We start from the raw sequence: 280,588 nt of genomic DNA on the forward strand, positions 1-280,588 counted from the left end.
CTGTGGGATAGCTACCCATAGTGCAATGCAATCCGGAAGTCGACGCTAGCCTCGGTACTGTGGACGCGGTCCACCGACTAGAGCACTTAGAGCATTTTATGTGGGGACACACACAATCGGCTGTATACAACCGATTTCTATAAAACCGGCTTCTATTAATTCGATCTAATTTTGTAGTGTAGACATACCCATAGAATCATAGGATTAGAGGGACCACAAGGATCTAGTCTAACCCCCTGCCAATGCAGGATTTGTTGTCTAACCATCCAAGACAGATGGCTATCCAGCCTTCTTTGGAAAACCTCCAGTGAAGGAACTTTCACAACCCCCAGTTCATTCCATTGTCTTACAGTTAGGAAGTTTTCCCTGAGATTTAATCTAAATCTGCTGTGCTGTAGTTTGAACCCATTGCCTCTTGTCCTGCCTTCTGTGGCAAGAGAGAACAACTTTTCTCCACCTTTTTTTTTTTTTTTTTTTTATGGTAGATTTCAAGTATTCGTAGAGTACTATCACATCTTTCTCTCCCCCCCCCCCCCCCCCAAAATCTCTTTTTCCAAAATAAACATACCCAGTTCTTTCAACCTTTATCATTAAACAATTACAATACGTACTTAATGGGGACTGCATTCTGAAATAAATCTTTCCTGAACCCCCTTTTCTGGCCTTCAGATAATCTCCCCTCCTGCCAAACCTTGCCAAACTCATCGTCAAAAGCAAGCTGCCCGCAGACCAGGACACACCAACTCTCCCATAACTGCAGGTTTTCCATCTGACATATCTCCAGTGCTGTGATGATCAACACACACACACCACATACATACACATACACAATACACTTTTCAAGATCCATGGGTCCTATGTGTGCCTATCACATGTGTGTACCTCATCCTGTGCACTCATTGCCCCAATAACTATGTGGGTGAAACAAGACGATCCCTATGATCTCGAATGAACTTGGACAGAAAAATGATAAGATAAAAACACTATCACCCGTGGGTGAATATTCTTCACAAAACATCACTTCGTATCCCCCTCAGGCCTACACAAGAAAGCACCAAAAATTCCACAGGAGAAAGTCATCTGCATCCACTATCTTGGCTGATCACCAGCCCTTCATGATCATCAAGGCAGCAGGTTTGCCACTGTTGCCATCACAGATGTCAGTGACAGATATGTCCCCACGGGGGAGCCTACTTAGACAACCTTCAAACACAGGGCATGTGGGCTCTTCAGGAAGCCCAGCTTCCCATAAATAGCTTGCAACAAAGGGCCATTCATCAGTTTTCCTCCCTGTTTGAAAAGGTTGAACAAGTGAAATCATTACAATAAGCCATTTTTATATACACAAAGGGGAGTATTTCCCCATGATGGTTCTTGGGGTGCCAAGGGTGGTGAGTCACCTTGTTACTACTCTGCCTCCAGAAAGAGAGAAACTTGCTTATGCTTACCTAGCCATCAGTGTTAGTCACCCAAACTTACCTATACTTGCTGCAAAGCCATGGCCAAGCATTGGTAATTCAAATAAATAATAATAATAAGCTTCACACCCTAGGTGCTCTTAGAGGACACTCTTTCTATTCAGATAGAACTAAGCCATTTAAGATGTCCCCCAGATTGGTCATAAGTTATGGGGATAGGGTAAAAGATCAGGCCATATTAACACAGACACTGTAACTGGATTAAGCTGTACAGTAGAACCACAGAGGTATGGACACCACAGGAATGGAGGTGGTTCGTAACTGAAATGTCCGTAACTCTGAACAAAACTTTATGGTTGTTCTTTCAAAAGTTTAAAATTGAACATTGACTTCATACAGCTTTGAAACTTTACTATATAGAAGAAAAATGCTGCTTTTAACCAGCTTAATTTAAATGAAACAAGCACAGAAACAATTTCCTTATCTTGTCAAATATTTTTTCAACATCCCCTTTATTTTTTTAGTAGTTTACGTTTAACACAGTACTGTATTGTATTTGTTTTATTTTGGTTTCTTCGTCTCTGCTATCGCATGGTTGCGTACTTCCGGTTCCAAATGAGGTGTGTGGTTGACCTGTAAGTTGATAACTCTGGTGTTCGTAACTCTGAGGTTCTACTGTACTATGAGTTAGCCAACATAGACCCAGCAGGGAGAGTGCAAGCAGCTTCTGAATTTCTTTGAGACATGTTCCAAAACTAGAACTATGAAGGCAGCTGCTTGGGGTTCAGTGCACACATTTACCCAGCATTATTCCAAGAGTCAAGATCTGATGCTCATTTTGGTAGAGCTGTGCTACAATCATTGTTTAGGTAGACTCCTACCACCCACCTCCTGTGGTCTGGGTCATTGCTTTTGGGTCACCAGAAGTGGAATCCATGTGACAAGCACTCGAATAAGAAGCTGTTACTTACCTTACAGTAACTGTGGTTCTTTGAGATGTGTTGTCCATGTGTATTGCATTTCCTGCCTGCTATTATAGAATCGGATAAGTCATGGAGGCTGCTGGTGAAGGAACTGAAAAGTGATTGGGTCGCCCTGCTCTTTATGCCCTGGGTAGAAGCATGAAGACACTCAAGGTGCAGGAATGGCCCTCAACAACCACTGCTGGGCAAAAGAATCCAAACTCAAGTGTGTAGGATGCATGTGCACTAGCAATAGAATATAGGTAGAGACAATGCATCTTGAAGAACCACAGTTACTGTGAGGTGTAAGTAACCATTTCTTCCCTCATCAACCCTAGCCCTGCCACATGGCACACACATTAAGGGCCAGACTTTGCAAGTCTTTTCTATGTATATGCAATGTATGTGTCGGGGGCAGGGACAGAGTCATAAGAGCTTTCCCCTCCTGCTCATGTGGTCCATAGAAAAGGCAGGCTGAATTTGACTCTATGCCATGCCTGCATCCCCTTTCACACTGACCTGCAGAGCATGACTGGCATGGGGGGGGGGGGGGAGAAAGTGAGCTACTCTTCTGTGCATTGGTATCGGGCATGTTGCCTTCTTCAGACAGAATGTCTCCTGGTACAAACTCAGGGGTGGTGCATCTCTGCACAGCCCCTTGCCAAGGACTGTGCCTATATGGCATAAATCAGCTTTAATTGTAATTCCATGACGAATGCCTCAAGAGTGAATTGAGTTGCGGTGAGCCCCATGTATCTGAATTTGCTGACTTCTCTGGCTATCCTAGAGGAAGAATGGTCTGGTGGTTAGAGCACCAGTTTAGGATTCAGGAGACCAAAGTTCACGTTTCCTGCTTTGCCGCAGATTCCACATGACTTTGGGCAAGTCATTTAAGACTTGTCTACACAGTACTTTAATGGGCACCATCAGGGAGGTAAACTCAAATGCACACCAACGTGTCGCATGCTAACTGGTCCATGTGGGCCTGCTGGCATGCACTGAAAGTTCCCTAGTGTGCGTTAATGCAGGACTGTTTGAAATTTTTAGTGCATGCCAGCGGGGCCCACATGACCCCGTTAGTGTGTGAGACACTGGTGTGCATTACAATTGACACCTCTGCTGGAGCTTACTGGAGTACCATGTAGACAAGCCCTTATTCCGCTCTGTGCCTCAGTTTCTCATCTGTAAAATGGTTATAATAGTATTTAATCGGAAGTGATGAATAACGGGTGCTGATAACTATATTAGGCTGCGAGACACTCAGATACTGTGGTAAGGGGAGTACATTTTTAAAAAATTTAATCTGATTTCATTAACCTTAAGCACATTTATTCATAGAATGGATCTTACCTAATGTTTTTGTTCTTTCTTGCTACTGGGTCTCATTCTCAGAAGCAGCAATTATTTCTAGGCACCTCAAAGCACTGCAGGGTGCCAAACCATGCAGTTAAACTGAGCAGTTACATTATCCATGTCTGGAAATACTATGTCATGCTCCAATCAGTTTGTTGGGTGTCCAGTAACTTAGAAACCTAAGGCTGGATGAGCAAACATTACCGCCTGAGTCAGGCCACTTTGACCTGTTAAACTTTTTACTTTCATTTTCTGACATTTTCAAAATCCCTTCTCCCAACTTTCCTGCATGAGCAGAATCCTGGAGAGCCAGTTGCAGTACATTTCCCAGTGCATTCAGTTTTACTGAACTACATGTAAGGACGTGGAGTTTCTGTGAACCACGTTTTTGGCTTTCAATTATAGAACCAGTGCTAATCCTGCCTGCTTATAAGTGAAATGGACTCTCTGGTTTCTGTAGCAGTTCATGTCCCAACCCACCATACCAGATGTGCCTTGGTATGATTGACAGTATCAGAAGTTGAGGTTTAAACTTGTATTGCACACAAAGTCCTCGGTGAGGATGATTCCCTCCTGCTCAAGGTTGTGATTGTTACAGAACCAGTATTCGTCTAACTTCTATCATCTCTTCCCATGTCCCTGAGCGCTGTGTATGTAATAAATCAGACTTTTCATTGGGCTGCCATGAACTGTTGCCAAAGTTTTTCTTCCCCAAAGATAAAAGAGCAACATCACATTTGACCAGGTCTAAATCACTAAAGGATCAATTCCATTTCTGAACCCTCTAACAACCGCAAGACCAAAGCAAGCGGTAGTGGCGCATCTAAAAACTAAAGGGCTTCTGGAGGTTTTAAGTATAGAAGGCATTTTGTTTATAGGATGGATTTAATACTGGCAGCTCTGTGTGGGTTGGCCCCTGCTGGTTTCACCTTACTGCCTTGCCTGTGCCTATCGTTCCTGGTTTGAAAGGGGCCATCCTGTTTTCATCTCTATGCATGCTAAAGCTCTGACTTTATTTGAGCAAGGGCAGCCAATAGTTCTGAAGTGTGTGATAACATTTTTGCTGCATGATGACAGTCACAATCTATAATCCCCAGCCCCTCAAATCATTTTAGGACACTAGGGGAAAAATCATTCTGGATAGGGCTGAAATTAGATTGATTTCTTTCCTTTTACATTCCAATATAGTTTCCTACATTTGATGCATTAAATATTACAGTGGCATGGTAAAAAGGTGCCTGGTCTCTGTTTCAACTGAACAGCTTGATCCATATGGTACTTCAAACTGTCAGACTTGCTATATATTCTGAGAACCAGCTACAGAATTTATTAATCTTTCTGAATAATTTTCTGTGAACAGCTGCACTGTCGATTTAGAGACCGGGAGTTCTTCCAAGAACCACAAGGGCAAACAGAGCACTTTAAATCTGACCTACTGGTTTTATTATTACTAAGGCAGGGAGGTTCTGATTTAGTAGCATCCATTTTGCAATACTGGAGAAAGAAGAGGAAAACAAAATCTTTGCCCAGGCCTTCTGTGCTGCTAACGTAAGGCAAACTGGTAGCATGCTCCTGCCCTGTTCAGGAGAGCTTGCAAAAAGGAAGCTTATGTATATGTTAGTCACAGAGTTTTTAACCTATTTTAATTACTGATAAGCCTTTGCACTTCTGTAGCACCTGCCATCTCAGGATCTGTAAAGCATTTTACTAACACTAATCAATTAAGACTCAAACACCCTTGTAATCCTGTACAGAAGCAAAGCATTATATTCCTTGTTTTACAGATGGGGAAAACCGAGGAACAAAGGTTAAGTGAATTGACCACGGTCCCAAAGGAAGTCTCTGGCAGAGTCCAGAATCAAGCCAATTTCTCCTGATGCCCCATGCTATGCTTTAACCACTGTGCCATCCATCCATGGAACCTTCCAAAGAAGCACATGATTAAAACTATTAAATTAAAATGAAATGCTTGTGCTGCCTTGATCAGTTAAATTCTTGGACTGCTGTACTGATGGAATGGGAATTCCTGTGCAGAAAGAATCCTTCATCGTGCTTTATTGCATTTACTGACTAGTATGGTTTTGGCATGTGTGTCTGAATTTAAAAATTTGTGCTTAATTGGTGTCATACTTTAAGTACAAGCTTGTCAAAAATTGGTGATATTACCATCTGTTGAGAATTCCAATAGATGTTTCCCTCTGTTCAGTATTTATAGTGTACTGTACATATCTTTAGTATTATTTATTTGCATGATAGGGTCTGGGAGCCCCAGTCATGGATCAGGACCTCATTGTGTTAAGCACTGTACAAACACAGAACCAAAAGACAGTCCCTTCTGCCAATCAAATCAGCTTCCAATCAAAGTTTAAGACAAGAGTCAGCAGCTGGTTACAGAAGACCAACAGGAAGTACAAGGAAACAATGAGACTATATCGATCAGCATGATATTCAGTGGTCTCAGCACACAAGCAGCCTAAGTAGATGTTATATTAGGGTGTCTCTGCTTTTCATCAGCATTTCTTTTCCTCTGTGTGTCATCTTACCAGAGGGAGTAGGGCCAACGTACAGGTTGCAAAAGTTAGCAAAGGAGCTGGGAGAGTATTAAGGAATCTACACACTATGTACAATTCAAACAACCAAACTTATCTGCAGCGCATATGAGCACTTGGCAGACTGTGTAAAACAGAAACAAAGGCTGGAGTTACAGGAGTGATAAGGGGTTTTGTTGCATTATCTCAGGCACTGCCGATTACACACATGTATAGGAATGAAATCAAGGCTCATACAAACACCATCCTTGACAAGGATACATCAGGGAATCCACAAGTTCATGCTACAGTTTTGGTAACTCTTTCAAACCACAAAACATTTGCCATTAAGAGCCTATTTATCTGTCATAGATTTGTGTGTATTTAAAAATCAATAAATCTGTCCCCGTGGATCTAAGTACTGTCAAAAGAGAATATACTTTAAAGGGGAAATCAGTTAAGACTGATTCTGAATGTTGCAGACTGGCATGCTGGGAAAATACTGCAGATTCTTCTCTTGAAGGACAAAAGGGTTATTAGTTTTGGAATAGATTATTTTATCAAATTCTTCTCATAGGAAATTTTGTAACAGATCATATATATATTTCCCTCCTGAACCTTAAATTGTGTTTATATGTGACATTAGTGAATGTACAGCAAAATGTCTCTCTGATTTCCCTCCTCTTTCCTAATAAAACACTTTAACGAGAATCGAGAGAGCAGGCTTTCCTAAAAAAGAAAACAGTGAGAACTGCATTAAAAGTAGCTTACTTTCCCCCATCACCACTGTGACATTTTAGTCAGTGTTTGTTTGTTTACAGCGGCAGCTTCAGTTTCACATCACTTCACTGGCTATGGGAACCTCTTGTTTCGGGTGACAACAATTCTGTCTGTCAGAATCGAGATGCTCCACCTCAAACATACCCCAGGGATTTGAAGATCTTTCACTGTTGTGTATTTTTATCATGAAATGACTCTCTTCTAAAGCAGTGTGAGGGTGTCTGGCTCGCAGCTCTATCAAAGGTAGCTTCACTCTTTGTTTCTTTATCAGACAGGTTACGTGGGAAGAAAAAAGCAGCTTGATGGACTTTTGATTTAGTCTCCCTTAGTTAATAGTAAAGTCATCTTTTCTTTACCTCAGTGAATTTACTTCTCGTATGCCAGGAATAATGCCAGGTGAGATGAAAAAAATTAAGAACTTTTGCAATATGCTTTGTCACTGGACACGGCTAAGCCCAGCACAGATACTTACATGCAAAAAGTGACCTAGAATACAGTAGGCTGAGCACAAGGTGATAAAAGAAATCTTACACTTTTCTTGTGCAATGTATTTTTCTGAAAGGAGTAGTTAAATGGACAAATATCCCACAGCAAACATTGAGGAAATAAAGCCTCTTTCATGTAAAACAAAAGTACTTATTTCCTGAACTGTAGTGGGAAAAGAGAAAGGGGACATTATTGATTGTCTTCGACAGTAGTTGTTGCAAAAATGGGAAAGGAAATGAGGAAAAAATAGAAAAGTGCCAGTAGCTAACCAGATGTACTCAAAGACACAATGTAGTGGTAAGGTCAATGTGAGGATTTAGAGCTTTGAAGTGGGAGGTTATTTATTTGTAGTATGTACACTACTTCCTCACTCTACTACTTTAAAAAAAATCCTTCGGTCGATGCACACAGGGGCCCTGGAACAATCTGTATAGTGGGTGTGCTGAGAGCCACTGAACCAAATTGTAAACCCTGTATATGATGGAAACCACTTCAAGCCAGGTAGTGCGACAGCCCCCACAGCACCCCTAGTTCCAGCACCTTTCAATGCACAAACTACTAGTACATCAGGTTTCGACTTGCTAGAAAAACATAATGGAATATATCATGTTATCAGTCATTGAGCAGAATTCCCTTAATGATTTCAATGGGGATGCCTGCTCCAAAACTGATGAGCTGAACTGATCCAGGGAATCTTGCCAATGGTAACCAAAATGTTTGCATTTGAAAACTTCCTAGATCATCTATATTACCATTTTAGGATGCAGATGATGATATAGATACGGCTGCAACAGCAGCTCCAGTCTAAACCCCAATTTTTAATTTCTTTAACGCTGTCTTTAATAAATTATCTGGTGGTTGAACTGCCTCATGGTTGTTCCCAGCTCAAAGTTCCAACCAAGTCAGATGAGCTGCTTTTAAAATTGTGATGGTCTCTATAAAAGTTACATGTTCCTGTTTCGAAAAGGGGTCTAACATTCTGTACTCAAGTAACTTGCTTTAAAATGTCAACCTTACTATGGGCTAAGGCCTCAGGGAGGATTCAATGCCTTTGGCATATTAGTAAAGATTTTTGTTTTAAAAATCAGAATGTTATGAACCCAGTGAATGCTTACAAGGCAGCAGCACAGAGCTTATCTCAACACTTGGAGCAAGTCCTCTGAAATGACGTGGCATTTTAGGTTATACCTTCATGGATAATTTTCTAAAATGCTCCCATCATCCCAATGCTGCAGCTCCACCAACAGCAGTTCTGGTCTACACTGACCCTCCCACCACCCCGATACTTTAACTCCTTCATTGCAAGTCTAGCTCAGCACCCCTACTAGTGCAGTGGTGGGAGAATTTCAGAGAATTGACAGCTCAGGCAAGGCAGGGGAGAGAAGTTCTGGGACAAGCAAAAGCGGATTAGGGATTTGTGGGGCCCTGGGCCCACCCCTTCCACCTGCAGTCTGCCTGGTGCTCCTGTGGGGGCAATGGGGTTGGGGCACGGGGCCTTCCCCTGCTCTCCAGCAGGAGCGCCAGGGGGAGTGGGGCAAGCCCCCTTGCCCCGATCCCACTCCCTGGCAGGAGTGCTGGGTGGGCAGAGTGGGTTGGGGTGCAGGGGTGCCCATTTTTCTGGGGCACCCCAATTGTCAGAGGCACCTGGGCATGGGTCCCTCTGGCCCAGTGGCTAATCCACCACTGTGGACAAGCAGTCTCTCAAACCTTCAGACCTTTGGCTGTCCTACAGCCCAGATATACACCTGCTAACGAGCTTAGACTTGGTACTCCAGTTACTCACTGCATAACCCTTTTCTGAAGTTGCAGCTGTATATCTATCCTGGGGTGAAGACATTAGAGGAGTCCCAAAGCTGTAACTGAAGCAGCAGTGGCTGGATGCTTCAGAACAACTGATGTCATTGGTCTGATCATGTCTAATTACATTGTGTAAAGAGGGTTGGGCCCAATTAGTATTTGAATGGATGACGAGTGTCCTTTTCTTTTTATGGGCCTGTTCAGCTCCCACTGAAGTCAATGGGATAATCACACGTAACATTTTATATGCTCAAAGCATTGCACAGATAGTAACTGATCAATCCTCCCAACACCCTGTGTGGAAGTGGGTATTATCCCCCTTTTACAGATAGGGAAACGAAACCAGAAAGACCAAGGGACTTACTCAAGGCTACACAGTAAGCCAATGGCAGAGCACAATGGCTTGTTTATATTTTAATTGCTGTCCTAGAACTCCAATGACGTGTGGACATTAGGGGTTTGATTCTGCAGGGTGTTGAACATTCTGGCAGCAACGCATTTAAGCAAGAGCTTAATTTTAAGCATGTGGGTAGTTAATTGGACTGCTCATGTGCTTAAAGTTAAGCACATGCTTAAGTGCTTTGCTGGCTCAGGCCAGAGGGCTCAGCACCTGGCAGGATCTAGCTATGTATAAAGAAAATGTATTGCTGAAGGCAAAATATCTTGTAAAGCTTCCACTGGTGGCCCCTTTGAAAATGCTATTGGAAATACAAATAATTCTGATACTGAAGAACTGTGAACTAAGAGTGTCACACTGTAAGGATGATTGGCTAGTCTTGGTCTTCTTTGGCCTGCAAGCCATTTCATCTGCAGACTCAGAGATGCTCTAATTCCAGAGTCTTCCATATGTTTTTTGGCAAATCTTCTCAAGAACATCATTCAAGGGGGCCAAATTCCTGCCCACCTCCAACCAGGATCTGCATTCTACCCTCCACGCGCGTGTGCAGAGTGCAGCACGAGGACCATGCTATTACCCAGAACCTTTACGTGAGGATATACACATGGGGTTAGAACAGAAATTATGAGTTTTTTTAAAAGATGTGACGTAAAATCTCATGTACCCTATAAGCTGCCTTTCTGCCTATAAACCTCAGCCACCTTTCCTGGACTATCAGGTAACTATGTAAAAGCTAAAGGGCCAGAGTCTGCCAACATTGCTCACGTTGTGTAGTACTCTACTCCTCCAGTTCAATGGGGTCGCACTAGAGAAAGGTACTGCTCAGTGTGAGTAAGGGTGGCAAAATCTCCTTACTTTCCTTATTCATCCAACTGCAGTATCTCTGCTCTTCAGTGGCTCAGTCATTTCAATGGCTGATGACAGGAAAAAGTAATGTAAGGCATTCCTAATGGAGTGTAGTGTGTGAGTCAGCAATTCTGCACCTAGATCCTTCTCATTCTGTTACAGCCCAGGCAGAGCAATCTTGGTTACCTTGTCAGCTTTTTCCTGCAGTTCTTACTCACGTGGACCATCCAGTTGATTCAATAGGGAAAGGTTTGCTAGATCAGATCCCTTTTACTATGCAAGTGCTTGCTTTGCTTTGAGTGTGATCAGACAGGTGGTCCCATAGCAGCACCACCATCATCCTGCTACGAATCTCAGGAAATGAGATAAGGAACATACTTGCATTGCTGGACTCCATTGTAAGGTACTACAATCAGCTTCAAGGAGAGCAGATTACTGGATACACTGCAGTTGACCCAAGGATCACATTCTTTAGAGGTCAAACAGGAGGCCGTCAGCTTTCAGAGGAAACTATTTGCCTGCCTTCATGGGGAAGCCTCAAGGGAATAGTACAGAATGTGAACTAAGACTGCGAGCAGGAAATGGGCCCAAGGAAAAATACAAGCTTCTGGTGCTGCTTGTTCCCCATGAGATTTTAAACTAAGCAGTAACCTAACTTTGCCAATATTTCACTTGTGTGAGGCTTGCAGACCCTTACATAAACTCTCAAGTCTCATTCTAACCTAAACAACATCTCCCAGAATGTTTTTTCGTGCATCTCATTTGGTGCAAGCGGGTCTAGTTAAATGCAAACAAATTATTCTCCAGCACCATTTGTAAGTCACCTCTGGAAGGGAGAAGATAGCAACATCAACAGAAAGAGCAAACTTCTTCAAGGTAGGGAAATCATCTTAACCTTCCCTGCAGCTGGGTGGCAAAATATTAACTAAGTGTGCCCGGAAACCTTCCTGTCTAGCACATCTGTGAACAGAGGGCAGGCTTTGTGATTTCTCCAGCTGAAACGGGGACATTTAGGTAGGCAGAATGTAATGCCCCAGATTTAGAATTTGACCAGGACACAGGGGAACACTTCATCATGAAGAGTGCCATGGGATCTTGAATGACTGTAAGTGATCAGGGCCACCTTGTTTTTACATTTTATCTATAATTCTCACCTGCATCAGCACAGTTGGGCCCCAGCACTCTGCAGGCATATTGAACAACTTGTCAGCAACTATAAGGGTCCATGTCCGTTTGCCTGCCCCCGTTATGGCAGTTACAATAAATGAAGTGTTTAAAATCATGGATAAATTAAGCAATGTTTACTACTGACCTGAAAGCTGAGTATGTGTTTTCTTGCTTTTTCTTCCCTTTTTCAGGTTTTCCATTCCTTTCTCACAAACATTTTTTTTACCAGCAACTTTCCCTCATTTCTTTTTTCTGTTTGTTTTCATTTTCTGTACATTTTTTCTCCCTTTTTATTTTCTCCTCTTCCTCTCCCTGTTGGCTTACACACTGCTTGCTTGCCTTTTCCCTTTCAACCTCCATATCTTTCTTTACCTCCAAATTTCCTACACTGCCCTTTCCCTGAATTCTGCATTTGTACTTCAGTCTACTTTCCAAACACTGGCTTGCCCCCTCCGTATTTGCCTCCCATTTCACTGTAGCTTATACTTACTTCAGAATGGGTTCCTGGTGCAAAAGATCTTGGGCTCGCCTGCCTCCTCCTGGTTGCAGTCTGTGTTCCAGTGTAAGGTTGCCATATTGCATCCACCCTTTAAGCATCCTGATTTCAAACCTCCATGGGCTTGAGGGAGGCTGTGGATTGTGCCTTGGGCCTCAAAAGCCTAAAGAATTGTAGAGGTTTCCAAAGAGTGGATAATCAGACAGACCATATTTATTGTGATACTGGGGCAAAAGGGTAAGTCATGGAAGGAGCCTCAGTCATCTATCAATTGCTTTTGATGGATTATACTGTATATTATAAAAGCAATTAGAAATGGAAAAGATCCATTAGTTTACGTCGTCTATCCCCCCTGCCAGTGTACGAGTATTGTCCACAACATAGTATTGTATGCTTCGTCCATTCTGATTTATTTAACTTAAGCAACCTGTGTCTTTCACCTCCTGCCTAAGAAGGATAGACTATATCTCAAGAATCTCATAGCTTAAGAATATTTCCAGAACTTTAGCTTACATTTATTTTTTCAGTTTCAGCTAATTATATTTGCTTGGGACAACATAAACAATTGTTTTGTGTTTATATCCTTCCAATACATATAAAGAGGTAGAACAGATATTATTTAATGTTGAAACAAAATAAACATATTTAGTTCTTTGTTTTCCTCACAAACTCACATCCCTTTGAACTTAATGTCTGGCTAACTTTCTCTGAGTTCCCGCCAAATTATCATAGTGTTTCTGATAGCTGAAGTGCTCAGAACTGTAATATTCTAGATTGTTGACTAGACTGGGAGACTCGCCCGTGCTGCATTGAGAGGGGCTTTCCACTATGTTGTCTGTGATGTGACACCTCTGTTGGTTCTTGTTGGTTCTCAACAAATCATACTGAAAATTCATACCCAGCTTGTCGTTCAGCCCATATTACCTGGTGGTCTTTTTCTGCTTGATTGCTGGCCTTGCTTTCTTGGTTTTTCCATCCCACTGAATCTCTGTTTGGGATTATTCCTCCTCTCCTCTCACCCCAGGTGTATTAGCTTGCATTTATATGAGATAGTTGTTTCTGGTGTATATTTCAAATATCTTTTTCTCTTTGTATTATTCTCTGTTCTCCCTGGGGTTCCCAACACCTCTTAATTCAACACCATCTGCCACTTCACCAATCATAGCTCTGTTTGTTTTGTCACTCCTTTTCGTTGTTATGTAAATGGCTAGGTCACTTCAAAGCCATTTTCATAATGGGAATAAGCCCCATTTCCTTAACCTTTTGGCATAATTTAGGTTCCTATTACCTGTTATCTTTGCTGCCCTACATTGCACCTTTTCTGATATGCTTTGTTTGACACGTGGCATGGTGATCAGCACTGTGCACAGTATTCTACATGGAGTCTGTCTAACATTTGCTTTACAACATAAGATCACTTCTTTTATTATATATTAGATTCCCATTGATATTTTAAATAAGAATCTTGTTTGCTTTTTTTAATGGCTGCTATGCTCTTGACTACGAGTTTCAATGCATTATTTAATCAATCTAGCTATGTCTGGATTTTCAAAGGTGCTGAGCACCTGCAAATCCTACTGAAGTCAATGGATGCTGTGTGTGCTTTGACATCAGGAATCATAATACTCAAAAACCAGTGGGAGAACACTTTAACCTGTCTGGCCATTCTTTGACAGACCTGCGGGTGGCTATCTTAAAACAGAAAAACTTCAAAAACAGACTCCAACGAGGGACTGCTGAGCTGGAATTGGTATGCAAACTAGACACAATCAACTCAGGATTAAATAAAGACTGGGAATGGCTGAGCCATTACAAACATTGAATCTATCTCCCCTTGTAAGTATTTTCACACTTGCTTCTTATCAAACTGTCTGTACTGGGCTATCTTGATTATCACTTCAAACGTTTTTTTTCTCTTACTTAATTGGCCTCTCAGACTTGGTAAGACAACTCCCACCTGTTCATGCTCTCTGTATGTGTGTATATATATCTCCTCAATATATGTTTCACTCTATATGCATCCGAAGAAGTGGGTTGTAGCCCACGAAAGCTTATGCTCTAATAAATTTGTTAGTCTCTAAGGTGCCACAAGTACTCCTGTTATTTTTGTGTGTGCTAAGCAATTCTGCAAAAAAAAAAAAAAAAAAAAAAAAGACCTCTAGGCATTTATACCAACCTCTTCACCCCAGTAACTGGATGTTTAACCAATGACACATCTGTACATGAACACCTGCCCGATTTGTACTCACAGAAACCCGGGACTAAACTCTTTTTGGTTGCTTAAAAACTTCAAACCACATTTATTGTAAATTCATGAAAAAAGAAAAATAACACAGATCACTAAACAATTACATCTCAATGTAAAGAACATGTCCAGTGATGTGCAATCACTCAGATATTGAAAAGAATATCTAAATAAACTGCTATTTCTCCAATAGAAATCTCATTAAATAAAAAAGATGTTTATTTCCATATTTACAGATTAAAAGGCTTATGCATTCTTAAAGCATTGGTTAATGTTTAATAGGTCTATCTCTTTAAAAAGAAAATAAAATGTTTCAATTCTAAGAGTGCCCTTTGGAAGCAGCTCACAATATAGTCTATTTACCATCGTTGAACAACTCAGTAACCTTCCCTTGACCACTGTAGAGCTTTGGTTCTTCTATATTCCATGCTTTCATCGAAGAGCTTCTGGAACTTCCACCTACAAAATAGTGGGGTGGGGGGGGTTCTCATTAATTTACAATACTGGCTGGAAAAGAAGCAGCAGCGTGGTCTGTCCCGATATGTATATTTTGCTTAAATAATATGACAGTGATTTACATCCGTTTCTAAGGTGCCTGTCGCCATAGTACATGGATGCCATTAAACATATTTAGAAGTACATTCATTCACTCTGTGAAGAAGACTAGGGTACATTTACATTGGAGCTGGAGGTGTAATTTCTCTCTCAGGAAGACATACCCGTGCTAACTTTCATTGAACTAGCACGCTAAAAATAGCAGTATAGCTATGGCTGCATGGGTGGCAGGAGTGGCTAGCCAACACAAGTACAATCCCATCTGAAACCCTAGGTACGTACTCGGGACAGCTAGCCAAGCCCACTGCCCATGCAGCCATTCCCATCCCTACCTCCATAGCTTAATGCTATTTTAAGAGGTGTCAGATCGAGGTGTCTTATTTCGTTGAGCAAGAAATCAAGCCCATTTCACAACTCAATTCTGAAGAGAAGGCTTTGCTGAAAAAGACTAGCTTTGCCTGAAGGTGGCAAAATTTCACCTCTGGCTCATTGCTTGCTATACTCACTTCTACAGCGACCCTCTACTGAGAATCCCAAGCCCGAAGAAGTCTGAACGTGGGTTCTGTCAGCACCCTGGGTTCTGTCAAAACTGAGGTCAAATTAAAATGGAAAGCTTAGTCATGAAAGCAGGTTTAAATGTAAAACTATTCCCAAATATGTACTCATGCTGGTATTTCTCAAAGTGTAATCTTGTATTAAATATCTATGCTTTAAAATTCATGATGCATGTTTTGGATTATGCCATATTTGAGCCATAATCAGTTATTTAAATGTGGTCCTTACTTACCTGCTTTAACTGTTTTATGCTGCTTCCCCGAATTGCTTCCATAAGGCTATCATGAAGAGACATTTGTGGGGTGGAGGGTCGGGTAGAGGGTCGCGATCCTTCTTCTGATTTCTTGTCTGAGACTGATCTTAAGGAATTTTTAATTTCTTTCAATATGCTATTCTCATGCTTTTTGTTTTTTTTGCCTTTTTTCTTTTTGTGTCCATTTTGTAAGGCATTCTTGGAGCTCTCCTGTTGTTTGATGACTTCAGCTATATTTCTTGTTGGCGCCTTTTTCTCTGGAACAATGGGGGGAGGAGGTGGTGGGGGAGGAGGAGGTGAAGGTGGAGCTGGAGGCTGGATTTTGACAGGCTGAGCTTTCTTAGGGAGTTTTGGAGAGGACCAAGGTGAGCTCTTAGGCGATGCATAAGGTGAGGACCCAGGAGTTCCTTTCTGCAAGGCTTTGGTCTTTGGATTGATTGCTCCATCACAACCAGACTCTTGCTGTTTTTGCTCCTGCATACGTTTTTGCCTTTGTTTATCCATGTTTCTTGTGAGGATACTTGTCATGCTCATTCTTGGTCCAGCAAGCTCAAAGTGGTACCCTAGCTTCACCAGCGTGGTATTGTCTTTCAACAGTTTAGCTATGTCCATTTCAACCTGACTGCCCATGATATGCCGTTGGTTGTGGAATCGTAGTTCTGTTAAAACCTTGTTATTCTGCAAAGCTCTCATGATGGCCAATATCCCTTTGCCTGTGATAAAATTTGAATCAATGTTCAGACTCGTTATATACTGATTCACTTTTAACATCCCAGCAATAGCAATTGCCGCACTATCATCAGCACGAGTATTGGCTAGATTGAACATCTTAACCACGGTGTTGTTCTTGAGGGCTTGAGCAAAATGTGTAAGCATCTGTATGGTGATGTTTTCAATGTTATTTAAGTTGACTTCACTGGTGTCAGGGTCATTGTTCCTAACTTTTTCCAAAGCATCCTCAATAACTGTTGGGTTTCCACAAGGGTGGATGGCACCCGTTTTAAAGCTCATGTCTTCTGTGTCTTTGCCACCATCACCATTGATGACATTTTCATTTTCCTTCTGGATGTTGCATTTCTTGCGTTTCAAGTGGTCAGAACTCCTGTCACTTTCACAAGTCACAGTCCTTTCACAAATTGCAGCATTTTCCTTTTGTTCTGAGTCATCTTCATCACTTTCTTCTTCTTCTTCTTTTTCTTCTGCTTCCTCTTTTTCTTCTTCCTCCTCCTCTTCAGTGTATGCCTCCTCGGAAATTTCACTGTTAGTTCCTGTGAAATATTCTTCCTCAGTGTCTTCTGAATTGTCGTCTTCTTGCTTTGAATCCTGAACAGGAATGTAGGTGTCGGTATTAAACATGATAGCAAAAATATTAAGCTTTACTTTGATTTTCCCCAACAGCAATTATACTTAAACTATATGAAATTAAAGGTTTAAAATAAACTGACAGAAGCATGGAAATTTAAGAGAACTGAAAAAATCTCATCTGATTTAATATTTTTTTTTTTTTAAATTTTCTCCCCTTTCTCTAGAGGCCAAATCCTTGGCATCAATTGGCTTAGTCTACTGAAGTCAAAGGAGCTATGTTGATCTACACCAGTGGAAGATCTGGCCCATGACACTGCAGCACAGATATACATAAAATTACCCACTAGTTGATATATTCACAATGGAATGTCAGATGGATTTGCCCTATCTGAATTTCCATGCTTATGTGGGTTTCACTCAGACAGACTTATAGTACACCTCTACCCCGATATAACACTGTCCGTGGGAGCCAAAAAATCTTACCGTGTTATAGGTGAAAACACATTATATCGAACTTGCTCTGATCCACCGGAGCGTGCAGCCCCGCCCCCCCCTCCTCCCCGGAGCCTCTGCTTTACTGCGTTATATCCGAATTCGTGTTATATTGGGTTGCGTTATATCGGGGTAGAGGTGTACTATGTTTTTCAGAGTGGCCACAACCCATCAGCTACATTTTTTATGTGCAAAATGACATGCTCCTGTTTAATGACATGGAGTTTAGGTACCCAAATTATTGCATGTCCCAAAACTCAGACTTCCATGCACAAATGCTATATATGCATTTAAATCAGTTAAATGGCTGCCTAATTTCACACACAAATACCATTTTCACATGAAAATTTGAGCAAAAAAAAAAGAAAAAGGAATTACAATAGCTGTCCACCCAAGATTCTGGATGGACAATTTTGGGTGTGCACACTTAGAGGCTGTTTGAAAATATGCTCCATAACGTTACGCTAGCATCACTTTAATACTTTAACAAGTTCAAAGTTGTGATGGGACTGACATGCCAAATTCAGATATACATACAACTGTCCCAAAGTTCAGTGGTATTCCTGGAATTTGGGCTAGTTGCAGAGTGCACAGGGCCAGCTCCATGCCTATGCACCACTAAGGTTTCATTTCAACTCCATTTTGACAGCTTAAGAGGCAATGAAGTGCTGCAAAGGCCTTGTGCTGGTCCTTGGCATACAATTGACCTTAAATCCCTCGATCGCAAGAGCTCTACTCTAATAAATCCATATAAATAATCTAATAAATCCTATAAATCCATAATATTGAATTTTTAGTAAAATTCTGGGTGAAAAACAGAGGCTCTGCATGTGCTGCTTTATTAAGTTGAATATGTTAATCCTTATAAAATATCCGATAAGGATTGGGTCCATGCAACGTACTTACAGAGATGCTGTTTTTGATTTTGACAGGAGGCATGCAAAAAAGTTACCAAAATGGCAAGGCCCTAACCATCAGTGTTTAAATCCCCACATAACTGCTAATTCAATTTAAACAAAGTGTGGTTAATGATGTGTATATATATCCCTGCAGTATTGACACCTTGCATGCTATCTCATAGTCTTGAGCAGATTTCTGTGGCAGGACACATACAAAATAGGGTTATCATCATTATCACGCTTACAGAAGCTTGACTATGGAGGTACAAAAGGCATCAGGGTAACAAACCATGGGCCCAATCTTACAAATGCTCTGTGTGATTCACCGGGAGCAAAAAACATGTAGAATTTGCAGGATTGCGCTGATCCTAAAATGAACTCTGTGCAGGCAGGCCCCTGACCCCCCCAAAAATCCATTGACTTCAATGCCACTGCCTCAATAGAGCTCATTACAGGGTCAGGACCTATATCTATAATTTCAGTGCATATACAGATAAGTTTAAAAGTTGAGAATATGGCTGCTGCACAGAACATCCCCTTTAATTCCTACACGTGTATCTATCTAGACATTTATAGCACACTCTTCAGCATGGTCTCTGAGCGCCTATTCATGACTTTGTAATGTACTAATTGTGACTGATTGGTAATATTCTACAGTGACTTTAGAAGATTAGTGTGAAAAAAAAACCCTGCCAGAATTGTGTTTGAAGTGGGGGGGGGGGGAGATTCAATTCTCTTTCATATTATATCCATCCTTCAATTTCATAACCAGCTGTAAGCATTAGCAGTAAGTTTAAAATTGCTACTTCTCTGTTTTTAAATTCTTCAGTGGCTTGCTCTCTGTCATCTTGATCAGAGTATATCCCAATGCACACTTGCTACAGACACCTAGGGCGAAATCCTCACCTCACTGAAATCAATGAGAGTTTTGTTGTTGCCTTCAGTGTGGGGAAGATTTCACCCGCAGATCCCGCTTTATAGACATCAGATGGCAGGGTGTTGACGTTTATGGATACATTTTGTAGCTCTCTCACCTCCAGAGCAAAGAGTGTGGGTTTAACTGACACATTACAGCAGGCTCATACCAAATGCTAACCCAATATTGCCATTTGGAATGAAAGTTGCTGCCAAGTCAGAAATCCTTCCTTATGGACAGGACACCACAACTAGGACTTCTCTGGCCATTTCTTATTCCTGCCTGGATGTAAATTAAAGATTCAGTTGAAAAAAGTAAGTGGCTAACTCTGCTGTCCTGTCCATATCTCAGCAAAATAGGTTCTGATGTCTAAGGCTATGTGAGCTACTGCTTAGTGTATAATGGTGGTTGTATTTGCCTACACAGACATTACAACCAGTATAACAGACACTATATGTAATCAAATCCTGTGCCCAGTGATTCTTCCCTGATTGTAAGATAACAGTATATTCATTATGCAAAGATGGTCCAACTCATCCCTGGTGTAAACACTTTGTAGTCTGTAGATCCAGAGTGTTAGCATTTTTAACAGTAACTGACTTATGTGTCCAATTCTGCCACCCTTAGGTCATGTATCCTTGCAAAAAAAGGTCCTTAACTCTGGTCAGCTAACTCAGGTTAAAATAACAGTGAAGACACACAGTCACTTGGCTTTTAACTCAGGTTAGCAGCTTGAGTTCAAATCCATGCTACCCTATAGGCTTTAACTTGAGCTGCTCACCTAAATTAAAAGCCAAGTTGTTGTATCTTCAATTTTACTTTAACCCAAGTTAGTTAGCACGGATTAGCTAACCTGCGTTAAGAACACACCTTTTTTTTTTTTTTTTTTTTTTGCAGTGTAGACATACCCTTAATCCTGAAATCAATGAGACTACTTGCCGAACAGCATACCACTCCCTGTGAGCAAGCGTGGCAGAGTCAGGTCCTTAATCACCCGAGCTCAGTATGGAACTTTAGCTGCAAAATCATTGGCATTCACACAGCTAAAACTCCATGCTGTGCTTTGAAAGTTATAGTGCATGTGTTAAAAAAAAAAAGTTGCCTTTTATAGTGCTTAATCCTGAGAGCAGTTTCAGCAAAGTGCTGGGTGGCCTCAACACACACCGAAGTCAATGAAAATTGAGGGTGCTGAGTATCTCACAGAATCAAGCCCTTCATTATTATTACTGAGTTATACTGCTCTTGGCAACCAGCATCTATTGTTACTATTTATATAAAGCTCCCTGGGACAGATTGCATGATGAGTACTCTATTAATATGTTGATTGACTGAATACCAACTCCAGGCCTCTATGCTTATAAATTCCTCCAGCTGTGTTCTGATAAGACAGCACACAGTGTGCCATTGAAATCATCAGATATTGGGCCAGATTCTCAGCTGGTGTAAATCAGCATAGTTCCATTGACTGCAATGGAGCTATGCTGAGTTACATCACACAAAAATCTGACCAGTGGGTTCTGCTGCACTTTTTTGCCCAACCTCTCCTCTGCTAAAAATTCAGAATTCTCTTCCTGTTGATCATTCTTTCAGTCTATTGCTCCTCAAAAAACAATACTGATTATTTATTGATTTCATAAGAGGAAAAAGCAGTCTACTAGCTTCCCTCTTCCCCCCCAAAAAGGTACCTTACCTAACAACTTATGTGGTTGGCTAGAAGCACACACTAATTTGTGCCTAATTTTGTAAAATCACTTTAACCATTGCTATAATATGACTTATTTTAACCACTAATGCCAATTCCTTTTACAGGATTTTTTTCCCCAAAAGAGCTTTTAAGGCACTGCAAGACCAAAAACAAAAATCCCCTTTGCCAATTTACAGCACTCTAGCAAAAGATTGTCATTAGGACTTTTCTTTAAAATGTTGTAGTGGATCAGAAGAAAATAACAATGGTAAGTGATGGAAAGTCATTGAAGAGTGAGCCTGAATATTTCCAGGGCACAGTGAATGCTCTGAAATCCTACCTTTTCGCATGCCCCCAACCTTTCTTCTTCTAGAAGTTTTCTGGTCTCTTTTTCCCAATAGGCCATCAACGCTTCCCTGCTGAAAGTTCCTGTAGGAGTTTTCTCTGTTAGATTCTTTTGTCTTTGCCCCACTGGAAGGTTACGGTCGGGCTCAATATCTTCTAGCTCCCTCTCCAGCTCCTTTAGCTCCTCATCAGTCAGAGAAGCAAGGAGTTCATCTTCATCAATGGATTCATATTTACTAAGCTCTCTTCTGTAGCCAAAGGTAGACATGGTCCCGTTTGGTCAGGCCGATAGAAAGTTGAAATAATTAGGCATTCAAGAAAGCTGAATCAAGTAGGCTGTATCTCGTTTGGTCGGCAACTGTTTCCCTGACTAGCTGAGGCACCCTTTTAAGAGTCGTCATGGGAGTTACTACAATGCATGAAGGGATGAAAGCATGCTCTGTTTTAAGCATCAGACGTCAGCTAGACATTTGGACAGATAGATTGTCACATCACTAGTGTTTGCAGGTCCCTTAAACAGGGGGATTATTGACACACTGACCATTACCATATTTAGTGTAGCCTGAGAGCAGGAGAGTGTATTAGCCCATGTACTTAGCAGGGCAGGGGGGAATGGCAGGAAATAAAACAACATGCATAATTACACTGACTTTGTTCTCAAGCAACAATGGAAAGGGAACAATGAAAATGCACTTTAATTCTGAGTTGCTAGTGGGGGTGGGGAATAAAACAACTGCACAGCTGTTAAGGGAAGTTCCACTCATTTTCATGGTTATTTGGGGGACCTATAATGTTATCAGGCCAAGGCTTTGTGAAGACTTTGTAATCAGCAGTAATGTAATGTGAAGCCAAGCAGGTCAGCATTCCAGAGTTTACGGAAAGCACCACTCCGGGTGTCGTACATAGCTCTTAACTGACCATACAACTGGGCTATTTATTTTTATTTCAATTTTGAAAAATGATCTGAGGGAGAATTAGAATGACAAGTTTATTTGAAGTCAATATGATTTATTTAAAATTAAGGATTACAATGTGCCACTCATGTTAATTGGATTTCACAAGGCCTTAGTGTGGAACTGGGCCCTAAAGTCCACAATATAACACTATCACAGCTTTAACTTTGGCAGAACCAAGCAGGTATAAATCTATAATGGCTATTGTGACGGGTTGGATCACAGAAACCCCCTTGGGAGCTGCCACCCGATGTGCAAAGACTACCTCTGCTCCTGTTTTCCCTGCCAGCTCAGGACTCCAGCACCCTGTCTTGCTGAGCCAGACACTCCAGTCTGCTCTAACAAAGACTCAGGGTCTGAATCACTTGTCCTAAAGCTGCAAGTTTACCCAAAAACAGCTCACAGGAGTGTGCTTGTCTTTAGCACTCAGATGCCCAACTCCCAATGGGGTCTAAACCCAAATAAATCCGTTTTACCCTGCATAAAGCTTATGCAGAGTAAACTCATAAATTGTTCGCCCTCTATAACACTGATAGAGAGATATGCACCGTTGTTTGCTCCCCCAGGTATTAATACATACTCTGAGTAAATTACTAAATAAAAAGTGATTTTATTAAATACAGACAGTAGGATTTAAGTGGTTCCAAGTAGTAACAGACAGAACAAAGTAAGTCACAAGCAAAATAAAATAAAATGCGCAAATCTATGCCTAATCAAACTGAATACAGATAATCTCACCCTCAGAGATGCTTCAGTAAGTTTTTCTCAGACTGGACACCTTCCAGGCCTGGGCACAATTCTTTCCCCTGGTACAGCTCTTGTTGCAGCTCACGTGATAGCTAGGGGATTCTTCATGATGGCTCTTCTCCCTCTCTGTTCTCTTCCACCCCTTTATATATCTTTTGCATAAGGCGGGAACCCTTTGTCCCTCTGGGTTTCCACCCCCCCCCCCTCACTGGAAAAGCACCAGGTTAAAGATGGATTCCAGTTCAGGTGACATGATCACATGTCACTGCAAGACTTCATTACTCACTTGCCAGCACACACATATACAGGGAGACTCACAGGTAAACAGCCATCTGCAGACAATGGGAGTCATCAAGATTCCAAACCATCATTAATGGCCCACACTTTACATAATTACAATAGGCCCTCAGAGTTACATTTTATATTTCTAGTTTTAGATACAAGAGTGGTACATTTCTACAAATAGGATGATCACACTCAGTAGATTATGAGCTTTGTAATGATACCTTACAAGAGACCTTTTGCACAAAGCATATCCCATTTGCATTATAGTCACTTATTATCAATTTTTTTATAAAACTATCCCAGTTACATTACATTCACTTATTATCATGTTTTTATAAAACCATGTAGACTGCACGTCACAGCTATTTTGCAACTAGCTGCATCTCCTTCTCTTCCAGGGGTAAGTGCTCCTTAACTCCTGTTATGCGTTCCTTTTCTTAATCCTAAGGAGATGGGACAATATCATAGCCATAAATTAATGCAAAAAACTATGTCAATGTGATATTACTTTTGCACACTTTGGCACCCAACAGTAAGAAAATACAGAGTGAAAGCTGAACATTCGACCTTCCCTCTGCCCCTTCATATGTAAGCATTGTAAAACAGGCTTTACACAATCATATGTTATTGTTCAAATAATACATGATATATCACTTTTTTCTATTAAAAGTGAAAGATACTGAATGCTTAAACCAGAGCCGCCGTTCTCAGACATTTAGCCCAGCACTGTGTGGTCTTCTTCAAGCCTGTGCCCTTGTCCTTAACCAGGAGAAAGGTTGTTTTAGCAGAATAAGTCAGGAACAAGGCAAAAAATACACAGTGTCTCCATATACACACTCATACCAAGTTCTTTTTATCTCATAGAGTTTTAAGAGTATATTCAGTGCAAGTGGAAGAGGAGGAGGTTTGGGACCACTGGTTTTGTTCAGTACCATCATTGTTTGTTTGGTTCTTTTTAGCATCTAAGACTAAATCTGTGATGTTCATCAGGATATTCTACATCTATTTGCGGATTGATTCTTCAGTGGCACTGGGCAGAGGAGATGTAGCCGCATGCTGTTCATATACAGATTTGGTTAACAAAACCTAATTTTCCTCTTAGGATTTTAATTTTTTTATTTATTTCACTTGTTTTCATCTGAATTTTCATACAGTTTAGTATCCTACAGAAGTGGGATCAAAGCTGGGAAATACAAAATTAATCAATGCATAAGGTATTCATGTAAAAGTTTGAAGTACTTAGCAAAGCCAGGTGACTAAAGTAATGCACTTGGATTGTCATGTAATCAAATGACACATGTGTAGGGCCCTACCAAATTCATGGTCCATTTTGGTCAATTTCACGGTCAGAGGATTTTAATAATTGTAAATTTCACGATTTCAGCTATTTAAAGCTGAAATTTCACGGTGTTGTAGTTTTAGGGGTCCTGACCTAAAAAGGAGTTGTGGGAGGGTCGCAAGGTTATTGTAGGAGGGGTTTGCGGTATTGGTACCCTTACTTCTGTGCTGCTGCTGGCGGTGGCGCTGCCTTCAGAGCTGGGCGGCTGGAGACCGGCGGCTGCTGGCTGGGAGCCCAGCTCTGAAGGCAGCGCCACCGCCAGCAGCAGCACAGAAGTAAGGATGGCATGGTATGGTATTGCCATCCTTATTTCTGTGTTGCTGCCAGCAGAGCTGGGCCCTCAGTCAGCAGCCACCACTCTCTGGCTGCCCAGCTCTGAAGGCAGAAATGCAGAAGTTAGGGTGGCATGGTATAGTATTGCCTCCCTTACTTCTGTGCTGTTGCTGGCGGGACGCTGCCTTCAGATCTGGGCGCCTGGCCAACAGCCGCCACTCTCCGGCCGCCCAGCTCTGAAGGCAGTGCAGAAGGGTGGCTATACCGTGACCCCCCCTCTAAAATAACCTTGCAACCCCCCTGCAACTCCCTTTTGGGTCAGGACCCCCAATTTGAGAAATGCTGGTCTCCCCCATGAAATCTGTATAGTATAGGATAAAAGCTCACAAAAGACCAGATTTCATAGTCCATGACATGTTTTTCATGGCCGCAAATTTGGTAGGGCTCTACATAAGTGTGTTCAGATTGCTTATGTTGGCTAAATCTTACCATAACCTGAAAACAATGTGCCACTCATGTTTGTTGTCTGTTATAGAACTAGGTGCCATCATTGCAGCTTGAGCTACTGTGAAGAAAACAAAACTTGTGTCAAATGTGTCCAGATGATACTTTGGCACAATGGTAGTTGTACACATTTTTCTTTTGTTAAGATGACAAACTGCAATTAGCATATATTACACCTAGCCCAAACCTTTGAAATATATGAAAAAATGAAAGAAATAATATGTATTGTTTATTCTTTTAACTTTTAAATAAAATAAAATAAATTAATGGAGATATCCCATCTCCTAGAACTGGAAGGGACCTTGAAAGGTCATTGAATCCAGCCCCCTGCCTTCACTAGCAGGACCAAGTACTGATTTTGCCCCAGATCCCTAAGTGGCCCCCTCAAGGATTGAACTCACAACCCTGGGTTTAGCAGGCCAATGCTCAAACCACTGAGCTATCCCTCCCCCCTGAAACTCCTGAATTTTTGTGTTCAGGAGTTATGGCTTTGATGGTAGAATGGATGAAATGCCATTTCTGCTCAATATATCTGTCAGAATTCTCAGTTTATTCCTTCAGTATATTAAGATGGTAACCTACTTGCTACCATTTGAGTTTGTGAAATAGCAGCACAACGCAATCTATATATAATGCCCAGAATTTTTACAACAAACATTCTGGGTACAGCTGGGCAAAAAATTTCTGATGGACAAATTTTCTGTCGGAAAATATTGATCTGACTAAATTGAAACACTGGGAATGTATTGGGAATGTATTGATTTTGTCAAAAATTTTCAACAGGAAATTATCAACTTTTTATATTATTGTTTCAATTATAATTATATTTATTATATTATTAAAATGATTAAAGTCAAAACAAAATATTTTGATACGGTTCAAACAAAATATTTTTGGAGCATTTTATTTCACAGAAAATTTCAAAATCTTGGAATATCCTGTGGGATGGAAATTCCAGTTTTTGACCAGCTCTTATTTGGGGGTAGATTCTGTGTTTGGTCTCCTGAAAGGTGCAGAACAGAAGGCACAGGCCAAGAGGCGCAGACCCCAAAGCGTCTTTAAGAATCTCCTTTCACTTATGGCGGCCTCCCCATAACTCTTTATGGGTTAAGTGCTACAGTGATTCCCCCTCATACCTGTAACACACTGTCCTGTCTCTGGAATGGCCCCTGTACCGGGGGCTGTGAGGATGATTACCACAGTAGCATACATTGGTCTTATGCAGCTGCTGTAGTGGAGGAATTCTCCTCTGGCCAGTTATAGACCCCATATACTGTGGGAGTGGCATAATGGGGCCACAGTGGTGACCAGAGTCTGGCTAACTATATAGTTTATTATTTTGTATTGTGATAGCTCCTTCAGAGTCTATTAATCAGCATTGGGGCCCCACTGTTCTAGGCAGTATACAAACACATAGTAAGAGACAGTCCCTGCCCTGAAGAGTTTGCAATCTAATTGACAAGACAGAAAGACATACCAGGATTCAAATAAAATAGGAACTGTAAACACTACAAAACCTGAATGGAAATATTTCTCACAACTCACTCCTCTCCTCCCCCCGCAAATCTATGTAATGGACACACACACACACACACACACACACACACACACTAATTTACATACAGTATATAAAAACTGGCTGGTAAGGATACAAAAATGACTTTATCATGCACCTTTGACAACCTCAACTGCCCACTTATCTATCTCCCCGAGACTAATTCTACCATTTCACACCCTGAACAGATTCAAACAGCAGCCAATTTTTTAAAATGACCTGCCAGAAAAGTATTTCCTTCTTCTCCCCAAACTGTGGATTTCCATCCCCCACCCCTCAGTATTACTCCTGGCTGAGGCCCAGGGTGGGCAAGATGAAACCCTGGACCAGTGACACACAATAATGTTACAGCTTTAATGTTGAATACCTTGTGGCAGTCTAGTGCTAGGAATAGAAGTTTACAAAACTGGAAAAGGGTGATTCCCAGCTTCCCATTAGGAACTAGCACATGGCTCTAACACTGGAAGGGCCTAAACTAATGGATTTTAAAGTCATGAGATTAGCAAATATGGAAGAGCTATTTTATGTCATTAGGGATGGGGTTACGGCTGCCGCTGAGTCCTGTACAATTGGACTAGTGACAACTAAGGCCTCTGACTACAAGTTGAGGGATAAGGGAAAAGCCCCAATAAACTTTTTAAAACTCGCTAGAACATTTGTGAAACAGATTTTCTACTACATACATGGTATATTACACTCCAAAAACTACCTTATATAGAACATTATTAAGGTTGCAAAGTCAAGCACTCAGAAGCCTATGCAACCTTAATTTGCCCCCTGGTGGGTATACATTATGAGACAGGCTGTATTTACATAATCACATGCTATATTTCCCACAGGACCCCCACCTTGTTCATTGCACTGGATGAACAGTGCTCTACACTGCAGCTGGGAGTGAGCCTCCCAGATGGGTAGACACACCCATACAAAGCACAGCTCCCATTGATTTCAAATGCAGCTGTGAGTGCTCAGCACTTCTGCAAATCAGCCATCTGAGACTGAAGTCAGGCACCAGAAAATGAGGAACACACAATTAATGTGAAAAGTTTGGTTGAAGTGACCCAACTAGCGTCCCATAGGAAATCTGTGGAAGAGACAGGGATGGAATCCAGTTCTCCAGGGCAGCATTCAACTGACTGAACTTTGAGAACATCATCTCTCTTCTTACAATCCCCTGCCTCATTCAAATAAAAACATAAGAACGGCCATACTGGGTCAGACCAATGGTCCATCTAGCTCAATATCCTGTCTTTGACAGTGGCTAGTGCCAGATGCTTCTGGCAGTCAGAGGTTTAAGGACAGTGAGCGCATGGGGTTGCATCCCTGACCATCTTGGCTAATAACCATTGATGGACCTATCCTCCATGAACTTATGTAATTCTCTTTTGAACCCATTTTTGGCCTTCCTGGCATCCCATGGCAATGAGTTCCACAGGTTGACTATGCATTGAGTGAAGAAGTACTTCCTTTGTTTTAAACTTGCTGCCTATTAATTTCATCAGGTGACCCCTGGTTTGTGTGTTATCTGAAGGGGGTAAATAAGATCTCTCTATTCACTTTCTCCACACCATTCATGATTTTATAGGCCTCTATCAGATCCCCACTTAGTCATCTCTTTTCTAAGTTGATCAGTCCCAGTCTTTTTAATCTCTCCTCATACAGAAACTGTGCCATACCCCTACTCATTTTCTTTGCCCTTCTCTGCACCTTTTCCAATTCTAATATACCTTTTTTTGAGATGGGGCGACTAGAGCTACACTCAGTATTCAAGGCATGGGCATGCCATGGATTATATCATGTCATTATATTTTCTATTTTATTTTATATCCCTTTCCTAATAGTGCCTAACATTCTGTCTGCTGCTGCACATTGAGCAGATGTTTTCAGAGAACTATCCACGATGACTCTCTTTCTTGAGTGGTAACAGCTAATTTATACTCCATTCGTTTATATGTATAGTTGTGACTACTTTTTCCAATGTGTGTGACTTTGCACTTATCAACGTTGAATTTCATCTGCCATTCTGTCACCCAGTTTAGTGACTCTTTGCACCTTCACATCCTCATTAACAACCCTGCTACATCCCCAAAGCAAGTCTATCCTGTACACCAGGGGTCGGCAACCTTTCAGAAGTGGTGTGCCGAGTCTTCATTTATTCACTCTAATTTAAGGTTTTGCGTGCCAGTAATACCTTTTAACGTTTTTAGAAGGTCTCTTTCTATAAGTCTATAATATATAACTAAACTATTGTTGTATGTAAAGTAAACAAGGTTTTAAAAATGTTTAAGAAGCTTCATTTAAAATTAAATTAAAATGCAGATCTTATCAGTTTAGTGCAGTGGTTCTTAACCAGGGGTGCACGCACCCCCTGGGGGTGCAAGATGCCCTTTCGGGGGGTGCGAGACACGCGAGATTTTTTTAGAAGGTAAATCATCGAAAACACAAATTAAGCACAGGCACGTAAGTACAACTACTTTGTTTAATCAAACCTATGTATTTATTAACATTATACATGTTTTAACGATTACTGTAATATACAAAGTTTTTAAGTTTTCAAGTTTTTAAGCTAATTGTAGTGTAATTTTTGATAAGGGCTGCAGAGCGCTGGGCTGGCTGCCGGTACCCCAGGCCAGCAGGAGGGCTGAACAGGGCCAGCGGCCCGGACCCCGGCTGGCAGGGGGCCGGGCGGCTGGAACCCCAGACCAGCACCGAGGTGAGTGGGGCCGGCGGCTGGTATCCCAGGCTGGCAGCAGGCTGAGCGGGGCCAATGGCCGGGTCCCCGGCTGGCAAAGGGCCGGCGGCCGGAACCCCTGACCGGCAGTGGGCTGAGCTGCCGGCCGGGGGTTCCGTTCACTCAGGCCGGCAGTGGGCTGAGCGGGGCTGGCGGCCGAGACCCCGGCTGGCAAGGGGCCGGCGGCCAGAACTCCAGACCGTCAGCCAGAACTACATACCTCCCACTGGTCTTGCTCTTGTGTCCTCTCAATTTGGATCAGAAGCTTCTTGCTCCTCCAAGCTGCTAGGCCCAGAAGGGGGAGTATTGAGAGTACAGGAGAGACGGGGGCACTGATCTCATTTCAGGTACCCAAATCCAGTCCCAACACCATCTACAGCAGCCCAGAGCTGCAGGGAAAGTCCTGCTCAGCCTCAGACTGAAGCATGTTTGGTGTGGATAGAATCTTCAGGGAATTTAGCTTCTAAAATCTGAAGTCTCCACTAAGCATAGGCAAACTGCAATTGTTCAAAGGCTTATAACTTGGCAAGGTTTGGGCATAGTTCTAAGGGGATGGCAAAAGTCACATTCCTGACTCAAAGCCCTCTGCCAAGATTATGTTTAGGACATAGGTGGTGGTGCCTAATGGTCAGAGCCATGAAGGTGGCCAGGCCTGGAGGTTAGCGCCAAGCCAAGCTGGAATCAAGAATCAGGGCCCCGGGGTACAGCTGAGAGAAGAGCTGGGCAGGGGCAGGCACAGGCATGGAACATGTTGAGCAGCCAGCAAGTTCTGGGTACTGCTGGGTCAAGTAGGAGCTTAGCTCTGCACCTCCACCGATCAGACGGTGCAGTCAATCAGGCAACCCCTGCCAGAGTCAGCTATGCATATTATGTTGCTAGGAGACTGACCCTGCTGCAACTGGCTCCCTGATACTGCTCCCACTCCTGCCAAATTTCAAGTCCTTGTTCTGAATCATGAGAAGCGGGAGGGTCAAAGAAAAAAAATGGCCGAATTTTTTAATACAGGTAAAATAATGTATTTTTCCCTAGACTTATTCTTGGAAATGTCTGTTTTGGCAGAAATTTTCCCCAGAACAAGCCAGCCTGAGGCAGACACCCAGCATGGCAAATTTTAGCCCAATCAATTAAAATTTGGCAAACTTATAAGCAACTGAAAACAGGCTCTTCGAATGGGAAGTGTCAGGCAACCTTAATAGTATGTGGTGTCGCCAGCCCTTCCAATAATAAAGAACCAGAAATGGTGGTGTTTGATTTTAAAGGTTTTATTGGTAGTTATTTAGGATGAGGCATATCACTCAATCTGGCTTCAGTAATATACCCATCTAAAACTCATACCGATAAAACCTTGCAAAGTTGCAAAAGCCATGCACAGAGGGATTGCACATCTTTCCTTGGCTTACAAGCAGTAGAATAGTCAAGGCTAAACTGAGGTTGCCCACTTCTCACTGGGCAAATACAAGCATTTAGTTTAGATTAATTTACCCACTTCTTTTTTTAACCACTGCTTACAAGCCACTAGAATCCCTTGTACAGCCACTGACTAACTTGCACGTTTGTTTCATGCAGGACGAAGGATGCAGAGTAAAGTTAGGAATTACAACCATTTTTATAAGTTCAGGATTCGTTCCCACATTTGAAGATACTTTGCATACAAGTTTCTTTTCATGTGTGTGTTTTTCTATAGTGTCTTTCCACACCTTCTTTAGCCAATGGTAGTAGTAGATATATGGGGCTTAAGCCCCTCATTGGCAACTAATATTTAGGGCAGACGTTAATCTTTTTTCTCTCTTATGAACTGTTTTCCAAGTTTTTGGAAGAGGGGGTCCTTCCAGACACTCTCCCCCTCCACTTCATTCCCACCAATTAAACTGTTTCAAGTAACAGTTTGAAATTTTGTCAGGTTTCTAACAAGTTGCCAAAGTTTAGTCATTTTGACCCAATAGTTTGAAAACTCATGTGCAATGCCCGAAGGGTGAAATTCACGCCTGTGCAGGGGCGTATACACCACAAGGTCCCACTTCCACTTTGGTCAGTGGAAAAATAGTGCACAAATAACCAAACTATTGACCAACCTGTTCTCAAAGTATGTGCGATGGCCTGTTGTCGAGATGCCATTTAGTTCCGTCACAGAGCACAAGGGAAGCCTGCCAGACGTATTTTAGATTGTAAAGGAAACAATTGAATTGGAATCCCATGCTTCAGGAGCACTGTTCAATTACAGTGCATGTTTAAAACAATATACATTTATGCAACTAAAAAGGACATCTGGCTCTCCCCTTTATCTCTCTCCCTCTGGGTTGTTTTTCCTCTTTCTCTACCCTTTGTTTCTCTTCTTTCCCTCTGTTTCTTCATCTAGGCCCTTACTCTCTCCTCCACTTGCCATCCTCCATTCTGTTCTCCCCCTATAATTTCCTTTCTCTCTCTTCCCCTCTCCCTACTGCATGCCCCGTGTGCATTCCTCCTCCCCCACTGGATGGCCCCTGCACTCTCCCCCCTTCCCCACTGCATGTCCTCTGCGCTCTTTTCTCCATCTTTACAAAGATGCTCCTAGGTGTTACTCCTACAGTTCCAGTGTGAATGCATAGTCCAATCTGACTGATCCACTGATAGTAAGTATTCTAGGTGTGTGTAGGTAGCAGTATATTTGCTTTCGCTGTGAGTAGTCACATACCATTGCATTCAGAAGTGCCTAAACCTTCTCAAAGTAGTTCAGCCTAAATCTGCACTTCAGAGGCCTTTCTTTAAAGAGAAAAGGTCAAAAAGAAGAGAGAAAAAGTCAGTCTTGTGTGATATCTAAACATGGCTGTAAGACAGAGTGATGGGACAAGCTGTCTCTGCTTTACCCTAGAGACAAACACAACTCTTGAAAACTGTGCACACTGAACTGTCCTTGGAAGCTATGTGTCATCACCTACATTTAACAGTGGTATCAGCAAAGCAAGCTCGATAAAGCATGTGTTGAAGGCATGTGAAGGAATAACTTTTCAGCTGCTTTTCTCTATGCCAGATGATTCCATTGTTGAGATCATCTGTCCTGGTGATTTTGTAAACAAGGAGTCACATGGGAGAGAAGGCTCCTTCCCTTCCATCCATGCTGAGGAAAGACAAAGAAATGAGAGTTTAGAGATGGGCCTGAGCCAAAATCTTCCTTCCCTTGAAAACTAGAATTAGAATCTGGATTTCACAACTGATCTCCATCTCTATGATAGTCCGAACCAAAACCTCTGACCTGAATACCCCAGACTTGAAAGGGCACATTCCAGATTTAAAACCATTAGTGAAGTTTAATACTGATAAATATGAAATGCAGAATACCCACAAACTCTAACCCTAGCCATCACCCTAATCTTAACCATTAACTCTAACCACCTCCATTACCCTGACAATAATCTTAATAGCAAATGCTGTTTGAGCCCTAAGCCCTGCTTTTGCCTTAACTCTAAAGATGACCATATTACCTTAAGGTTACCTATAACTGCAACTCTAATTGTAGCCAAAACTCTAAACAAAGCTCAAGCCTAGCCCAAATGTAAGCCCTAACACCAATCAAATTATGGTGCTTATTCCTTAAATGAAATAGGATGCGATGGAGTGCCTACCCTACACTTACATGAAAAGGGTTAACTGGAACTAGAGAGCTCTATTAAAGTACCTGGCTGCACCTGGAGGGTGGGCCGGCAACTACTGATGAATCCCAGGGAGGGGAGGAGCTGGGAGCTAGAATAAAGAGAGGAAGTGTGTAGTTGTAGCAGAGGGGGCCACAGAGACAGAGAAAGGGAACTCTGCAGTTTCTCCCTGGGCTCAGAGTGTGGTAAGAGCCCTGCAAGGTGTTCAGTTGAGGAGCAAGAGGGGGATAAAGGTCAAGCCTGAAGAGGGCAAAAGGGGGTTTATGTTTATACTTTTATGCTTGGATTTATTGGGGACTTCTACAGGATAACCCTGTGAATCCTAGCCCCGCAAGAAAGGCAAGCTTGGAGAGGCTGTGGAGGGACCTGCTAATAGGCTCACATCAGAAGAAGCACAGAGGAGAGTGAGGGCCGAGCTTCCCCTACCAGCCAAGGATGTCATATTTTATGGGGCAGGGGGGCAGCTGTATATGCTCTATTTCTCTGCCACCACCACCCTCACCCAACTTTGTAGGATATAATATAATTACATGTTTTATATGTTGACACAACTTTGTTGTCCCCTCCCCCCAATTTTTCTGAAATGATGCCCCTGCTGCCAGCCACTGGGGAAGGTAGTGGGAAACTGCCCCTGAGAGAAGGAGATAAGAGATGACCAAACCCTGAGAGAAAGATGTGAAGATCAGGGTCAGAGCCAACAATCCTGATGTAAAGACATTGGACTTTTTGTTGTATTGGATTTTCTCTTACCCCAGAAGGAGTGGATTTAAACGCGACCTGGCCAGAGGGCTGAGTCACAGGCAAAGACTGACCAACGTGGAATAGGAGCAGCTGACGGCAAGGGGCACTATACAGGCCATGCTCAGCCATGAGAAGGTGCTCCAGTTGTGAGTCCACTCTTCTATAGCATAGTATTACCATTAATCTTGTTTTCTCACTGAAACTTAACATTGTGTATCATACTGAAAGATACTTGTCTCCAAACCTGACAGTTTTAAAAGGATGTGGACATTGGTGGTGTCTTAGAGCAAGGAACATTCACGGGTTATTTTCCAAAAGAGAGATAATAGGGACCAGGCTGCTTTGACCCAAATGAGAGGGTCTCCTCATGAAGAATTCTAGGTGAGCTTTCCCATTACAGAAGGATGCTATGTGGCATAGATAGGCTTCTGGAGATCTGGGCCCTGCAGTCAGAAGGGAAATGGTGCAGCATTGGCTCCCACAAAGCAGCAGGTAATAGTGTATGAGGCCAGCCAGCTGGATGGCTGGGATTGATTGGGCTGCCTCTCTTGGCAAGAAGATGAAGAACTCATGAGTGGTAGAAAGATGAGTCAGTTCTTTGGGGGAGCTAGCAAGAAGAGTGTGAGAATCTGTCTTGGCTGGGAGGAGCACTCTGCCCAGGGAGGGGCACTGGGAGGAAAAGTTTGTTTGGAAAAGGCAGAGGGGATCATGGGATGTTTGGAGTGATCCAAGAACCAGCCCACCTCGATTTGGAGAAGCAAAGCTCATTGCCTGGTGCCCTCTTGTTTCAACTTCCAGTGACCCAGATACTGATGGTCTGTTTTATTACACAGCAAACCTTGAGTCACAGCAGACTTTCAATATTGTCTGTTGATGAAACAGGCACTGTGCTAATAAAATAAACCACCCCTTGTACTTCTTCTTTGCCTCACTGAATAAAAATAAAATAGAGAATCCAATATAGGCAAACAAAAGTTAAGTGTACAAAGGTTTCTTCTCCACTCTCCTTTTCTCCCCATACAGTTAACACCTCCTTATCACTCTGTTAGTAAAATAAGAATCATGTCCTGTAATGAGAGATGAGGCTGTTACCTTTGATAGCACAAACTATTTCCATCTGGCTTCTGCTCAAAGCAAATACTTTTCCACATCTCTGCTGACCATACACTTCCTCAATATCAGTTACTACAGTGCAAAAGAAAGATAAAATAGCGTATATGATTATGATGATGATCTTATTTTCATATAGCTCCTTTTATCCCTCAGGAGGGTTCTCAACATGCCTTACAGGCATTACCAGCAGATTTATAAACTATATATAGAAACCACTTCACTCACTGCTGAAGTACAGACACACTTAGGGTGAAACACAGCAGCTGTTTTGAAGCGGCACAGTTATACTGCACAACCGTTTAGGACAGGAAGAGGAGAATACAGTCTGTGTCCCACTGAAAATGCAAGAGGCAATATTTTAGGTAAACAGAACATAATTATTAAAAGTGTAATGCAAAGAGAACACTATAATTAACTTCTTCTTTCCTAATGAGTGCCATGGGACTAAGGCAAGCATAACATACTCCTCTGGACGTTTGGAAAAATCTGATCATCTGCATGTTCAATTGAGAGCTGGTATTTATTAAATTATTTTGTAATTACAAAACAAAAAAAAGTCTGGGCTCAATCTGGTACTGAGTTCCTCAGAGGTGGGAAAGCTACAAAAAAGTCAGCTACTGTTCCCTGACCCTGGGGACAGCTGGAGGCCTAACAGCCCATAGTTTGCATTTCAAACCAAAAGGGTGCTCTATTTTCTATACCAATAGCAGCACTACATCTGTATTATTTATTTGATACACCTCTTGTTTCCTTTGCTCATCTAGTTCCCAAGTGATTAAAAAGCTGTGCATTTTTGCTTTTAAAAATGAATAGCAAACAAATCTAAAAACACTTGTAAATGAAGATTGTAATACATGGGGATCTAGCTACGAATAGATGTACAATGTAAGGGCAAAATTCTCCTCTCTATTGCATTGTCCTTGTCCCATAAGTAGCGCTCATATTGACATTAATGGGAGTTCTGGCCACCATGGAATATCCTAGGGACATTCTCAGTGCAGTGCAGACAAGAGAGAATAATTTTGCCCTGAGGCTGTATCATATTCAGGGGTTTTAGGTGAAAATATCAATTATGTATCAACTATGAAAGCAAAATCAATGGTTTGTACATGTCACTAAAGCTTCACTTTATAAAACCAGCCTTAGGAATAGTAACAGTTTGTGTATGTTTTATTATAACATATTACGATAACCATAAGCCACAGATGCCTGCAGCACTATTCTTTCCCTGATTTATGTGCACAGCTTCCATTAATGCTAGTGAGATTTCTGTGACTATTTCAAAGGGAGAATGCCCCCAAGCCCCAGACAAACACTTTAAAATATTTATTCACTTACTCAATGTACTTCTGTGACAAATGCAGGAATTTTGGCAACATTTTTATGAAGTCAATACATGCCTTGGTTTCCCTCTCCTCTTGGTATTGCTGTGCATGGAGTGGACAAAGCAGGAAACATGAGGTCTTTTGTCATGTAATTGTCTTGGAAAGGTTGTTAAGGACTGGCTGGGAACTAACCCATATCAGTGGAAGACACTAAAGACACAGTGGAAACCCTAAGGACTGAACATTTGACACCTATCAATGGGAGGCTCCCAGCTTGGCTGGGTGGAACACACATGAACTCAGGAAGAAGGCAATGGGGGGAGGTGACAGGAGGTAATAAGAACTGGGTTCAGAGAGAGAGAGCGAGAGAAGCAGGGTACAGATCTCTCTTCTGGAACTAAGACTTAAAGGTTTTGTCTACACTGCCAATTGAAGGACAAAACTTTTGTCATTCAAAGGTGCTTAAAAAAAGCTTCCCCCTCCCTCCAAAAGACAAACGTTTTGTAACAGTAAGTGGCAATGTAAACGGCTCGTTGTTGGCAGGAGCGCTCTTCTGTTGACAATACGAACCCCACTCATAGGGGGTGGAAGTATTTTATCTGCAAAAGTGCTGACAAACAGCGTTTACTCTGCCTGACTTTTAGCAACACGGCCGTGTCGACACAGCCATGTCGCTAAAAGCTGTGTAGTGTAGACATAGCCACTGGTCTGTTGTCCGACCTCGGGCCAGCCACTTATTTCCTGTATTTCTCCCCCACTTTGGTTGTCTTGTCTATTTAGATTGTAAGCTCTTTGGACCAGGAACTCTGTCACTATGTGTTTGTACAGTGGCTAGCACAATGGGGTCACAATGTAAGTTGGGACCTGGGGCTGCTGAACTACAAAGAACAAATAATCACAAAGCAGGGGAATTGGTGTTTTAAAGGTCTAGCAGTATAACTACCCCAGGACTGTCAACTCTCATAATTTATCATGAATTTCATATTTGGTGTCTTTCTTAAATCTTCAGCTCCTGGGGAAAAGGTGATGACACAGATCAGGTTTTTTTTAAAGAATTTTCTACTAGGGCTGTCAAGCAATTAAAAAAATTAATTGCGGGATTAATCGCGCTGTTAAACAACAATAGAATACCAGTTACTTTAAATATTTTTGGATGTTTACTACATTTTCAAATATATTAATTTCAGTTACAACACAGAATACGAAGTGTACAATGTTCACTGTATATTTATTTTTTATTGCAAATATTTGCACTGTAAAAAAACAAAAAGTTGTATTTTTCAATTCACCTCATAGACGTAGTGTAATGCAATCTCTTTATCATGCAAGTTGAATTTACAATTGTAGAGTTATGTACAAAAACAACTGCATTCAAAAATAAAACAATGTAAAGCTTTAGAAGTCCACTCAGTCCTACTTCTTGTTCAGCCAATCACTCAGACAAACAAGGTTGCTTACAATTTGCAGGAAATAATGCTGCCTGCTTCTTGTTTACAATATCACCTGAAAATCAGAACAGGCATTTGCATGGCACTGTTATAGCTGGCGTTGCAAGATATTTACGTGCCAGATGCACTAAAGATTCATATGTCCCTTCAAGCTTCAACCACCATTCCAGAGGACATGCTTCCATGCTGATGATGGGTTCTGCTTGATAACGATCCAAAGCAGTGCAGACTGACACATGTTCATTTTCATCATCTGAGTCAGATGTCACCAGCAGAAGGTTGATTTTCTTTTTTGGTGGTTTGGTTTCTGTAGTTTCCGCATCAGAGTGTTGCTCTTTTAAGACTTCTAAAAGCATGCTCCATACCTCCTCCCTCTCAGATTTTGGATGGCATTTCAGATTCTTAAACCTTGGGTTGAGTGATGTAGCTATTTTTAGAAATCTCACATTGGTACCCTCTTTGTCAAATCTGCTGTGAAAGTGTTCTTAAAACGAACATGTGCTGGGTCATCATCCGAGGCTGCTATAACATGAAATATATGCAGAATGCAGGTAAAACAGAGCAGGAGACATACATTTCTCCCCCCAAGGAGTACAGTCACAAATTTAATTGACCTGGAAACACTAGGGTTCCCTATCTGAGATAGTCCACCAGCTGGCTGCCCTAAAGCTGTGGTCCCTGGAAGCCCTAGAAATCCAGGGTGCCAAGCCTGGGAACTTGGGAGCTGGTGCTCCCAGTGTTTCCAGTTTCTCAGCTCCTTGTCAGCCAGGAGGGTTGGGGTGTGTGACATTCCCTAGGGTACAAGCTGGACTATAGAATAGAGGCGTCCCCTTAACTCTATAGCCTGGGGTGCCTTTAATACTGCTTTGCTGCCAGAACAGCCACATCTGGCCTGCTCACATACAGCCACTAGCATGTAAAATCACTCCCAGCCACATGACCATGAATGCTCTCTCAGCCATTCAAGAATTATACACCGGGAAACACCTGCATAGTCTTCAGTCCCAGCCTTGTTCCCTAGACAGAAGGAGGAGAGGTGATGTGGAGAGCTTCCAAAACCTGAGATTGGAGTGATCTTGGAATGATCACTTGCACTCTTCATTATATGCAACCGTGATTCACAGACAATTCACATTGATGTGACAAGAATTGTGCACACTGGGAATTTTTTTGATCCAACACTACCTTGTAGTACCACTTCTTTCACAAGAGAAGGCACATCATCCTTAGTGGTTTCTTTGTTGATATCTGTGCTAATGATGGGTAACCTATCCATCAAATTGAGATAAAACACTTCGTCTGAAGTTTCTTTGCGTTCATGGCAATGCAGGCATGGCAGTCATCACAGCCCATCAGCATTGCCATGCTGAGTTCCTTTACTGAATTGAAGAGTATAGGAAAGAGCTGAAAGTAGCAATGCCCATTGTTGCATATGAGCAGCAGCTAATGACAGAATTCTATGTTTCCATCCAAAAATTGAAAGTAACGGCCATTGATCCATCAGCAAGGTAAAATGTCTATCATACAGATAGGTATGGAACTTCTGAATTCCGAAGATAATGCTGAGAAATTCTCGCTCTATTTACACATATTTCTTCTCAGGTGTAATGAGTTGTTTGTGAAGTGAAGGCAATTGGTTTCTCCATGCCATCAGGAAGAAAGTGGGAAAGAATTGTGCCCACTTCATACTGTGAAGCATCACAAGCCAGTAGCAGTGGCAACAAAACATCAAAGTCCATAAGAACTTTCGCTCACATCAACAATTTTTTGCTAATTTAAATGCATGCTCACACTCTTCAGTCCATTTCCATTTTTTCTTTGCTTGTAACAGGTCATGTAAGGCCAATACTGTCGCCAGATTAGTCAGACATTTACCATGAGAGTTAAGTAGTCCTAAGAATGAGTGTAACCGTGACACATTCTCTGGCAGGGGCGCTTGAAGAACTGCCTTCTCTTTTTCTGGCAATTTCCTTAAGCCTTTGACATCAATTATATGTCCAAGGTATCCAAGTGAAGGTGTGAAAAACTCACAGTTGTCTCGATGTATTCTCAGTCCATGGTCTTCCAAACCTTACAAGACAGCATCCAAATTCTGACAATGATACTCTTGATCCTTTCCTGTAACAAGGATGTCATCCAAATAGCACTTTGAACTCCATTCAGTCTCTTCACAATCTCATCCATGGCTTTCTGGAACAGGGCAGGTGCCGACATGATACCAAAAGGCAAACTGTTCTAACAAAATAAGCCTTTTTGCATGTTGATTGAGATATATTTATGAGTTGCCAGATCAATCTCCATTTGTAGATATGCATTGAGCAATTTATTGAAACACTGTCCACAACTAAGATTAGCAAACAAATCTTCAATACAAGGTAGTGGTCAAACTGGTCTGCACATAAAACTGGATTCAATGTCACTTTGAAATCGCCACAAATTCAGACTGAGCCATCCTTCTTGATCATTGGTACGATGGGTGTAGCCCACTCACTGTGTGAAACTGGTGACAAGACTCCAATGTTCACTAAACAGTCCAAATCGATTTCTACCAGAGGCTTTTGAGCAAAAGGCACAACTCTGGGCTTGCAATATTTTGGGTGGCTGTCAGACTTAACAGTGAACTTCACTGACATGCACAATTGTTGCCAAAGAATACCAAAGCCATAGAAGGCTAAGCCATAATATCTTTCCTCTGAAGCTTTACAGTATGATTTAAAGGATGATTGCTGTGTTTGACTTCTTTACATCTAAATAAAAAGAGAACTGTTTTATTATTTTGGAGCACTTAACGGTAGGACCCAATTTAAAATGTACAAAATATCACATTTCAAGCCAAATACATGAAAGGTGGCTGGAGTCAAAAGTTATCATACAAATGAAACAGAACATTTTTATTTTCATCATACTTCTAATTTCCACATATACACTTTTTAAAATAAATCAGCATTTTAAACATGAACTCTTTTATCATCTTCAACAGAGAACCTACTAAGAAAACTCTGCTTGTAGCTTTTTTTCCAGGTTGAAGTGTACATATTACTCACCTAGAATCCAATCCTGGAGGTTTTGGGTTGTACAATGACTATCATCTCCTTCTCCATGCTCTTAGAATATCAAGACACAATGTTAAGTAAAAACAGACAAAACAAATTGAGTTTTACAGACCACATTTTTTTTAAAAGGTTCCCATAAAAGGCCTATTTACAGCAAATATCAAATGTTTTGAGTACATATAACAATACTAATAATTCTCAATCTAGCAAAAAATTTTAAAGAATTAATTTACAAGTTTTAAACGACTGTTTTAAATCTAGGCTAAATTTAGCCCCTTTCCATAAAGATCATATTCTTTATATAGGATATAGTCCTTTAGAACTGGTGGAAGAGGAAGCTTCGTCATTGATGCTTGTCTCCGTAGTCTCCTTAGTCCCATCAGTTGACGTATTTTCAGGCGGCACAAATGTTTTAATGGGCGAGGAGTCTCTGAAAAATAGTGAGGGAAACACATCAGGGGGAAAAACAGGCCATTAATTTGGCAAGTGTGTCTCAGACTTAGAATCTCAAAACATGCGCTCTAATGAAACTCAGTTCAGAAATCTACCAGCTGAAAGCTCTCCTATTCCTGTTACTTTTAATAAAATACAGTTTTAATTTACTCCCAAATAAATGCACCACTAATAAAATTTCACTGGAGCAATGGTGACATCAAGTGGTCAGTTTTATTGTACTTAGATGTTATTTTCATATTGGATGCTCATTACGTTGTTTTTTTCCTGTTTTTAATTGACAAGCCTGTTTATTTTAGCTAAATTCTAAATGGTGATTTTATGTGCTATTAACACCTTATAATCGGCACTTTTCCTTTAAAATGATGGTAACACCATGGTCTCAATTTTTCAAACGTGGGCACCTGAATAGCGTATCCAAATCCTTCATTTGGATGCTTACATCAACACACCAATTAGCACAATAAATGCTGACTAATTACATGATCTGTGTACTCAATCCTGAAAGATGCTAAGCACCTTCAATTCCCACTGACTCAGTAACACTTGAAGGTGCAGTATTAGACCCTGTGTGTTTGAGTTATTGCAACTTCTAAACAAAGACTACAAATATCATAAGATAACTGATACATCATGCCACCAGAGAGAGTTCGTTGTAATTAAATGTTTTATATGAACAGCATATTTCAAAATACTTGAACTTTTGAAGCAGTTAACACAACCAAATTACTTTGAAGCTGTGACATCAAACAACAAAATCCAAAAAAGTAATTCTTTTGCACACCAGTGTAAAATGCAAAAGCAAAAATAAAGACAGCATCAGCTTTAATTTTGAAAATTTTGCCTTTTATCAGTTAATTTTACAATCTCCACATTATTCAGACAGAATTTTGTATTTATTACCCTAATAGAAAGAGAACTGCTTTGGTGAAGGTTTATAAAAGCATAAACACTAGTGTTAATTACCTGTTAGACTGCAACAGCTCCAAAGAGAACTGTGCCATATAAATATAGACAAACATATTTTCCATAGTTCAATAAATTAAAATGTATTAAATAGATCTTCATTTCAAAGTACCAATTCCAGTTTGTGTGCACATACATATAGATATATTTTTAAAATAAATGTAGATGCTCAATAGACTAACAGCTCTACTGCAATATAGCATATAAATATGTATTTAGGCATGGTACACATGCCCTTAGGAAATTGTTATAGGACATCTTCCTATACATGTCTAATGGAAACTTTTCAGAATTTAATTGCAGCTGCTTTAAAGTGGCACTGAGATAAATATCATAAATTAATTCCTTGCCTGTATTACTAATAAACTAATGAAACTGGGCAATTTTTTCAAATGTAGGACTAAAGTGTCCCTTACACATAAGCATATACCCTACGTAGGCTACATAAGGGACAGGAAACTTTGTGAATTCATAGTTATGAGGTGAAATCCTGCGTATGTTTATGTTTCAGCTGGGAGGTGTGATTCCCAGCTCAGGCCGACAGACTCATGCTAGTTAGAGCACAGCTAGCACAAGTCTGTCTATCTGTGCTACCAGCTGCAATATAGACATACCCACTGAAGTCAATAACAAAATTCTCATTGACTTCAATAGGGGCAGGATGTCACTCATGGTGTTTCTGCCGGATCGATCTAGTAGGAGGGTAGGATTTCCGAAGGGTCAGGATTCCTTCCACCCAGAACTGGAAAGGGCTTCTGCGTCCTAAACCTGAGGATTCTTTCCTAAGTTCTTGGCAGATCCTGAATGATCTACTGGATCAAGAGCAATCTGCATGAAGTTCCCGTGCCCCCTCAGTGCCTCTAGGACCCCCCAGTCTCCATGATTCCCAAATTGCTGCTGCTCCTGAACCCTCTCGGTCCTGGGGTTAATATTGTGGTGGAATGTCCCATCTAGTTTGTAAGCCTTTTAAAAGACAGGTATACACAGGAACCCATGAGAGGCTCAACTAAAATGCTAAAAATGATGCCCCGATAATGCACATTGTGTAAGTCAGATTTAGGACATTGTGGCATACTAAATGCCAACATTTTTACAGTCGAAGTGTTCCACACTCTTTCTCATGTTGCTCTCTGAAGAGCTATTAGGTGAGGGAGGGAGTAGAACAATGAAAGCGTGGGCAAATGCCCCTCGGTAAAGGGTCAGCATCTCACAGGATTACACAGTGATGGGTGCGTTAGAAATACATACGTCAGTGTAGGGTGAGATTCTGCCACCACTACTCACCTGGAGGTACCTTACTCTCCAAATGAAATAAACGGGGCTTCCCCCAGAACAAGGTACTACTCAGTGGGGCAGATCCTTAGCTAGTATAAATTGTCTTAGTGCAATGATGTCAATGGAACTAGGATGACTGATTCTACCTGAGGATCTGCCCCAGTCTGAGAGAGGGTGTCAGGAACTGGCCCTTAGACCAGGTGATGCAAACAGAACATATTAGAATTAAATATAACTGGTAATTATAGTAATTTTTTACAAACCTTTAATACCAGATCAAATAATTAAACAAATGTTAGACATTTACCTAATATCTGATGTATCTCTGGCCATTCTTTCTGTGCTTCTAGGACACACTTTAGTTTTGAGCACAAAGGAACATAATCCATATAGTCTATCAAAATGCGAATCACATGTCCAACTAAATGTTTCAACCAAGGAACTGTAATAAAGGCACAGAACTGAAAGGAAAAACACAGATTACTTTTAAAACTCACCCAGGGAAATGCCAATATCCTGTAAGAAACAGTCCTGTACTGACATCCCATGGGGATATAATGGATCACCTAAAAAGTCAGCTCCAGCAATCTCTAACTTCTGATTCTTTGTTTGAACAGAAACCTGAAGGCCACTTTTCATTATGTCAAAGATGACAATATCTTGATAACTTCCTCATTGTTTTATTCCACTTTGGTTTTAGAAGTAGGGTTAAACATCTGTCTCTAAAAAGTACACTTTCATTACATGTATGCTGAGCATTATTGCCCAACAATAATCTCAAACTCAGGGGAAAACCTGGAGGACATTAACTCTTAGGCCTTTATCATTTTTATCTACTACTATCATAACTCTACATTTTTCGGCTACACTTTGCATTCAAATTTGCTTGAATATATCCCTGAAATATGGGTTTGCGGTGAGTCTCAAAACAGCCTATGAAATAATATGGCACCCTTGGAAATCTTTGATCATAAAGCATCCAAAGTATAAAATCCTCAAACAGTATCTTGTGTTACCTGTGTTACTAATAACAACTTATCAGTATCTTATGCACGCTAATTGTTTGGGAATGCCTGCTGCTAGCAGAATGCTAAAAGGCATCCTGCTCCCATTGAAGACAATGGGACTTTCATCATTGACTTCAGTGGAAGAGGAATTGGAACCAAATACAGTTATATTTTTTCTTTTGAACCCACTATTTTATACAAAAGATATAAATGTTCGAAGAATTGTATCTCATAAGTACTGTGTTTAATTGTACTGACACCTCTTTATAGTAATGCTTTGCACTTACATAACTACAGAACCTTTTATCTGAGGATTTCAAAGCACTATCCAAACATTAATAAAGTAAGCCTCACAGCCCTCTTGTGACAGTAGATATTATTATTCCCTCTATCTATATGGGGAAACTGAAGTACAGACAAGTTAATGCCTACATTTGGAATTTCCCCCCACTATCGTTGTGTGCCTCAGTTATTGGGATACCCAGGTCCTGATTTTCAGAAGTGCTGAGCATCCACAGCTCTCATTTGACTTCAATCAAAGTTCTGGATTCTCACTCGCTCTGAACATCTGGACATCTCAAGCTGGGCATCAAAAATGTGGACGTTTCATAAATTTAGTCTAACATCTCAATCCTGCAAACACTTACACATACGTATAACTTTATTTGTGTGAGTAAATCTGTTGATTTAGATAGGTTTACCACACGAGTAGATATCACATGCTTAAGAGGTTGCAGGATCATGCCCTATGTTTAACCCAAAACATACTGGCAAATAATTGGCTGAGTTGGGAATAGAACCCATTTTCCTGCCTTCCAGCTCCCTCCTTTAATTGCTAGTCAATACTTCCTTCCTACAACCTCTAGCTCAGTTTCAAAACTAAAACTACTCTCTCTGTGTCATTTTCTCTATACCAAAATAAAACTGAAGAAAGGTTATGGGGGGGGTGTAAATAAGTATGTTGATATCAAGAAATCTTAATTCTGCATTAAAATATGAAATAAATTTAAAGCAAGATTACATTGAAGAGAAAAATGAAGAGAAGAAAATGAGGAATGTGCTTACTGGAGTATCTTTTATTACACAAGATGTCCATCCTGGTAATACCTCCTCTTCTGGAAGTGACCACACAAAAGAACTTCCAAAGATGTCGCCATGCATGCAATCAAAACACCTCTCTGCATTATATCCATGATTCAACAACAGCCTTAGCATTACCTCATCATTCAAAGCGTACTGAATGGCACTGGGGAAATGGGTGTCATTCACGAGCATGAAGTAGCAATTGACATTTGCTCCATATGATAGAAGCAAACGTACGATTTCATGGTTACCAGCTCTCACTGCTACAAGAAGACAATTTAGAGGATCCTTGTTTGGGTCTGCACCAGCTTTGAGTAACACTTCTGTGCAGAGAATGTCATTGTTAGAAACTGCAAAATAGAGTGCCGTTTTCCTTTCATCATCATAGTTTTCAGAAATGTGTTCAGCCAGGAGAGTATTGACATCAAAATCGTTTTCAATGAGGAGTTCTAGACACTGCACATTCTGGCCATCTGCTGCTGAGTGAATGGGGCTTAACCCACTTCTCTGGATTGCAGTCTTGGATGTAACAGGAATTAGATATTTCAATGACCTAAAAAGATAATGAAGAAAATTTTCATCTGGCTAAAATCCACCCAGACATAAACTCCTTCCCCACCCTGCAGCTAAAATCCACCCAGGCATAAACCCCTCCCCCAACCTCATGAAAACAGGATATCCAGTTGTGACTTTCTACTACCTAACTGACCATTTCACCCGAGAAGCCAGATTCTGCCCTTGTTTACTCCTGAACAACCCCAACAAACAAATTTCTGTCCTGACTTATACCACATGGAACCTTTTTGAATTAAATGGAGTTGTACAAAGTGTAAATTACCACCGAATGTCCCAATTACTTTCTTTTAGTTCTGCTAGGTTTTGTTTTTTGTTTTGTATTTCCTATTGAATATGCTGAAGCCACATTTAAGATTTAATTAAAAATAATTTAATGTACATACTTGTCAAATACGAATGATCTTTAAATTTGGACTTTTCAATTCAATCCTTTAATGTGACGTAGTAGTAGATGCAGTATTATAGGGGAGAATTTGAAGCCTACAGTTATACTCACAGATAATGTCCTTCATAGGCTGCTTTGTGTATAGGGAGCTGTCCTGCCCTATTAGGCACATTACCACTTCCTCCATATTCCAAAAGAAGAGCTATACAGTCTGGATTACCTCCTCCAGCTGCTTCAAACAGTACTGATGCACCATCATCTGCTAAAGCATGAACATCACCACCTGGTGAAAGGATATAAAGGTAATAGTTAAGTCCAAAGGAACTTGGAAGATGTATCTTGTCTTTAAAATATCCTGAATTTCTTTTCTCTTCATGTTCAGTTATTAAAATTGCACCTCTAAGAACAGAACAGAAAAGTTTATAGTAACCAGTTTAGAAATTAAATGTAAAATTCAGCCATCACAGATACAAACGTATATATATTGGGAAAGTGGAGAGAAATCACTTGAGTGACATTTCCTTTGAGCTGAGATACTAAACTGAGGATGTGCAGTATTCTGAAATCCTTTCAAACATGCTTACTGTCAGATTTGCATGTTGCTACTTAAAAAAAAAAAATTGGTGTAGGAGCAGAAGTAATCACCTCTTGTCACTTCTAACATATATATTATATCATTGTAAACCTTTTGTTTTCTTCCAGTGGAGCAAAAACATTCCCATGTGATGCCTTCCTCCCAAAAAAATCCAATCTTGGGAAAAAAACATGTTCAGTTACAGTAAAACCTCAGAGTTACAAACACCTCGGGAATTGAGGTTGTTGGTTACTCTGAAATGTTCGTAACTCTGAACAAAAGGTTATGGTTATTCTTTCAAAAGTTTACAGCTGAACATTGACTTAATACAGCTTTGAAACTTTACTATGCAAAATGCTGTTTTCCCCTTTTTTTTAGTAGTTTACGTTTAACACAGTACTGTACTGTGTTTGTTTTGTTTTGTTTTTGTCTCTGCTGCTGCCTGATTGTGTGTTTCCGGTTCCAAATGAGGTGTGTGGTTGACTGATCAGTTTGTAACTCGTAACTCTGAGGTTCTACTGTAAATATTCCCTTCTGAGACTTGGAAGCAGGGCCCAGCAAGGTAGCTGGAGACAATTTTTTTTTCTTTTGTGCAGTTACATATTTTTAGGTAAAGATTTCAATGTTAAGTTTAGCTTTTAAGAGTCTTATATGAATTGAGATAATCCCTAGAGTGCTTTGGTTCCATAAACCAAAGAGTGAGGGTCACGTTTTCCCATTCTGTGTCTGTTAAATCATAAACCTTGTAATCTGAGTTTAAAGCATGAGATTTGGCATAGTTATAGGCAGGCTACTTTGCAATATGGAACCATTGTGGCAGCGCATCCTAGTGGCTATGGATGGAATTAAAAATATACATATATATTACACAGTTTTATCTTATTTGATTAGCCAGTATTAATCTATCTATTGAGTCACTGGTGCAGCTCACATATTGGGTATTTGTCCTGGACCAAATAAACTAACTCTGATGGCTCTCATTCTACATCCACTACATATGTTCCTTATGCACAGAATCCTCCCAGTGATGTATCAACTATTCTGCTTTGGAGTTTGTTGGACATTAGACAGAGCACACCACAGGTTAATGCTTTGATAAATACAGCTAAGGTGCTGTGGGATTCACTGAGAATCCTGGTAGTATTTAGGTGCTGGATACTTACAAGGCCTGAAATATGTCAAACAGACTCATTCAATAGTTTGAAAGGGCAACCTTCTGCACCAAGGGAAAAAGCACATTAATGTGAATAAGCAAAAAGTATGCAATTAATTGTCTTTTACAAAAGAAGGTCAGGCACTGGTATTTGCTTGAATATGTGGAAAAACATTTAAACAGGACAGTGATCGGCAATGGTAGTGTAGAAGGACTGAAGCACAGGGTCAGCAGTAAAGGAGGAAGGTCATGGGGAAATATATTGATAGAACGCAATTTAAGACATGTACATCTGACATTTTCATTACTTTCTGTTTGCCTAGCCTATTTAGTTTGTGAGGGACCATGTCTATATATGTGTTTGTTTAGCATTTCCCTTAATGGTGCTACACAATCATGTAGCAAAGATTATTTCAAAGAACACCTTACAGTACTGAAAAATGACTACATTATTCTCATACTTGTCCACAGCATACAACTCTTAGCTTAAAAAAAATGAGAGCCTGCCATGGCTGTTTCACCGTCAGTTTGTTGAAATAAAACAAAATCAGACCACCTTTAGTGCTAAAAGTTCCAAAAGACACCTCACAGAAGGATGCAAAAGAACTGCATCATGCTGCCATAGTTTAAATGCTGTGGCCAGGATCAGCAAAGGCTTTTCAAGATTTTAACACAGGGTAGGCAACCTATGGCACTCACACTGCCCGGCCACCGGTCCAGGGGGCTCTACGTTTTAATTTAATTTTAAATGAAGCTTCTTAAACATTTAAAAAACCTTATTTACTTTACATACAACAATAGTTTAGTTATATATTATAGACTTATAGAAAAAGACCTTCTAAAAATGTTAAAATGTATTACTGGCACGCGAAACCTTAAATTAGAGTGAATAAATGAAGACTCGGCACACCACTTCTGAAAGGTTGCCAACCCCTGTTTTAACATAATCTCAGGGCAGCTGGAGCCAATGGAAAGGCTGGATGTTGTCTAAGATGTCTGCTGATCAAGTTTGCTGAAAAAATTTGCATGGGAGAAGAGATGCGAGCCTGTAATTGGCAATCTTCCTAGGAACAGGAAAGTCTACCAGGATGTAGATCAGAATAAAACAATTGTTTCTTCTAATAGAGCAAAGGAGTCAAGTGAAGAGTTGTGCAGTATATTGGGGAACAGGTGCTTTGCTCACCAGGGGGAAGGGCACAAGCCACACATAGCAGTGCAGCCAGAGAACACTGATATGTAAATTGCTGCACACGATAAGCATGAAGATACCTCTCAGCATGGCTTTCATGGAATCAAGGGGAGCACAACAGGCACAGATGATATGGGTCTAACAACTAGAAAATATTCAAACAATGGAAATATGGTTGAATATTGGGAAATACTTTGGGTGTTCTGCAGTACATGAAATTGCAAATAATAATAATAATAATTAATAATTAATAACAAAGGGCGCTGACTACAAAGGCCTTGCACATTTTCTGTGCCTTTCCCATCTAGTTTTGGCTACAAGACGTAAGCAAATGGCATAGAAACATACATTCCCAATGGTAAGAGATGTATCTGCAGTATTGGCCTCAACGTCAGAATATATTCATAGAATCATAGAATATCAGGGTTGGAAGGGACCTCAGGAGGTCATCTAGTCCAACCCCCTGCTCAAAGCAGGACAAATCCCCAACTAAATCATCCCAGCCAGGGCTTTGTCAAGCCTGACCTTAAAAACCTCTAAGGAAGGAGATTCCACCACCTCCCTAGGTAACCCGTTCCAGTGCTTCACCACCCTCCTAGTGAAAAAGTTTTTCCCAATATCCAACTTAAACCTCCCCCAGTGCAACTTGAGACCATTACTCCTTGTTCTGTCATCTGCTACCACTGAGAGCAGTGTAGATCCATCCTCTTTGGAACCCCATTTCAGGTAGTTGAAAGCAGCTATCAAATCCCCCCTCATTCTTCTCTTCTGCAGACTAAACAATCCCAGCCCCACAGCCTCATAAGTCATGTGCTCCAGCCCTCTAATTATTTTTCTTGCCCTCCGCTGGACTCTTTCCAATTTTTCCACATCCTTCTTGTATTGTGGGGCCCAAAACTGGACACAGTACTCCAGATGAGGCCTCACCAATGCCGAATAGAGGGGAATGATCACGTCCCTCGATCTGCTGTCAATGCTCCTACTTATACAGCCCAAAATGCCGTTAGCCTTTTTGGCAACAAGGGCACACTGTTGACTCATATCCAGCTTCTCGTCCACTGGAACCCGTAGGTCCTTTTCTGCAGAACTGCTGCTTAGCCAGTCGGTCCCTAGTCTATAGCAATGCATGGGATTCTTCCATCCTAAGTGCAGGATTCTGCACTTGTCCTTGTTGAACCTCATCAGATTTCTTTTGGCCCAATCCTCTAGTTTGTCTAGGTTCCTCTGTATCCCTCTGTATCCTATCCTATTCCTGATTGTCTGTGTCATGGTTCCTGGTAAACTGCCCTGCTAAGACCCTCTACCAGTCCCCTGAGTACACTCTTCTCAAGTGACAGGCCTGTGCCTCCACATCTCTTTTGGAAAAGTGCCTGTGGACCAACCATTCCCTGACTGGGTCTCTAAGTTACATGTCGGGGCACAGCTGGCTCCCAGCCTGGTTATTAGGCAACCCAGCAAGCTCAGCTGGGCCCAATGAGCCCTCTCCTAATGGTTGTGCTTCCTGATTGGGCAGGGGAGCCAGCAGCCTGCTACTTGAGCCTTGCAGTAGCACCAGTACAGCAGCTGCTCAATGTGAACCATGCCTGTAGCAGTGCTTACACTGTGTGCACTTTGACTTCTTGCCCCAGCCACAGCTTCCCTTCTCCATTCTGGTTTCTGACTCCTAGCTCCAACTCCTGGTGACGTCCCTGATTATGACTCTGGCTTACCCTTTGGCTTAGACTTTGACTTCTGACTTCAGTTCTGACCTTCTGCTTGGCCCCTGATTCCTGCTTCACCCTGGAGTCGGTACCTGATCCCTGGATGCTTATCATTACCTGAACTGCCACCACAAGCACCAGGTCAGGTCCTGCTCCACCCAATAGGTAGGCCTCACAGGCCCTGAGAGCTTATGTTATACCCTTCTGGTTACCATCCAACCATATTACTTAGGAGGCCAAGTTGGCTTGGCACCTGCAAAAGTTTCCCTCAGGGAGCCTTCAGCCAGTAGCAGTGTGCAGTGACACATCAGCAGCTTCTCCAGAACAAAGGATGATTTATTATTTATTTTATCTCTCTTCACAGCTATAAACCTGGCTATGGTACTTGAGAGGAAACTCCTTATCTAGGTCATTGTTTTATCTTTCCTGCCTAGTTTTGTAACCAATCCCTTTTCATCTAACTCTGTGCATTCAGGAAGGGTAATATCACCCAGGTACACTGAAGGGCATAAAATATTTATAAAAAAACCACAAATATTTCCTAGTTCTCCACGGTTTGTATGGCTCAATCATTTAAAGACAAACAAAGTTTAATTCCTTCTGACCAAAACAGCTGAAGTCTGTGAATGAAGCCAAGCAACAGCCAATTTTGTAGAGCAGTGAGATTTAGGGGACTGATTTTAGGGATGGAAGCAAGCAGCTCCTGAGTTCTAATCTATATTCTGCTATTGTCTCACCCTTGTGTCTATTACCCCACCTATAACATTGAGTCATAATACTTACCTACCTACCTCACAGGCATGTAATGAGGATGTCTGTGCAGTGCTTCGTTACTGTAAAGCACTATATAAGCGTAAAATATTATTCTAAATAGTCAAGCACTTTGGAGAATAATTCCAATGCTGCACTGATACACTACATTATGCATGCTGCCTGCCAAAGTGGACCATATTTCAGGACCATCTGGAAGGGTTGACCCTACCCATTCAGATGATTGGGACTATGAAAAGAGAGAGAAGTCAGGATGGAAGGCACTGTGGATTGCCAAGTTTGGGATATGTTTGTACAGTGCTTTGAAAATATAAAGTGCTATATAATTTCTAAGTACAGTTAGGAATTAATGTGTGCTATAAATTGATACACTGTACCCATGAAACAGCTTGCAGGGGGCAGTGTAAATAACATAAAGCCAATGCTAAATGTACTGAACTGTAACTGAACTGTAAAGCCCTGATGGAAGCTGCTATGTAGATTAGTAATTTAATTGCATGCCAGAGCAACAACTGTAAAAGACTGTTCTTTGAGTCTGCAACTAACAAACTTCAATCATTGCTATAAACATGGAATGCTGACAATGATATGAACTCTAACAGAAACCTTAAACACATTACAACAGCACTCTGTTACGTTGGTATTGGGAAACTAGATAGTATGAAGCTTAAAATATTAAATATAGCTTAACATAAGTAATAAATGAACATCTGAGTAAGCGAGTATATTGCTGCTGTGCACAGGTGAAAATTGCTCCGTGTTGGTAGAAAAGTATCTATATAAAACACTCATGGGTGTTACGTAATTCTTTTTTGTTTCTGAGATACACTTTCAACTGTTGTCTCTTCTATCATTTAAAACGTATTTAACTGTGATAGAACTACACCCATTGTGTAAAGGAGGGTTTATGTAGATGAGTCTGAATACTGTATTCTAGACACTCCTAATATGCTGGGTTTTTTTAAAGAAAATAAGTGACATTGGAAATATACAAGTATAAATGAATAGTAAAAAAAAGATGGATTGTAGATTGACATTATGGACAGTGAAGATTAGTTCCTTTTATTGCCAGCAGGAGTGTTCTATTAGGGATTTCCTATCGGAAAAGAGATCAGCATGTACCATTGTATTACCACATTACGTTTCATGCTTTTAACCCAAAGTCCAAGGGTTTCACTGATTTACAGCTCAATATAAAGGGACAGCCGAGATGGAAATTGGGGAAAATTAGGTTATGTCTACACTTAAACCACTACAGCGGTGCAGCTACAGCATTATAGCGCTTCAGTGTAGAGCAGACAGTCATTACAGTGACGGGAGGGGTTCTCCCTTTGCTGTAGTTAATCCACCTTCCCGAGAGGCAGAGGCGAAAGAATTCTTCCATTGACCTAATACCATCTACACCGGGGGTTAGGTCAGTTTAATTACCTTTTCATACCTCTGAGTAACGTGACTGGATTGACCTAACTCAGTGGTGCTCAAACTTATTACACAGGAGGGCCTCTATAAACCTAAGCACAACCTTGTGTGGGCCAAGCAGATTCTACATATTTTAATAAGATTTAATGTCACCTGTGTTGATTTATATTTTAAGTTCAGCTTGTTCCATAGGTATTTAGATAGATTGTTTCTATGTTCAGTATTGTCTATTTACACACTTGTGTAAACTAAAATGATGTCAACATAATGACAAAACGCTAATGAATTGGCCATTAGTATATTGTGTTGAAGCAGGCCCTGGGCCTTATGAAATGCTCTGGTGGGCCGTAGGTTGGGCACTGCTGACATAACTTTTTAGTGTAGACCTGCCCTTTAGTCTTTCTTGTGTGTTAACTGGCCAGGTGACTGAACAGAAAACGTGACACATTTTTCAAACTATCCAAACAAAAATTGTGGAACTAACGAAGTGCCTGTTCAATTTCATTGTACAAGCACATCTCTTTTAGTCACACCCATCCTGATCTTTCATTGGAAAACTATCCATTTAGATTGTGAGTGCTTCAGGGTAAGTATGTTGTCTTCACATCTGTCTGTAAAACATTTAGCATACTATGGCACTAGAATACGAATTAACAATAGTGTTTAGCATTTTTCTAGCACTTTTACCCATAGATCTTAAAGGAACATTGTCCCTGTTTAACAGATGGGGAAACAAATACAGAAATCTTAAATGATGTGACAGAAAGGAGAGGGAGAGATTGCAGCTTCAGAAAGAGGGGGGAAGCAACACACTTGAAAGAGTCACGGTTCACTGAGGCTAGAAATTAATGCTATCTACCCATTGAAATCCAGGATTCCTGACTTTCTATGGTGTCAAGCATTGGTTTCCACTCATGGAAAGTCATGGAATAGGCTTTAAAATAATTTTCTGGTTATCAGCTGCCTCTTGGGGTACGTCTACACTGCGATAAGAAATCTGCAGCTGTGAGCCTCAGAGCCTGGGTCAACTGTCTTGGGCGTGCGCTACAGGGCTAAAAATAGCAGTGTAAACATTTGGGCTCTCAGACCCTTCCCTTTTGCTGGGTTTCAGAGCCAGGGTCCAGCCCAAGCCCAAACATTTACACTGCTATTTTTAACCCTGTAGTGTAAGCCCAAGTCAGCTGACCCAGGCTCTGAGACTCGCTGCCATGGGATTTTTATTGCAGTATGGACACACCCTTGCTGTCTCCTTGGTGATCACAAAATAAATAACACCAGCAATGAGTAGGTTATGTTTGGAACCAAGATGAAAAAAGAGAAAATCAAATGGAGAACCCCAAACAAGCTAAAATTAAAGTAGATTTGTTTAGACCAAAGTTGCTCTCTAGCTCACTGTGATCTTCAATATTTATTTTTTTAAACACAGTGTAAGATCAGTGACACTTACCTCCCTTTTAATGTGATCAGATATATGTGGCCTCACATATGCCCTGGTAACCAGACAATATGTATGCAGCTGCAGAAGCACAAATCTTTACCTGCCTACATACCTTTATGAATAAGATGCTCCAGCACATCACAGTGTCCATATTCAGCAGCAACTCCTAATGGCGTTACCCCATAACCATCTTTCAAGTGCACATTTCCTCCATTCTTCAGAAGCAGAGAAACAATCTCTTTGCAGCCTTGTTTTGCAGCTTCATGCATTGCTGACCAGCGTTTTACACATGGCTGGTGGATACGACAGTTGTATTTAATCAGAGCCAATACCATTTCGTAAGAGCCCCGTCTCACAGCTTGAAAATATGGAAAAAGAAGAAAAAAAGACACCATTAGAGATCTTGTTACACATGCTGAAAGATGAATTGTGAGGCTTACATTTTTTTCAGTGTTTGGAGAAAATTAAGCAGTTCATCCATGTGGGCCAAATTCAGACCTCTTTCCTAGCAGTCCGTGGACCAAATACACTGGCAAGTAAAGGATGGTGTAAGTTACATGCTGGGTGTAAGCTGGTCAGGCAATCATGGTACTTGCATGCAAATGGTAAAATAGTGTAACTGGCACTGATTGACATTCAGTGTGTATGCAAAATTTATGTTCTGAGGCTACAGAAGCAGGAGTATTGCAAGAAAAGCAACAAACAGAAAGGTAAAAGCAAAAACAGAAGGGTACTGCTTTATCTTACTCCATCCAGTTAGTTGCTTTTGCAGCCACACCACTTTTCCTTCCCCCTTGGCAAGTAAGGTACATTCTCAGGGCTTTGTTCTTCATGTATGGATCTCCCAAAGATCTCTATCAGTGTTCCACATATGCCAGGTTTGTAAGATTGGCCTTCCACTGAACACTATGTTGATATACATTTGCTACTTAACATGAACACCCATTCTTCTTTCCAACTTGGATCTAGTGTATAACCTTCACCACCATTTGTCACAGTTGAATACAGCCTTTACCTTTAATGCTACAGCAAACTCTTCAATGTTCTCCCAGTGTTCCAACTATCCCACTTATTAGGTCAGCTTCTAATTCTAATGCCTAAACTGATGTTCACTGGTTGTCACTAGCCAAGATATCACTGACATATGTTATACTCAAAGGCCGAATTCTGCCCTTTTGAGGATCCAACTGTGAAATTTTCATGGATAATGCAGCTCAAGACCAGCACAAGTTACCTATCTATGGGAGAGTTTTCGGTTCATGCACATTTTGCTACCCAGATCAATTGTGGTCAGATTTTAAAATTTAACAGTAATATTTCTACCTTTATCTTCATATGGTTTATACTTTTTTGTGCCTTGTTTTGACTTTCACATTCTGTATGAGCTTGGTAGTATATCTTTAACGTATAATGGCACTTCCATTGATTTCAATTAGATTTTTTCTTTCAATGGATAGCATGATCTGACCCAGAATTTTTGGACAAATATTCAATATTCTGTGAAACTTCAAGGCCTCAGCAGTAATAACCAATAATAAATGTTTGAATAAATACACAAGCTTTCCCCTCAAAAAAATATTCTTTGTGATTACTTAGTTTCAGCTGATCTCTGTTGTGTGATAATGCTATTCATAGTTTCTTTGACTTCGATGGAGTTTTAGGTACCCAACTAAAGAGTCCTCTAATCTACGGCTCTCTTGTAGAGTTAGTGCAGGAGTAATTAAGTTAAATTAAAAGCAATTCTCAATTGCAACTTATATTGAGTGGTAAGTGCTTGATGATGCTCTCACTGACTTCAGTGTGACTAGGATTGAACTGTAAGGTGCAAAACACCCTCCACTCCCACAGACTCGATTACAACTGACAACAGCCCCAAAAAACTCAACCTATCAGGAAATCATAAATAGAAATATCCAGGAGAGTAAATTTAGTGGGGAAGAAAAAAAAATCCTTTTCCTTCAATTCTAGTTGAGTTTACTCTTCCTGGTATTCATCAAGCAGCAATGGCTAATAATATCTTAAAAGTTCTATGGATTTGCAACTACTGGAAAGAACTGGAGAAATACAAAGCAATAAATCTAAAGAAACTTTTAAAGATCCTTTGTGGCTCAGACCTTAACATTTTAATACATTAATTGCTTCATTGGGTATTCTTTGTGGTTAGAATTGACAAAAGTTAGTACCCATCAAATGTAATGTTTTAATAAGTCTGATCATTGTATTTCGGTATGTATGATGTGGGAATTGTATTAATTTTACAGATTGATTTTCTTCATAAGGCCTTGAGTACTTTCATTTTCAACAAGAGCTGGAAGCTGGTGCACTTAAATTACTAATATAGGGTAAAGCTCATTTAAATATATCAGCAGAAAACTTTCCAAAAGAATAATCTGGCTTTGAACTGAGTTATTCCTTAGTAATTTAGTTGCATGCCATTTTCCACAAATTCTTTCTGAAAGTGAAAATACCCAACTACTCCTGACAAAGCCTGTAAAAATAATAAAATTCCATTATATTCTCCAGTAGGCCACCCACAGTCATAAACAACTATTTGTAAAACATCCAAGATTTCATTAAAAGTTGTGCAGCCTCTAGTTAAACCCTCACTTGGACTGCTGACCATTACTTGTGCCTTGAGTGGTCACAATAGGCCAGATTTTTAAAGGTAATTAGGCACCTCTGATGGGATATGCTCCCCCACATTAGTCCTGAAGGGGTCAATTTAGGTCACATACGCCAATTAACCTATAAGGCTGCAAACTGGGGAATATTTAGGCTGAGAGGCAATCCCTAATTAAGGGAAGTTTACCTGTGCAGGAACAGATGGGGCTTCTATAAAACCAGGGAGCTGGTAGCAGAAAGAGGGCTCGGGGGAAGAGGGTTGCAGGCCCTCTCCCTGGGACAAGGGAGACACAGATTTAGACCTCAGAGGAAGGATTTGTGTAGTAGACCCAGAGGAAAAGATTTGGCTAGAGGGGTGGAGAAGGTGAGGTAGGAAACAATCCGAGTGACAGGACGGTTTGTGGTTGTCTGGATCTTTGCTGCTGGAGATAGGGCCCTGGACTGGAATCCAGAGTAGAGGGTGGACCTGGATTCCCCTCCCAGCTACTGAGTGAGTGGCACAATTTGGGCAGTGAACTTGGAGGCTTTCTGGGGCCATGTGTTCTATTCACTGAGTAAGTGGCCCACCCAGGGTAGTGGACTTAAGGATTGCCTGGGATGGTGAGGAAGGTGTTGATATTCCAATATTCCTGGAAGGGGAAACACCATACTAACTCAACTGGAGGGCTGAGTCACAAAGAAGAAGCTGCTACTCCTGGAGCAAGAGAGGAGTTGCAGACCGAGAGAGACAAGGAGCCGAGGAACCACAAGAAGGACATTGTGCTTGAAGAGCTAATCCCCAGAGTGGCTATCAGGAGGCCCAGGTGTGGTGAGCAGAGGTTCCTGTGATAGCATTTTAAGATGCAGATTGTCATGTAGAATGACATCAATGGGAGTTAGGCACCCAGGTGTTTTTGAAAATCCCATTAGGTGCCCATCTGCATCTCTAGGCACCTAAATACCTTTAAAAATCTGGCCCCTGGGGCCTGATCTAAAGTCCAGTGAAGTCAATGGGAGGCTTTCCATTCAAAGGACTTTGGGTAACTAAACATGTACAGAAAATGAACTATCTGCTTCCACTTACAGATGGTCCCTCTGTTTCAGGGATAAGGCACATTGGCAAGGCAGTGTAGGAAAACTTCAGCTGCCACTGCCTGTGCTGTATCTATTCTGTAAATAAGGAAAGGAACTCAGTTTCCAGGAACATCAACCCTGCATCTTTCATATGCACTAAATTCATATGAAAAATTTTAAAAAGAAAAGTTCTACCAAATCAAATGTAACAGCAAAAGTAAGGGGGTAGCCGTGTTAGTCTGTATCCACAAAAACAACAAGGAGTCCGGTGGCACCTTAAAGACTAACAGATTTATTTGGGCATAAGCTTTTGTGGGTAAAAACCCACTTCTTCTACCCACGAAAGCTTATGCCCAAATAAATCTGTTAGTCTTTAAGGTGCCACCAGACTCCTTGTTGTTTTTAACAAAAATAAAATGGTTTAAAATATTTCTCCAGAAAAACAAAACAGTAGAACTTCCAGGTGTAACTATTTTTTTTTAAATGTGGGATAACCTCTGTGTTCTGTTACACAACATACTAGTTGCAGAAAGCAAATGCATCTTTTGGTCAAGTCCTTGCAATCAATATAAGAATGCTCTACCAGGTGCATTAGAATTTGTGATGTCTTCCCCAAATCTTCAAGGCAACTCAGGATGCACATTCCAGAAATCATTTGATCAGCGTCTGATTGCATCTCAAATTCACTCTGGAGCTGTAAGCCAGCCAGCCCACCCAACTGAGTGTTTGTTGTGACTCATAGGTGGGAGTTTGGCACTGGAATTTAGGCTGAAACTGCTCTGATTTGCTGAAGCGGTAGCAGGAGAGAAAGAGAAAAGATGGAATATTGGAATAGCATCTATTCAAAAGTTGGGGTCCATACCTAGTTTTCTCTCAGAAGACTAGATGAAAGACTATAAAGGTTACTTTTGTAATTCATGTGAAACAAAGAATAGAAAATAATTTATGCAGGGAGGCAAATGTTGCCTCTCTGAAATATAAATCTCTCATCTCTATTATAGAAAGGTGCTTTTAAAATGTTCAGCACAAACTCAGTGTCAGTAAATTAAACCCCTCAGTTGTTCATACAGCAGGAGAGTGGAAATTCCCCAAGATGCCTTGGCAATCTCTTGGTGAAAAGTAGTTGGTAAAACTTCTTAAAGAAAAAGGACTCCTTGTGATGTTGCACTCCATATGATTTTATAAAAATATGCTAATGAGTGTGAATATAATATAACTGAAATATGCTTCATGCAAAAGGTCTCTTGTAAGGTATCATTAGAAAGCTTATAATCTACTTTAGACTTGCGTATTTTATTTGATTTTGCTTGGTATCTTACTCTGTTCTATCTGTTATTACTTGGAACCACTTAAATCCTACTTTTTATATTTAATAAAATCACTTTTGCTTATTAATTGACCCAGAGTAAGTAATTAATTCCTGGGGGAGCAAACAGCTGTGCATATCTCTCTATCAGTGTTATAGAGGGCGGACAATTTATGAGTTTACCCTGTATACGCTTTATACAGAGTCAAATGGATTTATTTGGGGTTTAGATCCCATTGGGAACTGGGGATCTGGGTGCTAGAGACAGGAGCACTTTCTAAGCCGTTTTCAGTTAAGTCTGCAGCTTTTGGGGGATGTGGTTCAGACCTGGGTCTGTGTCTGTAGCAGGCTAGAGTGTCTGGCTCAACAAGACAGGGTACTGAAGTCCCAAGCTGGCAGGGAAAACGGGCTCAGAGGTAGTCTCAGCACATCAGGTGGCAGGCCCAAGGGGGTCTCTGTGACCCAACCCGTCACACTCCTAATTACTTTTCCTGAATGTACAAAGGTATTCCTTCTGTTTAGCGTATAGATCAACTCCTTTTTATAACTGTGTTCCTTGTACTTTCTTAGTCCAAATTCTATTAGTTCAATTTAAGAATATATTTATTTCATTATTTTCACCTACCTTTTGTCTGTTGTTTATAACTCTAAGGACATAAATTAATTACAGTGGGAAGAAACCTAACATGACCACTTCTGAAACATGCCCCTACAACATCATGCAGGGTCTCCTCCTGCACCCACTTCAGTCGATAACAAAGCTCTCACAGATTTCAAGAGTGAGGGATCAGACTCATATGTCTACACGGCAGGGTTAGTAGAATTTGAGTGAGCAGACTCTGGATTTGTTAACCTAAGGCTTGAGTGCCTGTAGTCATTTGTAACCCCAGGTTAGGAATTGAACCATGGGTCCCAATCTGGGGCTTCAGTTTCTATACTACATTATGCAGGGCTAAATCCTACCATCCATATCCCAGACTTCCTAGCACCCTCTCAAAATGTGGCCCCTGTAGCCCTTTGTTCGTGGTGCAAGCATGGGAAAACTTGACTGTTCACCAAATTTGTCTGTCCAGAGGACAAAGAAAGTTGGCCCGTGGGATTGTGAAATATTTTTTGCAGACTCCCAGAGCATGAATCCAGTGGGGCAACATCTACATTACAAAGCAACAGGGCTTGAACCTGAATCCCAGCTTGACTCAGGCTCAGACCCTCCACCCCTGTGGGGTCCTGGGACCCTGAGTCTGAGCCCTGCATTAGCACAATTTGTGTGTAGACGGAAGGGGGGTCAGACTTGAACTTGAGTTTGAATGCTGGGCTTACATTGCAGTGTAGACATCCCATAGGTACCAGAAAGTCAACAATTAACCCTGAAAATTTACTCAAGCAAAATTAACATTATTTGGTGGCAGCATAATCCATTTTTATTTTCCCTCTAAAAATTGAATAGCAACTAAGCCATTTTAGCCAATTGGAATAGTCAAGTGAGTAAGGACTAGTCACATGAAGAAGGGTTTGCAGGAGCAGGCCCCAGATCCCCTTGTTATGGTTGGCTTTGGGGAATGCAGGAACTAGATAGAATAGTTTAGAACACTGAAAACTCTGCTATTCGTGTTGGTTTAATTCATAGAAAGGAAGCAATTACCAATGAGAAGAGGAGTTTCTCCTTTATTGTTTGTGGTATTAGGCCAAACACCCTTTTCCAATAATGTTCTTACATTTTCCACAAAACCAGCTTTTGCTGCCAAAGTTAACGGTGTTTCTCCATCACATGTTTTGTATTCCCACATTGATTTATAAGATGCTAGAGTTCAGAAAGTAGAAAACAAAACACAAAATTAAAATGACAAGCACCTAGGACATAACACAAATGCCATGTTGATAAATATCTGCATGAAAATGAATTTACAACTATTTTAAACTTTGACTTACTAGTTAGTCCTGCAACAATGGTTGACTATTGTAGTCAGTGATTAGATCATGCAGCTCTTCTCTGAATAATTGTAGTTTTCTGAACAAAGTCATTCAAAACCGACCAACCTCTCTGCCGGTGTACATAGGTGGAGCTTCACTGAAGTCAACAGAGCTGTGCCAATTTACACCAGCAGAGAATTTGGCCCAGTTGACTGACGAAGCCATGAAACAGAGGAGGGGTTTTCTCATACATTTTGCAGTTATTGATTCTATTCTTGTGTTTGTCTATTTATTGCTCCTTGTCTTGTATCTTTCCAATCTCATAGCCCTGTGGGGTGTCTTGAGCTCACTCACCATCCAGAATGATTTCAAGTATTTGCTGAATTGGCTGAGCTGCAGCCTCATGAAGTGGAAACCAACCTCTTTCATCAGCTTCATCCAAAGCATATTTATGTTTCACATAGTTCCGAAGATCAAATACTTGGCCTGAAACAAAAAATAGTGCATATCTGAAAAAAATAGGACAAGCTCAGTGCTTTGCACAGTGAATATTTTATTTCAATATTTGTACCTTGTCTTATGGCTGTTATAAGTTTCCTATTTTGATCACTGGGTGGTACAAATCTGTTGAAGGGATGACAGAAGATATCAAGTATACACAATATAGACACATTACATTAAAGCACAATTTTTAGTGGTTTTAATCACCTGTTTCCACTGGTTTTCAACTTTAGGTTTATATCACCTCAGTTACAAATCCTGATTCACTATGTGACCTGACAGAGCACTCAGGAATGTTAGATACAGGATGACAATTTGAACAGACTCTGGACCCCAGGCTTCAGGCCAAAGATGACCCAGACTTGCCAATAGTAGGAGTGGGGGCAGCCGGCTTCAGCAGTGTTACTGAGCCTGCTTAGTCCATGTGAGCATGCTCAGTACAAGCCAAGCAGCAAATCTTGGGGTGGCACATGACCCCTACATGCCCCCCCCACTCATTGCCTAGGCTCTGCCTCAGGCCAGTGATAGGTCTGTTTGGTTGTGTCTATGCTAGCCTTTTTTCTGAAGTTTCCCTCTGCAGCTAACATAATACAGTTCCAATGTATAGACACAGTTGCCAACATTTTTAACAATGTCATTTAAACCTATTCAGAGCAGATCTATGTGATCCGGTGATAAAAATGCCAATGGCTGCCAGGACCCTGAGATACTATGACAACAAGTACAACAGCATAATAGTAGGAATCGGCCAAATCATAGATGAAAATGGACAGTGGCACTGTTTGACAGTCTTCAATGAAGAAATAGGCTCTGATCTTGCAACAGGAAATAGGAACCACATGTGGACCTTTACTTTCTCAGAGTTCCATTGATCCCATTATAGGATCAAAGTCATAAATTGAATTGGGCGGTTAACACTTGTCTGCCTTCGTCTTCATTTTCAAATACTGTACAGCATTTTACAAAAAGTCCTTCAATTTATAGTGATCAAAAACGTATAGTGGGGTTTTTGCCATACAACTCCCATTAAAGCCAAGTTTTGTTTCATCAATAGAGGTAGCTAACAGGTAACATTTTCGAAAGCATCTTAGTGACTTAGAAAATGAAGACCAATTTTCAAAAATGATGTAGGTACTTAGAAACCAAAGTCTCATTGAAAGCCTATGGGACCTGTAGGCTCCTAAATCATTTAGGCACTTTTGAAAATTTTACTCAACATCTACAACAGAAATGCTACCTACATGTCATATCTGAGGGCAGTTGGCTCAAACAGAAAACAATCTATGCTAATATATATTAATGATTTTAAAAATAGTAACCATGTTTTTAATGCAAAACTCAATAATTTTGTTTTTCACAATTTAAAAACAAATAAAACTGTACCACAGTTTTGCTGTTTTAGGGTCCAATCCTGCAGTTCCTCTGTGTGGGTAATTCCCATTGACTTCAGTGAGAATTTTCTGAGTGGAAGTGCTATGAAATCAGATAGTTAAATACAATTTCTTGAATTACTATAATTGGGTGAAATGTTGGCAGTCATTGCACAATTATCCATCAGAAGATCCATGGCGTGTGATGGAAGCATGAGGCAGAAGTTGTCTGCCTGTATTCTGGCTCTTCCCAATACCCGGCACAGGCCGCTCTGCAAGACCTCTGCTATAAGGTGGAATCTATGAGTCAGAGGTGTGTTCTACACATTTAGGCTTATGCCCAATAGTCCTTGCACAGAGCTCTTCCTTTTCTTCCCACCAACACAGACATGTATTCTGCATTGAGCTTCTTAGCTCTGGATTCTGAATGCACATTAAGGACACAACCCTGAAATCAATGGGACTTACTCACATCATAAAGTTAGTCATATGCATAAATCTGTGCTCCATCAAGGCCTAACGTTTCTTTTACAGAATATGCATGTGTCAGTGTGGCTGCTACACCATTTTCTGCACACTGGCCAGAATTCTCCCCAGAAAGCCTTTTAAATGTGGTTATAACTATAGAATACTTAGGGTATGTCTACATTGTAATGTAATCCCAGGGTTTGAACTCAGGCTCAAGCCTAAACCCCCTTCCATCTACACACACACCGCACTAATCCAGGACCCGGGCCCAGGACCCCAGTGGGGTGGAAGGTCTGAGCCTCAGGCCTTGTCTACTGGGGTAAGTCGACCTGAGTTACGCTCCTCCAGCGACGTGAATAATGTAGGTGGAGTCGACGTAGTTTAGGTCGACTTACAGCGGTGTCTACACCGTGCTGCGTCAATGGGAGATGCTCTCTCATCAGCGTACCTAACTCCTCTTGTTTTGGTGGAGTACTGGAGTCAACTGGAGAGCGCTCTGTGATTGATTTAGTGGGTCTTCACTAGACCCACTAAATCGACCCCCGCTGCATCGATCATAGCAGCATCAATCCCCGGTAACTGTAGACATGGCCTGAGTCACCCAGGGTTTATGCCCTATTGCTTTGCAGTGTAGACTCAGCACTACTGGACTTGTGCTCTGGGAGTCCGCCAGAAGTATTCCACAATCCCATGGCTGACTGACTTTGTCCTCTGGACAGACAAGTTTGGTGGACAGTCCAGTTTTTCCATGCTTGCACCACAAACAAAGGGCTAGAGCAGTCACATTTTGAGAGGGCATTAGGAAGTCTGGGATATGGGTGGTCGGACTTGGACCTGCATAATGCAATATAGAAGCTGGAGCCGCAGGTTGGGACCCACGGTTCAACAATTCCTAACCTGGGGCTACAAATGAGCATAGATGCTCAAGCACTAGGTTAACAAACTCCAGGTCTGCTAACTCAAGTTCTACTAACCCTGGGCTTACATTGCAGTGTAGACGTACTGTGACACTACACCACATATTCTTCATAGATATATTGTTATAATATGATTAAAGCATAACTATATGTTATGTGCAAGATAAGGCGTGAGGTATCATTGGAAAGGTTATGATTTGCTGAATATGATTATCCTATTTGTATGCATGTCTCATTTTTGTATCTAAAGTTAGGAATATTGACTATACATCTGTACTACAAAAGTATTTGCAATTGGGGAATGCCCACCAGACAGAATGCAATCAGTCTGGCTGGCTAGCTGGGGACAAGTCAATGGACCATTAGGGAGAAAAATAGGTCTTTGAAGATGCTAATCTCCCACCTTCCTGAGATGCTACAAACAGCCCTTGAATCATGGCTGCTTTGACACTGCAGGGTCATGTGATCATGTTACCTGGTACTGGACTCCATGATAGAATACCAGTATTTTTCCACTGCGGGGTGGGGTGGAGAGAACCACACTGAAAAACAAAGGATTCCCGCCATATATAAAACCTATTTAAGGCCAGGGAGGGACATAATCAGTGTTCGTTCTTCACTGATGACTGCTTTGAACATCTAAGAAACAAAGACGAAGAGTGGGGAGAAGGACTGAGACCAGGCTGGGAAGGTGCCTGGCCTGTGAAAGAGATACCTGGAGTTTTAAGCTGCAAGCAAGAGCAGCTTGCCTGCAAGAACCTCTGCAATCTACCTAAAATAACATTTAGGGTGAGAAACTACTACCTGTAACCAGTTTTTTGTATTGTTCTCTGTGCAGCATAAGACAATACAATTTTGGGTTTACACTTCAGAGGGGGTGTGCACTTGAGTACTGGGCAATTCCCTACCTGAAGCCTCCCCCATACAGTGCTTATTTCAGTGTCTGTATCTTTCTACAGCTGGGTGTGTCCCTACCTGTTGTGTGCTGCTTGAGGGCCTGGCTCAGCAGGACAGTGTAAGGGAGCCCAGGCTGGTGGAACAGGAGGGCTCAGTGGTACCCCAGTACATCAGGTGGCACCCCAGAGGGCGGGGGCAACCCATCACACATACCCAGAGAGTACAAACAAAGCATCGTCCATTTTCTTCAAAAAGAGGATTATTTACTAGCATGTAACTAATGAAGACAGTTATATTATGTTTGCTATATTCAGTCATGTCTTCATACAGGGCCTGGCTGTAAACACAAACACAGATAATAGCCAAACTAAACTTAAAATGCTAAGATGACATAAAGAAATTTTTAATTTCAACTGTCGAGAACACTGAAAGAATTTGCTATTTTCTCATCACATGTATGTGTTTTCTGACTTACTAAAGTACCTTTCATGGTAATGGGAAGTTGTTGGTTGACTGGCTTCAATTGATTCTTGAATACTAAGCTGAATTGCATAAGCAGTGAGATGGTCTTCAATAGAGTCCTCATTTCCTTCCATCATCTTATATGAAAGGTTGAGCTGTTGTCAAGAAAAAAAAAATAGAAAAATGTACTGTTAAGGGCCAGATTCTGCCACTCTTATTCATGGTGAATGATACTTCACTCTGATGGCTTGTATTCATGGCAAGTCACTATGTAGCAATCCAGAATTTGAATGCATCAGCTTGCAGCACAGTAACATCCTATGTAGACACTACTACATCATAGCTAAGCCCCTTTGTTTTCAGTTTAAATTAGGGCTGTCAATTAATTACAGTTAACTCAAGTGATTAAAAAATTAATCGCAATTAATCACAGTGTTAATCACATTGTTAAACAATAGAATATGAATTCAAATTTATTAAATATTTTGGATGTTTCTCTACATTTTCAAATATTGATTTCAATTACAACACAGAATACGAAGTGTACACTGCTCACTTTATATTATTATTTTTATTACAAATATTTGCACTGTAAAAGTGATAAACAAAAGAAACAGTATTTTTCAATTCACCTCCTACAAGTACGATAGTGCAATCTCTTTATCATGAAAGTGCAACTTACAAATGTAGATTATTTTGTTTGGTAACTGCACTCAAAAACAAAACAATATAGAACTTTAGAGTCTACAAGACCACTCAGTCCTACTTCTTGTTCAGCCAATCGCTAAGACCAACAAGATTGTTTACATTTACGGGAGATAATGCTGCCCACTTCTTATTTACAATGTCATCAGAAAATGAGAACAGGCATTTGCATGGGACTTTTGTAGCCGGCATTACAGGATATTTACATGCCAGATATGCTAAACATTCATATGGCCCTTCATGCTTCAGCCACCATTCCAGAGGACATGCTTCCATGCTGATGACACTCATTAAAAAAATAATGCATTCATTAAATTTGTGACTGAACTCCTTGGGGGAGAATTGTATGTCTCTGGCTCTATTTTACCCACATTATGCCATATATTTCATGTTACAGTAAGCTCGGATGATGACTCAGCACATGTTGTTCATTTTAAGGACACTTTCGCTGCAGATTTGACAAAACACAAAGAAGGTACCAATGTGAGATTTCTAAAGATAGCTACAGCTACCCAAGGTTTAAGAATCTGAAGTGCCTTCTAAAATCTGAGAGGGACAAGGTGTGGAGCATGCTTTCAGAAGTCTTAAAAGAGCAACACTCCGATGTGGAAACTACAGAACCCAAACCACCAAAAAAGAAAATCAACCTTCTGCTGGTGGCATATGATTCAGATTATGAAAATGAACATGCATCGGTCCGCACTGCTTTGGATTGTTATCGAGCAGAACCCATCATCAGCACGATCACATGTCCTCTGGAATGGTGGTTGAAGCATGAAGGGACGTAGGAATCTTTAGCACATCTGGCATGTAAATATCTTGCGACGCCGGCTACAACAGTGCAATGAGAACGCCTGTTCTCACTTTCAGGTGACATTGTGAATAAGAAGCGGGCAGCATTATCTCCTGCAAATGTAAACAAACTTGTTTGTCTGAGCGATTGGCTGAACAAGAAATAGGACTGAGTGGAGTTGTAGGCTCTAAAGTTTTACATTGTTTTATTTTTGAATTCACTTATTTTTTGTACATAATTCTATGTTTGTAAATTCTGCGCACATTTTCAAATTCTGCAAAATTCTACATATTTTATTTATCAAAATAACACAATATAATCACACAAGCTTCAATTATTTTTGGTCATTTATTTCAAAATACCTGTCAGCAAGTATGTCTTTTACAATACAGACAACAAAAAATATTTAGGAATTTTTTTTGACAAATAGATTCCTTACTAGGCATATTAATACAGAACTCTCAGTAATAATTCATTTAAACTACAATACAGAACCATATTTCCCGCACCCCTCAGAAGAAGTGTAAAGGCTTGAGGGAGTCAGGGGTAATGGAGGACTGAGGGAGAGGGAAGTAATTGCTGGGAAGAAGCTTAGGTGTGAACTTGGAGGGTTGTTGGGTATGGGTGGGAAAAGTATGGAACAAGCTTTTGGGAGGGCTGGGAGGGATTGCTAGGGAGCTTCACCCATGCAGATCCTGGCTGACCCCAGCCTCTCCCATTCAGTCAGGCACATCTGCTCCTATCCCCATGTGTCCCTGCACCCCCATGTGTTCTTGCACCCCCATCCACATGTATCCCTCCACTCCCACTCAGACACCCACCCCCCCATCCCCATGTGGCCCTACACCCCCTCTCCATGTGTCTTTGTGCCCCACTCAGCCACCCTTCTTTCCCTATGTGGCCCTGTACCCTCCCTCTATCCCCATGTGTCTCTGTGCCCCCACTCAGCCATCTCCCTGTCCCTATGTGGCCCTGCATCCCTTCCCCCATCCCCATGTGGCCCTGCACCTCACTCCCCCCTGTAGCCTTGTGCCTCCACTCCCATTCATCCGCTGCCCCAGTCTATCCTCCCCCACTAGCCCTTATGAGCCACTGTCTGACCCCCCAGCAGCCCTAAACTGTCTGTCTCCCCATATCCCCTGTCTCCTGACCTGGCCCGACAGGCGCTGTGAAGTAGGTAGGCTCTTTCTCTTTCCTAGCTGGCTGGGAGCTGCTGCTCTGTTCTAGTGTCACAGCGCCCTCTGGAAGGTGGAACTGCAGCAACTTTCTGGCAGAAGCTTTTTTCTGTACAAAAAATTAAAAATATGCACAGCTTATTAATTATGCACGTGTGCATAATTAACATAGTTAACAATAATTAACAGCAGTAACATAGGATTTTACTGTTCAGCAAGCTGGTGAGCTGTAGAGTCTCACCTTGGCTAGCCATGTAGACAAGCCCTAAGAGTAACTGCATTTAAATAAATGGGACTGCTTGTGGAGTAAAGTACTATTCTGTGTGAGCAAAGGTATCAGAATTTGGCCCTATGATTAGAGATGGGCAAATAAATCATATAAATATTTTGTGAATATTCTTGAGAATAAAAACTAGTGTTCACAAGCACTTTTTTCTGCTAATTCATGAAAATTTGGGTAAGTAATTTTTTATTTGCAAAACTGATGGAAACAAAACACTGCCAGCACTATCTGAAATAGGAGTACTGCTGATGTCGTTTGGACAAGCTCTTTTTATTACTCACACAATAGATTTGTCAGTTACAAACAAATATTCATGGATAATTTGTGAACAATAAAAAGAGACTCCTCCTGTTTATAAAGTTTAGGTCATCCAATCAGGGAATGTGTGACTTATATGGCCAGTCCTACTGCATGAATAATGAATAGCCAACACTCAGTGTCACCAATTCATGAATATCTATAACCCAAAATTTGTTTTCATAAGCTATTCATGAACAATTGCCAAAAACAAATAAAAATAGTAAAAGTAATGACCAATTTGTGAATAATTCACAAACACAAAAGGGGCTAAATTCATTCCAATAAATTATTCACAATGAATAATTTGACTAGCTCTATTTATGATCACACGTCATACAGTAATACTCAAAGCTTACACAAGTGCCATAATGATTCATGTAACGGTATTTGACTAAATTTAAGCACCAGTTAGTTTAGTCCTTGTGCATAATATATAATATTTATGAACTATACAAGACCCTATTGTGCAGAAAAACATCAGAATGACCTTGTATCATTAATAAACACAAGATGCAGTGGCCACAATTCAGATTATCTTGGGGGGAAGAAGGGGATGCAACTTTTGGTCTCCACCACCCACAGTAGCGACCCCACTCCAGTCCTCACTCATTCATCCCCCCTTCCTCTTACAACGTGGGTCTCCCTCAGCTGGGGAGCCTTCCATCTCTCCTACCCACATAGTGCACGGGCTGGTGCTGCAAGCAGTTAGCTCTTGGCGGACTCAGCTGCACTCTGCCGTACAGGAAAAGACTCCCTATGTGCCAGGTCATGGCACCATTTGACTCGGTCGCCCTTCCATCTGGACAGAGGGTTGGCCAGGCCACATTTCAGTGATGTTGTGACCCTGTGTGCCAGGCCACTATGCCACTCATTGAAATTTGGTGCAGCTGCCCCATATGGAGGGGCGGCTGGGTCAAATTTCAGTGAGTGGCATTGTAACCATGTGGCAGGAGTGACACGGTGGCAGCCACCACACTGATTTAATATGGGACCACTGCTTAAAAGAGGTTGGATCACGCCTTCACCCCTCACCCATTGCACGCTATGGAACTGTGAGCAAGTGCAAAACCATTGTGGAGGAGGGGAGGGTGACCACCTGTCTCAAATTGGGCAGGACAGTCCCAAAATGCAGACGACAAGTCCCAGTACCGGGCTGAATGACTCCAGGACAGCATTTGTCCTAGATTCCTTGTGGCGCTGCTTTGCACCTGCCTGAGGCTCAGGGGTGGTGCCATCCTCTTCCCAGTGTGTGTGTGGGGGGGGGGCTGAGGTGAGCCTTACTCCCCCCTTGCCATGAGGGCCCCTACGCTCCTCCTCTTCCCCCCCCCCCCAGCCAGGCCAGAAGCAGGAGCCGGGCAGTAATAAGAGCTGCCCAGGAGCCCAGGCCGCTGTGGGGAGCCCTGGACCCTCCATCTGCCCTTAGCGGCACGCCCCAGGGGGCAGGAACATGGGCCAGGGTCTGCTCTTGGGCACCCCAGCCCCCTGCCCAGGGCAGGTGGAGGGTCTGGGGCTCCCCACAGCAGCCTGGGCTCCAAGAGAAGGGGGAAGAGGAGGGGCAGGGGGCGGGACCTCAGGGGAAGGTGAGGGGCAGCAGCGGGGCCACAGAGGGGGGCAGGGATCCTGCATGTATCCCACTTTTGCCTTTTGAAAAGGTGGTTATCCTGGGGTGGGGGGCAGTACCCCTTGTCCACAACCCCTCATAATTTGTGCCACAGACAGGATGCACCCTGAAGCACATCAAGACCTTTTGCTTTATTCCCTGAAGTGCCAATCTGTATCACTGGATGGTCTGAATAACTATACTATGAATTTTAAGTCGCTGCATTACTTTTGCAGTCCTGAGAGGGCCTGGACATTCACAATGCCTTTACACAAGTCAGTGCAGTGTTCAACACCTCTCAGGGTTAGGCTCTAAGTGACTGTTACCAAAGTGTGTGTGTGGGGGGGAGGGGCAGTCGGCTGTCTCAGTGGATCAATAATGGGATCTACTGCATCTTTTAACTATAGTCACAAGTTTGAATTCACCCTATCTAGCTTTCCAGCTTAGTGCTGGTGCTAGCCCATTGGGGGCCCTAAGCAGGAATATTTTGGGCCCTCCCTCCCCCACAACACATACTAATCATTAATGGGGGGTCCCCTTGAGATGCTTGGGCCCCTAAGCAATTGCTTAGTCTGCTTATGTCTAGTGCCGGCACTGCTCCAGCTCTCACTCTGATCCTTTAGCATGCATTTTGCTAGTGATATCACATCAAATAATAAACCCTGTCAGTAAATAACAATTGCAAAATTGTCCTTCTGCAGGGAGTCAGGTAAATTCCCTTTTTACTATATTCTTCAGTTTTGCAAAGTTTAAAATGTGGTATTTTACATCTTAAAAGGAACAAAATGTAAATATTAAATACTTTGCAAAATTAGGGTTACCATATTTCCTCATTAAAAAAAGAGGACACTCCACTGGCCCCTGGCCCTGCCCCTTCCCTGCCCCCGGCCCCGCCCCAACTCTGTCCCTTCCCGCCCCAACTCCGCCTCTTCCCCAAAGTCCCCGCCCCAACTCCGCCCCCTCCCCTGAGCGCTCCGCATTCCCCCTCCTCCCTCCCAGCCGCGAAACAGCTGCCCGAGCGCTACCGGCTTCACGGTTTGCCGGGCAGCCCCCAGACCTCCAGACCCTGCGCCCCCGGCTGGGCGCTTCCCCTCCCAGGCTCCAGCTGTGCTGGGGAAGCGCCCGGCCGGAGGCGCAGGGTCTGGAGGTCTGGGGGCTGCCCGGCAAACCGTGAAGCCGGTAGCGCTCGGGCAGCTCGGCTCTTCAGCTACACAGAGCTGAGGTATCTGGGGGGAGCAGCAACAGCCGCCGCGGGGGAATCCGCCTGCAGCTCGCAGCCTGCAGGAGCCGCAAGGTAAGCAGGGGACTGGGGCAGGGATGCCGGCAAAGCTATTTTCCCGGACATGTTCGGCTTTTTGGCAATTCCCCCCGGACGGGGATTTGAGGACCAAAAAGCCGGACATGTCCAGGAAAAACTGGACGTATGGTAACCCTATGCAAAATAAAACAGTATACCAAATAAATGTACCTACCTAACTCTCTAAAGGCCAGCTCTGTGTTCCATCAAGATCTCTGTGACTGATGTGACATAAGAGCATAACAACAGAAGAATGGCCATACTGAGTCAGACCAAAGGTCCATCCAGCCCAATATCCTGTCTACCAACAGTGGCCAATGCCAGGTGCCCCAGAGGGAGTGAACCTAACAGGTAATGATCAAGTGATCTCTCTCCTGCCATCCATCCCCACCCTCTGACAGAGGCTAGGGACACCATTCCTTACCCATCCTGGCTAATAGCCATTAATTGACTTAACCTCCATGAATTTATCTAGTTCTTTTAAACCCTATTATAGTCCTAGCCTTCACAACCTCCTCAGGCAAGGAGTTCCACAGGTTGACTGTGCGCTGTGTGAAGAAGAACTTTCTTTTATTTGTTTTAAACCTGCTGCCCATTAATTTCATTTAGTGACCCCTAGTTCTTATATTATGGGAACAAGTAAATAACTTTTCCTTATTCACTTTCTCCACACCACTCATGATTTTATATACCTCTATCATATCCCCCCTTAGTCTCCTCTTTTCCAAGCTGAAAAGTCCTAGCCTCTTTAATCTCTCCTCATATGGGACCCGTTCCAAACCCCTAATCATTTTAGTTGCACTTCTCTGAACCTTTTCTAATGCCAGTATATCTTTTTTGAGATGAGGAGAGCACATCTGTATGCAGATTCAAGATGTGGGTGTACCATGGATTTATATAAGGGCAATAAGATAGTCTCCGTCTTATGCTCCATCCCTTTTTTTTTTTTTTTTTTGACATCAACAGTTTAGGGCATGTTTGGTCTTTATATTAGTGGGGCCTAGCTAAGAGGGACTAGAAGTTATGGAACTTAAACTACCACTCCTACCAATTAGCACTCTCACAGTGCCTTACTTTTGTCAGTGCTGCACAAAAATTAATCAATCAAATTAAATGAGCATTATGTTGACTACCTTTCCTAGAATGGCCACGGGGGACATCCAGCATATTGCTAATGTGGCTGGAATTTTGTCAGAAGGATTTGTAGGTCACTTTTTAAAGCAGTTCTCCTCACATGAAGTGCTAACCTGGCGTCTATGCACCGGATGTTTTGCATTGTAGCACTAAACTAAAAATTGATTTTAAAACATCATACACAAGTGCTGCAATCCCATACCTAAATGCTTTACTATTTATCATATTGTGGTAGACCCGAGGAAACAAAAACTGATCAATAATGGCATAGAATCAAGATGACTCAGAAGCTAAAAGTGTCATTGCAGGACTCAAATTTCAGGCTTTTGCAATACTATCACGCTAGCATCGAGCATGAATTCACACCTCTCCCAATGCTCAGACATAAGGCTCTTGGCCAACACTGTCACCCATGAGGGTGGGCTCTCTGAAGGCAAGTGAAACACCACCACAGCCCCATTGCCTTTAAAGGTAAACATACACATCTTTTGCTTTGACTGCCAGCTCTGACAGCAATAACTTCCAAAAATAAAAAATTGCTTTTGCGGACACATAAATCTTTTTTTTTTCCTGCTCAGCAGACTTTATGTAGCTCATAAAAGACAGGGATATTCTAATGGAGTCTCCTCCCCCGCTTTTGTGTCTCAGAGCCAGGCTTCAATGTGGTTATTTAAAAAAAGATTTCACACACCAGCTGAATATCTGATGAACTGGTCAGCAGGGTACAGAATCATATTCCAAGGCCCTTCACACCATTGACAGGCTTAACCAAGAGCAAAAGGTACTGTTTGTAACATTTCTGTTCAAGCAGTCAAATCCTGAAGTCCTAGGCTCACTCCCTGTGCAAACAAGAATGACTGTAAAGATTTGAGGATTTTGACCAAGATTCTTGGAAGGACTAAGGCAATATAAACACTTCCATACTGTTAATAACAGAAGAATTCTAGAGAAGTTGTGAAACTCCTCACAATGTAAAAAGGTTTATCAAAGCCTTTGGAGTTTGATTCCGCACAAAAGAAAAAGGTAGACAAATATTTTTTCTGACATTTTCCAGGCTTTGTTAGGCAAAAGAGGAAGAAATTCAATGTTGAACTTTGAAAGAGGGTAGTACAAAGGATTTTTTTAAGCCTACAAAGTAAAGTGACTGACAGTGTATTTTCCAAATCTCTTCCCCAGGCTCTTATTAAGGAATCCATAAATATGTCAATATGTGGAAGAGCACCTCAAGGTAAATGCATTATAGATTAAATCACACAGACATTTTCAAATAGCATTATAAGTTGGCAGCCTGACTTAAATGCACAAAAGCAAGAATATTCAAAGTTAAGACTGAACTTCTGCCTTTCATCCCATCCTGTTGAAAGTACACTTGGTTGGCATATAGGAGAATCCTTGATTTGAAGTTCTCTCCTGGGTTTATTTTTCTCCTCATCTTTACATCTACTTCTATACTTTCAATGGCATCTAAAAAAATCCCTTTTGCCTCATTGAAATGTGTTAACTAGATACAAAGAAACCAACAAACGTACACTGTTATGTAAAGGACAGCTATACCTTGCAAGCAGTGGGGGCAGGGAGTCTTTAAAAAGTACGGAACCAGTAATTTATAGAGTATATCCCAAAGCACACAACTCTACCTTATCCCCACCTACACACACAGCTAAAAAATGAGAAGTTTTTAGAGCAAGTGCACGTGGAATTCTCACAATGAAGCCACGTAGTTATTTAGCACAGGTGTTTCTATAGATGTAATATAAGAAAATGAATGGTATTCATCAGTTCTGGCTTCCAACCAGAACAGTTCAGTGGTGCTATAAGTACACTAGGCTGTAATATAACATGTTGTGCCTTCCTTCACACTTTTCCCTACACTTGGAATAGACTCCACCATGGATGGGTAGGCTTCTGAAAATCCACCTGCCTATGAAGCAATCTAGCTATATCAAATCTGTATGAACAGGCTTTATACCCACTACTCTGCCTGATTTGGAACAAGGACTTGAACCTGGGTCTCCTATACCCCAGGTGAGTGACCTTGGCTATTGGCTGTTCTTGTGGTGGTGATGGTGGTGGAGGGGGTCTCTCGGTCTCTCTTCCTTCCCCCCTTACACATACAGAAATTCCATGCTGGACCTGAAAACCTTTTGTCAAAACTGATACATTACCTTGAAAAGTTTGTTTTGATTGATTGGCATTTTCTCACAAAAAACATTTGGTCAAAAAATTCCTGACCATCTCTATTCCCTTATACCTTTAGAGCCTGAATCAAAGTCCACTGAAGTTAATGGAAAACCTCTCATTGACTTCAGTGGGCTTTGGATCAGGCCCATAGATAGAAAGCACCTTGAACAGGAACTCTATCAGTGGTTTGGTACAATTTATGTAGGGTAGATGTTCATGTAGGGCTCAATCCCGCAAGGTACTGAGTACCCTCAACTCCCATTGACTCCAAAGGGAACTGAGACCACTCACTACCTGGCAGGATCAGGATTTTCACACATTGTAGAAATACAAATAATTTAACAAAACATAACAAAAATTCCATTCACTTCAGAAAAATATGATGCATGGCCAAACCAACCTCAGCACTAAAAGAAAAGCTAAGCGGGGACTTAAAATTATTATAAAATTAGATATTTTTTCTTTCTAGACCCACAAGGTCAATACCTGCTTGGACAATAGACTTCTCTTCTGCTGTGATTTCTCAGAATTCACAGTCACCACAGAACTCTGCTGGACCACAGACTCAGCCTACCTGGGGTCAGGTAAGCGGTGGTTTTGGTATATATTTTCTCCGAAGTGTCTTTCTAGACATTATCACTTATCCTGTATGAGATTATGATGATGATAATTAATAATAAAATGGAAAAAGCTAATACAGTGGCCACGAGGCTGTGACATGGTAGAACAAGTATGATAAAGTAAATAACTCACCAAAGTGCATGTGGTGGACATTGACGGAGGTTTATAAATGCTTTGGGTGCCTGATTTGCTATATCACTGCTGGTCAGATGCTGTGCTGAGGTGATGACGATCTGTTGAAGTGTGAATATTCCACTAGGATCACAATGGAATATGGCTAAACACTGGTACATTGGGCAGGACGAGAAGAATATTTTCTCTGATATACTTGTATATAAAGTAGCAAAGAGGCCGTTAAAAGATGCAGCGGCAAATTCCCTTTCCTTCACCCATGGAAAATTTGTTCTTCATTTTTCAGACCAAGCTCATTGCTAGATGAGACGGTAGTTGCTTTTTCTAGAAAATACTATTGTTAAGGCACAGACATAGTAGTCTTCATAAGATCAAGAATATTTTCCAGATTTTTTTAATAGACTGAATTGTTTCATTTTTATTTTATCCTGAAAAAACAAGTTCCCAAGAAACTACTGATTACTGTAGATTTTTTAATTTTTTAGTATTTATGCATCTTAAACCTGAAGGATCAATTTTCATAGAAAAGAATTTGTTCCACTTTAAGCCACTCTCTTTCAGTCCAAAAGATTTGAAATACTCACAAATCATGGAAATTGAGTCTTTGCTTAGAAACAGATGTGTCAAGGATTTATTACTATTAAGCATATCAGGCAGATGTTTAGTGCTATGCGAGCGAGACGTATTAATCTGATTTCGTATTTTTGAAATAAACTAAGCAGTCCTAACTTTGTTCTCTATAACTGGAAGGCCTTTAGGTATCCAAGCCTGAAGACTTTATTCACAGCAATACAGTAATTTAATAGCAGTTTAAATCTGGATTCACTCTGTTACACATTATTCACAATTTTAATCTACTTCACCATTAGGCTAATTGGCAAGATACAGATAAAACATATTATATTCTCACCTTTTCAACCCATCATCTTGTCATTGTTACTCTGGGGCCTGTATTTTGAACAGACAGGAATAGTACCCTGCACGCTGGTGTGTCTTGTGGTATTTCTAAAATTAAGTATGCAGTTGGGAGTTAAATTAAGGTCTGACCTCGTACAACTGTAACATAAGCAGACTCCACCCCAAAGAAAAGTATTACGCATGACTTCTCTAGAATCTTATCAAAAGTAACATGAGGTCTGACTGGTATAATAAGATAATCTGTGCCTTGATTGGTTCAAACAGCTCTCGTTAAGAAAATAAATGATCTGCCAACTTAGACTCGCTAGCTGTATTAACAAAATTTAGTAACATATATACATATAGTTAAAAAGAAATAAAACCAAGAAAGGTTTAGCTGTTGTATAAATATTTAGTCTTCTACAGTGACAGATCTTGTCACATCACTATATGTCACAAAACAGCTCCCAATCTCTCACTATTCAAACTTTTGTAGACGTGGTGAGCCTGATGTGATGCCAAGATTTACAGATTCCATGATAGCAAGTCCTAGTCTTTGACTAGATTTTAATAATTTCCATTTTAACACAGAAGCTGGAGACACAGCATCATAGTCAATGTTGACAAGTCTGACCAAGAATCTCTGAGTAATGCCATCAAGGACATTAGTATCTAGCAAGTTAAATCACAGCCACAGTGTGAGTGGCAAAATGGATTTTTTCTCCATTTAATTTATTTACCTACAAAAACACAGCTCAGATGCAGAATGAGTTATGTCCTGTTTTTTTTTTATTATCCATGTTTTTTTTATTATCCATGTTATCTGTGTTTTTTTATTATCCATGTAGTGAGTGAGGCACAAGTACCTAAACTAAACTCATCCCAGATTAGAGACGAGGACCACAAGCTTCCAGGATCTCTGCCTTTTCTTTAACCACTCTGATCAAATGAATTTTATTAGATTTTAAACTGAGGCTGAGACAAATTGTCATACCTCCATTGCCCCATCTTCATATGTGTTTGTACGGTATAAAGCACAATGGGGTCCCCATTCTAAACAGGGACTCTGGGCACTACTGCACTATAGAAAAGTTCATAAAAGCAGCTAAAACATGAGATTCCTGGTTTTTCCCGTTGAAGTTTCTTAAACTAAACATCTCCCATGTAGAAGCTAGGCCAGCTATCTTTCATGTAGTTGGGCAGCACTGCAAAATTATATTCAGATATACTATGAAAAATAGAGCGAAGCATAATGAATGGATGAAGTGAGTAGTGAGTTAGTTAAGTGAGGAAGCAAAGTTAGTTGTTTTTTCTTCATCTGTCCTTAGTAACCAAGTTTATAGTGGTATCTAATCCAGAAATAACTGATTTGAACTTGTTACCAACACTATTTACATCAAAATAATTGCTGCAGGGACACCTGCAGTATCATTCTGGACTGCAAATCTTAAACAATTCTTTTCCATGTTCTCAGCAGTGTATTTTGATGTATTCCAAATATATGTAAATAATGCTTTGATTCATTAGCTAATATGATAACTGTCAAACTGTAGGTGTCACTATGTGCTTCCAAAAAACATATAAAACACTTTTCAGAGACATAAAATGTTATGAATGTCCCATCCTGCACAGAGAATGCACCTGCCATAAACACACATCCCTACCACCCTCAAGGGCCTGATCTAGGTAAAAGAAAACCACCCATTGGTTGCAAAGGCCTTTGGATCAGGTCCTAAGAGCTAGGCTTGGATCTCACTGAAGTCAGTGGAAAAACGCTCATTGACTTCACTGGGACCAAGAATTAGCCCCATATATTCAGTCATCACAACAGAGAAAGCTTGGAAGGCAGTTCTGTTGTTCACCAAAAATTATGTATTGCATTGGGGATGGCGGGCGGGGGGGGGGGGGGGGGAATCCTTAATTTTCCATGTTTGTTTCACTGTTACAAAGGGTGGGTCTTGAAAATCACCAAAAATATGTTACATAAATTATGGACAGCCCTGGACTCCAGTGGCACATGTCAAGGAGCAGCTCAAGGGAAGAGCCGTCCACTGAGCATCGACCGTTGACAGCCCTGGAAACACAGTACTAGATGTACTTCAGTAGGTCCCCAGTGACTGGTGACAGGGAGACAGAGGACTGGCCGCTTACAGAACCACATAATCACTTTACTCTCGGTGGCACTGAGATTGTCAGTGTAACTGACACCCCGGAGATGGGTGCAAGTGGAGATCCCCTCTCCTGCTGTGTGTTCATGGGGCTGAGGGCGTGTCCGTGGTGCTGGGGGATGAGACCCCCGTCATGCAGCGTGTCCGGGGGCCAAGATTCCCCGTCACACGGAGCGTCCGGGGCTGGCAGAAGCTGGCTCACTCCAGAGCCCCCAGCAGGCCCCATTCTTGCTTCATGACACCTTGATAGTGTAATTTCGTGGGCGGGAGGTCAGCCCTCCTGCCGCTGTGACTCCCCCTCCAGCCGCCAGAGGGCGCCAGACACAGGCGCAGCGCTGTACAAGCCGCTCATGGGCTCGCCCGCTGAGTTCAGGTAGCGCATGCTCATTTTGCTGCCGAGTCTCTTGCGCTGAGAGCATGCGCATTCCTCATGCTCTCCAATCCTCCATTCCCGCGCCCGCCCCACTCAGAAACAGCGCCTGCGATTACCTTACCGCATACGCACGCGCATTCAGACACAGAACTCCCCCAGCCTCGCTCTCAGGCCCGGCTAGGCGCATGCGGACTTCATCTTCCACCGGCTTGTCCTCTAACCAACAGCCAAAGCCTCGCTTATATTACGAGGCGCATGCGCGTTTTTGCTCCGTCCTAGGCGGTTGGACTAGGTGCTGTACCGCTTGCCCGCAGCCATGGCCGGGGCGCTGAGGAAGGTGAGGGCCGGGGTCAGGGGCTTCTCCTTCACCGCCACGCCCGGGGCTGCTTCTCGCCGCAGTCTAGGGGCTGCTTGCCTCGGGCCACTGGCTCCCTTGGGAAGGGCAGGGCCTGGCGGCCGGCGGGGACTGATGGTGGTGGGCCTGGTAAAACTCCCCCTCCGCTTCAGAGAGCAGCCAAGGCTCCTCGGGACACGCCGAGCAGCCAGCGCTGGCAAGGGCCCTTCCCAGGGACAACCCCTGCCGCGGAGAGCCCCGCGGGTGCTGGCTGCTCGTTTTGCTTTGGGAGCAAAGCAGAGCAATAGCCCGTATGGAAGCCGGGAAAAAACGCGTTAATTCTACCGACTGCTTAACGTCAGCTGGCCCCCCTCCCCCCTCCCACACACACACTCTTCTCGGCGTGTTTGTAGTGCACCCATCGCTGTGCTGGCTGTGGCCCGGTCTGCGCTACCGATCTATAGCGGGATAATTATGTTGCTAGGGGTGTGGATTTTGAGTGACTTAGTTATACTGACCTAACCCCTTATGTAGACAGCGCTATGTGGGCAGGAGAGCTTCTCCCATCGACATAGCTACGGCCTCTTGGAGAGGTGGATTAAGTATGCGGATGGGAGAAGTGCAGCTGCAATGCTGCAAGTGAAGCAAGCCCTAAGTGAAGGGAGATGGAGGATCTTTGCCCCCAACCCTCTGGATTTGTGCGATTTTTTTTTTCCTGACCCTTAACTCCAAATGTTGTAATTCCCAATATATGCTTCAGTTCAGCGGACATTATGAGTCAATAGTGTGTATTACAGCAAGACTTGAAATAAATAAATTGGCTTACTAAATGTGTTCTGTTTATGCAGACCACTGGGCTCGTGGGAGTAGCTGTAGCTGAGAATCCTCACGAGGTATGTTTCAAGTATATTTTAATATCAAATTGACATAGACTGCAAATCAGAATATTCACTTGTTTTGCTTGACTTGTGTATATTTTAAGTATCTTATGATCCTACAGGGAGCACAGTTATCTGAAATCCAAAACTTGACCAGCTCCAAAACGTTCAGTTTGATCGAGAATATTGGCTACGGTCTGGAAAGGTTTACTTTTAAAACTAAAAAAGGCAGTTCTTCTGCAGATGTTTTTTGTTCTATAAATATAAAAATTTGACTTGGTAGTTGCTTCTTAGAAACAATTAATTTCCAAAATCACTTACAGTAAGGCTTTTTTCTGAGCAAACATGAAGTAGTAATATTTTTCTCTGTAGAGCCCTAAAATGGTGAAAAGAACAGTGTAACTTATACGATGGAGTGCAACTATTTAGGTTTGGTGGCTTGTAAATTTAATTACTATTCCGTATGCACAGATTTTTCCCAGATCAAATAATAGATTCTGCAGCCCCATATTAATGTTTCCGTAAAATTTAATACCTGATTTATGGGGCAGGAGCGGTGTCTAGATCGGGGTCGGCAGCCTTTCATTTATTCGCTTTGATTTAAGGTTTCACGTGACGGTAATACATTTTAATGTTTTTTAGAAGGTCTCTTCTTTCTAAGTCTATATAGTATATAACTAAACTATTGTTGTATTGTAAAATAAACAAGGTTTTCAAAATGTTTAAGAAGCTTCATTTAAAATTAAATTAAAATGTTGATCTTACGCCGCCGGCCCGCTCAGCCCGCTGCTGGTCTGAGGTTCCGTTCACCTAGGCCGGCAGCGGGCTGAGCGGGGCCTGCGGCTGGGACCCCGGCTGGCAAGGGGCCGGCAGCCAGAACCCCGACAGGCAGCAGGCTGTGCGGGGCCGGCGGCCAGGACCCCAGACCGGCAGTGGGCTGAGCGGCTCAGTCCGCTGCCGCTCAGGGGTTCCATCCGCCGGCTCCTGCCAGCCGGGATCCCGGCTGCTGGACCCGCTCAGCCCGCTGCCAGTCTGGGGTCCCGGCCCTGCCCACATACAGTTGGTACCTACCTTCTCCCTGGTTCTGGCCCATTCTCTTCCTCTCTCTCTCTGCACTGAGCTGAGGGTGGGAGTGCACTGAGCACAGGGCTGGGGGTGAAGGAGTAGGCTGCGGGTTGGGGTGTAGGGTCTGGCCGGGAGCTAGAATGAGGGAGGGGGCTCAGGGTTGGGGCAGGAGGTTTGGGTGTGGAGCGCTTACCTGGGCAGCTCCCATTTGGTGTGAGGGGTGCAGGTGGGAATGTGGGGTGTGTGTGCAGGAGCTTCTGTTTGGTGCTCAGGGTGGGGATGTGGGGGGTGCAAGAGTCAGGATGTGGGGAGTGCATAGGGTGTGGGGGGGCTGGGTATGTGGGGAGGTGCAAGAGTCAGGGCAGAGGGCTGGGGGCATGTGAGGGGGGTGCAGGTGTCAGGGCATGGGGGGCCTGGGTATGTGTGGGGGTGCCAGAGTCAGGGCTGGGGTCATCGAGGAGGGTGAAGGAGTCAAGCAGAGGGCTGTGTGTGTGAGGGGGATACAGGGCTCAGGGCAGGGGCCTGGCAGGTGTGCGGGGCTGCAGGACTCAGGGCAGAGGGCTGGGTGTGTGTGAGGTGGGGTCAGGGCAGAGGGCTGGGGTCGTGGGGTGCTCACGGCAGGGGGCTGGAGGGGATATGCCCCGCTTCCACCCCCCCTTCCCCAAGGCCCTGCCCCTCCTTCTTCTCTGCCTCTGCGGGGAGCAGAGAGCACACTGACTCTGCTCCTCCTCCACCCCCTCCCTTGCAAGGGCCTTCAGCTGATCAGAGGAGGAGGAGGAGGGGCAGGAACCCAGCACACTGCGGGAAGATGCAGGGGAACCGGCAGGACCAAGCTTCTGCCCCCTGCACCCGTGGGGGGAGGGGGGGGGGGGAGAGTGGAGAAGAGCGGGCTGGGCAGGATTTTTAATGGCACGCTGCAGCCTGCCATTAAAAATCGGCTCCCGTCTTTGGCACATGTGCCATAGGTTGCTGACCCCTGGTCTAGTTTGTAAACTCTTTGGAGCAGGGACCCATATTTTGTTAGGTTTGTATAGTGCCTAGTGCAGTGGGACCTTGGCTCAAGACACAAGCTTTTTTTATTAAATACAGAAAGTAGGATTTAAGTGGTTCCAAGTAGTAACAGACAGAACAAAGTAAGTCACCAAGCAAAATAAAATAAAATGCGCAAATCTATGTCTAATCAAACTGAATACCGATAAGATCCTCACCAGTTCCAGAATGCTCCCTTTTACACACTAATCTCCTTTTAGCCTGGGTCCAGCAATCACTCACACCCCTTGCAGTCACTGCCCTTTGTTCCAGTTTCTTCCAAGTATCCTGGGGGGTGGAGAGGCTCTCTCTTTAGCCAGCTGAAGGAAATATGGAGGGTTCTCCCATGGGCTTAAATAGACTTTCTTTTTGTGGGTGGAGACCCCCTCCCCTCTCCTATGCAAAGTCCAGCTCCAAGATGAAGTTTTGGAGTCACCTGGGCAAGTCACATGTCCATGCATGACTGAGTTCCTTACCAGCCAAGACACGAGCTCGTAGGCATCACTGTAATACAAAAAATATAAATCTCTTGATAATTCTCACTGGCACTCCTAAGGAAGTAGCTTCCTAGTTCATTTAGGACAGAGGTTCCCAATGTGTGGGATGCACCCCCCTGGGGGGATGCAGTGGCCTGGACCAGCCCATGGGGGGGAGGGGGAGGAGAGAGCAACATTCAGCTTTGCTCCTGGCCCCCAGCTGCAAGCTCCGCTCCTGGTCCTGCCCAGGCCCCCCAGCCTGCCCACGCGGCCTCGGCTGCCCCCAGCCTTGGCTCCCTTACCCTGTCTGTTTCCCCCCCTCCCAGAGCAGTGGCCCCGCTCCTGGTTGCGGCGGGGGGGGGGAGGGCAGGCAGGGGAAAGAGGGGGTGCAAGGTAAAAGTTTGGGGGCCACTGATCTAGGACATAAGATTTTCCACTAATGCATTTGAAAGGACTCTTACATTGTTTAATATCACAGCAATCCCATATCTTTCTCTGAAACACTGAAATATTCAGACTACACAATAATCCCACTAGGGCGAGATCATGCCAGTGTCACTGCTACTGTTGCTTGGAAAGAGTTAACAGGAGTATAAAACTCATAGATAAAGAGCCATATCTACAGGGCTGTCTTACAACTTTTATGACAGTAAATTTAGGGCTGCAATTAACTCCTTGGTCTTAACAGGCTATTTTCCTTCTCTTCTCCTGCTGTTGTCTGTATAATTCTGCTCCTGCTCCTTGCCCTTACCTCCAGTTTCCCACTTCTGTTCCTTCTGCTCAGAAATTACCTTATTGGTTCCACTATCCACCTTCTCCTACTACAGCCCGATCTCATCTGTTTCCCAGCTGCTGTGAATTTTTAACTAACCCCTGAAGTTTCTTAAAAACATGCTGAGGGTGTTTATTCAAATCCACAGACTTTTCTATGGATGAATGTAAATGAAATCATCCTAATGTCGGCACCGGTAATAGGTGCCCTTTTTAATGGACTCGGGGGGTGGGGGGGAAGGTGGTTATATCTTTGGTTTTGATTATTTGCTTTTTTTCTTTAAGGCTTTGTGCCGATTAACATCTCTGAGATAGATTAAGGGCCAGATCTTGAGAACAGATTAAAACATTCACAGCACAGTTCATGAGGAAAGTAGTCAAGAAGATTAGCAAGGTAGTTTTATACTCTACAAATGATTCCAAACTGGAACCCCGAATTGAAACACATCCTGGCCCAAACCCAGGTCAGAATTCTGCACTCAGACCCAGCAACTTTATTGGTATAGCCAGTGTGAATTTGAATGCTGTAGTTCTCTATATTTTATTTTGTGGGCTTGTTGATTATTTAAATATTTCTGTTAACAGTCATTTACTATTTACACACTTCCACATGTCTTCCAATCATTTCAGCACCTGAGGATACTGTATACAAAAATTCTCGCTGCTCTGCAGGACATCCCCAAAGATGCAGCATATAGGAAATACACTGAACAGATTGTAAACGAGCGGTTCAACATGGTGGTAACAGTAAGTATAGCACTACTTGTAAATATTTTATATGCAAAGTTTGTACAGCAAAGACTATAGTATTCTCAAAATCTCAGTTTATCTTCAAAGAACATATAGAAGTTATCTGTTTCAGAGAGATGATCAAGGTCACATATTCTTTCTGATTACATAAACTACTACTCCTTTGTGTATTTAACTAGAAAATAGCAATGGTGTCTCATCACTGATTTCTGCTAAAAATAGAAATAGAAAGTAGTTATCTGAAGATTTGCAGAATAGCAGACTTCTGGGTATTTTATTTACACTCACTCACTCTTTTACCAAATGCACTATTTTAGCTCTTTCTTGCCATTCAGCATTTTTGAAACAACCACTTTTCTATTGGGCAGGGTCAAATAGCTCATTCTAGTGTTGCATTCTTGCTTTTGTTTGATTACAGTGACTTGTTGAAAGGATGAGTATCTTATTTCTCCAGAAAGCTATGATCACACTTTCTGTCCACAATCTGTGGTACAGCAGAATGCTATTTTTGCTTCTCTGTACATCTGAATTGCAATAAAATAACTTTTTGGGGGGTATTTCTCTTTCAATTTTAATGAGACATTGCTTATAGCAGGAAAGAACAGTACAGGAATCATGTATTCCTGCAGTGTAAAATAGATTACCTTGAAGCTAACTCATTTGAGTGGTTACATTTAGGAAGAATTGGACACTGTGTGATCTATTTTAAGTTGTGTCTTTTGAGTTCTGCACTTGATATTTTAAAATAAAACTAAACATTTATTTTATTGTACCTGAATTCACAGGAACCTAATGTGCAAAAACTAGAAGACAAAATGAAAAGTGGTCAGATAGAAGAAGTGATAATACAGGTAAAGTTGGATACTGTTTAAAAATGACTTTGCTGACGGGCAACAACTAGATACGAGTGCTTTCTTTGCTCTTCTGTGAAAAGAGAAATGACAAGCATTAAGAGTGTATTAAATATATAATAGCAGCATGTCTTTTGAAGCTGTAACAATACAGACACACAAAAATTCCCCCAGGAGTACAGAGTTAAAGAAAATCCTGTTTCTCTTCTTCCCCTCCCCCCCCACCCCCTGAGCCCAGCAGGGGGCCAGAGACCTGCACCCCTTACCCCCCTCCCCTCCCCAGAGCCCAGCCATGGCTCTCGCCCAGCCCAGATACTTGTGCCCCCTCCTTCCCCAAAGCCCAGCTGTGGGGTGCCCCCCAGCCCAGAAACCCCAGAGCCCAGCTGCAGAGCTCCCTCCCACCCAGACACTCACACACATCCCCCAGAGCCCTGCTGTGGGCCCCCCTAGCCCAGACACCTGCATCCCTTCCTCTCCAGAGCCCAGCTGCGGGGGCCCCCCGCCTAGACACCCGCACAACCTAATCCCCAGAGCCCAGGGAGCCAGAGGGAGAAACAGCCTGATGTTGGGTCCTGGGCTTATGTGGAGTTTCTTGCATGCCACCTCCTTCCTTCAGGGCATGCTGGGAACTGCAGCTGCCAAGAACCCTCCAGCTCCTCCTCCCTCCCTACCCCAGCAGTGTCTTCTACTTGCAACAGTTCTGCAGCCCATTTCTGTGGTGGGGGAAAAAGGAAATTAAACACTCTCAATGTTAATTTCTGCACAAATTCTGCATGCGCAGTGGCACAGAATTTCCCCAGGAGTATCTATCCTACCCACATACGAACCCTAAGAGGGATCCATGCTTGGCTTAGAGGAGCAATGTTAGTGCTCAAGTACTCCTGTGGGCCAAAGAGGAGAAGTGTACTGCTTTTCCTGCTTGTTACGTTCTCAGACTGCATGACCATGATGTGGGAGGGAAGGAAGACAGGCAGGTGGGTGGTTTAAAAAGCGGTGTCGGTCATTCTTTGCTCTTCAGTTAGGAAGCCCTTTTGCAGTGGGGTTGGGAGTATGAAATCTTTGCTAGCGCCCTCTCTTATGGGTGCCAGTCAGACAGGAAAGGTGACAGAGCAGCCCTTGGAGCCTGGAGTTTCTCTGTGAATTGTTTCCCCCACAGATGTGGATTGAGTTGATCTGGTGGCTACATGGAGCTAAGAGCATTTCTGCCCTTGGAATGGCCTTGAACTTCTTTTAGGCAACCTGACTCTCAGTTTGGGAACCAATATGCTGCAGTGTCACTTGGAGTGGGTGTTGAGTAATCTGATCTTGGGTTGGCAGGGTAAAGTATGTTTGTAATGAATGATCTTATTCATGCTATTTGGGGTTATATAACATAATTCTACAATTTGTTTTAATTTAGTTATAAATCGGCCTCAATTCAACATCTGATTAATCTCCTTTTACAAATTGATTGTAAATTCTTCAGGGCAGAGGAATCTTTTTGTTATGTTTGTATAGCACCTAGTATCTTGGAGCCCCCTAGGAATTACTGCAATACACATAAGAATTTACATTTTCTGCTTGCCTTTAAGAGAAGTTGGGTTGCTGCTATTCTGTTTTTATTCAGTTTGTTTTTTTTTCTTACTCATGTTCAACTAATCAAATTATTAATCTGCAAATTTCTTTTTAAAGTAGAGATTATGTCACAAATAGATAACTCTTGTAAGAACATACTACTCATGACATGACTGTAGCTATAGGTAGGGCCCTACCAAATTCACGGCCATGAAAAACGTGTCACGGACCGTGAAATCTGGTAGTCTTGTGCGCTTTCCCCCTATACTATACAGATTTCACGGGGAGACCAGCGTTTCTCAAACTGGGGTCCTGACCCAAAAAGGGGTTGCGTGTGTGTGTGTGTGGGGGGGTGTCGCAGTATTGCCACCCTTATTTTTATTCTGCCTTCAGAGCTGAGCAGCCAGAGGGCGGTGGCTGCTGGCCGGGCACCCAGCTCTGAAGACAGTGCCCCGCCAGTAGCAGCGCAGTAGTAAGAGTGGCAATACCATACCATGCTATCCTTACTTCTGCACTGCTAGTGGCAGCGGCTCTGCCTTCAGAGCTGGGCTCCTGGCCAGCAGGCGCTGCTCTCTGGCCGCCCAGCTCTGAAGGCAGTAGTAAGGGTAGCAGTACCGCAACCCCTCTGCAATAACCTTGCGACTCTCCCGATAACTCCTTTTTGGGTCAGGACCCCTACAATTGAAACACCGTGAAATTTCAGATTTAAATGGCTGAAATAATGAAATTTACAATTTTTAAAATCCTATGATTGTGAAATTGACCAAAATGGACCATGAATTTGGTATGGCCCTAGCTATAGGGTAGGTAAAAATGCAAATTTCTGCATTTTCTTAATTTACCTGCAGTGCCATTCTACTTACTCCTGTAAATTTGAACTCTATCATAATTACAGTGGGCTTCATTGACTGTTCAGAGATGAGAATAGATTTTATGGCTTTGCTTTGTGATCCATTGGCCCAATGACTGAATTGCTTGCAAAGCACTCTAGATGGAACTTTGGTATCCGAAGAGCTTGTAAATTCATAAAATATGTTCTCCAATTATAGATTAGTCAGACTTAGATCAATATCTCAGAATATAATTAAAATTAAAAATCTCTTGTATATTTTTATCAACAGGCTGAAAGTGAGCTCTCTCTGGCAAGAAAAATGGCACAGTGGAAACCATGGGAGCCTTTAGTTGAAGAACCTCCTACTGACCAATGGCGATGGCCAATATAATAGTCAGCGTTATGTCTGTAACTACTTGAGAATTGAAAAAAACACTTAATTAAATATTAGTATCATGTTACTGAAAATTGTTTGTCTTTAAATTAAAGAAAATAGCTTTTGTATATGATTTGTTTTGCCTCAATATATATTTACATTTAGCAGGATGTAAAGGTCCAGTCTGACTTTCTTGCAAAAATGCTTTACTAAAACTTTGTTAAGCTATTGGGCAATCTGATTATTTTCTTTCCTAGCTTGCTGATTTAACAATATATTTTAGTAGAAACAGAAACTTTCTTCTGTATAATTATCCTTCTTTTCTTGTCTGATCCACTTCTTGACATTTTATCAGCATGGAAGCAATTTTCATGTCTGACTCTGGATTGTGGCTACACTGAACTGGCTAAGGCAAGAAGAGGAAGGGGTGAACTGCATTTTACACAAATGCTTGATGATCAGCCATGGTGAGATAAATACAGATAAAACTGTGTGTCAGTTTGATACTTTTGATTAAATTGGTACATTTGTAAAGTTTTGGAAGTCACTCTGGGGAAAAAGCAAATAATAAAAAACAAGTCTGCAACCAAAATTATGTAACTAATGGAGGCAAAAAGTACTAAACGTAAAGTTCCACTACCCTTCCTCACGTGAATTTTGTTTGAAAGTGTGCTGATAATTTTCAAGGATTTGAGAATCACTGAGGATAATCCTAAGAGTATACAAATGCATCTATAACTCAGCTAATGCTGTGTTGATTGTGAACTGGCATATAGCCTTCAGATAAAAGAACTTGACATTCATAATTGATAGTTTGGGCCAGACTGTTTTCCTATTTACTTAAATGGGAATAGAGTAAGACCATTTGTGAAGAAAATATGTCAATGTGCTTAATAAACCTGTAGAGTTCAACACTGAAAAGCATAACAGTTAGAAATCATAGGGATCAAAGCTGAGGCTATTTTTATTCATTCTTTCAGTACCATGATCCAAGTAATGCTTTCAAGTTTGCACGTGACATATAGCCTCTGAGGAACAGTATGTGAGCTAACAATGCAGTTTTATACAGAAGAACTCGCAGTGAGCATTAAAGATTTAGATTAACAGACTGCCAGTACAGTCATATATAAAACAGCTAGTTTCGGAGAGGCTATTTCCTTAACTAAAAACTGTTGCATTTAGGGACTTGGATAATGTTGCAGGAGAACTCTAATCGGCAGTTCATCGTGCAGATACCATGAAGTTAGCAAGCAGGATGCACTGCGCAATTAAATACATTAAAGGATTGTTCTTACTGCTATATGAATATTGGTGAATACTTGAAATCTGTGCCCAATTCCGATCCAAAGGCTTTCTAAAATGTGAATGTTGAAGGGATGGGACTGGCATACAGGAAAACCAGGGGACCAATTAAAACTTTTCAAATTTTGGATAACGTAAGCAAAGACTACAACTAAGATACCAAAATGTTGGGTAGTTACCTGGAACTTACTTCACGTTAATTGTATATACCAAGGCAGTTGACCTCTTGCGGGGGATAATTAACAAGCCCAAAGAAAAAGTCAGTGATGGAGGCATTTTCAGCTTAGGATATGGCAAAGCTAGAACTCTGTACACAGTATGCATATTTCATTTTGCTAAGCCCACTTGATTGAACTGTTCTTCCCAAATGCACCACTCCCCACCCTTGTTTTGGAAAGGCTATTTGTTTTATTCCCATTTAAAAAAATACATAAACAGAGAAGTTTTAGCACTGCTATGTTTAGAAGAGTATTATTACAAAGGGTTGAAATCCCTGCTATGAAAATTGATTACGTATAAATGCTATTAGACTTGAAAGCTAAAGTAAGGGATTGTCTACATGGCTAGCTAGTACACATGTGCACTGTAATATTTTCAATACAAGTATTTTCAGGTAAGGAGTAGCCAACTGCATATGTGAAATAGTACATGAAATATTTTAAGCAAATTATTAGATTATACCGGTAAACTGACATTGATTGGGACCCTGCTTTGAGTCGATACTCATACAAAAATAAGCGCTCCAGAATGTTGAGATTCCAGGCCGTGGCTGAAGAGAACCGTTTATTTGGTGTTGCCCAATACTTTTTACGTGCATTTTCAACATGAGATGTAAAACACCTTTTCCATACAAAATTTCAACAACTTTTAAATGAAAAGCATACAATGTAAGAGTCTTAAGTCTGTATCTTTTTGAGTCTAAAGAATAACTATTCACACTTCGGGCAGGATTTGATTTGATTGGAATCAAACCTGTGTAAATATACCATAAGTGTTTTGACCTATAAAACTGCGGGGAAACAAAGGAAAATGGGGCTTCAGCTACTGAGTGGTATTTTCAGTGACAAAACTGTTCAACCGTTCCGTACTGTAACTGGATTTGATAGTCAAGAGTTAATTGTAAATGTATATTTTGGATATTCATAATATATTAATGGTTGGATATGGACTCGACTTTTAGGAGTTTAATGTCATACATCGTTCATAGTGGTGGACTTTTCCTTATGAATTTTCACGTTATAAGTACTTTGATTTAACCTATGCTCTTTTTGTTACGAGGAGCTAATGATATCCAAATACCTAATATACAGGCAAGAGCAAGCTTAAAGTTGTATACATTTAGGATACTGGAGAAATGGTAAGGAGAAGATGGTTGCGGAGAGTATTCAGGCAAAGAAACTAACTAGACTTGTAGTAATATCATCCCACTTTGTTTTGCTTGTATATTTTTAAATGTTTGACATATCTGTTTAGAGTGCATTTCGTTGGGGTGGGGGTGTATTCCTACTTTTACAGCACCAAGCATGTATTTGGGAAAGTACTGTAATACACAACAAAATATATATTTTATTAATTTACTAAATTTGTAGAATTTCTAAATATTTCTAAAATTATATTTATACTGAATTGAATGGACAGAGAGCTGTTACAGTAGCTGACCAGTTGATGTTTTCAGGACAAAATTGCTAGTTTATATTTTGTAAATATCTGAATGTTTACATTTTGAATAATGAAGTTCTAAAATATTCATTTTAAAAGATTATCGCCAAGTTAAAGTATCTTTTGGTTGTTAATAAGAGGTTTTTAATAGACCCCCTCCAATTTTTAATGGGTTCCATAGCTTAGCTGGATTTGTTTATTTGCAGTATTGCTACTGATCCACAATGTGTTTTTTTTGTTTGTTTGTTTTGTTTTATTAAATGGTAAGGGCTAGTATCTTCCAAGACACAGCCACTAGATGGCATTCCACATGAGGACTGCAGTTCGGTAAAAGCAATTTTGTCAGATGACAAATGCCAAATGATTATAAGTTGAATGAGGGTGAGCAATGTCAGATGATGAAAGAGGAATTTAAAATAAATGGTTTTAGATAATGGGTACTGAGCTGATGTGAGATGAAGATATGCAAATTAGTATGAATTTTCATATTGCATTTAGTAGTTTTCCCATACACATAAGAGCAAAGTGGTTTTTTTCTTATCACATGTCTCCAAAGTGCAGTAGCAACTGAAACACAAAGAAAAAATCTTGCACCAACTCTGCTGAAAACAAGAAAAGGGATGTAGTAGTTAAGTAAAAGTATGTGTTGTAGTCTTCAAAACTATCTTCCAGTCCTTTCTCCCTTCTTCATGTACACAAGGTGTGTCTGCAATGTTTTTGACTTTAGTTAACTGGCAAATTACCTCAAGGTGGCTAACACATATTGTAAAGTTAGCTGTGTTAGTCCTAGGACATGACACAAGGCGGTGAGGTAATATCAGCTATTGGACCAATTTCTGTTGGTGGAAGAGACACGCTTTTGAACTTCATAGAGCTTCTGAAGGAGCTTGAAAGCGTGTCTCTTCCACCAACAGAAGTTGGTCCAATAAAAGATTACCTCACCCACATTTGTAAAGGTTAGTCTGTTCACTTCCTAATTGTTCCAGGCTACAATTTCTAGTTTTTGATTAAAATGGTATACTTTTAAAGTTTTGGAAATCACTCTGGAACTAACAATTGGGGAGTGTCTAGACTAGCCTGTACAAATACGTTAACAACCTGGAGTTAGCTGGGAATAAATTAATTAGTGGTGGGTTTTGTTTTTTTTAACACTTTAGTGAAGACAATTCTACAATTCGCTAATACAGGTTTTCCTGCTTTCTAAACTGTTACTAAAAGTTGAGAAACAGTTATGGCTTATTCCTATATTAAACCCTGATAATGAAAATAATTAAACCCACATGCAATTATCTCGGGCTGTATCTACACTATGGAGATTGTGCTAGCTGTACTGTCGACATTAACTCCTTCCATCAGCGCATGTTTTCTGTTGGTGTAGGAATGCCACCTCCCTGAATGAAGTTAGATATGTCGACGGAATCATTTTTCCATTGACCATGCTCAATGAGGATGCAGCTAGGTTGGCATAGTTATGTTGGCTGGGTGTGGGTTCACCCTATCCCCCACCTTTACTGATGTGGTTATGGTGGTAGACCAAGCCTCAGAAAACAGCAAGTAAATCGTATGTGCTCTGCATGATAAGATTGAAAATTTAACTGATTTTATGTTGTGGATTCAACATTAAATACCAATTGCTGGTAATAAAGTGGGAACAAGTAATGAATTAGAGCTTTTTTTTTTTTTTTTTAAAATAGTGTCCATTTTCATTTCACTATGCTAGCCAGCAAAAAATGCATCCTTGCAGAACAGGGAAGTGTAGCAATTTTTTTTACTTTACACACTAACTCAGTAAGATAAATGTATATATTTGGTATTTAAATCCAAATCACTGCAGTAACCAGCAAAGTACACATACATTTTACAGAGAAGTTAATTTGTCAGATGTAATATTGTACATCTTCTATAAACTAAAAGTAATTCATTCTAAGACAAATGTGCTAGCAGAGCATATTTTAAAGAGATTGCCAAAATAATTAATCTGTTACCACTTGATTTCCAGCATGATTAACGGGACAATATGTGATAAAAGAAAACATGTTATAATTATCTGATGTAGTACAGTATGGCAACTCAGAGCAAATTTTAAAGTTAAGAAACCTCACCTCTTTAAAACACTTTGAATTTACATATTGACTTTCATCAGAAAATCTCAGTTTTGTGTAGGATGGGACTTAATGCAAGAGTTCAGAGCTTATTAGACCACACAATGTACATATTGCCATGTAACGGCAAGTGTAAGTGAGGTCTCCATTGCTAATACCTCATCTTGTGGGAGTAGCTATGCTCTGAATGGGACCTAGTTGTTGTTGTTGTTGGCTGCAGGAATTCTCCAGGGTTTGTGCATTTAAAAAAAAAAAAAAAAAAAAGACAATTGAGTGCTAATGTCTACAAAACATACTGCTCGTTTATTTCTATACAGTGAACGACTGTTTCCCTGTCCCAAAGAGCTTGCAGCCTAAGCTAAAACATATAAAACATTTTGGGGGAGGTGGGGTAGGAGAAACAGTGGACAAGAGTGGGAGAAGGAAATGAAAGGTTTGTTAAGCCTGTCATTTAGACATCAGGGAGCCAAACATGATGAGACAGATGGGAACTAAGTTTTTGTAGGGTTTTGAAGGTGAGAACTATGGGACTGAATTTGATAATGAAGAAGCCTATGAAGGAATTCAGAGACACTGGCTATGGTCATTGTGGTAGGAAAGTGGATGATTTTCATAGCTGTGTTTAAGGTTGAGAGGTCAAGGAGAGAGAGAGTCACTAGAGAGAATGAGTTTGTACCCGTCCACTGTCAATATCCTGACCTTCTCCAGTCAGGTTTCAGGCCAGGTCTTGGAATGGAGACAGCTGTTGGGATATCTCCATATTTCCACTGACGAGAAGGCCCATATTCATACCTGTACATCTGTCTGGTATGTGATACCATATGGCTATGGCATACTATCTGCAGGATGCCAAGGGAAGTTACACTCTCTTACCACTTCAAAACTTTTCTCCCTTGGTATCCTGCTGTTAATTGATTTATCTCCTTAGACTGACCTAACACTTGGTAAAGCACCCCCATCCTTTCATGTATTTATACCTACTTCTGTATTTTTTACTTCATACATCTGATGAAGTGGGTTCTAGCCCACGAAAGCTTATGCCTAAATAAATTTGTTAGTCTCTAAGGTGCCATAAGGACTCCTCGGTTTTTTTGCTGATACAGACTAACACGGCTACCACTGAAACCTGTTGGATGCTTAAATAACTATAGCTGCAAAAACACCCCCTCCTATTTTTTTTTTTAAATTTTAAACATCTGCATGAAATTAACACAAAGGCTATACACCCTCCTGTTGGATTATTTCATGAGCCATGTCTTCTTGATCTCCAGGTTTGATTAGTGCAACTCACTTTCCTTATTATGAACATGCAGCATTTAAAAACAAACCCTTTACACCAGAATGCAGCAGCCTTCCTGATCACCAACACCAGCCACTGATAGCACATCACCTCAGTGCTCCAGTCAGAAGCTGTTCCTTACAGAATAAACAATCAGTTTCAAAGTCTGTCCCATTCTGCAAGGCCCTCCATAGAAAGTGGCCCCGGGTGTCTCAGAGACTTTCTGTGACGGTGACCTCTCAGCTTCATTCCTCCAGACCTATGAAATTGTTATCCTCAAGGGTAAAATTCAGGATGTTCTGGAAAGGGCCAAGTCTTTGGAATACATGGCTGAAGGAAATTAGAATGACCTTTGGAAGGAAGTATAAAATTCATACCTCAGCTTAGGGTTGCACAACTAATAGTAGTAAGAAAGAATGAATCAACGGAGGCAAAGGCAAGAAGGACAGTGTGAGAGAGGGTAAGAGAGAAGAGTAATACATGAGGATGATGGGGAAAATAGCCCAGGCTGGTGTGGGGGAAATGGGGAGAAAATTATACAGCTGACCTATTTTGAATATGGTTATTCACTCTTTGGGAAGCACTGAGATACTGTTATAATAATCTTGATAGAGAAATGAGGTGTGAAATGATAAAAGGGTTTAGTGATGGAAATGGAGAGGAGAAAAACATGATTTAGTGACTCAGTTTGAGAAGAGAAGACCAAAGTGATAGTGCTTGATCTTGTGGGAAAGGAAAGGTAGTAGGGTTGCTGAAAATAGCAAACAGGAAAGGAATGATGGAAATAAATTTGGAAGAAAGATAACTTCATTTTTCCACTGTTGCCTTCAATTTTTCTGACATCCAGGAGAGGACAGAGCTATGAACAGTCAGGCACGACTGATTCACCAGAAGGTCAGTGGGGAAAACCTGGTCTGCCATGAAACCACAACGCTCTAAATTCTTGCACTAGGCCTCTATGACTACTCTTTAGAGCAGTGGTTCTTAACCTATTTACCATTGTGGGCTGCATCCAATACTACCTGTATGGCCCTGAAGATGTCTCATGGGCTGCAGCTGTGTGCTGACTGGACTGCAAGTTGAGAACCACTGCTTTAGAGGCAAGTGAATGTTTGCACAGCAGTTTGAACATGTCAAGTGCTATGGTAAGTAGTAGTAGTAAGACACAGCAGAAAGTCAAATGGTAGTTGGGTTGGTGGTGAAGGTTTGTGATGAATGAGGGGTATCGCCATTCCTTCAAAAAGTGTTAATTTAAAAGACTAAATTAATAGATCAAAATGTTCACATAATGTCAACAAGTCTGTCTTTGCACTGTAATTTGCACACTAGTCAAAATAACCAAAATACTTACTCAGGATATTGTTAGTAACAAGTGGAAGCTCATTAGGGGTCAGTTCTGCATTAGCTGTAAAATGTTTAAGCTGCAGCACTGCCAACACGTCAACTGCCACTACCTTGTGGCATCTGAACACTGTGTGTGCACATATTAATATTTTTAATTTAATGTAATATGTGTCATTTAGGTTACATACACTATTTGTGGGCTCATTCAGATAATGCATTTACTTGTTTGATAAGCGTCAGAACAGGTTCTGTGTATAACGATGAAGTGACATCTGATGAAAGGTCGCATTTTCAAAAATGTGCGTGCACAATTATGGGTTTTGCACGCAAGGATGATTACAGCTCAGGCAAACGAGGTGCGCACTTGCATCTCTACGTGTTCTTCAAAGGCAGGCCCGCCACTTGAATCTAAACTGCGTAACTAATCACGAATGCTGTTCACAGAGCACCCACCTGGCTCCCGGTTCAGTGCAGGTGACCAGCACTGTATTTAGCGAGAGGCTCGCTGGGCTCCAGAGCGAGCCCCAGCCTTTTGCAGGCCCGTGTTCTCCCCTTTGTGTTAGTCACGAGATGCTGATGCAGAGCCTGGACTGGAGCGATCACACCAGCTAGAGGCTGTCGTCTCAGACGCAGCAGCCCCCAGAGTAGCGCGAGCTGGTGTCAAACCGGATCCAGCACGGGGAGCCGGCCCGGCCCGGCTCCGCACTACCCGCTCTCACTTAGCCCCAGCCTGCGCGGCCCCCCAACTCTCATTTCCTTCCCCTCCGCCCTAGATCTCGCGAGAACGTGTGGAGTTCGAGGTTGCCATGGCTACAACGACACCCGACCGGCGCTCAAGACTGCTGGGGGAGAGAGGTGGTTTGTCCGGGAAGCGGCGCTGAAGCTTTGGGGCTGAGGTAAAGGGGCCTCGAGTCGGGGTATAACCCAGTCCCGGGTGAGGGAATCATGCGGCGCCAGCAGCCGGCATAGAGGAGCGGAGCCGCTGCGGGAAGCGCTACGCGTACAAAAAAGGGAGGCCGGCGCCTACAGCTCCCAGCATGCCGTGCGCCGCTCCCGCAGTAGGGACTAAGGAGGCGGAGCGGCGCAGTGCATGCAGGGAGTTAGAGTCTAACGGCTGTACCTGTATTTGTAGAATGGGCTCTGTGGGCTTCGGGGACTGCGGTGCATTCTGGGAGCTGTAGGCCCTGCGGTGCATTTTGGGGGCTGTACTTCATCAGCTGCTGACTCAGGACAGTGTAATGGGGTCACAACCTGCAGTCCCACTCCCAATGCCCGAATAAAACCATGTTCGGGGCTTGGTGGGGCAATCTCAACTGCATGATAGCAAGGGAGAGGTGCAGAGGCAATACGATGGTGCATTGGCATCCTGTTTCATGAGCTTGGTACAGTGACTGCCCATCAAGCATCAAGGTACCATGCCACTGTCATCAGGAGCCCGGCACACCCCTACAGATCCACTGAGGCTGATAGTGAGGCGAGAGCACAGCTGGTGGGAAAGTTACTCTGAGCTCCTTCCGTTGTAGCACAGAGAATGTTCCTGAGCTGTGCACATAACAGATGCAAAAGAGATGTTCCTTTGCCTTAGGCCCATTAGCAAGGTCTCACTGACTGAACACTCTTCAAAAGGGTGAGTCCAGCTTGCATTAGTTCCATTGTCTCTCTTACCATACGGTGTTTTCTACGTATTTTGCTATGAAAATAGACTGGATTCAGGTTCACTTGGCCCACATCGTGGGTTGAGTATCAGAGAAGGAAATTATAAGCAGCTACCATCTCTAGTGAAATTTGCTCTGTGAGGTCTTAATTGTACCCGGGGGGATTTTACCAACTAATGGCTTGGCTACGCTCTACTCCGTGCTGATTAGGCCTCAACTGGAGTGTTGTGTCCAGTTTTGGGTGCCACATTTCAGGAAAGATGTGGACAAATTGGAGAAAGAGCAACAAAAATGATTAAAAGTCTTGAAAACATGACCCACAAGGGAAGATTGAAAAAACTGGGTTTGTTTAGTCTGGAAAAGAGAAGACTGAGAGGAGACATGATAACAGTTTTCAAGTACATTAAAGGTTGTTACAGGGAGTAGGGAGAAGAATTGTTCTTAATCTCTGAGGATAGGACAAGAAGCAATGGGCTTAAATTGCAGCAAGGGAAGTTTAGGTTGGACATTAGGAAAAACTTTCTAACTGTCAGGGTGGTTAAGCACTGAAATAAATTGCCTAGGGAGGTTGTGGAATCTCCATCTTTGGAGATTTTTAATAGCAGGTTAGACAAATACTTGTCAGGAATGGTCTAGATCAAGGGTGGGCAAACTACGGCCTGCGGGCTGGATCCAGCCCGCCAGCCGTTTTAAGACGGCCCTCGAACTCCCGCTGGGGAGTGGAGTCTGGGGCTTGCCCTGCTCCGGCACTCCAGCCGGTGAGCAGGGTCAGGGGCCAGTCCACCCGACTCCCAGAAGCAGCGTCATGGCCCCGCTCCGGCTCTTATGTTTAGGCTGTTACCTGTCCATGAATTTTACTAAAAATACCTGTGACTAAAACTTGGATGGGGGGCTGTGGGTGCTGGGCGGGGGGGAGGTCTGTGGGTGCTGGGGGAGGTGGCCCAGGACCCTGCAGGGGGGGGAGGGCCAGGCTGTGGCGCGCGACCCAGGACCCCTGCTGGTGCTGGGGAGTGGGGAGCTGGGCCACGGCACATGGCCCGGGACCCCTGCTGGTGCTGGGAGGGGAGGGCTGGCAGGGGCTCCCTAGCCAGCTCTGCGTCCCTGCAGCTCCTAGGCGGTGGAGGGGCACAAGCGCCAGCTGCCGCAGCTCCCATTGGCCAGGAACCGCAGCCAATAGGAGCTGCGGGGGCAGGGCCTGCAGACAGCACGCAGCGCGGAGCCTTCCCCCTCCACCACCTATGAGCTGCAGGGCCATCCCAGTGGGAGCCCCCCACCCTGAGGTAAGCGCCCCCCGCACCCTCTGCCCCTAGCCCCTTCCCACACACCCAAACTGCTGCTGCTGGCCCAGGCAGCCCCTGAGCCAGCACCAGCCACTGCAGAAGTCACGGAGGTCACAGAAAGTCATGGAATCCGTGACCTCCGTGACAGACTCGTAGCCTTACCTACGGTTAGTGAAAACAATTGGGAAGGTCTTGAGCCCACTGTTGCAAGGATTGGTAATGCTTTTCTTTATGATCCAAAGATCCAAGCCACCATTAAATGGGCAGTATAGTGATAGACATGGTTAAGTGTGTTTGGTGATTTAAAGTATCCATATGCTTGGGGATAGGCACTATGAAATTCTAAAATAAATAAAAAAAGTTTGTGAATTATTATGCTTATTCATGCAGCAAGCTTAAAAATAGGTAATCTTAAATTTCAGGAAAATGGCTGATCCAAAGGAGGTGGTGGATAGGGACAGTGAAGTAGATAAAACTGAAGCATCAGACATTGAAAAGCAAATGATAGAACACACACACACAAAGCCACAAGCAGAAGACGATACAGAGACTGATCACATTAGCACTGCAGAGGCGTCAGTCCTTCTGAAAGCAAGGACAGATGCATCACAATCAAATGAGGATGGACTACAGAAGGAGCAGGAGCCAGCTCCAGAGGCTCGCGGGCAGGAACCGGAGCAGGAGCCAGCTCCAGAGGCTCGCGGGCAGGAACCGGAGCAGGAGCCAGCTCCAGAGGCTCGCGGGCAGGAACCGGAGCAGGAGCCAGCTCCAGAGGCTCGCGGGCAGGAACCGGAGCAGGAGCCAGCTCCAGAGGCTCGCGGGCAGGAACCGGAGCAGGAGCCAGCTCCAGAGGCTCGCGGGCAGGAACCGGAGCAGGAGCCAGCTCCAGAGGCTCGCGGGCAGGAACCGGAGCAGGAGCCAGCTCCAGAGGCTCGCGGGCAGGAACCGGAGCAAGAACCCGCTCCAGAGCCTCATGGGCAGGAACCAGCTCTTGAAGAACAAGAGCAGACAAGCATAGAAGGGCAGGAACCAGCTCTTGAACAGGAAAATGATCTTGCAGTGGGTAATCAAGAAGAATTGCTTGAAAAAGGTGAACAAGGTATATCTGAGCCAACTGCTCCATTAACTGAAATAACTGAAGAAATTTCTCAAATTACTACAGAAACATTTGCTAAGTTGTTAGCAGCTGAAATATACAACTTAGGTACGATGCAACTGGAGGCTTTGGAATCTGAGAGGTCATTGCCAGAAGTGATGACAAATGCTACAGCAACAGGTATAAAGTTTGCCGTACGTAAAAATTGGTTGTTACTGCCATCTTTTTACAAAAGCTGTGTTACCATATTTATTCACAACTTGCCAACGGTTTCTTGGCTTTTTCTCATCACCTTATTGAGGCAACATGGACTCCAGCCAGTATTTGGTATTTTTGGTGTAAAAATCAACTTTAAACCATATTATATTAATAAAAATTGTGGTCCACCATATCCACCTGCTGGAACACCAAATAAACCGATTAAAGTAATATTTTACTCCTAACCTAGTAGCGAAGTGTAGAATAAATGAAAAGTGTTCTATATATTGATCCCTGTTTCTCTGTTTAGAATGTTCTCTTCATTGAGAACCACAAAATAAACTGAGCAGTTCTGTCATATTGGCATGCGAGGTCACACAGTAGTGCTGCCATTGTTATGTTTTACATTCCGATTTGTTTACATTTTGTAATTTTGGTGTAAATCATTTTAAATATAACATTTATAATATAAATGTATTTCTAATATATAGATATAAAATTTACACTGTTATGCACATGAAGCATATATGAATGGAGGAGAGAAAAGTGCCTTATGCACGTTGCAAGAGCTGAGATGCAGTTTTTCAATCTAAATAAAAGGATATTTATAATCCTTTTAATTAATGTAACAGGAATTGGCATCTCTGTTTATTTTCCTCAGTTAAAATCATGTTGGTTCCTGATATCCAGAGGATCACAATGGCTTTTAACATTGACCAAACTGTAGGGAAGCTCAAGCAATGCTTTGCATCACAGCTAAAAGTACCAAAAGATGTCTTACAGGTCGGGTTTCAAGGTACGTATTACGGATATATTAAAAACTTCCTTTGTTCTTCAGCCCTATTAAAAATAATAAATGGTTAGGCCCCGATCCTGCAACTGGATCATCAAAGGCAGACTTCTGTGGGGCTCCACGTGAGTAAAGGAGTCTGATCATGCGGCTTCAATTGTAGGATCAGGACCTTATTTTGTACACTTAGTAGAAATATATTTCTGGCATATAGTAAATTTAACAGGCCTGGTGTCAGATCATTGAAATCAGTAGAATTACCCCAAGAATGATTTTACCCCTGAAGGAAAAGGATTCAGCTCACACTCACTCAAGTGTTTTGTCTCTGCATGACAAAAAGCAGTAAACATTTATTTCAGTCAGTAGATATATCTCTGAATACACTGGGAACAGGTCCGTTGAATAAGAAGTTGCATTTTTACATCAACTCCTCACAGGAGAACCACACTTCAAACATTTTTTGTTGGTGAACCAAACAAAATCTTAATATTTTTCTAATGATGAAAACATGTTTTTTATTATTATACTCTAGTTATTTTCCTTAAACATTTCACAAAAATATTACCTCAGGGTTGAGAACAAACTTGGAAAGTTCCAGACTCTTTTTTTTTCTACTTCAGAGAACTTAGAGTAAGTGAAATCTTAGAGCATGTCTGATTTAATAGCAGAGAGCTAGGTAGGACTGGAAAGGAAACAGTTGGTGTTTTGTGATTACGAGAACTAGAAAATGAGTAAGATCCAAGTGGTAGAGGCTGCTCTGGAAAATTACTATTCTTAATTTTTTCCTTTGTGGCAATGACACAGAGTAGATGGTTTTCCTGGCATCTGTTTCTCAAAACTTGCTGCTTGAGTCAGTTTTCTTTCTTTTCTTTTTCTTTTTTCTTTTTTCGTGGAGGATCTGCAGGAGCAGAGATGACCAAAAAGTGGCACAGAGAGGCTCCATGCTGGGCAACAATGGAATTGGCAGGCTAGGCTTTTCAAACCTGTTACAGTGGCATTAAAACACCTTGTCAAAACCAATGGAGACTCTCTAACAGACCCAGGGCTCAACTTCATGTATTTTAGTAACATCTTTCCATTAAAGAAATATGAACCATTTCAAATACATTGATACAATCTGCCATTAATTTTAATCTGAGTTAGTGTTTAAACCAGAGGTCTGCAGCAGAATATCCAGTGTATTTCAGCTTTCTGGCCAGTTTGTTTATTATGCACACACAGCAATTCTGCACACACATTAGCAAGTTTGTAAATAGAAATATTAAATAGAAAATACTATGTCCAAGATTTTTTAAAGCGACTAGTTAGTTTGTGTGTCCCAGTTGTTGGCTGCCCAACTGGAGACACCTTTCAGAAGGTGCTGAGCACATAGCCTGTAAAGTGTCTTAAGTTGGGCAGCCAAAGTCTCAAGAAACTTGAAAATTTATTGCTTATGGGTAAAATATTCCAAAGTGCTTAAGTCCCATGGAATTCTGTCTGCTTTTACCTTTCCAACTGGTGAATCTAGCCACCAAATTTTAATTATCAGGGGACTGGAGCGAGGGCATTTTGAGTATGTTTTAGAATAGAGGTGCTCTGTGTAACCCAGAAATTTTATTTTTAGTTTTCATATAAAAACTAAAATGTATTAAAAGCCATTCAGCAGAGTTTTTACTAATACATTAAATCCTCAAGGAGGGCAAAGAGTAACTAAATGTAAAAGCTAGAATTTTAGATGTATTTAATGTTAACAAATAAGATAAGTAAATACATAAATTGCTGTGCCTTTTTTTCTAGAAAGTGAATATGAATGATTTTTTTCTCTTTGTGTGATGGTGACAATGCTACATCTGACATCTTTTGGGGCAGAAGTACCACAAACGTTCCCTAAAGTCAGCGGCAAACTGGCTCAAAACACCATGATTATTCTTTTATATGTTTCACTAAAATCATCTGTAGTTTTTATTTCTTCCTGAGGAAAATTCTTAACTGTATCCTCATTTTTTAGAGAAGAACACCTTATCTTGTTAATTTTTTTCTTTTTTCTTTTAGGGAGGCTAATTGAGGATAGTGAGACTCTAATGGATATTGGAGTTAGGCCTCATGGCACTATCCAGATTGAGATGTTCTCTCTTGATCCAGAGCAGTACCCAATCAAAGCAATTAAATTGCAGCAGGACTACAACATGCCTGATATCATAACTGTGAGAGTGCAAACAGGTCAACAGTGTTTTTCAAATATGCATTAATATTAATATTTGTGTCAAATTGTAATCAGATTACTTACAGAATAGTATACAATTGTATCTAATGATTGTTATATCCGAACAGATTCTGACACATTCCAAGATGTAGCAGTAGAGATTGAAAGACCTACCTATCGTAAACCATTTCTGGGAGGATTTAAGCATAGGGTAACAGGTGTGGAATTTCATAATGCAGGATCACAAACAGTACCCAAAAAACGACGTGACAAAGGAATTAAAGTATTTTGCAGGGAGACACAGGTAATCTTTTAACAGTCTTTCATTTAGAACATTTTCTGCTAAGCAGAATAGAATATTGACATTGTTGTCAGAAATTAAGCTGACTGGAGAAATAATTGAGCATAAATTGGAAATAAATATCCAAATAAGCAGTTTAACTTAAAAACAAATAGTTAATAAGATTAACTTGCATGATTTTAAGTAGCCGACTTTCATTTTAATTGAAAAAAAAAATACAAAAATCCTCAGTATAGGTTGTTATGATGTCATATTTTAACATAAACTATATTTTTGTTCCAGACCGTTGTGGAGAAAAATAAGCGCCAACAGACTAGAAATACAACCTCCACACAGATGACTAAAATTGGCCTCTATGTGTCAAACATGACTGACAAGCTAATAGAACCAAGAACATATCTTACAGCAGAAGAATATCATAAACAAAGACTTGATGCAGTAAGTTCTTATCCATTTATCTGTAAAGCAACACATTATAGATATGACGGGATAAGTGTTCAAAGAATGTGTTTAAAGATGAATGGCAAAAATGCCTGTTAATCTTTAAACTTTATTTTTATGATTGCCAGTGGGGTAGGGAGAAAGCATGTATCCGCTAATTTACACTGTTATCAGCATTGTATTTTAACAACATTGAGATCATCATTAGTTACTGCACATCTTGAGAAATTTGATCTGCAGACTTTGTGGTTTCTCTCTCAGAATGAGTGACATCCCAACTGCTATGTATAGAAGTTTGTCTAAACATGTTTTCATTTCCTCATAGCTTTCTCATAAAGTTTCTTTAGTTAGGCAAATTGTATGCATAAGTATACATGACTCCACAAGTTGATCCATGGAGGCACCATGGCCTAATAAGATGGAGCACTGGACTGGAACTTTGGAAATCTGGGTTCAGTTCCTGGCTCTGCTACTGAGCTATTTCCTTGTTCTGGGCCTCCATTTCCCCACTGACTTTTTTTTATTTTGTAATGATGAAAAGTGTTATATATGAGCTAGGCAGTATTGTGATTTTGATCAATGAGAGTGGTGAGCACCTTGCGGAACTGGGCCCTGAATACATGACTGCCCCCTTAGGCCTGCAGTTTGTTTTAGTATGGTCTTTAACAGCCCTTCCAGAAATTATTAAAGGATGTGCAAATGGAATTATGCAGCTAATTTTAGTTGCATTTTCCAGTTTTCCCTTGGAAGGTAGGCATTTTTGAAGATTTCTTCCATAATATTACAAGCCAGTTTTGGTGTTTGTGAAAGCACATGTAACTCCATTTAATCAATGGTGTTATGTCTGTTTATGCTAGGTCTGAATTTTTGGCCCCATAATTTATTATATTGTTAAAACTTGCAAGCTGGCATATACAATGCTGTATCTTGCTCTTTGTTAATATAATTGAAATTCTGTGGAAAGCTGGTTATCTGAACTTCTCTAGAACATGTATCTCTACTGGATGTACTTACTTATCATCTTGTTAATAAATATTTGAATTCTGCATATCTATATCCTCTCATCCAAGTGTATTTACTAGAGAGAAAAAATTCTAGTCTTTGTTTCTGTTTTCTGATAAACGCCATACAATCAACCCTTTAAAAACAAACAAAAAGATCAGCATTGTACCTGAAAAACTCTTACAATTTATCTACTCTACCATAAATTTAGTTTATTCATTGAGGGGAAGCTGAACTGGGTGAGCAGTCCTGTGGAGTTACATGATGTAGTGGAATCTGCTGAGAGTCTCCTTAGGATTCATGTTCTTCTCAGTCCAGTTGCAGGTCCCCTTGTGCTGCAAGTTCTTGTTGTCTATCTGCAAGCTAGCTATCACATTTAGAGCCAAACTCCATGTCCCTAATCCCTTCCCCAAGCTGACTGCATGTTTCCTTAGGTGCACAGGTGCCAGCTTCAATTTGCCGGTTTTTGTCTCCTCGGGTCTACTGAAGGGTCTCCTTAGACCAGGGATCGGCAATCTTTGGCACGCGGCCCATCAGGGAAATCTGCTGGCGGGCCGGGATGGTTTGTTTACCTGCAGTGGCCACAGGTTCGGCCGATCGCAGCTCCCACTGGCCGCGGTTTGCCGTTCCATGCCAATGGGGGCTGCAGGAAGCAGCATGGGCTGAGGGATGTGCTGGCCGCCGCTTCCCGCAGCCCCCATTGGCCTGGAACAGCGAACCGCGGCCAGTGGGAGCTGCAATCGGCTGAACCTGTGGCCACTGCAGGTAAACAAACCGTCCCGGCCCGCCTGCGGATTTCCCTGATGGGCCACGTGCCAAAGATTGCCGATCCCTGCCTTAGACTGATATTTGCACCAAGAACTTCTTTACTTTCGGAGATCTTCAGCAGCAAACTCTATCCTCTACTGTCTGTCCCCATCTGTCATGGCAAATCTGTTTACCCAAACTGATGGTGGTGTTAGCATTGTGAGATTCTTTTGCATGTATTAAGGAAATAAATTAACAAATGCAAAGAGAATTTTAAAAGGTTATGTATCAACAACCAGGACTGCTCTCTTACTTTAATACCCTGAACATAACCTGGGTAGTCTCACTTTAACCACTAGTTCACAAACAAAATATAGTTGATTTTCCATTAAATTTCCACTTTCTCTCAAAGTGTAAAAGGCCAATTTCTCAAGTATATTTACCTAAGTTGTACCCATTGCACATGCTATTGCACATTTTTATCTATTATTATTTGTATTACTGTAGCACCTAGGAGCCATAGTCGTGGATCAGGATCCCATTGTGCTACGCACTGTACAAACACAGAACAAAAAGTCCCTGCCTCAGAGCTTACAATCTATGTATAAGACAACAGAGCGATACAGACAAATGGGGGAGTACAAGGAAACAATGAGACAGTATTGGTCAATATAGTAGGCAGTGGTTTCAGCAATTTCTAACAAATTTCTCTTCTACTTAAAACAAAATTTCTCGCATTGTACTTTAAATGGATAATTATTCATCTGTTTTATACTCTATTTAGGTAATAGTATTACAGAAATATTTCCGACGATGGCATGCCATAAATGTTGTACAGAAACTAAGAGAAGAAAAAAGGTTGCGGTTAGAATGGGAGGCACAAGAAGAGTTAAGGAAAAAAAGAGAGAAGGAAGAAAGATTGAGAAGGGAGCATGAGCGAAGATTGAATCCTAAAACAAAGGAAGACTTTGAACTACTTTACCATGCTTTAGAATGTAAGTTTTTCTTAGAGGCGTTCTCAAATTGTCTCAGGCCTCAAATGTAGGTTTTGTTAAAAACAAACTTTTACAGAGCCCTGATGTCAGTGGAAATGTTTCCATTACTTTTTTCAGTTTGCAATGGAAGTACTTTAAAAATGAAGTACTTTAAAAAGTAAATTACTATCTAGCAGCCAAATATTTTCTGTTTCATATTAGGAAGTAATCAGGTTACCAAATACAGCTGGTAATTGTGCTATCTGATGGATTTACTGTTGTCTTCATCCATTTGTATTGCTAACTCCAGTTTAGGGTGACTAGATGGGATGAAGAAAATATTGGGACACTTGGAGGGGAGGGGAAGAGGCGGCGGGAGTAAAAAAAGAAAACGGAGGCCCGCCGGAGCAAAAAAAAAAAACAGGAGTGCAAAATATTGGGACAAATTGCGTCCCGACCAAACATCGGTCGGGACGCGGGACAAACGACTAAATATCGGGACAGTCCCGATTTTATCAGGACGTCTGGTCACCCTACTCCAGTTGGAGGAACTGGAATGTTTGTTTGTTTGTTTGTAATGCAATAAGGTTAACATAACTGTGATGCACTTAAATAGCTGAAAATAAATCCATACAAAATGCAGATTTAATGTCCATAGTTCAGAATTAACTGCCAGTATGTGATATTTTAGCCAAAACTCAAAAGACAAATATACATTTCCTTAATCCCCTCTCATCCTCTGATGTCCTTTTAATCTTATTTTTCCTCACCTCTCCTCTTTTATTTCCCTCTGATGATTTACTGAACTTGTTCTTAGTATCCTGCACGTGAGTCTTCTGAGTCTTATCCCCCACTGAAATGAATCATATCTTCTAGTATAGACAAGACCTTTATAACTTTCCCTTGCAATAACATGAAGTAGGTGCTGCAGAGAGATACCTGCTATAACAGCAATAGGAGAATGACCTGAACATACAGATATTACACGGAGAATATCAGTGCATACCTTTCTGAAGAAGAACAATATCTAAAAACTGGCCTTGTGCAAATGTTGTCATATAATGAAACTACCGGAATTCCTCTAAAATGTCTCACATTGAATAAGACTCTTGTGGTCCGTTGGTAGCCTCTGATAACATTACTTCTGTGGCTCAAGTGGTGATGGGGACAGCATTGTCTAGTGATCTGAACTCAAAATAGGGAGCTAAAAACTCTTGAGTTCTACTTGCATCTGTTCCACTGATTCTGCCACACTTTAAGAGTCTGAAAGGATAAACTGCAGTTCAAGTGCCAAGTAGTATTGATGTTATTGGCCACAATTTTCAAAAATGAGTAGTGATTGTGGGTGTTTTGGGGCAGCCAATATGAAAGACCTTCAAGTGGCCTGATTTTCAGAGTGTGAGTGTGCAGCACTTTCTTAAACCAGGCTTCTGAAAGATGTGTGACAGGTTAGGTACCCAAAAATTGAGGACTCAAAAATCACAAGTCATTTTGAAAAGCTTGGCCATTTATTGTTAGTGCTTATGTCTGGAATCTGGAGCTCCATAGCATTTATTTTAAAACCTGTTTCATAATTAGCAATGTGACCCAGTCCACTTGGTTTTCTTTTAAGAGGCTTATTTGAGATAGAACCAACAAAGATCAGAGTTGAAATGAATCTTTCTATTTTTAGATTTGAAACTTGTGGTTATATAAGTGTTTCTTTTGTTTAGTTAAAATACCATCTGCTTCACAAATAAAATCCTTAGCTGTGCAAGTTGAGGAATGTAATATCTAGGTAACACAAGAAGTTTGTGCCAGTACAAACAATGTAAAAGAAAATTTCATTACTTGAAATGTCTTTAACATCATATGTTGGAAAGAAATCAGTCATTATATAAATTATTGACCGTTTGCTTTTGTTGTTTGTTTGTTGACTAGTTGCTTCTCTATACAGTGACCTGCAGTCATTCGCCTCATTATAACAGAGCTTACTGATTCTAGGAACAACTTTTTTTTCTACCTGCAGCTAGAAGTACTTTCACATTCTTACAGTGTCAACAGACTATACAAGCTAAATCACTGTGACCGTAATAGAATGAGATTACTGTCCTCTAAAGATCTTTGAAGGGTATTGCTAGTGATCACAACAAGGGTGGTTTGTTACAGGGTCAGCCAGAACTGGCTAGAATTGTTGTCAGTTTTGGGGTTTTTTTTAGCCTGAATAGTAAACAAGCTCTATTTTATATAATATATATAATATTTTAGTAAGGCGATTTTATTATTAAAATGTAAAATGGGCACATGGGAATAGTAAAAGACTGGAGATTCCTCAATATCTGTAAAGCAGTTACACTACAAGGTGAATTTTTAAGCTAGTTGCCTATTCCCAGTGAATCAATAGGTGAATCTAGACAATTCCAGTAACTGTATCTAAACACCTTTTAGTCTCTTAAACACAACCTTGCTTACTATATTTATTAGTTTTGTCTTTTAAATTGCTGCCTCCTTGTGGTATATGAAGCTTTGGGCTATGCAATGCTATTATTGACTAAAATGGCTGCTCTTAGAAGTATCTTGGGATACTGTGAACTTGTCAGGCAGCCTAGCATTAAAACCATAGCAAAAGGAGCCTTAAGGAAATGAGTTGAAGTATTCTAAAATGGAAAAAGCATAAGGTACTGGAGATAAGAAGTGAATAAATCTTTTCTTTGTGCAGCTTTTTCCTGGGATAGGGTATTATGTTAGGTTTTCTCCCCCCCCCCTCCCCCCCCCGCCCCAAGTATGCATTATATACTGTTTTCTTGACATGTATGCTTTGTTGTGTAACTGTTTTGGAATAGGTTTCATGTATGCAGAGAATTCTTAACTTTGCAACAACAACAAAAAATCTTACAAAGAAAATTCCAGATTGATTATATAATACATAAAGAAAAGTCACTATCTCATTTTAAAACATTTTGATATTGTTAGGAACAGAAAGAAGTTTATAAGTGTGTGTGTGTGTGTGTGTGTATCAGCATTTATACACTGTGGTAATGGGCAGTACAAAACAAGCCAAGATAGATGTGCATGTGCATATTACACCTAGCACGGGACATACAAGGCAATAAGAAGAGGTTCTATAAATATATTAGGAGCAACAAAAAGGCAAAGGAAAGTGTAGGCCCACTACTTAGCAGGAAAGGAGAGCTAATAATGGATAACATCAAGAAGTTTGAGGTTATTAATGCCTATTTTGCTTCAGCCTTCACTAAAAAGGTTAACTATGACCACATATTTAACACAATTAATATTGACAACAAGGGGGAAGAACGCAAGCCAGAATAGGGAAAGAACAGGTTAAAGAATATTTAGGGCCTGATGAAATTCATCCTAAGCTACTTTAAGGAACTATCTGAAGCAGTCTTGGAACCAATTAGCAATTATCTTTGAGAACTCATGGAGAACGGTTGAGGTCCCAGAGAAGAGGAGAAGGGCAAACTTAGTATCTGTGTTTAAAAAGGGGAACAAAAAGGATCCAGGGAATGTACATCAGCCTGCCTAACTTCAATATCGGGAAAGATACTGGAACAAATTATTAAACAATCAATTTGTAAGGACCTAGAGGATAATAGGATTATAAGCAATAGCCAGCCTGCATTTGTCAAGAACAAATCATGCCAAAGCAACCTAATTTCCTTATTTGACAGGGTTACTGGCCTAGTGGATGCAGGGAAACTATAAACATGATATATCTTGATTTTAGTAAGGCTTTTGGCACAGACACACATGACATTCTCATAAGCAAACTAGGGAAATATGGTCTAGATGAAATTTCTATAAGATGAGTGCATAGCTGGTTGAAAGACTAATCAAAGAGTAGTTATCAATGGTTCACTGTCGAACTGCATACAAGTGTCTAGTGGGGTCTTGCAGGAGTCTGAACTAGGTCCAATACTATTTAGTATTTTCAGTAATTGCTTAAATACTGCAGTGGAGTGAACACTTATAAAATTTGCCCATGACACCCAGCTGGGAGGGGTTGCAGGTACTTTGGAGAACAGGGATAGAATTCAACTCAACCTTGAAAAATTAGAGAAGTGGTCTGAAATCAACAAGATGAAATTCAGTAAATACAGGTGCAAAGTACTTCACTTAGGAAAGAAAACTCAAATGCACAACTGCAAAATTGGGAATAATTGGATAGGTGATAGTACTGCTGAAAAGGATCTGGGAGTTACAGTGGATTACAAATGGAATGTGAATTAACAATGTGATGTAGTTGCCTAAAAAGGCTAATATTCTGGGGTATATTAACAGCTGTGTTGTGTGAAAGACAGAAGAGGTAATTGTCCCACTCTACTTGGCACTGGTGAGGCTGGAGCTGGAGTGTTGTGTCCAGTTCTGGGTGCCACACTAGTTATAATGTGGACAAATTGGAGAGAGTTCATAGAAAACCAACAAAAATGATAAAACCTTTAGAAAACCTGACCTATGAGAAAAGGTTAAAAAACAAACAAACCCTGAGCGTCTTTAATCTTGAGAGAAGAAGACTTGAGGGGGGGAATCTGATAACAGTCTTCATATATGTTAAAGGCTGTTATAAAGAGATCAAGGATCAATTGTTTTCCATGTCCACTGGGTGTAGGACAAGAAGTAATGGGCTTAATCTGCATCAGGGAAGATTTAGGTTAGATATTAGGAAACACTTTATAATTATAAGGATAATTAAGCACTGGAATAGGCTTCCAAGGGAGATTGAGGAATCCCCATCATTAGAGGTTTTTAAGAAGAGGTTGGACAAACAGCTGTCAGGGTTGATCTAACCTTACTTGGTCCTGCCTCAGTGCAAAGAGCTGGACTAGATGCCCTCTCAAGGTCCCATCTAGCCCAATATTTCTATGATCTCTCTCTCTCTCTCTCTCTCTATATATAGAATGTAATAGTTGTTTAAACAAGTTAGTACAGTTGCCTCGCTTGTATATTCAAGTGCTGCAGTTGCTCTAACGTTTTGCTGCCTGGGTTTCCACTGTTTGGTTCTAGGAGTCAGAAGGCCAGATTCTCAGCTGTGCGATATGATTTACATGCTATCATTGCTTTTATCTCATGATTTTGGTGCACAATATCTATGTTCAGGGATCAAACTATTGGGGGGAGGAAGGAAGGAGGAGGAAGTATTGGTATTTTACCTAGGTTTGCCCACAAATGGAACTCTGCCCACTATACAGTATATTCTGTAAATGTTCAAAACAGGATCATGAGTCCTCAGCTGAGCTCCATTGGTGGACTCCTTGGGCTTGGCTTCCTCCCAAAAGGATTCAAATAAATGCATGGACTCTGCTGGACTGTCTGGGCTTGACTCCACCTCAGTGGGTATTTGATGTCCCTAGGTTCCTTAGGCTTGACTTCTTAATTGGACAGAAATGGTAGGACTCTAAGCATCAACACTAATGGTGCCAAAATGAGATATCACTTCTAGTAACTTGGGCAGATGTTCATAATATACGTTTTTTGATTTCTTATATGCTTTGATCAGCAATGAAACAGTTAATATTGGTTTTTAAACTGTCATTGGACATCTGCCTTAATACCTCATTGAAATGAACTGGAATTGTTCACACTTTTCAGAACTATTGTTTCAGGCTCTCTGCAAACTCAGGGAGAATTTGTTTTTTTCAGTTACACTTGATTCATGTTTTGAAGATTTTCTTCACAACTGTAAGGCCTGGGGATCTTTTCTTAATAAAATTTTAGATTGTGGAGCACAAGGTGGCAGCTCTGGAGAGATGAATGTACATAGCATATCTATATCATAATTTGATCCATCTCTGTGCTGTTTAATTTGCATGAAAAATGTGCATAACTAACTTTAAAATGTACAAGTCATTTGTTAGGAAACTGAAAGTTTGGCATTAAACATTGAAAAATAAATACATATTAACAGAATGTGAAAGCAAAAATGTCCAGCTGGTACACTTTTAGAAGTTTTAAAATCTATATTTTGTTAATGACTATAGTATGGAGGCAGGAGGAGATTGAGCGCATTAACAACACTCTCACTGGAGCAGAAAGAAAGGCAGCCCTCTGTGCACTTCTAGAACAAGAGACACAGCTGATTGCTTCCATTGGGAGACACAAACTAAATGCAGATGAAGAGAACCAGCAAAAAGCAATACTGTTCTTTTTGGATAAGGTCAGTGAAGTAATTGCAGTCTGAACATGAATGTACCCAAAGTTCAAAAACCTAATATCATTTACAAACTAGCAGACAAAAGTAAACCACTGTAATTAGCTTGACCAGTTATGCATAGTGCAGACATTCACATGTTTGTCAGAGAATAGAATTGCCTCATTAGTTACAGTTTTTAAGTCTTTATTCATGTTGGTACAATTTAATGAACACTTCATTTTCCCCAAGCACAGAGTTCAAGCTGCCACTTACTTCATAACTTATCAAGTTATTTGAAGAGATATGAGAACAATGCATCATGTAACCTACCATCTGTGCTTCACTCTAGGCACAGCAAGATATAAGTATATTATAATAATGACATTAACTCTGAGTTGATGAATTTTGCCTTATAAGAATATTCTGCATAAAGGACCTAATTCTGCTCTTAGACATCAGTGATACTAAGTCAGGCCCTAACAGAATGCATATAATTTTAGATCTGACACAGTGTGTCAAGATAATGTGTGCTATTTTAGTTTTTGCACAGTACAATATAAGTTATTATCATGTAGGGACCCATACATGAAAAGTAGTTACTTTAAATGCACTACCTTTTTTTGAAACTTTAAATAACTCTGCCAATTAATTTCTCTCTCCAAAATACCCAGTGTCACTAATCAAAACTAATGAATAAGCGCTTGATCCTGCCCTCTGATATACTGTATGAGCTACTGTGTATCTTGAAAAATCAGTTACTGCATTTTGTCAAAACATGCTTTAGGTGCCTCTAAAATTTCATTTTGTTTGTTGGGTAGGGGGGTTTGTGTGTGTGTGTAAGCATAAGACAAAGAACAAAGGTTGCCAGGTGTCCGGTTTTCGACCAAAAAGTCCAGTCAAAAGGGGACCTGTACAGTGTCCAGTCAGGTGTAGGGACACCAAAAGTCCAGTTACTGCAGGTGTGCATGCAGGGGGCGGGGGGGGGGGGTAGGCGCAGGATCATCAACCTGTGCCAGCCCCTGCTCAGAGAGGGCCACCTCCTACCTGCCTCTCATGGGCAGGCAGGCTCCAGGTCAGGGGCTGCAGCTCCCATCCCAGCCCCAGAGCAGAGGGAGCCCAGATGGGGGAGGGAGGTGGAGAGGATCGAGTGATGAGGAAGTGGGGGCGGAGGAGAGGAGCAAGCAGGGGGTGGGGGCTGGGGGAATTGGTGGAGAAGGGGCAGGGCCTCAAGAGAAGAGGTGAAGCAGGTGGCAGGGCCTCGGGGGGAAGAGGTGGGGCAGGGGAAGGTTCTGGCACTCCTGCTGTAGTGCCCTGTTTTCAGAAAATAGAAAGTTGACAACCCTACAAAGAACTGGCCAAACCAATTTAAATGAAATGTTTGGTGGGGGGGGGAGCAAATAAAATTTATTTGGAGTGGGGCACTGAATGGCAAATTTCAGCATCAAGCAAATTAAAATGACAAAATTATAAATTCCTCAAAAACAAGGTTGATAGTGGAATTCGAAACTCCAAAGTGACCTATACACTTTTTTTCAAAAATGACTATTGGATGCATTTAACAATCAGCAAATGTATTATATAGCGATGTCTCCTTTTTCTCTTCACTTAAGTTCCCATCATGTTGGTTAACTAAATAAAAAACAAATGTCCTTCATATAAGATACTTGGTTCAGAGCTGTTCACAGTATCTGTAAGACTTCTTGTAGTAAAAATAAAGAAACAAATCAACAGAGCCAGACGTGTACCCAGAAGCCTCCTGCTACAAGACAGGCCCAAAAAAGAAACCAACAGAACTCCACTGGCCATCACCTACAGTCCTCAGCTTAAACCTGCATCATCAGTGATCTACAATGCATCATCAGTGATCTACAACCCATCCTGGACAATGATCCCTCACTTTCACAGACCTTGGGAGGCAGGCCAATCCTCGCCCACAGACAACCTGCCAACCTTAAGCATATTCTCACCAGCAACCACGCACCGCACCATAACAACTCTAACTCAGGAACCAACCCATGCAACAAACCTCGATGCCAACTCTGCCCACATATCTACACCAGCAACACCATCACAGGACCTAACCAGATCAGCTACAACATCACCGGCTCATTCACCTGCAGGTCCACCAATGTTATATATGCCATCATGTGCCAGCAATGCCCCTCTGCTATGTACATTGGCCAAACTGGACAGTCACTATGCAAGAGGATAAATGGACACAAGTCAGATATCCGGAATGGCAATATACAAAAACCTGTAGGAGAACACTTCAACCTCCCTGGCCACAGAATAGCAGATGTTAAGGTAGCCATCTTACAGCAAAAAAACTTCAGGACCAGACTCCAAAGAGAAACTGCTGAGCTCCAGTTCATTTGCAAATTTGACACCATCAGATCAGGATTAAACAAAGACTGTGAATGGCTATCCAACTACAGAAGCAGTTTCTCCTCCCTTGGTGTTCACACCTCAACTGCTAGCAGAGCACCTCACCCTCCCTGATTGAACTAACCTCGTTATCTCCATACTGATTTATACCTGCCTCTGGAAATTTCCATTACTTGCGTCTGATGAAGTGGGCATTCACCCACGAAAGCTTATGCTCCAATACTTCTGTTAGTCTTAAAGGTGCCACACGACCCTCTGTTGCTTTTTACAGATTCAGACTAACACGGCTACCCCTCTGATACTTAATAACTCTTTGTAACCACAGATTACCTAAGAGTTTTGGCTCAGGAGAAGAATGACTTGTTAGCTGCTCTTTGCTCTCAACATTTTATTCTGCAGGAACCAGACATAGTAGTGATTCCCAAGGCAGCACAGGCTGCAGCTGCCAGACATTCCTGCCTCTTAGTTGGAAGGAAGGATTTACTTGTGGTTCAATGCACAGGACAGAAAGTCAGGAGAGCTTGGTTGACATCTTGGCCTCATTGAACTCAGTGTCAAAACTCTCACTGACTTCAGTGGGGGCAGGATTTCATCCCTGGATTTTATTACAGTCTGACTTTAGGAAGGTAACTTAACCGTTCTGTCTCTCAGTTTTCTCATTTGTAAAATGGGGATGATACTTACCTAACAGAGATGACATAAAGATATGTTAATGTTAAGGCTCAGCATGAAGCTCTTAGAAATCTTCATTACTGAGAGATGTAGTAATATTCTGTTCCTTTCTACAAATGGATCAGAAAAGCTTAAACAGCTGTGAAGGACGGAGAAGTACTAAGGTAGTAGTGTGACAACCATAATACTGCATGAAGTTGGCAGACACTCTTCAGTGTTTTTCTGATCCAATTTGGGGCAAGTGGAGAAGAGATTCTTTGGGATGACCTCAGCCCTATTATGGGAACAGGAGAGAATGTTTGGGCCAAGTGAAGACCTTTTGAAATTTAGCAGAGGTTACCTAAGAAATGGATGTGGTAAGGAGAGAAAATGTGAAAAGGGAGAGGAGGATTTTTAGTAGAATTTCAACAAATGAAGAGATGAGAGGAAGGAACAAAAAGATATCTAAAATGTGTAATAAACCATACTGCTAGAAGATGTAGACAGGAAAGAGAAAAATAATATGAAAAGTGAGACAGAATCAGAAGAGAGAATCTGAGAGAGAATAGGTGAAAGAAAATAAATGGAAAACCTAAAAAATGATTAAACATTACAAAAAAATTAGTTTGTTGGAAACCTACTTACGGGGAACACTGATACAAGGATATAAAAACGGGGAAAGTACAACGGAGAAATCAAGGAGAGAGAGAGAGAGATGTTGTTAATCTTAATTTTTTTTATACAACATTTGCTGCTAAAGCTTTGGGGTAAATTTTATCTTACAATTGTTTTATGTGGCTACTATTGATACTTTATGTAAATTTACATAATATGGTGTTTGTGGAATCTAACACTATCAGACAGATTTATTTGGCATTTTGTTATATGTAAAGCTTATTGAAAAGCTAAAAGTAAAGAATTTGCTGGGAGACATACAGATTTGTGATCAGCATTGGTCTGCATTATAAAATTCTCCTTGGTTTTGTTGCTTGCATTATCAGAAATAATGTACTTGTACTTTTACTTAACTAGAGGAATTCTTACATTATTTTTTAAGACCAAGCTAACAGTGAGTCCAAGTGCAGTAAATCTAAAGATTTCATTAAATGGTAGATGGGACATTAGATGGGGAAGGGTCTTAGTTACTACAGAGAATTCTTTCCCAGGCATCTGGCTGGTGGATCTCAAAATGTTCAGGGTCTAACTGATCTCCATATTTGGGGTCAGGAAGGAATTTCCTCCACCCAGATAAGATTGGCAGAGACCCTGGGGTTTTTTTTGTTTTCCTTTGCAGCCTGGGGCATAATTCACTTGCTGGTTTGAACTAAAGTAGATGGTGGATTCTCTGTAGCTTGATTTAAATCAAGATTTGAAGAGTTCAGTAAAAGACAGGGCCTTAGTGCCATTTTCTATGACCAACTCTAGATTTTGAGAACCAAATTTTCCAAAGATAGAAGCCTTCTTACATATGAAGAAATGCATGCATAATTGCATGACTGCCATAGGTGCCAACTCCATGGGTGCTCCGGGGCTGGAGCACTCACGGGGAAAAATTAGCGGGTGCTCCGCACCCACCAGCAGCCAAGCTCCCCCTCCTCGCCTCCTTCTCCCCTCCCCAGCATGCCGCATCCCTGCTCCTCCCCCTCCTTTCCAGTGCTTCCTGTCCCCCCACCGCCAGAGGCGGGGCAGAGGGGAAGTTGGCGCCTATAATGGCTGCTTTTACACACTTATGTACTTTGGTTGCACAGACAGCTGTGTGGGCAAAAGGGAAGTCAGGCTCTTAATTATCTGGATGTGAGTCTAGTTGGTGGTTTACTCATGTAACCGCTTGCATTTTTGTGCCTGTGCTTCCATGATCCATGTGTTGATAATGTGGGCCTAGGAATCAGAAAGCCAGATTCTCAGATAGAGTAACTCTGCATACTTTGACTTCAGCAGACATATGCTGATTTACATTAGCTGAAAATCTGGGCCAGAGTTTGTCGTCATCAGTTTTTATCCAGTGTAAGACTTTAGAGGTGGTGAAGACCTAATCTTCCCCTTAAGAAGAAATAGGGTTGCCAACTTTCTAATCGAACAAAACCAAATACCCTTGCTCCACCCCCTGCCCTGCCCATTCCCTGAGGCCCTGCCCCTGTCCCGCCCCTTCTCCAAGGCCCCGGCCCCCGCTCATTCCATTCTCCCACCCTCCCTCCATCACTCACTCTCCCCCACCCTCACTCACTTTCACCAGGCTGGGGCAGGGGGTTGGGATGTGGGAGGGAGTGAGGACTCCAGCTGGGGATGCAGACTCTGTGTTGGGGCCGGGGATGAGGGATTTGGGGTGCAGGAGGGGGCTCCAGGCTGGGGCCAAGGGGTTCAGAGGGTGGGGGGGGCTCAGAGCTGGGGCAAGGGGATAGGGTGCAAGAGGAGGTGCAGGCTCTGGGAGGGAGTTTAGATGTGGGAGGGGGCTCAAGGCTAGGGCAGGGGGTTGGGGTGCAAGAGGGGGTGCGGGCTCTGGGAGGGAGTTTGGGTGCAGGAGGGGGCTCCGGGCTGGGACAGGGGGTTGGGCTGCAGGAAAGGATTCAGGGTGCAGACTCCAGCTGGGCGGCACTTACCTCAGGCGGCCCCCAGAAGTGGACAGCAAGGGGCCAAACTCAAAAGAAATAGTAATATGTAGCGTTAATTTATCCACTTTCAGATGTTACTAGCCTCCTACAAAACAGAAGTATTTCAATATAACTTTCAAATGTTTGAATTTTGGTTGCAGTTTAACATCTTTAACTGAAAACAAAGCATAGCAATAATGTATGAAACAAATACTTCATGCTATTCAATGTCTTTTTTTTTTTTTTTTTGCTGAACGTAGAATTCTGTTGAGTACTCAAGTTAACATTTATGAGCTGACACAAGAGAACTGCTCAGCTGATACTGATTAGATAATATATTTGACCTTTCTCATTATGAACAGCTAATTTGAAATGTTGATGGGAATTAGTAGGTGAGTCTATAACTCTTCAAAATTGGTGTATGCTGTAGGCTCACTCAATATTGCTCTTTTTCAAGATGCAAAAATCAGGATACTTGCTAAGTAAAATCATGGAATTGGTATCAAAAGCATGAGTTTTAACCTTTTCAGTCTCCTCTCTGAGCATTAATACTGCTAAAAAATGAGTGATCTATATTACTTCTGCTTTTTAATGTTAAGTCTATTTAGTGCTCAGACAGTGGCTCTCTAATGAAATATTACACTGCTTCTTCCCCAGCAGAGTTTACAGCCACCTTGGAACGTAGGCTTTCAGTCTAAACCCATTATATTCTCCCCCCTTGCAGACCCCTCTTTTTTTAAGTGTAAGGAGATTGTTCCCAAATATCATCTCGTGTATTTTAGTTTCTACTTGTATGCCCAGGAGCTCCTTAGTTAACTCAGGAGAGCAAAGAAAAAGGCTATTCCTTCAGAGTACCCTGATTTGTGGCAGGGAGTGGGGAGCCGAGATCAGCAAATGCATTTTATTTCCCATTACCTTTTGTTCCTTTCTCCCTCTTCCCCCCAAATGGTTATGTTTCTGGAGCATCTTTATGTGTAATTGAGTTTATGAATAACTTTTTGTTTTAATTTCTATATTGTGAGTCTGTGGCAAAGTCTTCTTTGGTTTTTGATGTTTTAAGTGAAGAATTAGTGAGTTTTCCCCCACTTTTGTTTTATTCTTTGTGGTTATTCTTTTGTTTGGAATGTTTGGGAGTATGAGTTTTCTTCATCGTTATTTCCCTTCTATCAGACACTGACGTAATGAGAGTCAGAATTCCTGCCTTTTGTGTTTTTAGTGTTGGGGTAGATGAAAGGTTTCCTTGTGGGGGAAAATGATGTGGGTCAGGGAGTTGGCAGGTGATTCTCAAGAATGGCAAAGGTTTCCTGGTTTTAGGTTTCTTTAGCAAATAACTTTGACTCACATTGTGAAGAATTCATGTGGCTAGAGTGAAACAGGTAGCATAGGCTCTTCCTGCATGAGTTTTTGAATGGATAATGTTAGGTCTGTTTTGAATAACTTCACTTTACTTCTTGATCGTTGTGTGGAATGTTATCCAAACATTGGTGTGGATCACTGAAATCTGGTTGGCTGATGATGCAGAGGTCCAGTTTGGCATGGCTGGTTCCAGGTAGATATTGAATGCTTCACCTACCTCATGGTGAATGAAAGGGAGGTGCACTGTAACTGTAGAAATGCATGAGATAAACCGGTATCTGCAGTAGGTTATTTGAACATCTGGCCATCTCTTATCTTCTCCTATGGCCATGATGCAAGATAAAAGTTTATGATTCTGCTGGTGTGTGGGCCACATCATGTTTAATAGGGAATTTCATGACTGAGTTCTCTGATTTTGTGTCAACACTGATATTGGTGTCCTCACAGATATTGTTCAGATCAGTCAAAGCACAGGATTTCCTGGAAGAATAATTCCTTGAGTTTATTTAAGGTGTGTATGCTGTAAACTAAGCATAGGCTTTGATTCAGGTTTGAGCCCCAACCCCTCTTCCATCCACACACAAATCGGTCTGACTCGTGCCAGCAAGCATTCAGGCTCCAGCTCCAAGGACCCTGCTAGGGAGGTGGATCAGAGCCCCACTCCTGCTATGACTCGCGTTCAAGCCCTGTCATTTTGCAGTGTGGACACAGGTCAAGCCACAGACCCAAAGGTCTGTGTAGTGCAATATGGACACATTAGCACAACTGTGAAACCCCCGGGTCCAGCAATTGTAAACCCAGGTTTGCAATGCAGTGTGGACGCTCAAACATGGGCTTGGAAACACCGAGTCCCCAAGCACAGGTACCACAGACCTGGGCTGAGTGTGTAGTGTAGACGTTTCTTTAGCGGGTTGAGGAGAGTGCCCACAGAATGGCCATATTGAAAAATGGTTTTACTCCAGGTAGTCATGTTGTTGATGAGATGATCCCTGGACAAGGGCTTAGAATATCCTTGTTTTGCTAATCATACAAAACTGGATGCCTCTTGACCCAGGGACCCTGCAGCTTTAGTTTCTGCTCTGGGGAAATGATTGATATTACCAGCTGGATGCGTCTCCTCCTTAGACTGGGAATACCAGTCTTGCTGTTTTGTAGAAACGCTTGTTCTTTTGTGTCCTCACTTGTTGAGGGAATTCCTTGAGAGGAAGTGACTGAGGTTTAGAATGTTGGCATCACTGTTGATTGTGCTTTTTCTGTGGAAAGCCATGTGTTTGATACGATACAGAAATGCTTCTTTCTTTAATTTCAGAATTTGTACAGGTTACATATTTATGTCACAATAACCAAAGTGTCCTGGTGAAGAGCTCTGTGTAAGCACGAAAGCTTGTCCCTCTCACCAACAGAAGTTGGCTCCAATAAAAGTTATTACTTCACCCACATTGTCTCTATGATAACCTAACAACAGTAATAAATGCGCTTGCGAACATTGGGCTTGATTATTTTAATTCCTTCTTTGTAGGGCTGTCACTTGGGCTTCTCCATCATTTTTGCTTATTCCCAATTCAGTAGCACTGTTAACTACAGTGTTCATATGATACTGCTATGTGGGTTTTTTTACATTTATCTGCCTCTCACGGACTAGGCCTGACTGCATTATAGGCCTGGTACTTGAACCTTGTACTGACATGTAACTGCAGTCGCACCCCATTTGCCATTTAAAGATCACACCATCATATTTGAAGTCTACAGGTGACTGCACTTTTGCTGCAATGGTCTTGGGTGTGAAACTTGCTCCCCTGGGAAATATTTCTCATTTCATCCCTTCCTGCTTCTAAATTTTAATTGTTACAGTGCTTTTAATAGAAACAACGAGGAGTCCTTGTGGCATCTTAGAGACTAATGTATTTTTAGAATGACCTCTCTTGGCCCTCTATTTATTACCTTCCCTTCCAAATCCCTTCTTTCTCTTTTTAAATTGGACTTCCTCATTTGTTGTATGTGTATGTGTTTTAAAAAGGTAATACCTTACAGCAATAAAAAACATAATGTACCCATGAGAGTGCTTCAGGGAGGAGCTATATGACTATTGTATTGTTATTTACTGTTACTCATGGTGTTCATAGTTTTCAGGCTTTGTACTGTTTCTCAACTACCTTTTCTGCGCCCATTCTATGTTGTCTCCCTTTTCTTTTCTTCTCTCTTTTCATGCCTGTGTTCTTGTATTGCTCTCCTCTGATGCTCTGCTTTGCTTTTATGTGCTGGTAGCAGAGTGCAATTACAGTAGTCCTGCTCTCTGAAGCAATTCAGATAACAGGATTATTGCAAATTCCACATTGCTGCCAGCAAACTAAAAGGCAGGAGAGAGCTGGAAAGAAATCAGGAAGTTTTAAATTTCTGCATCAATCTTGAGTACATGAAAATAAGCCTGAAATCAGAGAGCTTGAGATTCATTCTCAAGCACTGGCAATCTTGCTTTTCATACTGATGACATTAATATTTCTTCAGTGAGGAGCTTCATGTTACATTTAGGTGCATCATTTCATTTTTATAGTACCATTTTACAATATCATTAGAAATTCCAAAATGACAGATTATACCAAGATTTTCATACTTTCTAATCCTGCTGTTGTAGATTTGGTGACCTGATTTTAGAGACCTTCTGCACTGTATAAAACTGCTAGATCACTTAAGTATTTTGTAAATTTGTCTCAACTAGCTGTAATCAGCATTTCTTAAAGTGAACCTTGCACTTTAATTCTTCCTGACACAACAAGTCTCAAACTAGGAGAGCCAAAGGTCAAGTTTGTAATGGGGGGGGGGGGAGAGAGGGTGGCCAAAAATTGAATGCATATACCAACTGTCTTGGTGTAATATTAGAGAACTGACTGCTTTTTTTGGCATTGGAATCTAATGATACAGGCTAATGTTTTTAAAGGATTTGTCGTACCATGCATGCATGAGGAAACAAAGTAATAAACCTTCTGTCATGGTAGAGTAAAAATTGCTTGTTTCCAGTTTTGCAGGAGTTTACCAGCTCTAATTCAAAGATTTAGGATTTCATTATAGAGCCTGTCTTGTTTCCTTTCAGATTTCTTAATCAATTTTGGCTCCAGACCATCAGTTCCAGTTAGCAGTACTTCATTTAATTATAGCCCCACACAATACCTCATTTAATTATAGTTCCATACCTAGTGATGATATAGTTAAGAATCGGTCAAATTTGCAATTATAAAGTCCTATTTTCAATTATTTCTGCTTTTTTGTGCTTACATAACTTGAAAATTAAACTGTTTCTTAAAATAAAGCTTTGCAGGCTTTTATTTCCTAATATGCACTAATCACATTTGTTATATGGCCCCTATTGCCATACTATCAGAGTACCTCACAAATGTCATGAATTTATCCTCCTAGCACCCATGTGCAGTAGGCAGTAAGAAGTTTTTACTGCCTTACCCATTTAAAATGGTGTCTAAACACTAATTAAATCGTAGAATCTTGTTCTGCAGATAGGAAAGTATTAATATCCTTATTTAGCAGAGAGAGAAACTGAGTCACAGAGAGGCTAAGTGATTTGCTCAACACTTCACAGCAGTTAGTGGTAGAGCTGGGATTAAAACTCACAGGCTTGTGGCTTTCACTGTGATGATGAATCCCTGAACCACATTCAATTTCATTTTTCCTCATCTTCCTCATGTCATTGTGACTTTTATTGCATGGCATCAAGACTACCCCTCTCCCACACACTGCCCCTCCAATGAGCCAATTGTCCCCCCCCAAAAAAACACATTCATACAAGTAGTATTCCCCCTCTTCCACTGGGCCATGCAAGTCCATAATGTGAGCACACAAAGCATCCCTTACTTCTGCTGCCTGGGTACAACCAGCTCCCGCAGTGGTAGCTGCATTTTCTGGCTGAGGGTACCAGTTCAGCATCCCCTTGCTGTCATATGTCCATTCAGGGGGAAATGGCACACCTCTGGCTTCACAAAGGCTGTGAAGAGCACAGCAAGCCAGAGTAATTTGGACAGCATTGTGACATTCTCCAGGGTACAATCTGGACTGTTGAACAACTGTGTGCCCTTAATTATCTAGCCTAGGGTGCCTTTTACACTGCTTTGCTGTCAGAACATCCACTACTGGCCTGCTTACAGCCTTTAGCATGTAAATTCACTCACAGCTAAACACAAGCACGCTGACCAGTCACTCATGAATTACATACAGGGCGACACCCGCATGTTCTTAGCCCCAGTCTTGACACCAGAAATGTGCATCTTGTACTGCACAGTACCCTCCTGGACAATACAAACTCATGGTAAGTCCATCATTTCAGCAAAGGAAAATGATATCTGCACCAGCCTTGGTATCACAGATGGAGTTTCCCACACACTCTAATCCAAACTTAGTGATTAAGATAAAACAATAAGATAAGTTTAACTACAGAAAGATTTTAAGTGATTACAAGTGATAATGCTTAAAAGTCAGGATTGGTTACTAAAGAAAATAAAAGAGTAATACACAAAGTAATATCTAATTTAACAAGCTAAGTGAATTTAGAAGCAAAGGTTTTGTCTCATCATACACTGGTATAAATTTCACAGTCTGTATCTCCTTTCAGCCTGGGACCACTTCCTCCTTATTTCAGTTATTTGAAAGTCATTGATGTCATGAGCAGAGACATGGGAGGAGGAGAGGTGAGGTGGAGGCCATTGTCTCTCATTCTTATACCCTCTCTCCTTTTTGAGGATTACCCCTCACTGGGGTGCAGACAAACAGGGTCTTATTATGTGAGGTTTGAACGGTCTCTGAGATTAAATGTAAATTTCTTGTTTACATCTTTCCGGTGCTGAAGAATGGCTGCTTAAGCCGATGATTGCCCTGGCTGGGTACTAGTGAGTCTTTGTGTCTGAAAAACTGGTTTGGACCTGCTTGTCTGGCCCTTGGAGCATGTTAACAATGATATATAGTAGAATATTATAACTTCCCATACAATATTGATATGCACATTTTACAAGGACAATAATACTCAGCAGATTATGACTTTTCAAATGATACTTCACAAGACATACTTTGTACAGAATTTATCATAGTCTTGTAAAAGTGGTGACCATAATAGTATATAGACTGTCACAAGCATTAATTGCACTGGCATCCAAATGGGTTTGTAAACACCTCCAATGTGATATTAATGTGCCAAAAGGACATACAACAACCATTCTGCACCTGCAGAGAGTGTAATTAAGCCTTTTTTTCACCAGGACCTCTGAAATTAGGGTACAGTTTCGGAAGCCAAGGCAAAAGAGGTTACACGGGGTCCCCCAAAATAAAAGTGGGAACAGTAACATTGTTTATGTCAATGTCATCTGGTGGCACTAGTATCCCAGTCTGTCCATGAATGATGAAAAAGTCTGGCATTGTGAACTTTTCCTGTACAGACCACACTGACACTCATAAATCTGCCGCTGTGGTCCACTAGTGCTTGCATAACAATGGAGTAGTACCCTTTGTGGTTTATGTACTCATGTGCTCCTTGAGGAGGGTAAACTATGGCCACATGAATCCCATCAATACCACTACCAAAGTTAGCAAACCCCTTTCTTTCAAAGCCAGCAATTACCTCTGGAATATCTTTAATGCCCACCACCTTGGGGTAAACCACACACCTGATTGCCAACCAGTTTGGGGTTGGAAAGTCGATTATCGATAAAGTAGTGGCAAAGATAACTGAAGCAATGGACCTGTAGCAGGCTAGCCAGCTTCCAGACAGTTATAGCAACCTACTCCTGTACTGGCCAGGGTGACCTCATGTGTGTCTCTTTTGGAGGGTGGAGGCAAACTGCTCACAAAGCTCCAGAAATGTAGCTTTCTTCATGCGAAAGTTCTGGTCCCACTGCTGGTCATCCCAGGTCTGCATGACAATGTGGTCTCACCAGTCTGTGCTTGTGGCCCTGCACCAGAAGCAGCAGTCTACGTAGGGGGTATCAGTAGCTTTTCCAATTATACTGAGCAGCATCTGCCAGTGAGAGTCTACAATACCAGGGTTCTCCTCTGCCACCGCCTCCTCCTACAGATCCATCAGGTACCTTTGGTGAGACAGAAAATGCCACTGAAATGTCCACGAGCACCTTGCAGATGCTTTGCCAGTTTCCTGACACAGAAGTAAAAGCACAAGCAAGAGCAGTTCATCAATAGGCGCCTCCTCCACATGGCTGGCTCTGGTAGCTGGCAGAAACAGAACACAAGGATTGCTCGGCAGGTTGTGTTGGCAGGCAGTTCAAACTTCCTATAACATGCAGAGTGGGCAGTGGAGTTCTTCCCCAGTGCACCACCTTCCTAGGGCTAGAGCAGTGACATTGGTAGGTGCAAGGACACCAGGCAGTGTGGGATACAGTTACTTTGACTCAGGTCTGTGCATTGCAGTGTGGATGCCAGAGCCTTAGGTTTCAGCATGGGTCAGAAAATTCTTAACCTACTGTTAAAATGCAATGTAGGTGCTCAAGCCCAAGGTTCCTTGACACAGGTCAGCTGACTCAAGTCCCACTAACCCTAGGCTTACATTGCTGTGTAGACATACCCATACTCTTATTCTCTTGAAATGTGAATGTGGCACTAACACACTTGTATCTAGGAGACAGAGAGCTTGAGGTCCAGCAATAGCAACCCCTATTATAGGGCTTGATCTTCCCCAAATTTATGAATGGAAAGATAAAAAATGCCAAGAACTACTGTTATCAGAATTATAAATGCTTGACTGATTGACTGAGGGAAGATTGACTGTATGTGAGACTGTTCAGAGCTCCAGTTTGAAACTGCAGAAAAACCTGAGAGTCTCTGGATTAAGTTTAGAAGTATGAGCAACAAGGGTGATGTCGTGGTGGGAGTCTGCTATAGACCACCAGACCAGGGGGATGAGGTGGACAAGGCTTTCTTCCGGCAACTAATAGAAGTTACTAGGTCACAGGCCCTGGTTCTTATGGGGGACTTCAATCACCCCGATATCTGCTGGGAGAGCAATACAGTGGTGTACAGACAATCCAGGAAGTTTTTGGAAAGTGTATGGGACAATTTCCTGGTGCAAGTGCTGGAGGAACCAACTAGGGGCAGAGCTCGTCTTGGCCTGCTGCTCACAAACAGGGAAGAATTAGTAGGGGAAGCAAAAGTGGATGGGAACCTGGGAGGCAGTGACCATGAGTTCAGGATCCTGACACAAGGAAGAAAGGAGAGCAGCAAAATACGGACCCTGGACTTCAGAAAAGCAGACTTTGACTCCCTCAGGGAACTGATGGGCAGGATCCTCTGGGAGAATAACCTGACAGGGAAAGGAGTCCAGGAGAGCTGGCTGTATTTTAAAGAATTCTTATTGAGGTTGCAGGAACAAACCATCCCGATGTGTAGAAAGAATAGTAAGTATGGCAGGCGACCAGCTTGGCTTAACAGTGAAATCCTTGTTGATCTTAAACACAAAAAAGAAGCTTACAAGAAGTGGAAGATTGGGGACAAATGACCAGGGAGGAGTATAAAAATATTGCTCAGGAATGCAGGAGTGAAATCAGGAAGGCTAAATCACACTTGGAGTTGCAGCTAGCAAGAGATGTTAAGAGTATTTTGATACAGTCTTCCACAGTAGTCTTGATGGCAAGTTAAAGAAGTATGGGCTGGATGAATGGACTATAAGGTTGATAGAAAGCTGGCTAGATCGTCGGGCTATGATCAGGCAATGCTCAATGACTCCATGTCTAGTAGGCAGCCGGTATCAAGCGGAGTGCCCCAAAGGTCGGTCCTGGGACTGGTTTTGTTCAATATCTTCATTAATGATCTGGAGGATGGCGTGGACTGCACCCTCAGCAAGTTTGCAGATGACACTAAACTGGAGGAGTGGTAGATACGCTGGAGGGTAGGGATAGGATACAGAGGGACCTAGACAAATTAGAGGATTGGGCCAAAAGAAATCTGATGAGGTTCAACAAGGACAAGTGCAGAGTCCTGCACTTAAGACAGAAGAATCCCATGCACTGCTACAGACTAGAGACCGAGTGGCTAGGCAGCAGTTCTGCAGAAAAGGACCTAAGGGTTACAGTGGACGAGAAGCTGGATATGAGTCAACAGTGTGCCCTTGTTGCCAAGAAGGCTAATGGCATTTTGGGCTGTATTTAAATAGGGACGTTGCAAGCAGATCGAGGGATGTGTTTTTCTATTTGGCATTGGTGAGGCCTCATCTGGAGTACTGTGTTCAGTTTTGGGCCCCACACTACAAGAAGGATGTGGAAAAATTGAAAAGAGTCCAGTGGAGGGCAACAAAAATGATTAGGGGGCTGGAGCACATGACTTATGAGGAGAGGCTGAGGGAACTGGGATTGTTTAGTCTGCAGAAGAGAAGAATATGGGGGGATTTGATAGCTGCTTTCAACTACCTGAAAGGGGGTTCCAAAGAGGATGGATCTAGACTGTTCTCAGTGGTAGCAGATGATAGAGCAAGGAGTAATGGTCTCAAGGTGCAGTGGGGGAGGTTTAGGTTGGATATTAGGAAAACCTTTTTCACTAGGAGGGTGGTGAAGCACTGGAATGGGTTACCTAGGGAGGTGGTGGAATCTCCTTCTTTAGAGGTTTTTAAGGTCAGGTTTGACAAAGCCCTGGCTGGAATGATTTAGTTGGGGATTGGTCCTGCTTTGAGCAGGGGGTTGGACTAGATGACCTCCTGAGGTCCCTTCCAACCCTGATATTCTATGATTCTATGGTTGCTTGGACCTAATATATATGCAAACTGGCCATTTTTACAACCCAGTGATAATATTTCATCTTAAATAACATCTCCCAGAAAATATTCCACAGCACAATAGGTTTTAAGGGCTTAAGCCTGCAGTCCTTACAGGCAGTTCTCCCATTAACTTTAGTGGCAGTTTTGCCTGATTAATGACTGCAGGATCAGATCTTGAGCGTGTATTCCAGTACCACTTTCCGTAAGTTTATTTTAAACTAACAGAGCATTTCTCTGTGGGGGAATGTCCTTTATTTTTAGAGTAGCAGCCGTGTTAGTCTGTATCCGCAAAAATAACAGGAGTACTTGTGGCACCTTAGAGACTAACAAATTTATTAGAGCATAAGCTTTCGTGGGCTACAACCCACTTCTTCGGATGCATATAGATCCTTTATTTTTAGTATGTTGTAAGTCTGAATTATTATGGCCTGCTTTTTTTTACAAGTCATATAATATTGAAACTTTACTCTAGGGTACAATATATATTGTGGAAATAATGATGGCAGAAAGAGTCTTCTGTATTAGATAAGTGTTAAAGCTGAGTCCTTGTTTATTAAGGTAAGACTTTTTGTAACACAATGTACTTTTTTGGCTGTTGATCAAATTAAAATAACTGATTGATACAAATTGTTTCTGAAGTGTGCAGAGCCAAAGAGATGGAAAGCATATGATGGAAAAATAACTGAAATGGATACACAGTTTACACTACGTGCCAGAGAATTGCTTGAGATCTACCACAGCATTAGTATGAAAGACCTCCCAAAAGATGAGAGGCTGGATGTGCTGTTAACACTCAAACATACAGTGAAGGTACGTTTTGGTCTTCCCCTTAAGTTTAGCTTTTGGTTATACTTTCCATACCTAGAGCCATAGTCATTTAATTGGTGCTGACACATCAGCAAAAATTCTGTTGGCAAACAGTTGTGAGGATGTGGTGGCATGAACGAAAGCCTAGTGTGCTAACCAGTGCTATTTGTTAAATTACGAAAGGTCAATTTAATATAAATTCATGTTTCACTATCACTTTGTATGATAAGTATTGATTTCTTAAGGTAATTTTAAAGTTATAACCCTCCACTGTGATGTTAAATTTGTGTTACATTTTAATACAGTTTTAGTATGAAGTTTAATAATTACAGTAATTGGATAAAACCAGAAGAGATACTTTTAATGTCATTTATTTATTTATTTTTTATGCTGCAGTATTTGAAATACCTTTTCAGAAGCTTGGCTATGAAATGTCTCTTGGTTTGGATTGCAATTTTTCTGTCTCACAAACATTGATTTCCTCTCCTCTTTTTAGTGGAGAGAAAAAATTAACACGATTTTCTTTTTAAATTTCCTTGTTTCAACATCATGAAGGCACTCAGCAACCTTGGTGATGGTACTTGTACCTAAATAGAATAGAAGAGCCTGATCCTGATCTTAATGAAGCCAAAGTGAGGATTTTCCCTTGGCTTTGATGGAATCAAAATTGGGTCCAAAGTCAGAACAGCTCTAGAAATAATGCTGGTTAATCAACTGCTGCTGCCTGAACCTGCAGAAGGAGCTTATAGTTTTTGGTTTTTGTTGGTTTCACAATAATAATGATCCAGATCAAATCCTGCATTCTGGGGAAAACTGGAATTGCTGTAGAATCAAGATTTTTATTGGAGGAAAGAAGGTTGAATTTAAGTGGCATCATTCATCTGTCACCATCCATCTCCCTTTCTGTGTTTTTGAGATAGTGGTAGAGGAAGGTCGGTAGCATCAGAAGAGAAAATTTTTCTACTGTATAATTCTCTGTCAAACCTGCAGTGATTTCACCACAAAACATTATGCTGATATTGTTGGTGTTATATATAACACACACATAGCTATATTCTACTGTCCTTTCTTTGGATATTCTATATGGCATGCTTCCCAAGACACAGAGGGGTTTAAGCTTCTTTTTAATGCATACATTTAGAGTATAAATGATATATAGAATATATACTGCATGTTTTGTTTTAATATCAATTTGTTCTAAATCTAATGGCTTATCAGCAAGTATCTGTGTTGTAATTTTATTTTGTTTTTCTGTAGGAACACGAGTGTAAACTCACCCATGAAATAGTGGAATTAATTGACAGAGAGGCTGATCTTATGATGCGAGGCGTGAAAGAATGCAATCTAGAAGGACTCAGAAAAAGAATATGCACATTATTTCTTCAGTATATTAAAACTCCAATCTTTAACCCTGAGGTTGCTAGAGTACTTAAGGTATTTCTCTCTTCTATTATAATCATGATATTTGTCTATGGTAGTGCTCACTATATGCTCAGTGTTTACAGGCAGAGAAGCAAAAATAGTCTTTCTACCAAGGAACTCGTAGTTTTAAGGGTGGGCCATCAGGCACAAGGTAACGGGAGATAGGAAATGGGAAACATCATATGCTTTTTTCTTGTTATTAATATAAGATTGGCCATAGGTAGAACTGCAGGGGTAGGTCTTCAAGAGGAACTAAAATGTGGAAATGGTAGAAGCCTCACAGATGAGCTCAGGAAGGTCAGACCACATGTAGAGAGCAGTATAGAAGATGACATGGAGGTGGGTTTTTTTTTTTTGAGAATCTAACCAATGGGTGCTCTGTGTGGGAGCATTCACAGAGCACAGGAGCTGTAGGGAGTGAAGTAAGGCAAGCTTAGGTAAGTAGGAAGCAGCAGAATTATGTAGAACTTTGAAGGTGATAACAAGATACTTACAATTGATGCAATATCAAATGGGGAACTAGTAGAGAGATTCAAAGAGAGAGCCTTGATCAAAATGGTTAGCAGGAAGATGACTTTCACTGCAGCATTTTGTTTGGACTAGAGGGGGGAAATGAGAGTTTTATGGAGGCCAAAGAAGGAAAAGATTGCAATAGTCAAAGTGGGATATAATGAAAGCCTGACCAAGAGACTTAGTTGTGTGCTTCTATAATAGTATTCTCAAAAACTGTATATTATACAAAATTAAAGATGTTTGATAAGGCTTATGACCACATAAATATATGTACAAATTAACATACTTACCATGCCATTAGAGGCAATACTCATTCAGTGAAAAAATTGATTCATTAACCAACAAGACATAGTCTAAGATCCTTATCTTCCGGGCTCCTTGGTAAATAGGATGTAGTGGAGCAATGCTGCGGAAATACCATAGTTGGATGCACGAATGGGAAGAGTGCCTATACTGGATAGTTCCAACACAACACAGCCACATCCACCCCTCTGTTAAAACTGTATGACCCATGCTTCTCTCATAAAAAGGGGCCACAGCTATGGAGTGGTGAAGAAGCTAGTGAACAATCAATCTAAGCAACCGGCTCCACTTCCCACTTAGACTAAAGTCTGGATTAAAAGCTTCAACTGTTTGACACAGATGCTTTGCTGAACTTGGCTTCTCCTCAGTGGGTCCTGGATGCCCCCAGACTTCATTAGGCTCAGTTTGCCTTGTGTGGGGTATGATGCTTCACTGGGCCTGGCATGCTCACCTTCCCCTGGGTGGGGATCAGGTTACTGCCTATACAATTGCTCCTCCTGTGCTTCTAGGGTGGTATTGCTGCTGCTCCTGCTCTTTACATCTGCTTTCTGCCTTCTTGCAGGCATTCAGGCGGACTTGTTTTACTTAGCAACCAGTACTGACCAACAGCAGCTAGTTGAGTCCCCCATCCCTTGGAGATTTGTTGGGTAGGGGGACCCAGTAAGCTGTGACGGGGTATCAGTAACCAGCATGTAATGGCTATGCAGCAGCAGGGAGTAGAGACAGGGGACCTGGAGACAGTAACTTTGTGGTAGTCAGGGCAGATGGCAGCTCAGTCATAGCCAAGACTTGGGGGGAGGGAGGGGTGAGATCTGTCTCTTCTGAGGAATCAGGTTGTATTTGGTGCCACAGGCCTTCTAATTGGCCTGTGGTACAGACATCATCACAAACAGGATGGCTGCTAAATGGCAGCCAGGCAGTGGAGACAAGCAGAGGAGCACATTCAAAATGTCAACTGGCCAAACATGGGGACTGACTTGCCAAGCTGATGAAAGTAGCCCAATTAGAGATCTGGGCCTGGCCCCTGTCCACACCATATCCCCACTGGTCCTGCAGAGCATGGTGAGAGTGAAGAAGCACATATGACATCTTTATTTTCTTCTTTGAGTGCTTGCTCATGTCGATTCCATTCTATGTGTGCGCGCCCATGTGCACAGTCGTCTGAGATTTTTGCCATAGCAGTATCTGTAGGGTCGGCAGTGGTGCCCTCTGGAGTGCCGCGCTCATGCATCGGAATATTAGGCGCCCCTGGCCCTACACCGTCTCAGTTCCTTCTTACTGCCCATGAGGGTTGGTTGAAGTGCCTTATCTTATCTAGAACATTAGCGGTTCTTAACAGCCCATTGTCTGTCTTCTTTGTATATAGTTCTTAGGTACTTAGTTAGTCATTTAGTTAAGTGTTAGTTGTTAGTTTAGTTGTTAGAGTCCTGACTGGGTCTTTGCCCTGGAGCGGGGCATGCCCCGTTCCCCAGGCTTCAAAGCGTGTTCGTCATGCAACAGGCCGATGCCTGTTAGTGATCCCAACAGCAGCTGTTTGAAGTGCTTGGGGGAATCCCATATAAAGAACAAGTGCAGGATTTGCAAGAACTTTTGTCCCTGAACCCAAAAGGTGTGGGATATCTGCTGGAAGACCCTCCTTATGGAGACTGCACTTCATCCAGCGTTGGAGCCCTCCCGATCGGACTCCGCTCCTAGCACCTCATGTCAGTGCGGAGCGCCCCGCCAGCACTGGGCTCTGCCTGGCACCGTTCCCCCTCGCCAGTGCCCAAAAAGTGGCAAAAGAAAAGAGGCTCCCCAGCACCATCTAAGGAGGGCACAGAGGCTCTTGGCAAAGGACCTAGTTCAGGCTGCGTGCCCACCCCAGAGCTGTAGGGGTACTGCTACAGTTGGACACCCTAGCCCAACCAGGGATCTGCCTCTGACTCCTGGGAGCGACAGGGGACCCCGGCTGCTACTGCACCTTCGACACCCGAAGCTGACCAGGCAGCCAAAGACCTCATGGGGCTGCTGGTACCGCAGACTCTGCTCCAGGAGCTGGATGTGGCTCAGGCCCTGCAGTATAATCCAAGAGCAAGTCAGCAATGGGACCCTCCCCCAAGAGAGCGTTGGAGCGTTGGAGCAAATCGGTCCCTGGATTGTAGGCATACATCCCCGGCCGCACAACCTAGGACCCCGGCCCCACAACCTCTGTCTCTGGCCAGAAGACCCAGGTCTCTGGCACCATGCTCTTCTTCCACAAGGCATGGAATACCGGAAGCGAGGCACTGGTCTCTGTACTCTCGGTACCAGCCAACCTCTTGCCAGAGATTGCCCTGGTGAAGGTCCCTATCGCCTAAACAATCTCCCAGGCATCAGTCCCCACTGGCGCGGGACCGCTCACTGTCGCAGCACCGGTCTCTGCCGCCCCAGTACTGCTCGACAGACAGACGCCGATCTCCACCTTCTAGGCATCGGTCTCTGACAAGAGTCAGCCGGCAGACACAGGCTTCCACAGACCCATCTTGGTCACCGGAAGGGGAATGGTCCAAGTTGAAGCTGGAGTTCAGCCCCTCGCCAAGAAGGCATGGATCCCCATCGACCCTGGAAACTGGCACGACATCCACAGCAGCAGCGGGGCAACAGGGCCAATGGTTTGCTCAATGGCCTTGTTGGAACCCTTGGGTAATGCCGATGATGCCAGTTCCATATTCCCACCACTCCTCCCAGGCAGCCTCTGACAAACCATCCCCGGCACCACTGACTCTGGGTTCAGAGCACAGTGCGCAGCCTGAAATGAGGGCAACGCAGCAGGATGCCTAGACAGCCATCCCCAGAAGGGGAAGAAGAATCCGCCCCTCCCCCTGCGATGCCCTCATCTTCCTCACTGGACAAAGCGGTGGCGGTCTTTCCCAGACTGATAATCCCCCTGACGATTTTCAAGAGCACCCGGCTCTTCTTAAAAGGGTGGCTGCCAATCTAAACCTGAAAATTGAGGAGTTGGAGGAGCCCCTTCAACATCATATCTTCCACCACCCTGGCCTGCATTGCGCTGCCAGTCCACCCAGGGGTCCTCAAGCTTGCTAAGGCATTGTGTCAGACCCCCTCTTCCATTCCGCCCACTTCCAAAAAGGTGGAAAAAATGTATTATTGTCCCCGCAAAGGGGTCTGAATACCTCTATACAAACCCACCAGCTGGGTCACTGGTTGTGTCTGCATTTAATGAGAGGGACATGCAGGGTCAGATGAGCGGCACGCCAAAGAAAAAAGATGCCAAGAGACTGGATCTTTTTGATAGAAAGATTTATTCGATGGCCAGCCTGCAATTTCGGGTATCTAACCATCAGGCCCTGTTGGGCAGGTACAATTTTAATCTGTGAGACTCCCTTGGCAAGTTCAAGGAGGCCCTCCCACAGGACCATGCCCAGGAATTTGCCATGATAGTGGAGCAGGGCAAAGCAGTGGCAAGTGGCCTCCAAGATGGCCTGGGATGCTATGGACTCAGTGGCCAGGGCTGTGGCCTCTGCAGTGGTGATGAGGTGCAACTCTTGGCTGCACTCCTGGGGTTTATCCCAGAAGATGCAGTCTGCTATTCAGGACCTCCCATTTGAGGGATCGGGGCTCTTCTTTGAGCTCACGGATGCAAGGCTGAGCAGCCTTAAAGACTCCTGTGCCACCCTACGCTCTCTGGGTCTCCAAACTCCACAGCAGGCTAGAAAGCAGTTCCAGCCTTCTCCGCCTCCACCTTCTCCTCCTCTTCCTTCTCCTAGGTCCTGGGGGCCTTCCTGACACGGCATCTATAGGAAAAAGGACAGAGACAAGGGGTTTGTGATGACACCCTTCGTCCTCCCATTCGCCTGCTCAACTGGGCCCTTCGAGACACCAGAGGGACCAGAGACAGGCATTTTGAGGGTGTGCTCAAGAACAGCATCCGAGTCAGATTCCAGGATCCACCCTCCTATTTTTTCCTCAACCACCTTCGCCCCTTCTGGTCATCAAGGTCACGAGTAACCTTGGACCGTTGGGTGCTCGACATAATATCTTCAGGCTACATCCTACAGTTCTCGGCCGTCCCTCCCTCCCACCCCCCTTCTCCGTCCCTCTTCAGGGACCCTTCTCATGAGCAACTCCTTGCCCAAGAGGTAGAGAACCTCCTATGTCTGGGGGCAGTAGAAGAGGTCCCTTGGGAAATGAGGGGGGAAGGGTTCTACTCCTGGTATTTCCTAGTCCCGAAAGCAAAAGGGGGCCTGCAACTTATCCTAGACCAGCGACGCCTCAACAAGCATCTCAAAAAGTTGAAGTTCCGCATGGTCTCTCTGGCCTCCATTATTCCCCCCCTGGATCCAGGAGACTGGTACGCCACCCTCGACTTGAAGGATGCATATTTCCATATCTCCATTTTTCAATTACACAGGCTGTTCCTCCATTTTGCACTGGGCAGTGGCATTTCCAATTCATGGCACTGCCCTTTGGTCTCTCATCAGCCCCGAGACTGTTTACAAAGTGCATGGCGCCAATGGCCACTTACTTGAGATGTTGGGGTGTCCAGATTTATCCGTACTTCGACAAATGGCTCATCAAGGGCCGTTCCTGGGTTCAGGTGCGATGTCATCTCAATGTAGTTCGCTCCACCTGTCATAATCTAGGTCTGTTAATAAATGAGGAAAAATCAACTTTAATTCCGGTGCAGCACAATAGAGTTCATTGGGACAGTCCTCGACTCCACTTGGGCCAGAGCCTTCCTCCCCAAGGCCTGATTCCAAGCCATGACAGACCTAATCTCTTATTTGCAAGCCCACCCTCTCGCCACCAGGTAGTTGGGCCACATGGCAGCTGGCATGCTTGGCTTCATCTCAGGCCTCTACAGGCCTGGCTGGCATTGGTCTACATCCCCAACAGACACAACATAGACTGCGTACTCAGGGTACTGGACCTGCATCCTGTCGTCCCTAACGTGGTGGTTGAATCCTGTGTCAGTGTTGGAGGGAGTCCCCTTTGCGGCCCCATCTCTGTTGGTGACCTTGGTCTCTGATGCCTCGGACCTGGGGTGAGGCCCATCTGGGTGATCTCAAGAACGCAAGGACGTTGGTCGAGTCACAATTACCCCCTCCACATACACGTCAGAGAGCTCAGAGCAGTTTGCTTGGCCTGCCAGGCTTTCCTGCCTCATCTGAGGGGCAGGGTGGTTCAGATCCTGACAGATGTCACTGCCTCAATGTTCTAGATCAACAAGCAAGGCGGAGCCCACTTGTCAGCCCTTTGCCAAGAAGCTCTCTAGCTATTGGACTTCTGTGTTCAGAATGTCATTCATCTTGTAGCTGCGCTTCTCCCCGGGGCCAGGAACGTGCTAGCAGATCGCCTCAGCAGGACCTTCTCATCTCCCCACAAACGGTCTCTATGACGGGTTCCCCCCAGGGTGCGACCTGGAACTGGAGACCACTGAACCCACCGACCCACTAGCCTGGGCTCCCACTCCCCCTGTAATGCTGTGACAAGCTACAGACACGCTCCCGGTCTCACACTTTCACCAGCACATAGGTAGGGACACACCCAGCTGTAGTAACATGCAGACAGGCTTTCTGGCCAGCCTCTGCATGGGAAGGCTATGCAGCTAGGGCACTTACCAGCTTCTTAGGTGCACACCCCCTCCGGAGGGTAAGCCCAAAATTATACCGTCTTGCACTGCACAGAGGACTGTACACCGTAAGCTCATCAAGTTTGCCCTCTCCCTCAATGTGGAGAGAGAGAGGTCACAGCTTTCTGCCCCAAGATTTCCACACACTGGTTTTAGACAAAACAAAAACAAGTTTATTAACTACAAAAGATACATTTTAAGTGATTATAAATCATAGCAAACAGACAAAAGCAGATCACATTTTTGTTTATTTGCTAGGTAATCTAAGCTTAATATACTAAAGAGATTAGATATGAGTAGCAAATTCTCACCCTAATTGCTGATTTAGGCAGTTTGCAAAGATTCTTGAGGGGCCAGCTGCACTTGCTTGCAGCTTAAAAACCCCAGGTATTCCTTTCACAGGCTAGAAATTCCTCTAGGCTGGGTCCAACCCTTCTCCACTAGTCCAGTCGTTGTACCCCAGGTGTTTCCAAGAATCTCTTTGGATGGGGAGTCAGTGAAGAATCACAATGATGTCACTCCCCTGCCTTAAATAGCTTTTGCATATGGCAGGAACCCTTTGTCTCCAAGCTTGGTTCCCATGTCCGGTCAGTGGAAAAACAGTGGTATTTCAAGATGGAATCCAGTACCTGGTGACTTGGTCACATGTCCCTGTAGGGTCACAGCAGCCATGACTCAGAGGCTGTTTGTAGCAGCCTCAGGAAGGCTCCCCAGGAAGGCTTCCCGGTGGGAGATTAGCTTCTTCTAAAACCTATTGTTCTTCCTAATGGCCCTTCCCAGCCAGCCATCTAGACTGATTGCATTCTGCCTAGTGGGCGTTCCCCAGGTGTAAACACATTTGTAGTAGATGCATAGACGATATTCCTAACTTCAGATACCAAAATGATACATGCATACAAATAGGATAATCATATTCAGTAAATCATAACCTTTTCAATGATATCTCACATGACCTATCTTGCATAAAGTACATTATAGTTATGCCATAACCATATCACAGTAATATCTCTCTGAAGAATATGGGGCGTAGTGTCACAGTCTCTCTATCCGGAGGTGGTCAGCATCATCTTCCAGAGGTGGGAGACTCCCCAGGTGGACTTGCTTATGTCCAGGCAGAACAGAAAGTGCCAAGTGTTCTGTTGGGGGATCAACAGAGGTTCCCTGTCAGATGCCTTTCTGCTCCTGTGGTTGGGGGCCCTCATGTATGCCTTCCCTCCAGTACCATTAATCCAGAGAGTCCTCATGAAAATCAAGTGGGACAGGACAAAGGTTATCCTTATAGTGCCAGCGTAGCCATGCCAGCACTGGTTCTGCACGCTGCTGGACATCTCAGTGGCTGCCCTGTTACAGCTGTCACTTCGGCCAGACCTGCTGTCCCAAAACCATGGCAGTCTTCTGCACCCAAACCTGGCAGTGTTACACCCGGCGGCTTGGCTGCTGCATGGTTGAATGCGGAGGAACAGGAATGTTTGGCCCATGTCCAAGAAGTCCTGTTGGGCAGCAGAAAGCTCTCCACCAAGGTGACCTACATGGCCAAATGGAAGTGGTTTACGTGCTGGACCTCAGACCAAGGTATTCGGCCCAAGCAGGCCTTGCTGCAGTTGATCCTGGACTACTTTCTGCATCTCAAGCTCCAGGGTCTGTTTCTTTCATCTGTTAAGGTCCACTTGGCTGCCATTTCGGCCTTCCATCCTCCACTCCAGGGCACGTCAGTTTTCACTCAGGACATAACAGTCAGGTTTCTCAAGGGCCTGGAGTGACTTTACTTCCAAGTCCAGGACCCTGTCCCTTCTTGGGACCTGAATCTTGTGGGGTCACAGCTCATGGGTCCCCCTTTCAAGCCTCTAGCTTCCTTCTCCCCCTCTCCTGGAAGGTTTCATTCCTGGTTGCAATAACATCTGCCCACAGAGTCTCTGAGATTACTCTTACCCCGGAGCCGCCCTATACGGTATTCTACAAGGACAAGGTTCAGCTGTGTCTGCACCCGACTTTTCTGCCCAAGGTGGTTTCACAGTTTCAGATGGGCCAGGACATATATTTATCTTTCTTCTTTCCAAAACCTCATAAGTCGTAGGAGGAGCACAGATTGTGCTCTCTGGACATCAGGAGGGTGCTAGCGTTCTACATCGAAAGGACCAAGTCGTTTCGTAAGTCAAGGCAGGTGCCAATCCAGGATATCTGCAGGGCTGCTACCTAGTCTTCCATCCACATGTTTACATCTCATTACGCATTTACCCAGCAGGCCCGAGATGATGCTGGCTTCAGTATAACAATGTTGCAAGCCAAATGATCATGAACTCCAAGCCCACCTCTGTGGATACTGCTTGTGAGTCATCTAGAATGGAATCGACATGAGCAAGCACATGAAGAAACAAAAATGGTTACCTACCTTTCATAACTGTTGTTCTTCAAGATGTGTTGCTCATGTCCATTCCATTACCTGCCCTCCTACCCCTCTGTCGGAGTTGACGCCAAGAAGAAACTTAGAGGGTGTAGGGCTGGCAGTGCCTAATATACCGATGCATGAGCACAGCACTCCAGAGGATGCCACTGCTGACCCTATGGATACTGCCAAGGCAAAAATCTCCAACGATTGTGCACATGGGCGCGCACACACCTAGAATGGAATGGACATGAGCAACACATCTCAAAGAACAATAGTTACAAGAGATAGGTAACTGTTTTTTCTTCCCCTCTGCATGTTTTTATAAAAAGGGAAACATTTAGCCCTTATGATTTAATCCTCACATGCCAAAATACTAAGGGGCCCATAATCTTAGATTTTATCTTTTGATTCATGTGACACATTGCATTTGATAGATTACATGGTGATTTACAGCAGTCCTATTTTGCTGTTTTTCCCCATTCAGTTGTATTTCTACAGTTGCTTAGTATCTGGTTGTATACAATTAGTAGTAATTGCTTTGGACCAGGGGAGGGCAAAATACGGCCCACAGGCTGGATCAGGCCTGTCAGGGCTTTCAATCCGGCCTGCGGGATTACCAGCCCCATGGCGCAGCGGGGTTAAAGCAGGCTCCCTGCCTGCCCTGGCCCCACTCCCAGAACGGCCGGCACCACATCCCTGCGGCCCCGGGAGAGGGAGGGGAAGGGGGGCAGAGGGCTCCGTGCGCTGCCCTCGCCTGCAGGCACCGACCCCCGCAGCTCCCATTGGCTGGGAACGGGAAACCGCGGCCAATGGGAGCTTTGGGGGTGGTACCCGCAGGTGAGGGCAGCGCGCAGCAGAGCCGCCTGCCCCGCCCCACCCCATCCCCAGGAGCCACTGCCATACATGCTAGCCACTTCTGGGAGTGGCGCAGGGCCACGGCAGGCAGGGAGCCTTAACCCTGCTGCGTGCCATTGCCACCCCAGAGCCACTCAAGGTAAGCAGCTTCGGGCCGGAGCCCGCACCCCGCACCCCAACCCCCTGCCCTGAGCCCCATAACCCCCTGCCTTGAGCCCCCTGACGCACCCCTCCTGCACCCCAACCCCCTGCCCTGAGCTCCCTGCCACACCCCGCACCCTCCTGCACCCCAACCCCCTGCCCTGAGCCCCCTCCTGCACCCGGCACTCCCTCCCAAACCCCTGCGCAAACCCTATATTCATGGCCCTGCATACAATTTCTCCATCCAGATGTGGCCCTCAGGCCAAAAAGTTTTCCCATCTCTGCTTTGGACCATAATAGCTGAGGTCTTAATCTAGTCCTACAAAATCAGTTGTTTTGTTCTTTAAATATTTTTAATAAATATAATAAGAGCAAAAGATGTTTTAAAATAGCTAAACTGATTTTTTAAAATTTCAGATAAGTATTGCTGGCTTTTGAAACTTAAAGGCATGTTTAATATTAAGTGTTGCACACTTAGTCGCTTGTGTGGGCCGAGCTTATTGCAAACTCCAAAGGCTCCTTGCATTCCTCCATTCCACCCAACAAGCTCCTTTATGCCACTCTCCCATCTCCATCTATTTCAGGGACTCCCTGCAACTTCACCTTCTCATGCCTGGGGCTCGATGTGCTCTTCATTCTGTCCTCTGCCACATGCCAGGATTCCCCAGTCTCTACCCCATCAAGGGTTCTGTGTCTTCCCTTTCCCTCCTCTCTTCTATACCAGGGTTCCCCTTTCTCTCTCCCCCCCGGCACCATGCCAGTGGCCATGTGTACACATGCATTGTCCAGTGCCCCCGATTGTTCTCTTCCTCTTACTAATCTTTTTGTCTATGAGATAAGTCATTCAAGGTGTCAACACTTTAAAATATTGAGAGGATAGGCAGAAATGAGATCGAGGTGTTGGAAGGTGTTAATCGGTGGCATCAATCAGTTTTTTGATCTATAGACAATGAAGCCGTGACTGGGATAATCAGGTGGCAGGTCTCCATGTGTCCCCTGTTTTTCCCATTTAGGTTTTCTGATTCTCCACCAAATCAATAGGATATTGGCCAGTGATGTCTAGAACGTTCCCTGAGACTTGGGAATTGATTGAATGCGGCATTCAAAAATTATTGCACTATGTACAGACAGAGAAATGCTATCAAGTTGCATGTAAAACCTTAGCAAAATTAGCCAATAGGTGTATTGTGTACTGTAAGGCATTATATGTTCTTGGTAACGTTAAAACCTCACTCATTTAATAGGAAGACATTCAGTTTATATATATATATATATATATATAAAAAGCATCTTATATATATATATATATTAAAGCATCTTTCTTATCATCCTTCTGCAGGTTCCACCAGATCCATTAAAGCTTTATAAAAACATTTACTTCTGTCGTGGTTGCAAAAGTTACTTGCCCTCTACTGAATTCTCTGTGCCTGCTAATTCACGCACTGTCGGCAGGTGTCGCCGTTGTTGCAAGCTCGATAATGAGGCCCGGCGTCGAGAAGCCTTTTTGAAATACAAGCTTATGCTAAAAAATCTCAGAAAATCTGAAGCTGATTACCAGGATGATGCTAAAATCGCTTATGTAGTTCAGGTACTGTGTGAAAGAATAGTGTTGATAGTAAATATTAATGTTTGTGTTGAGCACCATTTTTTCCTGTTTCTGTGTATATATCACTGATACTAAAAGCAACTGGTCTAAGTTGTTACATAGGGTGGTAGTTCTAATTTTAGACAGTGATAACCAAAAACTACATACATTTCTCCCTACAATATGGAACAAATGGTTCTTTCTTGAACCAAAGAAACACTCTTACTATCTTAAAGTATGGTTAGACTTTCAAAAGTGATTGTAAAATAATAAAAACAGGAAAGAGGAAGGAGGGTCTAAGAACAGGACCAGGAGTCAGGCGATCTGAATTTATTCTTAGCTCTGCAACAGACTGCCTCTGTGATGCCAAGAAAGTCACTTAACCTTATTATACCACTGTATCATATATAAAATAACGATAATTTGTAATGGTGTTCTGAGTATTAATATTTGTTAAGCACTTTGAGATCCTCGGATGGAAGCTGTTATAGAAATACAAAGTATTATTTATTTTATTAAGATTACTAAAGTCTTCTATTGAGTTCTTGGGTAAGGAAAAAGCAGAGAAGTCCAGTTTTGAGCCTTCAATCTTACAGTTAGTAGAAGATTTGTATCTAGAGGTTTCTGGATTTTTTAATTTTATTTTGCAAGTATTTGTTAGAATTAAGATTTACTAAAGTTAGTTTCACTTTTCTAAACTATGTAGTATCTTCTATAATCCTTGGCAATTATGTGATTAATCAATGAACATGTTAACATTTGGAACAACCTCCTCATTCACACACACTTAACCTTTTTTTAAAAAAAAATCTTAGTTGTCAGTATTTAAATTATTAGGTACTCTCAAAGCACAGTTTATCTAAAGTAATCCAAAAGCCCAAGATTAGCAGAATTTTCTCAGGGGTTTGGCACTAAGAAACTACAGTATCAACAATAGAAGCACACTTTCTGACTATTTTCAGTGTGTAAAACATATTTCATATCTTATTGTAGTTCTTTACCAAAAAAGCTATAATAGAAGAGGATTAGGCTTCTACTATTATCCATGCCTATGTTAAGAAATATTATACAAGTAAATAGATTATACAGATTCTGTTTGTTCTTATTAAGTACTTTTCCTGTTTAAGAATACTAAAAAGAGATTGTTTTTATTCTTTGTATTGGCACTAAATTACTGCCTGCCTTAAAATTTGGCTGTTCTCCAAGCCCTATGACAAATTCTCACTCTTGGATCTCTGCTTCATGCATGTGACTGGTGGAATTTCCCCAGCTGAAGTCTTGGGCTGACAAGCAATAACAGGCAGGTACATGCCTACCTCTGCCTGGAACACTGGTGGCCACTAAATGCCCCCACTCATTACTTCTTTTTTAATGACTGACAGCAAGGAGCTCACCTCAGCTAGTGATGGCAGCCCAGCCTTGAGAACTTCACAGTAGCATCTGTGGATATGGAGTCTGTGCTTCCTCTAGTACTATTTATGCAGCTGCCACCCAGGTTTGTTTAGTATTCTGAACATGCATCAAGGAGATGGTGAGGGTAACAATGAGTCTTATTACCTGAACAAATATAATTAGCCAGAGGAATCTCCAGAAGCACTCCAAATTTCCAAAGGGGACTGAGGAGGAGGAAAGAACACCAGCTTCTCTCCCTCTAATGCCAGGATGGATGAGAGCATCCTATTTATTTTAGAAACTAAAAAGCACTACATTTATCTTTCGTTGCCAGCTTGATAAGAAACTTCAACCCTTCCTACTGGACAAGGACCTGGGCAAGGTGATCGATGCATTTGTCACCTTGAGACCGGATTTCTATACATTGTTGTTTCTGAAGCTTAATTCTAAACCAGTGGAAAGAGTTCTAGCTGGTACAAAATGTGGCTGACCATTTCTTCCATGGTTTCAGCCACCATGAACACCTCAAAGTTCCTCCAATGTGAAAAATCATTCTGGTTAAGTTTCAGTCAACTTCCACTGCCAGTTTAAGGCCTTGATCTTAATCTTCAAAGCAATTAATAGGTTAGGTCCTAACTACATTCAAGATTGAATTTCCATCTGTGAGCCACCAAGGCAGTTGCACTTCTTTGGGACAATTAAAATCACAAAGCATTTCAGAGTAGAGGTCAAAGCAATCTGTCGAGGGGACTCAGCTGTGGAATGGACTTCTAGAGAAGATATAGATTAATTCATAGTCTGACCACCTTTAGGAAATACAGCAAAACCATCCTGTCAGATCAAACTTTTCCACCATAACCAGAATGATTTTTCTTCAACATCAAATACCCCTCTTTTGAAGGACAGAACTTATCTGTAGCAGAATTTTTTTAATCTGATAAGGTAGAAGAGCCAAGCACTATTGCCAATCTAAATTACTTGCAAGGACCTCATATAAATATGGTGAGAGATGGCACTAAGATGACAGCAAGTTCAGGCAGCATTTTTGGTGTGCAATGTGGCATCAAAAGAAGCTACTGCTTGGAATGGATGCTTGCTGATATGTCTTGTTGCTAGTGTCTGACTTTCAACAGAAAGTACAGTAATAACTCAAGGACTTGCTATGAAATGGAGGAAACATATTTTGAAAGTGAAGGTGGAGATGAGACCAACCTTAGGAAGGCTAAAGAAAATGGGGTCTGTGGGACCAGCTTTAATGAGGCTCAGTAGTGTGGGAAGTAGGGTACACAGCCTTAGCACAACAGAGGCAAAAAGGTTCTAAGCCCAACACATTCAAAGAACCCTTTTGTTTTTCCCCCAAGTCAAAGGTCTCAGTGGGAGCAGGACCAGGTTCTGGATTTGGAAGCAAGATGCATGAGAGTATAGGATGTGACATTTTGCAAGAGTATTGACTTGGAATGATTCCAATCACCCCCCTGTGAGGAATCTGATTTGTTAACATGTAAATGCCATTATTTAATTAAAGTCAAGAGATTTCTTTTTGGGAGAAGGGGAAAAGGACCTACTTCATGCTTGGTATGGAAGAAGCCTTATCTCAAAGTCCGTTGGCCTAGTAAAGAATCCTTTTGACTAAATCCTTCCTTCATTTTTCCATTACTCCAATGCAGAGAAAACTTGGTGATGGAGTATTATAGAAAAGCTTGCCAAAGTTCAACATTAACTATGGCCCCAAACCACTTTTTGCTTCACAGACTATTTAAAAAGAATTAGTAGTGATTTCAGATGACTAGTAATAAATGAAACAAAGTGAAATAAGTATAGGTGAATCATGACTTTACAGGGGGAAATATCAGATGTAAGGCCTGTATATAAAGAACTTACAGTACAAACCAGCCAAACACTAACTATTTTTAAATCCTGCAGCACCACCGCAGGATGTCACAATCCCATGGAGAGAATGAGTAACAATATCACTACACAATAATTAACTCTTTGTAGGACAGAAGCAGAGGGGTGGGAAGGGTGAAGTGCAAAACCTGTCATGCTTATCCAGGGGATGAGCCTCTTGATATTGTGCATCCTGAGTTACTTGGGTCTGCCCCCTCCCAATCCTCCAGCCCAGATTATTCTGGTTGCATGCTGAATTTGACTTCAGTAACATAGAACGGCACCATAACTTACTTATTAAATTTAAACTAATTATGAACTCTAAAATACAAATATAAAGGAAGCTGATAAAGGACAAGAATCAGTTATATTTATTAATAAGCAAGGACCAAACAAGTAGGGATCAGCATACACAGGAGCAGGGACAATGTAGATTAAATATAAGAAACTTTAAAATTATAAGCAATTAAGCAACCTGTCAATAGAAGATATAGAATTGCCATCAGCAGAAATAATCCAGAATAAATTAAAATCTGATTTTTAGGGATGATCTAAGACAAATTAAATCAATCCTGCCACCCCATAGTGTAGTAGGGTGGGCTAGATGACTCAAATGTTCACCCTCCTCTACCCAAAATTATTCTGTGGCATGTACACAAAATAATTCTAATTCAAAGCATTTCCTAAGTGGTGGATAGGTAAGGTGACTTGCTGGTAGAATTAAGCATGCTTTATTCTTCTCAACTTGCTTTCAATTACAGCAAAAAGATCTACAGTACATGGTGGAGAACATTTGGGGTTGTCAGTCAGCTCTTAGTGCCTGGGATGATCTCCATGATTTGGTTATGGTCAGATGGGATAAGCACTGTGAATGGTCTCCATGGAACACAGTCCTCCTCACTAAAGATGAGGCAAAAGCACATCTCAAGCTGCATAACCTTCAAGAGGTAAAATGGAACTAATGCAATTTTTCTTCGTATATTTTGCATTTTATTAGAACCTTGTAACTAAAATTTTGCACTTAGATCCTCTGCATCTCAGTTGGCCCATTATAACAGCTTCATAAAAATAGTTCTGTATATATAACAGTGAAATCCTTGCTGATCTTAAACACAAAAAAGAAGCTTACAAGAAGTGGAAGATTGGACAAATGACCAGGGAGGAGTATAAAAATATCGCTCAGGCATGCAAGAGTGAAATCAGGAAGGCCAAATCGCACTTGGAGTTGCAGCTAGCAAGAGATGTTAAGAGTAACAAGAAGGGTTTCTTCAGGTATGTTAGCAACAAGAAGAAAGTCAAGGAAAGTGTGGGCCCCTTACTGAATGAGGGAGGCAACCTAGTGACAGAGGATGTGGAAAAAGCTAATGTACTCAATGCTTTTTTTGCCTCTGTCTTCACAAACAAGGTCAGCTCCCAGACTGCTGGACTGGGCAGCACAGTATGGGGAGGAGGTGACCAGCCCTCCGTGGAGAAAGAAGTGGTTCGGGACTATTTAGAAAAACTGGATGAGCACAAATCCATGGGGCTGGATGCGCTGCATCCGAGGGTGCTAAAGGAGTTGGCGGATGTGATTGCGGAGCCATTGGCCATCATCTTTGAAAACTCATGGCGATCAGGGGAGGTCCCAGATGACTGGAAAAAGGCTAATGTAGTGCCCATCTTTAAAAAAGGGAAGAAGGAGGATCCAGGGAACTACAGGCCAGTCAGCCTCACCTCAGTCCCTGGAAAAATCATGGAGCAGGTCCTCAAGGAATCAATTATGAAACACTTAGAGGAGAGGAAAGTGATCAGGAACAGTCAGCATGGATTCACCAAGGGGAAGTCGTGCCTGACTAACCTAATTGCCTTCTATGATGAGATAACTGGCTCTGTGGATGAGGGGAAAGCAGTGGATGTGTTATTCCTTGACTTTAGCAAAGTTTTTGATACGGTCTCCCACAGTATTCTTGCCGCCAAGTTAAAGAAGTATGGGCTGGATGAATGGACTGTAAGGTGGATAGAAAGCTGGCTAGATCATCGGGCTCAACGGGTAGTGATCAATGGCTCCATGTCTAGTTGGCAGCCGGTTTCAAGCGGAGTGCCCCAAGGGTCGGTCCTGGGGCCGGTTTTGTTTAATATCTTTATTAATGATCTGGAGGATGGTGTGGACTGCACTCTCAGCAAGTTTGCAGATGACACTAAACTGGGAGGCGTGGTAGATACACTGGAGGGTAGGGATCGGATACAGAGGGACCTAGACAAATTAGAGGATTGGGCCAAAAAAAAACTGATGAGGTTCAACAAGGACAAATGCAGAGTCCTGCACTTAGGACGGAAGAATCCTATGCACTGCTACAGACTAGGGACCGAATGGCTAGGTAGCAGTTCTGCAGAAAAGGACCTAGGGGTCACAGTGGACGAGAAGCTGGATATGAGTCAACAGTGTGCTCTTGTTGCCAAGAAGGCTAATGGCATTTTGGGCTGTATAAGTAGGGGCATTGCCAACAGATCGAGGAACGTGATCGTTCCCCTTTATTCGACATTGGTGAGGCCTCATCTGGAGTACTGTGTCCAGTTTTGGGCCCCACACTATAAGAAGGATGTGGAAAAATTGGAAAAAGTCCAGTGGAGGGCAACAAAAATGATTAGGGGGCTGGAGCACATGACTTATGGGGAGAGGCTGAGGGAATTGGGATTGTTTAGTCTCCAGAAGAGAAGAATGAGGGGGGATTTGATAGCTGCTTTCAACTACCTGAAGGGGGGTTCCAAAGAGGATGGAGCTCTGCTGTTCTCAGTGGTGGCAGTTGACAGAACAAGGAGCAATGGTCTCAAGTTGCAGTGGGGGAGGTCTAGGTTGGATATTAGGAAACACTGTTTCACTAGGAGGGTGGTGAAGCACTGGAATGCATTACCTAGGGAGGTGGTGGAATCTCCTTCTTTGGAGGTTTTTAAGGCCTGGCTTGACAAAGCCCTGGCTGGGATGATTTAGTTGGGAATTGGTCCTGCTTTGAGCAGGGGGTTGGACTAGATGACCTCCTGAGGTCCCTTCCAACCCTGATATTCTATGATTCTATGATTCTATGATAATGACTACCCCTTTGTTGATATCTTAGTAAGCTTGTCCACATCTGCTTTTTCAAAAGGATGACATTTAAGTGTCACTGACACTTATTTGATTTATGATCACCTGCAATTAGACTGTAAAAGCTTATGTGCTGTTCTGAGTTGATGATGTCACAAAATCTGCTATTCTCTGTTAGTAAAGATAAATTAAATTAAAATAATTTGTTAAGGAAATCCTTGAAACTACTGCCTTGAAACTGTTACATATTTTGTCAAAAGAAAAGTCCTCTATCTAAAGATGCAGTAGCTTGGCAGAGGTCCCACTCTGAGGAACCTAGACTTAATACAGTGGACTATTTAGTATTTCAAAGCTCAAGAGATTTCTTAAGAACTAGATGTATCAGGTAAAATGGGTTACAGTCTTTTGTCTCTAGGCTACTGGTTTATGTTGGTAGTGTCCTAAGGTCATTGCCATGTAGTGGCTGTTTGGTGGCCAGTTCAATTCTTAGTGGCATATGGCACTACTTAGTGGCATTACTTTTTAAAAGATAAAATAAATTTCAAACTGGAATCTCTGAGTTCCTTCCTTGAGTCCTCACTCCTGCATTAAATCAACAAGGCTGCTCAGGCAACTGGAATCTCAATTACTCCTTTGTGCATATTGGTGTTTTTATAATTGGCAGTATCCCTTTTGCCCTCTGTTTGGCAAAAGTTCTGATTGTGTGGATATCTGGCCTGACTGTACCGATCTTGATGTCATTAGACAAAGGAACAGTCTCCACTAGCTGAGGCCCCAAATTTAAGTTTGTGTTTAAAATGAAAATTAACCTCACCCAAAATATTTTCATGGTTTTTTTTACTTAATTTCAATTTTAAAAGTTTAAACATTTCCCTTCCAATAGCTATCCATGCTACTAGTGATGAGAGTAGGGAGAGTAAGAGAGTAACATTGCATTTAATGTCAGAGTTAATTTGTTTATGATTGTGTGGGTTGCTAATCACCAGAAATTTAGTAAGGTCTGTGAAAGTGATTTCATTAACAACACTCCTGGATTGAACTGCAGTCTGAAAACTGAAATTCCGGTGCTGCTTCAATTAACCCACAGCACCCTTTGTGTATTTAATCTAATTATTCTAGTATCAAATTAAATATAGTACTGTATTTTGTAGACATTTCTACCTTGCAGAATGTTGGGTAATTGATTGAACTTCTAGAAATAGAACACTGGATAAAAACCAAGGCTGCATAAAATGCTACAAAATGGTTTTAAATGGTATGCCCTGATGAGCATTTATAAAAGCTTCAGTCCAATTCCAATTAAGGTACAGTTCCCTTACATATTAGCTTAGAAACACACAAGTTTAAGTATTGCCAGTCTCCTCTTGATTTTCAAAATTTTAAAATAATAATAATAATAAAACATAAATTCACATTACTCAAAAGATAATAAGGAAATATAGGGAGACCTAGTCTGGGGAGATGCTGAATGATTTTAATAGGCGTTTAAGGCAGTCATCACTTCACAGGGGGCACTCAGTACCTTCCAGACTGAGGCCTTAAAAGACGACTACCTTCTGCTGTATCTTACTGCATTAAGTAACATGTCTGGATTTGAATGTTATGGTTTGGTTTGTTAAACAGTTTGTAGTTCACTAGTGCAGTGTTTATACTATACAGGATATATAGCAACATATAGATAAGAAATTTTGATTGCATTTAATAAAATTTGGATTTTCTTACCTTTCAGGCATATGAAATGGTATTTATTCACAGGATAAAGCACAAACATATCCTGGCAAAGAACTATTTCTCTCAGATTCCAGAGATGGCATCATTTTTGCATAAAGGTGATGATCAGGCTCATACAAATGAACTGTTAATAACTAAGCCTATCCCTGCTGGTTCAAAAGCATAACTCTTCAGACATAAAGCTATCTGAATTATTGATTAACATGAATAACTTAATTGGAGTAAAGAATTGTTCTGTTTCATCTATAGATTAATTGTACTCAGGGAACATGTATCAAGATAAACTTCCAAGGATCCAATACTCTGATCCTGACCACTTATTGTAATAATTGCATTTCATGTTCTGTGACTGCAAGCGTGTTACGTTTTTAAACATAAAATAAAACATTTTTAGAATACAGTTTGTAAAATTTATCATAATCATTCCATAAGCTCTTCAAATCTGAGGTTGTCTTCTTGTATCCTTAAGTGCCTACTGCTACTGCAATATAAATAATATTGAGGAGATTTAGAGAATTTCCTTTATACACAATTTCTATTTTAAACAATATTATACTACTAATAAACCTTTTTATAATATTTTAATTCATTTCTTCTGTGTTTTAAACAGGTGAGGCCTTTTGGTCAAAAACAAAAATACGTAATCCACATTCAGCTACAGATTTCATTATCTGTCCAAATATAGGCCCTTTATCTTGCAAACATTTGTGCACAGGAATAACTTAACACATGTGAGAGTAGTCCCAGTGAGCTTAATGGAACTACTCATATGTCAGTGTTTGTAAAATTGTGGCTGTATTTTGTAATACCAAAAATAGATTGTTTGGGACATGTTAATCTCTTGGTTAACTCATCTGAAGTTACAGCAGGAGTGAATTTTCTCCCTTAAATATATGTTTACTTATGTCATTTTTCCCTTTGTATTTCTATTACATAAATTCAATAAAAAGTTACATGAAATTGTTCAAAAGTTCTGTTCAGTTGTTTCAAACCACTATATTAGGCATTTCTTTGGCCCCAGTCTTCAAGGGCTTACTGCTTTGACTAGTATAATTGCCTATCGTGAAGTAGAGGCACTTAAAAGTTGAAATAAGTAAATATATATTTAGCAGCAAACCATATTAGAACAGCACAGTGCATTCACCAGGGACTTAAGACCAGATCTAACTATGCCTAGTAAAGTCAACGAAAGTCTTTCCATTTACTTTAACGGGATTTGACCCCTAGGCTGCAATCCAGCAAAACACTTAAGCACATGCATCATTTTAAACACATGAGTAGTCCAATTGACTTAAGTTCTTTGCTGGATTTGGGCCTTAATACAAGACTGGATGCCAGGAATGGGCATCTGTGAGCCAGAAAATAGGCTCTTTTAAAAAAAAAAAAAAAGTTGGGGGTGGTGGTGAAAGGTCGTGTCCTTCAGCAGCAGCTCTGAGAACTACAAGTTGTGGACTACAAGCTGCGACACGTTGGGAGAACTTCCTGGTTCTACCATTGCCCTCCAAGCAGGAAGTTTCAGTACTGACTGAAGTTGTGAGAGCGAAGCAAGCAAGCAGAGAGGAGGCTGCTGGACTGTTATCCTGTTCTACGTTTCTTTACAGGTAGGACCAAAAAGGGCTTAAAGAGTACCCTGAGAGGAGTTTAAATGACAGAAAATGAGAACATTGGCTTGTTTGTGTTGGGGTTCAGTTATTGTGGGAATTAGAACATATTTGTAAGAGGGTTGAGTTATACAAAGTCCCCTCTGTCCTTCCAGCAGGAAGTTTCAACACTGACTGAAGTTGGAAGCACAAGGCAAGCAAGTAGAGAGGAGGCTGCTGGACTGTAATCCTGTTCTATGTTTCTTTACAGAATAAAACTTTGTTTCTGGTGGTTTGTCTAAGTGGGTTTGGTCTGATGTGATACACATGGACACATAACGCAGGCCAAATTTCCTAAAGCTGTGTAAAAAGCCACAAGGCAGACTTACCCTATCTTGACAACTTCATACAGGGTCAGTTGTACAGGAGAGGGGCTACAGGTGAAAGCGAAAGCATGATTCCTTTAGATATCATTCCTTCCTTTGATAAATGAATACAGTATATTATTTTTCTTTAAAAGTGGCCATTAAAAAAATAGACCCTCATATTTGGTCCCCAAGGAACATGAGGGAATTAGTTCAGGCAAATCTGGACTCAGCTGCTGGTCTCATAATTTGTGTGTGCCATCCACATCTGGAGATTATAGAATTCACAAGAAAACAAGTGTTTTGGTCCAGTGGAGGAAAGCTCATTTGCACAAATGCTTTGCCTGCTGGTCTTTTGTATACCTCTGAGTCTTTAACGATGCTTTCTGTAGTATCTGTTTAGGCATGCTGTTTAGGCTTCCTATGTTTGTAAATTGCTGCTAAATTCTGTTGAAACGGAACTGAATTGGATACTTGACTGTTATCTGGGACAGTGGCTGGCTGATGGACTCATTGTGAGCTGAAAAGCTAGAAATTTCATTCTCAAAGAGAAAAGACTAGGAGATTGTATTTGTACAAGGTCAGAGCTTCAGTCTTTCACTGGAGTAGCGTTAAAGAATGGCTGTTTTGAGCCATTGTGGGCTCTAGAGGGTTGAATCTTGGAGAACATGAGACACCAATACAGAACTTAATCAAAAAAATCTGACCAAGGTGCTCGTAAGTTTGAAATCCTAATTAAATCACATCATTAGGATGGAGCAAAATATAGCCATCATAAATTTGAACATGTGCTAGTGTCATTTAAGCACTCAGGACTGTAATAAGCATGGTATACAAACCTAGTTAGACGTGGCCTGTGTTATTGTTCTTTTAGAGCAAATAGTTTTAGCTTTTCTTTATTGCTGCTTTCATTATCTTCCACATTTTAAATTGTTTTCCCATACAATTACTGGAATTACCATAGTAAGAAGAATGCTTTTTACCTTTTTATTTCTTATATCATTGTTTACAATTATATGTATGTTATAAAAAGGATTTTTACTTTAGGATTTTTTTCTAATCTAGTTTGCTGTTCATATGTTTTTTGGCTGTTAATGTAAGTTAATTCACAGATGCCATCAAAACGAAACAAACACCAACCTGTTGATCAAGTATTAAAAACAAAAGAGCTTTTGCAGATCCAATAGCAGTAGGGGCAGGTAAAGCTGACTGAGAGGGGTATGAGCCAGGTTCAAGTTATTGTGATCTCCAAGAGAGAGATCACTGCTCTTTTTATATCTTATTTTGTTCCACATAATAATGCATAATCTAGATCCATCTTAACACAATATTTAGTAGTTCATTGAATGGCCTCTGCGTATTCCCACTCTTGAAAGTTCCAACAGGCATCGCTAATTTAGGGCTTGTCTACATGGGGACACAGGAAAATTAATCCAAATGAACTAAAGGTGTGAATTTAAGGTGGGTTAGTTAAACTGCATTAACCCCCTGTGCAGACACTCTCATTCAGAATTAAAATTACTTTAATTCCATTTAGCTTAATTATCTTTGGATTTGAAACTCCTATGTGTAAGCGCACCAGCAGGGTATACATGGACCAATTAATGCATACTATGTTAGTGTGTTTTAGAAATCACACCTGCATAGTATACATTACCCCACCATGTAGACAAGCCCTGAACTTAATCCAAGATTAGGTGAGTAAGAAGGAGGTGGGGGTATAAACTGAGGATCCATATCTGCATTTCAAATCAAGAAGTCATTTCAAGTATGTTTTAGAAATAATGGATGTTCCTTTTATAGTTTCTGTTTTGTCACCTTAAGCTGTTTAGGTCAAAGACCTGCAGCACAGTTGCTTGAAATACTACAATATTTGTAATATATTTATTTATACACTGTCTTGAATATTCAAACTGTACTTGCTAGCTAATTAATTCTCACAACACTTTACCAAAGAGGAAACTGAGGCAGAGATCGAGACTTTCTCAAGGACACACAGCGAGTCAATGGTACAACTGGGATTATATCTCAGGATTTCTTGTCTTTCAATTCTCCCTGAATATTAACTCCTTTTTGCCTCATCTCCTTTTACCCCCTTCTCCCCAGGCCTCTCTTGCTCAGTGAAGTCCCTTGTTTCAGTACTCTGTGTCCTTTTTTCCAAACCCATCCCCATGTCTTCTTTCATGTTTCCCTGAAGGCTGAGAAATCCTTCCCTGACCTCAAATGCCATGCCTCTTTCCTACCCTTCTCTAAATTCATTTCAGAGAGGTTTATGCTCTGAATAATTACTGTTTGTTCAATAAATTTTGAAAACCTTTCAAGACGTGCACTAGACTGCCATGTGAGTGCATAATCATAGTCCTCTTCCTTGCCCTTTCACTGTCCTATCTCCTCTTATATTACCTGCTCTTTCTAGTCTCAGCCCAGTTGGTAAGCTGCTCAGGGTAGGGAATCTTACCTATTTTGTAAAGGGTTTTCCACACTTCTGACATTGCTTAAGTAATTAATAATAGCCTTGTGCTTATTAGTTCTGATTATACAGCTGGAGTAACACAGGCCCAGATAGTAAGCCTGATAACAGTGAAAAATCACCCTTCCCATGTGGAAAGGTCAGCCGGCTTGGCAGGGGCATTCTCAACATTGCCTCCAGAGAGGGTTGTCCGTAGGTTCAGGAATCCACATGTGAGGAGAAGACGTGGATTACATGAGCAGGCTGAAGTTGGAGGGGATGCATATCAAACCCCACCCCACCCCAGATCTCCAGGGAGGTCCTCTGGGGCCAATAATAGCATGTGCGTATAAGCCCATAGTACAAGTTATGATTGGGCATCAATTAACCAAGGTTCCAAGCAAATCTTACCATAGATCACTAAAAGTTCTCCTAGATATGTAAAGATTACAGCCTTAACCCATTCTTTCTACAAGGAAAAGCATAAACTGATAAATTAGCTGCATAGTAATAGCATTATTAAGTAAACTATTCAGTAATTTGTATTTATATTAGTTTTGGGATTGTGCTCATGTAATAATTTGATTTTGGGTCTCAATTTTTTATTAATTTTAATTCAGACTATTAACTCCTTGAATTGATTAATTTGGTTTACATTGTAAGATCAATCTGATTCTTATATTATTTAGTACTTTAGGGAAATATAATAAATTGGTTTTAGTTGTTTATGATCTTAAAAGCCATAAAAACAAAATTGTTTTTTCAAATCAAATAATGAGGTAAAAATAACCTTAATTAAAGGGATTTTAATTAAACATTAACAAATCATTTCACTCAGGTCTTGGAAACCCTATTACTACTCCAAATTTGGCAAACCGGCCAAGACACCTGTGTTAGTCACTTGAAGAGAAATTTTTTTAAGGTGTATAGAAGTGTTTTTGAAGAGAGGTGTTTTTGACCCATCTCTCTAAAATAGTAAGGTTCATAAAGAGTTAACAAGCTGAAAGAGGGAAAAGGAAGTTCCCTTCTGATCACTGTGCTCCCAGGCTGACAGTGAGGTAGTGAAGTTTCCTGTTGAAAGAGTAGAGAAGTGCAGTCAGGCATACTATTCAAACAAGCCAGACACAGAAGTCTGGAGTAGAGGATTCACTAAGAATCCTCTACTAGGTTACACTAGGTTACAGAGAGACCAAACTATCTTCCCCTTTTCTCTGAGGAAAATCTGCTTCCTGCACATGGAAGAAAACTGCTAGTCACCACATCTGGAAATATCAAGTAGTGAGTGTTAAGTTTCTTTCATTTATACTTCCACTTAGGTTTTCACCCACATTGTGACAGGGTTTATTAACTCCTGTCCCTAACCATGAGGCAGCCAACTCATTTGAAACATGAAGCAGAGATAACTTACTTCCTTTACATGCCATTTAGAATCATAGGACTGGAAGAGACCTCAAGAGGTCATCTAGTCCAATCACCTGCACTCATGGCAGAACTAAGTATTATCTAGAACATCCCTGACATGTGTTTGTCTAACCTGCTCTTAAAAATCTCCAATGATGGAGATTCCACAACCAATGTATTCCAGTGCTTAACCAACCTGACAGGAAGTTTTTCCTAGATGTCCAACCTAAACCACCCTTGCTGCAATTTAATCCCATTGCTGCTTGTTCTATCCTCAGAGGTTACAGAGGACAATTTCTTCCTCATCCTTGTAACAACCTTTTATGTACTTGAAAACTGTTATGTCCCCTCTCAGTCTTCTCTTCTCCAGACTAAACAAATCCAATTTTTCCAATGTTTCCTCACAGGTCATGTTTTCTAGACTTAATCATTTTTGTTGCCCTTCTCCGGATTTTCTCCAATTTGTCTACATCTTTCCTGAAATATGGCACCCAGAACTGGACACAATACTCTAGTTGAGGCCGTATCAGCATGGAGTAGAGCGGAAGAGTTACTTCTCGTGTCTTGCTTACAACATTCCTGTTAATACATCCCAGAATATTGGGGGGGGAAGTGTTAAACTGTTGACTCATTTTTAACTTGTGATTCACTATGACCTCCAGATCTTTCTGCAATACTCCTTCCTAGGCAGTCATTTCCTAGTTGCACACGTACAAAATGATTGTTCCTTCCTAAGTGGAGTACTTTGCATTTGTCCTTATTGACTTTTATCTTCTTTACTTCAGACAATTTCTCCAGATCATTTTGAATTTTAATCCTATCCTCCAAAGCACTTGCCACCCCTTCCAGCTTGGTATCATGTGCAAACTTTATAAATTAACTTTGTGCCGTTATCTAAATCGTTGATGAAGATATTGAACAGAATTGGACCCAGAACTAATCCCAACCAGACCCCACTTGATGTGCCCTTCCAGCTTGACTGTGGACCACTGAAACTACTCTTTGGGAATGGTTTTCCAACCAATTATGCACCCACCTTATAGTCACTCCATCTAAGTTTTATTGCCCTAATTTGTTTATGAGAAGGTCATGCGAGACAGTATCAAAAGCTTTACTAAGGTCAAGATATACCATGTCTACCGCTTCCCCCTATGCGCAAGGCTTGTTACCCTGTCAAAGAAAGCTATTAGGTTGGTTTGACACAATTTGTTCTTAACAAATCTATGCTGACTGTTACTTATCACCTTTTTATCTTCCAAGTGTTGGCAAATTGATTGTTTAATTATTTGCTCCACTACCTTTGCCATCTAAATTGCCATCTACCTAGAGAGAAGGTCATTTGATCAATCAAAATGGGAAAGACAAGATATCAATCAGTTGCAAGAGACCCTCAGACGGCTCAGTGAGGACGTGGTGGCAGGCACTATATTGCGCATATATATATATATATATATACATACACACACACACACACACACTATATATATATATATATATATATCATATATTGCCTGTGGTTCCATCCTGGAAACAGACAATAAACTTTGAAAGGGGAAAAGTTAAAGGTTTGTGTGATCGGGTAGAGGGTCACCATCCACTGTGGGATGAGAGCACCCTGTCCCCCAACCCACCCTCTGCCACTAGGAAGTGAGGCCTAAAGGCTTAAGTCCACCAAGTGGCTTTTAACTGTGCGGCTGTGCGGCCTAGCAGCCAGATTCAATAGCATATCCTGGCTCTCAGGGCAGTGAGACCTAGGAGCCAGAAAAGGGGTGGGCCACCACCTAGGGATCGTGGGGTGGCCAGAGTAGGGGGACCTGGGACCTCCCAAATCCACTGGGTCCCATCCCAGGCAGCAGCGAGTGAGATTGTCAGCAGGGATCCAACCACAACACACCAACTATGGCTAGTCCCTCCGCTCGGCTGCTTCCTATCATGACTCCTGCATCCATGGTCTGAGTGACTTTGGGGTTTTGGGGCTCCTCTGCCTGGGCTTGTCCCACTGGCTCTGAAATTCCTGGGGTGCCCACAGGCAGTGGGGCATCTTCCAGGGTCTTGGTGTCTCTGGCTTCTTCTTTCAGGGGCTGCTGCAGCTCCAAGGCAGAAGTCTGTAACAGATATCCTTCCTCTCCAGTGGCCAGCCCAGATTGAGCTGGGCTGCTTTCTTTTATACTGGTGCTACACCTCGAGCATGCCCAGTAGGGATGCGGGGGTGTGATTTCCTCAGCCCACAGTGAGGAGTTAACACTTCTCTGTCCAGTGCGGAGTGAGTGCACCCCATCACGGTTTGGAGCAAGATTTAGACAGACGATGGATAGAAATGTATAAAGTAGCTGAGGATTTCAGAGGGATAGAAAAATTGCAGAATAGAAGGGAAGAGAATGAGTTGTTGGCAGAGAAGGATACTCTTAAATGGAGATTAAGAGGAGCTCTGGCAGTTCCAGGAGCCCAAGGTGTCCAAGATGTTCGTGAGATGAACGTAACCCTTACATTGGATGGGTATGCCTTACTTCAGGGCCCAGATAAAAAAGAATTGTTCAAGAAGGCAAAACAGATTGATAAATTTGGCTCCCTCGAGAAGAGAGAGAGGTTTAACACACATATGGTAAAACTTCCCTACCTGCTTTAGAAGGAGTTTCAGAAAATAAGATGAGGTTTTTAAGAAGGACTTTAACCACAAACCCCAGGGTCTGCTGCAATTGCTTCCAGCCCACAGGTGCTTATTTTGACATGGGAAGGGGCTCAGAGTCTGGATGGCATGTGGGGGCCTTTGTTCCCCTCCCTCCCACCCATCAGAGCCCCTCCACGAACGTGGGTCAGTCCACTTCAGCACCTGGGGCTCAGGAAGGTGGACCTTTCTCTCCAGACAGGGCTTCTTTGATAGTAATACCCCTCCCCCCACCACCAAGCAATACAGCTCAATCCACTTCCAAAGGGAAAAGCTCCAATTTTCCTCCCACATGCTTAAATGGATAATCAGTTAACTTGGCAAGGAATCTAGGCTTTCTGACTCTCCCTCTTTGCAACAGAAGGCTGTGTGCTCTTACAGAGATTTACCTCTTCATTACCCCCAATTACATCTCAGAGGATGAGGAACGAAGAGTCTCCAAGTAACCTTTTTCCTGCCTCCCACAGGCTGAGTCCCAATTAAGGAAACATGCATTCCCAGCTTGTGCCAAAAGGTAGTTGTAAATACAATGATAAAATAGGAATACAGATTAAATAGTTGATGGTAGCAAAGTTATTGGTAACCAACATTTGGTACCCAGCAGATATTTTCTTCAAAGGGAAATACAGTAACAGCTGGGATAAGAATTGCAATCTCTTACTCATTTTTTAAAAACAAAGCCCAGAATAAACACATCTGCTTTCATTATCCCAGGTTGCTGATGGATCTCTTAATATGCAGTGCCACCATCAATATGTCAGCTTCTGAATCTGTTTCTTGGGTCATATTCACACATAATTGATGACAGTCTTTTTTTCCCTGTCTACAGACATTCCGTTCGCAAATGTTAGCTTATCATACCCATAAATTGTCCTCCTTTACAAAAGATATCCCTCTCTTCCTAATTTAGGGTCCTAAATTTAACTTCATCCCACACAAATCTGGCATTCAGACTTTTTCTGTTCAGAATTATTTACATCAGGAATGCAGAATTATAAAGTAGATTTTTTTTTTTTTAAAAGAAGGATTTAGATGCAAAAGAAATTAAGCCTACATCACTTCAGTCTACTTTGCTTACTATTTTTCTTGTGTACTCCGTTTGCGCTTTGACAGGTTGAGGTAGGTGGGTTACAGACTCTGCACAGGATTGAAAAAGAAAACATATAAATCTGGGGAAATGGGTGGGTGTGGGTTTATGAGTAGAAATTAAATATGGGCTTGGGAAATGAGCCTTTATATCCTTTTCATGTAATAAACTAATTGTAGCTAGAGAGCTGACAAAGGTAACATTTTGTCCTCTTTCTTCATTATAAAACTGTAATAACACTTAAACAGATTAGTCTGGGTCACAAAATTTGGAATTCATGCTGAATTTCAAACACCCCAATGTTCAGGGGTGTCTAAATATGGGGTTTAGTTTATGTGCAAATCAGGAAGTATCCAGGGAAAATATAGCAGTAAAATATATGTTTTCTTATTAGATAGCATCAATCTAGACATGTAGGCTCCTATCTGTGCACCTTCTAGCCAGATAAATGAACCAATGAGCACTCCTCCACATTCTAGTTCAGTCTTGGTAAGTCATCTTTTGTGAAAACTCTCTCTCCCCAGTTTCTGTTATGCCTCTCTTGCACCTGGCCATATCTTTCTTTATTATTCATGTAATGACAGTTTTATTTTTAGGAATGAAAAGTCAAAGTAAGGAAAGGGAGCAAATGTATTTACAACTACATGCAAGCCAGATTTGCTGAGGATGGCAAAATACAGTCCCAACTACCATTTTCTTCACATTCCTTTCTTCAGGGCTTACTTCATTTAAAATAAAGCGCCAACTCAAACCATTGGGTAATCCACCCTCCAGCTCCTGACAGCTGGGAGGGGATGTGGAGAGAGACAGGACACATTCTTCCCCTATGATTCCCTCCATTCTACTAGTTTCTCCTTTCCTTTTATGACCCACGCAGATCAAAAATGTTTTAGGCAGCAAGCCTAAGTGCCTTTACACCTTATCTCAATGATTTCTCTCTCTTCTGTTTGGCATAAGGAGTCATCAGAGAAACTGCACACACCTCCCAGTGTGTGCTCACATGACTCTTATGACTTGTAGGTTAAGATGGGGATTCAATCCATTATTAGTTTACATTTTGTATTGTTCTGCCTAGCTTCCAAAAGTCCAGCCCTTTTCAGATTGCTGAGTGCTGCTCTGATGTGAAGCCCCATTGGAGCTAGCTTTTGATACGCAGAGAAAAGGGGGTCTAGGTAAATCCCTCCCCCCCCCCCCCCCCCCGTTAGGCAGTTTTGCAGAGAGTTTGTTGCCTGCACAGTGAAAACCAATGGTGTCACAGCTGAGCATGAGCTCACAATCCAAGAAGGAATGGATGTGATAGAATCCAAGAAGCTTTAATGTAATAATATGCTGGCTGTTTCTCTTGGACTGGCCCCTCAGGACATTCGGCATGTATTGCTAAAATGGAAAGAATTCTGTCTATTCTTCTTGCATTTCACCTGCAACAATAAAGGGCTCTAAGTAGGCCTCCCAAAGATAACATCCTGAACTCTTACCAATAACATTTTGTACCCTTAACATCACCCCATCATGTATTCTCAGATTATAAATCTTTCTGCCTTTCTTCTTGTGCTCTAGCAGCAGAATAGCTGTAATTGAGGCTTTTTTTTTTTTTTTTTTTTTTTTTAAGATTTCAGTAGCTTTTTGGGCAGTAGGCACATACATGCACAATTCAGGAACATTCTAGACCTGCTGTGGGCAAGTCAAAGCCATGGCTATGTAGTCCAATGAAGAGTGCTAGAGAACTGAGTGATTTTTTTTTTTTTGACAAATAGTGTTTTAATCGAAAAAAGCATTTTCTGGGTCCCTAATCCTATTAGTCAAATTCATGTTGAATGAGGCAAAAGGTTCAGAATGAGGCAAAAAATGAGGGGAGGAGAGGGGGAAATCTTTTCAAAAGAATCAAAACATTTCATTTCAACAGTTTTGTTCATAAAAAGTCAAAATATTTTGTTTCAACTTTCAAAATAGAATTTCAAATTGACATCTGGCTAATTAAAAAAAGAGTGAAAAATATTCAAAATGTCTGAATCAATAGAAAAAGTCAAAAAAATTGTTTTCAGTTGACTCAAACCATTGAATTGACTTGAAAAGAGATTTTTTCAAGTTTTTGTTTCAAGAAAAATAGATTTTGGTTCAAATCAAACTGGAATATTTTCAGATATTTCAGTTTGGCCCAATGAACCGAAAAATACATTTGCTCAGCCTAGTCAGAACCAGCGAGAGGTTGTCCATTCCTAGAGCCAACTGAGTACTTTGCTTGCTCTGACTGAACTTCTTGAGCTTGTACTAAATTCTTCTCTGAAAGCTCCAGTTCTTCCCTCTCTCCCATTTAGTCTTGCATTGGCTCACTTGCCCTGCCTTACACTGATCTGCACTATTCTGTTGTTATAATTCACAGCCAACCCATCACTTCAGGAAATGGAAGGTGGTAAAAGCTGCCGGGGGGGTGGGGTAGGGGGGTAAAGGCCTAAAAGATAAAAGTAAGAGGGCATAGAGTGTAAGAGACAAGGAGGTTTGCTGTTTTTTTTAATGTAGCTTTCCTCTTGTATCACAGCTGATTTTACACTAGCATATGAACAAATTGCCTTACATTATACATAAACTGTGCAACAATAAACAGTACACTAAATCGAGTGAGTCACATGGATTCAAGACACTGGGGCTTACCTTTAGAGCTCTGTACAACTTCAGCTCACATTCTGACGGACCCTTATTTACTTCACTTCACTCCACTCCACTCCACTCAAGCTTCCCTTCCTCTTCCCAATAGTTTCCCCCAGAATCACTCTCCCACCTTCTTCATGCTGTTTCTTATGCTTTGGGCCTATTACTCCTCCTGCTTCTTTCTCCCTCCATCCTGCTTTCCATTCAACCCTCTCCTTCTTGGAAGCCTTTTATCAATAATCCACCAAATCCAGAATTTCAAATAGTTAAAGTGAATATTAAATGAATGTTTAAACCACCAAAATAACCCACAAGGAGCTTTCACAACTACTCAGCCCCATGATTTGCTCTGCATGGCAAAAATTGCCCTCTCCAAGACTAGTTCTCCTTCTTGCATTTACTGATAACTTGTCCCCTGCCCTTTCCCCCTGGCTGCTCTCGATGGTCTGTTGTCATTTTCTGTTGGGTCCTTGATGTAATTGCGCTCATAACCTACTAAAAGCTGGGACCACATCTTTTATTCTGATTGGAAAGTCCCATGCATGCCTATAGTGCACATGATACTACCTAACAAGGTGACTCTCAAATGCAGAAGCATGACTTGGCTGCAGCTCTGTCATTGAAGGGGGCAGGGGCAGCATTTAAAAAAGAAAGAAACCAGAGGCTTGTGATGATGGGGTAGAAGAAATTCCTATAACCATTCTAATCTTCTATTTGGTTTTTAAGGTATTTAAGTCATACCAGGTCCTGAGAACATTGTAATTTGGTTTGACTTTTGCCATTCTTGATTTATGGATCAGCATCTTCCCCAGTAAAGGATAATTAAACAATTCCATGTTTTAGTTAAGTTCCAATCTCATCACTTTCTTACTCTCTTTCTCCTTGCTGGAAGCTGCAATGTCTAGATATACTGCAGCTTTCAAACCTGCCAACACCTGTGTGTGACACCAGCTTCTACAATCAGTGAAAAGCTTGGGGACATGGTAATAAATAGTAGAGGAAGAAAATGGAAATATATGGGATTCTTTTTCTTCAACGTGAGGAAAGTTTTCTATAAACTCCATTTCAGGGTTTAATAATTCAGTTATTAATTAACTAATAAATTACAGTAATAGTGAGTGAGAAAACAGTGGGTCTGGAATAAATTTGGGCCTCATGAACACTGTACTGAGGAACGATCTGTTAAGAGGTCTGTGTATGGATTCAAGGCATGTATAGGGTTACCATATATAACAAATAAAAAAAGAGGACCCTCCACGGGGCCCTGGCCCCGCCCATTTCCCACCCCAGCCCCGCCCCAACTCCGCCCCTTCCCCGGCCCAACCCCGCCCTAACTCCGCCCCCTCCTCCCTCCCACTCCCAGCCACGCGAAAAGGGCTGCCCGAGCGCTACCGGCTTCATGGTTTGCCGGGCAGCCCCCAGACCCTGCGCCCCCGGCCGGCGCTTCCCCAGCGCAGCTGGAGCCTGGGAGGGGAAGCGCCCAGCCGGGGGCGCAGGGTCTGGAGGCTGCCCGGCAAACCGTGAAGCCAGTAGCGCTCGGGCTTCAGGCAGCCCCCATGCCTCCGGACCCTGCGCCCCCGGCCGGGCACTTCCCCTCCCGGGCTCTGGCGGCGCAGGGTCCGGAGGCATGGGGGAAGCCCGAAGCCGCGGCCGGAGGCTCTGCTCCTCCCCTGACTCTTCGGCTCTGTTTAAGAGCCGAGCTGCCCGAGCGCTACCGGCTTCGGGCAGCCCCCTTGCTTCCGGACCCTGCGCCCCCGGAGCCCGGGAGGGGAAGTGCCCGGCCGGGGGCGCAGGATCCGGAGGCAAGGGGGCTGCCTGAAGCCCATAGCGCTCGGGCAGCTCGGCTCTTAAACAGAGCTGAAGAGTCAGGGGAGGAGCAGAGCAGCCGCGGGAGGGGAAGTGCCCGGCCGGCATTTTCCCGGACATGTTCGGCCTTTTGGCAATTCCCCCCGGACGGGGGTTTGATTGCCGAAAAGCCGGACATGTCCGGGAAAAATCGGACGTATGGTAACCCTAGGCATGTACAGTTCATGGGCCATTTCCACGGCAGCACTGAAAGTTATTCAAAAATTCTAGCACCGTTGTTTGACATAATGAAATGGATGTTTTGAATGTTTATATTGTTGACATAAAACCGGCCCAACCAGTTTTCTAGCTGTATCCAGATACTGCAGATTAAACTGGAAAATCCAGCTTATGTTCTTATGTTCAGTTTTTTTCTTTGCAGCTAGTCAGTCATATACTAACCTGAGTGGGATCATGGCCCTAGTCCGGCTGTTCTACTCCCTCGCTGTGCTGCTCAAATTGGCTCTGTCTGTGGACCATGTACCTATGCTGCTCTGGTCAACTCACAGGTGAGAAATTAAAACATCTAGCAGTCTTTATGCAGTTGCTTTACCAGAACAAGTGTGTGTGTGTGTGTGTGTACAACAAATCACATATGATCATGTCTGCTCTGCCCTTCCCGAGACCATGATCCAATGTACAATATATGAGACACTATGGTCTAGATAATACTAAGTCCTGCCTTGAGTCCAGGGGACTGGACTAGAAGACATCTTGAAGTTCCTTCAAGTCCTATGATTCTAGGATACTATGATATTCTATGATACTTTATGTCATTAAAGTAGGGCATGGATCAGCATTCACGTTGCACTCCCTGTCAGTACCCGACCTGAACCGGGGAAGCTAATGATCCAACCAGCAGACCAAATTCGGTGATAAATCCTGGTCATGTGCCACCAGAGGCATGTTTTGCATACACTAAGAAGAAGATGTATTAAAGACTGTATCATAATGCATACACACAAGGAGGTTGAATTAAGGTTATACAGACAATCGTAATTCTGGTATTTCCTAACTTTTGAGTGCCTGATTTTGCACCTTAATGTTGTTTTTAATGTAGCTTTTTTTTGCATGTAAAAGAACACATGTTACAGTGTGCATTATGTCAGATGGTTAGTAGAACTTGTGGCATCATACTGGTTTGGTTTTGAAAGTGCATGGAAGATGCTTGAATATGAAGGATTTGAATGTACTTAGGAGGTCATGAGACTTTTGAACCTGACAAGTGAGAGACTTCAAAGAAAGAATCCAAAAGGACTTGCAAGGTCACAAGCCACTTCTGAACCAGATCTAAGCAAGGATGAAGGAGGCTATTCTGGAGGACAAAGTTAACAATTGACCTGTTGTACCGTAGACAGACTTGCTGTCTGACTTTAGGCCTGTATAAATCACTTAATCTCTGTGCCTTACTTCCTTTGTCTTGTCTATTTAGATTGTAAATCCTGCAGGGCAGAGACTTTTATTCTATGTACATATGTATGTATGATGCCTAGCAAAACAGGCCCCCTGAACTCAGTTGTGGCCTCTAGGCACTGTGATGTAAATAATAATAACCATCCATCTGACCATGCTTGAAATGTAATAAAGTTCATCCAAGTTATTTTCAAACTATTTCCTAATGACTCTCTTTGCCTTGCTCTTATTAGCTTCATGACATCACTGATCTACGTTGCTGCCAGTGGTAGGCCTGGAATCCTTGCAAGAAATTCAGTCCCCTTCTTTACAACCATGAGTTCTTAAAGTTAAAACTCCTCTCAGAGATGGAGCAGCCCTTCCCCTGAGTACATTTGACCACCTTTGTGTTCTGTGAGAGAGTACAGGGCTGACTCAAGATGTGACAGATTGAATAAGGGTTCTTTGTGGAAAGGTGTCTTGATTTTATTTGCATTTGCCTCTTAATTTACTTTCGTTTTGAGAAACGAGTAAGTTTATGCAGAAATAGTATACTATGTAAATTCAGGGTTTTAATTATACGCTTTTCAGTGCAATGAATATCTCTCTGTGCAAAATGCTGTTTCAATATAGAGTTCTTTGATGCCCTTTCATTCTGTGAAATGTGATACTGTGGAGATGAAGGCAGTAGAGGGATTGCATTTGAAGACAGATGTGAGTGTGTGAAATTTTGTGCTGTTTCTCTCTCAAATGTGTTTTGGTCATTGTGTCTTTTATAACATTACTGATTATCACCACACTTGATAAATGTCAGTACTACACTAAGGCATCTGTGGAAATTGCACCTTTGGTCCCTGGGGAGTAGAGGTGTAGGAAAAATGCAGATGTAACTACAGAGAATGAAATTAAATTAGTTAGCTTTGTGTTTTCTTTTCTGAAGGAAAGTAAAAGATGAATCTTTAATTTCAGGAGCTTGTACTACATTGGAGGTAGTAGAAGTTGACTAATGTATGAATCTTTAAAATAGACAACTGGAAGAGATCTAAAATTGTGTATTGAAAAGAAAAGTAGATTTGGGCAATAGTTCATTTTTTAAGACAAAAATGTTCCTAAATTACTGAAAAATGAATCCATGTCTCCTTTGTCCTGCTTTTTATTTCTTGTAAACACTGCATCTGTTGTCAGTATAAACAAGGTGGTGCTGTTGTTGTGTTTAAACAAAAGTTATTGCAAGGGAAGGAGTGTTCAGAAAGCAAGAGTTCATAGTAGTAATGAAAACAAACTTTTCACTAGCAAGCAGTTAGCAACTTGTTCAATACAGTTTATTCAGGATCAACAGCAAGAAAATCAGGCAGGCAATGTAGTGAAACCAGCTTCATGTTTATATGCCTACAACTTTTTCAGGAGGAAATGTACCTATATCCATGACCTTTTGCATTTTGAAAATGCAATGTTTGGTGTGGGAGAAATTATTTCTTGGTGAATGCAAATGAAGTAAATAACAGATGTATATTAGTTTAAAAAAATAAAGCAGAAGCAGCAGTAACTTTGGTTTGCATGAAAGGGACATTGTTGTATACGCTTGGCTCCAAATTCTACATGCAGTATTTTAAAAGAGGAACTTTCTAATAACGAAAGCTTTCCTGGATATCTCTGTTCATAATTCTGGTTTTAAACACTGCAGTTATGGTTCTTCTGCACAGCTTTGTTTGAACCTTAAACCAAGAGTAACAGGTTTTTATTACTCTAAGCCCCAAAGATATTAAAACTAAACCAAGGAAAGGGGCGCTCATTAACTGAATATGAAACTACTGGAATATGACATGGTTTATAACATTTGGGACTGAACATATTTCAGTGGCCCTTTAAAATCAAATCTGTTCAAATTAACACCAGTTGTGCAATAGGTTTTATAATTAGTTCTATAGAATCTTGGTGGTTTCATTCCTTTAGTTTCTGCAAGATTTTTCCATAAAGGTTTGACCATGACGGGTCTGTGAACACAATCCAGAAGAAATAGAAAAGCAGATGTTTTAAAGGGTTTTATTTATCATTCCAATCTTCACTTGGTTTAAAAAAAAATCACATTTTAGGGAAGGAATGGTGGGCACAGAGCTGGTGGCTGTAAACATGGAGATGTAAAAAGCCATGCTCGTCATTTTCTGCTGTTTTGATACCCCTCCCTCCACCTCTAGAATGAGTGAATATTCCATGTTAGGAAGTGGACCCATTCACAACCACTCTGCCGGTTACAAGTTTGGAAAGAGTAATCAGGAATTTATCCTGGCTCCATATGCTCTTTTATATGGTGAACCGCACCTGCAGTAGCCAACTTTAAAATTGAATCTTTTTGTGTTACCTCTCTAGCCTGTTCTTCTCTTCTGTGATAATCTTCCTTTGCAGCTCATTAGCTTTGTTTTGGCAGTGGGTAATTCTTTGGGGGGGGGGAGGGTTAGTTTAATTTTAATTGTTCCTAAATTTTATCACCCAAAGTGCTCACTGAAAGACCAGGGGATTTACCCCCTTCTGTCAATGAGTAAACTCTGCAAAGGGCATGAGCCCTTAAAATGAGTGAGAGCCAAATGCTGCCCTGGGGCTAAACATACAAAAATCAAATTATCTTCAATAGGAGCTGTACACAGCTATCTGAGAGTGGAATTTGACCCAAGCAAAAACTTCTATATATAATGGTGATGGACTGTGCTGTGAGCCATATTCTGCTCTCACTTACACTGGTGTAACTGAGAGCAGAATTTGGCCCGTGTCCTTAACCAACGCACATTGGGACGCACAGATTAAGAGTTCAAGTATTTTTTTTAAACTGGTAACTAACCATATTGATGCAACCAACTATTTCCAAATAAAAACATTAAAACAAATAAAATCTTAAGGCGAGTGTAGACAGTAGTTGAGTAAGGATGTTGAGTTGTGATCAGCATCCCTTCAAGTACCATTTGATAAGATCTACATTTAAAAGTATACTAGGGTTTAGTAGTATGAAGTAAGCAAGATTAGGAGGCAGCAATGGCTGAGCTGTAAATCCATCACTGACACTGAATCTTTCTGTGCTCTTGAGGAAGTCGCTTCTCTCTGTCTCAGTTTCCTCATCTGTAAAATGGTGTCAGTGGGTCCATTTCTTACTCTCATTGAAATCAATGGCAAAATTATCCTTGCCTTCAAGTGGAGCAGGATTGAGCCTAATAAAACTTATTGTACCCGTTTCACACGGATGTTATGAAAAATATTAATCTTTGTAAAGCACTAGCAATAATTAGTAACACATTTCAAAATCTCTCTTATGTCAGATTACATGGAAGCCTTTCTATGAAAGCTATTCTAATGTCAGACACTATACACTGATCTGAGAAACCTGAAATTCCAAATGTACACAGTGTGCAAAGTATAAAATGCATTTAACACCAATCCTTACTGTAACTTCAATACATTAAAAATGGTCTCTTCTATAATGCATATAAACAATTTGACAACATCCTAGTATTTCTAACAGCAATCTTAGAGAAAGATGAGGTAGGAATAGCTTAGGTGCTGCAATGACATGGATTTCACCAAAATTGTAAAGCCAAGTGCATCTTGTCATAGGAATGTTCTTTGCTTACAGTCAGTGAAAACATTTCACATTTTCCAATAACCACCCAGCATTATGCCGAGACCGGAGGAGACTCTTTGTACAGTGAATGCAGATTACACTGCTCTACAGCCAAAATGCTTCTGAAATAAATGTAGTCAAACTTTACTAATTCTGGGTCACTGAGAATGAAAATGATGCTTAAAATTGTTGATTGGCTCTAGTTTTCAAGATATGCTATTGGGACAGTATAGACGACCCTTGACTTGGGAATGGCGGAGGATAAGTGAGTTATAAAGGGAAGGGATCTCAATTTAAACCAGAAATGACTAAAATACATCTTTGACTGGATCTATGAATAAATCTATGACTGGGTTTGGACAGTACTTGCTTTTTAGGCAAAGAATGAATGATGCAATCTGAAGCTGGTATTGCGTCATACATGATATGAATTGCATCATGTTATTCCTAGAAGTCATGGATGATGCAATCATAACGAAGCTTACATCACTCTGCTGAACAAATTGCCCTATATCAGCTCTAGAAATCATACAGTGTCGTGCTCTCATATTTGTCAGTGTTTGATTTTGCAAAGGAACACATTTCTGTTTAGCCAAAGTGAGCAGAGATGCCTCGTACTTGTGTGAACAGTGCAGATAACTTCTGCTATGTTTGTGATGAAGTGACTTTTGCATCACAAAAGCGCAGTATAACCACTATGGTTAAGAAAGCCTATCACCTTTATTTTGGCTGCAAAATTGGAGATCAGGACAAGAGGTGGGCCCCACACATATGCTGCAACACTTGTGCAACAAATCTTCGCCAGTGGTTGAACAGGAAAAGGAAATCTATGCCTTTTGCAGTGCCAATGATTTGGAGAGAGCCAACAGATCATACCAGCAATTGTTACTTCTGCATGGTGCCTCCAGTTGGGAAAGGTGTGTCAAAGAAGAAAAAGTGGACTGTGCATTATCCAAACATTCCATCAGCTATACGCCCAGTACCCCACGGAGAAGGACTGCCGGTTCCTGATGCACCAGAATCATTCTCACTTGAGTCAGACGAGGAAGAGGATGAAACTTCTGGTCCTGAACCATCAATGTCACAGGACCCACATTTTCTCCCATCCTCCTCCTCTGAACCACACCTCATAACACAAGGTGAACTGAATGACCTTGTCAGGGATTTGGAACTACCCAAGAGTAAGGCAGAGCTGTTGGGCTCCAGACTACAGCAGTGGAATCTCCTGGCAGGTGATGTTAGGGTCATGTTCCGTGACCGTCAAAAGGATCTTGTCCCATTCTTCTTCATGGAAGGTGATCTTGTAGCCTGCAACAACATTGATGGTGTGATGGCAGCCCTCAACATCGTTCACGATCCAGATGAGTGGAGACTGTTCATTGATTCATCGAAGACGAGTCTTAAAGCTGTTTTACTGCATAATGGCAGTGTTTTGCCATCAATTCCAGTTGGTCATGCAGTCCATATGAAGGAAACCTATGACAACATGAAACAACTTTTGAGGTGCATAAACTATGACCAACATCAGTGGCAGCTTTGTGGCGATTTGAAGGTTGTTGCTCTCTTGCTTGGTCTGCAGACTGGATACACAAAGTACTGCTGTTTTCTCTGCGAATGGGATAGTCGTGCAAGAGATTCCCACTACATCAAGAAAGATTGGCCACTCCGACAGTCATTGGAGCCTGGGAGGAAAAGTGTTCAGCATCCACCACTTGTTGAATCAAGGAAGATTTTGTTACCACCCTTACACATCAAGCTGGGTCTGATGAAGAACTTTGTCAAGGCCATTGACAAAACACAAGCAGCTTTCAAGTACCTCCGTGGAAAATTTCCAAGGTTAAGTGAAGCTAAGATAAAGGAAGGTGTCTTTGTTGGTCCTCAGATTCGTGAACTTCTTCGAGATGATGCATTTGACCATGCACTGCGTGGCAAGGAAAAGACGGCATGGAAAGCCTTCCAGTTAGTGTCAATAAATTTTCTCGGAAACAACAAGGCAGACAACTACAGGTTGTTGGTGGAAAACCTCCTCAAGGCATACAAAAGCCTTGGTTGCAACATGTCACTAAAGATACATTTTTTGCACTCTCATCTAGATTTTTTCCACCGAACTGGGGAGCAGTGAGCGACGAGCACGGCGAGCGATTTCACCAGGACATTGCAACAATGGAGAAACGCTATCAGGGCAAATGGAGCCCATCAATGCTTGCAGACTATTGCTGGACAGTGACAAGAGATGCTCCATTTAATGAATACAAGAGACAAGCCAAGAAGCGCCGAGTAGACACTGAATAGGACTAACCTATGTACATAATAGTTTTTTGCCTTTTTTTTCATAATAAATGTTATTTATATAACCCTTTGGCTGATTTTTAAAGTGTTACATAAACAGGACAGGTGAAATATTAGCATGTAAAGCAACCATAAACACATGAAAAGACCTAGGTTTACAATTTATGATTCAAACTCTACTATCTACACAATATACATAGACATACAATGTAAAAACTTAAATATCTTAGAAACAGTAGCCAATCAGTTGTTTTAATTGTCATATTTGAATTCAGCACATCAAAATACATAATAAATAGCACATTTTATCTCTGAAGCAGACGACTTCTCAAAAATTGTAGACCAGTGTTATAAATGACTTCGAGCGAGAGTTAAGGCCCGGCACTAAAATAATAGTTTTTCTTATAGTTGTGAGAAGTTTAAAGGGAAACCTTCTCTGACTTATAGCCATAGGGAAGTGATACTGTGAATACAAAGAAGTTGAGAAATCCCTTAGTTTCCTTGGGGATGTTTTTTCTCAGAAGAATCAAATATGCTCCACTGTAAGATTACATTTTGTATCAGACCGTTGTTGGGTGCCACTCCAAATGTATTCTTTCACCTATAAAAGTATCCAGCTGCCATGGTGATATCGTACAATAAGATGCTTCGGTACCTTTTTGAAATTCTGGTCCATTAGTCGTTAATTTTCATTCTGCCTCTGCCATTAGCACTGGTGACATGTGAACTTGATATCTAGTGATTGTATTTACAGGTTCCTAGTGAAATTTTATTAACTAGCTATGGTCTTGCTTAGTTCTGATGCACGGGGCAAAAATATCATTGCTTGCCTAATAATCTCCTGCTGATTGAAAAAGACAAATGAAAAAATAAACTCTAAAAATGATTTTATCTGTAAGTTACAAAGAGTATATAGGATCATAAGTCAGAGATGTAAAAGCCTTATTAAATCATAGTCTATCCTCCTCCCAGACCAAGATACAGGGTTTATTGAAATCTTTGCTTCCACTAAAACCACAGTCCAAATTCAAGCTGGCCCTAGAGAGAAGACAGATCAGATAATATCCTTGTATACCTCACTGTGCCATCACAGAACCAAACTGTACATTCAGGCTGTTCAGGATGTCTGTGGAGATAGTGGGAGGGGGAAGCAAACTGCAGGCTTAGCACTCCTTCCTCTACCCATCCCCTGCAGGCTTGTGCTACACCCTGGCGGTGGCAGCAGGGCGTCTGAGCCTTATTCCCCACCCCTTCTTTAATCAGACAGTAAAATATGTAAACACACACAGCCAACTGAAATTAAGAGATTTAAAATAAACAGGCAAATTGTATGGTTAATGTGAATATTAAACAAATGTTCACATTAAGGTATGAACTAATGTTACTTATTCAGCACCTGAAGTTGATGGCAGTCTCTCTGGTGGCTTCAGTGTGCCCTTAAAAAGATTTTAGTCTACTTGTAAAGTTTCCAGGACCACAGTTTTATTAAGTCTCTGTTTGTGAGGCAGTCCATGTGTGTGCTGCGCGCGCGCACACACACACACACCACTGTAAGTGGAAATACATGTAATAAAATGAAGTAACAGGAGAGATAAGAACCAACCTATGTAGATTGTATTTCCGGCGATGATGCTGGGGTTATCGAAGTTCACTGTTCAGAATCTAAATCATCTTAGAAAAGGTGCCCCACCAACTCATAAAACTATCAAAGGAGCAGTGCCTAAGAATGGTGAGCCTTTCCAACACTGCCATATTTTAAAATGGGCTTATTAACTTCCCAGCATCTTTGTATTGTTTCTGTGTTGAGCTAAACAAAAAATAAACCCACCAATTTTTACCATGCTGATTTAGAATCTAAATTAATTTTCTAATGTTTCCTGTGTCATGTATTTTTCAATTAATTGCAGATGTTAAAGCTCTGGAATAATCCTGTGAATATTTATTTTGTACAGTTTTGCCAATGCTGTTTGGGAAACTGATTTTAAACTACTGTTTGATTTGCTGTAAAGTAATTGTTAAAACATTTGCAGTCCTTTCTCCCTGCCCTCAGACATGCCATTTACTAATTTTGCGTAAATTAATCTGTAATCAGTTTCCTTAATATTTTAATGCTGTATCTTGCTGATATAAATGTAAAAAATTCAGAGGTTCAGTATTGAGCTGAGGCACTAAAACTCTATATGAATAATAATTGTGAATCCTTGGGGCTTTCCCTGCTGTTTTAAAAGTTTATATTTAAGGCTGATGCTGAGATCATGGGGTTTGCCGTCTCTGAAAATTCCAAGCATACCTCTGAAGCAATTTCTAAGCTCTTGGGCTTTCTGCATATTCGTTAATATGAATTTCAAAGCACAAATGAAGAGGTTTAACATGCATATGAAAATATCAAATGGTAAGAGCTCCCAAATAAATAATAATAATAATAATAAATTTACTGTCTCCACTGCCCTGAGTTGACGCCTCACAAAACTTTGGGAAGCCTTACAGAGAAATATAGTTTGCTTTCGACTGGCAATCAACAGTGAAATATATTCTCAGCTGACTACTCTTCTTCCTGACTGCCAGTATCTCAGCTCCATTCTGGCAGAACACCCAAAGTATTTTCACCCATGAAAGGCACTGACTCTGAAAGGATTCTCCTTGCAACAGTTCTCGATTAAAAAATTATGCTCTCATATTCACCTGTGGCTCAGATTACAATCAATAATAGCAGGCTGAATAAATACTAAATTGTGCATCTGTTGTTCATTACAATGGAACTCATTTGATTCAGGCTAAGAACACTGATTTATCATGGTTTAGTGGTTAAAGCATATGACTGGAAGATGCAAGATTGAGGTTCTACTCCTGTTTTTTCCAGAGTTGCAGTATTACCTTAGACCAGGGATGGCCAACCTGTGGCTCCGGAGCCACACGCAGCTCTTCAGAAGTTAATATGCAGCTCCTTGTATAGGCACCGATTCCTGGGCTGGAGCTACAGGCGCCAACTTTCCAATGGTCCGGGGGGTGCTCACTGCTCAACCCCTGACTCTGCCACAAGCCCTTCCCCCACTCCACCCCTTCTCGTCCCCTCCCCTGAGCCTGCAGTGCCCTCGCTCCTCCCCCCCCCCCTGAGCCTCCTGCACACCACGAAACAGTTAATCAGGAGGTGCAGGGAGGGAGGGGGAGGCACTGATCGGCGGGGCTGCCGGTGAGTGGGAGGCGCTGGGAGCGGGGAGGAGAGCTGGTGGGGGTGGGGGGCTGCTGACGTATTACTGTGGCTCTTTGGCAATGTACATTGGTAAATTCTGGCTCCTTCTCAGGCTCAGGTTGGCCACCACTGCCTCAGACAAGTCATTTAGGGCCAGATTTTCCATAGAGTTCTGCACCGAAGCAGAACAATGTGAAGTATTGGAGTATTAAAAGAGCAAGGTGTCATCATTACCTCTGTATTGAAAATATACTTTTCTAATATGTATAATATTTTACCAAATAGCTGCCTACGTACCTACCTATGATACTTCTATAAAACAAATGGTTTCACTAAATATAATAAATAGGCAAATCTAGGATAATTTATCCAAACCCCCAGATCTTTGATAAAACATGAAAGATCTAAGCTGTTCCTGGTTTTAGTTTTGCAAAACCAGGTGACAAATAATGTTTTAAAATATAATGCCACTTCCGTCTGTATCTATTCTTATTAGTTGGTTTTAAAACTGAATAGGCAGTCACCTATTTCTCTCTCTCTCTGCTATTAGAGGTGAGCAAATGTATTGTAAATGCTTTCATAGAGCGTTGCATGAAAGCTTTTACCATTTTTTATTCTGGATGATTTCATACTTCTGAAAAAGTAATTTTTTTTCCCAAGAAGTTTCTGCAAAAGTGGTTGTTTCAATATTGAAGAACCTATGAGAAAACATATTTATGCATTTTATCATTGCAAAGCCACCTTCACTTTAAAAGATCTTATCTCATGAGTGTTCATGTGATGCCAAAATATTAGTAACTTAGCATGAATTCTATCCATTGTATAATGCCAGGGTGTCTGACTGCACTATGCAAGCAGTTTAGTGGGAATTAAATAGTGGAAATTCCAGCTGAAAATTTTCAATACATTCTTACTGATTCCAGTTGGCAACCAACTTTTGGCATAAAACAATTGAGTCTATTTGTCTCATGGTTCTTTGGTGTTACGGGTCCTCCAGTAGAAATCCACAGAGACCAGATGAAAGATTCTGATAGAGGATGCTACTACAGGGAAATTGGACTTTCAATGGCAGCCTGTTAGCCTTAGCCACAATGGAACAATGAGTCAACTTACTGCTTCACCTCCTGGCCACAAATCTATTTTCAGCCTTTCCTCATCAGCTTCCCTGTGTTCATGCTCCTCCTCGCATCCCTTCAGTAATTGGTTCTGCGTCTGCATGAAGTGCTAGAGGTAATGGTATTGATGATTAGGACACAGTTTCTGAATTCTCCTCTCTAAAAGTGCCATCATCATCACCACAACTGATCCTCTGTGTGGATCTGCACATCTTCCTCTGGTTCTGGTTACTCTTTGTTTCCAGGTAAGTATGTTAAATTCAAGAAGAAATCTGGCACCAAAGAACAGTAGTTTTAGTTTTGCCCACAAATCAGATATAGCAGCTTGCTTCCCAAGTTGAGTCTTAGCCACTGGAGTCACCAGCTCCGTTGTTCCCTGCCAAATTATTCATTTTGCTAAGGCCATTTTTGAACACCTGTGATGGCTAATCTATTTCCATTTAAAACATAGGACAGCTTGTACCTATGTCTCTCTAGAGCAGTGGTTCCCAAACTTGTTCCGCCGCTTGTGCAGGGAAAGCCCCTGTCGGGCCGGGCCGGTTTGTGTACCGGCCGCGTCCGCAGGTTCGGCCAATCGCGGCTCCCACTGGCTGCGGTTCGCTGCTCCAGGCCAATGGGAGCTGCTGGAAGCGGCGGCCAGTACATCCCTCGGCCCGTGCCGCTTCCAGCAGCTCCCATTGGCCTGGAGCACCAAACCGCGGCCAGTGGGAGCCACGATCGGCCAAACCTGCGGATGCGGCAGGTACACAAACCGGCCCCGCCCGACAGGGGCTTTCCCTGCACAAGCAGCGGAACAAGTTTGGGAACCACTGCTCTCGAGGATGAAAGGACCATTACAAGGATCCAGAGCAAGCAAATGGAAACTTTCTCTTGTATTCTAAACAACCAAACAATATGACTTCCTTCCAACTTTTAAAATCTATTTTATATAAAAGAAAGGTAGCATGTGCCATCAACTTCCTTTTCAAAAATATCCTGTCTGTTACAATAATAGGTCTATATGGATGCTTAAATCCATCCCTGTTCAGCAAACCGCTTAATCATGTACTTAAGTCCCATTCAGTCTCCTAGTTAAGCATAGGCTTTGTTGAACACTGATGGTTTGCTGAATTGGATCCACAGTGTTTATTACCATTGGCAATGTCACTGACTTCTAAGGGATCATCCACAGTGGAAAGCACTTCGTTTAGTAGTATGTGTTTGCAGGATTGGACATGGAGAATGTAAATTCTTCATGTGAGGGTCCCCATTTTACACATGCCAATAAAGCATCTAGCATACCGTTGGCACTCCACAAATCATAATAAATACTAATGGCAGGTGGCAGTAGTAATAAATAATAATCATCCATGCCCCAGTTCATCCTTAGTGTAACTCAACTGACTTGATATGAACTACACTAGAATAATTTGTCCATTTGAATTCACCTCTAGAATAGACTGTCAGATATTACACCTGATCTTTACCAAAAGACTACGATATCATTACCAGCATTTGTATATTTAAGTGAAACAAAATGTCAACCTTTGCAACAAGTATAAAGGAAAATATTTAACTTTAATTTCAGCTCACTGTGGAACTCTGAAGCTACTTTACATGAGGGACACATTATCTCAAAGAAGGAGCTGCATATGCTACTGCAACCTGTGTTTACTCAGGATTCCAAGAACCTTGTCTTGTTCCTTCAAGATACGGTATGTACTGGTAATTTGTTTCATCTTGTCAATGCAGAATACAGCTTGTGTGTAATGAGCTGAGATGACACTGTCTGACCTGCACTATTTTTCTGCTTTTCAGCTTAGCATCGATGACTTCACACATTACAGTGAATCTTATGAAAATGAGAAGCCATTTCACAATGTTCAGGCAAGACTTTCTATTCCATATGTTATCTCCCAGTGGTATTTGAAAAACAAACAAAAATGATGTTAGACTGACATGACAGACAATTGTTAATAGAATGATACTCAAATGAAGCAGTTTGATAACTTAAGAAGGTGTTTCAATTTTAACAGCTGAGTTGCAGAAAAGCAATTGCATGTACTGTAATATCCTTCATAGCAATCTTCTTTCTGAAAGTCAAATTCTGTACATTGATCATCATCCGTAAAAATTATTTCTAAAAACATTATTATATTGGTTAGTATAAAACAAGAAACTCCCAGAGTGACACTCCTCCAAAGTTACATAGTGAAGCCCACTTACAAAATTGCTGAACAAAGTGAAACAGCTATAGGAATAGGTTCACTGCTCCTGATTTTCAAAAGTGGCCTCCTATTTTGTTTCCATAGTTGTGCACTCACAAATAACTGTGAGGGTGTTTTATAGCATGTAGACATCTAACTGTTTAATTTTTGAGTGCAATAATGTGATTAGACATCTCAATACTTTAAATGTGGGCTTACAGAATTGTGCTGCTGTTATTTATTGGAGCAAAATGCAGACTTAACATTGAAAACTGAGTCCTTCTCAGCCACAATCACACTTTCTGACCTCCCACTCTAGTTCTCCTCATGAAGAATCTTTACAAAATTCTTATGCAGCATGCTCAGTACACACTGTCCATACTGACAGAAGCACACACACCAAACTTGATGTACCCACTGTTCCCAGGTACTCTTGGTTAGTGTGAAGGAGTGTTCACAGATGGCAGTCATAGATGCATTGTGGGAGACAGTGCTGGAAGAACAGAGCCTTCAAAATGCAGGACCTGCTGCTAGTGTCTATAGTTTATATTAGAGCAGAGGGGGGAAGTATAAATCTGTTTAGATCTCATACAGCAAACCATATATATTCTCAAAGAGCATGTGGCTTTTAGATGTTGTAAACACTCCTCCTCACCCTTTTCCTGCACTCCTGGACTCTTGAACTTGTCACCTGCACAACAGATCATAATGTTTTTATGCTAACATGACTAACACCAAATTCAGATAACTATACGGCAAGTGTAAAAGTGCATCTGGGAATGAGTAAATTATGGAAGTTACAGTAAATTGTAACTGAAGAGCCAATGGCTGCATCCTCAAAAGGCTGCAGTAATACTTCTGAATGTGCCTGTCCTGTGGTTTTAAAATCGAAGCAGGATTGTGCCTGCTTCATTAAGGAGCAATTCTTGCCCCTGCTTCCATGGCCACAGAGGCTCCTTTGGCAGAGAACTGGTGCACTTCGACTGTTCAAGTGAGGGAAATATTTCAGGGAGCTGTGCAGGATGTACACACACCTGCATATTGCAAGACCCCTGTGTGGGGATAGTCTTACATGACAGACATAGGTGTTCTGGGAGAGGGCTGAGAGATTGACAACTGTGCAAATCCTCCCGTTCTTTGCCCTATAGTGGGACTATGTAAGAGTTTGCAGAACCTACCTCGTTACGCACTCCATAACCTTGGAGGTAGGATTCCTCCCTGTGTCCACTTCAGCATCCACTCAGCATCCAGAGAAGCTACTTATGCTGGGCACTGGGCTCTGGGTTTGCCCCACTGTTTTGAAGCACTTGGAGGAGAGGAAGGTGATCGGGAACCTGTCAACATGGATTCACCAAGGGCAAGTCATGCCCGACCAACCTGATTGCCTTCTATGATGAGATAACTGGCTCTGTGGATATGGGGAAAGCGGTGGACGTGATGTACCTTGACTTTAGCAAAGCTTTTGATACGGTCTCCCACAGTATTCTTGCCAGCAAGTTAAAGAAGTATGGATTGGATGAATGGACTATAAAGTGGATACAAAGCTGGCTAGATCATTGGGCTCAAAGGGTAGTGATCAATGGTTCGATGTCTAGTTGGCAGCTGGTATCAAACGAAGTGCCTCAGGGGTTGGTCCTGGGGCTAGTTTCGTTCAACATCTTCATTAATGATCTGGATGATGGGATGGATTGCACCCTCAGCAAGTTCGTGGATGACACTAAGTGGGGGGAGAGGTAGATATGCTGGAGGGTAGGGAGCGGTTCAGAGTGATCTACACAAATTGGAGAATTGGGCCAAAAGAAATCTGATGAGGTTCAACAAGGACAAGTGCAGAGTCCAGCACTTAGGACGGAAGAATCCCATGCACTGCTACAGGCTGGGGATTGACTGGCTAAGTGGCAGTTCTGCAGGAAAGGACCTGGGAATTATAGTGGATGAGAAGCTGAATATGAGTCAACAGTGTAACCTTATTGCCAAGAAGGCTAATGGCATATTGGGCTGCATTAGTAGGAGCATTGCCAGCAGATTGAGGGAAGTGATTATTCCCCTCTATTTGGCACTGGTGAGGCCACATCTGGAGTACTGCATCTAGTTTTGAGTCCCCCACCTCAGAAAGGATGTGGACAAATTGGAGAGAGTCCAGCAGAGGGCAACGAAAATTATTAGGGGTCTGGGGCACATGATTTATGAGGAGAGTCTGAGGGAACTAGGCTTATTTAGTCTGCAGAAGAGTGAGGGGGGATTTGATAGCAGCCTTCAACTACCTGAAGCGGGGTTCCAAAGAAGATGGAGCTAGGCTGTTCTCAGTGCTGGCAGATGACAGCAGATGTAGATGGAGTGGAGATTAAGGATAATCTAGGCATGGCACAATATCTAAATGAATATTTTGCGTCGGTCTTTAATAAGGCTAATGAAGGGCTTAGGAATAGAGGGAGCAGGACAGAGGGGAATAGAGGAGGGGCGATTGACATTACAGTATCAGAGGTGGAAGCCAATCTTGACCAGCTAAATGGGACTAAATCGGGCGGACCGGATGATCTTCATCCTAGAATATTGAAGGAGCTGGCGCGTGAAATTGCAAGCCCCTTAGTGATAATTTTTAATGAATCTGTAAACTCGGGGGTGGTACCGTTGGACTGGAAAATAGCTAATGTGGTTCCTATTTTCAAGAAGGGGAAAAAAAGTGACCCGGGTAACTACAGGCCTGTTAGTTTAACTTCTGTAGTATGCAAGGTCTTGGAAAAAATTTTGAAGGAGAAAGTAGTTGAGGACCTTGAGGTGAATGGCAATTGGGACAAATTACAACATGGGTTTACGAAAGGCAGATCGTGCCAAACCAACCTGATCTCCTTCTTTGAGAAAGTAACAGACCTTCTAGATAAAGGAAATGCGGTGGATCTAATATACCTCGATTTTAGTAAAGCGTTTGATACTGTGCCGCATGAGGAATTATTGGTTAAATTGGAAAAGATGGGGATCGATATGAAAATCCAGAGGTGGATAAAGAACTGGTTAAAGGGGAGACTGCAGCGGGTGGTACTGAAAGGTGAACTGTCAGGTTGGAGGGAGGTCACTAGTGGGGTTCCTCAAGGTTCGGTTTTGGGCCTGATTTTATTTAATCTATTCATTACTGACCTCGGGACCGAATATAGGAGTGGGCTGATAAAGTTTGCGGATGACACAAAGTTGGGAGGTATTGCCAATTCGGAGAAGGATCGGGATATTCTGCAGGGAGACTTGGATGACCTTGTAAATTGGAGTAATAATAATAGGATGAGATTTAATAGTGAGAAGTGTAAGGTGATGCATTTAGGGATGAGTAACAAGAATTTTAGTTATAACCTGGGGACGCATAGGTTGGAAGTGACGGAGGAGGAGGAGAAGGACCTCGGAGTCCTGGTTGATCGCAGGATGACTATGAGTCGGCAATGTGACGTGGCTGTGAAAAAAGCTAATGCGATCTTGGGATGCGTTAGGCGAGGTATTTCTAGTAGGGACAAGGAGGTGCTCCTTCCGTTATACAAGGCGCTGGTGAGACCTCATTTGGAGTACTGTGTGCAGTTCTGGTCTCCTATGTTTAAAAAGGATGAACTCAAACTGGAACAGGTACAGAGAAGGGCCACTAGGATGATCCGAGGAATGGAAAACCTTTCCTATGAAAGGAGACTCGAGGAGCTTGGTTTGTTTAGCCTAACCAAAAGAAGGCTGAGGGGGGATATGATTGCTCTCTTTAAATATATCAAAGGGATTAATACCAAGGAGGGAGAGGAATTATTTCAGCTCAGTACTAATGTGGACACGAGAACGAATGGATATAAACTGGCCGTGGGGAAGTTTAGGCTTGAAATTAGACGAAGGTTTCTAACCGTCAGGGGGGTGAAATTTTGGAACAGCCTTCCGAGGGAAACGGTGGGGGCGAAAGACCTCTCTGGCTTCAAGATTAGGCTTGATAAGTTTATGGAGGGAATGGTTTGATGGGATAACGTGATTTTAGTCAATTAGGCATTAACGTGCCATCGCTGCTAAAATGAGGGTCCGGCTGTAGAATCTTGCCTGTATGCTCGGGGTTCTACTGATCGCCATATTTGGGGTCGGGAAGGAATTTTCCTCCAGGGTAGATTGGCAGAGGCCCTGGAGGTTTTTCGCCTTCCTCCGCAGCATAGGGCAGGGGTCGCAGGCTGGAAGATTCTGTGTGGGTGGGTCAGCTTTTGTGGCCTGCATCATGCGGGAGGTCAGACTAGATGACCATATTGGTCCCTTCTGACCTTAAAGTCTATGAGTCTATGAGTCTATGAGACAGAACAAGGAGCAATGGTCTCAACTTGCAGTGGGGGAGGTCTAGGCTGGATATTAGGAAAAACTATTTCACTAGGAGGGTGGTGAAGCACTGGAATGGGTTACCTAGGGAGGTGGTGGAATCTCTACCCTTAGAAGTTTTTAAGGCCCAGTTTGACAAAGCCCTGGCTGGGATGAATTAGTTGTGGTTGGTCCTGCTTTGAGCAGGGGGTTGGACTAGATGACCTCTTGAGGTCCATCCCTAGTCCAGCCCTAATCTTCTATGATTCTATGATTCTCTGCTTCTGTTAGTTATTGTTGAGATGGCACTTCCATTCTAAGCCCTTATTTTCAGTGGCTCCTTTAACCATTCCTGTTGGGGCTGAAATTTCACATGCTCCTTCTTACTGCAGAAGTGAATTCATTTGGGAAATTGGAAGAAAATCTCTTCAAGCATTGTTGAGGCACAGCCACTCAAACAAAGGTGTGTTTTTATTAAATACTTTCCCCCCCTTTGTCTTTAAAAAAATCAAAGAATTTAAGAGAATCAGCAGTGCTATTGCAACACTGTCTGAGACTTTCATTGCATGAGATTCAGAAAACAGAATTAAAACTCCCATAATAACTACCTGTATCGTGCTGAGCAGCCTCAACTCGCATTGACTTCAGAGGGAGTTGAACGCTTTGCAGGATCTGACCCATAATGACCATACCTTGCCAAACAATGGGACATATGATGCAGTACATACTATGTAGTACTACTATGTAGTACATCATATGTATGGGGCGGGTTGTATTGCCTATTAATGTTGCCTGACATTTCCCATTATAAGACCCTGCTTTTAGTTCACTTATAACTTTTCCAAATGTAACTGTCTGGGCTGAAATTTCCAGCCAAGATGATTCAGCCATTTCTGAGACTGAGGCTAAGGAAAAATGCATTGTTTTGCCCAAGACAAAACATTCTGGTAATCTATTCTTTGAAAATCTCTAGCACCCTGATGCTTTGGAGAAAGGACTTGGTAGGGCAGTGCCATGTATGTCAGGGATATGCCTTTTGCTGCCCCCATGGAAATCTACCCAAATTTGGCCAAGTTATAAGCCCTTGACAAAATTCACAGGCTTAGTAGAGACTTATCAGATTTAGCAGCTTTTCCGAAAGATTCCTTCTACACTGGGCATGCTCCAGCCCAGGGCTGAGTTGGACTTCCCCTGAAGTTGCAGCTTTGGACTGCTGTGGGGTGTGCTGGGACTGGGTCCAGGTCTGGGCACTTGAACTGAGAGCAGGGAAGCTGTCTCTCCTGCTCTTTCAGTGCCTCTCTTGTTGGGCCCGGGCAGCATGGAGAAGGAAGCTGTCTGATTTGAATGCAGAGGGACAAGAGATGGATGGGAGGGCAAGGAGATTGTTACTGGGAGCCAGGAAGGGAAACTGGGGTGGGGAGGATAGGGACTTGGGAGCCAGTAGGTGCAGGGGGAGACTGAGATTGGTTGAGGAGTTCATGGAGGGAGATTGGGACTGGGATTCAGTGCAAATGGGGCACGTCTGTGTGTGTGGGTGGGTGTGTGGAGGGTTGCAAATGGGGACCAAGGTGGAGGAGAGAGACCAGATCAGAGGAGCCAGGTGAAGTGGGGACTGGGACTGGCTGGACAAGGAGCTGTTGGGAGGGGACTGAGTGGACAAGAAAACTGAGTGTGGCAGGAGACTGGGACTGGAAGTCTGGAGGTATTAGAGTAGGACTTAATGGCCAGGGAGACTGGAAATTGCATTTTTCTATATTGCTCCATCAATAGGATTGTAAATACTTTACATTGAATTATATATTGTTTAAGCAAAACATTTTTCTTTCACTTAGGTGCACATATGTATTACTTTAACAATACTTGGGCATTTGTGAACACAGTCATAGATTTGAAGTCCAGAAAAGGTCATTGAGCCTGACCTTCTGTAGAACACAGGCCATAAACATTCACCCAGTAATCTCTGAATCAAGCTCATAATTTCCAGTTGAGTGAAAGCATATCTTTTAGAAAGAAATCCAGTCCTGATTGTTTGATGAAAGACCCTATCATAATATATACACAATAGGGGAAAAAGGGAAAATCAGCCATGAATTTCCTCACCTTAGGCAAATTCAGATCTTTAATGTTGCATGATCACAAATGTTTATATCTCAATATACAAACTTTGTTGTATGAGTGATTAAGAAATAATAGCTGTGCCATGTTACCTGAGCATTCTCCTCTTGAACTTCAGAGATGCAAATTTATTCACAGACTTAAACCAGAGATCTCATTTAGTATGAATGTGTGCATGTAGCAGCATGTGTAATACAAGGAAAAAATGTAACTTGAAAAGAGAGTTATGGGGTTATAAGCCTCAGAGACATTTGCAGTTATTAGATTTGTTCAGCTACATTAACAGCTGTTTTGAGCTTTTGGGATCAATGAGTATGTGTGCAATTACAGGCTTCCATTTCCAGTTAATACAGAAAAAGATGCTACAAGTACACCATTTGTCCTAAAGGTTCAAATATTTTTTTTATTAAATAATAAAATACAAAGATTAGCATTCTGGGAGAATTTCTGTCAAGCAAATTATATTCCACAAACTGTTTTCCCAAGTATTAGCTTTGGCTTTCCCTGCACTGATGCTTAACTTTATGGAATTACAATGTAAAATAAAGCATTCTAATTAGCTGCCAGCTGTGCAGTTGTCTAATTACTATTGTAAGTCAGAACTTTTGGCTAGATATTGCATGTGTGTAAATGTACATATGCACAGCTACATGACTTATTATTATAGACACTCCTTGATAGCCAAATATAATCTAATTGGCCAAAACAAGCATATGTATGTAACTGAAAATAATTGCAATCGTTATTGGTAGTAAAAACTGTTGATCGTTTTACCAACTGGCTGAACAGGGTCATATAATCCTATCTCAACATGATTGCTTAACAGGTATAAACTATATTGCTATAAGCATCTTTATATCCATACAACTGCACACACAGTAAGGGTTGCACCATTTAAACTGTGTTAGTTTCTAAACCAAAGTAATAATAGCAGTACAAAACTGTGTAGACCAGTCCTCAGTCACCCATGTCCCCTCCCTTCTGTTTAAAGAGGCTGAAATATTATCCTCTACTCTACCAGGAAACCTATTGCTTCATACCCTTGTACTGACTTCAACTAAATTGATACAAGATAGTCTTAAACCAGGGGTCGGCAACGTTCGGCACGCGGCTCGCCAGGGTAAGCACCCTGGCGGGCCGGGCCAGTTTTATTTACCTGCTGACGCAGCAGGTTCGGCCGATCGCGGCCCCCACTGGCCAGCACATCGCTTGCCCGCACCGCTTCTCGCCGCCCCCATTGGCCCGGGACGGCGAACCGCGGCCAGTGGGGGCCGCGATCGGCCGAACCTGCCACGTCAGCAGGTAAATAAAACTGGCCTGGCCCGCCAGAGTGCATACCCTGGCGAGCCGTGTGCCGAACGTTGCCAACCCCTGTCTTAAACCAATTTAAGAATCTCCACACAAGAGGATTACACCAGTTTAACCAAATTCAGATTCTAAACCAATTTAGTTAAATTGGTACAATTACCTGGGATAGAGAAGGCCTTAGAATCTTTAAAACTTTGTTTTTGTTTACACTTATTTAACTTCAGTGACTACCTAACCTTTTAGATAAAGGTTGTCTTTGTTAAAAGATTCAAACCTTCCCCTTCAGCTATGGTGTGAGGACACATGATAAACATGCTCTAAGACACTGCTTCCTACTATTAAGAGGTTTTCAGGCAAAAGTAGGGATGACCAGACTTGGCATTACTGATAGCTACAAGGTTTTTTTTTAAAAAGTAGAAAATAAAAACAAATGAATAAAATCAGGCCCGCTTTATACATCATAAAGAAGCAAAATAAGTACATAAATAAAAAACAAGCAATGCTCCCATTTTTAAAAGAACAATTTGCAGATAACCTGTAATGGAAGGGCAGTAACAAATTTAATAAATGAGATATACAATAACAACAGTCACAACATTAGCTGACAAACTGCAATGGAATGAAAAACTACTTCTTCACAAATACTCTCAGTAGTTGAAATAACTGTTATCTGCTAAGGTATATTGCATCAATTTTCCATAGAACTATAATGCATAATTTCATGTATGCCTCCTGAAACTTGTGGTAAAGTATATTTTATTAATCTAAAAATATAAAATACATTATGTAAGCTGAAAGCTTCAAAAACAGTGACAACACAAATTTTCCACGTGATTGTCACTGATTTTCAAAAGACTGTTACCTGAGTAGAAACAGATGGTTCTTCCAACTCTGTTTGCTTTGCTTTGCTTTGCTTTGAATATGTGACACTAATTGATCAGTGTGGTAGAAAATAAACCCACAACTTTGATATTTTAAATGGCATTTTTGCGGATTAAAGACGTCAAGGATCTCTCATTTATATTAAGAAACCTGCCTATTTCTGGCTTGTTTTTGCCCTGGAAAAGTCTGGGAACATAAGAATCTTTTCCCCAAAATATGCTTTGTTACAAAATTGACAGAAAAGTATCTAAACACAATCTGTATCTAAGAACAAATGAGAGCAATTAACAATCTTTCTAGAAACAAATGAAATCAATTAAAAAGTTCCTCTAATGTTTAATCTAAAAGAGAAGTACGTGACTTGTAAAAAGACAAAGAAGTGCATTCAGATGATAATTTGACAAAGCCAGCAGAATTTCTTTTTGCAAATATTTTACACTCCAGCTTCTATGCCGGGGTTCCACTGTCACTCTGTGTGCTTAGGGAGAAGATTTCTCTCCCTTTCCCCTGCAGATCTTCCCAATGGCCAGCTTGATTACTCAGAACTGGATTTGCCCCTTAGTGCCTGATCCTTCATTGGAATGCAAAATCAGGCCCTTTTGGGTAGCTCTATGCAGTCTCAATCCCATTTAAAGTGTGCAGGATTCTGATGAGCTGAAGATGTACACTAGTCTGAATATACACTAGACAGCTAAAGCATCATGTGGGTTCCTTAATGACAGGTGTGCAATACTCATATAGGTTTTTGAATATCCATCTTCATAATTTTTATAAATCGACACTGATCACTAAAAAATTTTCTTTAACAAAAAAATTTAAAAACTGCTTAATACTATTGTTGGAACAGTTCCTGCTGCTGGGAGCAAGGGGTTCAGAGATTATAAGGCCGTAAGGGATCACTGTGATCATCTATCAGAGGGGTAGCCATGTTAGTCTGGATCTGTAAAAAGCAAAAAAGATATTCACACACGAAAGCTTATGCTCCAATACATCTGTTAGTCTATAAGGTGCCACAGGACTCTTTTGTGATCATCTAGTCTGGCTTCCTACATAATACAGGCCATAGACTTCCCTGAATTAAAGTAGCAAAACTATTGGCATTAAATATAGCATCATGATTTTCTCATGCAACATGTTAACTATCTTCAGGTTCATTAACCAAAACAAGCAAGGCAGGCTATGACATCATTTTCCTGTAGAAGGAGCTGAGAACCCTTCTCAGAGGCCTGTGAATCAAGGCAGCCTGGCCCTGTTTTCATTCCTGTAGTTATTTTTCTACCATCCTGGCCAGGGCCGGCTCCAGGCACCAGCTTAACAAGCAGGTGCTTGGGGCGGCCAAGGGAGAGGGGCGGCACCTGCGGCAATTCGGGGGCGGCAGGTCCCTCACTCCCTCTAGGAGCGAAGGACCTGCCGCTGAACTGCCGCTGCCAATCGTGGCTTTTTTTTTTTTTTTTTCTGAATGCCGCCGCCGATCGCGATCACAGCTTTTTTTTTTTTTTTGCTTGGGGTGGCAGAAATGCTGGAGCCGGCCCTGATCCTGGCTAATTGGACAATACAACCGAGGTATCTTTGATTTACAGCTAGAGAAACTGTGAAGATGTCTAATCTTAGCTTGGAGTTCCCTCCTTTAAAATCAATACCATCAGGAAACATAAGCAACAGCAAAACATCTGAGCAATCAAAAACAGAAAAGGGTCAGGAAAGTGTTAGAGAACAGAAAGAATGAGTAGGAGGAGAAAAGCTTTAGCAACACCATAACACTAGCACTAGTTAAGAGAGAGTCTGTAACAAGTTTAACATCAGAACACTAGATATAATAGCAATTATCCCTAAATTTAGAAATGCAAAAGAGAAGATACTGTGAACTAGGTGTCATAGTCACAGTGCAACCTGTTTTAGACTCCATTAGTCTTTCTCACGTGCACCCTTTGTGGATCAGCCTTACCACCGTCACACTTCTCTGGAAAGAACCACATGGTTCAGCCATTCTGGAACTGGATTTCTGCATGGCAGCCCCCCTAGTTCCCAACTGTATTAAGGCAACAGGCCCAACTGGCCTTAGCACCTGTCAGAGTCTCAATTCAGGAGCCTGTGACAATGTAGGTTTGCAGTGACACAGAAACAGCGTCTTCAGAACATTAGCATTATTTATTCATTCTTGCAGAAAGAGATGTTGTTGTTTTTTTTAATTCACTTTCCATGAGAGTTTGGCTCAGAAGCCTGAATAAGAGTCATGCTCACCTGATCAAATAACAGATATTATACTATTTGATCAATCCCAACTGAGCCAACTCAGTCCGAGTTTTGTGATTCAGGTTTTGAGTAGCAAGCCAGGAAGTAATTGAAATTCATGAAAATACTTATAAAAAATTAAATAGCAACAGCATGAGATTCTGTGACCCAAAATAGACAAGATTTGTCAAATTATGTTACCAATTAGTCACTCATAGCACTTATCAAGAATGGGTATTTAAGATGCAAAGTGTGTAGACATGGTAGTGTGGCTAGCTGGTACTGAATTGTACTGTTCTAACTTGTGCTTACCTATATTGATTAGTTTCAATTACAAGGGCATTAATTTCCTGTCTGACAGCTGTTTGATGCCCTTTATGCCCTTTATTAGACTGGTAGTATGAATGCACTTCCTCATGGTGTAGTAGCCATGGAGATGGAATTACTGTGTCACATTGAGACACATTGGTGTAGAAGTGTGAGGAAACTAGCACTGTATATGTTCTGAGGAATACAGACCAGGAGCTGTCATGCTTTCAGTATCATGCTTACAAGGCTTCATGTGGAGTATGTGCTAAATAAAATGTGCTATCAATTTAAAGAGAAATAAAACCTGTTGGCAAAAATGTTAATACATTACTGGTTGAAAAATGCAGGATTATCTTTGTGAAAATATCCAAACAAATTTTGCAAAAAAAATTAATCAAAATTTTGAATTTTCAGACATTTCAATACCTTTATAAACTGGTGAAAAAATAGAAAAAAAATGTAAGCTTTGCAAAGCTTTAATAATTTTGAAAAATTTTCAACCATCTCTACCAGTGCTCATTACTTGTCATTTTTTTAAATTGCAGTGTTGGATTTGTGTGCAGATTTGAATATCATAATCAAGAATATAGCATTCCGCCTGTGTCTTAACTATGAAGCAGATGACTAAATTCTCCACATACTTATTACAGGAACTCCTTGAGTCTTCATCATCCTCTTTAGTTTTATCGGCTGTTGACTGTCAGGCTACCAGTTACCTTCTGGATTATCTTCAAGAATCAATGGATTGGAAGCTAACAGACATAGATGAGTTTGAGGTATCTAAGCTGAAAGTAGACACATCCAAGCCCAACATATTTGTGGTAAAGCTACAGCCAATCAGCAGGTATGGAGCTTGTTGCAATAAAGATTGGAATGGACATTTCTGTATATTTTCAAGCCTTCTTGAAAATTCCATGTGTATTAACCATGTATATAAGTCACTAAGGCCCAGATTTGTAAAAGTTATTGAGGCATTGCTATGCTCAGTGTTGCAACACCTAACTGATTTGGGATCCTAAATCTTATTTTCAAAAGGAATTTACGCACTTAGGAGCCTGAATCACATTGACAGTAAAGTGACCAAGTACCTAGATCCCTTTTGAAAATTGGATTTAGGATCCTAAATCAGTTAGGTGTTGTAATGCTGAGCACAGCAACACTTAAAAGCCTTTAAAAATCTGTGCCTAAAACAATAGGGTTACAGGATTAAGAAAGTTATTTTCAAATATTTTGCCCTAAATACACACTCTGTATTATTTCACATTGTCTGTTAAGTTTACCAAGGACAGTATTTGAATGGTGTAGAGAAGGTCAGTCATATTTTACCTGTGTCATTATACTAGAAACATGGAGCACCTAATGGAATTAAATAGCAACACATTTATAACTGATAAAGGGAATTATTTTATGCAACACGTAATTAACCTGTGGAATTCACTGCCATAAGGTATTCCAGAGTTTAAGAACCTAGCAGGCTTATAAAAAGGATTGGATGTTTATATCAATATTGAGATCAGTCTTCATCACATTAGACAGGTTAATGAAATTGTAAATATTAAATAAATTATCAATTATACAATTTTAAAGGACATTATCAAATCCTTCATGCTTCTGGGACTAAGCCATCTTCTCTCTGTCGGGGTTAGGGAGAAAGTTCCTTCATAGGCATGTTATTGCATGATTGTTAATTCTGGGGCTTTTACACCTCTCTCTGGAGTGTCTGATATAGAGCACTGTTGGAGATTGGTCCATATCGTTCAGTATCCTTTCTCCTGAGCTGGAATGGCAATCTGTATGTTTCTGTTTCAACAAAAAGCTACGAAGTTTATAGGCAGTCCTATCAGGTGCTGTCAGCATTCCTGTTAGGTTCTTTATCTCAATATAGTCATACAAATTATTGAGTTTGACAGGACTTTGATTATTTTATTTAATCTGATAACTTGTTCTGTTGTCAATTTCACCACCACTTGACACGTTTCTAACCAGCATTTCCATTCTCTTCCGAATGACAGCAGTGATAAATTACTGTAAACATTTCTGTCACTGATGTCATGAGAGGAAAGAGCACATGGAAATGCTTTTAAACATAAAAGTAAATTGTACATGTGAAAAATCTAAAGTTACACTGAAATTTATTTTGCATCTGTGCTCATTGGAATCTACCCTGTAACACCCTCAAGCCTTTGAACACTTGCTTTCACATTTATAGCTCTCAGAATTCAGTACAATCAAGCAATTAGTTTACTTTGAAGTTGATGCTAAAAATTTGCAAACCACACTGCAAGATGTTGAGATCAGCATGAAGCAACTTTTAAAATATTAACTTCCTATTTACAATGTTGAGTTTTGCTTATTGCTGTGCCCTGAAGGCCAGCTTATGCCTGCCCTGTGCAAAAGGGGGAAGCAAATGCTGGGTAGCCCCTTCTTGCCCTATGGACCTGCACAGGAGATAGCTATAAGTTGGTTTGCTGTGCTGAGGAGCACTGCCAGCAGCATTAGGAACCCTAGAAGAAGCATGTGTGGGCACAGTAAAAATAGAACCTGTCCTGCTTGCAGGGGGGAGGGATAGCTCAGTGGTTTGAGCATTGGCCTGCTGAACCCAGGGTTGTGAGTTCAGTTCTTGAGGGGGCCACTTAGGGATCTGGGGCAAAATCAGTACTTGGTCCTGCTAATGAAGGCAGGAGGCTGGACTCGATGACCTTTCGGGGTCCCTTCCAGCTCTATGAGATAGGTATATATCCAACACAAACCATCAAGCACCAATGTAAGAGTGTTAGGGAGAGAAGGGCTGACTACACAGTTTGCATAGGTGTAGCAAGTCACTCTGCTCAGTTCATTCCCCTGGTACCTCCATATATGCACCGTTGCTTGGATGGTGGAGCTCCAGTATAACTCTTCCTCTATCAAAGACATAACTGGACCCTAAGATAGCATAACAATATATAGCATGTTACAATACAGATACAGGCAAGAGCCCTGTCCTAAGGAGCATACAAGCTAATATCAGACAATATGACTTAATGAGAGGGAGTCTGGGGAGGGAAGGACCAGGTTAATACCAATAACATGGCTTCTTGTTCTGGGGAATTCAACAGCTTGGTGGAGCAAAGTTTGAGTTTTTCAGGAATAAAATAAATACATCTCTTAGTTGACTAGTTCCTTATGGGCTTTGCAGAAAAAAGAAATGGACTTTAATGAAGGATTGAATAAGGAGGGAGTAGTAGCTTTGCAGACCAGCATAGGAAGGGCATGCCAAAAATGGCCTTTAACTCCAGATGTTTCTTGAGAATATTATTCTGGTCTATACATTATTTTAATTATCTTTCCTTTTTTGTATAGATTAAATGATATTTCTACTGCAAACGCTTTCGCTGCAAATGGTAAGCAATGTGGCTTCTGTATCCAATGTTTCATGATTTGATCCTATTTTCCTGAGGGTGCATGCTATACCTTCTGGTGATTCCCAACAATTGGTATGATACTATTACTAATTCTTTAGGATTCTTTTAATCTATCGGCACCTATATTACTTGTCTATAGCCAATCACCATAGCATTTAGGTACGACAGCCTGATCCAAAGTCCACTGGAATAAATGGAAGTCTCCCAGTTGACTTTACTGGATCAGGCCCTAAATATGACTGGCCTTTTTGTGACTGATACTGTGAATTCCATCTCTGCTTCAGTGTTAAGCCTCTGCTCACTGTGCCTCCTATTTACTTCTGTAAATTTTAGCCCACCCACCCATATGTCTGTACATTACAGTGCACACAACTAAATAGGAGGTGTCAGCTCAAGAGGACAAGATTGAGGTCTTAGTCTAGTAAAATGGTACACATGATTGAAAAGATTGGGAAATGCTTCTCTTGCCTCTGTAAAATGATAATGGGGCCCTTCAAAGAGTGCTTGATTTTAAGTTTAATTTTTTGTTGGTTTTATAGGTACCACACAATGCTTTTTAAGGGGGCATCAGTGCACACATTTCTGTATTAAAAACTTTATTTTTCTAGGGTATGTAAGCTAGCCATAAAACAATTACTATATGCAAATAGACAGCACTAGTTTTCACAGGGTTTTAACTTGGACTCCAAATTAGAACTCCTATTATGAGGCTTGCAAATAATTGTGGAGGGCAATCTCATGGGCACCAGTGATTGCACACACAATCAAGTCATTACTCTAGGTGGCTAAACAATGTGCCTGCAATTATGTGTCCCAAAAACTGCAGATCTAAAATCAGAGGCAGCTTTTGGAAATCAGGAAGAACACCTTAGTTCTGAAGTTAATGGTGTTTATTTTTGCGTAGGACAAAGTGAATTTGATTTTTAAATAGAAATTATTAGCTAGCTCTCTGTCTCTGAATCATTGAGGCACTATGGTAGCATCAGTAGCCAAAAAAAAAAAAAAAGGCACAAAACACTGGAGAACTAGAGGCTGAGAGCTTTTCTAAAATCCACCAGCTGGTAACAGACCCCAAGGGACATTCCGCCAGATGGGGACTGCCAGAGTGTAGCACTTTCTGGCCACAACCCTCAGATCTCTCCTATTTTGGAACTGCAGAGGTGGTGGGATGATGTAGGAATTAGCTATACCCACTCTATGTGTACGGGGGACTTGCTGCTCCAGCGAAGAAATGGCCTGTTTCTGCTTCCTTTGCACACCTGAGCAGCAAAATCTAGGCCCTGGCCTGCATTTCAATTGTGCCATCAGCTATATAAAAGTAGAAATGTGTACTGGCTCCACAATTCATGTTCAGTCCTTGTGGTTCTTTTGCCAACCATGGTGATACCAAAGCACTGCCCAATAACTCCTGAAAATATCAGTGACAGTGAATTTAAACTTAAAAAAAATGAAAAGTTACTGAACTGCTGATTTAAAAAGAAAAAAAATCCCACTGAAGGTCTGTGGAATTGATGGGACAAAATCATATAGGAATCTCACTGTTCTCTTCCAATAACTGCATTATATAAAGGGTTCCCATTACAGCTTTCCAAATCATGCATTCCATGTTCAAGCAAATCTGTTTATTATTGGCAGCACAACACAATCCATTTACCAAATGTTACTGCTATCAGGAGACCTCTTGAGGTCACAATTCCTTGCAAGGTCATTAATTATTTGTATTTATTATTTACTGACAACTGATAGCTACTATTTGGTGTTTGGACTAGTAACAACAAATGCCATTTGTCACATCCCTGTAACATGAAAAGAATGCCGTAAACCAATAAATGTTGTGTATTGTTTCTGACAACGCCAACAGTAAAATCAGGAGAAATACTGCAGTCCTGTAACAGTGAATAGCAACTCAGAAACACTTGTATGCATGTCACAGTAAATTCTTTACTTTCCTCCCAGGGGCATGCACAGGAATAAAAAATGTGGCCACTTTTGGAGGGGCACTTTCTATGCACCCCGTGGCCGGAGGAGCTCTCTCTCTCTCTGGGCAGCCAGAGGAGCTGGTTTTCACCGCTGTGGCCCCAGGACCAGGGGAGATGGCTCTCCTCCTCTCCCCCTCCTCCAGCAGCTGGATCTGCCCCCCTTCCTGTCCTGGCTCTGGAGGAGTTCTGTGCCCCCACTGGTTGGGGGTCACCCCTCCCCCAGCACACATACCCCTGTTTCCACCTCACTGTACATAGTTTTAAAATATGACGCAACAAAACTCCAGTAGACTCTCGTGCAGTTTTATTTACTAGAGATACCATGTTTTGTGTAAGATAAGATAAAAGTCAGATCTGGATTTCAAACACCTCAAAGTTTGACTTGAAGTGATAAGATGATGTAGGTGGTGGTCAGCATGTTATAGAAATGAGATCAGCTGTGGGTTCAGATTCTAAACTTCCCGTAGCGAGGCGATGACTCACCGGTACGGCGCCTCCTGCTGGTCATCTTGGGAATTAGCTCTCCAGCATATGGAGCACCCACTGCAGGCCGGTGTCCCGCCTGCCGCTGGCCCCATGTCCCTCCCGGACCCCAGTGCCCTTTACCTTGGGGTTCTGCCCCAGCAGTAAGCCCACACTCTGGGTCTCCCCTCCCAGGGGAACCCCCAGCCCTCTAAACCCACCTTGCCTCAGTGGCTACTGCCAGTCATCATCTAGCCCCCGCTCACTGGGGCAGATTCCAGTCTATAAAGGCCACTCATCATTGGCAAGGGAGTCAGACCAGCTGCCTCTGCCTAAGCCCAGGCTGCACCTCTGCAACCCCTGTACCAGCTTTGGCCTTTAGCAAGGCCTGCAGCCTGGGGATTTCCCAGGCTGGAAGTCCCCAGCTCCCTGTGCCCTTCCCCAGCACTGCTCCACCTCAGGTACCTTGCTCCCAGGCAGCTAGCCCTTCCCACTCCAGGTCTAGAGTGAGACTCCTCTAGCTTCTGACCCCCAGCCCTCTTATCAGGGCCAGCTGGGCCCTGATTAGGCATGGCCCCAACTGTGGCTGCTTCCCCAGTCAGCCTAGCTTGGCTGCTTTTAATCCCTGTTCTCCAGGAGTGGGGCAGCCGCCCCACTACACACCCTCCCCCTTAGAGACACCCCCCACACGTGGTCTTATCTCCCCAGCTTCCCTCTTAGCTGGCCCCGCAGGATGTCTCTCCTGCCGCAGGCTCTCCACTAACTGGAGCAGCCGGCTCCCTTCCTCAAGGGTTTGGGTGCCCACTGTAGCCTGCTCAGCTCCCACGTGGGTTCCACTTTTTATCGGGGCCTCCCTGCCCCAGACAATCCCCTTTCTAGGGCCCTGGTTCTCACCACCCCCTCCTTCGGGGCAGTTTCAGACCCAGCCCGATCCTCCATCCTGCCCCTCCTTCTCTGGGTGCAGGGCCATCTTAACTGGCCCTCTTTGTGGCAAAGGAAGCATTTCCAGTATCTTCTGTTGGCCACGGCCCTCCCACAGTTTGTCTCTGGCGTAGCCCTTCCTGCAGGGCTAGCCTGGGCCCTGCAAGTCCCATAAGGGCACTCCCTCTTCATGTGCCCCAGTTTCCTACAGGCCCAACATGTTTTGGGCCCTCCTGTTACCCTCACAGGGGGCACTCCCTCAGTTCCCTCCTTGTCCAGGTGGAGTCTCTGTGCCCCAACCCGGTAGGGGCACTCCCTTCTGTAGTGTCCCAGTCACCCACAGGCGAAACAGTCTTTAGGCCCCGGCACCGGCCTCTGGCCCCAGGTGCCTGGCCTCCAATGAGGTCCATGTGCCCTCCCCTGCAGCAGCTGAAGCTGTCCCCCTTGCAGCTCGGCGAGCCAGGCCACACAGGCTCTCCAGTACCAGTCCACCATTTTCTCCACCTTCAGTTCCTCAATTTCAGATCCGGGCAATAGTCCCACAGTCCTTGCCCTGCCCCTTGTATCAGGGGTGATTGTCTATGCCCACATTCTCCACCACGTGCAACAGGGTGGAGACTCACCACCGCTGGCACCTCCTGCTGGTTCCTCCAGGAATTAGCTCTTGTCAGCTGTGGAGCGCCCTCTGCGTATGGTGTCTCACCCATTGTCTGCTCTGCTGATTTGGGAACCGCCTTGCTCCCCGCTCGGCGGTGTCTGCTTCAGGACACTGCCTTCCAGCAGCACCCACTACTCTACTCTCATCCCCTTCCCGGGAGGGGGGGTAACGACAGCCTTTGGCTTTCACTTGCCTCAGTGACCAACCACAACCCCAAAGTCTAGCCTCTCACCTCAGGGGCAAGTTGCAGTCAGTCTTGGCCACACTCCTCCATGGCCAGATGCAGTGCAAGGGGGGACCCAGGCCCACTGCTACTCTGGGTCCCAACCCAGGGACCCTCTAGCGGCAGCCTCCCTCTGCCCTCCTTCTCTCCCCTCTCGTCTGCCTATCTTTCCTGGGCCACTTCCCCTTTGGCCCCGTGCACCTTCTCGACCCTTTTTAGCAGGGGCCACAGTCTGTCAGGTAACTGGGCCAGAGCTCTCCTCTGCTCCCCCGAACCTGCCCAGCACTGCTCTGTCGAAGGTGCTACCTCCTTACCTCAGGAACCAGTCCTCCTCCCTTGCTAGTCAGGGAGAGACTGCCCTCTCCTTTGCTAGGCAGTCTTTATATAGGGCCCAGCCTGGCCCTGATTGGCTCTCCACAGGCCTTTGCTGATTGGCTGCTGGTCTGCGCAGCCTCTCTGTCCTGTTCCAGCCCTTTTTCTCATGGAGTGGGGCAGCCGCCCCACTACACTTCCCCAGAATTCCAAGTATCCAGACTTATGGTTTGGTTAAGATTTCTTTTTCTGTCTGTGTGTATGTAATAACTGTGAAAAGATTCCCTTTGACTGTCTCATTTTTTAAAGATCATTGTTTTCTCTCTTAGGCCATACTTCTTTCACATCTTCAAGATACTGTGTTTTTCCCCCCTGATTTTTATCTTTGTCTTTTGTTCCTTCTGTTTCCTTTCAGTATTTTCTCTTTCTCTCTTGTGTGAGGCAGAGTATATGACATTCACTTGGGATTCCCCCCCCCCCCCATTTTCCCTTTTGCTAAGATTCTTTCCTTCTCAGTAGAACCTTTCCTCTATATCAGCTGTCAGTTAGATTCTTCTCCCTTAAGTGCCTGTTCCTGCACCCATTGAAGTCAATGGCAAAACTCCCATGTGGGATCAGGCCCTTAATCGCTTCCTCATTTATTCTGCCTTTCCTTCTTATTCCACTGCTCTACAGCCAAAATGCTTCTGAAATAAATGTAGTCAAACTTTACTAATTCTGGGTCACTGAGAACGAAAAGGATGCTTAAAATTGTTGATTGGCTCTAGTTTTCAAGATATGCTATTGGGTCAGTATATACGACCCTTGACTTGGGAATGGCGGAGGATAAGTGAGTTATAAAGGGAAGGGATCTCAATTTAAGCCAGAAATGACTAAAATACATCTTTGACTGGATCTATGAATAAATCTATGACTGGGTTTGGACAGTACTTGCTTTTTAGGCAAAACAGTGAATGATGCAATCTGAAGCTGGTATTGCATCATACATGATATGAATTGCATCATGTTATTCCTAGAAGTCATGGATGATGCAATCATAACGAAGCTTACATCACTCTGCTGAACAAATTGCCCTATATCAGCTCTAGAAATCATACAGTGTCGTGCTCTCTTATTTGTCAGTGTTTGATTTTGCAAAGGGACACATTTCTGTTTAGCCAAAGTGAGCAGAGATGCCTCGTACTTGTATGAACAGTGCAGATAACTTCTGCTATGTTTGTGGTGAAGTGACTTTTGCATCGCAAAAGCGCAGTATAACCACTATGGTTAAGAAAGCCTATCACCTTTCTTTTGGCTGCAAAATTGGAGATCAAGACAAGAGGTGGGCCCCACACATATGCTGCAACACTTGTGCAACAAATCTTCGCCAGTGGTTGAACAGGAAAAGGAAATCTATGCCTTTTGCAGTGCCAATGATTTGGAGAGAGCCAACAGATCATACCAGCAATTGTTACTTCTGCATGGTGCCTCCAGTTGGGAAAGGTGTGTCGAAGAAGAAAAAGTGGACTGTGCATTATCCAAACATTCCATCAGCTATACGCCCAGTACCCCACGGAGAAGGACTGCTGGTTCCTGATGCACCAGAATCATTCTCACTTGAGTCAGACGAGGAAGAGGAAGAGGATGAAACTTCTGGTCCTGAACCATCAATGTCACAGGACCCACATTTTCTCCTATCCTCCTCCTCCTCTGAACCACACCTCATAACACAAGGTGAACTGAATGACCTTGTCAGGGATTTGGAACTACCCAAGAGTAAGGCAGAGCTGTTGGGCTCCAGACTACAGCAGTGGAATCTCCTGGCAGGTGATGTTAGGGTTTCCATGTTCCGTGACCGTCAAAAGGATCTTGTCCCATTCTTCTTCATGGAAGGTGATCTTGTAGCCTGCAACAACATCGATGGTGTGATGGCAGCCCTCAACATCGTTCACGATCCAGATGAGAGGAGACTGTTCATTGATTCATTGAAGACGAGTCTTAAAGCTGTTTTACTGAATAATGGCAATGTTTTGCCATCAATTCCAGTTGGTCATGCAGTCCATATGAAGGAAACCTATGACAACATGAAACAACTTTTGAGGTGCATAAACTATGACCAACATCAGTGGCAGCTTTGTGGCCATTTGAAGGTTGTTGCTCTCTTGCTTGGTCTGCAGACTGGATACACAAAGTACTGCTGTTTTCTCTGCGAATGGGATAGTCGTGCAAGAGATTCCCACTACATCAAGAAAGATTGGCCACTCCGACAGTCATTGGAGCCTGGGAGGAAAAGTGTTCATCATCCACCACTTGTTGAATCAAGGAAGATTTTGTTACCACCCTTACACATCAAGCTGGGTCTGATGAAGAACTTTGTCAAGGCCATTAACAAAACACAAGCAGCTTTCAAGTACCTCCGTGGAAAATTTCCAAGGTTAAGTGAAGCTAAGATAAAGGAAGGTGTCTTTGTTGGTCCTCAGATTCGTGAACTTCTTCGAGATGATGCATTTGACCATGCACTGCGTGGCAAGGAAAAGACGACATGGAAAGCCTTCCAGTTAGTGGCAATAAATTTTCTCGGAAACAACAAGGCAGACAACTACAGGTTGTTGGTGGAAAACCTCCTCAAGGCATACAAAAGCCTTGGTTGCAACATGTCACTAAAGATACATTTTTTGCACTCTCATCTAGATTTTTTTCCACCGAACTGCGGAGCAGTGAGCGACGAGCACGGCGAGTGATTTCACCAGGACATTGCAACAATGGAGAAACGCTATCAGGGCAAATGGAGCCCATCAATGCTTGCAGACTATTGCTGGACAGTGACAAGAGATGCTCCGTTTAATGAATACAAGAGACAAGCCAAGAAGCGCCGAGTAGACACTGAATAGGACTAAACTATGTACAGAATAGTTTTTTGCCTTTTGTTTCATAATAAATTTTATTTATATAACCCTTTTGCTGATTTTTAAAGTGTTACATAAACAGGACAGGTGAAATATTATCATGTAAAGCAACCATAAACACATGAAAAGACCTAGGTTTACAATTTATGATTAAAACTCTACTATCTACACAATATACATAGACATAAAATGTAAAAACTTAAATATCTTAGAAACAGTAGCCAATCAGTTGTTTTAATTGTCATATTTGAATTCAGCACATCAAAATAAATAATAAATAGCACATTTTATCTCTGAAGCAGACGACTTCTCAAAAATTGTAGACCAATGTTCTCAGTCTGTTCCTCCTAACCCCTATTTCTTACCTGTTACTTTTCTCCATTATTTCACCTCTTTCTCCTTCCTTCGCTTTCCTATTCTCCTCTCTTGCTATTTTTTTGCTGACCCTTCTCTTTCTTTTGACTTCTCTCCTTTCATTCCCTTTCCTCTCCCTCAGTTCTTCTCTTCCTTCCTCTCCACCCCAATGGTGTAAAAGTCCAGTGAGAAAATCAAGATCGATTAGGAAGTAACATATGATAGTCTTAGTGCTGATCCTGTGGTTCTTATTTAAATAAAGTGCTCACTGAAATTAATGGGAGCCTCCATAGAGACTGCAGGTTCTGGACCTTCCAGAAGGGAATAGGGGAATTATTTTGTGTTATCAGTTTTGGTGGAGGTTCTTAATTGAGATAACTTTTATATATTTGTTAGGTACTAAATATATGGCTGCAGGATTCTAGTTGTATTGGTACCAGCTTTTTTGTGTTTTAATTTTAAACATTATTATTTTAATTTCATAAATAGTAAGCAGGGGTTGCATTGTGCTGTGTGCTGTATAAACATAGAGCTAGACACTGCGCTTGCATTGAAGAGTTTATAATCTAAGAAACATTCTTAAAGATACTTTAGAAGAAATGGATAGTGTGTGTGTCGTGGGGTTTTGGTATTTTTTTGGTAACAGGTGAATTGTAGTCTTTATCAAACATACTGTCCTGAGTGTGTTCACATGACAACTCCTCTGAATAAACAGATTGTCTCTAGACCTTTCTGAAAGCCAAAAGTCATTGATATTCTTGGTAGCTATAGCTACGCTTGTCTCCTTGTTTCAGTGAAATGCTAAATAATGTATTATTATCTCAGAAGTTCTTTGATTATCTTAAATGAGACACAAACACATGCATTTACCTAGTATTATACCTGCTGCAAATGGTAACTCAAGCTGTTGGGTTTTTTAAAGAGAAACTGTTGCCTGTGCCTATTGCATATAAATCTGCAGGATGTAATTTCTCCGAACTCCTAGATCAAATATATAAAATGTAAACTGTCATTTATGTTGCTGGGGAAAGTCTATGTGTGGGGTTTTTTATAGGAGATAAATTTTGATCATCATTTAAAAAAACACCTTTAGATAACTGCCCCTCTTGATTGAAATAGTTATTGGCTTAGTTGTGCAAACCTGGTAAAATCCTGCTGAAAAACAGTTACTTAAAGCTGCCTAAGTGTGAGAGCACAATTTCACTAAATAGAAGAGGTTAAAAGAGTAATGAAATGAGAGCAAATACTGATAAATGAAAATTAAACTCAGTTACTGTAGCTTGTCCACTTAGAATCCGTATGAAAAGCCTGTTTTGGCTGGGTTGTGAAATATCCATTCATCGGAAGGGTTTGCTTGGTAGATAAGAAGCAGTAAAGGTACCAAGACAGGAAATATTAGCCCACTGACTGACTTCTCCATCAATCACACTGAAAAAGCTAATGTTTCTTGAGATTCACCACCTGTACTCCTTATCTTATGTAGTTTTTTCCTAGTATTTTCAGTTTCAGTTGGCAAACTTGAGATAGGCTAGGAGACTAACAAATTTATTAGAGCATAAGCTTTTGTGGGCTACAGCCCACTTCTTCGGATGCATATAGAGTGGAACATATATTGAGGAGATATATATACACATATGCATCCAAAGAAGTGGGCTGTAGCCCACGAAAGCTTATGCTCTAATAAATTTGTTAGTCTCTAAGGTGCCACAAGTACTCCTGTTCTTTTTGCGGATACAGACTAACACGGCTGCTACTCTGAAACTTGAGATAGGCTGTAAATTGTCATAATTATCTATGATTTTATGAATGACAAATGTTCCATAAGAAAATTCTTTGGACTCCCTTACTGAACACTTCTGCAAAACTATGGCAAGACACTGAGTTTGGAAAACCTGGTACTTTGTAATGATTCCTCCATGTATAGCCCTATAGTTATGCCACCATCTTCATGACTTGACTTACTTTCTTTTCTCAGAAATGTTAACAGCAGGGCTAATTAATGATCTGCTTCTGCTCCTATTCAAGTCAATAACAAAGTTTCCATTGACTTCAGAGTTAGTAGTATCAGACCCAAAATTCACAAAGGCAAGTAGAATTATTACTCTCAGTATAATACATAATGTGCACATATCTTATGTATACTGATCCTTTGAGCTTTGTTTGGTGGTAAGTTTCCAATAATCATATGCTCTGAACATTCTGGGGTACATGGTATAATTTCTCCCCTTATAAACACAGTTTACTAATTCTTCAGTTTTATTTTTAATTAGCTGGTAATTTAACTAGCAGTTTTAGATATCCTTTTCTCATCTGCTGGATGATCTTCTCTTCCTTCACTTTCCTAAACCCACTCTCCCAGGTATCCTTCCTACTGTACTTTCTTCACAACTGCAGAACCCCTCCTTTATCTGAATTGTTGTCTTGTCTAATGTGGACTGTAACTTCCTTAGGGCAGTGAATGTCTCTTACTCCCTTTTTGTAAATCCAGCCTCAGCTGGAGTACAGTGTCCAGTTCTGGGCACCACACTTTAGGAAATATGTGGACAAATTGGAGAGAATCCAAGGAAGAGAAACAAAAATGGTAAAAGTTTTAGAAAACCTGACCTGCGAGGAAAGGTTGAAAAAACTGAGGATCTTTAGAATTGAGAAGAAAGACTGGGAGGGGTGGGGATCTGAGAAATCTTCAAATATGTCAAGGGCTGTTATAAAGAGGCCAGGGATCAATTGTTCTCCATGTCCACTGAAGGTAGGACAAGAAGTAATGGGCTTAAACTGCAGCAAGGGAGATTTAGGTTAGACATTAGGAAAAACTTGCTAACTGTAAGGATAATTAAGCTCTGGAATAGGCTTCCAAGGGAGGTTGTGGAATCCCCATCATTGGAGGTTTTAAAGAACAGGTTCAAAAACAGCTGTCAGGGATGGTCTAGGTTTACTTAGTCTTGCCTCGGCACAGGGGGCTGGCTGGATTTGATGACCTCTTGCGGTCCCTTCCCACCTTACATTTCTGTGATTGTAAATTATCATGCAACTTGTTGTGTCATATAGATAATTTTAAATAATTGTACTAGTAAGTTTAAATACCTATCTATGCTGTTACTTGTATTATGATCATAGATTTTTAGTTCTCACTTTAGAGTTTGGTAAGCTATACAAATTTGTATTTACAGACAAAATAATTGGAAGACTGACTATGAGTCTGCAAAAACAAGGAATTCAGTTTTCAGTAATTTATACTGCAATGAGACCTTCAAGGGTGAGTAGTCTTCCGTGTCTAGAGCTGTCAAATTTTTGGCGTATAACAATACTTGCTAATGAATGTTGTACGTGACTTTCAGGATTACACAAGTAAGCAGTCAGTCCTGTACAAGACTTTGTGCAGAAAGGATTGCCTGGATTTTCAATTACAGACATGTATTTTTAATAGACTTGTGAGTTTTCTACCTTTTTAGTGGTCTTTATAACTTGTAATTTTTTTAAAACATAATATTTAGATTTTTCCCATTTAATTCTTGTCTTTTGCATAAGAAGGACCTTAATGAAGCACTGGATTATCAAGTCTTTCATCTCTAGAGGGTTCAAACCTAGATCAGGTCATTATTAGCCAGAAGTTGTTAATTAGCTGATGGATGTTAGTTGTCCAGAGAAATGAGTTGGCGGTCTAAATCTAGTTCCAGATAGATGAGGTTTAGCCAGAACTGATTGCACTTTTTGATGGTAGTCTGAGGAGAAGGAACAGTAATCAAATAGATACAGACACTGGACTATTTGCAGATGACACACAGATTAGTAGAGAGGTAAATAATGATAACAGGTCACTTTCCTCAGTGTGATCTGTTTCTCTTGGCAAGCTCGTTGAAAACAAACAACATAAACTTTAATACAGCCAAATGCAAGGTCACACATCTAGGAACAAAGAACATAGGCCATACTAAAAGTACCCTGAAAAGCAGGTACTTTGAAAAGGACCTCAGTGTCATAGGGTACATCTACATAGGGATAAAAACCCATGGCTGTCCTAGGTCAGCTGACTTGGGCTTGCGGGGCTCAGGTCCCAGGTTAAGATACAGTGGTGGACCAATTTGAGGACACTTGCATTGCTGTTGTCTCTGCTGTCCATGTCCTGTGGATAAAGAGTGGACTTCAGTCTCCAAGGCTTTCAGTCAACTTCTTTCATAAATAGTAAATTCTGCATTTTAAAGAAGGTCCACAATAATAATTATGAATTATGGTCACAATTCTTTCCTGTATGAAATGGAAGGAAGCAATCACTCGCAAATTGCAGATATGCATTTGGTAGATTTTGAAAGAAAAAATTGGGGTTGGTTAGAGGAATATAGAGAGTAATTTAAAAGAAATATTAAAATCTGTAATGATTTTTAAGTGATTCAGTTCGGCCAACTGGAGCTTTATTCAATAATTAAAGTAATGCAGTCATTTTTAATTATTCTATATTCCACAAACTGAGCCTTCTTAAACTCTTCTACATTCTAAATTCAAGTCCATGTAAAAACACTTCAAGTTATTTGCACAGTACAAGTGATATTAAATTACTGCAGTACTTTCAAGGTTTATCAGCTGCCGTAGAGGGCTATGGGAGGCAGCCAGTACAGCACCTACTGGAGATTCATCTATCCATACTTCTATGTGTAACCCAATGCTCAATATGTGTTATGCTTCTCTGTCTGTGCTTGGTCCAATGAAGATATGAATGTACTCAACTGTCAGCTAAAGCCAAATTTATTCCTTCACCTCATGCTGTAGAGGTTTATGCTCTACATAGAGATTACAGGTTCAATACCCAGTGACAACCAAGAAGCTGATCATTATATATGGCAAAAGTGTTGGTTACGTGAAAAGGAATTTTACATTATTCTTTACTTCTGAAGAATGTCACCAGCATCTAGCTTTAAATAAAACTCTTTACACTATATCCAGCATAATGTTTTTGGCATTCACTCCTATTTATAAACTAATATCTCAGGGTACTTTTCCGTGAATGTTCTAGTCATGTGCAGCCATTTATCCATTAATCAGCTCATTTGATATTGTTTTGTTGGAAAGGAATTGGGAAGTGCTTCCACTTCTAATTACTATTCGGTATGAGAGATTTGCCTTCACCAAGTTTTTCTTCTCCATTGATAAGAACATAAGAATGGCCATATTGGGTCAAACCAAAGGTCCATCCAGCCCAGTATCCTGTCTGCCGACAGTGGCCAATGCCAGGTGCCCCAGAAGAAATTAACCTAACAGGTAATGCTGCCATCCATCTCCACCTTCTGACAAACAGAGACTAGAGACACCATTCCTTACCCTTAAAGGAAAGTGACTTCAGTCATGATACTCTTCTTATAAAAAGATTGGAATTGTATATGTAAATTCATTTTCTGCAAAGGAGATACCTACTCCAGAGCCGAACAGTTGTTCCTCTTGGCTCCCTTGCAGGTAATTCTGCCTCCTAGCTGTTGCTAAGCAATTCATGACTAGTGGTAATACCTCCTTGCCGTAGCCCTTTCTCTCTAGTGGAAGCTTCCATAGCCTCAAGCACTACTAAAGCAATTATGAGAAATGCTTATCAACAATAAAACATGGGCAGGATTCCAGACTAGAGTCTCTCTCCGAGAAAGTGAATTAACATGATAGAAATCAAAATCCTCCTATGATTAAAGTCCTTTTTCTCTATTGATGGGGAAGACCAGTTTAGTAAGTGCAGCCAGAGAGCTCTCTTGCGGGTGAGAAGTGGTTGGTGAGCAGGTAAGAGAAGGCCAGGATGACCACAGCCAAGGAAGCAACATATAGAGAATCCACCAGGAGGTAGAGATTTACCCAGGCTTTCTCTATCTGCTTGTTTCTGCCATATCTTCTGGGTCATGAGCCTGGAGCTAGATGGCTAATACTTTAGAACAGCAAGTCTATGCTGAACCAGTTTAACTAGTTTTGGTAACCAGTTCAAGATTCCTCTGGATATTAGATTGTGTCACATGGGTAATGTGAAGGGTTGTCATCCCCGGGGAGCAACCTGGGAGCTGTGGGAACCCCTGTGCCCCTCTAAGACACACAGCTGGGTTGGCTCTATAGTCACACATCTTGGTTGGAGACACAGCCAGCCTCACCTGGACTTGTTAACACCCAACACCACAGCAGGTGGTGCCACTCACCCAAACTGAGCTACCTGAATGCAAACAGCAGGCACCAGCCAATTCCCCAGCTCCCCAGGCTCACCCCCTCCCCACTGGAGTATAAACCCAAAATTATACTGTCTGGCACTGCACAGAGATCTCTACAATGTAAGCTCATAAATAGTTCACTCTCCCCTTGATGTGGGAAGGATATGCAACAAGCCTGTGTTAACCAAGCTGAGATTTTTCCCAGGCATTTCACTCAAAGACACCCTGGTTTAGATAAAGCAAAAAAACAAGTTTATTAACTACAAAAGATAGATTTTAAGTGGTTATAAGTGATAGCAAACAAATCAAAGCAGATTACCTAGTAAATAAAACCACAAACTAAACCTAAGATACTAGAAAGATTGGATATGAATTAGCAATTTCTCACCGTGACTGATGATACAAGCAGTCCACCAGGTATCCATACACAGACTAGAAATCCTTTTAGCCTGGGACCAGCACTTCCCCCAGTTCAGTCTTTGTTCCTCAGGTGTTTCCAGGAGTGTCCTTGTGTGGTGAGTGATGCCCCATATGCTGTTACTCCCCACCTTATATAGCTTTAACATATGGTGGGAATCCTTTGTTCCAAAAACAGTTCCCAGCCCAGTTTGTGGAAAAATACAGGTACTTAAAATGGAGTTCAGTATCATGTGGTCTGGTCACATGCCCTTGCTGAGTCATAGCAGCTATTACTTACAGGCCGGCTGAAACGTTTACAGGAAGCCTAAGCTTTTCCATAGCCCACTGTCTTTGTTGATGAGCCATTAGCACTGTCTAGCTTCATCATTGTGGTACCTGAAAGGCTATCTGTGGGTGTTTTCCAGAGTAATCACATTTGAAATACAGATCCATAGTCAGTATTCATAACTTCAGATACAAAAATGATACATGCATGCAAATAGGATAATCATATTCATCAAATCATAACTTTTCCAATGACACCTTACATGACACATCTTGTACAAAATACATCATAATTATGCCATAATCATATCATAATCATATCACTGTGAAGAATATGGAGTGCAGTGTCACAGAGTCATCCTTCAGTCACTGCTTATGCAAGGGAGTCAGTCCTCAGCAGCAAACACGGTGGTTTATTTTTGCATCAGGAAAGGGAATCCCAGTCTCTCCTGTGTGATGGAACAATTCTCAATGTTTCTACCTGGGTCCTGATATCTCCCATATTGGAGGCCTGTATGTGCCTAACTGAGGGAGGGCAGCTGTGTCTTTTTGGAGTCACCCCATCCTCTCAGGTGAAGGTCCCAAGAAGTTAGGGGGGTCAGAAAGGCCTTGCCACACTTGGCACCAGGCCCACTCTATGGGTGCTACAGCACCTAGTTCATCTCTTGGAGCCACTACTGTTGCCATTTCAGTTGTCACCTTCAGCCAGGAACTCCTTGGCAGGCCACAAGGTAGCTAGAGACTAGAGAGAGGGGACTGCAGTAGATGCATATTGCCTAGCAACAGCTAGAGGCTGGAGCTTCCTTAAGTAGAGTCAAGAGGAGCAGCTTCTTCACAGAAAGTTAATATTTGCAGTAATTTGAGAGTTTCAATCCGAGCCAGACAAATCATTTTCTATTAGAAGAGGTGAGCTTTTTCTGATGGAGCTACACTTCCCCACCTTTGTGTCCCACATGAAAATCAGAGCCACACAGTAATTCTTGTGAGTTGTATTGAGGAAAATTTCAAGAAGCTTGTTGTTCAGACTTTCTGGTTCTGTATGTCAGCCTGATCCTAGTAGTTGTTTTGCACATAAAATTTCCAGTGGTGTCAATAGGTATTTTGCATGTGCAAGGACTGTAGGTTCAAGATGCAATTCCTCATTGACCTTTGTGACATACGAGGGATTTCGAAAACTGCTGTGTGGTGAATGTGTTACTCTTGGCTATGAAAACATACAGGAAGTGGAGGCTGTGCCTCTCAACTGAGCACAGTGACAGTTGCTTATGGCCTATAGAATAGTTGTATCATCTGTGGCCAGTGACAGGGTTGGAAAATTCCATTTGTACAGTGACTTTTTTTAAATTGATTGTACATGCTTTACAACTGCTGCCTCATCCACTTGCAGTTGGCACCTCACCTCTTCTCTCTCTGATTAAAGTGATAGTATCTGCTATCGAACTTAATAATCTCTGACATCACAATAATGGGAGTTTTGCCAGGGACCAAGGACAATAAGTGTCAGGAGAATGGCCCAAATGCCATCCAGATGCTGGGAGAGAGAGAGAGTGTGTGTGTGTGGAGTAGGGGATTCACATTTACTTTCTTATAGTCTTCAAACCTGGGGGGAGGATATATCAGCCATATTGAGACATATTGCTGCTAGCTACAAGAAGGAAGAAATAGTTGGGTTTTCCTATCCCTTCCCCCCAGCTTTGAGCACTCCTTTACATTTAAAAAATAAACTTTAACTTGTAGATGTAGAAAGTGTACTTAATTATTGCCCTGCTAAGTCAGCCAGATTTTTCCATATTCTATTCAAAGTGTTGTTTAAAATAATTACCAAAGAACTGCTTCAAGCTGGCTGAAGCTAGTTGCACGTTACTGTAGGGGGGAAAAATCAGCCTGGTTATTTTGGAATCAGAATGGAAGAGGGAGAAAGAAATATTTTTTAGCAATATCCCATGATTTGTTTCACGTTCTAGTATGATATCCACGTAAATATAACTGCAAGTCAGTATTTTAACCTTTAACCCTAGATGCTGCAGTGCTGCTTTTCTCAGCAAAGACATTAAAGTCTGTAGTGCTTTATCAGTTCATGTGTTTTCTACCCTCTCTGAAGTTCATCTTGTGTTTAATAATTATATTCCTATTGACTTCACTAGGAAATGCAGAAATGAACCTCCTCTTATCTGATGAGGACAGTCACTTACCTTTAATTATTTACATCTTCAGTATCTTGGGCCCAGGACATTGGCATATTTATAGAATATCTCTCCGAGCCAAGAACTTGAATGGTAATGTGTAACAGTATTGACAAAGGGCCAAAGGCAGAACACACCACAAAGGGAAGTTCATAGAATTCCACCCACATTGTTCCATTTGGGAGGGGATTTTCCTTTCTCCCCCCAGAGTGAGATAATTCCAGTAGCAAACTTGTGGATTCTTCAGGGTCACTGCAGACCAGGGAAATCAACATGGAGTTTCTCAACCAGCTCTGAATCTTCCTCCTAACTCACAGCCTGCACTTTCAGTCCCTCCCCTGGCCACATACACTTATGGGACTGTACCCTTTTAAAAGGAGTGGGAGAGGGGAATGGGAGACAGGAGCACAGGAGACCCTCTGGCTCACCTAGAGGATAACAGCATGCTTCCCTTCCCCAAATTACTCCTATGGCTGAAGTGGAAGAAGGTCTGTGCTGTAGAATTGAAAATTGTGGGTTCAGTTCTGCTGTGTGAAAAAAGAAATATATAGGTATGAAAGTAAATATAAGGACACTGGAGTAATTAGTGGAAAGGCTTTACATTGCAAAAATGTATTTAGAGGTGAATTAGACTCTTGATTAATATTTGTTTTATTATATTTTTTGTGTTTCTACTCTGAATAATGGGAGTTGAGAACTGGCTGGGGCATTTTATTTAAGAGTGTGTTTAAATCCAGCCCAATTCAGCAAGGATTAAAAATTGTTTCCATCTTAATGGATGTTTGGTGGCCCTCACGTGAAATGAGTCTGATGGGTTTCAGCTCCTGTGTCACAAACTCACCACCATTCTTTGAACTGAATAGTGAGCTCTTGAGGACAGGGACTATCTCTTTACTACATGCAGTGTCTAGCACAATAGGATCCTGATCTTGGTTGGGCCTTGTAACAGGGTGGCTTGCCCTTAAGGGCTGGAGGGCTAGGACTATCCAACCCTGATTAAGACCTTAGATTGGGTCAGGTGCTTCTACTATAAGAAGCATGAGGAAACTGAAGTGACTGCCAGAACAGAAGGCCTGGTGGTAAGAGACACCTGAGGACAGAACTCAAGACTAGCAGGGTAGTTGTTGTTTTCAGTTTTAGTTTGTTGTATTGGGGAAATGAAAAAGGGTAAAAGCCTGGTCTGAAGGGCCTGTGAGACTGTGTTTGGTGTGAATGGAACAGGAGAGCCCTGAAGAAGGGAGGAATTGTTAACAGGGCACAGCAGAGGCACCCTTTGCCACTCAGCTATAGGCCCTCCACCACTAGCTCTGGCAGCAGGGGCCATAATCACATCACTTGAATATATTAACAAGAGTTGGTAATACTGTAATTGTCACATACACATTGGGAGCATCAAGGTGTTGCAAGGAAGCCTCAAGCGGAGGGTCTGGCTTTTGTAAAACAGAACCATAGTGCTTCCATCTCTGGAGGGTTAAACAAAAGTTTTATTTGTAGTTCCTCAAGCTGGGACAAAACATGCACAAATGTTCCAACTGTAGAACCCTAAAGTCAAAACTTAAGTTTCCCAGCAGAGGTCTTCAGCCTGCTGTCCTCAAAGGGTTCACCCCACCACATGAAGCTTGGCTACCCACCCCTAGCTTTTGGGTTCAGGAAGCCTGCCATGTTTTAACTGCCTATGCTCAGTCTCAGGAACTGAGTTTCTCTGGATCCTCTCCTTTCTGATTGGCCCCAGACTCTGCTTTCTTCCACAAATCTCACCTGGCATATCATGATTAGATCAGGGCAATTATCCTTGGCCTTTTCTGTCAAGTTGTTGTTAAGACAACCCAACTGATTCCCAAGTGGCAGTGTTCTCTGGTGCTCATTAGCAGGAAAAGAAAGTGGGAAATGAACGGAAACAGAAAAATGCTTCAGTGTAAATAAATCTAACACTGGGGTGGGGAAGGAACAAGAGAAGACTATATTTTATACCCCATTTGTATCACATTCACTCATTTAATGAGACCATATGCAACATAAGAATTTTATAAACTACAGAAACCTGCTGTAATGTATCCAGCTCCTCAAAGCATTAGGCTACCCTGTCTCACAGGGGTATTTAAAAAAAAATTACAAAGACAGACCCGTCCTCAAATGATCTAATCTTTGACCAAAAATCATTTTTTTAAAATAATTTCATGAGTGTGGGGGTCTAACTCAAGACTTTTGGGATTTGCAGTGTTGTTCTGAAGAAGTGAACAGTTGGGTGAGAGAGAGCTGAGCGTGGCAAGAAAGGGCTACTGGACTCAGTTCAAGTGCCCAGATACTGCTGCATAGGAGGGATGATAGCTATTCCAACTGATAGGCTGAAACAGCTCACACATGTTGACAGAACAGTGCCCCAACTTTGCCTAAGCAGCCACCTTCAGTACTTGGTCTTTCTATTGTCTCAACACTAGAATGAGTTCTGGAAGGTAGTTTTGCAATGGAAAAAACCTCTTGTATTTTTTAATGAATTTTTTCACAAAAATGTTGATGTAATCAATTTTTTTTGCCTTTTCTAAAATATTTGTTAACAAATTTTTTCAAAAGTATCATCAAAAATGTTATCAAAACAGCCTTTGACATTTTTCATTTACTGGGAATTGGGTTTTTTAAAATATTTTGATAATTGTTCTTGAAAAATCATGAACTTTTTTTTAAAAGAGAAAGTGATTCATGTTTGAACACTTTGAAATGAAAACACTCTGAAAGTTCAGAATTTTGTTTGAGAATAATTTTTCATTTTTCAGCCAGCTCTATTCAACACTATTGTTCACTTTCATTTATACTCACTCATTTGCCTAAAGCAATTGTGGTGGCTCACACACTGTCTGTCTAGCTGGGCACAATCTAAGCACTAAATAAATGTAGCTATTTTAGCTCAACTAGTTAGATACCAGATCTCTCTTTACAGCCTCAGTGTCTTTCTCCCATTATCCACTCCCCACAGAGTGACAATAGCGCTCAAAAGTGAATAGGTTTGTATTTCCTTCTTCCAGCTGTCCATGATCATCCCCGCCTCTGATGGTCTGTCATTATAAGCCACTACCAATCAGTAGCATACTCAGCCTTCAAACATGCCAATGTAGCAACACAAGCAATCAAAATATGTGAGAGACCTGTGTTTTGTTGAACTTTGTGTCATAATTTTTAATGTTTAACTGTAAAACAAGTTCTAAAGGAAGCTTTCTCACTCTGTGTATTAAATAAACTAGTTGCTTTAAAAAAAATCCATCCTGTGCAACCATGATGACTAGGGTCCTACCAAATTCATAGTCCATTGTGGTCAATTTCATGGTCGTAGGATTTTTAAAATTGCAAATTTCATTATTTCAGCTATTTTAAATCTGAAATTTCACGGTGTTGTAATTTTAGGCGTCCTGACCCAAAAAGGAGTTGTGGGAGGGGGTCACAAGGTTATTGTAGGGGGGTTGCGGTGCTGCTACCCTTACTTCTGTGCTACTGCTGGTGGTGATGCTGCCTTCAGAGCTGGGCAGCTGGAGAGCGGCGGCTGCTGGTCGGGATCTCATCTCTGAAGGCAGAGCCGCCACCAGCAGCAATGCAGAAGTAAGGATGGCAGGTATCACCCTTACTTCTGCGCTGCTGTCTTCAGAGCTGGGTGCCCGGTCAAAAGCCACCGCTTTCCAGCAGCCCAGCTCTGAAGGCAGCGCAGAAGTAAGGGTGGTAATACCATGTCCCCACTAAAATAACCTTGCGACCCCTCCCCCCCGCAACTCCCTTTTGTGCAGGACCTCCAATTTGAGAAACTCTGGTCTCCCTTGTGAAATCTGTATAGTATAGGGTAAAAGCACACAACAGACCAAATTTCATGGGGGGGAGATCAGCTTTCACAGTCTGTGACGTGTTTTTCATGGGCGTGAATTTGGTAGGGCCCTAATGATGACACTCTCCTTCCCCCATGGGTTGGTAGTAGGGTTTGAACAGTGTATTGTCAGATCCCCAGCATAGACCTCTACCACTTGAGCTAAAGAAGTGACTGCTATCCCTTATTTTGACCAACCAGTGGAGAGGAACGCAGCACATACTTTGCCAGTGGGTTACTATTTCCCAGACATCAGTAGACTGCGAGGAATGAAGATTCCTGGGTTCTTTTCCTGGATATAGGTGTGTGTGTGTGCAGGGGGGAATGTGTGATCTGGTGGTTAGAGACAAGCTAGCCAAACACACAGATTTGGCATGTTCATTCTGAAACACGTTCTGACTCATTAGATAAGGCTTTATTTTTACTTTAGTATTATGTTTAGTAATTTTATTTTTATATTTTCATTTATCTTAGAAAAGAGTTACAATATAAAAATAACAAGGTGCTTCATTAAAATCTTTAAAATAAAATTTCATCAAAATTGACATATTCCCACAGAATTTTGACAAACTGGCATTTTCTGATGGAAAAACACTTAGTCAAGAAAAGGTATCACTTGGGAACGCTAACTATCAACTAACACTATCTACTGGTTACTAACTATATAAAATAAACTAGGCTAAGACTAAATGTGAGGTTGTGAGACTACAACCACACAGAGCTCTGACTCCAGCCACTGGTGATAAGAAGGAACTGAAGGAAGTCAGGACAGCGCCACCTTATATAGCCGGGGAGGGCAGAGCCACGGGGTGCAAGCACCACCCCTCTACGGGTACCACTAGCCAAAAGGCTGTGGCGTGCTGGGCATGCACACACCTAAGTGGAATACACGTCTGCATCTATGCAAAGAAGTACTGGACAGACTTTCAGCCAAGCCCACTGGGAAGGTAATGGAATAAGGAGGATTTATTGTCTCAGAGTTGGGCTGGACTCTTGGGAGTTGTCTTCAGACTCAGCCATCACCTCCTTACTGCTGGGAATGCCTCTCTTCTCCCAATCTATGCTTTTCTTATGATCATCTTCTCTTTGCTACTGTTCCTGACCTTTCTGTCAGGCTGAGAACCAGAATGTTGGGATGTCCATGCCAGAGGCCAGGCTTGGAGCTATCTAGAATGGGAAGGAGTTAGGAGTACAGGAGTTAGAAGAACAATAGACACGAGGTTTTTTGGTGTAGTAAAGGTGTAACACACAGGCGTGCTGGCAAGAAACTGGGCTTTATTTTCTGGCCCCAGTCACCTGTCATCAATTAGATTTCCAAAATTTAATGCTGCTGTTACAAGACAGGGATCAGTAGCCAGAAACTCCAGCAGCCTACAGTTATGGTCAGCTTGCTAGTAAGGGGTGCATGCTTTGGTGCTAAATTTTGGGGAACAGGGAACAGAGGTGAAAGGAGACTCATTTGATTGGGATGATGGCTCAGGAGCTGGCAGGAAAGTGGGATAACTGCTCTGTTGAGACAGGAGATGAGTTCATACATTTGGTCCTCTGTTGCTGTAAGGGTTAACTGAACTTCAGTACACTTGTGGCCATCATGTGAGAAATGTGGGGTGAGGAAAGTATATCAAGTAGAAAGAAATTCTGAATAGTTTCCTTCCAAAGGGCAAGTCTGTTAGTTATAAGATTAGCTTTGCCAAACATGCTCTTGTGTGTGGGGTTGGTTTTTTAGTTACTCTCTAACTTACATAATTTTACTATATTGTCAGTAAACTCAATTGTGCTACTGAGCATAAGAAAACAGAACAGAAGGCAAGCACCTTTCTATTTACATTCTTTTGTGGCAAAATACATGCTTTAATTAAGTTCCCTTGGACGACCCTGTCACACAGGTCCTGTTTACTAATATTATTGTCCTTTGCCCTATGATTCATTAGTGCTGCAAAGGACAGAAGCCCAGATTTTCCTTACAGTTACACTGATGTAAATTCAGAGTACCTCAGAATTTACTACAGTGGATTTACAATGATGGGATCACACTGAACATAATGTAACTTATGGGCAGAATTTGACCCAGAGAATGTGAATAGCCTAATAGCATCTTGTCAGTCTACCATTTATGATTACAGATGGTCCCCAAGGAATGGAAGTTGGTGGTGTATGATTCATAGAGGTTTCAAATTACATTCCATAAAAAGGATTAATTTTTAAAATAAAAAGTGAAATACACAGTATTGCCAACCCCCAAATTTGAAAAAAATCATGAGACTGGCCTAAAAAATAATAAAATAAAAAGGATTAAATAGTGTTTTTGGTCTGTCTTCTGATTTTTGAACTTCCCCTGCTCATAAAATGTGTCTTTGACAATTAGTGATGGCAACTCTCACAGATGTATAGTGAGTAATGCATTTTGGTCCTTGCACACCTACATCAATTAATTATGCAACTCCCAGTGACATGCTGCAACCAATTCTGCATCCTTCCAGCTGCAAATCTACCCCTTTCCCAGGCCTGGTGGTGTGGCATTAGGGTATGTCTTCACTACAGAATTAGCCTGGGTGATTGGCACCTGCTCTGAGCACCTGGTTTAGTTTAGCTGGGATGTGAACATCCACACTGTAAAGCCGTACCCAGGACTGTGTCCTTTTCTACACTGCAGTGCGTAGATTCTTTCCCAGTGAATTGTGGAAGAATGTCTGTCCTGCTGGGCGTAGAGAGGGAATAGTGGGAAGACTATGGAGGATGTGATTTAGCTTGCATTTTCACTGCAAAGTGGGTGGGTTATTGGCCCAGGTTCTGCTTTCACTCTGGCTTTAAAAGATAAACCCATCTATGTCAGCTTGCCTGGGTTGGAAGCACCACCAAACTCTGGTGAGAGGTTTTTTGTGTGTGAATGGAGTGGGGACAAGGGCAGTACCTATTAGGAGCCCACACCTACTCTGTAGTGAAGATAAACCCTCATGGAGGGGAAGGGAAGGTGGGAAGAGCAGAGGGGAGTGAACCCATTTTTCACTGTACAGGATTGGAGAGGTGGGAGTAGGGCTCCCCTCAACTGCAATGCTTTTTCTGCCCCCTCTTCCCTGGGAAAACAGTATTGGTAATTCCCTCCCCCTCTGTCTCTATTTTTAAAAAAAAAAACTTCTCTCAGTTCCAATGGGGAAGGAGATTACTCTCTGCCTGCCTCCTGCACCATCTCTGATTGGCTGCTCTTCCTCAGGAGGTGAGGGAGTAGGGAAGGCAGCCAGTCAGAGCACGTTTTCCTCTGGGAATTCTGAAAATGGTATGAAGGTTGCAGCTTCTCTCATTGTCGTGGGGAAATTACCTGCAGCAGGAGTCAAAATCCCATTACTTGTGAGAAAATTGGGATTCATAGATTCCAAAGCTATTGTGATATAGTCTGACCTCCTGCATAACACAGGCCATAGAATTTCTCCAAAATAAGTCTTAGAACATAGGTTTTAGAAAAACATCCAATCTTCATTTTAAAATGGTCAGTGATGGAGAATCCACCATGACCCTTGGTAAATTGTTCCAATGGTTAATTACTCTCACTGTTTAAAAAGTGGCAACAATGAACACCTATTGACCAATATATGTTGTTTAAATACTCCTTTCAACAGCAGTTTGGTTTTCCAGTGCAATATCTTAAAAAACAATTAAACCCATTAATATTAGTTTTAAAAAGATCTGATTTGAATAAAAGGACATACATGAGTTCTAAAAATCTGGTATAAAACCAAAATACTATCTGTTTTGAGTGGAATCGTTTACGTTTGTTCTGTTTGTCCCAAATGCAATTTAAGTTGGGAAATGTAAGAAAAAACAACCCCCTCACAAAATGCATCTTTAACATTATTCAGTTCCTCAAAGCAAGCTTTTTTTTTTTTTTTTTGAGAGTCCAATCCTGGTTCCATTAAAGTCAGTTGCAAAACTCTGATGTAATAAACTTATGACTAAACTGTATAGGATAACTGAGATTTAAGCCTTCAGTTTCTTTGCAAAACTGAATATTGTAGGGAGAAAATAACAGGAAACTTCAAAATTTTTCTTTAAAATATGGAGGTAAATTCTGCAATTTGTTGCAAGCTACTGTAAAGAAACCTCATAGGCCCCATTCTGCAAAAAGATCTGCTGGGGTGAACCCTTGCACCCATGAAGTTTCTGTGATATGCACACCAATCTGTAGAGAAGTGGGCTGACACTCCAAACACATTTCACACAGGCCACTAAACAGCCACCATATCATTACTTGCATTTTTCCATCTTGAAGATCTCAAAGTGCTTTACAGACATTGCCGCATATCCCTGTATTGTTACACCTATTTCTGGTTGACGAAACTTAGGTGTTAAAATCAAAATTCTAGCCTTAATAATGTGAGGGTTCTAGGAGCATGGGAGCAGAATCGATGCTGAGCAAAGGTCCCTGAGCCATTTTGTTCGTTCATGGGCGTGTATGTGTTCGGGGTGGGGTGTGGGGACTCGAAGTATGGTAATGTCAGCAGGTGATCTGCCCATGTTTTCTTGGAGCACTGAAGCAGGCATTAGCCAGGCCTCTTGACTAGTGATTAAGGGAATACTAGGTCCACATTCTTCCCTGCTTCTTTGCAGGTGTATGCACACACTTCCCCCCTCCTTTATACATCCAGGATACCTGCTTTTTGCCCTGAGTGACTTGTCTAAACTTATATAGGAAGAACAGAGGATAGAGTATGATGAGAGTGGTAGGTAAGGATGGGGAAAGAGGTAGAACTGCCTCATCCTGAGAGTCTGCAAGGCGAAGTGACATGAATTCATTGCAATTGCAGTTATTAGAAGCTGCTTTACACAGATATGAAATAAAGTATGTATGATCCACTTCACAATGCTAGCAAGTAACCTTCTAATGATTTATTACCAACTGTGCTTAAAGTATCTATGAATGTGAAGAGTGCACTCTCAGAAGCAGTACATTTTCTGAAAGTTTCATTTCATCTGTGTGAGGAGCTAAAGTGCCCATTCCAATTTCAGCAAATCCTATTTTTAAAATACATTTCCTGCTGTGCACTTGTAAATAGGATTGTTGCCTCAATTCTCTCTCCTTCTTCTGGTGAATGCACTCAATTCTACTGCCCTACAATGTACAGCTGGGTCACAGATCCACACAGATTGCTGAGTGAAGCATGAGTTCATTCATTCTTTGGTACAAATTTTCCTCTTCTGAGGATCCTTGCACTCATCAAAATGCCATGTGTCAGTGAATTCCTACACACCACTCTTATTCTGGTGACTGTGTGTGTGTATCATTGCAGATGGAATTTCCAAGTGCACACTTCTGCCAAGTATTGTCAGTATTTAAACTATACAGTACATGAGTCATACAGAGGATTTAATTATGTGGGGTTTTAACCAGGTACTTCTTTCTGGTTGTCTAATTCAGAACTGGATCTCTAGTTATTACTTCACTGGACACAGAAAACATCAGTACAGTATAATTTTTTTTTTTGAGGTTGTTGTATTCCTCATACAATGGTAATTAGGGCTAAAAATTCCAGTCTTCACTCAGGCAAAGCCATTGAAGCCATTGAAGCCATTGCAAGTGTTGCCTGAGTAAGGACTAGGATTTGGCCCCAAAGTCGAAACAGCTTAGTCAAATTGTGCAATACACTTTCACCTTGATTTTCTAAAGCCTGAATTTCTAAAGTGACCTAAATCCACACACAATACATGTTTCTCCCTAGCCTGCATTCCTATAAAATAGCATTTTGGCTAGTCCTAATGCTGCCTACATTCCAGAGGCTTAGTTCAGAAGGAAAATAGAATATTTCTGCCCCTATTTGAAGAGACTGCATTCTGGTATCAACCATGGGTCTGATAACACACGAGAGTGCAGATCATTTAGGATGCATTTATTCTCAGATCCACAATGCCTCTTTTTTATAACCTGCACAAACTAGAAGAACTCCAGTTATGATTTTCAAGCTGATTCTGGGATTTAACCATGCAAGTTCTAGTAATTTCTATGGGAACTCTATAGGGCTAAATCCCCTCTTTAGCTTTGAGAAGTCTCAACCTTAAGTTATAGCTCTTAGAGACTATTACAATTAAATACTTTTCTGGATTCCAAATGGTTAAATAAATTAATGAATAAATACAATATTGTAGTACGTACTGCTGGGAGAGGGAGCAGGGACTACATTTCCCATTGGAATTCTGGTCAGCCCTTGTGCAGAAGTTTCGGGGGTATGGCAGGGCAGCTTACTCATAGGGGTGGCCAAAATCTAGTCCAGAGGATGAACAATGAAAGGACCAGTCCATTGCTAACTCTCACTTTATAAGCCATTTCTTCATTTGTGTCATACTCTTTCCTGTGCCACCAGGGCCTTTTCTCATTGCCATTATTATGTGGGCCATAAAACACTCAAAGAAAAAAGAATATGGAGAAACTTATTTTCAGGGAAGAAAATGTAGTATTGCCTTTTGGACAAACACCCAGAAAAACCCCATCCTTAGATACAATGGAGAATGGAGAGTTTTTATCCTGTTACAACTATTTATTGTACTAGTAGCTGAAAGCCTGTGCTGTTGCTTGGGCATTGCAGTTGAGCCAAGTAATCCTTGATCTGTGCAGTCTCCCTCAGATAACCAAATGAAACTACTGCTTAGGGTAGTAATTGGTTATCTCTGAGATCATAATGGTCTACGACTCTTGGCATGGTATTAGATATGACTAACTGCAGCTGTAAACTGCACAGGTGTAATTTGTAAAGTCAAATGGCTGCGAATTTAAAAACTGTATGGTAACAGACTGGGAATCCCAGTGATGATTCAACCTGCTGATATTCTGAACCAAAAGAGCCCTTCACCATGCTGGTAGCTGTTTCCATTGCTCCTCACTGACTCAGACATTTTGGACTTTTAAAAATGACACACACAGTGACAATCCTGGAATCTTCTTATATAACTATTTCCCCACTATTTTTGTACTTCTCTTTACATTTATTATAAGCAGTTTCCATTCTGTTGTATTCTCTTGTACATGTACAATAAGTGTAATATAATCATTTTGACCCAAAATCTCTGTTTTGATTATTTATTTGTAGCACCACTGTGCATAGGAGCCCTAATCATAGACCAGGACCCCATTGCCTTAGCTCTATGAACCACACTGTTTTGAGAGGGCCACCAGAAAAATACCAGTTATGTGGATCTGAGGATCTGCTCCATTCTGAAGGAGAGAGGAAAGTCAGTGGGTCAGATGTTTTCCATGGAGGCTCTTTCTTCCTTTAAAAAAACCACAGATTATTCTGAATTAGGAGTCAAACAATGCAGATCAAAGGAAAGAATTGGGTCCTTTCTTACTCTCAGTCTACACTCAGTTCTACCAGGTCAGCCCAATTTTGATCGAAGACAATGCAAAGTGCATCCCTTTCATTATGTGCCTTGTTCAGTCAGCTACAGGGATTGTTCACTGTGCATGTGAGATCAGAATTGTTATTGATAAGCCCATCAGAAAGATAAAGGGTAAAAAAAATAATATCCTTTAAAGATTTAGAACATGGAGACTAAATTGCATTTAAGAGAATACAATATAATCTTAACCAATTTTCTAAGTAAGGATTTTGTTGTTTGTAGTTATCATTAAATGTATAGATTTGGGTAGGATGATTCTAACTAGAGAAACTCATGTTTGTTACAGCAGGGTATAGATCATAAAATTAAAAAACAAAGGAACAATAAATGCATGTTTGAAATAGAAATAGGTAGTGATTTTCTGGAGGGACCCTTTGTTTAAAATTCCAGCATCAACTTGAAGGAAAGGTTGGGTTGATTTTCCTGCCTCTGAAGGAATTAATTCCCTCTTTTGGTCCTGCTAAATCATTCCTGCCACAGATGACTTATCCCTGGGACTCATAAAAATATTACATAAGAGTAGGTATTTTTGAGTCTTTCCCGAGGGCACCTCCAGGTTTCCCTAAAAGTTATTTGTTCTCCCCTCCTTTAAATAGCACAAACACTTGAATGGTGTGCTATACTATCAATATATTGTCTCTATTTTCAACAACAAAGTATAAGCGTTCCAGCAAAGTGCATTTAAAAGATGTTTGTTTGCCAAATGGTGTTGCCTCCTTCCTTGGGCATGAGATAGGGAAACTAACTGATAGATTCTGCAGGCAAATGCACCTTTGATATATGGGCTTTTTCAGAGGATAAAGGGAAAAATCTCTCTGAGACCCCCTGGTTAAAGTATTGGCAGTACAGCAGTGGAAATAGAGCTTTAGTCTGCTGAAAATGTATCACTTATATTTTTTCCAGACATACTCAACTAATCCCCATAGCTTAGTCATTGTCTCCTATAGTCTTGTTTTCAGTTATTAGCAAGTGGTTTAAAAAACCCTCTTTAGGTGATATGCTGGGCCCATCCTCCCATAATGTGCAGTCAATTGTGAGACAAAATACAATTTAGTCTTCAGATCTTTTTCTCAATACAAAAATAAAATAATTACATTTTGGGGGGAGGGGCCTAGGGACAGATTCAAAGTTTTATATTAAAACTGAATATTTTCCTCTGTAATATTCTCTTCTTTAGGGGAGACATATTTCTTTATTTAAAATATGTGGGTTAATACATTATTATGAGCTGGGTGAAATGTTATGGGATGAGATAAAAAACCTCATTCAAACTGATGTGTTAATGCACCCTTCACTTAAGATAGTTTTAAGAAACACTTAAGGGTGCTGCACCTAAAATAAAGCCTAATAGTGTCTGTTTAGAAGCTATCGCCATGCGGGCAGGGTGGAGGTTCCACTGAGCATATGACCAGGTATGTGTGTCTGAGTGAGAGAGAGAGAGAGAGCAGAAAACACAGAAACAGAGAGGGAGGCAGAAGCAAAAAGCAAGAACACCAAGAACTAACAGGTAAGCACAACGTGATGCTGGAAAAAGCTAGACAGTGAGCTTTTGGGTCTGTTGGCCCACAAGGCCTTGGGCTGTAAACTTAGAAACTGCTCTTTTTGTTCTTGGTTCCTCCTGCATTCAGAGGAGCGGGAGTTTGTACATTCCTTGTAAATAAACAAGGAATAAACAATACATCAAAGAATACCAGGCTCCTGCAATTTCTACTTCGAACTGGAACATCCCCATGCTCCTAAACTAGCTGCTCTGCTCAAAAAGGATCCGAGTTACATTTTAAAAGGCAGTACTCTGTAGTAAGAATGGGAGGGGGGAACTAATAACATTGAGGGCATGATTTAGATTAATATTAGTCAAAGCTTTTTAATTTAGCCCATTATGCTTGTGTGTACTGGGTAAAATAATCCTCTCCCTGCACAAAGCCAATTGTGATGGGGTTGGGCTTATCGCTGCTTCCTTGTGATTGGTCACTGGATCCCAGCTCTAGCAGTCCCCCCTTCAGGTAGCGACTCAGCCCTCTGCCTAGGTTGCCAATTGATTTTCCCTTTACAGAGTAATAAAGTCCAACAAAATATATGTAGTCCAAAAAGAAAGTGTCTTTAGCCCACCTCCATCCACTGTGGGTGTTGCACCCTTGACTCAAAGTTTACAGTGTCTCTATCCCCCCTTATTTCTGAAGGGGTTTGTGCCCACTTCACGAAAGGTGATAGAGGAGCTCAGACCCTCCCTGTCCACTGGGCTCTGACCCAGGGACCTACGAGAGGCAGCGACAGCAAACACCCCAGAGTGCCTCCCTGGGCCACTTCCTACCATGTACTTTCCCTGTCCAAGGTGTGATCAAAGCCCCATAAATAATCCACCAGAAATTGGAGTGAAGGGTTCCCTAGTCCTAAGGAAAGGCTAGTCACTCCATTAGGCCCTCTCCCTTGCAGCCAGGACTCCTGCTGTACCATTACTGAGGGATTCCCAAGATAGGTCTCTCCTGTCTGCCCCTTTTTCAGATGGCCTGGCTCTCTTTTAAGCTCCTCCTCCAGCTGGAGCAACAGGGGTGGTAAGGTGAAGTCACCTGTGCCCAGGACTGCTCCTTAACTCTTTTTTTCCCAGTTTGGGGTGTATTAATTTATTTGCAGGGAGCTAAGCAGGAACTTAGGGAGACAGAGTTCTCTGAGGCTACAGTCTACAGACAGGTTGTAAGGCTATAATGAAACCTCTATTCCAACCAATATGCTGTAGTAATGGCCATTGCCCTTTGACACTCCTTTTGGAAGGGTTCTCAACTAATGGATCCACATAAATAGAGATCCAGTAGTCCCTGCCCCACCCCTAATTTTTTGCTTCATACTTCATACTTTCATATGTGGCACTAGCATAGACACCACCTTTGCAGAGGCTGTATAAGAACTTTGCATTAATAAGACAAGGGAGATTTGACACAGTTTGCAGCCACAGTTGGATCATGTAGAGCAGGGGTTCTCAAACTTAATTGCACCGTGGCGCGACCCCCTTCTGACAACAAAAATTACTACAGGACCCCAGGAGGGGGGACTGAAGCCCAAGCCCGCCTAAGCCCTGATGCCCCAGGGGAGGGGCAAAGCCAAAGCCCCACTGCCCCAGACTGGGGGGCCAAAGCTGAAGCCCAAGGGCTTCAACCCCAGGCAGGGGGCCTGTAACCTTAGCCCTGCTGCCTAGGGCTGAAGCTCTCAGGCTTGGGCTTTGACTCTGGGCCCCAGCAAGTCTAAGCCAGCCTTGGAGACCACATCAAAATGGGGCCGCGACCCACTTTGGGGTCTCGACCCACAGTTTGAGAACCGCTGATGTAGAGTATTGTCTGAGTGCCTAAAAACAAGCAATGAAATCATTGCCCCATTGAAGTCAATGGAAGCTTTGCCACTGACTTCAGTGGAGCCAGGTTTTCACCCAAGATGCCTGTGGCACACTTATTAGAATATATTATCTATCAAATGGAATCCTGGGAAGCCTCCTGCTAAGGACCTAGTGCTGTGCATGTGCAGTAAACATATATACTTTCAAACCTCAACATCTTGCCCCCCTGGCCATTTTAAAAATTGTTTTTTCCAGAAAACATTAGAGGAGCCTAATCCCTAATGATTTAATAGCCTGTTTTTAAAATAAAAAATATAAAATTTAAGCAATTTTTAAACTAATGGCTTGCCAAAAAACAAAACAGAAAAACCCAACTCTTCAGCCTGGCTAACTGAAATTTGTTTGCCGTTCTATAAGAGAAAAAAATGAACTTATATCAACATTTTTAAAAAATCAATTAATTCTCCCAGGTAATAGCACTAAGGACACTACTATTCCAAGGCTGGTGGAAACCATAGAATGTAGCCATTCTTCTTTTTTCAGTATGTTGGGTTTTTTTCTTTGCACCCCTTCATCAGTTGTTGTTTATCATTATTTTAAACGTTTTCAGTAGTGTGAACTAGGATTCATGAAACGTTCTCAATCAGCAATGCCTGAGAATGGAGTCCTCTCTTTACCCACATCAGGTATAGCAATGGACAGTGACAGCACAAACTTCCCCACAACGCCCAGCCACTGTGCTGGAAACTCAACACTGACCTGGAAAAGCCACCTGGAGAGGTGAAAAGACAGGGTAGGCTCCATATCCATGTAGTCTTCTGTCGCTAAGACTGTCACAAGGTTCCCCAGCTAGTGTTAGTGAGACTGGTTTTGTGATGAGGATACCTGCCCACTGGAAACTGGACTAAGACCAGTGGTCTATATGAAATGAGTTTGGTGAACAGCTGTAAGATATTAATAACTGTTGGTGATTGCAATCCTGAGCTGGATTCAAACTGACAATATAGAGCTGAAAAGTTATGTGTACCAGTCCCAATTTTCTTTTTGTTTAGTAATTTAATTGTTAATGTGCTGTTACCCCAGATTCCCAGAAGACCCAATATAGTGTTGGAATCAAGACGGCGACTCCTGGCCACTGAAGCGCAAGTGACAGATGCATACTATCCACTGAATGTGACCAATGGAACCAGCACATGCATCCTTTTTTATGCCAGTAATTTCAGCCTCACAGCCAACAAATCAGTTCATGCGGATTTGACAAATTTAACATTTGTGTCCCGTAAGGTGGACTTCAGTTCATCTGTTTGTTCAGACACCAATTCAACGTGAGTGGGACAAAGATCCATACCATAAAATGCATGTGATTCTAACAGCTAAGCAGAAGTACTGCAGTTTCAACAGGCTAATATTAATTTAATAAACCACCTTGGATAAAATACCTCAAGTTTCATTTTCTTGTAGGAAAATGACAGAGGCAACACCACAGGAATCATTTAATCCTGGTTTCTGTTTTTTATGACTGTTTTCCTTTTATTGTTTTTCCTTGTTTGCTTATGAGAGTACAGTTAAAATGAGTTTTGGCTAGAATAGTTATCTTTACTTTCCTCAGTGCCTCTGAGCTGCTGTATCTCAGCTTCTGTTAGCATCTTGTCTCTCTTCTACAACCACTGAAACCTCCACTAGCATTAGTGAGACAACAATTTCATTGTAAGCTTTCCCAACAGTGAAGCCGTGCCAATACGTGGTATTAATCCAGCGGTGAGTATGTTCATGGAACAAGGTCTCTTGTCATTGCATTCTCTGTTTTCCATTCTTTTAAAACACCTGCTGGAGGGAGATGAAGCATTTCTGCTTGAAATGTTTGTGATATTTGTCCAGTTTACTGTATCTTTTTGCTGTGTAATATCTTTGTAGTTATCTATTGATTTGGAAAATTGAGTTTGATTTTAAGAAGTTGCAATGCCCTAATTTAAACTGACACACTGTAACATTTAAAATATCTTTTTATTCGTAGGTTGTCGTTGAACTATACTGGGTTAGTGGATGGAATCAACAACCTAAAAATAAGGTATCTTTATAGTTTATTCATAAAACCTTTCTACTTGAGGAGTATCTGTAAATTAGGACATAAACAGAAGAGGATCAAGTGCACATTTTTTATTCACTATTTCAGTTCTGGAATAAGGTTACAATGGGTCGTAGAGTTATGTTGATATCTTTCAAAAATGTTATAAGTTAACCAATTTTTGTTTCTCTGTGCTGACTCTTTTTACAATGCATGGAAGATTCATGAACCAATAGGCTAGACCCTTATATATAGTGTAGGATGCACATGTAACTTTAAAGATCTGTAAACCTTTTTGATGTCCACAGATAAGGTCTTCTCCTAATTAAAAAAAAGTGTAGCAAAACAATTATGTTCATAGGACATTGGCACATGAACTCTCCTATTGCTAGCAGTGTCAAAAGTGTACCCATTTCCCATGCTGCTCTTGGGTTTATGAATCATCTACTTAATCATATCCACTGTAGGACTATTCCACAAGCCAGAATAAATATAGTAGGGATAGTAATGTGTAAGTAAGTCTAATATCTAAACAGTAGTTCCATATCCATCGCTGTGCTTGCAGTCTTATTATTCAGTGAGCACTATCAGAGTATTCAGTGTTTTGCAAAATGAAACAAAAGAAGTCAGTAATGGAATTTACAGTCTAATGGCCCAGTGCTGAACATCTTCTGTGAGTGGGTGACTGCTGTTGCATATTTAAATTTAATAATTATTCATGATTTCAAATAACTGGCTCAGTTGGAATTATTTAACCAGATTATTAGTCAAAGATTAATACAGCGCTATACAGAATACAGAAAGAAAGTATATTTTACCACCTTTTATGAATGATGAAAAGATGGCACCCCGGTCTCCTCTTCTGTAAGAAGTGGAATGTTGGCAGTTTGCTCATTCCCAGTCTAACTCCTAAAACCTCTTACCTTTTATAGGATGTGAGACAAAGAAGTTCCTTTGTGGGGAGGGAAAGGTTGCTTTCCCACAATTGATTTTGCTATGGGTTTTTTTGTATCTCATTTTATCTAATTACTTATGAAATTTCTTCTTTGGTACCTTAGTTTACCTGACTGATAAACTTAAAGGGATTTCTAACCCAGTTGTTATCTGTAAGAACACCTGTTTGAACAAGCCTTTCTAATGAGTTAAAAACGTCTTTCAATGGGTCACTGAATAGAAGGGGTTGTGACATGCAAACCCCAAAGATCTAAAGTATCCATGGGTAGAACATAGTACAGCTACATGAATCCAGACCTATCCCCTATAGCAGCACAGCTTCGTAGGAGATTAATTGGCTGCACACCCATTGTCTTGCACAAAAACCCCACTTTAAATGTTCGAAACAGTGAATCAGGAAGGTCCGTAGGGGGCATTGTATTGACAATGGCTTCTCCCCAGTTATGCTTATCCCATACTGTTAAGAGCCAAGCACCAGGAGTTCTTGCAGAGGAGCCCCACAAGCTGGCAGGAATGGATGAGCCACTGTCCTTCACCCAAGTTCCACCATCTTTAGATCTCCTCTTTGGAACAATCTTGGGTCTGCCTGTGCTTAAATAAATAAATAAATGGAGATATCCCATCTCCTAGAACTGGAAGGGGTCATCGAGTCCAGCCCCCTGCCTTCACTAGCAGGACCAAGTACTGATTTTTCCCCAGATCCCTAAGTGGCCCCCTCAAGGATTGAACTTACAACCCTGGGTTTAGCAGGCCAATGCTCAAACCACTGAGCTATCTCTCCCCCAAAGGGAACTTGAAAGGCTACTATGAAACCTAGAGCCAAATCCTACCTTGGAAGCTTGTGAGTAACTCCCAGTGAAGTGGGAGTTGCATGCACATGTCCGAGCACAGAATTTGGCCTTAAAAATACTATGATTAATTTGATAAGGATATAGTTCACCTGAAATTAGTTTGGGATACATTTTAGGAGATGACCTAAGGAGATAAAATCTATGAGAAGAAAATAATTGGATAGAGTAAATAATTGAAAGCAGAATTGAAATTATTGGATTGCAGCTTGAAAACAAAGTAGCAAGCCCCATCTAAGGTAAAAGAAAATAGGATGGAATTAGAAAGGGTATTAAACTACAAAGCTTACATTCTCCTCCACTGGGGCTCTAAGAGCTATTAATACAATGGGAAAAGGACTCATAGAAACATGCAACAATATAATAAAACATTGATGCCCTCTATCTGAACAGCCTCAGGTAGAACAATAAGTGAAAGAGGGGTGACCACCACAGAATTTAGAGAATTTCATAAGGTCTTTTAAACTTCAGCATACAGTAAAGATGACAGGGGATTATCTGGGGCTTGTTTATTTGGGCATTGTTAAAAAGAAGTTTTTTGCTCTTCCAAGACTGCATAAGAGAGAGACTCCAGTCTCATAAGAAGATCTTGAGACAGTCAAGAAAAGAGGGACAGGAAGTCCACTGAAGAGAATGGTTTCTCCTGAGAATTTTATTTACAGTTCAAAGTGTGGTTTTGCTCTGAAAAGCCACAATGTAAAATGGCACATGCTACCTCAACAATTCTTAAGGTCTGTGTATATTCAAAACCATATCTGCTCACTTCAGTGACAGAAAAAGTATTATTTCATTTTACTCCTCTTAGCCCCGCAGAGGCTAACTGCTAGTCCTGAAAACTCAATCTAGGATATAAGTGTCAGGCTTGTTCTCTTCCTTCTTGTAGATCATAAATAGATTTATTTACTAAATTCCAACTTGTTCAAAGACACTTAGGGCTGAAGGAGGTTCCACAGCCGTTAACGTGGGGGCATAATTTGGCCAGCAGATTGTTATTAAAGGTGATGGATGCATGGAAAAAAGTACTCAGCTTGACACTCAGATCCTGGATTGAGTTTTCAAGACTAGCAGTTAGGAAAAATTTACGCTGAGAAAATATTATCTGAAATCTGAGGGACAAAAGCGGTGGTTGACTACTTTCCCAGTAGAACCATATTTTAATGATTATTAGATCCCCATGTTAATTGAATCCTTGAATCACGTATTAAATTGTCACTGTCTTCCACTATGGACAGTTTCCTTGCGTACCACCAAAAGGCAAGACGTTAATTCCTCGCTGAAGTTTTCTGCTGCCCATGTTTAAAGGGATGGGGAAATGAGCCAAGAATCCTCAGTCAGAAGCTGGTGGCCTACTTCATGGAGCTTTGTAAAGAAAGATTTCTGGTAACCTAAGAGAGGACAGAATTTAGAACTGGGAAACTAACCTGGGATCCTGAGAGATGGTCATCCTCCAAGCTATAAGCAAGACTGGTTTATTTTAAGTGCAACTAAGCATTTTTGTTGGTTTGTACAAAAACCTTGATATTTCAAAGCTGATTATCTTGAAGCTTCCTGCCTGTCCCTTAAAATGTGTCTGAACAGTCCCAATCTTTTATCAGGGCTCAGCACTATTGCAATACAAATAATAGTACATATTTACAAGAATCAGAAGTTGTTGTTGACTGTCTTCCATGACTTGAGAATACGTTCCATTTGTTCACCTTTTTTATTCCAACAATGCTATTTTCTAAGCACTGCATCAAAAGCCATATAGATATCTATAAAACATCCTGCCCTTCCTCTCCATTCTGCATCACTTTGGTTTATTTGGTTGTATAATTATGACTCCTAAAGGAGAGCTACATTCTGCCTAGCTTTGGGTGGGAGCAAACAGTAGCAGAGGGATAAGAAACTTGTTCCATTTTATGCACAGCCTGTGCAAAGTCTGGACAGAATTGCAATACCTATACCCATAGGAGTGCAGGAACTGCTTCCTTGCTATTCCTGTAGGGGTACACATTACCCAAAGGGGGTGGGGTAAGGAGGAGCAGTGAGTAGGCAGAGTAATGACTGCAATCTCGCTCACGCACAGGCCAGCAGAACTGGCTGGCCATTCAGGGGTGGGAGAGGATGTTGCATACCTTGAAGGTATGTAGTACTGTGAGCACTCCACCGTGCAGCTCTATTGCAGGGCCATGTCCAAGTGGTCCAGTCGATCCCTTAGCCTTTACCCATTTACAAATATTACTTAGTTATTGCCGGTGTTGGTATTGGTCATGTAGAATTAGCAATTCAAGTATTGTGTGTACATTAAACTGATAGTATGTTTCATTGAAAGTTGTGGTCCTGTTTGGTCTTTTGGGGCGTCTTATTGGACAATTGCTCTATTTATAGTGATTGCAGCCCTGAGATAAGTGACTTACAACAGTTCAGGACGTTCTGTGCTTGTACAGCACCTAGCACAATGGGGTCCTGGTCTGTAACTGGCACCCCAGGTGCTACTGTAATACAAATAACAAATAATAAAAATATTGTGAAGAGATTCAATTCCTGTTCATGACCGGAATCTCTACTATAATAAGGTGTTTCCTGCTCAAACTAAGGACTGTTTTTGGCTCTGAGATAGATACTTCAGCCATATCATCTTTGTTAGTCAGACAATTGATATGTTGTGTCCATTTTACTTGCTACCTATTTATCTACTACAAAAATTACTACCTACACATATTTTATTTTTAATGTGCTTTTTGTTTTTGATTTTTTTGTAACTTGTATTTACAGATTTGTTTGGCACCTATTGCAGCAGCACCTAAACATCACCTAAAATTTTCAAAGTCCACATCTAATACTCCTGGTGGGCCGACAGCTTAGAGTACCCAAATTTATACTCACCCTCCGGGGAGAACCCCAAGGACTCTGACTGTGATTGCAAGTTACTGAAAAAATTCTTCAGCTAGCACTAGACAAACAAAATTAATTTAAACTAGGTAGAATTAAAATACTGAGCATGGTAAAATAAGGAGAAAAGTGTGAAATCTCCAATAGCAACCCTCTCAACTGACACAGAGAATATATTTAATATGAGAGAACTGGAATACCTGAATGCAACATGGTACAAATTTGCAATAGGATTCAGGTCCACCAAAGGAGGGAAACTTCCATATGTAACCCACACACCTTCTGGGTGTGGTGTTCTGTCCCATCTAGTGGCACCGAGAACACTTAAAGAGAGAGGTAAAATGAGTCTGCTTAACAGCCAGTTGGCTTTTAGCTCATGCGGTAGAGGCTCATGCACTAAGCTCCAGAGGTCCCAGGTACAATCCTGCCCGCTGATGACTGGGGTCTGTCGGCGTTACACATATTATCTCAATATTTTTCTATTTTAGAATACTTGGAAGGTGCTCATATTTTAGTGATGGGGGTTCTAAACATACCTAGAGTGATAAAATTGTGCCTTCAGGTATAAATTCAGGTATTTGAACATGCAAATGGCCATTTAGTCATCTGAACCAAGAAACAGTTGCTATAATAAATCAAAGTGGTTTTCATGTCTGTACCCTTCATAAAAATACTTTTCTTTAAAAAATCCCATGCAAATATTTATTGCAAATACTGCAGTTCTGCAGACAATCTTTCAGCTTCTGCTGGTTTATTTATGAAATATGGCACTATAACAGTCCCTTGCAGAATGAAACAATAAATGCTTATTCAAATTACGAAAACATTGCTTATTATAGCTTATTATACAAAACTGTAACAAGTGGTAAAACAAGATTCACAAAGTCACTTCACTCATGACCTGTCCTCTTGTACGAGGAGATACTAACTGCAGTCTCCTGGGCAAAGAGCTAGTGATGATTAATCTCGTCTGCCATCTGTTCTTCTTTGAGTGATGGTCCCTGTTGGATTCTACTGTGGGTTAAGCATGCCCACCAATGAATATTATAACTTTTTCCATGTCAGATTAACTCTATTTATTCTGTTTTTCTTCTCTGTAGATTTCTAATGACCAAGAAGTTCTATACAGGCTCTGCTCGAAAATGGTTTACTTTAGATTCTGTTGAGATTGCACATGACAACCAAATGGTCGCTAGATTTAATGTCTCTATCATCTCTGCTCCTGCGGAGTATTCATTTCATTGTCAGCTGGTGGGGACCAGCAGTCTCTATGGTGCAAAGCTGATTCCAGCCAACAGTGAAGCAAAGAACTGGGATGTTTACCTTTCAGAGTTCCAAGTGAGTACACTGCCATTTCAGAGGCAATTCCAGGAACGATTACTTGCTAGAGTAGGTGTTGAACAGCATATATTCATAACACCTGTACTTTTAGTTCAACTCTAAAAAAACATTAAAAGAAAGCTATTTGCCCACTACGGGTGCTATTGAACAGGGGAAAGAGGGAGCAGGCAGCTTCTGAACAACAACATGAGAACAACTGAAAAAAACAAATCACTATAAAGTCATCTACAGAAACGGAAAAAAACAATAGACAGTAATACACTCAATCAGGGCAGTGGGGATAGGGGAAGATATATTATAAAATGGGACCTGATCCCAACCTAAGTTATCTTGGTGGGACAAGAAACAACCCGTCTCTCACTGCCCCCAGCTTTACTTGGGGGAACAGGCTGGGTGTAGTTCCCCACCTGTGGGAAGGGGTGGGATATTAGTAATTCCAGGAGACTTCCTTCCCCCTGGTCTATCTAGCGAAGCTGTACCAGCATCCCCTTGCCTACCGGGTCCCCAGAACATTCTGGGATTGGCTTTAAGGCTGCAACCCAATTACCCTTCCTCGTGAGGGACATCACAGCTGTTAGTGAGACCCCGGGACTGAGCCTGAACACTGGAGACTATGGCAAGGGAGCTTCCAAATCGCCTCACCCTCTTGTCACGGTACCTCCTCCCCAGTTGCTGCTCTTCCCCATGTCAGATCCGTCTGTGAGGTGGAGTGCTCCCACCCAGTTACCAGAGAGACCCCTAATAAGTAACATACCCCTAACTGGGGTTGTAGCTTTATCTTGACCTAAACTGTTTCAAAGGGCACACACACAAAACACCAAATCAAACAAAACAGCTTTATCTTTCTCAGAAACGGCTAAAAATGGGAGAGAACTTGCTGGCAGGTTTCAAAATATACTGAAGAATTGAAAGGTTTTAAAATATACTAAAGCAATCATTATGCTATTTCCTACACCCAGATGAAAAGACATATTAACCTATGCACTCTATATGTATACACATACACAAAACCCCACTTTAAATGGCAACAGTCTCTTCTATGATATGGTGAAACTTGACTCTCGGTTTGATAGCCGCAGCAGGGGTGTGTGATGAGGTTAATGCCCCGCCCACTGGGTTATGACTTCACTCAGAGTTCCACACAAATTATCACAGCAATGTCCAGGCCCCTCTTTTTTCTCCTTTTGGGCAAGCACCAAATCTTCCCCTACGACAGAGACGCTGGTTCAAAAGGTCACTAGATGCTGTTCCCCAGTAGGCTGTAGTGAATGAAGAAGACCCAGCTCCCAAGCTGGTGAATGCGCCGCACTCTTTGCAGTTTTTTCAGCTCTTGGTTTCTAGGCTACTAGTTCCCAAACTCTTTCGGCAACTGTTTGACTTGTCTGGAACAACCAGAACCCCTCCACCCTCTCACTGTATTCTCTCTGATATCCAGTGAAGCTCTGACAATTCCAGTATAGCTCTTTTCATAAGATTAGGGTTCAGAGTGCTCGAGCTCCACTAAAAGCACAGTTCTTTGGGAGGTGAGCAATGATTGCAGACCAGAGTCCAGCTCAGAATCTGGTCATTAATCTGTACCAGTGACAGATGGCTGAAGTACCAGCACTGGTGTATAGATCAATGGTGGACTGCTCTAGTATTTTGAGGTTCCTTTTACCAAGTGCTTCCTCCTTTCCCTTTAGTGCTGTCTGTATAGTCTACTAAATGAAAGCTCATTGTTGTTTTTAAAGCTGCATCCAGGCTTTTCATTTTTCTTCAGTGTCTGTCATACTTGTTAGTAGCCCCTTTTGCTGCTCAGGGCAAATGCCCAAGACACTGAGGCCGGGAATTTTAGGATTTTCAAGGCTAAACTATTTCAAACCTCAGCTTTTACATGTTGCCCTTGAGGATACCCATCACAATCTACATAACAAATCTATGTTAAGGTTTTGTTAAAGGTCAAATGATTAGGAAACTCCATTCAAAATGTACAATACACTGCACAAAATACAATTTCATTTTAAAAATAAAAAACAGTAAATACAGAATAGGCAAACCTATAACAATAATACTAACTGAAACACTAGAATTAAAACCTACAGTGGGCTGGAATCCTTATCAAAAGATTTATATAAAAATAACTAACTAGGATTATGTATCTATGTATTTTTAACTTCTACACAGGTGGCAAATCTGCAGGGAGTCGCATCTTTATTTGCCAGCTGGGATCCAACAACACCCGCATAGTAATGATCACATATCAGAAAAGCAATAAGAGAACCTGAAATAAACTACAGTTGTTTCCTAAAAGTAAACATAGCATTTCAAGAATGTATAATTAAAGCTCCCACTTAAAGGTTTGCTAGGCATAATCCTGCTTGAATAAGGAATAATACTACCACATACAATAAAATTCAGTCTTCGTGGCTGTAGCTCCAACAAATTTAATTGCCCTAGTAAAAACTGATCGATCCCTCTGTTAAGTACCCTAGAGTGTCCTGGAAGAATGGTAACAAGCATGTATTGTTTCACAGAAGCTCAATCCTTTGAGAACCAAAATGACATGAAGCATCATCTGCTTTTTTTCAATCAATCTTTCAAACCATATTGTGTGGCTCCCATTCCAGCTTTGGTGTGATGTCTAAACAGTGGCTTAACGATGAAATGCCCTGGCAAACGCATCACTTACTAAAGCTGTGTACAAACTCAGCCTCCCAACCCAAATGTTTGTTTTCCATAATCCTTCTTGAGTCAGAAACATACAATTGGATGTAGTGCAAAGCAGTCAGATTTAACAAGTTAACTACTATGGTAACAATGAGAACAGTCTTTAATTCTTGAAAGAGGCCCAAGTACGCTGGTACCTCCAAAAATGTCTTTATCTCCACAGGGGCCAAGTCCTCCTCATCTGCTCTAGTTTTGCAGATCATGCAGAATTGCACTAACCATCATTTTGGCAAGCCATTGTAGTAACTGAATGAGAGACAGCACATGCACATTTCCAAACGCTACAAATAATCTGGGTTGCAAAGTTTTGCAACTCAAGCTGCCTCCTAGAGCTGTGAAATATGTTTTTATTGATTTTCACTAAGCAATTACTTTATAAATTTGTACAAATTCATTACAAATTAATAAATACAGCCCTGGGAAAAATAAAACAAAAATGGCTTCTCTGGGGGATGCTCCACCCTTACTATCCCCTGATGAACTGGGGACACAAAAGGCCTATGGACAAAAGGGACAAAGACTTAATTCTTACTAGCTAGAAATCCAGATCACTCTTTCATATGAAAACCTAAGCATTTCTAGTACAAACACCATGTTACTACCACAAAATCACACCGTAGTTCATGGCAGGTCAATGAATGTTAGTGATGTGTCCGCCTGTATGTCCATTTTGCTGTTTCTATGGTAAGTTTATATTTCAGAATTACATACATAGAGATAATTATATAAGGAGAAAAATATATTAGCTATCTTTGGAATTCTGCTTTCTTGCTTATATTTGCATGATGGGGAAAGGTGATTCAAATAACTGACTTTCACAAAAATATGCAGTGTTGCCAACTCTTGTGATTTTTATCACAAGTCTCATGATATTTGGTGTTTTCCTTAAAGCCCCATCTCCCAGAGTCATGTGAATATGTGAGAATCTCAGTTCTTTCTTTTTTTCCCTCCCCTACTCCTCTAGTAAGTTTCTAACTTTCAGAGTTGTGGGAAAAAGCTTAAAAACACACTCTAATGCTCAAACACTGAAATAAAATAAAATAAATAAAAAGAGCCCCAAATGTGTTGTTTTTTTTTAAATGTCATGATTTTTAAGCCAACCTCATGATTTTGGGAGCCTGGCTCATGATTTTTTAACATTTAGGTTGGCAAATCTGAAACTGTTATTAAGTTACATTGGTCTCATGCCTCCCTTGGAATTTTACCTTTAAAATATTCCCAAGTCTCTGAAGTTTGGAAGCACAACTTCCTTTTTGTAAAACAAATAACTGTCATGCATCTGAAATTTCCTGGAAGAAGAGAGAAATTGAAAAATCATGCTGAAAAGGAGTTGGTGCTCAGTCCTCTTCAGTAGAAATTGAGGGCACACAGTGTTTTTCAGGCCTGGATTTTGTAGTGAATATATAGATCTTAAAAGTAGGTTTTGTTGTGTAAATTCATTTGGGCTCACCTATTCTTTTCTTGTTCTCAGATTCAAGGCTTCAATATTCATAATAACTTGTTTTCCTACGCAAGCGACTGTACATCTTTCTTCTCCCCTGGAATCTGGATGGGCTTGGTGACGTCAATAGTTTTATTATGGATCCTGACCTATGGAATCCACATGATCATGCAGCTCACAACAAACAGTAGATTTGATGATCCCAAAGGCCAAGCTCTGTCAGTTCCTCAAACAGAGTAGCAATGGATTGTTTTGACACTGCTTAAATATTTCTTATTAGTAAGATTAAGTTTTTGTCACGGTTATTTTTAATAAAAGTCAGGGACAGGTCACGGGCAATAAATAAACATTCACAGAAGCCCACTATCTGTCTGTGACTTTTACCAAAAATAAGGGGCGGGGGCTGACTGCCGGGGGGGCCAACAGCCGGAGCCCACCATCAGGGAAGGAGGGAGGCTGAAGCTGAAGAAGTCACAGAGGTTTGTTAAAATCATGGAATCCGTGACCTCCATGACTAAATTATATCCTTAATTATTAGTGATGTGTGATTTTTATGTTCTTTCCACTTTATAGTGAATGTACCCTAAGCAGTTAGTGTAATAGAAAGGTTTAGTAAAACTCCACAAATCTAGACAATGAAATCCTTCCTGAAAAAGGGAACCTTACTCTTGGCAACACTCATAATTCTGCCAGCTGTTACCCATTTGTTCACAGTTGTCTGAGTTAGTCTACACTGCGATTAAAAAGCCACTGGCACTGAGTCTCAGAGCCCAGGTCAGCTGACTCAGGCTTGTGGGGCTCAGGCTGAGGGGCTAAAAGTTGCAGTGTAGATGATTGGACTTGGGCAGGATCCCAGGCTCTGAGGTGCTGCAAGGTGGGAGTGTCTCAGCCCAGGCTCCAGCCCAAGCCTTGTAGTCCAAGACCCGTGAGCCCGAGTCAGCTAACCCAAGCCAGCCACGGGTCTTTTATCCCACTGTACACGTACCCTTAGAGTCCTGAGGTGAAGCCAATGGCAGTCCTGACTTTAACCAGCCATTAGAAAGAACAGTAAGAACTTCCAGTAGATTCATTATTCTTGTGGGGAGGAGGAGGTGGGGTGCTTGTTTTTAAAAAAAAGACATTCCCCTGGTATTTTGGAGATAATCTTCGAAAACAAAATGTTTATTGAGAAATTGTCTATTGAAACTTCTCAAGTCTCCTTTGCAGTTTGTTCTCCTAAGTATAAAGAATATCACAAAAAAGATATTAATTACGCAAGAGGCAAAAAGGTGAAGTTTTTGATGACAATTGACATATGTATTTTATTTTGGCAGTGTGAGTAACAGCTGGGAAAGTGGTAGAGATACATAAATGAAGTAGAAACATGTTTTGAGAACGTTTACCTTAAAAAAAAAAAAGACAACATTATTCAGACTACCCTTCAGAGACGGCAGGAGCTTTGCAAAAATGCAACTTCTAAATTATTGCTAGAAACTAAAGTTAACTGGGAATGAAATATTTAAAAATGAATATTGGAAACAGAGATTAAAATAACGTTATCCTGTCATGACAAAAAGGATATTATGGATATATTTGAAGAAAAAATTAGCCTAGGGTTTGTAAAAGCCAAGGAGAGTTTGGTGCCTGATTCCCATTTCAATTGTAATGGGATTTGGCTGCTTAACTCCCTTAAACGCCTTTGAAAATTCCAGCCTTAAAAGAGACTTTAAAAGGATTTGTTGAAAATTGAAAACCTATTTGTAGGGTTCCAAAAGGGGAATCTTTCTTGCTGTTGTTCAGAAATATATTAAGCCATTTATTGTAGAAAAATACAAATGTGTGTATCGCTGAGGATTCCTAGATACTCTCTTTGGTTTCAGACACAGATCTCTTTGAAAAACCTTCAGTGTATATTGAAAAACTGTGGGATCATTACATACATCAGCATTACCAAATCCAATTAGCACCTGGTTGAAGGTGCAACATAATCACTCTAGATCAATTGTGTCTTGTTAGCAGACTTCTCCTGAGAACACCAGATGAGTATACACTAAATAAATAATAGACTAAGGCCATGTCTACACTGCACTTCTGTCGTTAAAACTTTCGTAGCTCAGGGGCGTAAAAAAACCTCCCCTGCATGACATAAGTTTTAACGACAAAAAGCGCCGGTGTGGACAGCGCTTTGTTGGTGGGAGACGCTCTCCTGGTGACGAATCTACCACCCCTCATTTGGGGTGGTTTTGTTTAGTCACCGGGAGAGTTCTCTCCCAGCGACGAAGAGCGGCCACATTGCACACCTTGGCAATGGCGTGGCTACAATATCACAGCTGTTTTAAGGTGCACAATGTAGACATAACCTAAATCAAGTGACCTTGGAAAGTTTTTCAAAATCTAATGTTATGCAATGTTGTATCACAATGAAAAGTGGTGGTCTAGGGCTATTCTTTACTAGATAATTAGGTCATGTTAGAATGCCAGCCTTGAAGAGCTGTGTTAATTAATGCAACGTTAAATGCAATGTTGCAGTCTGTGTAGACAGCACCAGTTAGGTTTAACATTGACTCAGCTGGCTGCAAGTAACTTCCTTAACGTTCTCCCTTTTGAGCTATCAAGTTGTAGCATTGCAGTGACTATGAAAAGGAGATAATGTAAGGTTGTTATGCTAATGCTGTAGCTTGTCTACATGAGGAGGCTCTTGTGAAGTAAGCTGGGGTGTGAATTTAAAGCCCAAGAGCTATTCCACACTAGCTCCCTCTGTTGATGCTCTTAAACCAAATTGAGTGCCTTTTTGTGAATTCACTTAATCCACTTCCAAAATGTGTGTTCAGAAGCCTGAACACATTAAGACTGAGCTGAATGCTTGTACAATTCATAAAGATATTGTACCTTCTCTACAGGTGTGATAAATGAAGGGGGAGGGGTAGCTCCCTTTTATGGACCCAGCCAGCCAGTTAGCTATAAAATTCCTCTTAGTAGCTGTTCTCTACTTGCTTTACCTGTAAAGAGTTAAAAGTCTCACTGCGATGCATAGGTAAAAGGAAGTGAGTGGGCACCTGGCCAAAAGAGCCAATGGGAAGGCTAGAACTTTTTAAAATTGAAATAAGACTCCCCTTTTGTCTGTCTGTTGTTGTTCTTGGGGAGAAGCAGACACAGAGCAGTTATGCTGTAAGAAACTTGGGGCCAGGTATGAAAAATCATCGGTATCATACCTAGAAACTACTCATTTAAAATCCCAGATATGTAAGTAGATCAGGAAATGTCTAGGAAGACATGATTAGGTTTATCTCTTTTTATTTGTTTATGGCTTGTGGACTCCTCTGTGCTAACCCCAAATGCGTTTGTTTTGCTTGTAACCTTTAAGCTGGACCTCAAGAACGTTATTCTTGATGCTTAATCCTTGTATTTTTTTTTTAAATCTAGCAATAGCCTGAGTTTCCAGATGTATTTTCTTTCTTTTTGTTTTTAATAAAATTTACCTTTTTTAAGAACAGGATTGGTTTTTGTGTTTGTGGTTTGTGCACATGTTTAATTAGCTGGTGGCAACAGCTGATTTCCTTTGTTTTTCTTTCTCAGCTGTTTCCTGGAAGGGGGGGGGGGGTGAAAGGGCTTGAGTGTACCCCACAAGAAGGAATTCCCAAGTCTGCCATCCTGGGCTCTCAAAAGGGTTCTGCACTTGGGTGGTGGCAGCATCTACCCATCCAAGGTCAGAGTAAAGCTGTAACCTTAGGAGTTTAATACAAGCCTGGAGTGGCCAGTATTAATATTTAGAATCCTTGCGGGCCCCCACCTTCTGCACTCAAAGTGCCAGAGTGGGGAATCAGCCTTGACACCAGGCAACCTGACTACTGAGTACATTGCTAAATATTACAAAAGCCACTTGTCTTCAGTGAGAACTAATTTCATGGCAAGTTTGATGTCTGAATGCATAACATTTTTAACACTCACATCATACTCTAAAACAGATCAACTAATTTTGTTGTAACTTTCCACAAAAATATTCGTTTTTGGTCTTAGAATAAACATGGAAAATTATTTGCAATAACGAATTTTTTAAAGAAAGTTATGATAGTAAAATAAATTAGCGCATTAACACTTTGTGGTGGTTTTGATATCACTTGTGTAACAGTAGCCAATGGAATCAGAGAATGCTGATCCCCTGTTATGTGATAGGAGTCTAAAGTTTTGTAACCCTGGCCTATGTCTCATGACAGGAGCCAGGAAATAAAGAGCAATCTTTTACTAGCAATTCTGTGTTTCACATCATTATTATATTGAATAAGAAGTAAACTAAATCTCTGGCAAAAGAGTGGAAAATGAATCCACCTGAATACAAGGGAACTGGAAGGAGAGGTTGCAGTGTTTACAGATTTTCCTAGAAGCAAATGGTATTGCAGAGAAACTGAAGAGGGTGATATCCTCCACACTGCTTCATGGGGCAGGCCCAGCAGCATTGGAGACCTAAATTGAATTCTCACAGGAGCAAAAGGGGACTGCAGTTTCTCATTTAAAACTTAGAAGTGTAATGTGCTTTATTCCATACAAGAATATCACTTGGGGAATGCACATTTTCTTTGCAAGAAACAGGCTGCCTGGTGACATCATGGAAAATTGGAAGTAACTTTTTTTAAAGCAAATTCATATGAATTTGGACTATTTAGAGACCAAATTATTGGTGGAATAACTGATAAGCAGGGTAGAGCAAGATAATTATGAAAAATAGACTTTGCTGTGCAAACAAGTTTGTCATGTTTTTTACCTAAAACCAACAAGAGGTTGGAACAGACTTTGCTCTGTACTGACTTGGTTATTATGGGGCCCTACACAGCAGTGTAGGGAAATGAGAGTGTAAGCTCTTCCTCTCACCGGCGAAGTGTCATAGGCTTGCCCAGATTGGGAGTCTGGGATGGGGGACAGAGCAGACTCCCAGATGGGTGCCTGAGAGTCACAGTTCCTTGGATCGTCTCCTAGGCTGGCAAAGTTAATAAGGAAATTCCAACAACATATTCTATCTTATGGCAACATTAATACATGAGGGGACAACTTTTTTTGCCAGGTAACATTCATGTCAGGTGCATCCCAGGCCTACATATTTCTGGTTGCATAAAACAGCTTAGAGTCGATTCATGTTGTTTCCACTTACTTGTGAAAACATGCCCGTTTTGGTATGGTTCCAATAAAAGAGAAGGTTAGACAGGTCTGGAGGACAAGAGCACTTGAACCTGATCCAAAGCTCATTGAAGTCAATGGAAGTTTTTTCTGTTGACTTTAATAGGCACTAGTCAAATTCTTAGAAAGTTTGTGTATATAGAAAGATATAGAGGGGGGAGTCTAAACAGGTACCTTTTTAAAAATAATAGAAGTTAGTAGTTTTTAAAATATATAAATAGTTGAAGGTTTAAATAAAAAAATAGAAATCAGCAGAGATTAAAATAAAATTATTTTAAATTATAAAAAAAGAAAATTACAATAACCCAAAAAAATCATACAGAATCAAAAACAGGCAGAGGTCAAAATAAAAACATTAATGGGGAGACAGTGTGTTCTAAGGGCTAGCGCACTATACTAAACCTCAGGAGAACTACATTCTATTCTTGGCTCTGCCACTGGCCTGCTGGGTGACCTTGGACAAGACACTTCACTTCTCTGGCTTGATTTTCCCATCTGTAAAATGGGAATAATGATACTGACCTCTTTTGAGATCCACTGATGGGATTTTTATGATTAAAAATAAAACAAAGAAATAGAAATAGAGTTTAAAATTTTAAAAATAGCAATTGAAAGTGGGGAAAGTCCCCAAGCTTGGCTTCCTCTGCTGAATTATATAGATGATTCCTTGGCCTCCTGTCTGACAAGAGGCTTGAAATGTTTGAGTCACTTGTGGAGGTCAACCTTCCTTTTATGCTCAGGGAAGGCCTAACATGCGTTGAACCAGGAAGACATGCCACACCATGTTCCAATTATAGGCCAATTTCACATTAATAATGCTGTCAAATTACTGGCAGAAGTTCTGGCAATGAGACTGGAGAAGGCTTTGAGCTCTATCCTGCATCCTGGTCAAGCTAGGTTTGACAGAGGCCATTGTGTCTCCGATAGCCTTTGACAACTTATTGATAGTGTAGCAGTGAAATATGATCATCCCAAACCAACAGGCCGTTTTAGCATTGGCTGGAAAAGGCCTTTGATATGGTAGACTGGAGGTATATGTGTTGTATGTTTACCCTACAAAAATTTGGATTTGGACCCAACTTCAGTACCTGGATCCACTTGTTATATTCGCACCCAACCTCTCACATTACAGCCAACAATGTGACCCTGGAAACCTTCAGGGGTACTAAGCAAGAGTGTCTGCTGTCTCCATTACATTTTGATTTGGCTCTTGAGCCCCTGGAAATAGCTATGCAGGTTCATCCAGATATCTGAGGCATATATGTTGGTTCCACAGAGTATGAAGTGAGGGCCAGATGTCCTTTTGTATATATCCAAACGAGAAACCACTATTGCAGCCCTCCTATCACTATTTCAAAAATTTGGAGCAATATCTGATTACAAAATAAATTGGAAACAATTGGAACTGTTGGAAATCTCCCAGTTGTCAGGTAGTGGGGCTTTTTCTCAGTGGAAATTTCATGTGCAAACTGATGTTATTAAGTACCTAGGTATAAAAGTACCAAGAAACATTACTAAACTAGTGAAGATAAACTTAGATCCTTTATTCTCTCAAATAATTAGTGATACAAATAAGTAGAATCTTCTCATTCTGAGCCTGTGGGGAAGGGTTAATACAATAAAAATGAATTTTTTGCCTGGGCTTCTCTATATTCTAAGCAGCCTACCTCTATATGTCTCTCCTTCTTATTTTAGAAAATGTAATAACATTATTAGAGCCTTTCTGCTGGGGCCTGGTCAGTGACCACAAGTATCACTTAAAAAATAGCTCCCTATAGCCAACGGCGGCTTTGGGTTCCCAGACCTACAAAATTACTGTTATACTTTTAGCATGTCACACATGTAAAATTGGCTTCAGCATGCTAACACCCTTATTCCCAGCTGGGTAGAAAATGAATAGGTATTAATGTATCCAAGCTCTGCTCAATTCTTGTTTTTGTCCAATTGAGAAAAATAAGATGCCTACAGCGGTGGGTGTGCAAAGGGTCTAGGCTGTCTGAGCAAAGCGGTACCAAATTCATCCTTGCCATCATGCAAAAGCACCTAGCTGGGTAACTCAGACTTGTAAATGGGGGGGAAACCCTATAATTTGGAAGAAATGGCTGAACAAGGGCATTGTGGATTTCCCAATTAGTCAAGGATGAGGGCTTTGTCTCTTTTCTAATACTAAAGCAATGACATAACCTGCCACCCTCAGTGGAGTGGTAGTATATACAACTAAGACACTTGCTAATGTTTCAGTTTGGTCTGGATGCCTTAGGACTTCCAGGGGCCCTAGAGCTACTGGGAAGCTTGGAAATGCTTCATAAACTCCCCAGGCCCATGTCCACTATGTGTGCTTTAGTAATGAAGAGAAGCTCTATTGGTTGGGAGTTCTCATGAAAGCATGGGAAGGGGAGTTATCACAGCCTTTGAAAGAACCCCAATGGAAGAGCATATTCTAGACTATTAACTTCTGTGGATCTCAGGCTATGCCTGACACAGCAAAAGAGTCTATTGAAAATGTATTGGATGACACAGAAGTTGTACAAGATGTGGGCCTGAAAATAGTGCTTGATTTCAGCAACCAAATCTCAGCTGAAAATTATATCCAGGGTTATGTACCTACTACTATCGGTTCACATCCATCACGAAGACTAGGGTTTTTGCAGGATGCAATGATTACCAAGCATGTGATTTTACAAAAATGGAGGAGCACACTTATGCTAAGAATAGAGCAGTGGTATTCTGACCTGTCTGAGTTAGCAGCAAAAGAAAGAATAGCATATCATCATAGAGAGCAATTATGTCAATTTGAAGAAATTTAGACCCCATTTCTTGATACATTTGGCTAACAAATGCTGACATAGCTCAAATAATGCCAGACTTCCCTTCCACATGACTTCTCTGCTTTTCCCCTCCTTCTCTCTTCCTCCCCGTCTCCTCTTCTCTTTTTTGACTATTTGTGTATGCCTTTTGTTTGTTTGCTTGCTTGTTTTTAGCCCTACCCTAACACGTTATATCTGTGTAATATTGTCTGATTTTGTAGTTTCTGGTCTTGCAGCTTTGACGAGTTGTAAAGTTGTAATGCATAATCTTATTGGCTAGCCTGTGAAATGTGGGATATTGGGGAACTATGATGAGGTGTCCACCCCACACAAGGCCTGAAGAGGTAAATTAGGCCAGTTAACCTATAGGCTGAACTTGGAGGAAAACCAGGGAGTGCTAAGGCCTAACTCACTGATGAAGTCCAGGTGTGGGGGGTGGAGCTGGACTGGGTTTATAAAGCCAGGAAGCTGGCAACAGAAAAGGGACTGCAGGGAAGTAGTCTGCAGTCACTCTCTGAGAGATATATTTGAGGCTACAGGGTTCAATAGTCTGTAGTTATTCCCTGGGCTTAGGGAGTTGGAGCTGGTACACCTGGGAGGGAACCAGAAGCTGTAAGAAGGAGTCCAGGGAAGGCACAACAGGATCTGAGGGAAAGCAGATCACAGTTGCCAGGTAGAGGGTCCCTGGACAGGAACCCAGAAGTGGTGGGCAGGCCTGGGTTCCCCTATTGGCCACTGGGGAAGTGGCACTATCAGTACAGTGCTGGAGACTACCTTAGACTGTTTGTGCAGAAGGACTTTGGTACCCCCTGGAAGGGGAAACCATATAGTGACCTGGCTGTAGGCTGAGTCATGAAGAAGAAGCTGCAGTTCCTGGAACAAGAGAGGGGCTGCAGAGAGAGGAAGAGACAGAGTATAACTGCATCCGCAGGAAGGGTCATTGGCCTGGCAGATCTAATCCCCAGAACCGCCAGGAGGTGGTGCAGTCTTAGCAGTGAGTAGAGTCCCCTGTCACAGTAACACAGAGAAGCTGTAAATCACTTACTCTTTTTGCACTTTTTAATGTATTTTCCTTATGAAAATCAATAAACAATCACAAATAATAGCAATTGAGTGGGATTACTCACATGTTTAAAGTTAAGCACATGCTAAAGGAAGATCTGCTAGCTCATCAGCTTCCCATCCTTTCTGCCAGGAGAAGAGGAGTCTCATTGCAGCTGTAAGTTAACAAGCTAGCTCATCACTGGGCACCACTGCAACATCCATAATCTTGCCAGCTCTCCCGTCAATAGGAGCCAGAGGCTGCGTGAGAACAGGAGTAGCAGATTGGAGGCAGCTACCTGGAAGCCAGTTACTAGGGGAAGGTCAGGCACTGAGGAGCTGTGACAGGGCAGCCGAGAGATGGACAGAGACAACCCTGTTGCTGACAGGATGCCAGCAGTTGCCTCAGTGAGAGGATACAGGGCTGCAGCTTGCATGCAGGTGGTCAGTGTTACTTAGAATGTAGTTCTTTGGGGGCAGAGACTGTCTTCGTTCTGTGTTTGTACAGGGCCTAGCACAATGGGGTCCTGGACCAAGACTGGGGTTCATAGGTGCTATGGTAATATAACAAATAATAATACATCTCTAGGGATTCCACATGAGACTCTGTTACCTGCACACCCCAGGACTGGACTGCCCTTAGGCAGGAATCACCAGCCATTTTGCCAGACAGGATAGAAAATATTTTCAGGGTCCCCCTGGAGCTGCTGAACCAAAAAAAAAAAAAAAAAAAGACCCCAAACCAAAAACATAGATGGCCAATTACAGCAGAGCAAAACAAAAGAAGGAAGGAAAAAGCTCATCTGTATGGTGCTCCCTGGAAGTTGCCATGGCCTCCCACCCCTAGAACCAGCCCTATCTCTTGGGGCCTCATTGGGAACTACTGTGTGTCTCCTCTTTGTTGAAGCCTCTGAACCACGTGTGTTTAGGGTGTTTGCACCTTTTATTTCTGGCAGCCATAGTAAAAAAGTTCTGTTACTTTTGTTCGTAGGCCGAAGTCTGTAGAGCCTAGTGCTTAGAGAGCGTATAGTGCTGGCCTCCAAACTTTTGGGACATAGAGCATACTTTGTAAAGCCCTGGCATGTCACAGTCCTCACAGCCACACTTTGCAGTGGGCTATGCAATTACAGTGCAGACTAGATTTCATGCAACTTCTTTCTTGGAATGGCTTAAAACTAGAGCTGACTGAAAAACAGAACACATTTTTGTGGAAAATGTGGTGTTCTTTTTTTGTCAATAAACTTGGAAATGTTTCAACCAGCTAAACTGATTGCCTGTGGTGTTTCGAAATCTTCCAAGGAAGGAACCTGGGCCCCTTTGTTGTTATACTGATAATGATCCTCCATTCAGAACAATTCATTCCACACTAGAACCTGCTACTAACATGGGCAGAGATGAAAGGGCTAATTCTTTAGAACTGAGATTTCGTAAGATGAAAAACCTGAAATAAATTACCGGAAAAGAGTTGCAAGACGTTGCCAAGAGGTGGTTCCCTACTGTTCTGGTATGTAATTGCAGTTTCTCTCACTTTACCTGTGTGGGCCCATTGCTTTCTTAATATCTCTCCCGTGTGGGTAGAAGGAAGTTTTACTTTAGGCACAGTCCAAGAAAGAAGCACCTGCTCTTGATTTCCTGTTGATAAACTTGCTTGCAGCTTAGAGCCCATACATGCTGGGATTTTACAACTTCACTGAGACTTTCCATTTGCCTCCTGTTTGAATATAGGTTCCTAATTCTTGACTGGATGGACGTCTCTATGGATCCAGGTTCTGGTATGTTTTTGAATTCTCATTATTGAAAGTAGTTGAAGTTTTAAGAACTCACATAGACCCAATCAATTTTATAATTTGTCAAAAATTATTTACCTGAATCCTTATCTTTTTTTCCCTTTTGCAAAGCTGTACCTGGCAATATGGGAACCCAGTGGAAGCAAGCGAAACCAACTTTCAGCCTGCTTTAATACTCCTTTAATTAATCAAACAGCAGCCACATTGATTAACAGCATAATGCTAATTGTTGCCCTTGAACCCTGTGCAATTCCCATTGACGTAAATGGGAATTCAGTGGGCAGCATCAACACTTATGTAAAATACTTTTGTAAAGCAAGGGAGAGTTAAAATATATTAAGTTTTCTTATGCAATAATAATAATGCTTAATCCTTTTATACTGTTTTTCATTAATAGCTCTCAAAGCAATACATAAGCATTATTGTTTCTATTCTATAGATGAGGTAACTGAGTCACAAAAATTGGTTAAATGACTTGCCCAGGTCACACAGCAAGGCATAGCGCCAGGAACAGAACCTAACTCCTACTTCAGCATCCTTTCTTCTGACTTCTTGAACATCATACTTAACTATACCTTCAAAGGGAATCTTGATGGAACAAAGACTTCAGGTTTAGAATGTTTAGACTCTACATGACTAGAATACATTTCTGTTGCCAGTGTAATTTAGAGCAGCCTCAACCAGGATGAGATTAAGGCAATCCAGTTCTCTAAGGACACAGATATGCCCGAGGCCCCCATGGCTTCACTCTCCAGCTAATAGTGACAGGAGGTCCCATCCCCTCAGAGTGGCAGAGTTGGCAGCATTTGTAATCCCCTTCTTCCCGGGAGGGGGAGCAAGACCCCCCTCCCTTCATGGGTAACATCTGGAGGGTCCCTCTCCCTTGCTATAAAGGCAAGTGTGGCAGCAAAGGAGTAAGGGATCTTGGGCCTCACTCCAGTGAGATAGATAGGGAAACTCATACCTCTCAGAGCTATTGTTTCAAGTTGTCTGCAGACGTCACTGAATTGGTTACATGCAGGTGTGACCAAAAGCACTCCTATATTCACACTCTACAACACATTATTATAATAATCTTTGTGCAAAATACGCCTTGTGAGGTATCATCTAAAACTAGCAACACACCGGTCATTAATATTCTTGTGAAATATTCTTGGGAAAATTCGGGACTGGGGAGAGTGCAGCGTCACCTTACCAGTGGTTAACCAAGGCTGGTGGAGACCAGTGGAAGTCTGGTGTTGCAGGCAGGCTCCTGAATCCAAAGCATTGAAACAGGGCTGTCTATATAGACATTAAGGGCAGGCTTATTGCTGCCTGCGGACAGCCCAAGCAGAGACTCACAGTGGTGAGACATCATAAGGCACTCAGGGTTACAGGGTAAAAGGTGACGCAACTCTTTACCAGTCTGGGTTGCCCCCCAGAACTTTGCCACAGGTCAGGGTTTTAAAACACTCTCTAGCTCTCATGGTTATGAACTCACTTTTTACATAAAAGCTGAGATACTAGTGTCATCACAGACTGCAGAAGTGGGGGGACCTTACCATAGGCCTATAATGCCTGTGTTTTACTCCATGCACAGAACAGAATCAGTCCCAGAATAGTGTGAAAACAGGCAAAGCAATTCTATTTATTTTTTTTTGAGTGAATATTCATAGGGGGAGAAAAATACTACTTTCCCCATGTTATTCTTCCCCCTTCTGTTTGTTCCTCACACCTTCTTGTCAATTGCTGGAAATGGGCCATTTTGGTTACCACTACAAAAAGTTATTTTTTTCTCCCCTGCTGGTAATAGCTCACCTTAACTGATCACTCTAGTGTGTATGGTAACACCCATTGTTTCATGTTCTCTCTGTGTGTATATATATATATCCTCCTACTGTATTTTCCACTACATGCATCCGATGAAGTGGGTTTTAGCCCACTAAAGCTTATGCTCAAATAAATTTGTTAGTCTCTAATGTGCCACAAGTACTCCTGTTCTTTTTGCGGATACAGACTAACACGGCTGATACTCTGAAACCTGTCGGAAGACAGGATACTGGGCTAGATGGACCTTTGCTCTAACCCAGTATGGCCATTCTTAAGTACATCCCCACTGACTTCCCTGGGGATGCTTTGGGTGTATGTGAGGGCAAAATTTAGCCCTTAATGTTTTATTGCCGTCTATTGACTTACATATAGCGCTTGCAGCTAAATATTGACGTATTGATACTGAAAGGGAAAAAATACTTTTTTTATATAGAGAGAGGGACATTATTGTACCAGCTTTGTCTGGGAACAGAAACCTTCCACCTGTTGCAATATTAGTCTGGGCCTGATTCTGCTGTAGGTGCATGTGCAGATCTCCCACTGAAGTCAAAGGGAACTTTGAGTGGGGGTTGATGGCAGGACTAAGCATAGTTTGGATAAGAATTTAGGAATGATTTAGATTTCCCACTGCAGAACCCTTAAACTTGTTCCTGGATTAAGAGATCACATAAATCACTGTGTGTGGACAGGGCCGGCTCCAGCTTTTTTGCCGCCCCAAGCAGTGGGGGGGAAAAAAAAGAAAAGAAAAAAGAAAAACCCAATTGAGCTGCCGCCGAAGTGCCGCCAAAGAGGAAGACAGGGAGTGAAGGACTCACCGCCGAATTGCCGCCGAAGACTGAAGCGGAGCGATTGAACTGCCGCTGAAGTGCCGCTGCCGCCGACCCAACAACGGACGGAGTGCCGCCCCTTTCTATTGGCCGCCCCAGGCACCTGCTTCCTTTGCTGGTGCCTGGAGCCAGCCCTGTCTGTGGATTACAAGAGATACAGCGCCCGCCTAATGCATGACCAGAGAAATCTCACCTGCTGCTTGTTGTGAAGCCACTGAGTAACTCCCGGCAGCTAATTACTCTTATCACATTATCAGACAAGTGAAGGACACCGTCAGTCACATTGCTGTCTTTATCTGGGATAGACAAAGCCTTCACTTCAAGGATTAGGCAAGACTCTGCATGTTGTTCATTAAGCAAAATTTTCATCTCATCTAATGAGCAGTGCACGGACCAGTCGCAAAGCTAGGACTGAGTTCCACTGCTATGCTACTTGATTGTCATTTGGAAAACTTCTTATTGCAACACCAATACTGTGATGAGAAAGCATATGACCATCAAAATTACTGGCAACAATGTAAGCCAAAAATGATATTATAGTATATTGGGTCCAAATCAGAGGACCTTGCTACAGATCTTCGTCTGAGTTATAATTGTATGGTTATAAGTTACATATAGATATGCAAGGAGGACAAAAGGGCATTAGGGACAGAGAGGAGGAATGAAGTCTGCATGTTAGAGTTCTAAGCAAAAATATTTTATTATCATTACTTATGTTAAGCAGCGACAGTGCTTAACAAATTTGGTGCTACACAAGACATGAGAAGATCTAGTCTCCACCCTGCAGAGCTTTCCGTTTAACCAACCATCTTAAATACATTTAATGTTATGAAACAAAAATATACTTATGTAGGAACTCCGTATCTTGATATATTGTTCAGTGAGATGGCAATTGTGACCTGATACCTTCCATTAATAAAGGGCCTTTCATCTGTAAAGATCCCAAAATACTTTGCAAACCATAGATGGAGAAATCACTTCAGCTGTCACTGGAGTGTAGCTACTTCTTGGGCAGAACATAACATATTGTTTATCAGCATGCAGTAACACTAGGCAATAGTTTAGGACATAGGGTGAATACAGAATGCTGCTGAGACCATATTGGGAATATAGGCAGGAAGAATTTGGCCAAGATACTAGGGCTAACACTCTTTTTGAAAATGCCATAGTTATTCTGTGAGACCATTTAGTCAGGGCCTAACTTTAATCTTTTAGGCACACCACATAAGGAAGCTCTTGTAACCACTGCTTATTTGTCAACAATTTAGCAGTGTCACTGAAGGAAGGAGTGGCTGGATATAGCCCTAGTTCCTTGTCTTATGGAAATTGCTGTGCCTCTTATTTGCCTGCATTTTAGAGGAATTCTAGCTGAGACTGAAAACTGAGCAGAATTCCAACTTCCTTTTACCCAGGTAGGTGTGGTTTTAAAATCAAGAGCACTAAAACTGTGCAATATGCAGGGAAGAATGGCTGTGTTTGATCTTCATATTACATGCAAAATGCTAAGGAAGTGTGTTTAAAAAAACAACAACAACCCCCAGTGAAAAAGAGAAGAGGAAACGCAATAACCTGCCCCTTTTCCGTTCCCTTTCTATAGGAGCACAGAAGTGGTCTGCTTTTCAGCCCAAATAAAGCAGGAAAATGTAGCTGTTTTCAAACACCAGGAATGTTTTTGGCCTTGAAAACTTAGATCTGTAGGAATGCGTTTGGTGTTAAATGGAGCACAAGAATAAAGTCAAGCTTTTTTAAACAGCTTGTTTTTGTTCTGCATAAAGCATCTACTTTCACGGGAAAGTGAACAAGGCAGTGTTTGTTCTTGGGAAACAGTTATCTTTATCTCACCATGAGGAATCAGTGATGTCCCACCTTGCATTTATCTTGCTGCTCACGTGCCTGGGGAACAAGGTGCCCTTCTCTGCGCTGCACATCCATGCAGTTGCTGGGCACGGTAGCCGTCTGTTCAAAGGTTGTGACTCCTAAGTAAACACTTACAATGACACTAACCTCTTTAGAGGAGGTGGGGCCCACCCTGTTCCACACTAGACAAGAGAACTGGTCCTGTGGCTGGGTATGGTGGGTACTCATTCACCCTTCTGCTCATGAAGGCCACAACCACATCCTAAGGCTCAGATTCTGCCCCTCTTCTTTAGTGATTCCAATGTGACAACTACTCGGCATGTGTTGGGCGTGGCAGAATCGGGCTCCAAAAGACTGCAATGGCCAAAACTCCAACTTCCTTGTGTATAATAAGGCTGCACCTTCAAACTTGTCCTTCCTGTTTGTTTAGAAGCTAAGCACATTGCTCAGAGCTTTTGGAAAATGGAGAGCAGATCTGAGAGCAGCTTAAGTACCATTCCAGTCCCTTTGCACAGGGAAAAGCCGCTTATTTGTTTGGGAAATAAAGGTCATAATGCTTAACTTGTGATATTTCAGTCATTTCTATGGCAACAGACTCTGATAACAAACAGGACTTCACTGCAGGATCAAATAATAGCTTGCAAAATGGAAAATGCAATTCAGAAAGTTACCAGGAACACTATGAAGTTCCTCTTTAAAATGTGCTTATTGCTGTAGCTCTTAACATTCGGATTTTGTCTCTGTTAATTAACTGTGTTAATTTCTTCAGTGAAGTAATTGTTGCTCTGGTGAATGATTACAAACAAATCAGCACAAATTTCTTGCAGTTCCCAATGCAAACGAGCTGTGCACATGTTCTGTGATTACAGAGACTGTCCAGGCACTGCTTCCCCACCCCCACCCCGCAGCATAACATCATCCAAAGAGGAGCCAAAATTTTTGATATCTCAAACACAAGGGCTGTTCAGAGACCAGTGTACAGAGTGGGTATTTTGAATCACATCATTCCCTTAGGCGATACTGCAAAAGCAAAACTTCTGGGAAAGAGATCATAGAACAGACAAGACTTTTTTTGGCCAGCATTACTGCATCGTTTGCAGAACATCTGCCTCTTGGAGGCTGAGTATCCTAGAGGCTGTAGCCCAGCATGGCTACAGGCAAGGTTGGTATTTGTGAGGCACAATATGTAAAAGAAAGTCAAGTGTTTCAAACTTCTAACTCCCCATATGCACCATGTGCCCTCCTAAGGAGAGTCTGTCTGCTGCTACCATCATAAGAGGCATCATGGCACCCACATCATGCTGTACCTAGGGAAACTGAAATCTCAACATTTTGCTTTGTTTGGAATGAAAATTATTCCAATTTTTGTGTGTGTGAAATTGGTATTTGTGGGGTTGGGTTTTTGTTTTGTTTTTGTCCGGCTGTGTTAATAATTAATGCTACATGTAACAACTCGCTGGAGCAACAGTCAGTGCATACTCCGGCATTCAGGGTCCATGACAACGAAAGGAAAAGAGAGAGGAATTCCACCTGGGTGATCTCTCTTCAATATTTGGAAAGGTCCCTAATCCGAAGAGGATTTTCATGTGTTAGGTGTCTTTGAGCATGCAGAATTAGCTGCCGACAGGTGAAGGTGGTAAATGGATGCATTGTGACATCATGCATATAGGGGGAAAGCAGTACTTCTTGCAGCCATGGGCCTGGTCCAAAACAAATTGATGTCAATGGGAATCTTTCCATTGACTTCCATGGGCTCTGGATCAGGCCTACATAAGAAAAATAGCACATTGCAGGACAGACTGAGCTGCGGGTGCAAAATACACAGCCCATTAACAATCCTCTGAATTCTGCTCTGGTTAAAGGTACACTTCTCACATTCTCTCTGAACTAGGTCTTATGTCTGGTTTTACTCTTTCCAAAATGGCCAGGGGGCAGGGTGAGACACTAATTTACACCTCAGTGTTTTGCTATGCTCTGTGTATCACGTGTTCTGTTTCATTAGCTCACTCAGGTATGCAGAGAAAAGGGAAACTTGGACCAGATGTCTAAATCCTTCCAGGCCTTCAAGTCCTGTAAAAGAAAGCTGGGTGGAGCTAAAGTGGGGCTGCTTCCCTGGAAACAAATGGTTCTTTTGATTTATCTTCTTTTCTCACCATCTCTCTAATTCGCCAGAAATTTTCTCCAACATTATCTGCAACAAAATATGCTAAAGGAAGGAAAATTGATTTCATTTTAAAGTGCAAACAGCTTGCAAATGGCAGAACAGTGAGTGAATTTTCAGTACAGCCAACTGGGCAAGCAGCTCAGTGAAAGGAAGTTGATTTTTTTAAAGTTTAACTGAGTGCATTGCTAGAAATGCATCACATGGGCTTATCAACTATTATTACTTGGAGAGTATTTTTCCTGTCTTCTGCTGCCATAACCCTCACCCCAGTGGATTGTGAATGGCTAACCAGATCTATTCATCTTTTTTACATTTCACATTTTGTCTCTTACTTTCAGTATGTCTCTGTCCATTTCTAAGTTCGCTGGTGAGAGTGAAATGACCCTTCTGTGTGCCTTTTCTCATTAGGCAAGTCTGGAGCACATTAATAGGAGCTCTTTCATTCTCTCCCTCATTCAATGGCTGCAGCACATTGAAAGGGCTGACAATGAGACATTTCAGCTCCCTCATTTGTGCTAGTATACATTCTCCCACTCATCCCTCAGATAGCTCTGCATTTCCCGTCTTTAGGCCTCAATCCTTGTCTAGAGTGGCTGCAGAAATATGGAAATGAACTTGCTGTTGTTTATCACAATAATTGTGCCTAAGTATGCAACCTCATTCTCTGTGTGAGTAGGTGACACAATGGAAGTATAGGAGAGGCTTTAATCTCATTTTTAGTGCTGGGGTATTGTAGAAATCGGTACAATAATGTAAGAAGTTATCTCCACACTGGTTGGCGCAGTGTGGAGATAGGTGTCACTGTCTCATTCATATCTCAGCGTTTTATGTGTTTTTCCTTTACATTATTATTGTTGCTGTTTTAATTTACTGTACGCATGAATCAGTGTTGACCAAGAACAAAAAATGCACGTAGGTTTTTTCACCTCTCAAAAAGTTAGTCTCTTAGGTATAACTTTTCAGAATAACAAGAATTTGAGAACACCAGGGTCATGTGGGACAGGGGAGACAGCATTATCTGAAGGTTAGAACTGGAGTCAGGAGATCAGTATTATATTCCCTACAAATGATCTACTGTGTGATCTTGGGCAAGTCACTTAGGATCAAATTTTCAAGTGACCTCTAATTTTGGGTACAGTTTGCAACACCTAGAGCTTGATTTTAGGAAGTGCTGAGCACCCACCAACCCCGTGGAAGTCTAGAAGAACTGCAGATGCTCAGCTCCTTTGACAAGCAGGCTGCTTGGGCTTGACTTTTCTTGACTCAGGGCTGGTCTACACTGGGGGGGGAGATCGATCTAAGATACGCAACTTCAGCTACGTGAATAGCGTAACTGAAGTCGAAGTATCTTAGATCGTTTTACCTTGGGTCCTCACGGCGCGGGATCGATGGCTGCGGCTCCCCCGTCGACTCCGCTACCGCCGCTCGCTCCGGTGGCGTTCCGGAGTTGACGGGGAGCGCGTTCGGGGATCGATATATCGCATCTTAACGAGACGCAATATATCGATCCCCGATAAATGGATCGCTACCTGCCAATACGGTGGGTAGTCTGGACGTACCCTCAAGCACTCCAGTTTCACTTGGCTTCAGTAAGAGTTGTGGATGCATAGTCCCTATGAAAATCAAATCCTAGATATCTAGTGTTGGTAGGGTGGCCAACTTTCGAATGTGTGAAAACTGGACACTGAGCACTGGAACCTCTCCTGCCTGCTCTGGCTCTTTCTGTTGCGGCCCCACCTCTCTTCTCTTCCCACCCCCACTGTCGCTTGCTGCTCTCTCCACCTCCCTCCCTCAGCCAATTGAGCAGGGCCATAGCGATGAGGGGGTGAGTGGGGCAGGGGAGGGGGAGCCGTGCTTGGGGTAAGAAGTGGGAGCCGTCAGTACCTCTCACCGCTGGATCCATTCCTGAATTCTCCTCCAGGTTCCAGCAGCAGCTGCTGCTCTTCCCGCCCCCCGGTGGCGGAGGCGGGTTACTGCAGGTAACCAGACTTTTAGTGTTCAGTCGGCAGTGCTAACTGGACATTGTCAGGTTCCCTTTTCGACTGGACTTTCCGGTCAAAAACCAGACACCTAGCAACCCGTATTGGGCACCCAAAAGTTGAGGCACCCACAATTACATGTTGCTTTTGAAAATTTGGGCCCTCATCTCTCTTTCTGCCATAGGGTATATCTGCACTTGGAGCTGGGGCTGTGCTTCCCAGTTTGAGGAGACCTCCTTGTGCTAGCTCTCATCAAGCTAGCATACCAAAAATAGTAGTGTGTCCATAGTAGCATGGACAGTGGTGAGGGGCTAGCGACTCTGACTACAAACCTGTCAGGACCCCTGTGGGTATGTACTCAAGTGACTAGCCCAGGCCACCACTGCTAGTGCCAATGTTACCAGAGATACAATACTATTTTTAGTGTGCTAGCATGAGTATGTCTCCTCAAGCTGGGAATCACACCCCGAGCTCGAAGTGTAGACATACCTTCTGTGACCACATCAGTATGATGGAAGCAGTGGCACTTAACCATCTCCGGGAAGCAGCTGGAGATAGGTGAATAATGCTAAAGAACTGCAAAGTATTTTATGCTATCATTTGATAACTGAACATCCACTTTTCTGAGCCAGAAGTTCTTTCTGTTTGTGTCATTGGCACAGATGTTGCTTTGGACTGAAATTGAAAACTGTAGCTGTAGTCTAGGTCAAATGTTGCTTAAACCCTCTTTCTTTTGGTTGTCCTAATACCCTTCTCATACTGGCAGCAAACTGGGAGTACTTTAGTCGAAGTTGATGGAGCTACATTCTTGTAAAACTGGTTGGAGTGAGAGGAGCGTCAGGCCTGCGATGCCCAGTTTTGCTGCACTTCCAGCGATGTGTGGTAGATTGCAGATGCCTAGTACAGGGGAGATACAATTTCAGTTGGGATTTTTAGGTGCTATGTAATTCATAGAAGGGGAAAAAAGGGGAAAGTAGTCAACTCAAAAGAAACATAGGGTCAAATCTTGTGTGCCTGACTCATATAAATGACTTCAATGGGACTGCAGGTGTGAGTATGAGAAGCAGGATTTGATCCTTATGGCTTCTAACAGACAGCATACTCAGCATGAGTTTACAATGAGGTACATAGCAGCCAAAAGGCCAATGTAACTTTGGGCTATAAACACTGAAGCACCAAATCACAGAACAGGCAGATGTAAGTCCCTCTTGTGACAGCGTACCCCATAAGGCTTTATGGGGGGGTGTTTATAAATGTATGTATGATATAACTGAAATATGTTTTGTGCTGCCTGTGCCATGTAACATATCTCCGTAAAGGTTATGGTCTACTATATCTATTCATCCTTTGTACTTATATACCATTTTCTACTTAAGGTTAAGAATATGGGCTGTATGCTTGCTTGATTTCTAAGTAAGCTTGGTGAGGCATTTGGTCAGCTTCTTTAGGAAGGAATTTGCCAGGTTAAGTACCTGATCGGGAAACACTTGGGGAACAATGCATCTTGGAATGCTCCAATCCACATAAGAAGTCTTCCTGGAGACATGCAAGATACCATGTGGACAATGGCATCGGCCTGTAAAGACTGAGTCATGCAGGGGCATGTGACTTGCCCAGGTGTCTCCAAAACTCCATCTTGGAGCTGGACTTTGCATAGGAGGGAGGAGGGGGGTCTCCTCCCACAAGAGAGAGCCTATTTAAGCCTGGGGGAGACCCCTCCATTTTGTCTTCAGCTGGCTAAAGAAGGAGCCTCTCCACCCCCCCAGGATACTTGAAAGAAACTGAAACAAAAGACAGACTACAGGGGTTGTGAGAGATTGCTGGACCCAGGCTAAAGGGAGAGTAGCCTGTAAAAGGGAGCATTCTGGAACTGGTGAGGAACTTATCTGTATTTAGTTTGATTAGGCATAGATTTGCGCATTTTATTTTATTTTGCTTGTGACTTACTTTGTTCTGTCTGTTACTACTTTGAACCACTTAGATCCTACTGTCTGTATTTAATAAAATCACTTTTTATTTAGTAATTTACTCAGAGTATGTATTAATACCTGGGGGAGCAAACAACTGTGCATATCTCTCTGTCAGTGTTATAGAGGGCGAACAATTTATGAGTTTGCCCTGCATAAGCTTTATGCAGGGTAAAACGGATTTATCTGGGTTTAGACCCCATTGGGAGTTGGGCATCTGAGTGCTAAAGACAAGCACACTACTGTACGCTGTTTTCGGGTAAACTTGCAGCTTTAGGACAAGTGATTCAGACCCTGAGTCTTTGTTAAAGCAGACTGGAGTGTCTGGCTCAGCAAGACGGGGTGCTGAAGTCCAGAGCTGGCAGGGAAAACAGGAGCAGGGGTAGTCTTTGCACATTAGGTGGCAGTTCCCAAGGGGGTTTCTGTGATCCAACCCGTCACACCTCTCTTTACAGTTCAGGTGAAACCACACCTATAGTTAAGAGGTACCTAAAGATACCAGAGCTGCTTTTATTAATAGTAGGTAAAAATTTTCTAGAAACAGCTTACAGTAGTCTAAATGGCTCATGTAAAAATGAATTTGTTTGAAATTGTTCTCACCTTTGCATAATGACAGGCATGCTGTTCCTGTCACTTCCCTATAATTATGGGGTGAATTTACAAAGCAGATCTAGAGACCCGTATATTGTCATACAGCTATAGGTCTGCTAAGCATTTCTCTGGTAGGAAGAGCTCTTACAACTTGTCCATTGATGCCATGCTAGCAAAAATTAAACAGCTGGGAAATAACATTTGTTTTCTTTTCCAAAATCCAGATTATTTAGGAGAAAGCAGTGTCCTTATTTGTGGGGGTTTTTTTTATTTTCATTTGCATGAAAAAATGTAAAGGTATTTGGGAGTGACAAATCTACAAATTTATTTTTGGCTGCTCTTGAGAAAACCTGAAGCGAACCTTGCAAATTATTTGTAAGGTTAATTTTTTGTGGGACTTTATTTGCTGAAGGTTCCACATGGCTGCATCTGCGAAGCATCTGGAAAAGGCAGGTGTCCTGCCATTTAAAATGGCTGGCAAAGTACTGGCATTTTATCATCTTAGCTTGTCACTTCATCACTTTGCATAATGGCAGCAGCATGACGATAGGCACCCAAAGGACAAATTGCCAGGTTTATGTCCTCCTATTATCTGCTGCTGTCTTCCAGTTCACATGGCAGTTTTCTTAGTTAAATTAATGCTGAGAACCAATGAGGAAATGAGGTTTTATAGCAGACTCACCAAGAGAATTTCCTACCCTAGTGATATTCAGTGGCCTGGGTTCCCTTACCCATACGTTAATGATGTAACAAACAGGAAGGCCCAGACTTTCACAAAGAGGTGTTGAAAGTTAGGCTCCCAAGTCCATATTCAGGCATCTAAATAAATAGCCTGTTTTACAGAGGTTCTGAGCACTCAGCAGTTCTAACTGAAGTCATTGCAATCCTAAGGCCTGCGGCTTGGCACTGGCAGTGTGAGCTAGAAGTACTGAGCCAGTAATTTCACAGAGACTTGTGCTTTGACATCACCCTCACAAGCTGCAAAATGCTGAGTCTGCGATGTCACTTTGTCTTTACATCAACTCTAGTGGTACTCTTCCTGGGTGCCCATTAAGGCCATGTCTACACTGCAGCGGGGAGGTTTGATTCCCAGAGCAGGTAGACTGGCTAGCTCTGCTAAAAATAGCAAGTGGGGATGTTGTGGCACAAGCTGTTCCCTGGGCTCAGATCCAGCGGGTCGGGTGGGCTTGGATTTGGGCGGCTAGCCCAAGCCACAGCCCATGCTGCAATGTCCATGCTGTTAGTTTTACCATGCTAGCTTGAGCAGAGTGAGCACGAGTGTGTCTAACCGCGCAGAGAATCACAGCAGACATACCCATAGTCTATTCTCAGAACTCAAGCAGCAGTTTTCACTGCACTAATCTCCTGTTTTATCTAGTCTCATCTTATCTAATGCCCCAGTGAACTCCATTGGCAAACTATTCCATTGTCTAATTGACTTTGCTATTAGAAACATTTTTCATTATGTCAAATATTAGGTAGATATTCTTAGGTTAATCACCAAGTGTTCCTCCCTGGTCCCTGGCCTACGTTAGCGTAATCTCCCTGCATGCAATAATTCCCAGTAACAGTACCAAATTCTCAAACATCTCTGGCCCACTCCTGTTCCCCAACACACAAATGAGATTATCATATCTGGCAAATTATAACATTTTTGCAGCTATTTTACATGGCATATCTGGCATGACTCATTGCAATTTTACAATATTGGTATTCATAGTATCCTCAGGTGTCCCCCAGATTCCATACAGTGTCACAGTTCCCCCTCCACAGCAAGTGCTGCTGCGTAAGAGGCTTCAGTCAGGCCATCAGTGGGGCAGGCAGAGACAAAAGGGGGAGAAGGAAGGAAACACTAGGATGAGTTAAATGAGAGACTAAAAGGAAAAACAAAGTAGGCAAAAGAGGAGATGGGGGTGGGAGGGAAGAGAGGGAGAAATTGATTCTTCCTGCAGTGAAGCTGTTTCAGGTGCTGTGAACAAGGCACTATTGATAGGAAAGGCTCAGTTCAACTGCCCCAGGGTCAAGAAACTGAACATAACTGAGAACTAGAGCTGGATTACTACTGTGAATCTCCATTCTTACTTTTAAATGAATTTGCTTGTTTGTGGTGCTTGTTTGAGGTGTTTGTACCTCTTTTGTGTTTGCTCTTCATGAATAGGCTAGGTTTCAGAGTAGCAGCCGTGTTAGTCTGTATCCGCAAAAAGAACAGGAGTACTTGTGGCACCTTAGAGACTAACAAATTTATTAGAGCATAAGCTTTCGTGGGCTACAACCCGTACTCCTGTTCTTTTTATGAATAGGCTAGTGAATGTGTTTACACGGAAACATTTGTGAAAACAGCAAACAATGGAAAATAGCTGCAGAAAGTGAGTTATAAATCAGCAAATGCTCATATTTGCACAAGGGGAACCTGTGTACAAATTCAGAGAAAACAGGTAACAGAAGCAGACCATGTAACACACGTATCTATTCACAGCTAACCACACACTTTGAATTTCAAATATCAAACGCTCACAACAAACTGCTTGCAAACTACAAATCAAAATTGTCTGCTAAGGGAGACCTAAGCAGTGTTAAAGCAGCAATTAACTGAGGCTAAACTATTTTTCCATTTGCAATCATTATTATTGCATTTTGTTTTCATTATGTTTAGCATCTGTACTGGAGGGAGTGGAGCTTAGGGAGAATGGTGATTCGCAAATAAAAACGATTATCACCATGATTGTGACTTATGCCCATCCTGAATAAATAAAGTTCAGATACAGATATGAGTGTCTTCCCCAACCACAAAAAGCTGCTGCAGATGGATATGGGCTTTCCCAAAGTGCGGGGGTGTGATTCAGGCCCAGGATTTTATTTCAGACCCTCCCTATTCTGATTGGCTCCCTTGGAATTTCAGTCTGCAGGAGAATACTGAATTGTATACATGTGAGCAGAGCGCACATGCAGGCAGCCCTGTGCTCTGCCTCTGTGGGTCTGAAGTGAATTACCTCCCAGAATCCTGCATCCCGTTCCCTGCTCTGTACCTCCTCCCTCTGCTGCAAGCCCTCAGGACCAGCGTGAAGCCAGGTGTACTGCAATCTCCAGGGACTGGGGGAGCTTCAACTCCATGAGCAATCCCCAGTGGCAGCTGGAGGTACGGCACTACACAGGCTACAGCACATAGCTTATAGTTGTAGTGTGACGGTTTAGCCTAGGAGTAGGCAACCTATGGCACGCGTGCCGAAGGCGGCATGCGAGCTGACTTTCAGTGGCACTCACGCTGCCTGGGTCCTGGCCACTGGTCCGGGGGACTCTGCATTTTAATTTAATTTTAAATTTAAACATTTTAATAACCTTATTTACTTTACATACAACAATAGTTTAGTTATATATTATAGACTTATAGAAAGAGACCTTCTAAAAACGTTAAAATGTATTACTGGCACGCGAAACCTTAAATTAGGGTGAATAAATGAAGACTCGGCACACTGCTTCTGAAAGGTTGCCGACCCCTTTAGCCTCTAATGACCAGCCTCCCCTGGATTTCAATGAGAACACCTCTCAGTACCTCTGGCATGAAAATGGCTAACGGAAAGGGCATTTTACTAGGGCTGTCAGGAAAGGCAAGGTTGCAAATACCCTAGGTACAGAGACTTTAAACAATTACAGTTCACAGTGAGTAAGGGCAATTGCTGTTTGATTCCCTGGGGGGTGGGGTTCAGTAGAGACCCAGGGCTCTTCAGGCCTTGTGCCTGGGTCTCTAGTCAAGCAAATAGGAGTTTGTGGGTTTCCAAGTAAGGGCTCGGTTAATGTCTCTCATTGTGGCCCCTCTGCACTAGCTCTCTGCCTTGCTGCTGCTGCTCCCCCATAAGTCCCTCACACACCTTCATCCAATTGCGATGTCCGGCAGTCACAGCCTGTTCTACACAAGGATCTGCCTATAGTTCCTGGAGAATCTACTCTACATCCAGCTTGTGGCTTGCCATGTAGCTGCCACTCACAAACTCAGTCCAGCCACTTCCTGGTTTGGGACCTTTCTCTTTACCTGGCCAGGAATAAGGGCTGTGCAATGGGGAGAGGGCTGATGGGAGTTGCAGTCCCCTGCTTAGCAGCTCCATTACACTGAACTCATTTTAGGATTTTGCATTGCAGACTCTCAGGCAGTCTCACAGAAACCTCAGCCATTTCGCCATCCTTCTGCAAGCCTGGCAACACAGATCACAAAATGCCCTGACTTTTTTCCCACTTTTGCAAAGTAGAAATAAAATAAATAACCATCTCTTGCTTGAGACAAAAACTCTTGAAACTGAAGTGATGGTGAATGATTTAGGGTTTTTTTTTTTTTTCAAAATGCCAAAATAAACTTGTTATACCAATAGAATAAAAACCAGCAGGATCTTATTAAGAGGGATAAGGCAAAGATGCCACATTTATTGTAAATATACTGATAAAGCAAAAGATAAAAGTAAACAACGTTGTTTGACTACTTATTTCTTATACACACACACACACACACATAGAGAGAGAGGTTCATTCACACAATTATTTATTCAAGTTCTGTATAGGTGTTATAGTTACCAGCCTAGAAGTTGCTCATGCCAAGTTACTGGCCAAGTATCTTGGTCATGAGGATGGAGCCGAGTCTGTGTCAGATGCATCTGATGCTCCTGGAGGTTGGCAGCAGAACCAAAGAGACTCAAAGTCCTCAGTCTTGAGAGTTCATTCTTATAGGATTTAATTTCTATGTTAGTTTATGGGAGCTGTTTCATCCTGCTGTTGCTGACTCAATCAGCAGATGGCACACATTCCTGTCCAAAGTGGCACATTCCTGGTGGCTCCACACTGTCCAAAGTTTGTGTTTCTCATCCTTCCAGGTGATGGGGTGGATCCCAGTTTACCCTCCGGGGGTTTTCTGGTTATCCACTTGACACATTCTTCGGCCAATGGATACTCCCTTTCTAGGCTGGCACCTCCCTAACCATCCATGTATATCAAGCATTCATCAGCATATATTCCATACCTTAACCATATTTTAATTTACTGTCTCCACCACTTTCGGGGTGTGTGCTAATTCATTTGAGACTCCCGGACCTTTAATCACAGAGGGTGGGGGGTCTGTCCTAGGAGCTGTTGAATGAAGTGAAAGTCACTTAACAGCTTATAGTGTTTGTTTACATTGTATCAATTACTTCAAGAACAAAGTCAGTTAACTTGTTTGTAAGTTTTACATAGTAGTAAAGTATCTTTCACAGGATAGATATAATCAATGGTTTCTACAGACAGTAGCTTACAAGTTTTAACAGAAGACCCAAGAGATTTTTGTACTTGGTGAAACTGTTAGATTTTAAAGTGTGGGGGACAAATTATGAGGGGGTCACTGTCTCTTGGGGGAATCACTGTTAGTACCTTCTTTAATATCCCTACAAACTCAGTTCTCTTTATGTACAAAATATATGCCTAGTTGTGCTGTACCTTTGCTATTACACAAAATAGCTAGTCCTCTAGGCAAATATGACTTGGATCTCATAACTCAGTGTTCCTTATGTAATACATTTGAGACCCAAAGATTGCAATGGGACAGGACCGATGCTGAAGACCTTTTATTCACTAGTCTCTTTTCTATTTTTTAAATGCACCTGATTTCAAATGAGAGCACCCTTTTGTATTCCCTGTAGTGAGGCACACTAAAAGAAATCCATTCACTTTCAAATTGTTTTTGGCATTCCAAATTAATACTACTTTAGCAAAATTGTATACAGAGACCAGTACAATACGTTGTTATGTTCATTCATTGTGACAGCAACAAAAACAACTAAACCGCAAAGAAGACGATACTGTATGGATCAAGGCTTTCAATATGCATAATCCAGAATTTTTCCTTACAGTGCCAGCTTGTTTGCACAATAGCTTAGATTGGTTCAGACAACACATTATATTTCTCATATCACCAGTCTTATAGAAATCCAAAATTAGAAACAGACCTCTAATCTGATGGTGTTATGAGAATTTTCATTATTCTTTGACATGTTTTCCCAACCAGGGAAAGCTGTGATTTCTAAAAATGATTTTGAAATCAAAGGCACCATAGCATTTTCTCACTTCCTCCAACACTGGCTATACAGCAGAGATTGGTCAATTGTAACAATCAAGAAGCACTCATAATAATACTTTTATCCCAGGATCCTAAGACACTTTATCAAGCTAAGCATTAATATCCTCATTTTATACATGAGGGGAAATGAGATACAGGCTGGTTAAGTGACTTGCCCTAAATCACACAATTAATGACAGGCTGTTTTTTAATTTTATTTTTGAGTAAAATTTATGAGCGAACTACTGTATTTTATTATGATTTTTATTTGATGTGAAAATATAGAAAGAGCAAAAGGTGTGATAACTTGGGTGCAAATACCATTTTTTATATAAAGCATTTGAGATACTTTAGTGACGGGTTGCTATAGAAGATTCAGTCCTGCTAGGTTCCATTTTATAAATAGCTTTATAAAGGGTTAATGATGATGTTTTAATGAATTGTTTATAGATTGTTAGAGTCCAATAGGCCAATAGCTTGGTTTATAACAGTGATACTCAGACCTCAGTGGTTCAGGAGCCAAATTAGCGATCAACACGAAATGAGCCACGTTAGTGTGAATTCATTGTTTCATTTATTTGGGCATAAGCTTTCGTGAGTAAAAAACCCACTTCTTGCATGCATGCATCTGATGAAGTGGGTTTTTACCCACGAAAGCTTATGCCCAAATAAATCTGTTAGTCTTTAAGATGCCACTGGACTCCTCGCTGTTTTTGTGGATACAGACTAACACGGCTAGCCCCTCTGATAATTGTTTCATTTATTATAGTACTATATATTTATATTTAAATAGTATGACAGAGGAAATATTTAGTTTTTATATATATGTATGTTATTCTCACAGCAAAATGACTGGCCAAGTATTATTATTTTTATTAATTACAAATGGTTAATCATCTAATGAAAGCATCCTGATTGGTTAATAATAAATCACAGTGTTTTAATACCATGTGCTGCAAAGAGCCACAGGAGACACATTAAAGAGCCATTTGCGGCTCACGAGTCTGAGTCAGAATATCACTGGTTTACAACAATCAATAACATCTTCTACTGATGTGTTTATAACACATACTACTCGTGCTTATCACATCTATTAATCAGCAAGTCTTGATTAAATATTTATAAATGGAGCCTTAATACAATGTATGACCAAAGACACGCTGATAGATAAATATTCCTACATGGTTTATAGTGAAGGTTAATATAGTCAATCATCTTTCCAATTTTTCCACTCCAGGGGCCCGTGAAAGGTGAGCACGGGGTGGGGCAGCAAGTCGGGGCCAGGGGACACTCGGGGAAGGCGTGGGGGGGCTGCAGGTGGGGCCGGGGGGGACATACGGCCCCAAGTATTGCTGGAGCTGGGCCCCTGGCTCTGAATATTGCTGGTGCCCGAGCACCACGTGGATATGGAACTGAGCCGGCTTTTAGGCGCCCCCAACCACTAGGCGCACTAGGCGGTCGCATAGTTTGCCTAAATGGTTGCACCAGCCCGAGTCCAGCGGAGGGCAACAAAAATGATTAGGGGTCTGAAGCACATGACTTATGAGGAGAGGCTGAGGGAACTGGGATTGTTTAGTCTCCAGAAGAGAAGAATGAGGGGGGATTTGATAGCAGCCTTCAACTACCTGAAGGGGGGTTCCAAAGAGGATGGAACTTGGCTGTTCTCAATGGTGGCAGATGACAGAACAAGGAGCAATGGTCTCAAGTTGCAGTGGGGGAGGTCTAGGTTGGATATTAGGAAACACTATTTCACTAGGAGGGTGGTGAAGCACTGGAATGCGTTACCTAGGGAGGTGGTGGAGTCTCCTTCCTTGGAGGTTTTTAAGGCCCGGCTTGACAAAGCCCTGGCTGGGATGATTTAGTTGGGAATTGGTCCTGCTTTGAGCAGGGGTTTGGACTAGATGACCTCCTGAGGTCCCTTCCAACCCTGATATTCTATGATTCTATGATTGGGCCACCACACAAGGGGAATGGTGAGTTAGAGAGCAATTAAACATTATGTGCCTAATTTTTTTTAACAGTGAGTATGCAAAAATAGACATGGATTTGTGTGCCAATTTTCACACATTCTTCACACAAACGACCATTTAGATTTGATAGAAAATGTTATAAGATTGCTCCCATCTAAGCCATTTAAACTGCATAAAGCCAAGAGGAAACCTAGACTCTAATCCTGAAAACATTTATGCATGTGCTTAATCTTACAGCCTTGAGTAGCCTGGGGTGTGTTTGATTTGAAGAGTTTGATTCACTGCGGTGATGTCAATCATCTTTGTGTCCTTCATCTGAAACTTCCATTTTCCATTGGAGCACACAATTCTGAATCTATTTCCTCCTTTTGATATTGGGGTCAGTGCTGATGCTGAATGTCTACATGAAGGTTGAAATCTGAGGAATGTAAATACCTTTTATCAGCAATCAGTCTTTTCCAGATTTTGACATATGACAAAGAACTGTGAAAGCTGACAGCGTGTAACATTTGGCAATTGTGGCTGTTATTCATATGGCTCCATGCCTCCTTTTTCAGGTGCATCAAGTCAAGTGGGGTCAAAGTCTTTGCCAGTGTAACTGCTTGTTCATCACTGTCTGCATCTAAAATGCTCATGTCACAATGAAGGACAAGAGAGTCATTCCAACTCTTAAATATACAACGATACCCTAGTCCATTAGCTGGCTCTGTGTTTGCTTCTAGAACATACCATTTCAACATCATCTGTATAGGCTGCACAATTGCGCCATGATTCTCTTTCTAGTCTCAGGGCTGGTCTACACTGGGGGGGGGGGGGGGGATCGATCCAAGAAACGCAACTTCAGCTACGCGAATAGCGTAGCTGAAGTCGAAGTATCTTGGATCGAATTACCTGGGATCCAGACGGCGCGGGATCGATGGCTGCGGCTCCCCCGTCCACTGCGCTACCGCCGCTCGCTCTGGTGGAGTTCCGGAGTCGACGGTGAGCGCGTTCGGGGATCGATATATCGCGTCTTAACAAGAGGTGATATATCGATCCCGGATAAATCGATTGCTACCTGCCGATACGGTAAAACAGTAAAACATGGATTCTTAGTTTTATTGAATCTGAAAGCCCTAACTCCTGCTGAATTGTTGGATCTTTACAATGATGGGCACTTGCCAGCTTTCTGTCTGGCTAAACCAACACTTTCTTCACCTCTTCAACTTTCCTCACAAAGGGTACAGTCACTTTATTGCTGCTCAAGAAAAAGAAAATTGTGAATTTCAGTGACTTTCAATGTACCTGGTCTGAGTTTTGTCACAAAACTAGACAAGTTTTATGTGGTTTCAAGTTCTGTTGTGAACATTTTGCATAGTTTGGTTTCTAAAATCAAAACAATCGCCACCAGCTCTCCTTGACTCAGCTCAGGAGGGGAGAAGGTAGGTTTAAGACACTTTAGCTTTTCCCCAATGTGGGGCTGGCTGGGGCCAAGGCAGCCTTTGGCATAATATAAAGCAGCTTCAGGGCTGCCCTAAATTAAACCAGGTTACAACAGTCACAAAGAAGCTGTCTGCAGTCAGAGATTATCCTGACACTTCTGCTATGCTGACACCTTGATGGGAGAGTAACGGGGAATGCAGAGGCATGGCCCACTATGCCAGAGAAATTCCAAAATGGCAGGTTAAAGGGGTGTAAGAAAGGCCGAAGATCTGACTCAAACTATCTAATCCCATTATAATTTCTTACATTACAACCAAAGGAGATGTATATGCCATGTAAGAAAGTAGGAAAAATAACTGAGAGGAATGCATAGCACACTCATCCTAAGATGGATACTAATATTTATTATTTGTATTATGGTATGGCCTGGAGGCCTGGTGTATTAGTTTCATGAAATGTTACCCACTTTTCACCAGTTAGGCTAACAATTAAAGTAGGCCTGCTTGGCTCGAATTATTACAATTGGCCCCAGCTGAGATGGGGGCCCATTTTTGTAGGTGCTTTTAATACACCTAATAAAGACATTCCATGTCTCAAAGAGCTTATACACAAGACAATCAAAGGGTGGGGTTTATTATCCCCATTTTACACATGAACAATTGAGGCACAGTGAAATTAAATGGCTTGCACAAGGTCTGCTTAGTCAGTAGCAGAGTTGGAAATTGAATTGTGTTTTCTGTATGGATCTGTTGTACTTAGGAGGTGGTTGAATTACCAATAGACTTAAAGACTTTGAATCAGGAGGGACATTTGAATCATAAAATGAGAAAAATTAGTAAGGGATTAAGTGTATTGCATGGAAAGGCAGGTAGGACACTGTGACGGTCTTGGAATACCCACGACTGTTAGTCACCTTGTAACCCCCCCCCCGCCTCCAGCGAAAGGGAGACTTACTTGTGCTTAGTTGAGTGTTAGATCTGACACCACCAGCGTGTTAGCCACCCAAGCAATCTCCTCTAGACTGTGCCAGCCCGTACTTTGCCTTGTAGGTTAACAATACCCTTTGAAACTTTCCCCCAATAGTGTTCACCCATCTATCTACTTAGCACTCACAGAAATACCAGGTCTGCTGTCCCAAAGGAACAATGTACTCACCAACTTGTCTGATTCAACTCAGGATCAGCAGCATTTAATATCACAGCACATCGTTATAATAGTGTAAACAACAATACATTTATTAACAATGATTCAAAAGATGGTGAGCTAGGATAAGGGGTGGGGGAAGGGTTATGTATAAAACAAAATCATAACACGCTTTCTAGAGACTAAACTTAACAAGCCAACCTACTGTCTAAAGAAGTCGTATCTCACCAAAGTCTTTTGCAGCATCTTCCACAAAGGTAGGCAGAGATCCCATTTTCATGAATGTAAACATGCTGACCATTTACTTCTTAAGTGCAGGATGACAGGATGTCTTCTCTGTTCCCCAAACATAGGTCAGCAAACCATTGAAGTGTATCTCAAGATAAAGTTCTCCTTTCCCACAGTGTGCTCTTCCTTGTTGACTTAAACTTTGTATGTAAATGTGCCACCATTGTGTTGGCTTACAATGCTTAATTTACCTGCCGATGGTGAGGCAGGTGAATAAACAACTTTTGTCTGACAGGAAATATGTTTCTCCACCTCTGCTGTGATAGAGAATCTAAGACCCATTTTCAGTATACATTCAGAACTTCTTACATAGTATCTGTACACACATTTCACAGTGATATCACAATGACTAGTGTGACCCTGGCTTTCATTTAAGGACACCCTCCGATGACATTCTTTGGTGACCCAGAATGTACATACAAGCATTCAGATATTCTTGTAACCCCCTTGCCAGTAGGCATTAACGGGTTCATGGATCACGACACACACAGTAAAAAGTGATAGAGACACTGAAGGAAGGGTTAACTTCAGTGCAGTGCTGTGCTAATGAGAGGTATAAATGCATTGACAATCTACTAAAAGTAAATTTAAATAGATATTATCCTACTGCAGTGTGGTGGCATTTAAAGTATTGGCTTTCCTCTGTGAAAATCTTGGCATTAGAACCTGTTGTTCTCCGAGTACACAGTAATATCAGTCAGGTCAACATGCTCTTTATTGTTGGAACTAATTTGGTTAATTTTCTTACATTTGGTTTGTGGACAGCACAAACTACTGTGCCAGCATTTGTAGTTAAACCCACTAGATTAACCAACAGCAGAGAAGTCCCTATCTGTGTACATTTGCTCTTTTTTTTCCGCTTCAAGTTATTATCTAACATGAATAGCCTGATCAGGAACGTAAGAGGCTGCTGATATGCATGCCTTTTGTTTTCATCAACCAGGATTACTTTTTCTATTGTTCACAGTTTGGCTATGGGATAAAATGTATTTTTCCAAACGCAGCTCTCCTTTATTTCTGGCTTGTGTCTAACCATTTGAAGCTGTAAACAGTCTAATGTGCAGCAGTTAAAAGACACTATCTGGCCTCTGAATAACATTTTGACATTAAAATTTCATGTTGTTCAAACTACACCATTTAATATTGTTACGCAGAAAAGAGTGAATGGCTGCCAGTAGAGTGGGTCTTGGATCCAAAGACAATCACAGACCTCCTGGGTGTACGTAAGCACTCTATTTCAGACTCACCAGAAGGGGCAATCAAGCCCCTTCATGTGGTAGAAATATCTGGGGGCTGTGAGGCTACCACTTGAGGCACTAGGCTGTGTGGCACGTCAGAGCTAAGCCATGTGGACTCAAGGGTTTCTCTGGTTGTAAAATCAGGGGCTAAGCTGTTGATGGCAGGCTGTTTGTGTGCGGGAGGCAGAGAAAACCAGGGGAAGGCACTGAGTGTGACACTTGAGAGGAGGAAGCAAAGAAACAGAGCTTCTTGGGGCCGACTTCACTGGAATGGCAGTCTTGAGGAATTCAGAGCAAGGAGGCTGACTCTTAAAAATAATAATATATGGAGATATACCTATCTCATAGAACTGGAAGGGACCTTGAAAAGTCATTGAGTGCAGCCCCCTGCCTTCACCAGCAGGACCAAGTACTGATTTTTGCCCCAGATCCCTAAGTGGCCTCCTCAAAGATTGAACTCACAACCTTGGGTTTAGCAGGCCAATGCTCCAACCACTGAGCTATCCCTCCCCCCACTTGTTTGTTTCTGTTGTGTTCAAGGGACAGGACTTTGTACATTTTTGTAAATAATAACATACCTGGCTCATAACAATGATTTCTTATCCTTACAGAAACAACCCAGCCAGGCCTCCAATCATAGGACTGGAAGGGACCTCGAGAGGTCATCAAGTCCAGTCTCCTGCACTCAAGGCAGGACTAAGTATTATCTAGACCATCCCTGGCAGGTGTTTGTCCAACCTGCTCTTAAAAATCCCCAATGATGGAGATTCCACAACCTCCCTAGGCAATTTATTCCAGTGCTTAACCACTCTGACAGAAGTGTTTCCTAATGTCCAACCTAAACCGCCCTTGCTGCAATTTAAGCCCATTGCTTCTTGTCCTATCCTCAGAAGTTAAGAAGAACAATTTTTCTCCCTCCTTCTTGTAATAACCTTTTATGTACTTGAAAACTGTTATCATGTCCTCTCTTAGTCTTCTCTTCTCCAGACTAAATAAGACCAATTTTTTTCAATCTTCCCTCATAGGTCATGTTTTCTAGACCTTTAATCATTTTTGTTGTTCTTCTCTGGACTTTCTCCAATTTGTCCACATCTTTCCTGAAATGTGGTGCCCAGAACTGGACACAATACTCCAGTTTAGGCCTAATCAGCGCAGAGTAGAGCGAAAGAATTACTTCTCGTGTCTTGCTTACAATACTCCTGTTAATGCATCCCAGAATGATGTTTGCTTTTTTTGCAACAGTGTTACACTGTTGACTCATAGTTAGCTTGTGATCCACTATGACCCCCAGATCCCTTTCCACAGTACTCCTTCCTAGGCAGTCATTTCCCATTTTGTATGTGTGCAACTGATTGTTCTTTCCTAAGTGGAGTACTTTGCATTTGTCCTTATTGAATTTCATCCTGTTTACTTCAGACCATTTCTCCAGTTTGTGCAGATCATTTTGAATTTTAATCCTACCCTCCAAAGCACTTGCAACCCCTCCCAGCTTGGTATCATCTGCAAACGTTATAAGTGTACTCTCTATGCCAATATTGGCTAACCACTTGGGTCAAAGGGCCAACAACATTACTTAAAGAAAATTCAGTAGCCAAACCTTAGCATTTACAAACAAATCAAAGCAGCAATAAAAAAGATGGTAATTAGGATCTATCATCCATGGATCTTAAATCCTGCACAAAGGTTGTTGAGAATCCATATGTTACAGGTGGGGAAACAGAGACTTAATTGGAGAGATTAAAATGCCTGGTTGCCAGAAGTGCTGAAATCAACAGGAGTTGCAAATACTCAACACCTTTGAAAATTAGGCCTTCATTGACTTGCCTAAGGTAGCACAACAAGTCAATATTAGAGCTGGGAATAGATCAAGGCTTCTAGATACACAGCCCAATGCCCTGTCCACTGGACTACACTGCCAACACTCTGCACTAGCTCCTTAGTTACAAAATGTTTATTAGAAAAACACTCTAACATTCCGGCCCTTTGTCTCATCAATACTGAAGTTTGTCTACTGTGGGAACTTGGTTTGTACATGGCAATAGCTGATTGTTAACTAGGTAAAGTTAAATATACACCTGCATTCCATCCATGGAACAACGCCACTGTCTGCTTCTGACTGCAGGCCTAAAAGACATGGGCACTCCAACACGTTTGGCCCTCAATAACACAGCATATAAGCACCTGCCTTTGCCTTCTTCCTGGGGTAAAATGATGGCCACACAATCAAGTCACTTCCGAGGTAGGGGCCCAATTCTCAAAAGTTTGTAACATAATTTCACTTGTTAATTATATTACACTTGTACTAGCTGGAAGGTTGTGTGCAACATTAATGAATATATTTTAGAAATTAATTCAGAAGGCCCACAAAGACAGGAAACATGGTGGGAATTGTCTACAGTTCTCTCCATGTATCTGGCTCTGTAAATCTTTTACAGGATTATATAAGGAAACTGGGGGAATATTAATCTGTGCAAAGAATAGTGAGAGTAAAGGTAGTGGCTTGAAGCCAGGTTAGAGAGTATACAATTACCATCTAAACAGGACCAAACCTAATGGAAAATACCAGACCTTAGTACTTTATTCGCTTTGTGTTTATACAGACCTTCTCCAAAAGGTTGGGAAATTGTTCTTTTTCTTCATCTTTTCATATTTTGTGGATAAAGTGAAACATACAACAAATCTGATCTTGCTTATAATAGGAACTAGAGAATGCAGTTTGTTTTAAGCCAGAGCCTGATTCTATGGTGTGTGAAGTCTGCTTTGTGTAATTCCCCCAAGCACAAAGCAGATTTAAACCCAGAGGATCTGGCCACTTGAGGATTTCCCTTGTGTAAGGAGATCCTCAGATGACACAGAGTTTCTGTAATGACTCCTTTGCCACCCCTAGGCTCTTCCAAATGGGGAACCATAATGACTTCTATACTTCTACCACCATGGTCAATTCCTCAGGGGACACAAATTCCCCAATCCTACAGTTTAGCTCAATAGGTTTGTTATTAATTAAGAACCTGTGGTGCACTCATAGCTCCTGTTGACTTCAAAGGACTGCAGGATGAGGCTCTAAATGAACAATTGCTGAAGGTGAGAAATGTACAGGATATGTCTTATAGAATTACTTCTTAAGATCCTAAGAACAGGCTCAAAAGCATTCTAACAGAAGGAATAACGGCTTTCTGTGATTTTTTACAAGTCCTCTTATGTATATTAATTAAGAAGGACATTGAATCCTTCTCTAAAGGCTGCATAGTCTTACAATATTGATTTACAGCTTCCTTTGAAACTGAAATGAGTGATTAGTAAAAAGGAATTAAGGATGGATCCAAACCCAAAATCCAGGACCAGAAACCCTGAATTTTCAGGCTTTTTAAAATCCAAACCTGGATCTAAATTCAAATTTTTCAAATAGAATCTCTGTGGATCCCTAAAATTTGGGGTGCCCTCACTCTGGATCTGAAATTGGCACTGCATGCCTGTTTTTAAAGGAAGTATTAAAAGATAAAGTAGTTATTCTGTATTTTTATTGTATTGTTTTAATAAATGTATTGTGGATGTTTAAAGAGAGATCCGTAGTGTGATCTCACATGTGGAACCTAAAACATATTGCTCATTATCACTGGTCTGTCTTAAAAGAAATATAACATTATCCACAGCTGTTAAATCAGTAATGTTGATGGGAACAAGCTCTCTTGTTAGGAGTCTGCACTCAGATTCTTCAATAAACAGGTTTATTGAAGTGAAAATATGTTGAAAGCAAGGAAATTCATACCTGCTCTTAAGATGAAAAATTGCTCATTGCTTGTTATTGCACATTAAGGAGTTTGCTCCAGAAGCTGGAGAGACTTATTGTAAGGTGACTGGTTGCAAATATTCTAGTCATGCAAATTAAACTACTTGTTAATAAGTCTGTTTTAACTCTATGAACACTAGGCCATTTTACATTGCCTGATTTTCATCACTTAAGTAATAGCAATTTTCTCAAGGTTTTTTTTCCTCCCACTTGACCTCTCCTTCAAGTTCTTTTTGTGGAAGTGTGAATATATAATCTATGCAAATGATTTTTAGCAAGTAGAATTTACCCTTCAAAATCCAGTTTCTCGCTCAACTAGTGTGGCAGGAGCCTTCAGTGCTGACCATAGAAGTCACAACTTGCTATGTATTAATAATTTGGTAACTTTCAAAAATATCAGAGTTAATTCCTCCAGTATACGGGTTTTAAACTTCCTACCGGGGCCTTGGAATTCTGAATGTTCCAAAGAAATTTTATTAACAATGTAACTACTCCTAAAGAATTTTTTAATTCACACACACACACACACACACACACACACACACACACACACACACACACACACACACACACACACGTTGAAATTTGACTAGAAGATTTCAGCCACACAATTCCCCTAGTATAAGTTTGAAAATTTCCACCAGTAATTTAAACTTGAACTACCAATGTCTTAGTGGTTACTAATTTACCCACCAAGAAAGATGCAAAGACTCATTTGCTGAAACTTTTTGAATAATTTGTTTATTGATTCAATGTTGTTACCTTGATTAAATTTTGGTGTTTGATTAAGATCAATTGAATATGCTTCCTCAAGATTCTTTATCCCCATGGGTTTCCGAGAGAGGAAGCTGATTAACTGATTGTGCTGAATATTAATCATTCCAAGGTATTAGCTCAGAGTTGTGTCCAATTAATATTGTACCCTGATATAATACAAATTGATCTAACAACTCAGACAAAGCCAGTATGGATATATTTTAATTAATCATGAACCTTATCTTGCCATTATGATGCAATAATTGATGCTGCCTAAAAGTATGGCTTATGCTGCCTAAAATTAACTATGATCACTAGAAATAATTGCAGTGGTTAAGGGCTCTAACACTAACATGAATAAATGATGAGCTGCTGTAAATAATTCCCCTTTCTGGTGACTCGTCTCAACAGAAATTGATCCAATATAATGCTACCGACTCATATTCTTGTTGCTGGATGACTGTACAAAACAGATTTCACTTTAGTGAAGGAGATCCCCACAAACAGCCTTCTAGAATAAATTGTGCCATTTTACATCATCCGAAGCTTTTTCTGTCATCCAATAAGATTGTAGCTGTAAGTGAATTCAAAGTGTGCACTCACTTTATGAGATTACAGAATGATGCCTATTTTAAAGGAAGTGTACCTGGGGCTACATTGCGCCACTGATTAGTTTTTAAAGCACAACTTTACCTGAAAGTAATAAAAATCAGTGGCACAGTATGGTGTTTGATCAGGATGATTCTGGATTCTGATTTTTGTATTTTACATTCTTGTAGCTCAGATTTTTCTGAAAAATTATGTACCATTTTGAAAAACAAAATTACAAACAAAAGTGTATTGAAGGTTTTTCCTAAGTTAACAAAGAACATTATTAGCACTCTGAGCTAATAAAAATGTAGGGAGGCATACAGGTTAATGTACACTCCACAAAAGTGTGTACCTCATTATGTACAGAGTGAACTTGCAGCAACTGGTACAAGTCTGAACAGCTTAGATTGTAAATTCCTTGAAAAGTTCAGGCACTGATTCAGCAATCATGTCTGCACAGGAAGACCCTTTGGTCTGTATGGAATCTCCTTCACCACAACAGGAGTCTGCACTGGTGTAAGGATCCAGCAATGTAGGGTAAGGGCCTTAGATTGTAAAGGACTCTTGTATTCATAGAGCATGAAGTATATGGTCAATACTCAACAAATAATAATTATTAATAAACAATGAAAAATCACATTCTAGGGAAAAATGGTACAGGGTGATCTGAGCTTGTAAGGGGTTAGAGGTCCAAGCTCTGGCCTGTGCGTGAGTCTAATGACCAAGAGTCGCATGATGGCAGCCCAGACGTAGTGCCTTCTGTAAGATATACTTGCTGCTTATTCACTCAGGGCGCGGGACCATCAGGGAGTAGGAAGGCTTTCCTGCAGCAGAGCCAGGAAAGTGTTAGGCTAGAAAGTTTGCCAGGATTTAAGTGCAGGAGGACTGTTGAGAGCCCTTCACCCAGGGCAGATGGACTGCTGTCCCTAGAAGGAGGGCAACAGAGAAACCTGTTAAAAGATTCTTCAATGCAGCCCTTAGAAGGTGGGCTGTGGAGAATGCTGCACCCAGGGCAGGCTGGAAGGAAGGCTATAGGGAAGCCTGCTGACCGGGAAAGGAATGGGTGGTACCTGGAAGAGCCAAGCAGGAATCATCGAATCTCACAGTGATGAATCACAGCATAGGGCATGTGGGCACACACTTTTTAACAACACTGTTAAGCGACTCACAACTTTATAAAAGGAGACTTGTAAAAAACAAACACAAAATCATAAAGGTCTAAAAGCAGCTTTCTTCACTAATGTAAAACATCCATTGAATCCAATGGGAGTTGTGTGAATAAGGTGAGGAGGATTTGGCTGTAAAGGATAAGTGCATCCAGGGGAATCTGGGTAACTACCTGGCAATAAGAACACTATTAGGTACATATCACACAGAAAGAGAAATGGTGTTGAGGATTTAATCAAAAAAATGGAGGAAAAGCAGGGTTAGGATTATCAGTGTTTGTCAGCTGTAGCCTATGGTCACCCGGCATTGTAGTGCATCCAATAAGTAACACCATGCAGTCTTAGACTTGTGTAGTCATGAAGGACATTGGCTGATATATAATAGTTTAGGAATACTCGATCTGTATTAATTCAGAGACTGCATGTGACCGGGTCAGGGGAAATGTTTACTGTGTGACTATTTAGAGCTGTACGGTATGGAATGGTTATTTTAATGGCAGGACTGTTACTCTAGCAGGAAGACCACATAGGCTATGTCTACGCTGATGCACACACTTGAGTACTGGACCACGTACATGCTCACGCACGTTCCCCTTACCCACCGCAAGTGTCCACCTTATGCTGTGCTGGACATGGGTTTAACACTGGGTATACATGTATACCCGCATCCACTCTGCCACTGTTGTTATCACCACTGAAATTGTATGGTGTATCCCAGGATTCCGTGCAGACAGGGAGACGTTCGAGGAACCACTTTCCTATGCAGTGTTGATGCTGTCCCTTGCAATCAAACATTTCCTGATGACTTTGCCCCTCACTGTAATTCCCTGCTAAACTGGGTGGAAGAAATGCAGAAATGGGATGATGCTCTGTTTCTGCAACTGCTTCTTATCGTGGGACAAATGGTTATACAGTGGAGTAGGTGGATGGAATTTGGGCTGAATTTTCTGACATGTTGAAGATGGATAACCAGGAGGGTCAATGACAACTCATTCAGCTCACATGGAACAGATATGGCGAATCCCAGTATTGCCACAGTATGCCCATAGTTGGACCATCGCTTCTGGTGCAGGAGAACCAGCATGGTGTGGTGGGATCACATCATTCTGGAAACCTGGGATGAGTAGCAGTGGTGTCAGAACTTCCCAGTGAGGAAACAGAGCTTCGTAGTGTGGTGAAGTCCCATTGGGCTTGCTGAATAATCACAGTTGGTGGACAGGGGGCCTGTAGCCCAGTACCCTGGTCTAAAGGTGGGAGAATCACATGATTCCAACCCAGAGATGTGAATGCTCAAGGCCTGAGCCCTGAGAGGGAGTGCACTCCGACTTATAAAGGAGGTCAGAGATACATCTAACCCCCAACCATGACCGTAGCATCCAGGCATGAGAGGAATTCCATGCCTGCAAAAATTAAAAAGGAGCTGTCACACTGTCTGGCAGGGCCGGTTCCAGCATTTCTGCCACCCCAAGCAAAAAAAAAAAAGCCGCCGATCGGCGGCGGCAGTTCGGCGGTAGGTCCTTCACTCCTAGAGGGAGTGAGGGACCTGCCGCCCCCGAATTGCCCCACGTGCCGCCCCTCCCCCTTGGCCGCCCAAAGCACCTGCTTGTTAAGCTGGTGCCTGGAGCCGGCCCTGCTGTCTGGAGTGGCTCACAACTGTGAGTGCCTACCTCAGGGTAGACTGTCAGAAAACAAGGGCAGAGACCCCAAACTGGTGATGTGTTCTGTAATTAGATTTCACCAAGCCTGTAACAAATGTGAACTCCTGGATCACTCTACAGTCTTACCATGGAGTCACAGACAGTCCCTTTAGCCTCTCCAGTCTATCTTGCCACCCAGACAAACTGGACTTTGTGATAAAAGGTCACTTAAACCAAAAATCACATCACATTTAGGTATCTCTCAGTCCCAAGAGACCAGTCACTTACCCCAAGACAATGCTGGCAGCCAATGCTGTAGTAAACTAACTAAAGGTTTATTAGCTAAGAAAAGAAAAGGTGAGTTATTGAGAGGTTAAAGCAGGTAAAATATATGTACAGGTGAGTCTCGGTTTATAATTCCAAATAGTAGCAGAGATGCAATAATCTGCCAGTTTCCCAAAAGTCTCTCAGGGCTACTCAGAATAACTCGGGGGATCTCCGTCTTCTTGTTCAGTTATTCCGCCATTAGAATCCAAACAGTCTAGAGAGAATGGGTCTTTCTTTGAATCCATATTATATCTTCTCACAGAAGACAAGCTGACATGGGCTTTACCCACGTGGACTTTTCCTTTGCATGCGGAATGCATTTGGAGTCTCTGACCTCAGGTCATCACCACAATGGCCATTTGCTTTGGACTTAGCACCTTTTCGAGTAAAGTCCTTCATTAGCATTCCCCAAGGCTTCTTTGATGTCTGAGTTATTTAGTTACAAGGGTATTTACAATGTGGATGTTTGGTATTACATTATGACAGGAACAGATAAGTGAAAACAATGCATGTAACATCCCATTAGTTTTATGAAGTTTAAACACCCAAAACACTAATTGCGTTGATCCATACTAATACACAAGTGAATTGACCTGAGTACATCCTGACATGACCTGGTCAGCCAGCTTCACAGGAGCTATAAAATGTGTTATAATCAATAGCTCACAACGCTTCCACTTTCCTTCCTACTGTAAGATTTTAAAAGTGCAAAATGTTTTGTTAATGAACTATGCTACAAGAACACTGTTCTGGAATATATTGGATGCAAGCCAACTATTTTACAGTCAGCAATAGAGGTCATAGCTAAGCATAAAATATAAGTGGTTTCCCCCCACTCTATGGACAAGTGGATCACAGGGTCACATGAAGAAAATGGGGCTTCATGTGGTTTCTGTGAGCTGCTTCTTCAAAGGCTGCCAATGGACTCTCCTATGCTGCTATCTCTTTCCCAGCTGCTTTGCAGCTCTTGAATGTAAGTTCAGTCACATGGAACAGCTGGAAAGAAAAATAGAAAATTACAATCCACTAGCAGCCCTAAGAAAATCAAGCTAAAGAGATCATAGGAACCTGTACAAACTAAATGTTTTTAGTGGCA

The 280,588-nt window shown here is 41.8% G+C and overlaps 5 protein-coding genes across 5 annotated transcripts; 3 read left to right on the forward strand and 2 right to left on the reverse strand.

Moving 5' to 3' along the window:
* Window positions 1-14,907: 14,907 nt before the first annotated feature.
* LMOD2 (leiomodin 2) lies at window positions 14,908-21,747 on the reverse strand. Its single transcript, XM_065420350.1, has 3 exons — window positions 21,475-21,747; window positions 15,818-17,152; window positions 14,908-14,934 (listed from the first exon to the last, which is right to left on the reverse strand). The coding sequence occupies exons 1-3, from the start codon at window positions 21,745-21,747 to the stop codon at window positions 14,908-14,910; spliced, it is 1,635 nt and encodes a 544-aa protein (XP_065276422.1).
* A 19,682-nt stretch (window positions 21,748-41,429) lies between these two features.
* Window positions 41,430-66,823, reverse strand: ASB15 (ankyrin repeat and SOCS box containing 15). The gene is made up of 9 exons (XM_065409439.1): window positions 66,690-66,823; window positions 62,625-62,677; window positions 62,408-62,539; window positions 61,785-61,943; window positions 55,274-55,519; window positions 47,029-47,200; window positions 45,939-46,509; window positions 44,174-44,327; window positions 41,430-41,602 (listed from the first exon to the last, which is right to left on the reverse strand). The coding sequence occupies exons 1-9, from the start codon at window positions 66,803-66,805 to the stop codon at window positions 41,430-41,432; spliced, it is 1,776 nt and encodes a 591-aa protein (XP_065265511.1). The 5' UTR covers window positions 66,806-66,823.
* Window positions 66,824-80,526: 13,703 nt separating this feature from the next.
* On the forward strand, window positions 80,527-89,373 carry NDUFA5 (NADH:ubiquinone oxidoreductase subunit A5). The gene is made up of 5 exons (XM_065409451.1): window positions 80,527-80,664; window positions 81,510-81,554; window positions 85,511-85,627; window positions 86,416-86,481; window positions 89,157-89,373. The coding sequence occupies exons 1-5, from the start codon at window positions 80,644-80,646 to the stop codon at window positions 89,256-89,258; spliced, it is 351 nt and encodes a 116-aa protein (XP_065265523.1). The 5' UTR covers window positions 80,527-80,643; the 3' UTR covers window positions 89,259-89,373.
* Window positions 89,374-100,290: 10,917 nt separating this feature from the next.
* On the forward strand, window positions 100,291-151,317 carry IQUB (IQ motif and ubiquitin domain containing). The gene is made up of 12 exons (XM_065423349.1): window positions 100,291-101,140; window positions 101,820-101,954; window positions 103,980-104,147; window positions 104,259-104,434; window positions 104,714-104,869; window positions 107,406-107,616; window positions 113,574-113,749; window positions 130,097-130,267; window positions 131,522-131,698; window positions 142,835-143,083; window positions 147,121-147,306; window positions 151,150-151,317. Exons 1-12 carry the CDS (start codon window positions 100,291-100,293, stop codon window positions 151,315-151,317), a joined length of 2,823 nt encoding a protein of 940 aa, XP_065279421.1.
* Window positions 151,318-152,680: 1,363 nt separating this feature from the next.
* Window positions 152,681-237,357, forward strand: LOC135873048 (V-type proton ATPase subunit S1-like). The gene is made up of 11 exons (XM_065397523.1): window positions 152,681-152,752; window positions 165,572-165,698; window positions 178,350-178,476; window positions 178,580-178,648; window positions 190,761-190,954; window positions 193,450-193,490; window positions 204,473-204,558; window positions 225,972-226,213; window positions 226,903-226,956; window positions 232,730-232,967; window positions 237,148-237,357. The coding sequence occupies exons 2-11, from the start codon at window positions 165,604-165,606 to the stop codon at window positions 237,355-237,357; spliced, it is 1,356 nt and encodes a 451-aa protein (XP_065253595.1). The 5' UTR covers window positions 152,681-152,752; window positions 165,572-165,603.
* The last annotated feature ends 43,231 nt before the right edge of the window (window positions 237,358-280,588 follow it).

Source organism: Emys orbicularis, chromosome 1 (genome assembly GCF_028017835.1).
Source record: "Emys orbicularis isolate rEmyOrb1 chromosome 1, rEmyOrb1.hap1, whole genome shotgun sequence".
NCBI lineage: Eukaryota > Metazoa > Chordata > Testudines > Emydidae > Emys > Emys orbicularis.

Coding starts and splice junctions, on each gene's coding strand:
- IQUB (XM_065423349.1), top strand. CDS start 100,291: ATGGCTGATCCAAAGGAGGTGGTGGATAGGGACAGTGAAGTAGATAAA. Junction 104,870..107,405: donor ATAAACAAAGACTTGATGCA/GTAAGTTCTTAT, acceptor TACTCTATTTAG/GTAATAGTATTACAGAAATA. Junction 143,084..147,120: donor AAATCGCTTATGTAGTTCAG/GTACTGTGTGAA, acceptor TTTCAATTACAG/CAAAAAGATCTACAGTACAT.
- LMOD2 (XM_065420350.1), bottom strand. CDS start 21,747: ATGTCTACCTTTGGCTACAGAAGAGAGCTTAGTAAATATGAATCCATT. Junction 17,153..21,474: donor GGTTGGGGGCATGCGAAAAG/GTAGGATTTCAG, acceptor CAGGATTCAAAG/CAAGAAGACGACAATTCAGA. Junction 14,935..15,817: donor GCATAAAACAGTTAAAGCAG/GTAAGTAAGGAC, acceptor ACTATTTTGTAG/GTGGAAGTTCCAGAAGCTCT.
- NDUFA5 (XM_065409451.1), top strand. CDS start 80,644: ATGGCCGGGGCGCTGAGGAAG. Junction 80,665..81,509: donor TGGCCGGGGCGCTGAGGAAG/GTGAGGGCCGGG, acceptor CTGTTTATGCAG/ACCACTGGGCTCGTGGGAGT. Junction 86,482..89,156: donor TAGAAGAAGTGATAATACAG/GTAAAGTTGGAT, acceptor TTTTATCAACAG/GCTGAAAGTGAGCTCTCTCT.
- ASB15 (XM_065409439.1), bottom strand. CDS start 66,805: ATGATGGAAGGAAATGAGGACTCTATTGAAGACCATCTCACTGCTTAT. Junction 62,540..62,624: donor TATAACAGCCATAAGACAAG/GTACAAATATTG, acceptor TTTTTGTTTCAG/GCCAAGTATTTGATCTTCGG. Junction 55,520..61,784: donor AGAAACTCCTCTTCTCATTG/GTAATTGCTTCC, acceptor CATATTTTCAAG/CTGTGAGACGGGGCTCTTAC.
- LOC135873048 (XM_065397523.1), top strand. CDS start 165,604: ATGGCCCTAGTCCGGCTGTTCTACTCCCTCGCTGTGCTGCTCAAATTG. Junction 165,699..178,349: donor CTGCTCTGGTCAACTCACAG/GTGAGAAATTAA, acceptor CTTTAATTTCAG/CTCACTGTGGAACTCTGAAG. Junction 226,214..226,902: donor TGTTCAGACACCAATTCAAC/GTGAGTGGGACA, acceptor TTTTATTCGTAG/GTTGTCGTTGAACTATACTG.